We start from the raw sequence: 287,627 nt of genomic DNA, 5'->3' as shown, positions 1-287,627 counted from the left end.
ATATCTTGTTATGTATTTTTTATACAGAAAAAGGTTAGCTTTTCAGCTTCCTTGTTATTTCAGCAATATATTTACCCTGGTAAAAGGCCTGCTGCAGTTCTAGCTCTGTAGGTTGACGAGTTCCATCTCCTGCAAAAGTTCCAGCACCATATGCTGAGCCTCCTTTTACCTCATCCATCTCAAACATGCCACTTCCAAAGGTGTATCCAAGGGGAACGAAAAGCATACCATGATGAGCTAATTGAGTTATAGCTGTCAATCTGCAACCATCACATAAAGAGGAAACTGAAAAATTATACTAGTAGTCGTAAATAGAATGTCATGCCAAGCAATATCATGCATAACATTGTTAAGTAAATGAAGTAGTTGCATTCCAATGTATGATCAACAATTGTATAGAGGAAGGATCTTTTTTTTTTTTATATGTATAGTAAAGAAGTTTGTTTTCTTTTATATTAATGTGATAAGAATCAAATGAAACATTTTTCTGTGGAAATGTAAGGGGGGATGGATACTCACGCTGAAAGTTCCTGGCCTCCCCCATGAAAACCAGTACTCCAGAAGATTCCAGCAGGTTTGCCAGCCAATGCTTGAGATGCCCAAAGCTCATCAGTGGCTTCAAATAAGGCCTTGAACTGGCTTGGCATCATGCCAAAACGAGAAGGAAAACCAAATATAAAACCATCAGCCTCCAGAAGTTGTTCTGGCCTAATATCTGCTACATCATTTGGTTTAGGAGGGGCCTTCATCTTTTCCAATATTCTATCCGAAAGCATCTCAGGTACCTATTTTCAGCAAACTCAAATCAAACTACTAACTGAGAATGGATCCAAATATTTGCTAGTGATTGAAAAATTACCCTCCAGAGTGTTGCTTCTACACCATCAACTGAAGCTGCCCCTCTGTGTACTTCTCTTGCCATAGTGTCCACATGACCATACAATGAGTAATACCTGCGAAAATTGATGTGATACATAATAGTCACAAAACCATAAAATTCAAGTTTGTTGTGTCACCTTTTAATATGATTAATTCTTGGGTTGGGCAGTTGGAGTATATGCTTACACAATGTAGACCTTGGTGATAGCCATCTTGAAAGTGTTGGCTCAAGTTGAAATACTAATCACTTTTGCCTCTGTGCTTATAGTACAAACCCCTGAATGGACAGAAGATAAGGGAATTAGGGTGGGAAGATGAACAGGAGAAAAGGAATATTTTGAGATTACAACTTGCAGAAATGATCACAAAAGTAGCAAATGAAAAATTTATGATGTGGCTGATGAAAATTTCATTAATGAAATTTGTTAATTAAATTACACTCATTTAATAATGAACTATTTAAAACACCAGAGCAAAACTCCTATGAACAGCACAAGTATGGCCAGAGAACAAAAAATGAAAGCTCATTGTTGCATGAGTGCAAGAGATATGGGGAGTATTCTCCACAAGAAAAATGTGATTAAGCCACATCCATGAAAGATGAATAAAAAAATGAGATAAACAATAGAAAATCTATACTAGTTGAGTTCCAAAGTGATGATTTTGGGAAAAAGAATACGAGCACAAGCAATTGAATTCATCCCACACTAAAAAATTCATCATGCGGATAAAAAGGGCATCATTTTAAGGATTATAAATCAAAATAGGAGAGAAACAAACCTTTGAAGTCTGATGATGATTATAAACCAGAGAGGGAAGTACAGTACAGTGGAGAAAACGATAGCATATTATTTACTTTTATATTTATATAGAGCGTTAGTTGAAGAAGCAGAACTTGCGTCTAGTTTTTGGTTGTCAGCGTTGTGTTGAATTGGATAAAGAGCTAAACTTTACGTGGCACTGGGATAGACTTGTGATGGAGAGAAATATCAATTTTTTTTTAATAAAACTTAAATTATTTTTTATTAGTGTAACGTATATCTTAAATATATTTTTCAATTTTACATTAAATGTAATCTTAATTAGAGATTATGATCGATGAAAATGTAAATTTATTTAAGTTATTTAAAGGTACATTCAAGCTAGTTGAATGTCGGTTTTAATATTTTACTATGATAGGTTTGAATAATAGGAATAAATCTTTGGTATTACTGCTGTACTAAAGACTCAGTGCATCCCACCAATGAAAATATTACATGTCAGTTAAAATTTTGTTTTTTCTGTCAAATTTTTTCTCTCTCCTATGATGTGTAATGTTCTCATTGATGAGATACACTGAATCTTGGTACAACAGTAGTACCAAAGATTTATTCGAATAATAGGTTTGTTTTTTTACAGTTATTGCATATAAGTTATCTGCAGTAAGTCTAATATGACATCGTTTTGAGTGGAAATCATGATATTTTTATAATTTTAATTTATTTCAGAGTTATAATAGTCTTTATATTTATAATTTTTTAAAATTTCAATGTCAAAACGATGTCATTTTGAAAATAAATACAGATAATTTGTCTACGATAATTACAAGAAATATTTTTCCCTTATATAATTGTGTGACATTAATTGGTTCAATGCACACAATTTTGGCATACCATAACTAAATAATAATTGGATAAAACTCTATTCGGTAAACTTGTCTTTTAAAGTGAGTAACTAAAAGTGTATACACTCTCGCTTTAATTTAAAATATATTATGTAAAAAAAAAACAGTGTAACAAATTAAAATATTACTAAAATTCATGAATATATATTAGTTTATCAATTACTAGACTAATTTGATTTGAGCTAATATGGTAGGTATCCATAATTCAAATATGAGACCGTTGATTAAGTTAGAATAATCTCATGCTACTTTATTCATGTATTTGGTGGAATAAACAGATATAACTACATTTATGTACTTTAAAAATATTTTTTTAAAACAAAAATTTCCTAAATATTTTTCAATTATTTTCTTTTGTGACTAATTGTTATAGGCTTGACAAACAAGGTAGCAAAAGCATAAAAAATTTCTCCTCATTACCATCTTGCATCTTCAAATAACACTAAACCTATCGTTACTTCTTTTGTCAGTTTTCAGTTTGAGCTTATTGTAGATAACTTATTTGCAGTAATTACAGAAAAAATAAACTCTTATTTTAATTATTAAATATCTAATAGGCTTAAATATACTAACAGATCTAGGCCAAGATTTTTATTTTTTAAATATAGGTAAGATCAGACTTAAAATTTGGGTTTGTACAAAGCTAGACTATACTTAAAGTATTTTACACAGACTTGACGTCTTTAAGAAAAAGGCTAGCTCAGCTCAGCTTATTTACACACAATAAATGAATATTTATTATAAATTTATATTTTATAATAATTCATATAAATTTAACTTCTAACTCCAATCAAATGTATGTTTTTTTAACAGTTCTAAGCACAATTCGTGTTATTAACCGTTATAACTATCACATACAAAATTTGTACTTCTTATTTACCATCTAAACTTTCATTTTTTTTCAAATATTTATTACTCTCTCGAAAACTCAGTGTATTTTTTTTTTCCTATGCAGTAATATTGAAATTTCTAAATGAGAATGTAATGTTTGTGTTTCTCACAAATTTTAAAAGTAATTTCAACAATACAAATTTATAAAACAAAGAATACAGAGAAATAAATATATGACAGGTTCACAAATTTTTAAATTTATTTAAGGTGGATTATAACAAATTTTTGACCGAAATATTATTTTAATCCTTCATAAATATATTTGAAATTTGGTCTTTAAAAATTTTATGATATTAAAATAGACTTTCAAATTTTTAAAGCAACATCACAATGGTTTTTCCCCCATCATTTCATGTTATATTAAATTATTAATTTGGACCATTTTAATGTTATTATTAATTTCTTAAAAATTATTTAGTTATCCCAAATATTTAAAGAATTAAATTAATATAGAGTGTATTTTGAATAATAAAAATGATAATTTATTAATAATCTTTTATGAACTATATTCGAATGCAACCAACCAATTATTAATGACAAAGAGGTGGTTGGCTTCATAGACACGCATAAATATAAGACAAACAAAAAGTAAAATACTAACGTGTAAAGTTGATATACATTATGCATATATATGTCCAGAGTTTGACAAGTCAGCACTGCATTTGGTTACCGGGATTGGCTCTCCATCTCCCACGTCGTCCTATCATATTATGAATTATTATTTGGCTTTTTCATTTATGCCTATGCTTACTATTCATCTAAATATTACATAAAAACGATCTAGAAGCCATATATTTTTATGCTGTTCTTGGATTGCTGGCTTCTCTTCATTACCCTTGTGTTCTAAATAAAAGAAATTAAAATTTAGGTGTTTTATATTCCTAGTCTTGACTTAATGATGGATTTGGTAGGGCCTCGAATCTAAAAAAGGAGGGTAGGTTTGAAAATTGAAAGTATAAAGTTCGGTAATGTTAGTTTCCAAAGGCACTGATATACGAGTGTTCAACGAGGCACCGATATGAACTAATAAAAAGTTCTTGAAAAGTCATCGTGAGTGTTATTCTTAGAAATAAAAAAAAAAACAGATAATGAAATTAAAAGTTACATGTTCTCTGAGTTTGTTATTCTAACATGGTATTAAAAGCAATTTTCCATGGGACAATATCTGGAGGTAGATGAGACAGGAACGAATACGTATGTTCCTTTGGTTGTTGGTTGGAGAAAAGTTGTTGACTAATAATCGGAGGCTTCAACGTCACATGACCTCTTCGGGTGTTTGCCCTAGATGTAATATCTCTTGTGAAACTAATCTTCACGCTATCCGGGATTGCCCTCAGTCAAAAGAGGTTTGGAGGTTGGTGGTTCATCAAACCAGTTGGCAGGTATTCTTCTCGCTTAATCTGCATGACTGAATCTTCTCTAACTTAAAAAATTGTAGAAGCTTGGCAATGGACGATGATTGGCCTTTGACTTTTGGGATATTAGCGTGGAGCATTTGGAGGAGTAGAAACACTTGGGTTTTTGAAGGAAAAATCAATAATGCTTACACAATTGCCCACTCAGCCTTGGGGTATAGCAATTGTGTCAAGCATACAGCTACCACTCTCCATGCAGCAGGTCTTCAACCGAGAAACAGTGTAGAGAAGATGATAGCTTGGTCTTGTCCTCCGTTAGGATGGGTTAAACTTAATGTTGATGGGGCTAGAGCTGGTAATGGGAACAGATCAGGATGTGGTGGTGTTATTCGTGACCCGTCCGGAGCTTGGATTATCGATTTCTGCAAGAATTTGGGACCAGGTACTGTTTTGCATGCAGAATTATGGGCTTGTTTGGAAGGTTTGCGTTTAGCATGGGAAAAAGGATTTAGAAAAGTGTGGCTGGAAGGAGATTCTCTCTGAGCCCAACAGATTATATCTAATGGGTGTCATCAGGATCACCCTTCGTCGAGCTTGGTAAAACGTATTAGAGGAATGTTGCAAAGATGCTGGCAGGTGCAGATTTCTCATGTCCATCGTGAAGGAAACAAAGTAGCTGATTTCTTAGCTTCACATGCGTATAGCTTTCCATGGGATGTGCAAGTCTTTGATGACCCTCCTCCTGGCTGTCTTCTAAGTTTATACAGCGACACTGTAGGTGTTCGCTGGGCTAGGTTCTGTACTTAGGCCTTTTTGCTGTGTTTTTCATTTCCATTATCTTTCAAAAAAAAAAAAACAATTTTCCATCCTTCATGAATGGAGGTTTCGTTGCACTCATAATATTTTTTTTTTCTTCATTGATCTTCCTCTTACTTTCTGGCCATGTTTTACTTTCAGATCTGCATTCTAGAGTTTTATTAGTTTTTTTTCTTCCAGATCGAATCCCGATCTGTGTTCTCCTTCCTCTCCTTCACTCTTTTTTTTAGGCGTTCATGTCTATCGCCGGTGTGTCTCTAGCTTCTCGTCACACAATCTTGGCCCCTCTTCTCCGGTGCTTTATCGCCGCTGATTTTCCCGATTGTTCTCCATCTTTGATGGTGGTTATTCGGTCTACCTAAAATATTTTCCAGATCTGCGACTCACCTTTTTTTCCCCCTTCCCGATCAGTGTTTTGTTCTCCTCGATTTTTCAGTTTCTCTTTGATTTCACCTTTTTGGGATTTTATTTTATTTTTTTGTTCCTGGATTCTTCTTTTCTATTTTTCTTTTCTCACCCTATCTCACTATTTCTTCTTCTTTATCCACCTTTACATCAGTTCTGATTTCTTATTTTGGTTCTTCTAATGTTGCTAATGGAATTTTGGGGCTGGTTGTTGGCATGATTGCTGCTTTCGTGCTTGCTTTTAACTAGACCCCGAGTGTTGTTCACTGTTAGTGCTCTATCGTTGTTTGGCCATAACTTCACCACTTTTAGGTCATTTAATTACCGTTTCTCGTTTCGGTTTGGCTCTATTGTGTTCTTATGTTATATTATAGTGGCTGCACCAATTCCTTGGCTTCTTTCCATATATATTTTACCCAAAGCTGGGCCATCTTCATTTTTCAGATCTGTGTTCTTTAGTCCCTATAGCAATTTCATCTCTTTTACATATTCATCTGCCTCTGCCTCTCACCAGTGCCTCTCTATTGAAGTTATTTTGGATGAGTGGTTCTATCTTTTGATTTTTTTTTTTTGCTTGTATTTGGCCACTTTGTGTTTATTCCCATGTATGTTTGTGGTGCTATTCAAGTCTGATTTGACTTGTATTTGACTTGCCATTGTATGGCTTTATTTTGGCCTCCCATTCAGGGGGAGCATTTATCTCGATTGTTGCCTGGTCTGCGGATTATCCCAGTTACAGTGACTCCGTTGGCTTTTATCTTAGTTGCAACACTGATGTTCAGGCTGATGTCCATCCCAGCCCTTCCTTTGCTGATGTTCATTCCAACACATTATAGCTGATGTTCATTCCAGCACATTATAGCTGATGTTCATTCGAGCATTGTCTCTTTACCAGCTCTTCAGACTGATGATCATTCCAGTTGATTTGCTGTGCTACCGATTTCTCCGATTGATGTTTCGTGAAACTTTTATTTTCTTTCTTTCCAAGATGGAGTGTTCATGCTATTCACCCTCCATCTTGAGGGGGAGTATAAGAGATATAAATATTTTATTTTATTTTTAATTGAGATATTCTAGATCTTTCTCTTTTTTAGTTATGTTCTTCTATATAAGAGCCTCGTATGTACAAATGAATTAACCAATTAATGAAATCAATATTTTTCATTTTCTTTCTTTTAATTCTAATAGTTATCTTAGGTGAAGCTGAGAAAAGGGAAAATGTTTAGGGACTATGGTGATTCTAGGGTATTTGGTAAGAGATTTCTTTTAGAATGACTGGAAAAGTTGAGATGTATTTTTTAGTTAATCATATTTGGTAGGAGATTTTAAAAAATTTATCCATTATTTGAATTTGCATAACAATCTCAGTTTGTGTGTAAAATTGAAAATTTTTACCATTTCATTACCCCATCAAATAAAAAAGTAGGAAAAAAAGCAATAGACACAAATATTCCTTCTAAAAAAACGTGTCAAAAGAAAGCTAGAGAGAGTCTTCTTTGTATTTAGTCAAGGGTTAGTTTGGTAATTTCATCTCATTTTTTCATCAATATTTTACCTTCAACCAAATATAGATTCAAAAAATTTAACTCAATTTTTCCGGTAATATTTTAGTCTACAAAACAACTTTTTTTTTTAACTTCCTACAAAATTTACTTTTCCATCATATTCCAGTAATTATATTCTTTTGGTAAAAAAAATATTTTTCTCTACCAAACACCACCCTAAAATCCGGCAGATTAATAGCTAGACAGTAGTTAACATATACTTCTTCGGTGGATGTAGGAGAATTTATATAATGAGAAATATTTCCTTGTCACAAGAGAGATAATATTCTTTCTATACAAAAAAAGAGAGAGATAATATTCTAATCATTTTTCCACTTAGGATCCGTTTGGATGAGCTTTTTTTCTTCTTCAAAAGTTGCTTTTTTTCAAGAAAAAAAGCATTTTTCATTTTAAGTTTGTTTGGATGTCTGTTTTAAAAAAAAGCAAAAGTCACAAAAAAGGTCAAAACCTACTTTTTCCAGAAGTTAAAAATTTTAACTTCCAAAAAAAGCAGAAGTCAAAAGCTAAATATTTTTTTCAAAAATTAAATATTTTTATAAAAATATAAATAGCTTTAACTTTTATAAAAACACTTCTAAAATAAAAAAGAAATAAAAGTTACTTCTTTGAAAAGTCAAATAAACGGACTCAGTATGCAATGGAGAAGTGTGCAAGGGATCAGTGAAAGATCCTCTACTCATGTGCTCACTATAAAGAGATAGAGAAATCATTTTCTTATTTTCAAAAAAAAAAAAAAAAAAATCATTTTCAGGGTCTCGTTTCATTCATATGCTGTAAAGTTATGGCTATAGATCGAGGACTCAGAATGGCCACCCCCAACGAAATCAACATGAAAACTAGACTAGTTCTCTTACAATACAAGGTGACAGGTTTTGTGAAAGACTATACAAACCCAATAAATAATGAAATTGCACATCATGCAGTAGTCGAAGATATTTTAATTTGCAGATACAGAGCATTTACAGGGTTCTAAACGAGAGTCAAACACAGAAGAAATGGAGATCGAGAAACAAACCTTTTGAGTCTTGACGTATGAGAATCGGAATTCAGAACGCGGTAACTGGAGTACGAGGAAACAAAATAAAATGCTAGAATACTAGAATATATATGTATATATACAATGAAATATAAATTAAAAAAATGTCCTAGTGACTTTAGGAAAAATAAAAATAAGATACCGATTGTCATAATGACATTTAAAAAAAAAATATCAACTTGACATTTATAAAATATAAAAAAAGATTTCATCGACAACCTTGTCCTAGTGACTTTAGAAAAAGAAAAAGAAATAGATTGCAATAATGACATTTATCAGCGCATCGAATCTTTATCATATCATGTGATCTCAAAGGTACCGAAAAATAAGAAGTCATTTAGCCAAAAGGAGTAACCCCACCATACTATCTAACCACTCTCATTTGGAGCTTGTACACATTAATTTTTCAAACAACTTATTTAAAATTTGAGTTTTAAACGTAGCTATTGAGTTAAAAAAAAAAAATCATATAATCACCAAAAAAATTATTTTTATTTTTTAAGCTCTTATTTTAACTTTAAATTTTAAATAGCTTTTAAACTAATTAAAAATAAATTAAGGAAAACATGTTTTAAATCTTAAGCCGATAAAAAAATAATTCACAAAGATAAAAGTTATTATGTAAAAAGAAAAAAAAAAGTTCATAAGACCCTAGGAATTACGGACAAAAAATTCATAAAGATAAAAATCATAATTCACGTAATATATAGATGCCGTAGTTAAAGGTAAATTATTTGAAATCTAAGATTGAAAGTTGGAGGAAAATTATTCTCGCAGAAATTTTTAACCCTCATTACATCCGGATTAAAATTGCAAAAATAATGTATATATTTCAAAAATCGTAACAAATAATCTTTGTCAAACTTTAATATTTGTTTTATTCATACTAATTCGTCCCTATAAAAAGAAATCAATCACTCTTGAATCAATTACGAAAGATAGCAAATTTATCATGTTTATTCAAGCTAATTCATCCCTATATAAAAAAATCAACACTCTTGAATTAATTAAAGAAAAATACCAGTCTCATGTTGTAGAGACTAGTATCTTATGTCATTGATACAAAACACATGAGACCTACTCTTTTAAAATAAATAAATAAATAAGTAGATCCCACATTACTTTGTGTCTATGTCATGAGATATTAGTCTCATGCAAAATGAGACTAATATTCTCCTTAATTAAAAAATATAACAAAGGATTTGGAATTGGAAGGGGCCTCAAAGGGTGAAAACTTTCATGTGGACCTAAGCTCGTGAAAGGCTTCCCACTAAAAGTAGAATCAGTTCTTGGACACAGGCTGATAATTTTTGTTATCGTTGCAGGAATAGTGCTGAATCTCATCTTCATGTTCTGCGGGATTGTGATATAGCCAAAGTTGTTTGGTCCAGGTGTGTTAATAGTTCAAGAAACCAGTTATTTTTTCAGCTTGGTTTCAATGATTGGTTTCGTAGGAATGTATTAGAGAATTGGGGTACCAGTGATGACATAAAGAATTGGAATGATTTATTCTTTGTTGGTTGCCGGTTATTATGGAGTTGGAGAAATAAAGGGGTGCATGATCCCAACTTTAGGTATCCTCATGAGCCATTTAGAGTGATTTATGAATTTTCAAAATCGTTCAAATAGCGTTTTGATGCCCATGATACCTATTATATTGCTGATAGCTTGAATCGTAGCTTTGTTAAATGGATTGCTCCTATCCAAGGATCGACTAAGTTAAATGTTGATGGTTCTTGTCAAGATAATGGTCGGAAGGCTGGCTAGGTTCCTGTTTAGGTGCCTTTTCATATAAAATTGGTTCTTGTGATCCCATGGAAGCTGAACTTTGGAGTTTTTTCAAAGGCTTAGAATTTGCGTGGAATGCAGGGGTATCTAATCTTATCGTGGAGGGAGATAACTTTTCCATTGTGAATCAGTTTCAAAATTCTGATCCTAGATGTCCTGAATCCCATCTAATGAAGAGCATAAGATTCTGGCTGAATAGAGATTGGAGGGTTTATTTCCAATATACCCTTATATATATATATATATATATATATATATATATATATATATATATAACAAAATTACCATGTTTATCACAAAAAACAAAAAAAGCGAAAAGGGAAGACCGTAAATTTACCTAGTGGAGCACATAACGTCGAATCAATCAAGGGTTTAAAACAGACACAAGGTTAGACATAAGAAAGGCACAAAATAATGAAATTATAGAACATAATCTAAGCAACATGAAATAGCAAGCTACAAAACCGCTGATGCTTTAGAAAGACAGAAATATCTAATCAAACACCAGACTTTACATACCATCAATCTCAAATCCAAATCTAGAACTCAATTTTTCTTATAACAAATTAAAATAGATAAATATGTTTAAATTTTCACATAATGCGTATAAACTTTTCTAAAGCAATTTTCAAGTGTCCATATCATATACTTTATAAACTTGAAATCCTTTTAATTATCATAATGGTTTAAAGTAACTTGATATTACATGATTTAATGTCTTTATTTGTCATCAGTCCGATTTTCATTTTTCAACAAGGCATTAAAACTTTTGTCTTGTATAACACGTTCTTGGGTAAATAAAACCAACACTATTTATGATGGTAATACAAGCTATTAACTTATTCAGTTCAACATTATTTTTCACAATAAGTTAGAGGAGATTTTTAATTTTTATTAAAGGTTTAAAATTAGTGTTTTGTAAATGCCATGTAACAGGAAAATTGGTACATCATGTTACATAGGCATATTTTTGTAGGGTCCACCAAATATTAAAAAAAAATGAAGAAAAAAGCTTGCACGGAAAATGATCTGAAAGCAGGAGAAAACAAAAATTATAACATGACGTTTGTTTTTCCCTTAAAATTATTGTGATTTATTATAAAATTACTTTGTGTCGCCCAAGAATTGTCGATCTAGTCGCGACTTAACTAAACCCAGAGGATTTGAAGTTCTCAAAGGACTTTAAATTTTAAGAGTCTAACTCCTAAAGAGATTGAAACCCAAAAATAGATATCTACCAAAAAAATATTTTTTGCTTTTTTTATTACTTATTTTTTTTATTTTTTTTATTCATTAAAACAAAATGAACTGAAAAATGTAAAAGTTTAATAGCATTAAAGATAAATTTGAACCGAAAAATTCATTAGGAGAATTTTAGTGATAAAAAAACTGTGCAATGAATAATTCTAAAATAAATCATGATTTTTTTTTAAATTTATTGTTTTTATTATTAAAATGTTCATCATCCTCACTAGGGGTGTAAATGGGCTGGGCTGGATTTTGGCCTTCCTGGCCCAAGCCTACGTAAAAAAAAATTCAGCCTATCTGGCCTACTGGCCTATCAAAGGCTTTATTTGTAGGCCAAGTTCGGCCTATTTTTAAAAATAAGAAAGCCCGACATGGCCTACAGGCCTTGTAGGCCTACCACTGTAGATACTAAGCAAAGAAAATAATTGTATAGAGTAAAGAAAGTTTCATTCATGAATACACTAGTACTTCTCATAAGAAAAAAATAACAAACAAGAAAGAGTCAACACAATCTATTTTTGGGTTCTGAAATAAAGTTTACAAGAGAATGTCATTTATCTAAAAATTAAGGTTGGTATTGGTACTTTGTCATTAGGGGTGTTAACGGGCCGAGCTGAGCCGAACTTTGATCTTAACGGGCCAAGCCTGTATTTAAACGTGTCAGACTGGCCTTAGCCTGTTACTGTTACGAATATAATATTAGCCTATGGCCTGGTTCGTTTACAAAAAATAAAAGTCTGTCTTAAGCCTGTAGCCTGTTTATTTATTAAAAATAAAAACCTTACCTTCCAATTTGCAGCAGTATTTAGCCCATTAATCATGCACTGATATGTATTTTTTTGTAAGAAAATAATAGTTGTTTCTTTTATAATAAAAAAACATATTAATATTAAAAAATCAAAATAACAACAGCACATTTACTTTATTTTACGTTGCTTTTCCTTAATTTTCTTCCACATTCTAGATTTTTTACATTAAATTTTCTTCCACATTCCTTAATATTCTAGGTGTAAGAACCCGCACCGTTAATTAAGGTATTTAATTAATAAATTACGAGAAAATAGGAAATGATTCCATAATTGACCCTAATAATTATTTATGAGGCTTAGTAATCGTAATAAGTGATTAAGAATGATGAAAGTCACTTTTCGGAAGAAAAGTGCAGATACCGGTTCTGCTAGTCAGTATAAATGCGTGCCGAAAAAGTATCCCGGAAAATTAATGTAAGTGCATGATAATTACTAGAATGATATGTAGGAATTGTAAAACGAGTTTCAAGTCCAGATAATGAGAACTGGTGCTGGAAACCGGTACTGGCTTGGAAAAGCGCGTACTGGAAAAGTGCTCATAAAATTATAAGAAAAATATGATAAATCTTAGAAAATTATGTAGTTTCATAATCCAAAGTTTGGGATTAAAATGCTAAGCATAGCAATTAAAGTTAATACTGTGTGTTTTATGGCTAAGTGACTATATATATGCATTTTAGCACATAACCCTAAGCATACCAGAATTCCTACGTGAGGCACTTGGTGGGCTGAGGGTGGTTTACTGTTCCATTGCCTCCTTCCACCATTTTTGAACTCAAGTTGTCACCTTTACTTGATTTCTTCCCTCTTTGAGCTTGTATACACTTAAGAACATGCATGGTGAGGAAGTGTGAGGGTGTATTCTGAGTTTCCATCCTCTGTGTGTGGGTGAGAGTGCTGTTTTGGGTGGTGTGGTTGCTGAAAGCCATAGTTATGGCATTTTGGAGTCCAAGTGGTGACCTTTGGTGAGAAGAACCAACCCTTGTGAAGCCATTTTCGTGCATCTTTCTTGAGTCAGACTTGAGGGGCTGTGTTGAGCTCCAAGAGCATCTCCTTCTCTGTTTTAAGCCTTTGGTATGTATACCAACCTTTGATCTTGATTTTAATGCTTAAAAATGAAAGCTTGATGCATGTTAAGGTCAAAAGGTGATAACTTGTTGTGGGGTAATGTTGAACACACCTAGAAATGCATGTTTAGGTGTTTAAAATCGGTAAAAACCCAACCTTGGAAGGATATCTTCACGAAAATGCAGAAACTGCATTCTGTCGTGAAATATCCGGATATCGGCCCGTGGAATATCCGGATATGGGATATCTGGATATGATATCCGGATATGTGTATTCGGATATGGGGTTTTGGGATATCTGGATACTAGATATCCGGATATGGGATTCTGGATATCCGGATATTGCATATCCGGATATGTCCATTGAGATATCCGGATATTGCATATCCGGATATGGTCCCGAGGAATATCCGGATATTCTGGGATTTCGTAGAACAGTAGCTGTGCTGTGTGTACAGTAGGCTATTGGGGGTTTGTGGACCCTAGATTGATGAAGTTGAACTTCTGTATTTAATGGACTAAGCCAGAATCATGGGATTAAGGGCTTGTGGCTTTGTTAGAAGCTTTAAGACTTGAAAACGTAATGAAAAGGCGTTGTCTTAATATTGTATGCTTGTGGTGCATGTTGTTGATGTATTGTTGGTCCATAACAGATTGTGAATCTGCTGTGTTTGGACTTTGAGCTGTGGACTCTTGGCTTTTGGAGTTAGCTTGCAAGGTAAGCTTTCGTGTCCTCGGTTTAGCCATGTTGTGGTTCCACCATGTCTCATGGGGATATGGTTTATGCATGTTGTGTACATGCTTTTGGATATTTGATATGTTGATTGAACTTTACATGTAATGGCTTTTAATATGCATGTGTTGTTTCATCTTGACGGGAAGCCTGAGTATGTAGCGCCATACAAGACGGTGTACCGGGGTGAATGCAAGTGGTACTTGCACGGTGTGTAGGTGATAGACGTATACCTGCACTGTCTCTGGCCAGTAGATTAGTATTGACACACATGACATGATTATCTGCTGTATTGCATTGTTTTAGAAATGATAAATGATAAACTGCTTTTGAACTTATATTGCACATGTAAGTGAGCTTGGGGTGGAAGATCCTTGAGGACTCATTGACTTACTGAGATTTCTAGATTAGAGATCTTACCCCACGTTTGGGGAATGCTTATTTCAGGATCAGGTAGTATGGGTACTGATGCCTCAGGCGGCGGGAGGCCAGAGCTTAGCTGATTTTGTTGTTTCTGCTTATTTGTTAGCATGACTGGATTTGGATGCTGTTTATGTTTTCCGCTATTTATGATATGTTGTTGTTGAGATTGATGTTGGGCATGTTGCCTTATTTGAGTGAGTATGGGGATTGTCCATGACACTTTCTGTTGGTACTTTTAGATTGGAGTTGTATAAACTGTTAGATGGTCCGGTCTACGTTGTTGTAGTTCCGTGACTAGAGCCACACTTATATTATCTATGTTATGAGGTATTTCAGTTAGCTGTTTTATTGCAATTACATACAAGCGATGTTTTTTTTAATTGATTATTAAGCAAGTTGGTAATGTTAATGGCATCATAATTGAAAAGAAAAAGTAATTCCGCATTTTAATTAAGCGCAGCTTAATACGATATTATGATAACATTACCGGATATATACGGGGTGTTACACTAGGTTTTTTACATTAGATTTGAACCCCACCATTAAATTTTCTTCCACATTTTACATTAAATTTTCTTCCTCGGTTGCCGCCATAAGCATCATTATAAGCCGTGGAATCCTCATAGCTTATAAAAATAGATGATGAACATGGCTTCATTTACCTGTTGGTGGGACGATGACTTAGATCGGGGAGAAGAGATAGAACAGAGACAGAAAACTGAGAAAAGAATGTTGAAATGATTAATATAAAAATATAAAAAATAAATAAATTTAATGTATACGGGCCAGCCTCCAAGGCTTCAAGGCCGGGCTTGGTTATGGAAGCCTGCGGCCTTTAAAATAAAAAGGCTTTTGCATGAAAATAAGTCTGGGCTTAATAATAAAAAAAGACGAGCCGAGCCAAGCCGGGCCTAAGGCCCCTGACCTTATTATCACCCCTGTTTGTCATGCCACATAAAATAAATATTATTTTATTTTGAATAAATTAAATAGGCCAGCCTACAAGGCTTTGGGCCAAGCTTGACAAAATTGGCCTACGGCCTATTTGTTAAAAAAACTTTTTTAAAAACCTAAGCCTACTCTACTTTTCTGAAAGGCTGGGCCAAGTCAGGCTTGATGTAGGTTGGGCTGGGCCAGCCTGACCCATTTACACCCCTAATCCTCTCATCAATTGAATATAAAAGATAATCATAATTGTCAAATCTCAAACTATTTGTGGCTACTTAGTAACACATTTTTTCGCGGACTACTTTTGCAAGAAATTTTCAATCACAAAATCCTGTTGGAAACTGCAATATTTTGTTGAATTCGTTACATATGTTATTGAAATGTTTTTAGTGGCTAATTTTTCTCTCATGAAAATGTAATTTTCTTGTAGGAGTCTCCAAATATTTTAATTTTTTTTACAAATTAAAAGTTAAGAAAAAAATATATAAGCCAAATCGAGCCTTAAGTAGTTAAAAACTAGCCTTCAACTAATTGGCATAAATATAATTCAAACCTGCGATAGTATCTTTACATACAATCACATGTTTGTTCATCACTAAGCGCCCATTGAGCTTTATGGTTTATTCATTCAGTTTTAATTTTTGAGTTTCCTACAGTATCGATCCCTATGGATTAGTAGGATTAAACCCTTCTGAGAAGTGATTACTCAAAATTCAAACCTTTATCAGTTTACTAATAATGTAATTTGCTTGCCATTACTTTTAAGTTTTAACCCTTATCGCTGCCCATAGGCCGTAGTTTACTTTGATTCTTATATATTTGCATTACAATTATACTTCAAATTCTTTGTTAATTTAAATACAAACGATTGAACTGAATTTCCCCAATAGTCGCTTGGATAATATTTTGCACGTGAGTACTTCATCCTAGCAGAATGTGTACTCATTCTTACATGTCAATTACCTCTGGGAGATGCTATGGCTTTTCCTATATATGCATGCATAGAAGTCACAAAATGTGATCTTTTTTTTCTTTGGAAGATGACTTTTCTCTCTCTTCAAAATACTTAAAAATCCAGCTAAAAAATTTAAATTTTTAATGCATTTAACACACACTAATAACTCATAATTGAAAAATTAACTAAAATTTATGCCAACGCAATTAATCAGTCAATTAAGATGGTATTAATAAAAATTCAATATCAATTAAATTTATATTTTTTAAAAATAATATGGATTAATAACCTCCCTTATAATTCCTTTCCTCAATTTATTTTCTAAATTGAAGTTCAGGAGTTACACTATTATAGATTCCTGACCCTTGGATATAGCACATAATCAATAGCTACTAATCCATGTGGATTATTACAAGGCTTGGAATAAGCTTCTGTGTTTGTCAACAGTTTTTTACCTAATAAATAACCTTAAGTCATGCCCATAACTTAAGCAAATCATTTCCTCCATGTAAATTAGTCCTTTCACTCGATATGATTCAGTCTCCTTATGCTCCTTTCATGGAAAGTGGAGGAAGTTTTGGTAATAATGGCGTTCAAATTTATGGGAGTGAAAATATTAACGCCATTAACCCTTCCATGCATAGATCAGGCCCTCCTTTGACATCTATAGATAGGTTCTTATGGGGCCAACAGAACCACTTCCCTCAGCAGCAAAATGTAGAGAACGTTGCAAGGAACAACGATGCAAGTGTCTTTACTAATGAGTTCTTCAGTTTTTCCTGCTCTGGTGGTTCATCTCATAGGTTTCTATGGCCTAACACTCAAGAATCAAGCTTTGTTGGTGGGATCTTAGCAAATGAAGAGGCTTTGACGTGGACAAACATCAACCAAACCCCCACATTGTTCCTGAAAGATGTCCAAAAGAATGCAAAATTGGTGGGAAGGAGAACTAAGAAAGGGTCTGTTGGTCCTTTGATCAAAGGACAGTGGTCATCTGAAGAAGACAGGTTGATTCAAGAAAACACTCCATTTTCTTCTCTTATTTTTTACCTGCTTTATATATATATATATTTATATTTGCACTAAATTTTTTAAGTTGATTATTATTTGTTGTTTTTTTTAAGGAAACTGAAAAGTTTGGTGAAGAGATATGGTGAAAGAAAATGGGCTCAAATTGCTGAGAAATTGGAAGGAAGGGTTGGCAAGCAGTGTCGAGAGAGATGGAACAATCATTTGCGTCCTCATGTTAAGGTGGTTTGTTTTTTTGTTTGTTACTCGCTTAATATTGTTAATCTCTTTTTTATTTTATTTTTTTTCCTTTTTTTGGGTATAGATACATGTTTGATACTAATTTCTTTTCATTTTCATACATGATTTGTTTCCTAGAAGTTTGCCCTTAAAAAACATCCTAGGGCTAGTTGCATGTCGATGTATCTTTCTTCCACAAAGTTGCATGAAATGTTATAAATAATCAATGTTTAACTAAGCTTTTCCTAGATTATCTTGAAATCTGTGATATTTTTTTTAATCGGAGAATCTAGACTTAGATTCAAATATTCAATAATCTGTCCTTGTTTAATTTGTTGTGTGAAAAAACCAAGATAACTGATATTTTTTTTAATTGGAGGATCTAGACTTAGATTCAAATATTCAATAATCTGTCCTTGTTTAATTTCTTCTGTCAAAAACCAAGAATCTATCTTTTGTATCTTCATGCACATCTAGAGATCTAATACATTATCTCTTCTTAATTGTCTATAAGTGAGATCAATTCTGAATAATTTCACATTTTCACAATAAATCATTCATAGTTTCTTATTTCACCATTAAGTTGTTTTCTCTCACATTTTCTTATTTTCACCATTAATATACTTTGTTAATATAACCCAAGTTATCCAGATAAGGCTTCCACCATTATTTGCTTAGATATGCGGTATCTAGTGTTTGCACGTGAGTAAATCACACTATCAATTACCAAGATTTATATTTTTTGATATAATTTACATATTATTTTCAGTTATGAATTTTTAATTAGCTATACAAATTTCAGCTGCAATATATTATATAACATTTAAACTTGTCATTATCCTTGGTATATGAGCATTATCAGAAAGATAGCTGGAGTGAAGAAGAAGAGATGATATTAGTAGATAAACATTCTAAGATGGGAAACCGTTGGGCTGAGATAGCAAAGTACATTCCAGGGAGAACAGAGAATGCTATAAAGAACCATTGGAATGCAACTAAAAGGAGGCAGAATTCAACTAGAAAGAACAAGAAGACAGAGAAATCTAATGGAAAACCCCACTCCTCTATTCTTGAAGACTATGTCAGAAGCAAGAACACTTCCATGAACCCCACAACAGGCATCATCACTGAAACAGCTACAATAATCACCAAGCTCTCTAGCTCCCAAGTGACACTCTCTGAGGACCCTGCAAATAACGAATTAAACCTTGTGTTATCTGAACCCTCTCAATCTGTTGCCAATGAGCTACTCTTCATGGAAGAAATTTTCACTGAGAATCAGAATCAGCAATCACTTGTTAATGTTGAAGGTGCTTCTGAGCACCCCAAGATGTCTTCAACCTCTTACTTGGGTTTGGATCAAACTATTGTTGATGATGTGAATCAATTTGGGTTTGACTATTCCATCCAGTACCCAGATATCATGCACTTGGATGATAGTTTATTCCTCCGCAGTTGAATGTTGTTGTTTATCTCTCTCACTTTGTTGAATGTTGCAGCCAGTTCATCATTAATTTTCTTGTGATTATTATGGGAGTCGAAACCTGAACATGGAACTTCTTCAGAGGGAGGATAAAAAGAGTTCAGAAGGAAAAAGAGAGATGGATTTGGTAGAGTTTGTTTCTTCTTATTAGTTCAATTATTGTCATTATGAGTGATACTCTTCTTCTTTTGAAGTAGAAACTATGTTATTTCCATTAGCGGTTAATTTTCTGGTGGTGTTTTAGGCATTTCTGGTATTATTAAAGGTCATTTGCTTTGTTTTGTTTTGAATTCTTAACTGCAATAATCTTTGCAGGAAATTTAATGTTTTTTTGTTAGCTCCCCTTTCAATTTTGTCGTTTTGTTTTATTAGTCATTTACTTGCTCAACTTTTCTGAACTTTGAAATCTTGAAATTAAAAGAATGATTAAATGGGTCAAAGTCAATGTCAAATCTTATGTCAACTCATAATCGTAATTCATGAAGGGAAAATACCTTGAAACCAAATCTGCAATAAAATGATGAATCATATTTTTTTTTTGTTTTTTACAAGTGCATTTAGAACACCAAGATATGATATTCAATTGATCTTGAAACCAAATCTGCAATAAAATGATGAATCATATTTTTTGTTTGTTTTTTACAAGTGCATTTAGAACACCAAGATATGATATTCAATTGATCTCAGCATTGCCCATAAAACAAGTTTGGAGTCTAGTTTAGGAAAAAAAGAAGAAGAAGAAGCATTTTTTTTCATATAATTTTTAATTCCACGTGCACGTAGGGTAAATGGTAGGATTCATAGTTTGACATGATCTTCTTCTATTGCTCAAATTTGTGAGAAATATTTAGTCACGTGTAGATAAAGACAATGTCTTATACTCTACCGAAGAAAAAAAAAATCGTTTAGAAAAAGAAAAAACAGATAATGTAAATGACATTAACCGCCTACGGCCAAAAGACCATATATTAACTTGTACTAAAGAGCATTGAAACCTCGTAAACCTTTATTGCCTTTATGGGATCAAACGGAAAAAAATTTAAAGGACACTTGATGGCCAACGTTACAGCTTATGACAATTAATTGGTCCATTAAAAAGTATTTTTTTATTAAAAATATGTTCAATTTTTTATAACAATATTTAAAACATATTGAATAAACTCTATTTTATTAATTTTTATCAAAATCAAAAAAGTATAATTTGAATACATTTTTAAAAATTATATCATAAAAAAATACTTTTTAAAAGATTTATTCAAGCGCATCCTTACTAGTCTTTTTGTAATATATTGCTCCAACGGCTACTAGCTACTAAGTGGAAAGCATATTACCATTTTGTTTAGATAAATTTGTATCATGATTTGCATAATAGAATAAGTAAATAAATGATGAAATGTGAAAATATACAAAAAGTTACACTTATCTTTAGGTTTTAGGAACATACACTCTACCCCATTTTGTAATTAAAATTACAATCCACCCCTATTGACTAATAGAATCTATTAAAATGGGATAAAATATTTTTCTTACGCAATGATTAACAAGCATATATAATCTGTTTTTTATACTTTTGTAAATTATTCTAAATCTAATTATAATATATATAACTCCTGGGCACACAATTACACTCCACCTATAATCTTAGGATGTGCATGGAGCGGACTCAATTTTTAATGAAACCTTTGGGTTTTTTAAATCAATTTTTTTATTTTTTAAAGTTGGTTTTGTCTTTTGAAATCGATTTGAAACCGTTACAAAGCCGGTTTATGGTTTTAAACTGTTTTGATTTAAACTACATTCAAAATCAATTTTAAATTAAAATCTTTGTATGGTTGGAAACTTGTTTTGATTTTAAATTGGTTTAAAATTTAAAATTCGTTTTGTAACTGATTATCAACCGACTTTAAACCAAAACCAATTTTGTCTTTTATGACAAGATTAAGTTTTTATGTGGAAATTGTATATTTTGAGATGACATGCTAATCTACCTAAATAATATAAAATGGAAGAGAGAAAAAAAAAAAGTTACAAAAAAATGTTAAGGCCATTAACCCTTCCATGCGTAGATCAGACCTTCGTTTGACATCTATAGATAGGTTCTTATGGAGCCAACAGAACCACTTCCCTCACTAGCAACATGTAGAGAACATTGCAAGGAACAACAATGCAAGTGTTTTTGCTGATGAGTTCTTCAATTTTTCCTGCTCTGGTGGTTCAACCCACAGGGTTATTGTGGCTAAGTACTCAAGAAATAAGCTTTGTTTGTGGGCTCTTAGCAAATGAAGGAATTTTTTTTTCAATACCACTGTCGCTGGTACATCCGACTAATAGAAATGCATTATATCAGCTTGTGTTGTATCAGAGAGAGAAAAAAGAATAAGTTATTTTTGTATGCTACATTATATCTTACCCGTAAGACATAGTATAAAATATGCTATGACATTCAATTTTTGATACTACCCTCGTATCAAAAAAACATTCTAGATGAAGAGGCTTTGACGTGCGCATGAGTGTTTCCCCACGTCAAAGCCTCTTCATTTGCAAAGAACCCACCAACAAAGCTTGTTTCTTGAGTGTTAGGCCACATTAACTCGTGGGTTGAATCACCAGAGCAGAAAAAACTGAAGAACTCATCCGCAAAAACACTTGTTAATGTTGAAGCTGCTTCTGAGCACCCCAAGATGTCTTCCATCCAATACCAAGATCTCATGCACTTGGATGATAGTTTATTCCCCAGCATAGACAATCCTACACCTGTAAATTACCTTCCTCTCCTGATGTTTATCTCTCTCACTTGTTGAATGTTGCAGCCAGTTCATCATTTTCCAGTGATAATGGGAGTCGTACCTGAACAAGGATCTTCTTCAGAGGGAGGGTAAAAAGAGTTCAGAAGGGAAAAGATAGATGGATTTGATAGAGTTTGTTTCTTCTTATTAGTTCAATTATTGTCATTGTATACTCTTCTTATTTTGAAGTAGAAACTATGTTATTTCCATTAGCTGGTAATTTTCTGATGGTGTTTTAGGCATTTCTGTTGTTATCAAAGGTCATTTGCTTTGTTTTGTTTTGAATTCTTCACTGCAATAATCTTTGCAGGAAATTTAATGCTTTTTGTTAGCTCCTCTTCCAATTTTGTCATTTTGTTTTATTAGTCATTTACTTGCTTAACGTTTCGGAACTTTGAAATCTTGAAAAGAATGATTAAATGGATCAAAGTCATGAATGTCAAATCTTATTTAAACTCATAATCGTAATTCATGAAGGGAAAATACCTAGAAACCAAATCTGCAATAAAATGATAAATCATATTTTTTGTTTTTTACAAGTGCATTTAGAACGCCAAGATATGATATAACTTCAATTGATCTCAGTATTGCCCGCCCATAAAACAAGTTTGGAATCTAGCTTAGGCAAATTTTTTTTTTTTGTGAAGTTAGATCTTTTGCGTACCCCTATCCGCTATAACCTATATTTTGTATCAATTCCCAATCAGCTGGCACATTTGGGTCCTTTTTGGGGCACACTTGGTTGTTGGACAAGTGCGTGGGTAATTACTGTTTGCTAGTTATTAGAAAGAGTTTTCTTCTATTAATGGTTCTTCATATAAAAGGTAGAATCTACCTAAATAACAAATTATATATTTCTTCTGTTCTGGTGTGCACAGGAAGCATTAGCATATGATAATCAACCTGTAAACTATCATTCGTGTCTTAGGCTTGTTTTTTGGTGGTAGAAAACAAATCAATTTTTTTTCATTGTATCCAGTGAGAAATTGACTAGCATCCATTCGAATTCAGAATTTAGGTAGATATGGTGGCGGCGAAATAAATATAAAAAAAAATTCTGCGTTTTGAAATTTCTGTATAATTTTTACTAGTTTCACAATTTCATTTTCCTGACAATTTTGATATAATAGATAATAATAAAAATAATAAAACTCTTTTGATATGGAGCAAAACAACATAAACAAGGGACACCACTCCTACTCCTCCACTTTAGTATATATCTCACCCCACATGTGCAATTAACAATAATGTTACTTATACATTATTCATATATCCTTTCTTTTTTAAATAATAAAATAAGAAAAATATAAATTTCAACACAAACTCTCTTTATTTTGATTTTTCCATCAAGAAAAGGGTAAAATAAAAAAGAGATAGAAATATTAATGTGCAAATATCCAACACCAAATTTTAAACATAAAATGAAGATACATATGCAAATACCCTCACATGAATCCTGCTGAATCACCATATTGCCACCGTATTCCTTGATATCTTCGATGCAATCTCAGTTATGCTGAGGTGGCAACCCCTGGCCCATCTTGAAGCTTACGTGGATGCAAGAACACCCTGAGTCCATTCTTCATGAACAACGTAAGAGACATTTTCTGCTCCACAAGGTGACCGGGAACTAGAGACAGTCGGTAGCGCAACAGTACAGCCGCAGCCACAGACTTCATTTGCAGGTAAGCCAAGTCCTTCCCCAAACAAGTTCTCGGTCCAGCATTAAAAGCCACGAACTTGAACCCATCCTTAGGCGGTTCGAACCGGTCACCTCGAGCCGAAAGCCACCTCTCCGGTTTAAACTCCATGCAATCCTCACCCCATATCGTCTCCATCCTCCCCGCTGAGTATATCGAATACGTCACTGTCGAACCAGCCGGAACTACCGTTCCATCCGGCAACACGTCGTCGGAGATGGCCTGCTTGAAGTCCTGCGGCACAGAAGGGTACAAACGCAGCGTTTCGGCCAACGCAGCCTTCAGATAAACCAACCGGTCTGCTTCGCCGAAGTCAAGAGGATCCTCTACCCATCTCCGTCGTTCTCCGCCTCGAGTATCCTCGAGAACCGCCGTTATCTCCTTAACTATCTTGTCCTCCACCTTGGGGTGGTTCATGACGAGCCAGAAGAACCAGCTGAGCGCCACCGATGACGTGTCCCTTCCGGCGAGGACGAAGTTCAAGACAATGCGTTGCAGCACACCGGCGGAGAAAGGTTTTCCGTCGGCGTCACGTTTCTTCATGAAACGAGATAGCAAGTCATCAGAGGGTGTTTCCTTGCGATCCACAACGGCGTCGTTCATGTAGGTTTCAACAATTTTAAGGCTGTGTTTTAACTTCTTCTCGGTTCCAATGCAGAGAAGCTTCTGGAACCTCCAAAGGATACCAGGGTAAAGGAACCTATGCATGGTGGCTTCAGTGGCAGTGTCAAAAGCAACGGTAAACGGGTTTTCGGGTAGGTGAGGGGAAAGAGTTTCAGGGTCTTTTCCGAAGGTGAGTCCGCATATGTTATCAAAGGTTAAGCGTAGAAGAAGGTCTTGCAAATCCACCGAGACGTTATCTTTGGATGCTTTGTCTAGAATGCACCATAACCGATTCTTGATGGCACGGTTCACCCAACGAGACATAGCTTGTCTCAGAGTTCGTGTTGTGAATTCTAGAGCTGCGGTTTTGCGTTGCATGAGCCATGTTTCTCCGTCGCTGTTGAAGATGCCTTGGCCCAAGAGGTCGTGAAATGCGGTCTGCCACTTCGGTCCTTTAGGGTAGTTGTCGAACCGGGTTCGCAGGATGTGCTCTAAATTCTTGGGGTGGCATGTGACTGTGTAAAACCCTTGCTTGCGAGCCAAGAAAGGTAGAGGGATGATGCAGGTTTGGTAGGTGGCTGAACCACCGGTTGCGCGGAGGTTGCTAGCAATCCAATCGTGGACCCGGTCCCGGTTTTTGAACAGAAGCGGGAGACTACCCACGAAGGGCCATGCTTTTGGACCGGTTAGGTTTCTAGCGAGGAGATGGAACCAGAGAAAATAGACAGAAAGAGCAGCTATTAGGGTAAGGAGGAGAGGGAGGGTTTCCATTTGCATGATGGTATCGTAGGCCACGTTGATAACTTTGTTCGAAATCTGATGAATGAAAGGGGAACATTAATCTTGCTTATATATATGTGGCAATGTCATTATGATGAGAAGGTCTAATTAGGAGAGAGTTGTTGGGAAATTTCTGGCGTAAATAATAAAGTGATGATATTAGGTGGTCATATATATATATATATATATACATCTCAGGCTAAAGAAACCAGATTTAAAAAAATAAAATAAAATTATATACAAATATAGATTTTTTTTTTTGAATAGATAATAGGAATTGAATACATAACTTAATACAAACTACTCAAATCCCTCACCATAGATAAATCATGATAGCATTTATTTAAGAAGAAAACAAAAGAGGGCCTCCTTGGAGAAATAATTCATTTTGCATACGTGAAATAATATAAAATGTTTTTTTTGGATATTGAAATAATATAATGTTAATTCTAACAACAGATAATATAATATGCATGGTCATTAATGTTAATTGTTTAGAGAATGTGAGCGCAACTTTCTATGAATGAACGAGTTGATTATTGTGTGCGTTTGTTAAAATTATAAAATAAAATAAAACAAAATACTATGAAAAATGCAAACGTCACATGAATTGTCGTTTTCCACGTACGGTAATCACGTGACACGGTCAGTAATTATATATATATATAGAGGAGGGATATTCTCACTACTAAAAATTTTCACTACCAACTTACTACCTATCTAATCCGTTAGATTAACATTTTCTCTCTCTTCAAAAACTTTTTAACATTTTCTCTCTCTTCAAAAACTTTTTAACATTTTCTCTCTTTGATCCAATGATTATGTGATGGGTAGTAAGTTAGTAGTAAGAATTTTTGGTAGTTAGAATATCCTTACTCATATATATATATATATATATATATGAGGTAGGATCATTTGACACTAGTGTCAAATTTTAAATTTGACACCTCATCTCATAGCCATTAGATAAAAAAAATCAATGGTGTCACATGCTTACAAATCAGAGTCGTTGATCTTTTTTGATCTAACAGCTCTCATATGAGGTGTCAAATTTGAAATTTGACACTGGTGTCAAAGGATCTTACCTCTATATATATATATATAGAGGTAGGATCATTTGACACCGGTGTCAAATTTGAAGTTTGACACCTCATCTGAGAGTGCCATTAGATCGAAAAAGATCAACGACTCTGATTTGTAAGCATGTGACACCATTGATTTTTTTGATCTAACGGCTGTCAAATTTTAAATTTGACACCGGTGTCAAAGGATCCTGTCTCGTGTATATATATATATATATATATATATATATATATATATATATATTTAAGGCACTCACGTGTCGAGATAGTACGTGTAATATTTAGTCGTACGTGGCTTGAGAATGTTGACAATAAAATAGCGGGATAGTGGCTCTAGTCTTCTAGACAATGATTCTATGGCAGCAATAACAAGTGACGTTAGGTATTAAAAGATGGGAAGTGAGCTATGAGAGAAAATTGTGACGTGTGGAATTGAAATATGGTATATTAAGCGGTTTTGGAATGTGGAAACTAAATATATGAAGGAAAAATGGTACTGTCACATTATCTAAATTTCTTTCCATTATTTCATTTCTAATGGGTTAGATACTTGATACTTATACACCACCAAGTTGGGCAAAAATTGGAAAGTTTGAAGCCAATTCGTGTGTATACCTATAATATCATTGGTCAAGTTGCTGAAATTTCTTAAGGTGGTTATGAAATTGAGTTTCTCTTTTATCAGTGATGAAACTCAAAATATAAAAGGATAATGTAAAGGTTACTGTGAAGTTTGATTCGTAATAAACCTTATACATAAAAATATATAAGATAGCATAAAATTATAAATTATGCATATTACCAAATCCATTTTGTGGGTATGTTATTTCATATGAAATTTACCATAAATCCGTCGACAAATCTTAAACTTGAAGCGCATGCTTAAATATTGTAGATGTATACACAAGGGGAAGGAGCAAAGCGTTATACCCTCCTAAAACCAGCTTGGTTAAATATTCCAGATATCCAATATAATTGAAAAATCAACTAAAATTTTCATGATAAATATATAAACAATTAAGTTTGACATTTTATTTTCTGCCTCATGTTGTTAGCAAATAAGACTGAAATTTATAAACTATATCCACATATTTGGTAAAGTTCGTATTAATTCTCAACCGATTCAACTGTCAGAGGTTGCGAACAAATGTTTGTGTGAGACAAACAGCTAAATAATTCTTATAGTTTAAATCTAGTCTAACAAGTGTACAGCTAGCCTTTAATTACTCAAATATCTTGTATGACAAATTAATAAATTTTCCGAAATTTCAATGCTAACCTCCTTTCTTTTCTTTGTGTGCTTGAAAGGGCCCGCTCTCTAGCTAGACTCTGGAGTGCAAGAGAAAAGAGTCGTTAGAGACGGTTCACCAGTACTGAGAAAATGCCCTTGCAGTAAAATTTGAAACAATAATCCAAAGAATTTAAATAAGAAAAAATATTGTGTACCGTTTAATGTGAATTATTTGAATTATTATTTCTTATTTTATGAATATAATTAATATTATTACTGAAGTGATATAGATTAAATTAAATGATATATAATAAACTTTCCCTTAACGTATCCATGAATACTTAAGAATTTATTTTGCCGAAATGGAAAGCCGTGGTCCAGTCATTGTAGGAGAGAAACAGTTATAAGCAAAAGATTTTTCTAACTTTAGTTGACCGAAGGAAACTTTGATAGCAAGGAAACCAGTGACAAAACACGTAAACTATTAGAGGAGAAAGAAAGCTCAATATATTTTCATATTCCTTGATGGATTCAAAGGTGTACAGTACATAGCAATTTATACAGAAGAAAAGAATGCTTCTAGAACCTATTCTGTTCTAACTAACTTGCGTATTCTTAGGAAAGAAATAAAATGAATAAAAGGAATAAAAATCTAAACTGATAACAAAAACTATAACAGAATGATAAAACAGTAAATTACAAAACTATCCCACTCTTAATACTCTCCCTCAAGGTGGGAAATAAATTTTTGAAATTCCCATCTTGGACAGCAGTGCAGCAAATTGTGTAGGAAACAGAGGTTTGGTTAACAAATCTGCTAACTGATTCTGGGAGCTGACATGTAAAGCTTTAACTTCACCTCTGATTATCTTTTCTCTCACCAAGTGACAATCAATTTCAATGTGTTTTGTTCTCTCATGGAAAACAGAATTTTCAGCTATGTGAAGAGCTGCTTGATTGTCACAAAATAATAAGGCTGGACCATCATGCTTTAAATTCAATTCATGCAACAGAGTGCTAATCCAAGTTAAGTCACAACAAACATTGGCCATAGCCCTGTATTCAGCCTCTGCAGAAGATCTTGAAACTGTCGTTTGCTTCTTTGACTTCCATGACACCAAAGATTCACCAATAAAAACTGCATAACCTGTAACAGACCTCCTTGTGTCACAACATGAGGCCCAGTCTGAGTCTGCAAATGCTTTCAGCTTTATACCATTTTCAGAACCATAAAACAGCCCCTGCCCAGCAGTCCCTTTGATGTATTGCAGCAGTCTATTCGCAGCTTGCATATGAGGTTCTCTTGGATGTGCAAGAAATTGGCTCAACTTATTTACAGCAAAACAAATATCTGGCCTAGTAATAGTTAAATACAACAATCTTCCAATCAATCTTCTATAAGTAGTTGGATCATCTAACAGTTTTCCCTCTTCTAAAGACAATTTAGCATTTGGCTCCATAGGAGTGGATTTGGGTTTGCAACCCAAGTAACCAGAATCTGATAGGATTTTCAAAGCATAACCTCTCTGATTCAAGGATATTCCTTTATGATTGCGGGCTATCTCAATCCCAAGAAAATATTTCAGTTCTCCAATATCCTTTAACTTGAAAAATTGATTTAAAAATATTTTCAGCTTAGCAACTTCAGCAGGGTTATTACCAGCCACAATAATATCATCTACGTATACTAAGAGACCCAAAAAATTAGAACCATTAATTTTAACAAACAGAGAATGATCTGCAGAGGATTGTTTGAAACCATTTGATGTCAAAACTGAAGAAAACTTTAGAAACCACTGTCTGGATGCTTGTTTTAGACCATAAAGTGACTTGTGTAACTTACAAACAAGGTTGGAAGGTAAAGGCTCCCCCTCACGGTGATAACCAAGTGGAGGCCGCATGTAAACCTCCTCCGAAAGATCACCGTGCAAAAAAGCATTGTTGATATCCAAATGGTGGAGAGACCAACCTGAAATAGAAGCCAAAGCAAGTAATATTCTCACAGAACTAATCTTAGCCACAGGGGAAAAAGTCTCAAAGTAGTCAATGCCCTCTTGTTGAGTGAAACCTTGGGCAACCAAACGAGCCTTGTACCTCTCCAAGGACCCATCAGCATTAAGTTTACACTTGAAAACCCATTTGCAACCAATTGCACGTTTTCCAGGAGGTAAAGGGACCAAAGACCAAGTACCATTTGATTCCAAGGCATCTAACTCAAGGGTCATAGCTTGCTGCCATAAAGGGTTTTGAGATGCTTCATGGTATGTGGAAGGCTCAATATGATGGGATACCGAATTAATGAAAGCCTGAAAAGAGGGTGATAAGCGGCTGTATGATAAAACAGATGAAAGAGGATAGGGAATAGTGGAAACAGTAGAACAAATGAAATCTTGAAGGTAAGAAGGAGGTTTGGTAGGTCTAGAAGGTCTAGAAGAGGTAATGGGAGGAAGGACAGTGGGTTAAGGTAGGATAGAGTCAGAAAAAAAATTGGAATGGTCAAGGGAAGGCTTGCGAAGAAAGGGAAAAACATCCTCATGGAAAACAAGATCTCTAGTAATAAAAACACGATTGCTAACAGGATCCAAAACTTTATAAGCCTTATAACCGGGGGGATACCCAAGAAAAATGACAGGGATGGCCCTAGGGGAAAATTTGTGTCGATCCCTAGGCAAAGTGGAAGCGAAACAGAGACAACCAAAACATTTTAAATGACTGTAAGAAGGTATTTTATTAAAAAGAACTTGAAAAGGGGACACATTCTTAAGAATAGGACATGGAAGTCGATTAATGAGATAAACAGCTGTGTGTATGCAATCAGACCAGTATGACAAAGGAACATGAGATTGAAATAACAATGAACGAGCAACATTTAAAATGTGTTGGTGTTTTCGTTCAACAACAGAATTCTGTTGTGGACGATCAACACAAGAGTGAAAAGGGATAATGCCATTGGAGCGAAAAAAGGAATCAAAATTGAGTTCAGGAGCATTATCAGATCGCACAGATTTTATTTTCTTTTGAAATTGTGTGAGAGTGAGAGTGTAAAATTGGGGAAACACAGTTAACACATCAGATTTAGAATGCAAAAAATATACCCAAGTGTAGCGACTACAATCGTCAACAATGGTTAAAAAATAACGAAATCCTTCAATAGACAGGGTAGAAAAAGGTCCCCAAACATCCAAGTGTATTAAATCAAAAGTGGAATTGGACAAATTGTTATTGGAAATAAAAGGTAAGGGCCTCTGTTTAGAAAGAGGGCAAATGCTACAAAAAGAATTACAATGGTCTGAGACTACTGATAAATTCAAAACTGATTTGAGAAGGGACAATCTTGTGGAAGATGGATGACCGAGACGAGAGTGCCACAAAGAAGAAGCGGCATCAACAGATCGAACAGAAGCAAGAACGCAAGGAGACTCACGGAGGACATAAAGGTTCCCACGACGATCAGCAGTCCCAATCTTGTGGGAGGTGGAAGGATCCTGCAAAATAGAAGAAGAAGACGAAAAAAAAAATGGAAATCCCAAGAGCAGAAGAAATAGAAGCAACAGATAAAATATTATAATGAAATTGAGGGATAAATAAAACGGGAAAAAGGGAAAATCCGGGGAATGAAACAGACCCTATACGAGTAACATTAATGGTGGATCCATTTGGGAGAGACACAAAAAAATCAGAAATAGGTTTAGTGAAAGTAAAAAAATCGAGACAACAACAAATGTGATGGGTAGCCCCGGTATCTAAAATCCAAGAAGATTGAGATAGAAAAGAGGAAGTACCAGAAATGTTAGCAACCGATGGCGATGGAGGAGCTTGTTCGACAGAGGATGAAGTCGTCGGTGGTGAGATCGAAAGATGGGTGGAAAGTAAGGCTGAAATTTGGGATAACTGATCAGGGGTGAATGGAAGTGGGCTGGGGGTTTGTGGAGAGGTTGGCCCATTGTGTTGAAGGGAAACATCAGCTGATTGGGCCTGATTATCAGTGGGCTTGGTCCGGTTCCTGTAACCTAGGGGAAACCCATGCAACTTGAAGCATTTATCAATGGTGTGTCCCTGCTGGGAGCAATGGGTGCAGAATGGACGATCACGGCGGGGTCGTGGCGGTCCGGCAGCGGCGTTGACGGCGGGAACGGTAGCGACGTTCACGGCAGGAAGCAACTGAAGGTCAGAGGCAGGAACCATTCCAGGTAGGATGGATCGTTGTCGTTCTTCCTGAACCACCAAGGAAAAAATGCGATTCAGGGAGGGGAGAGGTTCCATCAAGAGGATTTGAGCGCGAGTAGCAGAGTAAGACTCATTGAGACCCATGAGGAATTGCAGAGACGAATTTTGTTCTTGAAACTGGGTCCAAGGACGAAGACCACCGCAATTGCAGACCGGAACTGGTTGATAAGCATGAAGCTCGTCCCATAGAGTCTTCAATCGAGTGTAGTAAGCACTGACAGTAGCTGAACCTTGTTGGAGGGAAGCAAGTTGGGACTTCAACTGAAAAATGCGTGGAGCATTGCTCTGCTCAAAACGAGCAGAGAGGTCAACCCAGATGCCATGAGCCGTCGGAATATAGAGGACACTATCTGCAATTTCACGAGTCACGGCATGAAACAACCAAGAAGAAACCATACTGTTGCACTTAACCCAGGAAGGATAAAGCAGGTCATCAGGGGATGGGGAGGGTAGAGACCCATCGACAAACTGATATTTATTTTTGGCTTGAAGAGCCATAACCATGGAACGACGCCATGTGTGAAAATTTGGACCAGAAAGAGGGTGGGCAACAAGGACAAGGCCTGGATGGTCAGCACTATGAAGAAAGTAAGGACTAGAGGAATCATCATAGGGTGAGTCAGATCCTCCGGCAACGTTTTTTCCTCGCGCCATGGAAAAAGGGGCGGAAGACTTAAACTACTGATACCATATTAGAGGAGAAAGAAAGCTGAATATATTTTCATATTCCTTGATGGATTCAAAGGTGTACAGTACATAGCAATTTATACAGAAGAAAAGAATGCTTCTAGAACCTATTCTGTTCTAACTAACTTGCGTATTCTTAGGAAAGAAATAAAATGAATAAAAGGAATAAAAATCTAAACTGATAACAAAAACTATAACAGAATGATAAAACAGTAAATTACAAAACTATCCCACTCTTAATATAAACCAATGTTCTGACTATAGTTCTTTCCGGAGCTACACGTTAACTAAACCAATCCATGATTTTTCAGTTATCTAAAATGTTTACCCAATTCAAAATCATTCTTATTTCGGAAAAAATTTAGTATAACTCCATTTAGTGCATACCAGCAGGTATGCAAAAAGTTATATAATGGGAATGATCACAGTCTATCAATAAAACCATGTATAACTCCTCAAATCTGAGACTTCCCTACAATAAATTCTTTTCTTAAAGTTACTAAAACCATTACTTTAAGAAAGCACAACAAATATAAAGGTTGCTGGAAATTATTTTACTTGATATACAAGCAAATCTGTCCATGAACAATCCAATAGGTTTCATAAAACAAGAACTAGCCAGAAACCTCAAGCCATCACAAAGAACATCCGTAATTACTATTAGATATTAGGTATAAAGGTAGTTTAGTATTTCAATGATATTCTAAATCTTTCTCTTTTCTGGTATGCTCTTCTATATAAGAGCTCACATATTGTACAAATTAATGACTACCAATCAATGAAATTAATATTTTTCCTTTTCTCTCTTTTACCTTCAAATATGGTATCAGAGCATTTTTATCCTCCATGAATGGAGATTCCGCTGCAATCACTATTTTTTTTTCCTTTCTTCCGGATCTAATCCCGATCTGTGAATTTATTTTTATCATCAGAGCTACTCTTTCTCCTTTATCTTTCTATGTCCATTTTTCTTTTGCAGTTTCTGGGTCGTCTTCTTCACTGGCTTTCCGATCTGTGTCTCTTTCCAGATCGGTTGAGTTTTCCGATCATGTGTCTTTCGTCCAGCTCATCTTTCGTCCATATAGAATATTTTCCGATCATCTTTTCCGGTGACCTTTCCAGATCTGTCAAGTTTTCGTCCAGATTTGTGTCTCTGTTGGTTCCGAGCATTTTTTTTCTTCCGGATCTGAGTTTTTCTCATCCCAATTTTTTTTTTTTTTTTTTTTTTTTTGCGTTTCTGGGTCGTCTTCTTCGTTTGCTTTATAGCCAGTTCCTCTTCTTCTCCGGCTAGAATCGTCTCCTCGCCACCATTTTTTTTCCTCTGGCTCTTTCATCCTCCTTTCTCCACTTGCTTTCTTTGATTTATTTTTGTTTTCCACTGTTTTCTGATTATGTCCTTCTCTATTTTTTTTCCACGTCAATTTTTTTTTCTCCCTTATCTTTTGGTATTTGATATGTCCTTCTCTGTTTTCCACGCCAATTTCTTCCACCTTTGTCAATATGGGTCTCTGTTATATTTTTATTTTCAGATCTATCTACTTGTTCTCTTTCACTTCTCATTTTGCAGGTCCACGAAGATTCATGAGCTCATGGATTTAACTGCAATGCATCATTATAATTTTTATTTTTTTGGTTTTTTGATTTTTCTGATGTATTGTTTCTGGCTTGTATTTGGCCACTTCGGTTTTATTCCTACATATGTCTGTGGTGTTATTCATGTTTGCCGATGTTCATTTCAGAATGTTTGATTTACGTTTGATTTTGCCGATGTCCTTCCCGGCACCGTTTAGTATTTTGTGGCTGACGTCCATCCCAGCCCTCCCTTCCTTAGCTGATGTCCATACCAGCACAGTTGATTTCACTGAAGCTCATTCCAGCACACTGGAGATTTTGGTTTCTATTTTTTTGTTGCTATTATGTTTTCTTGATTTTTCTTGTTCAAGATGGCAGTTCTCTTTGTTCACTCTCCATCTTGAGGGGGAGTATTAGATATTAGGTATAAGGGTAGTTTAGTATTTTAATGATATTCTAGATCTTTCTCTTTTCTGTTATACTCTTCTATATAATAGCTCACATATTGTACAAATTAATGACTACCAATCAACGAAATTAATATTTTTCCTTTTCTCTCCTTTACCTTCTAATTAATTACCAAAACACCAAAACAATAACATCAACACAAACACGTGGTATGCAATTAAAGCCAACTTCAAGAAATCAAAGCTTTACTTCAAGATAAGAGCAGAAATTTAGAGCAACCTTGCTCAGTTTCACAGCCAATCTAAGTTACACAAATTTAGGATTCAGCCTTCCAAATTCATAGTTTTATCAAAGAGTGAAACCTCAAGATAAACGAAGCAACAAAGATTTGGTGGTTCTGTCAACATCTCCATTTTTACAAAAAAAAGAAAGTGTTTAAAAGAAGAATTGAAAATGCAATAAGAGAGTACAAATCAATGTGATTAGTGCATAAAAATAAAGATGTTATACTAACCAGAAAAATAGGTCTAAGAGGAAATGAGTGAAAGCTAAGTAGTGAGTGAAAAGAGTTAGAAGTGAAGTATCCTAACATTTAAAGGGACTTGAGAATTTAAGAAAAGTTAATATAGTTGGATAATTTTTACAAATTTTTGGTGTTACTGTTGCACCAAAGATTCAGTGCATCCCGTCAATTGAAATATTACATGTCAACCAAGATTTTCTTTTTCTGTCAAATTCTTTCTCTCTTCTCTGATGTGTAATACTTCTATTGATGAGATGCACTGAATCTAAGTGCAACAGATGCACCTAAAATTTATTCTTTTACCGGAGCTTGTTAATTTTGTTCCATTAACTTGAACATTAAACTAGTTCCAAAGGTAATTAAGAAGTGCTAAATTAGTGAGTATTATGCTTAACTTAAAAAATTAGGCGGAAAGTGCAGCTAAAGCTGCAATGTGCATTTGATCCTTAAAATTATATATTAAATAGCTTTAATTTGTCCATTAAAAAACGGAAAATGTACTTCTGCAAAAAAAAATTTGTAGTAACCAATTATAACTATGTATTAATACATAGTTATAATCAAATTCTTTTTTCTCTCTTCATGTCAACAGACAACTTTTGAAAAGAGAGAACCATTTTTTTTTTTAAGATTATAACTATGTATTTTCGGGAATACATAATTATAATCTTTTTTGCAGCAACATAAGAAAAAAGTGACCTTAAAAAAATATCTTTGATTTTGAAGAAAATTACTACTTTTAAGTAAGAGATTCTTAAACCATTAAGGTTGGTCTAGTAGTGAGGAGTTTAAAAAATTTGTATTAGGTTATACGTTCAATTTTCACCAATGTATTCAAAAATAAATAAAAAAAACTAAAAGATTCTTCTATTGAACTATCAAAGCGCATTTGGGCTCTTAAATTATTTACCAACAACAAATATGTAGCGATCAAAGGGGTTTAGTTCAAGTAATACATGCTTGATTTCGCTTAAGAGGGATATTTGGTTCAAATTCATATGAATGCAACAAAATTTCTTTGGTTATTACAAAAAAAGCCTCACCATGATATGAGTGTTCCCTGCTCGAACATAAGTGCTTATGTAGTTTATCAATAAAAAAACCCAACATATATGTGGCTGTACTCAATTTTTGTCTAAATTTATGGTGTATTTATTTTGTTTTATAAGTAATATAAATATGATATATCAACTTATTTATACTCATATCATCTAAATGCTCGTGCGCTTTGCAGCAATACCCGTGATTGCATTATTTTTCATTAAAATAGTTAAAATTTCATTGCTCAACTAATGCTCTTTCTTATATTATTCAGTAAATATATCAAAATTAATATTTTTTTTTAAATGATGAATATTTTGAAAGGGATTGCATAATTACTTTTTCCACAATTTCAAGCTTCTTCTTGATGGGTTTGGTAACGCAGAGCGTGAATCGAAGTTCATATGAAGTGATTGGTAAACAATGACAAAGGTGTTCTCCATTTTAATGATTAGTCCGGAAGTAATAGGACCATGTACCACAAAGCAAACTTTAATGTCCAATTTAGGCTTAAACCCATTATTATTAGGGTAAGGTTATATTTATAAATTTTTTTATTTATAAATTCTTACAAACTACACTAAGTATGACCAGTCGTACTTAAATCAAAAGTGTATAACTAATCATACTTAATGTAATTTGTAAAAAAAAAAATTCTAAATGGATGATTTCTCTTATTATTATTATTATTATGGGTTTTATAAGAGTTATGTTGTAGGAAAAGTGATTGTGTTATGTTATAGAGATTCGTTTTGCGTGCCACAGTTTTTTTTTTTTTTTGGTTTCAAAAATTGCGGGTCCCACAAAATATTGTGAGTGTAGGAAAGTTGTTGTGGTCATGTTAAATGATAGATGCAAAACCCTATTATTATTTACCCAATATAAAGTTTATGATGATGACAGTACATAATAAGGGGCTAAAGATCACTAGATAAAAGGGCATTGTCATCGTAGGCCCATCTAAGGGGCCACAACCCACTAGCAGTCAAACTAGGACAATGGTTTTGGGTATGCCACACCTCAAATTCACAGCCTCAGCTACTGTGGACTGTGGATGAACCCTCACCTTGCCATAATATTTTCTCCATATTGTGCAAAATTTTATGTACCAAAAAAATTAGAAATAATCAAGATAAGACACTTGTGGAGAGCTCGTGCTACTTAGTTCACATGTCACCATGCAAAACCAATCCAACGGCTCACATTCACTTCAGAGAAGCAGCCACAAGAGATATATTATAATCATTGGCACTTGTCCTCCATTCTCCTCTATTCAAATCCAACCAAAATTTCTAGGCTCTATCAATTCTAGTTTCTTGTGGATTGGCTTCAAAAGCTAGTAGGATGGCTTCAGTGATCATGTCATTTGCTCCAGCAACCGGAAGAGTCTTTGCAGCTACAGCTGCAAAGGAAGCAGGTGGTAGCAAGGAGGAGAAAGGATTACTGGATTGGATTCTAGGAGGCATGCAGAAGGAAGATCAGCTACTAGAGACTGATCCTATACTCAAGAAGGTTGAGGAGAAGAGTGGAGGCACCACCTATGGAAAAAAGAACTCTGTGGTAGTGCCACAAAAGAAGAAGGGTGGTGGTTTTGGGGGCTTGTTTGCCAAGAATTGAAGCATTTTTTATGCAAGTACCTAATTCTAATGCATGCATTATATTCCTGTCCTTTTAGCTTTTAATATGTATTGATCATTATGTAGTCTTAAAGTTTGTGTTTGCTCTTCTGGTTCATTGAAATTTATAGAACAAGTTGATTCATTTTGGGTGAGTTACCACTTATCATCCAGTTACAATCTGTTTGACAATTTAAACGCTCTTGCTTTGTTTGGCCAATTTGGCCCTGATTTTTTAAGTCTCGGAAATTCATTGTAAATGAACCTTATTAAGTCATGCAATTAGCTTTAAGACCCAGTTAATGTTGTTGGTCTAAGTGGAGATTATTATAGCCTATTCTGTTTGTTGATGATCTCATAAAGTTAATTCTCAAAACCCCAATTCATTTATGGAAAAGTTCCAAAAGTTAGATGGAATTGAACCAAGTCCGAAATTATGATCAACTAGACGAGATCCAATGTCTTCAAAACGGGGCAAGTTTCAACTAGGCTTGGTATTTGAAGCAAAGAGCCTTCTGCTTTGAGATTTCACTCTAACCGCTGGATTCAGATGACATTAGCACCATCATCTGTTGCAAAATGGTCAAAATAAAACCATTCAAATTTGATACTTGTTCAGAGCCCTCAAAGATTAAAATAATGCAATCATTCAATATGCTAAGGAATAAGGATACGAACTCACTGTTATCAGTACATGTAATGCAGAGGCAGAGATTTTTTAATGCTTATAAATATTTGATAGTCCGAGGAGAATGAGCATGCAAATTAAATTCCAATAGATCCATAGAGGAAAGAAGATGTGAATGTAAGAGAGCTATAGGATAAGGATTTCATATAATCATCACATATTCTTTTAACCCTTTGCATCACAAAATCATGTAATTATTTGTTAATTCAGCATATGCAGTTTTAAAATAAAATCCTACCAATCATTGCTCATAATATTTCTAATGAGAAACACATTATTGGAATTGATTGAACATATAATGGAATTGGTTAAACTTAAAATCCTAACACGTCAACTAATCTATGATTAAAAAGAATAGAAAAGAAAAGAAGAAGAAGGCAAGAGCCGATGCCTGTTCATTGAAAATCAAACTTAATATATTAGCTGATATGAAATGCACATTGTTAGGAATCCATCAGAAGATTATACACTGATTCTGTTTGTACAGATACATAAAAAGATGGCTTATTACACGAAGTTCCCATCATTGTGAGTTGTGAGAAGAGATGAGATATACACTAAAACATAGTAGCAAGCACACCTTAGAAGTTCAAGTTATTAAGTGTCTCAAGGAGCATGTGTAGAATCTTTGCGGGATGTTGTGGCTGAGGAATTCGATCTAGAAAAGGAAGAGTGGATGAACTCAATGCAGTCCTCAACAGCAGCTGTCCTATGAGAATCAACTGAAGACCCTGCTGATTCTGATCTTCCCAAGGAAGATGAGTTTCGGTGTAAAGATCTCCTTATAGAGACCAAGCGTAGAGCATTTGTCACTCTTTCCGCAAGTTCCTTGACAAGTTCAATGGGAGAGAACTCAGACTGCCAAGGAAGCCTGAACATGCAGGTCCTCACATGCCGATTTCTAGATGATTTCCTATTAGAATTCTGTCTCCAGGACAAGCTTGTTTTCTCATTGAAGTAGCCCATGTGACTCATTGTGTTGCTTAATTTTGTATAGTATTATTATATACAGGAGAGAGAGAGAGAGAGGAGCCTGTATATGTGATGCTTTTGAAAGTTAAAAGGAATTGTAGACGAGACTCAGAAGCAGAGTTGTTGGGGAGGTAGGAACTATGGAATGAGGAGGGTGTTGTGAGCTTGAGTGAGATACATGCATTTATAGGAGTATTTCACTATGTCTTATATGAGTATGTTTATCATGAAAGAGCTGTGTAAAAGTACAAAGGAAAGTTCATCAAAAGAAATAAGTATAGAGTGACAAAAAGGTGGATTCAGGAGGTGAGAAAAGAGGCATATTTGAGGAGTAAAGGTAGCAGATACACTTGACCTCTTTATTACTTTGTATTTCAGATGCACTGCGGCACTGTGACTTTGCAGGGCACACTTTTATGCTTTCCATGTAATGGAGAAGGGGAATCTAAGTTTGAGTAAAACTAAAGATAGCAGGAATATTTTTAGTTTAAAGCAATTGAGTCATTATTCCTACCCAAACTCATCCTACCCTTATTAGAGGCAAATAAACTATTTAAAATTGAGTCAGTCACTCCACTGAAGAAGCTTTCAAAACCCGCACTAGTATTGTTCCATTGTTATTTGTTAATTCTTTCCTCAAAGCTCCAAGTACGACAAGACACATTACCAACCGATTTGCTGCTAAATATTTTATCTATAAAGAATAGATCCTCGTGTGAACAAGTTGAAATGATATCATGGGGCTTCATTTAGCAATGGAAAATTATATTTGTACAGCTTTGAGAAAGTAAATGTCGAGGGTGTGTATTAGAACGTTTGTTTATTCTTGTTTTATTATCTAAAAAGTAAGTTAAGTAAAAATGATGAAATAAAAACAGTATATAAATAACAAAGATAAAATATCAAAATTCACAGGTAAATGTGAAAATTTGAAATTTAAAAATAAAATATGGTTTCGAGGAACTTTTGTATAACATATATACTAGCAACAGAGCATCATCCAGCACGCTTTAAAGTTTGATGTTTTCAAGTCCCCATCAGAATTTCTACTCATTGAGATGAAAAACAGTGAGTTCAGGTAATAACATATATACTAGCAACAAGTCCTGGTCAGTACTTCGTGTGAAACTTACAACCATTTTGATGCTCCTTATGAACAACCTGTTGCATTTTTATTTTTAATTTATTTCTATTCAGCAAACGTAGTTCATCAGGTTAATTTTATCCTTCTATCAGTAAATATGGTCAAGAAGAGCATTGGCCATAATAAATAGCCAGGGGTTTGATATTCTCCACTGAGATGTTGAAATAATTTAATAACCCAAGCATGAAATGGAGTGGAAATATGTTTTAATAATTAGGACACATGATCTATATCAACTGCTGTTTTCAACATGAGAGCAGTAATACGATTTTCTGACTTCAGGACTTTGAAAATACAAATAAAAACATCACTTTAGACTAGCCCTCTAGAATTTTGATCTTTTTCATTTGCCTTTGATCTTGTAAATGGACTAATGCATGGTACGGTGAGACAGACAAGCCAAGTTGCATCACTATTTATTAAGTCCTTCGTATCAATTAGTATTGAACAATAGGAAGCCAATAATGGGTAAGATGCTTTGTTTGGGAGACTGGGGAAATGAAATTCTGCAATATAAAGAGATATGCACAAAAATATAATCATCTCTATAAATGATGAATTTTCTTTTCTCCCACCAGTCCCATGCATAACCAGAAGGGCTATTTGCTAAAGAAGGTTATTACTCGTGCTATCTGGTGAGCAGGGGAGGAGAGAGAGGAATCAAAATCATGGGACAATCAATACTAGAGGATATGTAATTACAAGTACATGTAATAAAAAGGTGGAAAATGTTTTACAAGTTACAACTGTAATGAAAGATTGAAGTTACATATGCAGCCTACAGCATACGTTGCTATGAAACAAATACCTTAGGATCTTCTTGTTCAATGAAGATAAATGTATATGCCTATGAGGAAAATTTCACATATGGTGGTTTCCACAGCCACAGAACCACAACAACACAGAAACCCTATAGCAGGATCTTCACTCATCCACTCTGATTCTGCTGCCAACATGACTTTTAAATGAAGACATAAATAAAAAACACTAGTTTCTTACAACTTTAAATGAGGAAATTATCCTCAACTAGGAGATCTGCAACTCAATGAAACTGCAAGGAAAGATGCATCTTTCATTCAGAAACCATTATGAATCAGATCACAATGATTGCTGACGGTCAGTTTCCATAAAAGTATCTGCCTAATGCCGAAGTACACAATAGTCTCTTTTCATTATTTACATTTTTTTAGATAGTAAATCTTGCATTTACAACAGCTAAAGAAAGAAAAATCCAAAAGTCCGTACAGTTCAGAAAATCAATCAAGAAACCTTGGTTAGTGAGATAAGCAATGGTTACCCTGATAAAAATTCACCGAAGAAAATAATGTGCTTGCCCTAAATGATTATATACTATAACTTCTAAGTCCATTCAGAATCAAATTTCAGGCACACAGTAGTTAATGGTTCAAAGGTGTAGTACAGATCCAAGACACACAAAGAAGCTTGCATTTCATAAGTGCATTACAGACAAGACTCACTATTTCTTAATAGGAACATCCTCCAGAAGCAATTGTTTTACCGTTATTCACAAAACAAAGTCACGAAGAGTAATCTGAGACCCAAGGATGAATTTTAGCCACATTCTCCATTGAATTGCTATCAGTTTTGTACTATACATGGACATGCACAAAATTTGACCCAAATATTCGGAAGATAAAAATAAACAAACATATACTGAAAAAAATTCAAGTTTGTTTCTCATTCATGACAAGCAAAACCTCCCCACCATGAGCAATGGTGAAATCCAAGAACTCCCGTACTTTGTCTGAACCTTGGAAAGGTTGAGGTGCAGCAAGGTCACTGTCCAAGTTATACCAAACCCCATCAACCTTCCTCAATGTAATCCAGTGTCTACCTCTCCAAATCCCCGCAAACCTTGTCACTGGGACATTGATCACAATCCCCATGAACACATCTTCATGTGCGTCAAGATCAATGGAGGAAGCTCCATTTCGACGATCATGCCAAACTACACTCTTTCCTTTCTCTTCCAAAGCCGCAATTAGAACATTTATATCATAGTTTCCAGTCAAGAAATTATGATGGGGCTTGAAAAGGATAGATAGAGGAGTCCAGGTTTCACTGTTGGAGTCATCAAGTGCAAGCTTTTCAGAAATTGAATTCAAGCTTGCTCGAGTAAAAGCATCCTTTTGCTGATTGAAGAGAAAACAAATAAACCCAAAAGTAGAAAGAAACATAAATCAATCAAATTATGAAAAAAGAAATGAAATTGAAAATTAAAACCATCAAATCTATGGGGTTCAAGTGATGGGTATCCATTGGATGGTGTTGAAATTGAAGAATCAATGATTGAGTTGTAGTCAGAGGGAGAGAAAGTGAAAAGGGTGTGGAAGGGGTTGAGGGAAGAAGTACCTGAAAGAGGGAGTTGAGAGAGTGCAAGAGACAGAACTGTAACCTTTGCCTTTCGTGATAGACATGAGAATTCTGGGTTGACATCCTAGGTTGTTTCGTACAAACAGCATGAAATTTCGATGTCCAAGTTATGGGGTTGTTTGAAATTTGATGCACATGCACAAGAGAGAAGCTTGTTTAATTATCCATTCTATACTATGATGATTATTCTTTAGATTTTCAATGAATTTTGGGGGAGAACTTATTGGGCCTTGATTTTTCCAGGGTTTGTGTTTGGTTTTAGACCAAACTGTGTGAAATTTCTGTCAAATTTTCTGATTTTTCAATCTTAACTAAAAATAAAAAATAGCAAAATGTTGAAAACGCTAGTTTTTATAACGAGGAAGGATATTGTGACAACCAAGTTGTGTTACTACCAAGTGACTACCAATCAATCTTACCGTTTGATCGATTATATTTATTTCCATCTTTGTATGGTCATGATTTTCCAAATTTAATTATTTATATTTATTTTCACCTTTGTATGATTATGATTTTTCATATTTAATGCTTTCACTTTAAATATGGGGAATCATGACCATACAAAGATGAAAATAAATATAACCGTTGGATCAACATAATCGATCTAACGGTGAGATTGATTGGTAGTCACTTGGTAGTAACACAACTTGGTTGTCACAATATCTTTCCCCTTATATAATAGGAAAAAACACACTTTATTATAAGGGTTCGCTTTTTCCGCAGTTACTGCAGATAAATTATCTGCAGTAAGCCAATACGACGTCGTTTTAGGACAGAAATCATGGTGTTTTTATAATTTTAATTTATTTCAGAGTTATAATAGTCTTTATATTTATAATTTTTTAAGATTTCAATCCCAAAACGACGTCGTTTTGGGAATAAATGAAGATAACTTATCTGCATTAACTGCAGAAACATTTTTCCCTTATTATAATATCTACTATTATAAATTGAATTTGATCTTTGTCATTTTAAATGACACAAGTTATGTCATTGTAGGAAAGAGATATCCACAAGGAATACAAACTATGGAAAAGAAAGTGGTTGGTTTTTTTTTTAAAATTTAAATTTTAAATAAAAAAATTATTATGTATCTATCTCTCTCTTAAAATAACATAACTTTGTGTCATTTAAAATGATAAATACTTTTTATATATAAATTTGTATACTCCATAAAGAGGGTAATGTTATGAAACTTACCATCCCGCATTTCATTAACTTATATTTTTGAAACAATGACCGCATTTGACTAGAAATATAATTCCTTTAAAAAAATTTCAGCAATAATATTTGGTAGAAAAATTATAGCAAAAACCTAATAATCAATCATGATTAAAGAAAAATAAGTAAGAATTAAAAAGTAAAAAATAAAAAAATTCTTTTACTTTTATCTTTTGTGACTATTCTAGTGTGATAAGTTTTCTATAAGACTATAACTATTTTAAATATAATTAATAAGTGATAAGTATGTATTTTACAATTAATCAAGACACCATAATCAAAGAAAGGATGGGTAACTAATTGTTCCATTTATTTAAAATGTTTATTATTTTTTTGAACAATTTTTTTATTTATTGGTTACTTTAAAATATAAAAAATATTATAAATACCGAGCCTATTAAAAAGGTGTACATGCAGAAGTTACATAAGTAGCAAGTAAGCATGACTACCTAGCAAACGAAGATCTAACACCCTAAGTGCAATGCTTCTCCATGGAGAGGGTGAGAAATATAGCAGAGCAGAGCAGCATGAGATAATTTGAAAGGGAGGAGTAATTTCAGTAATAATACCCTATTAGCATTGTGGTGTACTATTTTTGTGTGGTGTATCTGCAAAAATATTAGAAACAGCTCCTTATATAGCATAGTGTTATATTATTGAATTTGCAAACCTGTAAATTTTTCCATGAAAATTGCAAATATTTTCATTTCAAATAAATTCTTCTCAATTCTATAATTGAAGTGCCCCAAACGGGGGTTAAAGTTTTAAAATGTGATCACCAAAGCTCAGCGTATCGGGTACAGCTGTGCAGAGTTATAAATGTAAACATTGTGCAGGTACAATGCATGGGAAAAGTTCTATTGACAACTTTTTATTTTTTATTTTTTATTTTTTTATAAACTTACAAACTACACTATATTCTATGGGTAATACATTATGTGTTGACATATACTACTCATAATACATAATATAATTTGTAAGAATTTATAAACTTTTTATTTGTCAATATAATCATTCCCACAATGCATTATGAAAAACTTGACTGCTGATTCCCACTTATGAACGTTAACACAACTTGCATGATTTGACAAAGAAGTTTTGGATTCGATTCCATATAAGCATTCACTATTAAGCCATTTATAAAATATAATAATAAATTACTATAACACTCGAGACATGTCCTAACTTTTAAATAAAAAAAACCCAGCCACACCCCCCCTCTTTGCAAGACAATGTAAAACCCAACAAAAAATAAAAACAAACAAAATAACTCGCATCACTACAGCTATAGTAAGGACTTCGGACATAATTTAGCTTTTAATGTTTATAGCATAATTAGGAACATGTGCCAGAGTAATAACTGTGTCAAATGTTTCAGAGAGCTAAGCTCTTTGTAATGCAACATTTTTTTCGTTTGTTTTTCAACTCCTCTGGATAATAACAAGAAAAATCAAATAAAAGGTTTTCAGAATTTTTCTTAACACTACCATGGCCAAACAGCTGCACACCAACGTTTCTCCTCTCGCAGCTTTGATTGTTCGAGCTTCTGAGCAGCAGAAGGATACGAGATAATGACTTACTATGACATGAACATGATACCGTAACTTCCCAAAGACACTCAGCCACATAGGATAATGTTCCACCAGAAGCACATTGCATGTTAGCATGATATTGCTCTCTCTCTCTCTGGTAAAAAAGATACAAAAATATTGCATTCATACCAGATATTTTAATTCTCCCTTCAAAATACAACACAATCCTGCTATATGAATAAAAATACAACACAATCATTCACACCTGGACAAAGGACTGGAAATAGTCTACTCTAGTCACTGCTTACTTTACTGGAATTCTGAAAGAAGACAGTGATGAGATTGATGATGCAGACTCAACAAAATAAGGGGTCAATTTAGGGGGAGTTCTAAGTTATCTCTCTTCCACCATTGTAGCTCCCATGTGGTATGGTTATTCTTCCCGAAATTTTACTCAGTTGACACCGAATCTGAAAGTTGTCCCATACAGCTGCAGTTAATTGATGGGCCTGTTTTGATGGGGAGAAATTGGAAAGAGACTTTGTAACTAACCATGTTACTTGCAATTTCGATAAAATATTTTGGTGTAACATATAGCAGAGCTCTTTATATTTCACAGAATCATAATGTATACAACTACATATCAATTACATTTGCAGACAGCCACATCATGACTGAAATAATAGTAAATATACAACAAATTCAAACACCAGCACGTATGTAGTTGAGATGGCAGCAGTTATGATTCATGGAGCCCTTCAAGAGAGGCACTATGTATGTATTTCTTCATCTTTCTTTTTCCATGTGGCTTTGGTTGAGTGAACTGTGAGTTAACACAAATAACAGGCTGGCTATGTGTTAAAAATGATGCCAAAATTCCCCTTACAGGAATGTACAATGTTGTAAGGGTGAGCTCATGCTACTTGAGATATAACTTCCCTGGCTTCAGCCGAACAACGTCAAAAATCATACCTCAAGTTCCACTTCACATTGGTACATTAATAGATAACACTATTAACTGTTGAAGAACCTGTCTGCAATGGGAGAAGAGACTGTTGCTTGCCCTCCATAAATATTGCAAGCTCTGTTGGTGCAACCACCAATCTTAACCACTTCTGTAGCTCCTCACCCTCTACTTTCTCTTTTTCTGAAGAATAAGCACTATCTATTAGTACACTATGGCTTGCCAAACAGATTGGTTCAAAATCATCATATCCATTCACAGTTGACAGAAGCATACGAAGTTGAAATCCGAAGTTCATTAAAGTCCCTTCACATTATCATTATATTATATTGAACTATTTGCTCAAGGTAAAGTAAAGTTCAAAATCTTTCTTCGATCTAATTCATCCAAGCAATTTCAATTGGTGGCGTGAACAGTATATAAGTAACGAAAAGAAACAAGGCATGCAGGAATGCACCTAGAAAATTATTGTCTTTTCAAATTAACCATATGATTTTAACAAGTTCCAACTAGCAGATTTTAATTTAATGTGAGTGTTTAAGATGAAAGATTAGCTTGCTTATAAAAACAAATCCTCTTTGCAAAAGTAAAGATAAGGGGGAAAAAAAGCACCAAAAGAAATGCAATCCAAGACTCCAAGTACATAAAACCAAACACACAGAAAATCTTAACACCCTACTATTTAAAATATCAAACCAAGAAAATCATAAAAATGGCAATACGCAACAAATCTGAAGCATGCACAACCATGCTAGTCATGTCAAAGAAAAATGTATAATGATTAATGACCGTAAATATACACATGCTAGATTTATATAAAGTTTTCTAGTATTCGATAACCAAAGAAAAAAATTAGTTCCTCATGGATTTTAATATTTAAACATATTCTTCTCCCCCTTCCAAAAAAAAATATATTCATAGAATAAGACCCGGAATGATTTACTCTTAACATACGCAGTAGAAGACCTTTTTATTTCATAGTTAAGCCTTAACCCTAGACATATATATTAGTCATTTAATTAAGTTAAAAAATATTGCAAGTATTTATCATTAATTTTTTGGCAATCAACACAAACCATGCCACCAATCACCAAATATAAAGTACAGCAACAAGAGCAGTTACCTTCCAAATGTGCTCCAAGACCCTCCAAAACAGTAGGATTAGCTCGCACAATGGAAAGTGATACATCCAGTGCAGACTGCAGCAATGCTTTCACCTCTCTTTGAACAAGATCAACAAGGTGTCCCTGTTGTGTTCAGATTAAAATCAGCATACACATACAGAAGAAATTGAACAGGAAGAGAAAAAAAGAAGTTAATAAAATACAGGACCTGATCCCTTCCCCAAGGAAATGATCCTCCAGACTCATCGATTCCACCATTAGAAAGAGTGGAAATTGACACAGGGCCAATCGTCTGATTAAGACCATATTCAGCAATAGCTTTGTATGCCATGTCAGTTGCTCGCCGTATGTCATCAAGTGCACCTGTTGACACTCGACCAGAATAAACAACTTCTTCTGCTGCACGTCCTCCAAGAAGGGTCACCAGTCGGCCACGCAACTCATCAATGAAAAGCAAATATCTGTCCTCACTTGTTGGAGGAGTATAAGTAAAACCCAAAGCCCCTCCTGATCTAGGCAATATGCTTAGCTTCTGATAACATACACAAGATAGTAAGGCACTGAATTATCCTAGAATGATTTTCTTAGTAGTTAATACACAAATGAGCAACATAACAATGAATTCCAACATATAACTTATCTAAGCAAAATCTACAAGTAGGCTGCAATTTACAATGAGAAATTTTTACAACTATTTATTTACTAATAAAATGAGGGTCAGCGTCAGCCTATCGCCATTTCTATTCATCTATTGCCACTCCTTTTTCAACTAACTTTTATTTAAATTTACAAAATACCCTTCATTAAATAATGACTAAACCCTTAAATTGATCCTCAAAGTTTAGCATGGTACCACATTAGTCCTTCAAAAAATTGTCACTAAATTAGTCTATCAAAGATACAAAACAGTTATCAAATTTGTCCTTTTTTGGTCACCAGTTTAATCCTCCATAGGGACAAGTGTGGTAACATTCTAGATCTTTGAGGACTAATTTGGTAACAAAAACCTTTCAAAGCATCGTAACTAAGTATTTCTTATTCAGTTATTCATAGTTAAAATAGTTGTCTGGCCACTTTTTTATCAATTTATGTACTTTTGATTAGTAATAAGAATGGGTTTTAATAGTTTGCTTGTCTAGATCACTAAAAATCCAATTACCTAACCATTATGATCTTCCAATAGACACAACCAAAAAATGCTAATCTATAAAGAAAATGAAGCACAACCTTTGATTTACATCGTTTGTAGTTGCTGAATATCACACATAATACATATATATTTTGCTCCAATTTCCCACTATAAAATAAGAGAAATGAATGAAAATGAAGACCGATACCCTTCATTCAACACCCTAAAATAAAAAGAAAACTGAAATGAAAATTTTTTGTCACAAGTCATTGAACTAACAATCTTATAATCAGAGCCTATATGAACTAGAAATCATCACTCATCAGAGTAATTTTGAGCATAAACATAGTTTAAGCCGGGTGATAATTCCAAAAAATAAAGTAGGCAAGCACGTGGTACAAGCACAATCTTCATCTGTAATGACAACGGCATATTTGAATAGGCAAGTAGAGATCATCTTCCATGATTTACCTCAACACGTGGCTGTCCAGGAAGAAGATTTGCAACTGCAGTACCCACTACAGCATGACCAGCTTCGTGTCGTGCAACTACAGCCTTCTCAATTCCTTGCAACTTGGCAGTCTTCTTTTCTATGCCCTGAAACAAGTAATTTGGTTCATTTTATCCACAATTGATAAACTACGGCAACATTTACAGAAGTGAAATTTTAAATTTAACATTTTGTGATTTGACAGATAGAAAAAATCTGACTAAATTGAAAATTTAAAGCATGCATCCTCCATGTGAGATTGTGACTTACAGCTATTGATCTTTCCACAGCTTGGATGAAATCAATTTTCTCCACAACAACTTTGTTCTGTCTTCCAGCCAACAAAGCAGCCTCATTTACTAGGTTTGCAAGATCGGCTCTTCAATGATATGTACCATGTGTCAGATCAAAACTCCAATCTTCTCAATGTATTTAAAGGGAAAAATAAGTAAAGAGGAAACAGCAAAATTACCCTGTGAAACCAGTGGTCATTGAAGCAATGTCACCAAGGACAACGTCCTTGGCTAAAGGAAGTTCTTTCTTCGAAACATGAACTTTTAGGATGGATTCTCTTCCAATCCTATCTGGTGTTTCTACCTAAGGGAAAAAATAGGCATTTTCGCTAAAAATATGCAAAATCAATATTTTTTTAAATCAGTATCGAAAACAAATGAGGTAATACATTAAAACTAGAATCCAGACCATGACTACTCTATCAAATCTTCCAGGTCGACGGAGTGCAGGGTCTAGAACATCAGAGCGATTAGTTGCTCCAAGAACAATCACTGCAGAACTGCTATCAAACCCATCCATTTCCTGCAATGCAATTTTAACACATTAGCCTCATTGTGACATAGTTTTTCTTCCACCCCCCCCAAAAAAATAAAAAATAAAAAATAAAAAAATCACTAGAAATGAATAACAACAAAGGAATACTAACAGTGAGCAACTGGTTCAAAGTTTGTTCTCGTTCATCGTTGCTGACAATACGAAATTTACCATCACGACTTTTAGCCACAGCATCTATCTGCATATCAAAAGAAAATTTGATTGGTTGAAAATTAAATAGTAGATATTGAATCAAACATACTACATAACTGTAAAGAACCAATTCAACCCAAAAGCTTAAGCTATTGGGTGAGGCTACATTAATGGTTTTATATATCTCAACACGCCCCCTCACACGAGAGCCCATTGGGCTTGAAGGGTGGAAAATGCACAGGTCCACCTACCTGTGCGAACAAAGAAATTCCACTTGAAAGAAAGTGGGGGGCGGCGAGGATCGAACCCGGGACACCAGACTCTGATACCATGTAAAGAACCAATTCAACCCAAAAGCTTAAGCTATTGGGTGAGGCTACATTAATGGTTTTATATATCTCAACAATAACAAAAGAATATATATTCTTACCTCATCGATAAATATTATGGATGGCGCTTCTTTCTTTGCCCTTGCAAAGAGATCTCTCACACGAGAAGCACCCATACCAACATACAACTCTACAAACTCACTAGCAGAACAACTTATAAATGGCACATCAGCTTCCCCAGCCACAGCCTTCGCTAGTAAAGTCTTACCTGTCCCAGGAAGACCCACCTGTAAGATAAACCATTGGATATTTACTACCTACATGTAAAACTAAAACAATAATGATATGATGTGAAAAACAGAATTTAGCTCATCCACATATGAAAGTACAAGCTCAAACATGCAGGAGAGGAAGTGAAAGTGTGAAAGCTAATAATTATGTAAATATGAGAAAGCACAGTTTACATAATACAGTAGACAACTTTGCTGAATTTTAGCCCAAAATATTCCAAAGAGACATTTCCCTTATTTGATACCTTCCCAAGGCAAATATCCTCAACTACAAAGTGCTTGCTGGCAGACCATAATGTGCTTTTAGCATAGGATCATGAAGTCATTATATATCACTTATCAAATATATCTGGTAGGACTCACCAAGAGAACACCTCGAGGAGGACGAGCTCCAAGTCGTATATATCTGTCTGGATTTCGAAGAAATTCCTGACAAGTGAACATCAGCATAATCAAAATTACTTCCCCTATATCACCAAAAGAACTCAAAATGAAAATCGGTTAATTGTAGAACAGAAAGCCTCTTATACACCCTACACATGGTAATATCTGGAAATAAGCTGAAGAAAGTCCAGCCTACCACAATCTCTTCTAGCTCCTCCTTAGCCTCGTCAACACCAGCAACATCAGCAAAAGTGATTGTTTCACCTTGTTCAGATGACTTTGTACCAGCAGCAGTTCCTGACTTGCGGTTCCTAATCTGACCAGCTGTATGCTGCACACAGTATATGATTACTCACAAAACATGTTGTTCTAAAGGTGTAGGAAACATAAGTTGGATAAGAAGGCCTACTACGAAAATGAGGGAAAGAAATCAAACTGACCTGTGAAAAGCTTACAGGGAATCGATGGAGAAGCCCTGCAAGCACAGCAACATAAAACAAGGCTATCTGCAAATATGAGAATGAAGTCAGCATGCCACACGATATATAGTGTCAACCCCAACAACCAAGGAAATTTAAAATGAAACAAAATAAGAAGTTGAATATCTTAAACCACTGATACATCATAGCAGATATAAAAAACAGGATATAAGTAAAAGAGACAGTATCCCAATAATAAACTACACCATGGCATATTTAACAACTGTGAAAGGTTTTTTGTTGCTTTAAGCAGACTTACCTAGTGAAGCCAATATAAATATTACTTCTACTAATCACTCAAAGTATTCAATTATTCCAGAAAATTAATATTTCAAATTCTCATGGCACAAAATCTACCGTCTAACTATAAATAAATCATGTAAATTATAATTTGTCCAGCTTGATAATTTATATTAACTACACTAGTCATAGATACGTTACTCAGAATTGCAAATTCCACAATTACCGTTCTAATAAAGACAAAAAAGAAAACGAAGAGTTTACCATCATTATTACGTAAGGAGCAATACCAAGTTGGCATAACTAAAATCATATAGAGCGTGTAAAGAAAACAGATGGAGGAAATAGGATTTCAAAGAGCGGTTATGAGTTTCCACAAATTATTCTTCTTAGAGAACGTAATGTTTGGTAAGAATGGAGTAGTAGATCCAAGTTTCTAATGGTCATTCCAAATATAGGGAAGACTTAAGGAGCTAGCCATAGCCGTTGAGCATTCACACATTTTTCAGTGACTTAATAGAAAGATCGTAACTTGAGAAAGAGCCATAACTCATAATCCTCTTTCGGGTCTCAAAAGTTTTGCTCTAAATAACTGAATATATTGGAATGTGTATATTAAACTTCAAACCACTGCCACCTTCAGTTGAGGTATAATTCATCACTGGACTTTCCAGCACCATAATAATGCAGGTGGTCAACTTCACATAACATAACCTCAAACAATCACACAAGACGCAATTTTCTTACCAGTGCAGAGTTGAAGAATCCACCAGAACGCTTATCCGGGGACCCAAACTCGACCTCATTTTCGAGCATCTTTTCATAAGGAGTTCTAATATCACTAGGCCTTGTGGTGGTGTAAACTATCCTCTTGGTTGGAGCAACACTCTTAACCAACAACTCTGACTCCTGCTGCATCCTTAAAGAAGAAGAAGAAGAAGAAGAAGAAGAAGAAACTTCACCATCCTGCACTTGATCAGGCTTCAACTTGAACATGATGTGGACCCCATCAACCTCCACCTTCTGCACCTGATCACTATTGACCTTGCTCAAGAACTCACTGTACGGCACGCTAACAAAAGAGGTTGAAGCCCTTGGTTCGGACCCAGGTAAGGGAATCCCAGGCCTAAGCAACCTCATAACAAAAATCACAATCCCTAACTGCAAAAGCAAAACCCCAATCTCTTGTGCCTGCACTATGGGCTGCCACCGCCACTTCTTCCCACCTTTAGAACCAAACCACCACCACAACCAACCACCCTTCCCCTGCTTCTCCTTCCTCCGGTTCGAACCGGACGAACCGGTCGAACCATTATCGACCCCTTGACCTTCACCGCTCTTCTCGCCGGAATCGCTCTCCTGGCCGCTACTACTACTACTAGCCCTGATTCTCCGTCCATCACCGCCGTAGAACCTCTTCAACCCTCCCCACAAATCCAACCTCCCCGAATCCCTCCATAACCTCGCGTCCCTCAGAACCCTAACCGGCACCGAATTGGGAACAACGAAACGACTTGCGTTTTGCCGAAACACCCTCGAGCGGTGTAGATTGGAGGAGTACCAATTAAGATAGATTTTGGTGTGCGTCAACGGAGATAGATACTCCAACCCCGACATTGCGAGAGTAACAACCACAACAAAAAGCTTCAAAATTTCCGATATCTTATATATAGGGTGGAGCCTCAGAGATTATCTTCTCATCTAAAGTGTGTCAATGGTGGCTAGAGATTGAAGAGAGAGAGAGAGAAAGAGACAAGGAGATTCAACAGGAAATTATAGCCGTTGGATTAAGGAGGAGTTGAAGATCTCAACCGTTGACATGGAAGTTATTTTATCCTAATTTGTGCTTCTTATTATGTTGATTTGATTGTTTCACTTGTTGTTGTTAGTTTAGTTCGTGGTACAGGTTGAGTGCAGTGGAGCGATCTGGTGCCGAGATACGTATGTGAGTATGCTTTGCCAAGTTGAGATACTGACACGTGTAGGGTAATAATAGGAGGAGACGGGGCCCAAAGATGGATTACGTGGCGTTGTCGCGTGCAAATCAGCAACACATGTTTGGCGAACTTATGAGGCCAGACACTTGATTTTTGAAATTTGAACTGATTATAAATTTATAATCACCATAAATAAAAATTGGTGAAAATAGTTTTTTTTTTTTTCCCTTTTGAGAGATGGATGTCCTTTAAAAGGATATAACTTGTATTCTTTTAGTGACTTACCTAAAATTTAATTAGTAAGATTTTGTGTAAATCTGAAAAGTTTTTTTTTTTCATTTTATACGTCAACGATGTGACTGGGGAGAGAAAAAAAGGTAATTTTTTAGATTTACACAAAATTTTATCGATTAGAATATATGTAAATCACCAAAAAAGAAAATAAATTTTTTTTGTAAATTAAAGAGGGGCAAGGCCCCGGAAACAAGACAAAGAGACAGACTTGGAGACACCCCTTAGGTGACGTTTGGTAGAGGAGAAAATTTTTTTACTAGGAAAATACAATTACTAGGGAAATGGTAGGAAAGTAAGTTTGATAGAAAAATTTAAAAAAAGTTATTTGATTGATCGAAATTATTATTAGAAAAATTTATTTAAATTTGCAAAGTCTATGTTTTGGTTGAATGTAAAATAATGATGGGAAAATAGGTGAAATTGAAGAAAATACCCCCATTATAAATTTTTTGTGGAAGCGAAGTCACTCACTACGAAGGTCAATTTGATCCATAACTTTTCCCCTATTTTTCCACTTTCATATCTATCCCAAAATACCATATCTCAAATGATTTTTTGGAATAGTAAAAATCAACACAAAAAGAGTTTCCTATGCTTCCTAATCTCCTAGTTTTTTTTTTTTTTTTTTTTTTTGCAAACTTGTACCAAACATGATATTTCTCAATGCCCACTTTTACTTCTCTATCAAACTCAAAATAAAACCTATATCAAACACATCCATAAGAAAAAGAGGAGGCCTAGAAAAATTAATAAAATTCCTATATTCACCATATGTGAAAGACACAATTTGTATCTTTTAAAAAGAGACTTCTTTTTCTCTTAACACAATATCATAGTATTTAAAAAAGCAACAATTGGGATTGGAGGCAGTGGGCGGAGCCACATGCATGGTAGGTATAGCCTCAGCTCGGGCTAAATTTTTAAAAATTATATTTATTATATATAATTATATGATTATATATAATTTGGCTCGGGTTAAAACTATAATTTGACCCGGGCTACAATTTATAATTTGGCCCTATCTAAAGCTTAAAATATTTTTGGTAAGAGATTTGGGTAAGTTGTATTTGGTTATGTGTTCAATTTTCACTTGTATAAAAAAAATATCTTTAGTAAAATTAAAAAATATTTAATAAAATTATAATTTTTCTTGGTATTGCCTGCTCAGGTGCTTTGTATTTAATATAATTTAAATGGAGAGGGTTATATTTATAAAAATTTTGTTTACAAACTATATTATGTACTCCCGAAAGTACACTAGGTTACATATTTATCCAAAAAAAAAAATACACTAGGTTACATTATGTATTTCCGAGAGTATATAGTGTAATTTGAAAAAATTTGTAAAAAAATTTGTAAACAGATCATTCCCAATTTTAAATATATTATGATATGAACTAACTAAAATTAAAAAATATAAATACATATATAATTTTTTGGCCCGAACTCAAATTTTAGCTCGGCACCGCCACAGGTCATTGGAGGTCGTAAATACTTCTAACACTAACACGAATGGGTTGGTATTTAATTTTACTTTTCAAATAAAAATTACGTAAATAATTTTAAATTAATAAAAAAATAACGTAAGTGCAATAAATATATAATTATTAATTTTAAAAAGTTAATTATAAATCGACACAGAAATAATATAAATACGGATATTACTATTATAAATACGATGCAAATTTTTCCTATTAATTTTTTGTCTACGCGAATAAGATTCCAAAAAATTGACATAAACACTAAAATTTCAGCATATCAGATTAAAAAGTATCACTTGTCAACGGAAAAGTTACCGATAATTCATATTTAACATGCATACACGAGCTTTCTATAATCTATGTACCACTTAATTATATGATTATTAGGCACTACGTCTAATTTGTTTGTTTTTTAAGGCATTCTTTTTCATTAAAAAAAAAACTTAAATAATTGTTTCATGTTTGCTTTGCACAAATTTGTGTTCAAGCATATGCTAATTATATTTATCATTTTTTTTCACAAAATATATATATATATATGTCGCTATTTGAAGAGTGTACATCGAGCACTAGAGCCTACTGTAGATTACTCTGAGTTGAAGACAACTACAGTATGCAGTAATGCGACTTTGACTTGTAAAACTGTTTTGTACTTTTTGTACATTTTGTCCCTTGTTTTCGGTTTATCAAATTGGAAGATAATCGCATGATAAAATTCCTAAATTTGAGGGTCCTATGAAATTGTCAGCCAAACAAAAATGTTTCCTTAAAAAAGAACAACTAAATTGTTAATAGTTTAACGGCTAACCATTTGTTTGGGGGAATGTCAAAGAATTTTTAACTGCTGACCATAATTTTGGAGCTAGTTGACCTATTTTCTCTCTATTATTCCTTCTTTAGTTTTTCAATTTTCTTGATGATTTCTCTGGGACTCAGTGAAAAGAACACATTAATGCTGCATTTTCGTTTTCCAACATGATCTTCTAGTTTGTTCTTCAGCTAGAACACCACTTACGTTCGTTTACATTATCCACTTTTAATAGCTTCCTATACAAACCCAATCCGTAGCCAGTGTTTTTTAATGGCAGAAAACCACATTTTCTTTAAATGTTTTGTCAATGAGGGTTTATAACAAACATGTCAATCCCGTTTGATTATTACTATGATGATTATATTTACTAGTTTGAATCTGGTAACGGTTAAAATGTCCCCCATTTGAGTTTTCCATTGTTTGCTTGTGACAAATACATGCAACCACAACCTTTATAGTTTGTTCTTTGTAGACCTACATTTAGAGAAACAAAGATGGATTTGAATGCAAGGGACATTCAACTTCGTTTGTTCAGAATGCTTCAGGTTTCAGTTGAGATTAGCTACGCTTTCATGAAAAAGTATCCATTGGTTTCGGGTGCTTTGTTAATCTTCTTCATCCTGTATATATTTCTTTCCTTTATTTACAACTTGTTGGTTTTCTTGTCCCCATTTTTTGTGTGCACTGCCATTTTTGTTAGAATCTTTTGGAGTTCTGAGCAAACCCAGGTTAGATATGTCAAAAAGGAGGAGAAAAAGGTAGAGGAGAAAAGGGTTGAACCAAAATATCCAAAGATTCCCATGTATGAAAGAAATGAAAGACGTGGAATGCTTTATAAGTTTCCATCACAGAATGCAACAAGTAGAAGACGAAATTTCTCTGGGAGGAAATTGGATGTTTATGGTGGTTTAGAAGAAAAAGCAAAGGATTTGTCAGCAGTGTTTCATAATGAATTCATTAAAAGGGACACAGATATTAGAGGAACTAAATTTACTGAGAAGAAGATGGATAACAGGTTCTCTGCAAAAGCATTTGAGGTTCCTAAAAAGCAAGCATTATATTCTGAACCTTCAATGCTGGACCTGGTGACTTATGGTGCTAGTTGTGCTGGTCCAGGGAAAAAGACAGAAAACATGGAGGATGGGAAAAAAGCACAAGAGGATTGTAATAAGGTTGTAGAATTGGCAGAGGATGATCAGAAAAAACTCATGGATCTTGGGGTTTGTGAGATGGAGACAAACAAAAGGTTGGAGAGTCTTATAGCCAGAAGAAGAGCAAGAAAACAATTGAATTTGCAGATTGAGAATGGTCTAATTGATAATAAATCAGTTACCCCAAGTCAAATTGCACCACTGCTTATTTCAAGAGCCAACCCTTTTGATAGTGAAAGGTTTGATGACATAGAAATGCCTGGTTCTGCCCCATCAGCTTTGAGAAGCCCATTTGATCTTCCCTATGGTCCTTTTGAGGAGAAACCAAATCTCACAGGGGACAGTTTCCATCAAGAATTCACAAGTCACCAGTTATTAGAACCTAGAGCACTCCCGAGAGTTAGAAGGCTTCCAGGTGATAATAACCACTTTCTTCTTTCTCCCCTCTCTTAGCTAATAGCAAAGGAAATAATAGAAGAAATTGTGGTAAAATTTGATAACGAAATTGTATGTTTCTTACTCATGCAGGTAAGGTAAATCAGGACAGGCTTGAACAATTAATATCCCAAGAAGGTGGTGAAAGTGAATCAAAAGCTCCCAATTCACTAAGTGAAGGAGAGGAAACAACACATGAAGAGGATGGGAAATGTGACATAGATATGGTTGGCACGAAAGTTGAGGAAGTGGACAGTGTTGATGCAACAAAGTCCATGTTAGACAATGCAAGTGAACCAGACTTTATTCCAAATGTTGAAAGAGTTTCAGAGAAGCCAGGACCAAGAAGATTTCCTAAGCCTAACGATAGGGTTCTAGATTTTCCAATATCTAGTACTAGTGTTGCTGATATAAATGATTCTTTGTATGAATCTCTTCCATCTCCAGTTGATAAGAACAAGGAAAATATGTTATTTACCAGTAGGAACATTCGTCATACCCCATCACATTCCTTAGCTTCTGACTTACAAGTGGAGGTTTCTGAAATTGGTTCACCAACACTGACAGTTGATGAGAATCATGACACCATTACAACCATGGATGGAGAATTCGAAGTATACGATGGGGACATTGATAAAGAAGTTACTTCTGGCAGTAAAGATATGTGGGGAGCCTCGCTCCATTCAAGAGAAGTACGTGGAGTTAGTAGTGAGCAGGATATTTCAGAAGTAAACATAGATGCAGAAGATGTAGCTGATGTTTGCTCTATGTCCTCAAGATCTGACATGCCTGAAGATAATCCAACTCATGCAATAAGCAGTGATCATAACATCTTTGGTAATATGAAAGATTTAGTGAGAGAAACTGGTTCACTCCAACCTTCCCATTCTTCACAAGTTATCAATGATGTAAATAACTCAATAGCCACTGAGCAAGAGAACACACAGAACTCAAATAGTAGTGAAGACTCTGGTGCATCAGTTGTGCGACAAGAAGCAATTGACGAAGTTTCAAGCAACTCAAGTTCAACATCTTCACCAAGGTCTGTATTGCCAATACCACAGAAGACCATAGCAGACCAAGTTACCTCTTCAGCTTATAATAATCAAGAGGGACACCTAGGTGTTCAGCAATCTTATATGGAGGATATGGCACAAGCAACATTAAATGGTGAAGGTCCACTTGACTCCATGCCTCAAAATATTCAGCCTTCGATGGATGATCCTAATGTTGAATCACATAACGGTGACTTGAGTCATTCTCAGGTGTGAGTTGTGGTAGAAAATTTTTAATTTCTTTTTCATCTATTTTAAGAAATTGTTAATCATTGACATATCATAGCTTCAATATAAGTTGGGGGACACGGTAGTCCTATGCCTAAGGCTTTGCTACATTATCATAAGGCATTGGGTTTACTTCATATCTTAATAATGTTTATATAACACACACACACACACAAATCACAACATCATTTGAACATGCTTGTAACTTGGTTTTCCTTTCCCAATGAACAAAAACAGAAGAGCTTCAAGCCTTAACTTGCTCATTATTTGTAACATTGACTAGGAGCAGACTTATCCTCAGGAGAATTCCATTCAAGAACCAGATATGTCTAGCAAGATGAACAATAATGAAGCCACTGACCGGGACTTGAACAAGAATGAAACCTTGGTTTTATCTGAACCAGAAGGAGAAAGTGATCATGTAAGCAACATAGCACACAAGAATGATCCTGAAGAAAGTACTTCAGCTTGAGGATGTTATAGCACCAAAGCCAGCTAAACCAAATGATAGCTCAAAAGAAGTAGGATGTTTACAAAAAGAATCAACAGAGTTGGTTGGACACGCAAGTAGTGGTGATGGCAATGAGGACTTGCCGCAACACCAAGGGTCAATGAACCAAAGATTTTCAGCAAAGAAACGAAATTGGCCTCGTAGTGGATTCATGGAGTGGTGCACTGTCCACCTTGGCAAGTGTTTAAGGCCTGCTATTCTTTGGTGTTCCACAATTGAAATTTGGTTTGACAAAAGAAAATGAAGTTCCATTGGTTATTTTCCATCATCACATGACAGATTGATTAAGACTAACATAGAGATGCAGAAACACTAATCAATATTCAGTGCATGGATGCTGTCCATGGTCCCCTAGTTGTTCAGAAATTTATTCTATTGGTCACACTGCATGTACACTATCATATTCACAATGTAGAAAGTAAGACCCATAGACAGGTTGTACATATGGGGTATATTTGTATTATGTTGTATAAGAAAAATTAATTTTCAGCACATATAAAAGAGGGTCTTACCTCTATTTTTTCTCTCTCATTTTATCTGCGAGTTCCATTTATAATTTTGTTTCTAGTGTACGAGATAATTCTTTTCTTATAACATAATAAAATTATTTCCTTTATTTATACCCACAATATATCTCAAACTCAAATGACCATATAATTGTTTTGTCTGGTTTTTTTTTTTTTTTTTTTCAACTCTTTATAGATTATAGTGAAAGCTAGAAACGGATACAAGAAACATCAGTAGGACCAAAATTATACAAATATTTTAATAAAAGTTGTTAGTTTAAATATTAAATATACATTTATCAAATATAAATATAATGTTATTTCATATCATAAATATCATTTATGGTCGAATTAGTATCAAAATTTGTCAAAAAAAATAAAAGATGATTTTTTTAGTTTTTACCATGCGATAGGATATTGTGACAACCAAATAATGTTACTACAATATTACTATCACATCTTAACCGTTGATTTTGTTGGGTATGGCTCATACTTCACATGATGATGTTGGCCCTAATTGTCGGGGTCAGCAGAAAGGCAACTGGGGTCCCGCTCCCAGGTGAGCGGGCGGGGGTCCGGGGGGCAGCGCCCCCCGGCCCGTAGAGGCTAAGTAATGTTTAGGCCTCTGTTTCTATTGTAATTTTCTTAGCAGTTTGGGCTTGGGCCCATGAATAGCTGCTGTTAGGGTTTCTTGTAATCCTATTTATATTTGCCTTGTAAACCGAGAGACTTGTAACGAGTGGCGGTGAGGTGAATATAGTACAGACAAGCTGGACGTAGCCTATATTGGGTGAACCAGGGTAAATCATCGTGTCAATCTCTCTACTCTTATCTCTTTTTCTGTTTTCTCGATTCTGTGTGATTGTCGATTTCCAACAATTGGTATCAAGAGCTTTGGTTTTGCGACCAGGGTTCCTGTGACAGATTGGGGTTTCGCGATTTAGGGTTTTTTCTTGGCATAGATAAAACTGCGAAATTGATCTGGAGAGGATGTCGACTGGCCAATCACGGGTCGAGGTTGAAAAGTTCGGAGGAAAAGGGTTTGAGTTATGGAAGCTGAAGACGGAGGCTCTGCTCGTTGACAGGGACGTGTGGTACGTGATCGAAGATGATAAGCCGTCCGTACCAACAAAACCTGTCGGTGAAGAAACGTCAGGTGATGGCGAGTCGAAGGAGTTGAAGGCGTGGACCAGAGACGATCGAAAGGCGCGAAGCCTGATCTGGTTATGCCTGGCTGATAACGTTCTGGTGAACGTAACTTCTGAGAAGACCGCGAAGGATCTCTGGACGAAGCTGGGAAGTCTCTATCAGAGCAAGTCACTCGTGAACAAGCTGTTCCTGCGAAGGAGGCTGTATAATCTGCGGATGAGCGAAGGTGATTCTTTCTCTGCTCATTTAAATGAATTTAATACTATTTGTGCACAACTTTCGTCTATAGACATTAACCTGGACGAGGAAGACAAAGCTTGCACCTTGTTGTATTCACTGCCCAACTCTTGGGAGCACATCATTGTGTCAATTGGTACTAGTGTTAATAAACTGTCGTTTGAGACGGTTGTTGCTGCCTTATTGTCTGAGGAGATGAGAAGGGTAGGTTTTGAAGGTACCAACAATGAGGCTCTGGTTGCTAGAGGGAGGAGTGATGACAAATCAAAGTCTGGTCACAGAGGAAGATCGAGGGGACGATCAAAGTCCCGTGATAAATCTGATAAATCTGAAATGAGGTGCTGGAGGTGCAAAAAGGTTGGACATCTGAGAAGGAATTGCAGAAGTAAAAGTGTAGGTCCTGAGAAGCGGGATGATTCACAACCGTCTGCTTCGGGTACAAATAAGGATGATGATGATAGTACAGGGGACCTGTACATGGCGTTTGACAGTCATAATGACTGTAATGATTGGATTATTGACACTGGAGCATCGTTTCATATGACACCTCATAGGGAGTGGTTCTGCACCTATGAATCGTATTCTGGCGGTACAGTTAGAATGAGAGATGACACGACTCATGCAATTGTGGGGCGTGGGAAGGTAAAGCTGAAGATGAGTGACGGGACAGTCAAGAATCTGCCGGGTGTGATGCATATTCCGGGGCTTACCAGAAATTTGATCTCCGTTGGTAGTATGGCAGATGCTGGTATTAATTTTAGCAGTGACAAATATTCTTGCAAGCTGACTCGAGGAGCTTTGGTTATTGCAAGAGGAGAGCGTCATGGTAAATTGTGGAAACTGCTGGGTAGCACAGTATTCAGTGGTGAAAGCTATGTTTCAGAACAGGCGGAGGAGGACACTGCTATGTTATGGCATAGGAGGCTGGGGCATATTGGAGGAAAAGGTCTGGAGACTCTAACATCAAAGAAGTTGGTGGATGGAATTCCGAGCTGCTCTATGGGGTTTGGATTTTGCGAGCATTGCCTGCAAGGGAAGCAAAATCGGGTATCTTTTGATTCCATAGGAGGAAGAGCTGAGGGGGTTCTGGACTTGATACACAGCGACGTGTTTGGCCCCACACCTGTAGCATCACATGGAAAATCAAGGTATTATGTTTCTTTTACTGATGATTTTTCAAGATATGTGTGGTTATATTTCTTGCGCAGCAAGGATGAAGTGTTCGATAAATTCTGCGAGTTCAAGGCTTTGGTGGAAAATCAATTTGATCAAAAAATCAAGGTGCTGAGAACTGACAATGGAGGGGAGTTTTGTTCAACAAAATTTGACCAGTTTTGTGCGAGCAATGGGATTGTAAGACAGAAGACTACGCCCTACTCACCTCAACAGAATGGGGTGGCAGAGAGGTTGAATCGATCTCTCATGGAGAAAGCACGGAGTATGCTGAGCGGTGCAGGCTTGGCAACTGAGTTTTGGGCAGAGGCAGTGGCTACTGCTTGTTATCTGAAGAACAGATCTCCTACATCAGCTTTGAAGGAGAAGACTTCGTATGAAGCACTGTTTAAAAAAAGGCCAGACGTATCTCATATCAGAGTGTTTGGCTGTGAAGCTTATATGCACGTACCCAAGGAGAAAAGAAACAAGCTTGACAGTAAATCTGAAAAGTGTATCTTTATTGGGTACAAGGATGGCGTCAAAGGTTATAAGTTGTGGAATCCGGATACTAGAAGTGTAACTTACAACAGAGACGTTGTATTCAGAGAATCTAAGTTGAATCAGATTTTTCCTGAAGCTCCTGAAAAGTCACAAACGGTGGAGTTGGATGTGGGTTTGAAAGAGGATACAATAAACTCACAGATTGAATTGGAAAATTTGAATTCTAAAGCTGCTGAATATAATGAGGTAGAGGATGAATTTTCTGAAACTGAGGCTGAGGTTGAAGTACCAGTGCTGAGGAGATCCACGAAGGAAAGAAGACCATCTGAGAGGTATACACCTGAAAATTATATCCTGTGTGCTAGTGATGATGTTTGTGCATTTAGTATTACAGGTGATGATCCGGGCACTGTAAAACATGCGAGGAGCTCGGAGGATGCCAAACAGTGGGAGGAAACTATGAAAGAAGAGATGAAGTCTCTGATGAAAAACCAAACTTGGAGTTTGGTGAATCTACCTGCAGACCGAAAAGCAATTGGTTGCAAGTTGGTGTTCAAGAAGAAGGTTGGTGCCAATGGGGAGATTGAACGCTACAAGGCTCGATTGGTTGCAAAGGGATATTCACAGACAGAAGGGGTTGATTATGGTGAGGTATTTTCACATGTTGCAAAGTTAAATTCCATAAGACTCGTTTTGTCTGTAGCAGCTGCATATGACCTAGAGGTGGAGCAGCTGGATGTGAAGACAACTTTTCTTCATGGTGATTTGGAGGAGGTTATTTTCATGAAGCAACCAGAGGGGTTCATTGCAAGAGGCAAAGAGGAGCTAGTCTGCAAGCTGAATAAATCTCTGTATGGCCTGAAGCAGTCCCCAAGGATGTGGTACATGAAGTTCGACACTTATGTGCTGAAGCTTGGCTTTGACCGTTGTGATGCTGATCACTGTGTTTATGTGAAAAGGTTAGAAGGTGACTTTGTTATTCTAACTTTGTATGTTGACGACATGTTACTCGTTGGAAACAGTTTGAAAATGATCAGCACTGTTAAAGGACTGCTAGCAAAGCAGTTTGAAATGAAAGATCTAGGCGCTGCAAATGTGATCTTGGGTATGCAGATTAAGAGGGAGCGTGACAAACGAAGATTATGGTTAAGTCAGCAGAAGTACATAGAAGATGTTCTGAAGAAATTCAAGATGACTGACTGCAAGCCTGTGTTGACTCCCATGTCTACTGGTTCTAAGTTATCGGCTGACCAGTGTCCCAAGACTGAAGAAGAAAAAGACGAGATGGCGTCAGTTCCTTATGCTAGTGCAGTAGGGAGTCTGATGTATGCCATGATTTGTACTCGACCTGATATTGCTCAAGCAGTGGGAGTATTGAGCAGGTATATGTCCAAGCCAGGAAATGAGCATTGGACGGCTGTGAAGCGTGTGTTCCGCTATCTTCGTGGTACGTCTGACCTTGGGTTATGCTATGAAGGCGTGAAGGGCTCAAGGGGACAGACATTGTTAGAGCTGAGATGCTTTGTGGATGCTGATTGGGGAGGTGACATTGATAGTAGAAGATCTACAAGTGGATATGTTGTTTCTTCATTTGGCGGAGCTATCAGTTGGATGAGTAAGAGGCAGAGCATTGTTGCTTTATCTTCTACAGAGGCTGAGTACATGGCCTTGACACATGTTGTTAAGGAAGCTATTTGGTTACGGAGGTTGTGCAAAGAGCTTGGCTTTGCACAAGGAGAGATGATCGTTGGGTGTGACAGTCAGAGCGCCATTTTCTTGGCTAAGAACCCAGGTTTCCATGCGAGGACCAAGCATATCGGCATACAGTACCACTTCATCAGAGAGAAGATTGAAGACAAGGTTGTATTGTTGGAGAAGGTTGACACAAAGGTCAACAATGCTGATTTTCTGACCAAGGCAGTGACTTCGGAGAAGTTTGAATGGTGTACAGATGCTTTGGGATTGAAGAAACATGTGAAGCATTCACCAAGTGGGAGAATGTTGGGTATGGCTCATACTTCACATGATAATGTTGGCCCTAATTGTCGGGGTCAGCAGAAAGGCAACTGGGGTCCCGCTCCCAGGTGAGCGGGCGGGGGTCCGGGGGGCAGCGCCCCCCGGCCCGTAGAGGCTAAGTAATGTTTAGGCCTCTGTTTCTATTGTAATTTTCTTAGCAGTTTGGGCTTGGGCCCATGAATAGCTGCTGTTAGGGTTTCTTGTAATCCTATTTATATTTGCCTTGTAAACCGAGAGACTTGTAACGAGTGGCGGTGAGGTGAATATAGTACAGACAAGCTGGACGTAGCCTATATTGGGTGAACCAGGGTAAATCATCGTGTCAATCTCTCTACTCTTATCTCTTTTTCTGTTTTCTCGATTCTGTGTGATTGTCGATTTCCAACAGATTTCCGCCAATCAATAACGGTTATCATTTTTCAAATTAAACTCATTAATTAATTATTAATTCGCAATAAATGATAACCGTTGATTTCCGCCAATCAACGGTTAAGATGTAGTAGTAACATTGATAATAACATTATTTGGTTGTAACAATATCCTATCCCTTTTACCATAGTTGATAAATCCTTCAAAAATCTTCCTGTCGGATTGTTTTATATGTTATATACTCGTTGAAGCATATACTGAATTTTTTTTTCCTTTTTTGATGTGAATGATTGAAGTTTTATTTTTATTTTTTCTTTTTTACCTTATGCCAATACCACATAAGACCACATATTTGGTTATCGCAGCAGCCTTCGATCTCAAACATTTCTTCCTTTTTTTTTTTTTTTTAAATGGAAGTACTTACTCCCCTTGTACCAAAAATATGTTCGGGAGAGGATGGAAAAAGGATAAAAGTGGGCTTCTAAATTGTATTTGCCAGCGCATAATCCAACAACCCTTAAAAAAGACATAGTTAGGGGTAATTGTTGATTAAGAAAGTTAGGAGATAAATAATCTTATCTTATAATAAAAACACTATTCCCCTTGCTTTTTATTATGAATGATAGATAATTAATAATTATATTTGCTGGCGCAGAATCCAACGAGCTCTTAAAAAAGAGAAAGTAAGTTGGCTAGGGAATAGGGATTTAGATAATTTACGGGAAATAATTTTATCAATTTAGATGATAAAATTTTTTCATGCTACACTCATAAATTCACAATACATAAGTGAGTCACATCTTGATTTTTTTGTCTTTTCACTTTTTTGTAGACTTCTCTCATATATTGTGAGTGTAGCATGAATTTTTTTTTCAAAAAATTAATTCTCATAATTTATATTAGATAATCTATTTAATTTTCACCGTTGTATTAACAAATAAAAAAATGAGTGGCAATTGTTGATTAAAAAAAAGAACTATTTTAATGTTTCTGCTTTTATGGCCGAAAGAATTTTTTTATTATATTCATATAAAAGTAAATAAATTTTATTATAAAAAAATACTAATGAGATCACTCATTTTTATATAATTATGACAAATATTTTGCACCAAAATCATAAACATTTTTTCCTCTTACATATGTCTAAAACATTTTTCTATAAAATTTCCTGCAAACAAAGTCATTCATTCACGGTTTTAAAGTGCGTGTCTTTGGACTTTGGTTCATCAGTTGTTCCATTTTAGCTTCAACTCAGCATCACAGATTCACAGTGGAGAGAAGTACTACATCTACATGGATTGCGTGTACATGAATCCCAATGAAGCCATTGAAGTTCGTGTCAAGCACCTTCTTTCTCGTATGACTTTGAAGGAGAAGGTTGGTCATATGACCCAAATTGAACGTTCAGTTGCTACCCCCTCCGCCATTAAAGACTTCTCCATTGGTATCTACAACCCCATATCTATACTTAATCAAAGTTTTGAACTTTTTGGAACCTGGAATGTTGCTCAGCTTTGACTTTCAAATTTGAAGTGAAAGAGAGAGTGTGTTTTCTGTTGAAGCATTTTTTGGTAAGCATGTGCTTGTTACTTTTTTTCTTTTTTTTTTTGATAACAACTTGTTACTTTTTTTCCTTGGTAACTGAGTTGTTTCTTTCTTTCTTTCTTTTTGTGTATCTACCAAGGGAGTATATTCAGTGCTCCGAACAATGGACCTTTTGAGAAGGCACTGTCATCGGATTGGGCTGATATGGTGGATGGGCTTCAGAAGTTGGCACTTGAATCACGTTTAGGCATACCTATTATTTATGGGATTGATGCCATAAATGGTAATAACAGTGTCTATGGTTCTACTATATTTCCTCACAATATTGGCCTCGGAGCTACCAGGTTAGTGTTCATTTTGTTTTATATATACATGGATAGGATATTATGTTTAACTTTTGGGGATTGCGAATATCATGTTACAGGAAGTAGGATCAAATTCCTGCTGACACAGTTTTAGGTGGGACCATGAATTTAAAGAAAAAAAAAAAGAGTTATGCACGACAATCGAGGTTAGTGATGTTAGTGCAGGAAACACTGTTTCTCTTCCAATAACATTACAGTTATATTTCCCTTACCTTTTACCATAGCTAATTTACCTATTTTTTTCAACACCGTCGTGTCAGAATCTTTAGAAAATAGAGAAATGACGAAGTTGAGATTTTGATTTAATGATATTGTTGATAAGTAGGTTGTGTAGACATACAAAAATTATGGATACAATATTAATAGGTCAATTTTAAAAGATTAAAGGTCAAATCACAACTTGTATCTTTTAAATTTGACCTATTGACCTCACCCTGAATTTTCCAATTGACTATCCAATGTTTGGTTTATTAGTAGAAAAGAGAGTAAACCCTTAATTAATCTTCCAAAGTTTAGCGTATTACTAATTAGTTATATTTAAAGATATTTTTCATCAAATTAGTCCGATAATTATTAAAGTCATCCTTCTGTGTTATTATTTCAGTCTTCCTTCCATAGGAGAATGTATGTGGCGATTTTTTAGATATTTCAAAGACTAATTTAGTTTGAAAAATCTTTGAAAAACTAATGCGGTGACATGTTAATCATTAGAGGACCAAATTTAGGAGTTTACTTTAGCAAAATTCTTCCTTGGAACGGTAATTTTCAAGATTAGTCATTCCACACGAATTTTTGAGAGCTGAGACATTTCAATGTTGATAAGGCTAATTGCCAGAATTGGAAGTTGAGGGGTAATGTGCATTTTTTTCCTATAAATCAGATCATGATTTTCCTACCCCCGACGGAAGGGTCTTTCCCCTTATGGCCGGTTGTGGGCAAGGAGGGATTCGAACCCCTGACACCGTATGCTCTAATCCTCTGAGCTACCGAGGCTTTTGCTTCTGTGCAATATATAATGACTGAGGAGGCTAACTCTGGTTGGTTAATCCGATCAGTTCATCGATGGTCGGCAAGTGATGGTGATCCACTCTGTAATCAATTGTTAGAATCAATAAAGGTCCGGACAATTTTGTCATAGCAAAAATATGTTCAAGACCAAATAATTTCCAGTTCTTTTATTCTTCTTGGTTGTAAAGTGCAAGAATTCACCTCCTGATTTGACCGGAGATTTCTACTTCCACTCAATTAAATTGTGTTTGTCTTGATAAGCAATTTTTGCTTTTATCTTAAACAAGTTTTGATTCTTGATTCATGGTGTGCTTGCAGAGATGCAAATTTAGTTCAAAGAATTGGAGCTGCAACGTCACTTGAACTTAGAGCATGTGGAATTCACTGGACTTTTGCTCCTTGTGTGGCAGTAAGGCATCATAATCAACCAGTCATTATTTGTTCTGAATTTGTTATCCTGATAAATTACAGCTGTAGCTGGGTTCTGCTAAATGGCACTTTGATAAGGACCTTCTACTCAGATTACTAAAATAAGGACAGTAATAGAGATCCTTGGCCTGAATAATCAGGTTTTTATATATTTTTCTAGAGACAATTACAACTGGTACAGTAATTCAAAGACAGATTACAAGAAGAAAGAAAAATACAACGAAATGGAAATTAACTAACTGTACAGAAATCAGAAAAGGATAATTCTAGAGGAATTCTAGAGCTCCTAGTCTCTCCCAAATCACCCTAAGGTTCCAAATGGCCCAAAAGATACCTCTCCTCACTTCCCTGCTGCCTTTTAACCACCTCACCCTCTCTCTTTGCCACCTCATCCATTCTAACAGAATTGGAGCTTTCCAACAACCTCACCTCTAGAATATTCCCTTTATGAGTTGAGTCATCCTTTCTAAATAATTTCCTGTGGCAATTCTTATGATAAATCATTAGTGGGGTCCTATCACACTTCCCTTACTGTTAATACTTATTTCTGATTATATTGTGCATAATTGTCAAAGCTTGCTTGAAAGGAAACAATACAAGTTAATTGCTATAGAAATAAAGAAACTTCGAAAGTTCAGACACTCAGAACATCAAAATTTTCTGTGGTGGATTTCTCATTTGATGGCTACTATGGAAGCTGTGGAGTCTGTCTTATTGTGTAATCTGGAATATTAATACCTACCAGAAAGGTGCAAAGGAGGGGAATTGGGTACTTCTTGTAGTGAATCATTTGAATTTTGGTCCAGATCAAATGAAAGTCAATTAAAAAGATGTTTAAATACTTTTTCCACTACCCAGTTGATGTTTTGACTAGCTGATTTGCTATAAGGGTCATTCATGCATGCAAGGTAATGTGACTAAACAACTATCAACGTATTTTAGACAAAAACATATTAAAATTCATTTTTTGGCTAAAAGTCATTTCATCCAGTTCATATAATGTTGACATTAGTTAGACATGGATTTGTATTTTTTACTTCATCTTGTGTTGGTAGCATGACAGAGGCAATACCACATGACTCTTGAGAATGATAGAATGCTTTAATAATGGAAAGATTATAATAAATGACCAACATATATTCATGTCTACAAGTAAGGATCAAAAACCTTCACAACATAGTAATTCAATTCAAATTTCGATCTACTTAACCTGAGGTTAATTGGTCCTTACTTGTAAATATTATTGGACCTTTGTCCTTAAAATTGTTTATTTTGTGTATTTAATATACTTAGTACTACAGCTGTACTCTTATTCTATATTGTAATACACAGTCTCTTTACTCATAAAAATAGAGGTGTATTGTGATACTCACTTACATATTCACGAAAAAGGGTTCTCTCTGTAATGTTCCTTCTTTCTACAAAAACATACAGACAGACTTAAACTTTAGAGCTTAAGAACTCCTAGGATAATTAAGATATTTTATGTTGTGTCTCTTTTTTCTTTATTTTATGCCTCCTAACATAGATTAACCGTGAGTGTGCAACTCACTCGTATCGGTGAATGGACAGGTCTGCAAAGATCCCAGATGGGGAAGATGCTACGAGAGTTACAGTGAAAACACTGAAATAGTCAGAGAGATGACTTCTTTTGTTTTAGGCTTGCAGGGCAATCCTCCAGAAAGGCATCCAAGGCGCTATCCATTTGTGGCTGGGAGGTAGACAGAAGCCATCAATATAACTTCCATTGCATATAAAATTTACATATCTTTAGAAAAATTGAATATAAATTGTTAAATATCTACTGCCATTTAATAACAATTCATTAGAGAATTGACTGCTGGAGGACAACACTTATTTCTTCCTTTGATTATCTTTTTTTTGTTGTTGCTTTTCTGGATCATTTTTCCTAGTTTCTGAATTCGCTGTAAAAGAAAATAATAAAGAATGAAAAGCCGAAAAGCCTTTGTGAGCATCCTGAGGTTTTTGAGAAAGGTTCTATTTTACCTTCAATCCGTGCATCCTCAGTTATGCTGTAAAATGCGATATACTGATGATTTCAAACTATTAAATTTGTTAATTTTTCCAAGTTTGCATGCTCACCTATTTTTCATTCTGTCCATGGGGAAGGCTAACCATCATTTCCAAAAGTTGATACTACGCACCCCTATATCTTTATCAAAGTCATTTTCATACATCTAATTAGTACTTCAGGAACAATGTTATTGCATGTGCCAAGCATTTTGTTGGAGATGGGGGCACAGAGAAAGGTGTCAATGAGGGGAATACTATATTATCATATGAAGACTTGGAGAGGATCCACATGGCCCCTTATGTGGACTGCATAGCGCAGGGAGTTTCAACCATTATGGTCTCATATTCCAGCTGGAATGGAAACAAACTCCATGGTCATCATTTTCTGCTAAATGAAATTTTGAAAGGAAAACTAGGCTTCAAGGTAGAATTTTTCTGAGAATTGTATTTTTTAATCAATGGATAAAATAATCAAATTGCTTTGCAAGCCCTGTTCATTTATTGCTTTCCAGTATAGTATCAATCATTGCTGTATTATGAGAGTACATGCTAAAATCATTTACACACTTTTGTGTAATACTATGCTACAGTAACATAATTGAAGTTGTTTTGAATTTTCTTTGATTTGTGAATTCAAATAAAGCATTTTGATTAGACCAATGCTCCACTGTAGGGATTTGTGATTTCTGACTGGGAGGGAATTGATGAATTATGCCAACCTTATGGGTCAGACTATCGTTATTGCATCTCCTCTGCCATTAATGCTGGAACTGACATGGTATAGATCTTCAATTACCATAAGATTTTAACATAGATTGCTTAATTTCATTTTGTATTCATTTATATATTCAAGAAAATATGCAGGTGATGGTCCCCTTTAGATATGAAATATTTATGGAAGAGTTGATCTCTCTAGTTCAATCAAGGGAAATACCATTAGCCAGAATTGATGATGCTGTTGAGCGGATTTTGAAAGTGAAGTTTTCTACGGAACTTTTTGAATTTCCTTTGACTGACAGATCTTTGCCAGATGTAGTTGGTTGCAAGGTAAGCAAAATTCAGCTCATAGTGGATTTCTCTAGTGCTCCGGTTGCATTTTCATAATCTTATTTGAATATTATAATATACATCCATGTTTGATCAAGCTGAATCAGTTTAACCATAATCTCCATGTCAACAATAATTTGAAGAATACAAACAGAACCTTTAGTTAGATTTATTCTGTGTTGCAAACTTCACCAAAATGATTCTCTCTCCAGTTCCTTGTGGCTGAAGTTAGTTTTTAAGATTTTATAATATTGATTTCCTTTGCAAATAATTTTTATCCTAATATATTTAAAAGTCTGTCCTTATAGTGCACAAAGGCTCTCCCCGACTTTGCGAGGGTAGGGGTGAGGGTCGATTACATGTAGTTTTACCTTAATATTTTTGCAAAGAAGTTGTTTTCTAAACTTCAACCCATGATCTTTGGTCAAAAAGAAGCAATCTTACCACTACTCCAAAGCCCATTCTCTCAACTTAGATTGTTGTACAAGGAAAAAAATATCCTAATTAACCATAATTTAGATAACTATAGCTCCTTTCCGAACTGAAAACAAAAATGATATGATTGCTACAATGTTGACATTTTTATACTTATTTATCATCTGATTATATATGTGCAGGCATAGTAATTGATAGATTTTGTTTTACATCAAATTGTTTGGTCAGCTACATAGAGATCTGGCACGTGAAGCAGTTCGAAAGTCCTTGGTTCTGTTGAAAAATGGAAAGGATCCTAGTAAACCTTTTCTCCCACTGAACAGGAATGCTAAGAGAATCCTTGTTGCTGGAACTCATGCTGATGATGTCGGGTATCAATGTGGAGGATGGACAGGTATTAAGAACGGATCTAGTGGCCAGATCACAATTGGTAAGCCATTGTTTGTTTCATTTCCAATGCTATACATTCATTCATTAATCTTGATGCTGCTTTGGAGTTCATGTGCTTTCTATTGTCCTATATTCTAGAATAGTAAATATAAATTATCGGCAACCATTGTTTCTGTTATCTACTATTCTAGAATAGTATAAATAAATTCTCTACACTCATTTCCTTGTCCAAAGTTTTAACCATATATGTCTGTTACTTCATATTTCCTGTATTTTACGCAATTGCTTTTTCTCTTGCCACGTTATTAGGCTTGATAAACATGGTTGCTAGATTGCTTATATGACTATCATTTCAGGCACGACTATTTTGGATGCTGTTAAGGAAGTTGTGGGAGATGAAACAGAAGTTATTTACGAGAAGTATCCATCAAAAGACATAATAGAACATAACGAAGTTTCTTTTGCCATTATTGCTGTTGGTGAAGGTCCCTATGCTGAGTGTGGAGGTGACAATTCAGAGCTTGTAATCCCGTTTAATGGAGCTGAAATTATAAACTTAGTGTCTGATAAGATCCCAACACTAGTGATTCTGATATCTGGAAGACCTTTGGTCTTAGAGCCATGGCTGTTGGAAAAGATAGAGGCTCTTGTTGCTGCTTGGTTGCCAGGTACTGAAGGACAGGGAATCACAGACGTTATCTTTGGGGATCATGACTTCAAGGGTAAACTACCATTGACTTGGTTCAGTAGAGTTGAATAGCTTGATCAACCAGTTGATGGAGTAAATTCCTGTGACCCCTTATTCCCACTTGGTTATGGTCTAGCCTATAATAAGGAGAATTTACATGACTAAGTACTTGAGTACACCCTAAGACTTGACCAAGGATTCAATATCAGGAGTTTGTGAACAATCTTTTCCTCTTGGCTCAGTTATCGTTATTGTATCTCCACTGTCATTAATGCTGGAATTGAAATGGTATAGATCTTCAATTACCATAATATTTTAACTGCTTAGGGTGCATTCTCATAATCTTACTGGAATACTATAATATACATCCATGTCTGATCTGTTGGGTTTAGTATGCTCTTTTCACTTAAGCCCAATAGCTTTAGTGAGAGTGAGCCCAAAGACCAATTATAACTCATGAAGCTTAGGGTTAGTTTTGGATTGGGCAGAGTATATAAACTCTCTTTCCTCCTAGTGCCTCAAAAAAAGGTTACAGACATCAGAAACACAAAGAGGCAAACGTTCATCATCTGAACGGTTGCCTACACGACCACCTGATCATCCCCCTTGAGTCATAGCCTGGAAGATCAACCATAGAGCGGAATTGCGACCGTTCGTGGTGCGTTGCTGCAGATCGTGAGGCTTGAGGAGGAGAACAGAACGTGAGAAATTGTCACGCTCGCTACTTCATCTCAGGTAATCAAAGCGGTGTTCTTCATTCCTCATCGCATCGGTACGATGCGCTTCCGCGTTTCTGATGATATACCTTCAATTGCTAAGCTGAATTAGTTTAACCATAATCTTGCAGGATATCATAGAACATAACGACAGTTTCTTTTCTTCACCAGCCTATCTGATCTCATAATAATGTTGAGAGGACATGTCCTTTACCGTTTATATTTGTCCATAAATGCTTAAATTATTAACCTTGTTGCATGATATTCTGGTTTATTATTTCATTCCCAATAGTCCTCGGAGACTTGTGTTTAGTAATTCTAGTTGCAAGGCATTAATTTGAGCTTCGGTTGCAAAGTTTGGTTTAAGTTTTGAATCCTCAGAAGCAATTTAAGGGACAATAATGATTCACTTGAAGCTAACGAAGGAGAGTCAAAGATATATAAATACGGTTTATGCAGTGATGGGCTTGAAGAAAAAGTTGGAGGGAGCCGAAAAAACTGTTTTCCTCAAAAATGTTATGGTTTGCCTCTGCCTCTTAACGTGGAGTCAAAAGAATCAAAAGCGTCCTTCTTATTAAAGTGCATAGACTTATGTATTTGGTAATGAAATTAATATTTTAACTTCTTTCAAAATCTTAAAATTTTGTAAAAGAAAGAATAAAAGAAAATTGAACCAATAAATATGCTTGTAAACTGCGATAACTGATGAAATCAGGTTATTGACAAGCCCAACAATTAATATATGAAACTACGATAATATGATATTGTGGTTGTAAAAACTTCTAGCCATGACTTTAAGCAAAAACGGTAAATGCTAAGTCATGATTTCAGTATTCTCTTTTAGTAGTCCTTATATATAATTTTTCTCTTCAAGTTACATAACATTAAATTTATTTTATTTTTTTCATATATTTCTATAGGTCTTCAAAACTTTTCGGCAGCCACTCACAAACGAAGATCTGCCGCAAAACCAGCAGAAAGAGTGAAATTATGGGTCATTATTGAATGGAGTTGTAACCGGTGTAAGTGTTTGATGGAAATAAGAATAAAGTGACCAAGCTGCTTTTTAATTCCACGCGCAAAAAAAGCTTTGCCTTTTGAAAAAGATGGTGGTTATCCTAGTTTGTCATGTAGTGTTGGTAAGCTAGCTGAAATTGACGTACGCGGTGGTTGTTTTATTTAAGCATATATACATAATTAACTCCTTGAGTAGTATTCGAGATTTTGTCCAAAACAAGGGATTCAAGTTTCATCATACGATATTCTTAGTGCCAGGTTTTTAGAAAGTGGCATATATATACATATATATGTGGTTAAAATAACGTTTTAAAAAATAAAAGCTTATGAGTGATGATTTGCATCTTTATTCAAGTGCAAATAGTAGGTTTTATTTCAATTATTGCTGCTTTGGATATGTATCATCAATGATGTAACTAATTAGCTTAAAGATTCTCCGTCCAAGGAAAGGTCTGAGCGTGTCTTTGCGCTAGTGAATGAGACAGAAAGTGAGAGAGTGAGTAGTGTTGGGAAAACTCGGTTCCCTTAAGCTCGGCTCAGGGGCCTTTGTGCGGAAGTCAATCAACAAGATCCTGATCTCGGATCTCGGCAATACCTCAACCTGAACTTCACCAGGTCAGGCAGCGCAGCGGAAAAATCAAAATGAAAACAGAGAGAGAAGAAGAACACAACCAGATTTAACGTGGGAAAACCTTCTCCAATGAAGAAGTAAAAACCCACAGGACCTAGTCCAGATCAAAAATCCACTATGAAAATAATGGTTACAAATAATCAAATACACCAATGTGGTGGTTAACTCAACCTCTCCAACAATGGTGATAATCAAACTACCCTAGAGATGTTTCACTCAAAATCTCTCTAGAGATATCTCAAATGCAAAGCATAAAGCTTTTGCTCAAACAATCAAATAATTCTCTCAAATTTGTTCTCTCAAATCTGACCTCTCAAAATCTAACCTAACCTCCACCCTCAACTAATGAGTATATATAGAGGAGGTGGAAATTAGGGTTAGGGTTAGGAAACCCCTCAAATGGGCTTGGGCTTAGCATTGAAGGAGGAAGCCCAACAAATCTCCCCCTACGACTTCAATGCGTCGGCTTCAGCATCAACCCGGCTCCTTCACAGCAGTCTTCAAATTTTCTTGCTGGAACCGGCTTTGTCATCATGTCGGACCAATTTTGGTCAGTGTGCACCTTGACGAGTTCGAGCTCACCACCTTCCACCACATCCCGGATCCAGTGATACCTCACATCAATATGCTTAGTGTGGGAGTGATAGGTTGAATTCTTCGCAAGATGGATTGCGCTTTGATTGTCACAACCCAGCTCGTACTTGTCTTGATCATGGCCGAGTTCCATGAGGAACTTCTTCATCCACAACATCTCTTTGCTTGCCTCAGTAACGGCAATGTACTCAGCCTCAGTTGTCGATAGTGCAACACATTTCTGAAGTCTTGATTGCCAAGAGACAGCTCCTCCGGCAAATCTCATCAAATATCCTATAGTCGACTTCCTCGAGTCGGCGTCTCCCCCTAAATCAGAATCTGAGTAGCCTTGCAACTCGGCTTGGCTTTCTCCAAATCGGAGACATAAGTCGGTCGTACCTCGGAGGTACTTGAAGATCCACTTCACTGCTTCCCAGTGCTCTTTGCCGGGGTTTGACAAATATCGGCTTACCATTCCTACGGCATACGCCAAGTCGGGTCTAGTGCAAACCATTGCATACATCAAGCTTCTGACGGCGGATTGGTAAGGGACCTCCATCATCTCATCTTTGTCTTCATCAGATCTCAGACATTGCTTTTGGTTCAGCTTTATGTGTCCGGCTAGGGGGGTGCTCACTGTTTTGGCTTTGTCCATGCTGAATCTCTTCAAAATCTTCTCAATATATTTCTCTTGACTCAGCTACAGTAGCTTCTTCTGTCTATCTCGGATAATCTTTATTCCGAGAATCTACTTTGCAGGGCTGAGGTCCTTCATTGCGAAGGACGAGTCAACGCCTTTTTCAGGGCGGCTATCCTCGATTTATCTTTCCCTACAATAAGCATGTCGTCAACATATAATAACAAAATCAGAAAATCTCCGGCCTCATACCTCTTCACAAATACGCAGTGGTTGGCTTCAGTCTTCTCAAATTTATGATCAGTCATGAATGATTCAAACTTCTTGTACCACTGTCGAGGTGCTTGCTCCAAGCCATAGAGACTCTTCTTCAACCGACATACCATGTCTTCTTGGTCTGGAGCTTGGAACCCTTCTGGTTTCTCCATATATATTTCTTCTTCTAAATCACCGTGAAGAAATGCCATCTTCACGTCCATTTGTTCTACCTCGAGGTCCATTGAAGCCGCCATGGCTAACACGGTTCGGACCGAGGTCATTTTCACCACAGGAGAAAAAATCTCCTCAAAATCAACTCCTTTCTTCTGATTGCAGCCTTTCACTACAATCCGATCTTTGTATATCGGCTTTTGCCCGTTCTCTTCATTCTTAATCTTGTAGACCCATTTATTCTTCAAAGCTCGTATTCCTTTAGGCAACTCGGTCAGCTCATAAGTCTGATTCTCGTGCAAAGACTTCATCTCGTCTTGCATTGCCTTTTCTCATTCTTCTTTCTCTGAGCTCATCACAGCCTCATCATAACTCTGAGGCTCACCGTCTTCAGCAACAATGGTGTATTCATCAGATGGGTATCTTGTAGAGGGTCTTCTTTCTCGAGTTGGATATCTCGGCTGTTCTTCAGCTTGAGAACCCGGTTCATCATTTTCATCCCGGATCTCATCATCAACTCGAACCTCAATGTCTTGGTCATCTTCAGCTTGTTGCTGGTCATCAATTTCTTCATTCTCTTGATTTTCTCCCCCTGCTTCAGCTCGGACAGGAGGGACGGGTTCTTCATGTCTGACAGTAACCCGGACTTTGGGCTTCGAGATGTCATGAATGTTCTCATGCTCATGAAAGATCACATCTCGGCTTCTCACTATCTTCTTATTGATTGGATCTCAAAGTCGGAACCCGAACTCACATCTCGGCGAACCAAGATAAATGCATTCTTTAGTCTTTGCATCAAGTTTGGCCCTTTCATCTTTAGGGATATGCACGAAAGCTCGGCATCCAAACACTTTCAGTTGATTATAGGCCGCTTTCCGTGTCCAGACTTCTTCTGGAATTTCTCCTTCAAGTGGTCGTGATGGTGAGAGGTTGATCAAGTCAACAGCTGTTTTGACGGCTTCTCCCCAGAATGATTTCGGCATTCCGGCATTGGATAATATGCTTCGGACCTTCTCTTCAATAGTTCGGTTCATCCTCTCAGCCAGTCCATTCAACTGTGGAGTCTTGGGGGGCGTCTTCTCAAGTCGGATCCCGGCCGCTCTGCAGTATGCATCAAATGGGCCGCAATACTCACCACCATTATCAGATCGGACCACTTTCAATTTCTTGCCAGTCTCCCTTTCAACCATAGCATGAAATTCTTTAAAGGATTGGAGTACCTGGTCTTTAGACTTCAACAAATATACCCACACTTTGCGGGAATGGTCATCAATAAATGAAACCAAGTACTGAGCTCCTCCAAGGGATCTTTCCGACATGGAGCAGACATTAGTATGGACGAGGTCAAGAATATACCTGCGTCGTCTAGGTTGATCCGGTCTCACAAAAGAAACCCGGTGCTGCTTTCCAGCTAGGCAGTGCGTGCAACTCTCCAACGCTTAGCCTTTCAACCCGGTCAATAATCCTTTCTTGTTCAGGATCTGTAGCCCTTTCTCGCTCATGTGGCCGAGGCGCTTGTGCCATAGCTCTAAGCTAGGTTCATCTCGAACAGAATTGGCTTCTCCGCCATTGATCTTTCCTTGCATCACGTACAAGGAGCCTTCTTTCTTACCTCGGGCCACGACCAAGTTTCCCTTGGTCAGCTTCCATCTAACACTACCGAAGTAGTTCACTAACACGGCATCATCAAGTTTGCCTACCGAGATTAGGTTCAAACGCATGTCAGGAACATGCCTCACATCTTTCAACACAAGTCGGCATCCGACATCTGTGGTCAGAGTTACATCACCGACACCAACAATCTTGCTGGTCACTTGATTTCCCATCTTCACGACTCCAAAGTCACCACCTCGGTAAGAGGAGAAAAAACCTTTGTGTGGAGTAACGTGGAAGGAGGCACCGGAGTCAACAATCCAGGTGCAGTCATCATAAGCAACATTCAAATAATTATCCTCACCAAGGAGGAATATCTCAGCATCAGGATTTGCAGCCACCGCAGTGGTGCTCTTGTCTTCCCTCTTCTTGGGAATAATCTGATCCGGCTTCACAGAGCCGTTCTTCTCATCATTCTGTAGGGTCCAGCAGTCTGGCTTCCTATGGCCTGTCTTTCCACATTAAAAGCATTTTAACTCATATTTCGGCTTTGACCGACCTCTGGACTTGTCTCGTCTGTCACGACCTCTACCTCGGCTTTTGCTTCTACCGCGGGAGTCGGATTTCCCTTTGTTCTCAGCAACGTTGGCCTCAGACGTACTCGAAGTACCTCGTTCTCTTCTCCTGGATTCTTCGCCCAGGAGGCTGTCTGTCACGACATCCATCTTCAATTTTCCATCTGGAGTCGAGTTATTCAGGGTCACCACCAGAGTATCCCAGCTTTCTGGCAGCGAGCTCAACAGCAGCAATGCCTGCAATTCTTCATCAATTTTCATATCAGCCTTTGACAGCTGATTCACAATACGTTTGTAGGTGTTCAGGTGTTCAATCATGCTCATGTCGTCCTTGTATTCAAGCTTAACAAGTCGGCGAACCAGGTGTGCTTTGTTCCTGGGAGTCTTCTTCTGAATCATGGACTCTAATTTCGTCCACAACTCATACGCGTTTGTGAATTCGGACACGTGCTCAAAGAGGCTTTTATCAATATATTTCCTGATCGTGGCTACCGCCTTCTGACTCAGGATCTCCCACTCCTTATCAGTTTTACATGCCGGTCTCTCATCAAGGATAATGGGCTCATGCAAATCTTTGCAGTAGAGATTATCTTCCATCATCTGTCTCCAATATGTGAAATTGTCTGCGGTCAACTTGAACATATCTCCATCATGAGTTATGCCACTGGTCTCCATCTCTTCTCCCTCAGAACCCGTCGAACTTGGGCTCTGATACCACTGTTAGGAAAACTCGGTTCCCTTAAGCTCGGCTCAGGGGCCTTTGTGTGGAAGTCAATCAACAAGATCCTGATCTCGGATCTCGGCAATACCTCAACCTGAACTTCACCAGGTCAGGCAGCGCAGCGGAAAAATCAAAATGAAAACAGGAGAGAGAGAAGAAGAACACAACCAGATTTAACGTGGGAAAACCTTCTCCAATGAAGAAGTAAAAACCCACGGGACCTAGTCCAGATCAAAAATCCACTATGAAAATAATGGTTACAAATAATCAAATACACCAATGTGGTGGTTAACTCAACCTCTCCAACAATGGTGATAATCAAACTACCATAGAGATGTTTCACTCAAACTCTCTCTAGAGATCTCTCAAATGCAAAGCATAAAGCTTTTGCTCAAACAATCAAATAATTCTCTCAAATTTGTTCTCTCAAATCTGACCTCTCAAAATCTAACCTAGCCTCCACCCTCAACTAATGAGTATATATAGAGGAGGTGGAAATTAGGGTTAGGGTTAGGAAACCCCTCAAATGGGCTTGGGCTTAGCATTGAAGGAGGAAGCCCAACAAGTAGCACACAGATTGTTAGAATCCTTTGATCTTGGCAACTAGAGCCGGCAAAATAAAATCGACTCGGCATGTCAATCCGTCTCACCCGTTAAATGGGATGGAGCGAGCTAATTTTTTCAATTCATCTCAAAAGTGAGGTGCGATGGGGCAGACTCGTTTTTTGACGGGTTGATGGAGGGTATAGACGGGCCGAGATGGATCAGTATAAAATAGGCTCCGGTTGGCGGACTAACCCGCCAAACGGGACGGAACGAACCAAATTTTTCAATCCAATTTCAAAAGCGAGGCGGGACGGACAACCCACTTTGTCACCTCTATTCCCAACTTTAATCAAAGAGGATTAGTGGTACGTAATCGACCATGCCATTAGCGTGTTGATCAAGTTTTACTTCAGTTTTGAATTTTGGGAAAAGAAAATTTAGGGAAAACATTTTAATTCTAAATTTTTTCAATTATCTTTATAATTTCTTTCCACTATTGAGATTCTGGTTTAATAATGTTGAAAAGCAATAGCTGGTAGGCAGAAAAAGAAATAAGTAAAATATTTTATCCCTTAATTTAAATATGCACTTAATTAAAAGATATCCACAAAATCACTGTATTAGTAATTTAATTAATTATTTTATGTTAATTGTGGTAGACCACAATACTTGTGCCATTGGATATCTATCGTGTGCGTGGAATTTAATAAATTATAATCCTTTATATTAGTAACAAAATAATCTTATATTAGTAACAAAATAATCATATATATATATATATAGAGAGAGAGAAAAGTATTTCTACAACCACTTTAATAAGGTTGTCTACAGCTACCGAGCTACCCCTTTTTCACTAAGTACGACCGGTCGTACTTAGTGATAAAAATAAAGTTGTTCTTTTTTTCTCTTTCCTCAGACATTGTTGGCTGACGTGGCGGAGAGCGAAAATGCAATTTTAATGTACGACCGGTCGTACTTAGTAAAAAATGGGTAGCTGTAGAGAAGCTTATCTAAAGTGGCTGCAGAAATATTTTCCCCATATAGGGCTTATCGTTTCTCAAGCTGCTTGAGATAATGTTATCTCCGGCTACTAAATCATAACCGTACAAAGATGGATCAACGGTGATAAAGGAAGAGAGAGAAAAAGGGAATCATAACCATTCAAAGGTAAATCAATTAATATAACGAAATAAATAAACAAAACGACGTAGTTTTGGGGTGGCCAGAGATAAACTTATCTCAAGCAGCTTGAGAAATATTTTTCCCATATATATATGGTAAAATCATTTCTGCTCGCCGCTTTACGTACAGCAACGACAGGTGTATGGTTATAATTCCCCACATTTAATGCTTTTATCCTTTGTATGGTTATGATTACCCGCATTTAATACTTTCAAGTATACATATGGCAAGTATTTGATCGCTTTATGTGCAGCAATCAAATACTTGTCATATGTATACTTGAAAGCATTAAATGCGGGTAATCATAACCATACAAAGGATGAAAGCATTAAATGTGAAGAATCATAACCATACACCTGTCGTTATTGTACGTAAAGTGGCTGTAGAAATGATTTTACTATATATATATATATATATATATATATATATATGGCTTTTATATTTTTGTTATTGTTGCTGAATTTTTTTTTTATAGCATAGAAAGTCAAGATACATATGCAGATTTTTTTTTTTTTTTTAAATGGTACCCAGTTTTTCTGTGTGCAAAACCAAAAAAATGATGCCGATAGATAAAAAGAAATTCTTATGTTGCAGGAAAAAAAATTATTCTCTTACTAATAGATGAGACAGATGGAGCCCAATAAAAATATTAGGGACCCATCTATTCATGTGTCAACAGAAGAAAAAGATGACAAAAGAAAAGTATTATTTTTATATATATATAAGGTAAATGATTTTTTCGGTCAACAAAGATATATTATTTTCGATGAGCCTGAAATGATGATGTTTTGGAATGAAAATTTAGATATTTTTGTAATTATAATATATTGCAGGATTATATTAGTCTTTATTATTATAATTTTTTAATTTTATAATTTTAAAATAACGTGGTATTAAGTTCATTGGAAATAAAGAAATATTATTCCATAATGGGATCTGATTAAGAAAAGCTAAAGACTTCTTTTGCCAAAATAAAAGGTTAGCTTCTTGTCTCCGTAAATGGGATCAACGATTTGAGCCGAGATGCAGAGAACAGTGAAACATTTAATTTTTTGTTTTAAGGGCTGCACCGTACATATAGAATCACAAAGACTGATGCTTTCTTTGGACTATGTGTACACAGTACTGTACTACTGTTACAATCTTACAGGACCAAACCCACTTTGCTAAGAATATTATAGCTGTCTAATCACTCTTGAATCTCACTTTGTTACATATATTATTCTAATTAAATAATTAGTGATCGACCTAGAAGGAATCTTCTCTTTCTAAGGGAATCCCTAAGGAAATATCTCATTTATAATCATGAACCGACAGACAAAAAAGGAATGGGACTTTTTTTTTTGTTCAATAGAATAGAATAGCGCTTGAATCACGTAATGCTAGAATTAGTGCATGAAAAGTCAGCATCGAATGTAAAGGTTAATTAAATTCAACTTGGCCATAAATAGTGTCACACTGTTAGAATAAATTCTTAAAAAGAAAAAAAAAATATCAGAAAAGAAAGTAGGTCATCAAATACTTTTATACCTAAAATTGAGTGCCATGCTAGACAAAAATTATAAATTGAGTGCTCTGTGATTCAACTGATTTTAAATGAGAATCCAAATTCCAAACCCAGAAGTGTTCAAAGATATACAGATAGTCCTTCTTCCTAGTAAAAAAAAACAGAAAAACAAGAAGGAAAAAGGGAAAATAGACCTTCACTAGTAGAGTCGTCAAATCGGATGCTTATAGGGTTTGATTAATTGTTTACACCATTTTTGGGTGCAGTTATATCTATAAATCAAATTGAAATATTGTCTCACACTAATAGTGAGTTATGATAAAAAAAATTCGCTAATCCCATTAATTAACTCCTTGTCTGTTATAACAAATCGCAAGATCTCCATGCAGTTCGTAAACTTACACAAAAGGAGATTAGGTTTTAAAGATATTTATTTTTAACAACTTGTCGCCTTGCTGCTATAATTTTTTCTTTTTCTTTTTTAAATATTTCAATCAGTTCATCAATTCTCGACTAGTTCGATACAGGATGAGTCCCGAGATTAAGATTTTAAAACTCCCCCAAAGAGTTAATGAAGAAGATCGAATACATATTCTCACTTCTACTACTCAGGTTTCTGTGCCAACTTATCTACCATCATTTGGTTTTGGGTATAAACTTTAATTTACAGTTTTTGGCATCAGTCACTTTACACAAAGGAGAATAGGTTTCAAATCACATTGCTTTGAATACAATACCACTAACAGTAACCTCCGCATGTATAAAAGGAGAATGTTATATTTACAAATTTTTTGTTTACAAACTCTTACAAACTATACTATGTCTGATCGATCATACACTAATCAAGAGTGTATGACCGATTATACTTAGTGTAATTTGTAAAACAAAATTGTAAACGGATCATTTCCCCACTAAAAAATGCCTTGCTAGTTTCAAACTTAAAGTTCCTCTTTTCCTCTAAATTGACATTTCATCATAAACTTGGCTTGAAATCCATTATTCTCAGACAACATAGAAAAACAACCCTTGACCCAACACTGGGGACTTGCTAGCCTCGCGGCTTGTGCCTTTCAGGAAGCTTTTATTTGTTGAAGAAACAAATGTCTGTACCTTCCTTCAAGTTCATATACCAAGAACTAACCAATATTCTAATGTAAGATATTCACATGGAACTTGGGAAAAAGCACAAACACTATACGTACTATTGAACTGAACAGAAGATCCTGATTCTAACCATTAATAATTCACTACAACGACCATTATGCATGGGAATAGTGTTGTGAGGACTGTTGCATTTGGAAAACCATGTTATGTGTCTGAGGTCCTAAGTAAGAAGACTCATGAACACCCTTGTGCAGATTTTGACCCTGCATTTTAAGCCCAAAGGAGTTAACACCATAAGGAGACATGAAGACTTTTTCATATGCAGGGTTGAGAGGCATAGCTCCTTCTGCATTTGGCTGATTATTCCACTGAAAATGAGTTCTAGGTGTAGTGGCAGTAGAATTTTGCTGCATCATGGAATGCTGTGGTGAAGTGGATCTATTGGTGTCTTCTGAAGAAGTTGTGATGGTTTCTGTGAGATTAACCGTTGTTATGTCATGGATGCTAGCTCTTCTCTTGTCTTTGCCTCCTGAAAGTTGTCTGATGAAGTATTTCTGAGCATGACTAGCTACCTGAGTTGGGGTTCGAGTAATAACAAAGTTGCGGGAAATATTTCTCCAATCACCTTTGCCATACTTCTTCAGACCCAATAGAAACAATCTGTGTGAATATCAAAAACAAGTATAGTTAAACTCCAAAACCAAAAGTAAAGAATAAACAAACTCCTCATAGCAGCTACCTCAATAAAGCTAAAAGACCTAGCTACCAATAGGAAATATCAACACAGAATTATTGTTCCTACCTTTAAAATTAACTTTAAATTCCATCCACCAATTCTAGCTTTCCATACAATCACCATGTTTTCATACAGATATACATTCCCAACTGATCATAATATCATATATTAAACCCTAAACCCTAAAATCTTTTACACAGTGTTAAATTAACATCATATAATAATAATAATAATAGTAATAATATGTATGAAAACAAATGCAAAAGGAAAAAAGTTACTTATGTTCCTCTTCAGTCCATGGCACTCCTTTCTTCCTTTCTTGCTCAGGAGGTCTCACTGAGGAAGATCTCTTTCCACTTCCTTTAAAGCCATCATACCCAGGAGTGTTGACCCAGTCTAAGGTGAAGGGTGAGGTAGTAGTACTATAGCCAGGAACTGGGATCAAACCAGCTTCTATATTGCTAACATCAACTTCTAAATCCTTGTACTGCCTCATCACATCCCTAACTGTTTTTCCCGGTATCATTTCAGCCACTTTGTGCCACCGATCTGGGGTATCCTTATCATGCACTGCAAGAGCATTTTCAAACAGCTTGTTCTCTGTACGAGTCCATTTACTGCTCCTGTTGTCTTCCACAAACCAATCGGAGTCTGAGTTGGAGTTTGGAGTACAAGGTGCAGAAGAGAGGATTTCCATTTCCCACTTCATCAAATCAATTTACAAAGACAAGCTGTTGCTGCATAGAATCAATGATTTATGGTCTTAAGGTCAAGGAATTCAAAGGAAAGGTTAAAACTTGATGGAGGGAAACAGAGGAAGATAAAGCAGAGAGAAATGAGAGCAGAGGTGGAGGTTTTACAAGAACAACATCAAGGATAAATCCACAAGCATTTTAAAAGGAATCAGAATACCTTTATCAATGAGTATGAGACTCCTCAGGATTCTAGAATAGACCCACTTGATCAAAAAATAAGAGAGAATGCTACAAATTGATGTTAAAGACTATTATATATTATCTGATTGGTCTCAAAAGGATAACCCTAGAACCACTTGTAAGATCTATAAACCCAATGAACTTACCTATCAGATACTAAACTGGAATTGAGACACAGAGCAATAACCAATTAAAAAAGAACTAGAAACTGCTTGTAATTTATTTATTTTTAAGAGAAACAAAAAAGAAAATAACAACTTTTAGTGAGAAAAACTTATGCTTCTTCTGCAGCTTCAACTTAAGCTTAACTCAATTGGGAAAGATATTAGAAGCTAAGGAAAGGGAGAAGGGGAGAAGCCAAACACAATGAATGTGAAAACCCAATTAGGAAACAGCAGAAAGACTCAGAATTTATGAGCATGAGAGAAAAGCTGATGCTAAAAAAACTGTTCTTTCTCCATTTTCCCTGCCTGAGGAACAAAGAGAAGAAAAGAGAAGAAATAATAACATACAAGCCAACTCATGACAAAGAGGTTAAAAGCAAGTAAGTAACCAAAGCTTCAAGGGATGAATCTAAATAAACTTTGATAAATTTTTCTAACAGATAGAAGCAACCAAGAAAAAAGAAAATGAAGTTGGTGAGCTGTGATTGGATGTAATGTGTTTGTGGGTGCTATATGCAACTATAGCAAAAGTTCCCTCTTATTGTATAATTGACACTCTCTGTTCTGAGCATTTTTCACAAAAATAATAATAAAGAAAATTCTTCATAGACTTTCATTGGTTTATTTATTCATTAATTTGATCACTTTGATTATTATTATTTTTCTTCTTGGTTTGAGATGTGAAAAGAAATGAGGATTGGCAGCACATGATGAATTATGGAAGCTTACCTGCTCCGCACTGGTCAATGAGATTCAGCAAAGAGCAATTCTTCATTTCTTAATTCTTATAGCCTCCAAGCATATTAAGCCAACTGTTCAATATATATTTTGAAATTGATTTAAAATTTTAACTTTAGTTTTCTGTTCTACATGCCACTGTTAGATTTGATTAGATGTGTTACTTTTGAACTATACTTAAACTGAAATCTTCCCTCACTAATATACTCTCATAATTGGATTCATTTTAGAATATTTAAAATTAGACATCCGTTTTGGTTTTTTTTTTTTTTTCAAAGAAAAGGTAGAGTATTATTTTTTTAAAATTAAATAATAAAAACTACCCGCTGAATAATATAATTTTCAGACATATGAGAAATAACTGACAGAATAATAAAAGTTATAAACTTTTTTCATTCAATTTGTAATTTCAAAGAAAACATTATACTTTTTTACAAAAAAAAAAAAAAAAAAAACATTATACTTTCTTTTTAGAAGACAGTGCCGAAGTGAACCCATATAAATAGGAATATTTAGGGGATGTTTGGTTCATGAGATATTTTTTTTTACTAGAAAAATGTAAATACAAGGAAAAATGTTGGAAAGTAAATTTGGTAGGAAAGTTTAAAAAAAGTTGTTTGGTACCGTAAAATATTAGTAGAAAAATTGGGTTAAATATGCTGAGTGTATGTTTGGTTAAAATTAAAAATTTGATGGGAAAATAGATGGAATTTACGAAAGCAACCTTTTTTATAAAATTTTGAACTATTACAACATATAAAAAGAGGGGTATTAATGTCATTGTATTCATCCACTTTTCCATTTCTTCGATTTTTGACAGGAATACTATGTCTCAAAGAGCATTCATCAACAGTGTTTTTATCCATTTTTTACACATATTTCTAATTAGATGAACAAGTGTGTTTGATGGATAAAAGTTATGAAATCTTTCCACCAAACAAGGAGAACAAAGATTGCCATATGCACTTAGATGGAAAAAAATTTAGAACCCTTGAACCAAACACAGCCTGGAATAGGCTAGGATAGATTCAAATTGGCCCAAACTTGACTCGGTATTTTAACCAAGCTATTTATTTAACTCAAAATTGGCTCGTACATAGCTTGCCAATGCACATGATAGGATCAGGTGATTCAGGTCAACCTGATATTTAAAGAAAGGAAAACAAAAAACAAATTTAGATATTATGTATAGTTAGGTTTTTTCACCCTTTTGCCACTTATTAATTAATTAATAATCATTTTGTCCCTGATTCGAAACTATCTACCAATATGCCCCTCTTTAATCGACTACCTTGCATTTTTAATCGACTAAACGATTGTTGGGAGATTTAATCGACTAAATCTCCCTACTTAATCGATTACAATCATACTGACTTATTTTTTTTTGGGTCAAATATGAAGATTTAGTCGACTAAATAGGGAGATTTAGTCGACTAAATCTCCCAGCAGCCATTTTTTGTCTGTTTTGGCTATTTAGTCGATTAAAAATGCAAGGTAGTCGACTAAAGAGGGCCAGATTGATAAATAGTTTCGAATCGGGGGCAAAATAGTTATTAATTAATTAATAAGGGGCAAAAGGGTGAAAAAGCCTGTATAGTTATGTCATAAAATTTTAAAAGTAAGAAATTAAAATCAGATGAGATTTCATAATATAATTTTAAAATAATTTATATAAATTCCAAAACATTATCATATTAGGTAAAAGTTATCAATTTAAAACAAAATTTTATATAATATCACTAATTAAAAAATTTTAAGCATTACATACCATCAAAATAGACTGACTCAACCTAAAATGTGACTTAATTATTAGTATCATAAAATATAATTTTTTATATAAAGTATAACCAAGGGTAGTATTATTAGTAATTTATTTGGGGCGGATATACTTAATATCATTTTAATTTTATTACTCTTACTATATGATTAGTTATCGATTGATCAATTTGAAATTAACGATTAAAAAATAGGAAATTGTCATTAATTTTAAATTAATCAGATGGTAAGAATAGTAAGACTAATTAAGAGTCCGTTTGGATGAACTTAAAAAAAGTACTTTTTATGCTTTACTTATTTTAGAAGTACTTTTTACAAAAGCTAAAGTTATTTAAATTTTGAGAAAAAAAATAACTTTTAACTTCTGTTTTTTTTAGAAGCTAAAATTTTTAGCTTAAAAAAAATCTGCCTTTTTTTATGACTTCTGCTTTTTTTAAAAGTAAGCATTCAAATGAATTTTTTTATGAAGTGTTTTTTTTTTAAAGTAACTTTTGAAGAAAAAAATCATCCAAATAAACCTTAAAATGATAGTAAGTATAATATTTTGTTTTATTAATAGATTAAATTGCTAACAGAAGTGTACCAAAAAAGAAAATTGCTAACGGAAGAGACATTCCTCTCGTAAACAGTTAAACACCACCCTCGGACCAACTTATTAAACCTTATATATATATATATATATATATATATATATATATATATATATATATATATATATGCGGCAGGTTATATTTACAAACTTTTTTGTTTACAAACTACACTATGTAGGACCGGTCATACATTAATCACAGAGTGTACGATCCTACATTAATCACAGAGTGTACGACCGGTCCTACATTAGTGTAATTACAAAAAAAAATTGTAAATGAATCCTGTCCCTATATATATATATATATATATATATATATATATATATATTACTCGAAGATGTTATATTTAACACCCAAATAATTTACAAATTCTTACAATTATATCTTAATCGTTGATTTTCGCTAATTAATAGTTGTTATTTATTGTAAATTAATAATTAATTAATAAACGAAAATCTTAACCGTTGAACGACGAAAATCAACGATTAAGATATGATTGTAAGAAGTTGTAAACGAAAATAGGTTATAAGTATAATCTTTTCCTATTTGTGAATTAATAATTAATTAATGAGTTTGATTTGAAAAATGATAATCGTTGATTGGCGAAAATCAACGGTTAAGATGTGGTCGTAACATTGTGCGTAACATTATTTGTGTGTCACAATATCCTATCCCATACTTATTAAACCTTTTTGTCTAAACTGATTTATTTCTAGGTTTTATTAATCTCATCCTAAAGGAGATATGTCATAAAGATAAATTTGTGAACTACATCACCTGAAAAATAAAAAATAAAAGAAAAAAATTGCACATTTATCGAAAAATATGTAGGAAAAAAAGATATCACATGTAATAGAAGAGTAGTTTTTCCTTTATTTATTAACACAATAAAAAAAGTAGAAGAAGAAACTCATTTTTATTTTTATTTTCTTAAATGAAGGATATTTTGATGAGCCCAAGGTAACCGCCAAACCAACGGTTGAAATGTAAGGATGGTAAATAACACAGGCCAACAAGTTGATGCCGTGGGTCCCATGTACGGTTACAACATAACTAACGTCGTTTTCTCATCGGGTGTCCTCCCAAATAATTGAAGTTTTAGTATCTCTAGGCTCATGGGCCCCACCTTTAAATTATAGCACGTGTCTTTCTCTCACCGGCTGTGATAACTCGACCAGAGTGCCGACCAACCAATAACCTTTCTCTGCAATGTGACAGGTGAGCTTTAAATAAATTCTTAAATAATTTCAAGTATAATCCCCACGATTAAAAGACTGACACAAATATTTTAGATAGAATTGTTTTAAATTTTAATAAAGTTCCATTTATTTAAGATGTTTGTGTTTTTTTTTTATATAATTTTGTGAGATGATAAGAATAATAAGAACACGGCCATTTTGTCATGTCTGGTCAAATTATTTACCAGACTGTTACGTTGATAGCAAAAATTCTCGAAATGTCACGCGGCATAATTTGCTACACTGTGCAGGAAATTATGTTTGCAAATAATTCGCTACACAATGTAGCGAATTACTGCCTGCTTGACATGTGTCATTTTTGCTGACTGTGCAGCCTAACATGGCATAATTCGCTACACTGTGTAGCGAATATTTACAAACATAATTCGCTGCACAGTGTAGCGAATGGTATTCCAGAAATTTTTACTACTGACATGGCACTCTGGTAAATAATTTGTTGAAGTGTGGCAAAACGGTCACTGTTCCAGAATAATATAGTCCAACGCTCTAGATTTAATAATACATTTATGTAGTATACTCAGATAGGTTTTTTACTTTATATTCATTTTACTCCCTACCTCTTCAATTTTTTTATAATTTAGCCATGAGATCATAATTTTAAGTTGAGAAATTGAAATCAATAAATTAAATATACTAAGATCATAAAAAAAAATTAAAAAGGGATAGGGGTGGCAATATATGACATGACTCGCTGACCCGACTCGCTGACCCGACTCGAACCCAATACAAAAGTTTCGTGTTTGGATCAACTAGTTTTCATTTTCGTGTCATGTTTGGATTGGCAAAAATTGACCCGAAAAAATTCATGTCGCGCTCGCGAACCCAAAATTGAAACGCATTAATTTGTTTATAAGTTATTTGTGTCGTGTCTAAACAGGTTATTCGTGTCTTGTTCTGTCGTGTTGATCCGTATAATAAGTAACATAATTTTGGATTCATAAGTTATTTGTGTTGTGTCATGTCAATCCACATAATAATAAACGATACACTATGAGTTTACAGGTTATTTATGTCATGTCATATCAACCCGCAAAAAAAGTGAGTCATATTTGGATCAAAGATTTTTAACCCAATTTTAAGTTTATATGGTGTTGACCCAAATTTTCATCCCTAAAAAATGATTTCTCATCCTGATGGAGAAGGGTTGAGAATTCGCACAGCCAGTGTGGTTCCTCGTAATGTCATAGAAGCGGTAGTTTATGAACGATGAATCATTGAGTTGGTATATGTTCATTTTTATATTTTTATATAAGTAAAAATTAAACACATAATCTACCGAAATTCTTACCACTAAATCAATTCTAATGGCTTGCGTATGTTTATTTCTTCTTCTTCTTATTATTCTTATTTTTTAAATTAATTAGGCTATTAAGGATTTATTTTGTAAATATAGTGGAAAGACCCATCTTGTGTACCTTTATCGGTTAATGAAGACTAAGGGCATGTTTGGTGCATAGTATAGGATAAGGCCTGATAGTATAAGACCTGATTGAATTTTAATACTATCAAGCGTTTGGCACGGTATTGTATAAATTAATATATTGTATAAGATAATATCATCTAGTATTTGGTAATGCACTGTATAATACTATATATGATAAAAATAAATATCTTTAATAAAAATATCCTTTAATAAAGAATTTATATAATTCTTCAAAAAATGTCATATGATATTAATTTTTATAAAAATTTATTGATCAGTGTGTCCATAATATAAATTAATTTTTATAAAAATAAAAATATTCAATATTTTAAAAATTAATATATTGAAAAATAAATTTTTTTTTTAATAAATTAATATTAAAATAATATATTATTTTTTGAGAATTACATTGGTCAACGATGTTAATACATCAATCTCTTATCAGGTCTTATCCCTCACCCTTAGGCCGAATTAAGTTATACATCGTTTTGATGTATTAAGGGATTATGCTGTATAAGCTTATACTATACGGTGGTCACACCAAACAACTGAAAATGTCATAACGTATAGTATAAGTTTATACTATCATGTCGTATACGTCATACCAAACAGACCCTAAGGAAGGAGGTAAGGCATTGGGAAAATAAAATTGATATGAAATTATGAATAGCATTTGTGAGCAAACAACATTTCTAACTCTTACCAACTAAACTACGAAGTACGAACACACGACACCGAGTGTTTGTCTATGTTGCTTCTTATTAGGGAAATTAATCCCTCCTGTATTACCCCAAAAATATATATTTAAACATCAGAAACTTGATTAAGCCTTTTAAGGATTATAAAGTTAATTATCAACAGCCAATAATTATTGGCACGCTTAATCAACTTTACTTGTGATAGTTATATAACTTCAGTTCGAATTGAAGGATTCTACTTTAAGTATATACTACCCCCAAGTGCTTTTGGCAATTTATTCTCGTGAGATATATTAATAAGGTTTTAAAATTTTAGACGTTATTGTGAAAACAAACAAATAATTAGTAGTATCTCAATAACCAAGAGAATATATGATGTAGAATAACAACTCCATTCTTGTATAAAAAGTTATTGAAAAAAAATACTAAAATTCTTAAATTTTTGCCTTAGTTACACTTTTGCTCCCTTTGTTATAATAAATCTATAATTTTAGTCTTTTAATTTTTTTTTGCAACAATTAAATCTTCCAATTTTTTTAATTAAAAAATAAGCTCTTCCATCAATTACACGTCCAATTGCTAATAAAAGTTAGTACGTTGGTTACCATTAAAAGTCACTTTAACGAGTAAAACGTTTTTGTGAACTCACCAGAGGCTTTTTTTTTTTTTTTTTAGTACAGCAAAGAGGCAAGCACCCAAAACAAATTACATGAAAATAGAGTCAGCTTCCAAGATAGGACTCATCCTATCAGGGGCTGTAGTGAAGATCACAAAAGCCTCTTGACTAGATACTGCCCAGTTAGCAAGATAGTCAGTACTCATATTTCCATTCCTTTTCACATGGACAATCTTGATTTGCCAGCTTCTATTGCACCAGCTCTTTATGCTGCTAATGAGTTGGTGATGGCAGCAGCCAACATCCTCCTTAGTAATAGTTTGGACAGCCTGCAAGCAATCACTCGCAACAAGGAGTTGCTGGGCTCTACAATCCCAAGCCACCTGAATACCTTTGAAGATGGCCCAAAGTTTAGCAGCAAGGGGGGAGCAAAGACAAATCTTGTACATAAAACCTGTAATCCACCTTCCCTGATCGTCTCTTATAAGGCCCCCACAAGTAGCTATGGCTAGATTCTCCTTGATCGCAGCATCTACATTAAGCTTACACCAGCTTTTAGGAGGAGCCTTCCATCTACCACTTTGGTTTGATGTTATATTGCTTTGCATATGGACCTGATAAGGAAGACTGTTTCTAATGTCTCTAATGTAAGAAGAGATGACTAGGACTGGATCATTTGGCCTGGAGAAGGAAGGATCATGGATCTCCCCATTCCTCCACCTCCACAGGAACCAAATAGTAGTAACAAAAATATCCTTCCAAGCTAAAAGTTGGCTATTAGGCCACCCTCTTTGGAGATTCCTCTGAATCCAGACTTCAAAGGGAATTAAAAAGAAATCAAACGGGGGTTCCCTAAGAACCAAGCACGCCAAATTTGAGCAGCCTTTGGGAAATCCCAAAGAATATGGAAAATGCTCTCCACTTGAGTAACACAGGCATGACAGGAGGATTCCCACCCCAATTGGCAGATAACTCTTTAGTGAGAAGACGCCCATGATACACTAACAAAACAAAGGATCGAATTCTGTGAAGATCCCGCCACTTCTAGATTAAGTTCCATGTTGGATCTGGGTCAAGAGAGCTAAATTCCATCAGCTTATTATAGGCAAGTTTGACCACATTCTTTTACCCAATAGCACTCTTCTAAACCAGGCCATCATCCCCACGCTCAATAGAAGGAGGTAAAGTAGCTCGAATTGAGTTCACAGCCTTCAAAGAAAAAATATCAGAAATATTCTCTAATAGCCAATCTCCTGTTATCAAATTCACCATGTCAACCACTTTGGCTTCAAAGTCAGTAGCCATTTGATTGGGCAAGACATAATCACAGAGGGGCTTCTTAAGGTTGGTCCACCTATCTTGCCATAAATAAGTATCCTTCCCATTGTCAACATCCCATTGCAAGTTGTCTAGGAATCCATTCCAAATGCGACCCAATCCTTTCCATAGGGCCGAATCATAAGGTTGGATTTTTGACTTGTCTTCTAATATCCAGGTTCCTTGCATATTTTCCAGACAGAACCTGAGCCCAGAGAGCTTCCTTATTATTGACCATTCTCCAAGCTACTTTGTGTATAAAAGCTTCATTATGAACTCTTAGATTATGGATACCCAACCTTCCAACATTTCTGGGCTTGCACAAGTTCTCCCAGGCAATGAGATACACTTTTTTTGCCTCAAAACTGTCCCCCCATATAAACGAGCGCTAGATTTTCTCAATATCACTGTGCACTGTGATAGGGAAGGAGCCATGTTACATATGGTATATTGGAATAGAGCTTAAAACCAAGTTGGCAAGAGTCACCCGACCAGCAAAGGATAAAAGATTGTTTTTCCAATTGGAGAGAGGAGATTTAACTCTCTCAAGCACGCCAGCAAAGTTCCTCATCTTCCCTCGGCCATGATAAAGCATAGATCCAAGATACTTTCCCATAGAATTGGCAACAGAGAAGCCACTAGCCCGAGTGATCTCCTCCTTGATCATATGACTTGTATTCCTGGAGAAATAGATCGTAGTCTTTTCAATACTAACTAAGTGGACTGATATATCACAAAAGTCTTTGAGGCATCCCATCATCACCTCTAATTGGTCCATGTTAGCTTCACCAAATAAAACAAGGTCATCCGCGAACATAAGATGGGAGATGGTAGGACCATTTCTTCCAGTTTTCATGGGATTCCACTTATTGTTACCCATAGCCTCAACTATAAGGTGAGAAAGCTTATCCATGCAAAGGACAAACAAATAAGGAGATATTGGGTCTCCTTGACGGATTCCTCTAGAGGGAGAGAACTAATCTGAGCAGCTACCATTCCACATAACTTGGAATTTGGAGGAAGTGATACAGACTTCAATAATTTTGACTAGATTCTCAGGGATACCAGCTTCTAATAGAACATTGCTGACAAAGCCTCAATTTATGGGTAATATAAGTATTCTCCGCAGGGAAAAAAAATTAGAAGCTCCCAGCAGATATAATTTTTCCATGATTCCCTCATAATTATTATTTTTTTATTATTTCATCCCCCTTTTTTTTTTCTTTTTATCCCCTACATGTGAGAAGGAACACTTACAAATTCTATAAGCCTGAACCATAGAAAGTTGTTGTCTACATCGATTGCTATAAGAAATTATTTAGAGACTAAAATTACATGTTAATCATAATAAATAAAAAAACCATACAGTAGCCACAATAAAAAAATTAAAAACATAATTAAGCTTGAAATATTTTTATTAACAACATACGATAATATTATTATATTATGTATGGAATGAATGCTCTCCGTTCCCAATTAAAAACCTTCCTTTTTATTTTTTTAATGGGTTTTATGAGATTAATTGTCTTCATGTTGTAAAAATAATTTTTCACAATTTCAAGTTGATCCTTTAACACAGTTGTTAAGTTGTTTAACCAGTGGTGGACCCAAAAAATTTGGTGACGGGGCAAAAATAAAATACTAAAATTACAAATGTTATTAAAAATAATAAGATAAATTAATTATTATAAATATTTTTTAAGAAATGATTAACTATTAGAACTAAAAATTTATTATTATATATATAATAATTATATTTAAGGAGAGACAACTCTCACCCACAATTAATTTACCAGCTATGCCATTTATTGGTTTTTTTCTTCTTTTTTTGTTTTTTGTTTTTGAATACAGAACCAAAATAATTGTTTGAGGCATGTTGATATTTTCAAAATCTTTAATTCCACAGACTTCGACTCTTTGAAACTAATTCAGAGTTAAAGTTATTCCCTCTCTTCAAAAATATATTTAGCCGAAACATATATTCTCTCCCTTTTTTTTTTTTTTTCTCTGTAGCTACCCTTTTTTGTGCATTTTCCTTTTCGTAATTGTCAGCACCGTGAAAAACCTTTGAACATGGAAGCTTGTGGGGCAGGGCATGCGCTCTTGCTCTGAGCTGGAGCTCCACCGACCACCGTATCGTGGAAGGCACGCGCCGCTGGCTATTGCACCACACCATGTGATTCCAAGCAATAGAAACTAAAGCGGTCCACTTCAGATGTGAGGAACCTCTATATACGCTCATTGACCATTTTAATATCTTTTAAAGAGTTAAAAATAAAAAATAAAAAAATGAGCTTGTGTTGATCCCAAATATATTTATGTTTGAGCAGTGATCAATATTGCGACCCCGCGGTTTGATTTTTATTATTTTTTTATTTTTTTAAAAAAAAAACGGGTGCAGCTATTTCCACGGCACCAATTTTTATTTTTTATTTTTTTAGAAAAATTGTTGGTTTGTTACCTCCTCCGTATAACTCGTATTTTTTATTTTTAAATTGAGTGTCAGGCAACATTTGTATTTTTTATTTTTATTTTAAATTGAATATTGTTAATTTGTTATCCACCACAGCAGTACTCAAAGGATTGTACCATGTGGTACAATTCTATTCTTTTAGCTCCCAACTCATCTTCTATAAATATTCAGCATTTGAAAGGTTAGTTGATTAATTCAATTATGAGATATGTTTTTCTCATGTTACGTGAGATAATTTGTCTCATGCAACAGACGAAAAAGTGAATAAGACTCACTTTTTTTCTTTCTCTCCCTTCTTCTTCGTGGATCCCACTCACTTTTTTGTGTATTGCATGAAATAATTTATCTCATGCAACATGAGAAAAATATTTCCCTTCAATTATATACTTGACATGTATAATTCTAGTATTTGAGTCTTATTTTGAGTTTCTCTTGCTATGGCACTCAAGTCTTACCTCACAAAGTAAGGTGGTGCAATTTCTTTCGTTGCTCGAAGTTATGTGAAACGAATTGTCACATCCCAAAGTGCTGCATCACCCAATCGGGCCGTTGGAACTAAATGATTTGAAAGCAAATCAATGGCATAAGATAGCCCTTCAACAATGACGAATACCCTAGGTACAAGGTGGCAAGTCCACATCAATATATGATTGCCACACAATCTTTAAAAAAATATATAATAATTTATCACGTATTTTAATACACCATTGTGTTACACTATGTAAAAAAAAAAATAGAGTTGCCTAATTCTCGGTCATCGTGTCAAATCACTCTCTATACCATACTATATCATGGAATGTTGTCTTGTGGCAAGCCACCACTATTTTTCTCTATTGAGATTCAGGATTAACTCGTATTACGTGATTATCTTCCTAATTGCTTCCTCATTTTGATTTTCATTTGCGCCAAACAAACATTTCAAACATCAATAGCCATACATGTAACACTCTGTTCTAGAAGCGGTTTATTATTATTACGTATGACATTAATTACAATTAGAGTAATTGATTAAACACGGATAAATTTTTCTCTTTTGAAAACATATTATTTTTTGACTAAAATATTTTTCGTATTTATAAACAATTCAAACTGTAATTATAACTCATATAAATTGCGGAAAGATATAATCCCGCTTAAACATATTATATCACCATGAAAATTCCATAAATAGCATGGCTTCATATGACAATGATGATATTTAATCACATAAGTTGATAACCTCCTACCAACATCGGCCAAACAAAACGGACATAGCTCCGTTTGTTTTTCAGACATTTAAGGATAATTCTCACATGATATCTCAACCTGATAAGCAGTTCAATAAATACTGATATCATCATTCAATAGGCATACATGCCTTTTTATCATAATTGTATCAAAATACATAAATGTCCATAGACTACATAAATAGGAACTTAACTAACGCAAAACATATAATCAAAGTCCTTTACATGCATCATCAACATGAAAGATATCCAATAACAATGATCATAGGCTAAGTCTCTCCTCCATGCATCGACAGTACATACGCTTAAATAAGACTATATAAACATATGATGCTACAGTCATCCTAAACAACATGCTATATGCAAGTCCATGAAATACAAAACATAAACAACAATGATAGTCATGTCAACAACATGCAATACAAGTCAATCTATTGTAGCCTCCTGCCAACAGATGCTCTAGCACCCTTAGTGCCTATACCTGAAAGGGGGTTCCCATAATACGGGGTGAGATAAACATCTCAGTAAACCTGGGATCCTTGGAGGATTCCTCCATCCAGAGTTCACTTCAAGTGTAAAAGCAATAACAATAAATAATACAATATATACATATCCATGCAATGTGTAAAATATTTCTATAAGACATCTCTCCGAAACTCTCGGCACCCTTAGGATTCTCGGATGCAAATAGTCCTACTAGCCAAGGAATCTACCAAATATGAATTACACATCGTTATGCAACATACAAATATAGAAAAACACCATCATATGCCACACTCAGTGCATACACATACATATATCAATTCATTAAGCTAATCTATTGCAATTACATACACCAACAATAACCATTATCCCATCAGGGCTTGTTGGAACAATAATAGGATAAATTTCCAGATTCGAAGGCTTACCTTAGTCGCTTCTAATCTAACCTTTGTCTTGCCACCAAGTTTGCAAACAACCAAACTTTATATATATTAAGACTATAATCTCACAAACCAACTCCTTCATTAAGGTACAATGCAATCAATCACTTGCAACAATAAATGCATCAATGAATATTTTTATATTCATCAACAATATAGGCAAATCCATACACTAACCCTCAAGGTCATGAACTCACTTACACTTGAATAACTCAAGTAGCCAAATCAATCTCCATGGAGTTCTTCTATGCTTGCTCAATCAATGAAGGTCCACAAGGCTCAATCCTAGCAACATATTCCACATAGACACCATCAATATCAACATTACACATTCCAACATCCATTACTTAGAATGCAATAAAACTCTACATTTAGGCATGAATTTTGAAGTTTATGGAAGGTGGGCAAAATGATCTTTCAAATAAATTTTCACCATTAAAATCTTCATCTAAACATTTTTTTTAACATGGGCTAAGCCTTAATCAAACTCTAATATGTTCCTTCAAGTCAAACTTTCAAAATGGAAACCCAAAACACCCGTTATCATATAAACCATTGAAATGTTTATATCTTAACATGAACTCACCTAGAATCATGCAAGAAAGGGATTGTAAGCCTCACTTCAAGCAATGGACCGCTCCAAGACACCCAATCAACAATTGGTCGCCATTTTCTCCCTAATTTCTCTTTCAATACAAAGCTTTTTTAATGGAAAGTGGTTTATAATTTATGTTCTCCTCACAATTCTAAGTAAATTTGGTCTTTACTTCAATTGATTTCATTGAGAAACAAAGAAGTTGCAAATTTAAGCTCGAAGGCTACAGTGTCTCGGGTAACAAAGAAGAAGACATGAAGAAGAAGCTGTGAGATTTGCTAAGTGTTTTACACTTTAAGATGTTTAAAAGTCAAAGTAACTTTATGTGTATTCCAATTATGTCCTTTCATCCACTTAATTCATCTAACTTGATTTTAGACTTTCATTAAAATTATTTCATAATGTTGTATTCAACTATTTTAAAGTTTCGGGCAACTTTTTCCTACTAGCAATTTTACTCCAAAACTCTCACTTTTGTACTTTTTCCAAAAATGCCTTATTTAAGTCAATTAGAAATTCTAGCTAATTAATTTCTAATATGCATGATTAAATCATTAGTCACATGCAATTTCATTATTACACAAGTTAGTGTTATTATTATACCAGAAAGGAAGATCTTTATTCATAGTGATAGACTGATAGTAGTGTCATGTTATTTAAGCTTTGGTTTATTTATTTATTTAATTAAGTGAAGGTGAAAATCTTAAAACGAGATATTAAAAAAATTAAAAATTTATTTAAAAAAAAACATCTTAACGAAACATTATTGGAGCCATTAACGTACCTACACTATTGCAAGTGTCTACAAGTGCAGACACAATTTTTATTGGGGAAAATTTTTGCAAAGAACTTGTCGTTGTTAACCATCCAAATGCACAAATAGTCAGACAATCTACCTGTATTACCACATCCTTTTGTCCCTAAACTTAGAGGAGAAAGTACTAGAAGGAGGATGTTCAATCAATTGTTTTGCGATATGACTTATACCTCAAATGCCCCTCACTTATGATATATAATTATATTTAATAAAATCATGAGTTTGATGTTCACTGTCCCTTACTTGTGATATATAATTATATTTTATATCAAAATAATAATAAAAAATGGGACAAGATTATTTTGCATCACTATAAGAATAAAAATCTTAACAATTAATTATTGTTTGAAATTATAATAGCTTAGTTGACTCTTGATTACTATTTTATGTTAAGTTGAATTTTTTTTTGTTTTAATGCATTTAAAACTTTCTTTAAAAAAATTTTTTTGCAATCGTTACACCCAAAGCCTAAACATGCAGACATAAATCAAATTTTATGGATGCGCCACTAATGAAAGCTAATGTATAAGTTAGAGTTATATGTGTGTGATCATGTCAATAAAACTAAACTCTTTCGTAAGACACTCTCATTCAAATACTTATAAGAACGATTTTCTTTTTTTAAGTATATACGACAAGCGTATATTTTTCAGCTCAACCAATATATGTCGATTGAAACTAAATGACATTTATCTTTGTTAAAGTCTCATTATATAAACTCTTTAATTTTTGAGGGAGGATATTTTGACTACCAAAAGTTTCCACTACCACTTTACTACCTATCTAATTACCATTGGATTAACATTTTCTCTCTCTTCAAAAACTTTTTAACATTCTCTCTCTTTGATCCAATGGTGATTTGATAGATAGTAAGGTGGTAGTGAACACTTTTGGTAGTCAAAATATCCCCCATCTTAATTTTTTTTATGAAGTTCAAAAGGTACTATCTTTAGTTTTGTCCTTAACTTAAAGAATGATATAGGCTATTAAATAGATTGGTTAGTATTCACCAATCTTGTTATCAGACCGAACCGGCTGGTGCAATCGGTCTGATCCAAATATTAGATTGGAATTGCATTTGGCCCGGTGAAAAATAATAAGGGCATGTTTGAATAAGCTTTTTCCTCTCCAAAAGTTATTTTTTTCTTGAAAAAAAATACTTCTCATTTTTAGTTTGTTTGGATATCTGCTTTTAAAAAAAGTAGAAGTCACAAAAAAAAAATCAAAAATCTACTTTTTTTCAGAAGCTAAAAATGTTAACTTTTAAAAAAAGCAGAAGTGAAAAACCAAATATTTTTATAAAAATATAAATAACTTTAACTTTTATAAAAAAAAATACTTCTAAAATAAAGAAGGGATAAAAATTATTTTTTTGAGAATGTGAAACAAACGGGCTCTAAATCAGCGTAGAATTAGAATGGACGGGTGTTGGGTTTTTAGGCAACCCAGTTTTGTGTTTATTTGTGTAAAATATTTTATAGTTGACTCTGGGGATCAAATCCAAGGTAAAAGGCTAAACACAAACAAGAATTTCAAGAGTTACTATCAGACTAATCCTATGTATTGGTCATATTGCTCTTAATTTTATATTTATTATATAGTATTATATAAATTTAATTTAATTGGTTGAACCAACAACTTATTGATTACACCAGTGAGTCATTGAGTGAGTAGCTTGACCGAGTCGATGGTTTAATAACACAAGTATTCACAACTAGTTGGATTTATTAGGACGCAGTCATTAATATGAACACGATGACAAATATATTAAACTAGTAATTGTGAATTTAAGATTTTTCTAAAAAGTATTAAAGTGTGATTGATGTTGCAAGAATCCAGATTTCATTTTTTTTATTCTAGAAAAAGGTATTGTTGAACCGTTGCTTTTGCCACATCTATAATATATTCAGATTGTTTTATTTTATAGGGTGGATGAATTCACTTCTACAGGAACAAAATCAAACAAAAACAAAATAGTTGCTTGAAGTTGTTAATATTTTCCCATTTAAATATCATTTATAATGATGTTGGTGCCCCGTCATTTCAAGCAAAATATATGCAACAAATAATGGTGCTGCTCTGACCATACATGCAAAACCACACAACATAAATATTTTTAACCGGTAGACTACATAATTATGGAATAAAAATTTCTCTGATGCAATTCTTCGTTTCCTTTTATCTTTACAAAGTGGAGATGATTTCAATATAAACTTTTGAATATATCAGAGTCCTTTACTTTATATTATGTTTAAATATATTTAATTTTATATACTCCCTGGTCAATCTTCTACGTTTTTTTTTTCATTTAAAAAAAGGAGCAAACAAAACTGGAAATCATTATATTAATTTGATAAATTTGCATCCACCCCTTTGTCAGCGCACCATGCCTTATGATTAAAAAATGTTTCCTAATGCATATTTATGTAATTTAAAATACATTTCAATAAAGATATATAATACAATTCGAAGTTTAAATATGTTCATACAGAGTTATAGGAACCTATGTTGCACCGACATTGATATGGGACACGACACGAAACAATACTCTGACACGTTAACTCTAAAAAAATATTAGATTTCAATATGTTAGGACACGTTTTGATATTAAATAATATTTTTAATTTATGTAGTGTATATTATATTTAATATTCACTAATTTAACAAAAAAAAGAAGAAGCTAAACTTATAATATCCGTCAATTTTTCAAGAAACATAAGATATCCCAAATATTTATATCAAACTCAATAAAATAGTAATCGTAATTCAACGAATCTAAGTTCGAACTAAAAATACAACACAACGCAAATTTTGAACTCCGTTTTGAGTCTCTGCAACGCGTGTTAGAGTGTCGGAGAGTATCGAAGTATCGGAAGGTGTCGGATACGACACATCAGAGTTTTTGAAGTGTCGATACATCATAGACCGGAACCAATTGAGATGCAATTTCAGATTATTTTTTTTAAGGTGGTTAACAATTATTAAGGGTAGCTCCTTTAGTGTGCTCCAAGGAACAATGAAGTGATACACCTACAAAGATTCTGTAACTGGAATCAATAGATGATTGAGGCGATGCATGTAAATGAGAAAATGATAATATCAAAGTTTGAAGACCCTATATTTATAAATTTAAGATTGAATATTTATAGTTGAATCGGTTGGTGGATAGACCACACTAAGAGTGCCCTTAACAAATTAAAATATAATTAAAATAACACAATCATCGCAACAATAACTATAGATAATTGATTATGTATGTTCAATAAATCATTATGAATTTGACAATAAGCAACTAAATTGAAACATCTTAACTCTAAGAATTTGACAAAACATTTTTTTATAATATTTGCAATGGGATAGGTTATTCTACCTACTCCCAATTTACCTACCTTTGCCTACTCCTCTCAACATCGTTGGATTACGATCTCATCTGACGGTCCAGATTCAAAATATAAATAAAAACCATTTTACTCTTTTCTCTCTTTCTCTCTCTGACTCCACCCTTATTCTCTCCTTCCCTGCGATGAAGAAGACACACCTTTGACAACCTTTTTTCACACTTTCTTTCTCTTTAATTCGTCCCGCACCCTTTCTCTCTTCCTTTCCGCTATACCTATTTTTTTTTTCACCACCTTTATCGCTGATGTCTTCCGCCAGGTGAACGCAGGGGAGGAGAGTTTTTTTTTTTTTGGTACTTATCAAGATTTTTCGCGGAACTAATCCAAGATTCTTATTAGGTTTTTCGATTTTTTTTTTGGTTGATTACATATATTCCCAATTTCAATTTATCAATTTTTTTGAATCCGGTTTGTTTACTGCACTTCGACCTGAAGACATGCCATTATGTGACTTCGACTATGTACCAAGTGAACAAGTTTATTAACAATTCGAGTAATATGCCCAAACTTTTCCAGCAGCAGGTACTGTTAGCTGCGAGATAACATACGTTTAGTGCTGAGGTTCTAATAGACTCTTTGGCGGAATAGAGATGTAAATACTATGCACTGCATATAGGTGCTATCTATAATGACCCTCACTGGTAAATCTTAGTTAGATATTTAATTTAAGGATTTAAATGTCATAATTAGATTCAGTGAGCGATTTCGAGTATTTTGACTGCAATCATGACTATGTTATGAACAGTGCGTTCTGCCGGAGAATTTACAGTTTTGTGAATTAACCGCTAGAGCTTAAATGAGCCAAATGATTTTAGAAACATAATTTGACAATTCTGACGACAAATATGAGTTCAGAACGAAAAATTGTATAGTCTGGCACTTTATGTGAAAATCTCGTGAATAGTATTTCTACCGGGTATTTTGTACTGCTGTTTAAGCAACCGGTAGAGTCCAAAAATAAATAATTGATGAAATAAGAATAAGAAAGTCCAATATATGCCAAGCAAGTCAATATAGGCCCAAGAAAATGATAAGTTTATAAGTGTTAAGTTTCAAAAATAAATAAAGCACAGTTAGTGGTTCACAGTGCATTGCGTCAAAAACGGTGCAGAAACCATATGGTGAATTATGAATATTGTTCCTTAGGAAATAAAAATTAATTTAAATGACTTTAGAAAAATAAAAATATATTCGTAGCTTTAAGTTAAGTTCCGGGTCATTTTAAGAAAAATACGCGATAGAAAAATAACCGGATAAAATGGGCCACATGTGCTCACCTATTAAGTCACTTAAGTCTCATTCCAAACCAATTTCTCTCTCCTCTCCTCACTCTCAAAACCGAGCTGCAGCAGCCATGGGGGAAGGGTAGGTTTTGTCTCTTTCTTTGATTTCTCCATGGTTAAGCCACCAAATCTTCCACCCAAGATACCAATCTCATAGGAAATCATCCAAGGAAGCTATTCCACCCCTCCGTTTGAGCTGATTTGATGTGTGGAGAGAGATACTTGTCATCTCATTTTCGTGACACTATTCATCAAGGAAGAAAAAGTGCATTTCGAAGGAACCTTGCTTGGAGATGTGTCTTCTAGGCTTTGGTAGTTGATTAGAGGTAACAAACCTCTATTTCCATGGTAGTGTCTTGATTAATTAAGTTATAAAACTATGAATATGTTTGATGGGAAAGCATTATGTTTTAAAATTTGATTTGATGATGAATACTTGATATTTTGAATGTAGGAAATGAAAAAGAGCATTGTAGGTATGTAAAAAAAAAATTAGAGAAAAAATATATGTCTTCCCTCTCTATGTTCGACCTTTGATAGGGTAATAGGATTTATTGTGCGAATTTTAGTTGATGTTTTAAGAGGGGTTTTATGTGTGCAAGTAAGTGGAATTTGGATGAGTTAGTAAGAATGTTAAATTGGAAAGAAAATCCTTTGAAACATAACCTTGATGTTTCGGCCTTGAAGGATTTGGAGGGTTTGAGATTCCAAAAATTTAATTGGAACTTGGTAGAGATATAATTATGTATGTGGAGTTATTAAATTAAGTGAAAGAAATAAAATAAAAAAAAGAAGAAGAAAGAAAACCTTGGTTTCCTTTTTATGGGTTTTGGCCTTATAGGGTGAAAATAAGGATGATGAAATTATGATGTATTTTGTTAAGGGTTGAGTTCAACACATGAGATTAATAAGAATATGAAGTGAAATGGCCTAGACTTGTGTATTGGCATAGGATTGGCAAAAATGTAAAGAAATGAAAATAAGCGATAAAATGTATGCTTGATGAAAGGATCATGGCATAGGGATTGAAAAGGAGTGGAATTCTATTGAAGCGATATAATTAACTTGTGCAACAAGTAAGGGTATTTGTAAAGCTTCAAGAGGTAAGCTCTATGTTTAAGGAGTCTTTTCCTACTTGAGTGATCCACCATGGTTAGTGAACTATGGTTGGACTGTATGACTGTTATTTAGATGCTTTGTATATATGCATTCATATAGAGTTATTTGATAACATGATATGTTTTGCTCTGATATGACTTTTGTAATATGATTTCTGTAACAATCTCTGGCCATTGATTGTATAGTACCCGGATATCCGCTTTGGGGTCCTCCCTCGGGAACACGTGCGTTGATTTCCGCTTGGGTCCTCCCTTGGGAATGACGGCACACATTTCTGATATGATATGGATATATGCTCTGTTCTGTTATGATATCTGTTATATGTTGTATTTGTATACTCTGTATCTGACTTTCATGCAGGAGTGAGCCAGGGGTATGGAGAATTCTCTATAAACCTGGAGCTTATTGAGATTTGTAATCTCACCCCTCGTTGGAGCCATATTTTCAGGTGCCCAGATCCCCGGTGAGACCTCTCGAGTCAGGGACGCTACCCGTGGCTGAGGATTTTGGACGTATTGGATTTTGAGTAGCTGTAGGCTACTTCTATTTTGGAGTATAGTGCTTTCATTTAGTATTTCAGTATTTTGTGGATCATGATGTTAGATCCTTTATTTTGTATATGGCCTGTATATGTTTTGTACATGTCTGTCAGTTTGATGCATGTACATTTGAGTATTCAGGCACGTTATATAATGATGTAGTATTCAGTTATGTTTATGTATTGGATTGCATGCTGTTAGATTAGCGGCACTGAGCCAAGTTATGCATGCGCCCATGGATGGGTATCTGATTATATTTGCATGACTGGTACTTCTGGATTGATGTGCTGTATAAACTGTTTATCAGGAAATGCTTCTGAGTGGGATTGGAAAATCCCCACTTGTCCGATTTATAGAGGAAACTCTGTCCGATTTTCGTTTACGTCGAATGAGAATTAAAAAGAAAAAGAAAAAGTTAGCTCGTATTTTCGTAAGTTAAGTCTTTCACTGTTTCTGTTTATATCATATACATGTTAATTGAACCGGCTCGTGACGGGGATGTTACACTATCAACCTTACGTATGTTTTCTTTTCCCTTCTAATCCAACTAAACAACTAAGAAAATCAAGATAACTTTAGTGTTGTATACAACTGAAAATCTTACAAGAAAATTATATTTCTTGGCATAAGCATAAGCAATTCACCTGCAGACAAGAAAAGCAATGTTATAGATGATGTGATATGGATACTTGAACAAAATTTGACAGACTCTGTACCAAACAAACAAAAAGTGGCAATATCATTCTTTAAATTGATAACTACAGGAATTGGGAAGAGAGAGATGCAGGAAGAGTAAAGAACAAAGATAAGTGATAGCAAAAAGAAAAAAATAGATAAAATCTCATATTTACTTGTCCATAAAAATTACAACTCAGAGAACATTAAAATCGGATTTATGGGTAGACCACTAGGAATCTTACTTCTAGAAAAATTACAAATCCCCTTTCAATAGGAAAACTCCTAATTATCCTAAAATTGTTAAAAAGCATAACCCTCCAATAATCTTTATTTACTAGGACAGAGAATATGTCAAAACGATATAGTTGTTGATTACATATCAATTTTAATTTATCAATTTTTTCTAAATGCAAATCATCTATATATATGTCTTGACACCCTCTTTTAATCAGTACAGAAGGCTAGATGGATGATACAGGGACCAATTTTACACAACTTGGAGATATTGATGATGATCCAATAGATTACATTGACTTCAGTGATGAGATTGAATATGACATGCCTCATGAAATGGAAGAGCACATGCATAATGACTTAATTAATAGTATGTCAAATGTCCTTGTGTTGACACCAAGATGTGTTAAGTAAAGACAGAGAAATGTGTTTTCTTAATAGAGATGGATTGGTTCATAGCCTTCACCTAAGCTCTAAATGTAATAGACTTATTGAGCTTGCACAGAGGTCAGATGAAGCATTTCAATTTATTTATGATGGTCTTGATTCTTTTGCTACATCTGCTGAAAAGTTTCCAACATATGAGGAGAGTAATGGTCTTGGGGATACTAATGTTCAGTGCTTGAATTCTCAAGTAGAAGATTCTTCTATGATAAACTTGAAAGATCCTAATATTTCCCAGACGAAAGGCCGAAAAAGGATTCGTTGCGGGATTGAAGAAGTATCAAAGCAATCCAGTATTTGTGGAAATTGCAAGAAACGAGGACATAATAAGCGCACCTGCAAAGAAATAAATATGCATTGATTATAGATTTTTTTTTGTGGATTCAGTTCTTATTTATATTTCAATTATTTCTGAATTGATTTATGATTGTACTTTTGTTTTTTAATAAAGTTCAAGAAGTTCATTACATACTTCTAGATAAATTATAATGCTTTGAAGTGAATATGATGGTTACAGACTATGCGGTTATAGCTACTAATAGATGGTTACTGCATAAAGAATCCATTTGTATGGTTTATCTAGTTCATTCTCATTGTGTACTGAGATTTTTGCCTTCTGATTTTTGTGTTCAATGACTAGGTACTCTGAATTAAAAACCAGCATGCTAGCACCACCACTGTACTTAATTATATTATAATCCGATAAAAGGGACAGTTAAAAAAATATAGCCGACTCATATTTGGTTAATTCTTGTTATAGTTTATGTTACTGTCATGTTGAAGAGTTTATGAATGTCAGTACTGAAATGACAACATATACCGTGTTTTACTGATAGAGGTCAATCAAGTCACATATGGGAAGAATACAATTGTTGAAAGAAAATAATCAATTTTATTGATATGACAATTCAGAAATTACAATCCTGATATGATTACAACTGAGATATATACATTGAACTAGTGTGATTGGTCAGCACTGCTGTGTTTAATCTTATGTTGGTCCTCCAAAAAATGTGAAGAAGCATTGTCTATATTGAAATCACTTATCAACCTTTCCTTGGACAAACTTTTCTCTTTTCTCTTTGCCTTTTTCTTTGCTGGAGGTGTGGTACCTGAAAAATATGTTTCCCATAAAATAGATAATATAGATAATCAGTACACAATACAAATACACAATATATAGATAATATGTTTCTCACATGCCTCCATATTATTTGAGCTGAAGTAATTAATCTCTAGCAAAGTTGGATTCGTGATAAGTTCATATGTGGTATGATCAATCTTCCGCACATCCCCACCACACATCAAAATATGTACATGAATATTTAGGAAAGCAACTCAGTCATGCTTTTTATCAATATCTGTGTCCTTTTCTCTTCTAGACTGAGCTTAGTATCCCTGTGTGGACCTTCATTTGAACCTACAAATAAAATAGGAGGAAAAGGTAGTTATGTAATCCACATTCCTGTAAGTCTTAAATTCAGAAAGTTCATAGCAATTATCTATGATATTAGATTGTAAACATCTTTTTGAGTTTTCAAATGAAAAAAAAATCAGTGCACAAATAGTATCCTCATGTTTATAGAGTAAATATATCTACAGAGAATGCTCCATACTGGCAGGAGATTCTACTATTCTAGTGACACAAATTAATGATGAATAAATGATGTAAGTGGATCTATAAATACATACTAATCACCGACCCATTCTCAGTATAAGGGTCATGATATTCACACTGGACAAATAAAAATAACAGCCCAGTCATTACCTGGATCAGTTAGCCATCCAAATGGTAGCATGTCCAAATCAGGCCAGGAATTCCCCCTTAAACCTTTTCCTCCTATCATATTAGCTGTAGCACTGGTTCCAGGAGACAGAGAATACACAATGAGGCGATTTAGGTTGTTGAGAATCTGGCATGACATGTCATATAATAAGTTTTCCAAAATATAACCGATATCAGTATTGAGTCAACAGTCATTGGCTATGTGCCTTATGCATAAAGAAGGAATGAGAAAACATGTAACATAGCGAATAAACAGAAAATATGAAACACTAAAATAGTCATTAAGTCAAAGAAAAAAAGGATAAAAGTTAAAGAAAAAGGGGGATATATCAGACAAACCTGCATGGTAATTCTTGCCATAATTTTTATTACTACTCCAGAAATTTCCACCTACCACCACCAATGGTTCCTCGTGTTAGTCAGCAAATAAATTTGTAATGAAAAAATTGACCAAATGGATCAGTGGTTCATGTTTAATAGTCATACCCTCAAAACAGAACCGATATTAAAAAAAAACATAGAGGAATAACTTTGAATTATTCTTATCAGCACATTCAAATTTTGCAAAACAGAAGAACTTTGAATAACTTTGATAGGTCTTAGCATTTTTTATTCAAGAAGCATAAACGTTACTGATGTGAGAGCATACTTGCCAGCCGTAATTGAAGAGACATTAGGAAAAGATCCAGCAAGCACCGAATCCATCTAAAATGTGTATATATTCTACTGAAGTTGGATTGAAGTTCAGTTGACTTGAGTTTTGATGGAACCACCATAAATATATATCTATATATATTATAAGAATTGTCATCACCTCCTTAGCAAGATCCTTTTTAGGCATTTTCTTAACAATCTCAGGAGGATAACCACAGAATGTATTATACCTGTGCAGTGGAAAGCCAAATGTACAAAGATCATTTGAAATAACTGGTTTTTTGACCACTATAGCCTTTTTTTTAATAATTAATTATCAAATTAACCTTATTTATAAACTATTTCAAAAATTTAACCTCTTTAGAAAACATAACACCAATCTGCCCCTGTTTGACTGTTGACCATGAAACCTACCCGGGTACACTCCTTACTCCTATCTACCCGGGTATATTTTGAAATTTTTTACCTACTCGAGCACATCCCTCCCTACCCGGGTATATTTCTTGAATCTGAAAAAAAGTTTGAATTATTTACCCGGGTAGGTACGGGTGTACCCGGGTAAATAATCATACAGAAAATGAAATACAGCATCTTAGAAAATCAACTGTACACTCTTAGATATTAATGCAAAAATGTACAGAGCTGCATCATAACCTCATATAATACACTAAATAAGATCACAAAAAGGAAGTGAAGCATACATAAAACATCTTCTCAGTAACGACTTTCCTTAATGACTTTTTGTCACCATTAGCTATTAGAGTATTTATCTGGAGAAAAAGAAAAGAAACTTCAGCATTGAGCCAAAAGAAGATATGCCGAATGAAATCATAGAGCTAAAGAAAAACAAAATAGAATAAATGCATATTAGAAGGCAAAAAGAAGGAAACTGCCAAGAACTAATGACGATAAATTGTCCTAACTGAGAAAACTTCAAGGCAGTTTTCTCAAATTTATTCTCCTCGATGGTATAGCTCCCAAGTAACTATATCACTCTGAATTGGCCTTTCTTCAATGTCTTACTTCTTTCCAACAATACACCTCTCCAAATCTATTAAATGATATCAATCTTACATCTATGTTCTGTCAAAGGAACTGCATGCAGCAAATCCTGGTACTCACAAGGCACGGCAGAGGTGCAGAGCCAAAAAATAGATTAAGTATATTTGATTCATGTACACCATGGTAGAGTTGCAGATGGCAGACTGAGTCATAAGACAGAACACCATGGTGTTATTTGATTCATGTACCTGATTCTAACTAGTGGGTAAGGCTTTTGTTTTTGTTGTTTGTTGTTGGGAGAATGAGTAAAAGAAATAAAACCTTAGTAAAGGCTGCAAAAATGTAAAATATTGTCAGGAAGTCTTCATTTTCCCTTGTTGTTTGTTGTTGTTTGTTTTTTTTGTTTGTTGTTGGGAGAATGATTATTTACCCGGGTACACCCCTACTTACCCGGGTAAATAATTCAAACTTTTTTCCAGTTCAAGAAATATACCCGGGTAGGGAGGGGTGTACCCGGGTAGGTAAAAAATTTCAAAAAATACCCGGGTAGGGAGGGGTGTACCCGGGTAGGCTTCATGGTCAACGGTCAAACATGGGCAGATTGGTGTTATGTTTTCTGAAGAAGTTAAATTTTTGAAATAGTTTATAAATAGGGTTAATTTGGTAAATAATTATTAAAAAAGGCTATAGTGGTCAAAAAGTCTGAACATATATCAATAAATTGAAAATAGCTTAATGTATCTTTGTACCAACTACAAAGCCAAATGTACGATGCAGTCCGGTCTGGATTCTGAGAAATCCCAAAAAAAAAAAAAACTGATTCAGAGTTTTCGATTCACTTTGAAAGAAAAAAAAAAAGACCCCCCAAAAAATATATATAGAGAGAGAAGAAAAATTACAATGAATTAGGGAAAAAATAGAGGCAATTACAGAAATTGAGAATTGAAAGTGGAAAAATGATACTAACCGTTTACGTATTGGAGAGTGAAGAAGACAGATTCGGGATGGAAGGGAGTGAAAGATGTCAATGTCCGGCGGGAGAGAGTTGCGTCTTCTTCATCACAAGGAAGGAGAGAATAAGGGTGGAGTTAGTGAGAAAGAGAGAAAATTGTAAAAGGGTTTTATTTATATTTTGAATCTGGACCGTGAGATGATATCGTAATCCAACGATGTTGAGAGGGGTAGATCCATTTGCAATAGTGCATATTTGTTAGGGCTTAAAAAGAAAAATCTGCAAATATTTAATTTTTTTTCTAATGTACCAACAATATATATAAGTATTTACAATTATATCAATTGTATAAAAGTAATATAAGTGTCATTATTTGTCTTATTATTATCATTATTATTATTATTATTATGTCTGTCCTTTAGCGCATGTTGTTAGAGGTCCAGAGGGATGGGTAGTTGTTTGGGAAAGAAAGTGACTCCATTTGCATAATAAAAGAACAAAAATATGCTTGGGAAAGAAAGGGAAAGGTACGGAGGAAAGAACTTTGATTAATAAATAAAGGGGTTTACATTTATTATTTAACATGACACAAAAAAGTTTTTTACATATACAACATTTTGTGGGCTCATACTTTTTGAAGCAAAAAAAAAAAAAACTACAGCACGTAAAACGAATCTCTATAATATTACACAATCACTTTTCCTACAACATAACTCTTATAAAACCCATAAATAAACTATAAATTATATGGTTCATTGCACTATTATTTTTTAAATTCAGATATAATATAAAAGAGTTTATTTTTTCTGCAGTGAATAAAATTATATGCAGTGAGTCTAAAACGACATCATTTTAAGGCAGAAATCAATGTATTTTTATAATTTTAATTTATTACAGGATTATAATATTTTTATCATTGTAATTTTTAATCTTTCAACTTCAAAACGACATCATTTTAGGAATAAATAAGAATAAATTATCTATATTTATTGTAGAAATATTAAAATCAATATATAAATAATGAAAATTATAAAAAGACATATATAATCAATTCGCATATAAATAATTTAAGGTAAACTTTTTAAAAATGAGAAAAGAAGTTAATCATTCCAAAAAGTAAGTATAATTTAATATACAAAAATAAATATATGAGAAAGTATTCCATTAGAGGAAAGATTCTCGGCATAAAAGTCAAAAGAAAAATCAGAAAATGTGATAGGGGTTTGGTTTAAGTCCATAATTCGGGTTCACATTATATACGAATCTAATACGAATATGAATATATTTAATATAAATATAATATGATTTCAAATTGAGTTTAAAATCTTCGATACGAAACCTAACTCGCTTATTTTGTAAGTTGATGGGACATAACATACATAACTTGCATTATCAAAATGTGTCGCTAGTTGTGGAAAATGATATGATATGACATGATACTAATAGTTTCTTAACATTAAAGTATGTTACTTATTATACGAGTTGACACGATACGATAATACATAAATAATATGTTTATGACACAATACAAATAACTTATAAAGAGATTAAAACGGGTCAATTTCAGGTTTACGGGTTTAAATGTGACACGACATAAATTTTTTTTATATCAATTTTTACCGATACAAACATACAAAAAATCTAAAAACAAATTTTTTGTGTTATATTCCTATTATGTTAGTGGGTGGTGTTAAAAATTATCCCCCCTAATTTAAGCTCAAAGAACTAGTCCCTGTTATTTGTGTCCATCTGCTGTGTCCATCTGCTCATGTGCAAGCGTGTAAATCCAGCCAAGAAGGTCCATACAGTACTGTCCTCTACAGTACTGTCCTCTACACCTGACTCTTGTGAACACCACTCCACCAACGCAATGCTTATCTTTTCTTTAAATAATTTTTAGTAAAATAATTTAACATAACGACGACAAAATTATTTAATACAAGGCCTACATTTTCTTTTTCTATTTTTTTTTAAACTAGTATTGATAGAAGCAGTGGCGGAGCCAGGAATTCATGGGTGGGGAGGCAAAAATATACACGCACAAAAGAATTGATTTTTAGAAAACAAAAGAACTAATCTCCAATAAATTTTAGGCACATTTAACTACAACAACATAACATAAAAATGAAATGAAAGCAAAAATCATAAGTAGAATCTCACTAATCTCCATTAAATTTGCACAGAGGCGCGATACTTCAACTCCACAACTAGTTTCAATCTCAAATTTGAATAAGTTAATAGCTTTTTCAATCTAGACTATTTCAAATATATTCAAAAGGGACTATTGCAAGAAAATGAACCATGAGTAAAACAAAAAAAAATGAAAAAACAAGATAAAAAAATTACCAATTTTACAAAACAAAATAACAAAATAAAACAAGAACAACCCAGAACAACCCTTTTGAAAAATGAATTGATTTTTATGATTTTGAGCTCTAACCAGAGTGATCCAGATGGAAGAGAAGGGAGAATAGCGAAGAACAAAACCTGTTGAGGAATACCTAGAAGGGAAACTGGTGTAGGAAACGTGAAGCTCATTGAAAACTGTTGGGTCACCACCAAAAGATAGGTTTGTATTTCTAAAAGGGAAATACAAGCTAAAGATGAGAAATGTAGTGCGGAATTGCTAATGGGATTGCTTGATGAGAATACAACAGAATCTGAATTTGAGAAGCATGATGAAACTATAACTTATAAACCAACTGAAGAAGGAAGGGAATGTGATGCAGATGATAAAACAAATTCTTCAACAAATGATGGCGTAAAAATAGAGACCACTGCTAAATGAGAAAGAAGAAGTGCATTCTAGCGTAATTTTTTTTTCAAATTTTAGGGAGGGGGGCCGCCCTTGGATAGAAGAAATAACTGAGAACATAAATTTGAAGATAGTGTGTTAAACAATACAAAACTATTTAAAGGGATTAAGTGTTCTCTTGTAGGAAGACAAATGGTCTTTTGCAACAGGCACAAAAGACAAAGGTGGCCCACAAACAAATAAAAGAGGAAAAAATGGCTAGATGGGACCCATTAAATTCTGTATTTATAGAAAAAAAATGCTTGTCTTAAGAGTTGGCAAAAACGAGTCAACCCGACGGATTGACTCGTAATTCATAAAAAATGAGCTGGATTGAGTTGGCAAAAATGAACTGCCAACCCGAGCCAATTTGACCCGAGTCAGCTCGTGAAAAAACGAGCCAACCCGCGGATCAAACGAGCAAGCTCGCAGGTTGAGTTTTTTTTATTAACAAAATATAATATACAAAAATAGACAAAACTCACACATGTTGTCATTATTTTTCTTCCTTCTCTAAACCTAAGTCCCTAATATTCTCACATTCATGCCATTTTTATATTGTTAGGTTGTGCTGGCTCTGTTTGATTCAAATATCTTACCCACTTGGTAGCAAGTGGTTCTGATTGTTTCTTGATGTTGATGCAAATTTGTAAGAAAATTCGAAACTAAAATATTTTGCTTTTATTTCTCATTTTGTAACCCTTTGTTTAAGCTGATGGAAGCCATATAGCTGGTGCATTAATACTACATGGTCATTTAAATAGGCTGAAAACGAGCCAACCCGCGAGTAATTTTTGAGCAATCCTGCGAGTAAATTTTTGAGTCAACTCGCGAGCTATTTTTTCAAGCCAACTCACGAGCCATATTTTTGAGCCAACTCGCGAGTCAACCCTAACCCGACTCGGGTCGGATTGGGTTGGATTTTCAGGCTCATTTTTTTTTCGAACCAACCCTAACTCGTCTCATTTTTTTTTGGGTTGAACGTGAGTTGAGTCGGGCCGAGCCGGGTTGGCCCATTTTGCCAACCCTACTTGTCTTCAGCTGCATAAGAGATATAATCCCATTTTTTAATGGGATTTATACTTCTTATGTAACATAAGATGAGATTTTTTGCAGCACACACATACTCAGGTGGGCCCCACTAAAAAAAGTGAATAAAAAAATTAAAAATACTGGCACGTAAAACGATATGAGTGTAGCATGATAAGGCTCTTCTTATGTTGCATAAGAAGTATAAACCCCTTTTTTAATTTAGTGCACGCATTTGTCTCCCCAGTCCACAACGTGCGTGGATCTGCGCTTGATGGAAGCATTTAAGCTTACTTTTATGTTCTTGCTTTAAAATTATGTTATTGCTAGGGTTAATCCTTTTGATTGGGTTACGTACAGACCTTCATCTAAAGGATCTAAATAAGGGTTCCATGTTTTGTTTTGTGCTTGTTTCTAGTTGTTATTCGAGTTTATTCATGCACAATGTAGTTAATCTTAATGGAACTTCAGCTTTCTTGTTTCCTCGTTACGCAAAGTTGTCATTTTATGATGATTTGGTATTTAAACTAGAACTAGGAAGGTAAAAATGAAGGGGCAAATTCCATTTATCTCGTTGGCATCAATGGTTTGATTTTGAGTCAGCAATTGTTGTTTGCTTAATGATATGTCAGCTAAAGTTAAAAGTGGCATCAGATATTGCTATTTTAAAGTTATTTTATTATTATTATTTTTTTTTTTTTGACTGAGTAAGTAAAGATATATCGACCCTTAAATTTTAGTGGGTTGAAATTTTGAATATTTTAAATTACATCTTTAATTGCTCCATTTAATACAAGTTCTTTTAAAAGAATCTCATCACCTTATAAGTTTTAGGTGATTGTATTATTGTCACAAAATAATTAAATTTATTTATTACAAAAAAAAAAAATTAAATTTATTTTTTTAAGTAGGGAAGGTATCTCCTTAATTTTTGTTGATGATAAAAAGTTTAAAAAGTTGGGAGGTTGTCCCATTTTTATTTTTATTTTTATTTTTAGTTAACCCAACTTTAATTATTTTGTTGAGATGAGTTAGTTCTTTCGATATTTTCACAAATTTTAATTTTTTGAGCTGGCTATAGGACTAGGGTAAGTCAAGGATAAAGATATTTAAACTCATTCTAAAGGTGGTATGTGGAGATCGAATCAAGGCCCTTTCTTTTTCACCCCTTATTACCAACTAAACTACTATACCATTTGGTTAGGTTGTCCCATTTTATTAAGCATCATATTTGCACCTTTAACTGAAAATGCAGTTATGCCAGTTATTTTGTTGTTGTTTTGCAAAGCCAAGGAAAATGGATTCTCTTAGAGGGTGTTTGGTTGAAGATAAATTTTAAGAATACTAGAGAAATATAATTACTAGGTATCCATAGGGAAAGTTGAATAGATGGAGAAGTTAAAAAAAAGTAGTTTGGTTTGACAAAATTTTATCAGAAAAATATATGACAAAAAGTGTGTCAACAGTGCTTTACCCGGGTTTTCTCAAAAAACCACCCTCAAATCCGGTTTTTAAACAGTGCAAATTCCTATCTTTCTCAAAAAGCTATGCATTTCACATGGATAGGTTTTGGTCAAAAGCTGTTGAAACAAACATTGATTTTCTAAAAACCAAACTTCATTTGCCTAGGAAACTATTGAAAAGAATGGAACCAAACACCACCTATGTTAATTAAAACATGACATGATCATGTGAAAAATTTATAACCATGAAAAGATAAATCAATATTAATAAGAGAAGAATGAGAAAATAATAATAAAATAGGTAATTACAAATTACCGTTAATTTATTTTTGGATGATTGTGATTTCCCTGTATAATGATATCATATTTTATTTATTACGAGAGGATCCAATTCGGAAGTTAGCTATATTACGATAGTTATGAAGGTTGAATTAATTGTATATCAGTTCGTAAGTAAAACAAAGCCAAATTGAATATCAGTTCGTAAAACTAATTCGTTTTTTTTTTTTTTTTTGAATAAGGACTTTTCCATGCGTTTGGGAGAAAATATTAAATTTAAAAACCTGTCTCATAACTTATATAAATAAATTTTGTAAGTTTAGTTTAGTATGACCAAAAAATAAAAGCAAATTTTTTTATATATTAAAGATATATAAAAAATCTTTCTCTTAAATTTTTTATTATTATTTCATTTTTATAGGTGTACCAAACTAGCTAGCCTTAACATTGAGTGTATATAATGTGCATAATTATTTCTTTATTCAATGATTATTCTTTATGGAGATCAATGCTGTTTGTAATGGAGCGATACAAAAGCGAAAGTTTATATATATATATATATATATATATATATATATATATATATATATATATATATATATATATATATTATTTTATTTTACAAGCTGGATCCATGACTTGCATAAATGAAGAAGATTATAGACACACAAAAAACAAGCAAAAACTCCCATATGGGGAGGCAAAGCTCCGACAAAGCTATTAAGAAACAACCTACAGAGGGCACACAGTATAGTCAAATTTGACAAGTTGAATTATATTTGTTGAACATAAGAAAATAAGATGAAAGTGTGGCTCTGCTACTAGAAATGGAGGGGAGTGATGAAGATATGAAGATGGAGAAAGAGATCGGATCACAAATAAAAGGGGTTAGTAGAGACTCAATATGACAAATCGCTATCGTTAATCCTGCTAGGGTTTAACAAGGTGCTTGACCTCATGACAATTCGCTTTGCTCTCTTTTATTGCCTTGATAGAGTTTTAGTCCAATCAAATTAAAAATAATTGCTAAGCCATTCACTTGAATCTCCTAGTTGATAGGGATGGGGTGTTTATTAGAGTTCGCTAATATCTCTCTCTTTCTTTCTAACCCTTTGCACCAAAAGAATTGTGCTAAATGCCATTCCTAGTGGACCATATTTATGAGGTCATCAACATTTTTGGCAGTATCTTCTTTTTTGTTCACTTTATTAATGCGGTGGAAACAAGCTCTTGATCCAATCATTTGTTTGAAAACTACTCCTGAGTTCAAGTCTTCTACCTGTAGCTAGCTAGCTATATGTTCCCTTTTTTTTTTTTTTTAATTAGTCATTGGTACCAAGGAAAATATAAATTATAATGGAACAGATCCGTTTATAATTTTTTTTTACAAATTATACTAAGTATGATCGGTCATACACTCTTGATTGAAGTATGACCGGTCATACTTAGTGTAGTTTGTAAACAAAATATATGTAAATATAACCTTCCCCAATTATAATTTGGTTGAAACAAGCTCTTAACGCAATCATTTGGTTGAAAGCTATACTTTCGAGCAGTGTTCTGAAACTCGGCCCGACCGGGTTGGGTTGACTCAGAATTCGGTAAATTAGTCATCAGACCGATTCGAGTCAAGCATCGAACACGGTCAAATTCGATCAAAACTCAGAGACTCGATCGGATCATGCATTTTTATAAAATATAAAAACAAAAACCAAAATTATTTCATCTTGTCAGAAAAAATATAGAACTCATTTTAAATTTTTTTATAAATGTATTTGCTAGTTGTATACTCTTCTATAATGGCCTCAAATTTCAACTTTCAATACTGAAGCAATTTGTGGAACAATAAATTAAAAGAATGTGACATATATCATTTCAATGTATATGAATTTAAAAAATATGAAAATACAACAACTGACCTTTTGAATGTCATTGAGAGGTATGCTATTAGGATTCTGAGTTACAATTTAAATTGACATAGTAATAACATGTATTTTCATTTATTTGTGCTTTATGAACTGGTGAAAGTGTGATTAGGTAGGTATTTTTTTTAGATATGAAGAATATATATATATATATATATATATATATATATATATATATATATATATATATTTTAGATTATATATATATATATATATATATATATATATATATATATATATATATATATATATATATAGGGACAAGAAATTTTTACACTAGTGTAAGAGTTAAGAGTCTTACATTCAATCATAATCATTGATCCACTTGTATCCAATGACTCAAGTTACTAAAAAATTATAGCCTTTAGATATAAGTGAGTTTAATGGTTAAGATTGAAAGTTTAACTTACACTGATGTAAAATAATCCTAACCCATATATATATATATATATATATATATATATATATATATATATATATATATATATATATATATATATAAGAGTCAATTGCTCCAACCAATGATGCACCGATCTACCAGTACCCCAATCGAGTCGATGCACGAGTCGGGTTAATAACACTACTCTTGAGTTCAAGTCTTCTACTTATAGCTAGCTATAAGTTCTCTTTATTTTTCCTAAATCCATAGTACCAAGGGAAATATAAATCATAACTATGCAATATTTGCATATATTTACGTTAGAGTTCGTGTTATTTTGGTTAATTTGTTACATTAAAATTAAATATAGTTTCCTTTTTTGCGCCAAAAACTTTTTTGTGTGAATTATAATCTGAAAAAATAAATTTTTTTGTGTAGTATCGTTCTCCTTTTGACGCAGTGTATATATCATTTCTATAAAAAGAAAAATTAAATAAAGAGTTTTATTTCTCAAACGTGATATAATTAAGAGAAATTTTGTGTCATATTCTCATTTCGATTTTCATATATATATTTTAAATATAGTGGATGGATCCCATCATTTATCTTATGTACAGGAGATAAATTTTTTTATGTGACATAAAAAAAATAAAACTCTTAAATAAAACATCAAAATTTAGCCCATGTTTTAAGCTTAGTGTTGGAGACAGGGAGCAGGTCGTTTGGGCCTTGTCGCTTTTATTTGTTTTCTTCTTTTAACTTCTGCCACTATTTATATAAGGGTTCGCTTTTTGTCATGTCACATGACAAGATTATTTTTCTGCACACACAAATCAAGTGTGAGTTTCACGCTTAAAAAAAAAAGTCAAACCAAAATCAGGATATGACGTCGTATCCTCAAGTTACGTTGCCGGATCCTTTGTTGCATGAATGAACAGTGTTATTCCTGCAACATAATTCTTATATTTCCGTTCATATAAATATACTAATAGCTTAGAAATCCAATCAAACAATAACACTCAAAACATCACGCAATTTTTTCTTTTGACAAATGATACTTTAATCTAATGGCTCATATTTTAAAATCCTAATCTTAAAAATTATGGTGGTTGTTAAAGATTTATTGTAATTACTGCTACTATTTCTTTCAAAAAAAGTTTGCAAATAACTTTTCCCAACAATTAAGTTGATGTTCTCTTTTATCAAATGTTAAGATGTGACAGGTCCAGTAAAAGGATCCAGCCCATACAAATCCCGGCCTATACTGGGCAAATATGATATCAATTTAAAATTAATAAATAATTTATCTTAATCCCTTTGCACATAAAATTAAGTACTCTAATTCAATATTTCCCGTGGACCCACACTTTGAAAATCAATTTTTATGCGCTTCAATTCTACTGCATAATCAGTGCTTGAACTTTTCACCACCAATAAATAAGCTAACTGAATTTCTGATACAACATAAGGTAAGGCATTTTAAAATTTAAATTTTGATTAGCACTGTATGCATGATTACATGAAACCAAAATTATTATTCAAGAAGGAGAAAGATTTTCGTTTGAAGTACAAACACTACAAAAAATAAAATATTGAAAGGTAAAAAAAGAAAGAAAGTGAAGATATTTAATTGGTCTTATTCCGCTATTAGCAACTTATCCTTTTTATTTGCTCTAAGAATTCTTGTTATTTGCCTTGAGTTTACTCCTTTTGGCAAGTGTAATTTTATTCATAGTTTTTCCTATAATAATTCTCACACGTAGTTTGTGGATTTAATTATGAATTAATGATTTTAATCATAATATAAAACAATAATTATAAGAAAAGTAGAAAAAAAAATAAAGTCACTTTTAGTGAAAAATGAGTTAAAATAATAACTAAAAAGTAAAAATATGAGTAGACAAAGTTATCCAAAAGTGAAAAGTAAAATGGTAAATATCAACATAAAAATATTGTGAACCAATATGTCAAGTTTGAAAGAGAGTTAAGTGAGCGGGATAGAGAAGTTTATACCTACTTGGTTAGTGAACTCACTTAAAGTGTCCAAACCTTCGTATTTCTTCTTCGACTTCTTGCAAACATCGACATAGAGGAGAAAACAAAAAAAGGGAGTTTTGAGTTAAGTCTTTCAAAATTCATAGAGAGAGCTAGAGACCTCCAAATCACTTCGTTCCAAATCCAAACTTGTGAAAAATTTCGAGAGGAATTCATTGGTACTCATATTTTCATGTGGGATTCACTGTAGAGAGAGCTCTTTCTCCCTTAAGATTTCAGGTTTCATGGAAAATGAGGTTTTTCACGGAGCTTGAGACCATGGGAGCTTGAAGTAAGTTTTTCCCTTCATTCTTGGGTACATTGCGGTAAGGAATCACCTCTCTTTTCTTATTTTCATGAAATTTCAAGAATTCTAGGTTTTGTGATGAATATTGCACAAAAATTTGATGGTATGGATGGTTAGAGAGTGATTTGGATATAACTTCTATTGTTAAATATGCTTAGGATTGCTTCTTGATGAAAGACAAAAAAAAATCATCGTTTATCTGACTATAGAAAATAATGATTTTTGACTACATGTCAATTTCGAAAATTAAATGGTATGAGTAGTTGGAGGGTGATTTGTAGGTGAGTCCCTTTGTTAAACATGCTTGAGATTGGTTCCCGTAAAAGGAAACATTATGAAATCGCTATTTATAACACTTTGATAAATTGGACTCAAAATCAAGTGTAGGTGTCTTGTATGTGTAGTCTTGAAAATTTAATGTGGTAGACTAGTATATATGTACTGATTGTCTTTACATATTTGGAATAGATTGTGATATTGTGAGAGATTGTGGTTATGACCTCTTGGATACAAGGAGTACATTGGAGGACAGTGCTTGACAGGTAAGCTTTCGGTCCTTGGAGTTAATTCCCCATTTGTTCCACCAAATTTTGAGGGAGGATGATACTTTTATATGGTATGTGGATATGAATTGTTATATGTTGCATGTATATGTATGTATATTTGTGTGCCACACAAGGCGATGTTTCCTTGTGTGAGGCATAAGACAGTGTTTTCTTATGAATAGTATGAGACAGTGTTTCTTCATACAATATGTTGAAAGACGGTGTCTCTTTGCATAATGCATACTTGTTATATTCTCTGTCCAGTAGGATTTTTTATTTGCACACTACATTGTCATACATATTCTGATGCATGCATAGATTTTATACTATGGTTATGTTAGAAGTGAGCTTAGGGATGAGGAGGCCTCCAAAGGTCCCTTACTTACTGAGGTAACTATATTATCTCACCCCGCTTTATGGGAATTACCATTTCAGGTACAGGAGCTGATGGTGCTGAGGCATCGCGTGGCAAGAAGTCAGACAAGAGATATTACCTGACCTGATAGTCAGATTAACTTGCTATTTTGATATATACTTGACAGGGTCCTATTTTGGATATGTATATATACTATGCTATTCTTTTAGAGAGCATGAAGAATGTCTATGCCATGTCGATAATCTGTATATGTTGTTAGTGATGCATTCTCAAGTCTATCTTACTTATTTAATTGCATCTCTTTTATTTATTTGATGTAATTATATAAGTAACATCATGAACATTTTGAGATAGTATGATTATGAGATAGCCTAGGCCATAGATGGCTAGACAATATGTTTTATCTATGTTGTGGTATGCCTAGATTATATTGAACTATCAATCAGGTTGAAATTATCATGGTGGAAATTATCCTTAGTGGTCCAAAATACAGACGAAATGCTGTCCGTTTTATTTTGGCCTGGAAGGAAAAAAATTTGCAATACATAAGGAAAAAGAGAAAAAAAAAAGTTATTCAGTTAGTTTCCACATTAATTAAGTTACGCATGCTGCGCTTACTATCATATGAATGTTAATAAACCGGCTGCAGATGGAGCATTACATTCCCCCTCTTCCTCTATAGGCAGAGATTGTCAAGTAGTACTCTTTTCAACACTTGGGTAGGTCATTTGGAGGTGGTAGTAGAGATTCATTTGGTCCTTTACCATTGTCCACCACAAATGCCATCTTCAGTCCCCATGTTGTATGAGTTTCCAAATGGCAATGCATAAACCACACCCCTAACAAAACACAATACCATTTATCATATTAGAAAAAATTGTGACATGCAAATCCTTTTTAATTTTCTATAAATTTTGTAACCTAAGATTTTCAAACAAAATTGAATTCATAACTTCACCTGGATTATCAGCCCTGAATCTGATAGCAGTCCATCCACTAGATGGGACACCAACAGTGTTTCTCTCCATAGGATCCACAAGGTTAAACTTTTTGGTGTCTCTTTTAGGGTTAAAGTTCCCTAGTCCCTTACCAACAACAAAGAAATTGTGTCCATGGAGATGAATAGGATGGTTGTCAGGTGTTATCATTCCAGTATCTTGCAAGACTATTTGAACTGTAGAGTTGTAAGGAAGTCTATAGACCCTTGTCCCAATTGTGGTCCTGAAATTTGTTGGCTGTTTCCCTGTGAAGTCATAGACTATTGGAGGTTTTCCAGGAAAATCATCAGAGAAAACTCCACTTATGTTGAAGAAATGTGCTTGAAGAAGAGAAACTTTAGGCAATACAAAGGTAACATTGTTGATAGCTGCAACCACCCTACTACCATTCACACAAGTAGGACAAGGGTTGACACCAAGACTGACAGTGAAGAACAAGGAATGGTCAACCTTTGTTGGGACTCTAGCAGGGTACTTTTTAGAGTTCAGACTTCTGAGGGAGTCTGTGAAATTGGTAGCAACTGGAGTAGCATTTTTGGGAGGAAGAGAAGTGAGGGTGGTGATAGTTGAACCAAGGGAGCCTAAATAGTGTAATGTGGCAGTGGCAGTCACATTGTCCACTACAATTGGAGAATCCATGAAAGGAGAGACTGCTACTAAGTATTTACCAATTGCACGGTTGGCTTTTAGAAGAACATTTGTTGTCTGGCCAGGTGCTATAACTATGGTGCTAGTTTTGAAAGGTTTTGTGTAGGAAGCATCAACTTCAACAATAGTGACATCATGGCCAGCAATCTTAAAGAAGAGCTCTTCATTCAGTGCAGCGTTGATTATTCTTAGCAAGTAGGTGTTTCCAAGTACAACTTGGAATTTGAATCCTTCTGCACACAGAAAGGTAGTTCAAAATTTTATTCAACTTCATCTCATTTTAAACAAAAGCAACTTTTTTTTCCTTCCCATCTTGGGCTTCATTTAGGACGGAAAACTTGTAATTACAAACAAGTTTAGGTTGAGTCATGGGCTTCGTTTTATTATATTAAATTTTAGATGGGCAAGGTTCATGGTTTCACCTGATGAAGTACAACGTTGAACAGGCCCGGGATGACCATTGATTGTGTGGGCATCAGAGACATTTGGGGCCAACCCAAAATTCAAAGCTTCATTTATTACAGCCTCAGTATCTGATTTCCACCATTCACCTGAACGAAATTGAAAACTTGATTTAAGTGAGGTTTATAGTCTATGATCCTTATCCTATTTCAATATATATTCTAGTTTCAAAAGAAAACAATTTACTATGATTTCTTTTCTCTAATTAATGACTAAACATCTATATAAGTGAAACATTTATTATAATATACAATATGAAGATAAAGGTAGAAGAACCGACTCAATATGATAACTTGTTCCATGTGGGGCATGGGAAAAGGGTAAGGAACTCCAAGCTTGGGCATAATGACTAAGGCACCATGTACAGTTGCTCTAAGCCAGAGGATGTGTGCATGCCACCAAAGTGTCCCTCTCTGTCCAGTGAGGGTGAAGTTGTGTACATAGACTTGACCAGGTTGTATTGGGCATTGGGTTATATATGCTGGCCCATCGGCCCAACCCGTCCGCAATTGTTTAATCCCATGCCTGTTCAATTTTATTTCATCATTAAATAAAAAGATACTAATAAGAAAAAGGCCAAAAGTTTAATTAATAGCATAATAATTCTAGCACACCCACCAGTGGATGGTAACATTGTATTTGACATGGTTAACCACTTTTACTAGAAGCGTGTCATCTTCCCTAGCATAGATGGTGGGGCCTGGAAACTTCCCATTTACGGTTACTATGGGCTTGGTTGAACACAATCTTGTGGCGTTCTTCATTACCACCTGCACATAACATTAGCCAATTAATAGCTACCACACAAGAATAACGAGTCAGTGTGCAACATTCTTGACCAACAACAAGAACAATAATAAAGTGTACATCTACCAAACTTGAGTGCCTTGCGTTGCTCAACAATACCACTAGCACTTTGCTGTTTGATAAAGGCATATGCAGGGCCATATATTTTTAATATGTAGCAGCCTCTGCCTATTTGAAAAAATTTGAAGATTGTTTTACAACTCGAAGGTAAGTTATATATGTGTCTTTTGCAACCATAAAATCTCTGATTTAAACTACGGTTTTACCATGAAATTTGCAGAAAGCAGTTTGGTACATTTTTCTAAGCATGCATGCAGGTAGAATTGAATTGAGAGAACTTAAGCATGCATGCTTTTTTCTAAGCAAACAGTTACATCATTTATTGATCATACGCTGTTTGATACATCTTTTTCTTCATCTTTTAATATCAGTGATTTTAACAAACTTATTCTATAATGCATAGCATGACATGATAATTAAACTGCGAACGTATTACACCTACGTTGAACTTGTAGTGGCGAACCATGGCTTCCACTGATAGAGGGAGCAAGCAAGCCGCTAGTAGTAGCATGATTCGAATCCATGCCATGAACGCCCCCAGACAACACAGAAGCTAGTTTTTTCTTTGTTAGCTAGCTAGCTACTTCTTAGAATGCACAATGAAAACTGATCAGGTACAACCTTATAAAGAGGTACTATGTTGTCATGTTTTAATCAGTTAGTTGGAGAAATACTTGACATTTGAAGTACAACAAAATAAATAAAATTTAGTTGTTATATATCCTAACAACCCTGTCACAGGATAGGAATATCACAAGAGCGGGGTCGAGATTTAATTTTAGATAAAGGCCAAAAAAATTTTACATATCAAAATATTTATCATAATTACACATATCTATTAGAATTTTTTTTACATATTGTTAAGAACTTTGGGATACACCACCCCAAAAGCTAGCTCAAAGAGTGGGAGTGCCCAAGACCTTATAAAGGTCATATTAGTTGCCCATCTAATCAATGTGGGACTATATATCTCTAGGCTAACCTTTTAATTTATTTAATAATATAATATAATATAATATATTTATCATATATTATTAACTTAAAGACATATTCTGAGATCATGATTTGTAATACTAATTTTCAAAGTAATAGGATTGATGTCATTTTAAAAATAAGAAATATTTATTTAAAATTTAAAATATAATATAAAATTAAATTAGTAAAGAAAGTGCAAATTATATGTATATATACATATATGAAATTTTCATGTGATTTTTATGAACATTTTCATGTGATCTTTATAAATAAGAAATTTTATCTTTAGATTGCAACTAATTGGTTTTTTAATTTTTTATAATAGGTCAGGCCAGATACATAAATCAAGCCTTTAATAAGATAATATGTCAGTATAGGCTCTAAATATTTTACATAAACTTAGGCTACTAAAGTCAAAGTCTGGCCTAACCTGGCCTCATTTACACTCCTAGCCATGACCTGTGAAGAACATAAATGTAGAGGGAAGAACAAACTTCACAACTAAAAAGAAACATGGAACAATCAACAACAAATGTCTAAAATTATTTAAATGACATTAGATCCACAAAAATTATTTAATCAGTGTTTAAATATTTTAAAAATTTAAGAATACAAAAAAAATAAGAGTAAATATCCTTTTGGGTTCTTGACAAAAAACACGGTCTCCATTTTAGTTCCTTTCAAAAAAAAAAAAATACTCTAAAGGTCCCTAAGAAATTCAAAGATTGACTCATTTAATTGAAATCGTGGTCCTTCACAAATTCATAAAAGACCAACATTAGTCCCTCAAAAAGACTAAAATGGGTCCATTTTGAATATTTTAGGAACCTCGAGACTAATTTTTTTTTTGTAAAGGACTAAAGTGGGGACCATGTTTTTTGTTACTGACCTAAAAGAGTATTTACTCAACAAATAAAGAAGTTGTTAATGGGTTTGTACAAGAATTTTCATACTCCATATATGTACATATATCTTCATTGATTTTTTTTTTCTTTAACAGTTTTCATTGATTAATCGCTAAAATTTTTATTCCTGTTGTGAAATCAAATACAAATAACACCAAGAAACAATTCAATTCCATTACCAATAGCAACTGTAACTCAACATTAAAATATATGTTTTTTTTAAAAGTAAACGTGAAACAACACTCTATTTTTTCAAAAGAAATAAAATCAATAAATACAACCACACAAAAAAAATTGTAAATAAAAAAAAGGGCACGGATTTCACTCATGTTTGAAACACCCAATAAACAATTATAGTCAGAAAAGACAAAGAATTTTTCTTTTACAAGGTTCAAAAATGTAAATCGATTTTTTCCTCAACGGATAATACCAATACATATTCCAAGAATATGTATCCGTTAAATCTTAAGAAATGAACGAAACATCGTATCTTGTCGCAGAATGACTGGGTTCCGGGTGGTGAGTGCGAATAAGAAAAAAAAGTTAGAAAAAAATCTTAATTGAAAAAAGATGAAAGAAGAAGAAGAAGAAATTAAGAAGAAAGCAATATATTATCACACGCAAAGCAGCTCCAAATCTTCGTCTAATACCATTGTTACAATTTTATCTAGGGCCAACTTACAATTTTAGTTAGGACCCAATTATAATTACTTATATAATTATATATAATAAATAAAATTTGTTGAAATGTAACTACGGCTCGGGCCCTACTTAAATAAAACATGGCTACGTCATTGATCACAAGCAAGATTGCTACACACTTTTAAACCTATTTTATTATTTTTACCAATATTGTGCACACACACGTGGCTATATGACTATATGACTATTGCTTGTGCGGTGAAGTATTGACTCTATGCTAATAGGATATCTCTCTTACAAATATCTCTGAGCACATGCTTAGCCGATAAAATTCACGGTCTAGGACCAAACAGTCGTCTAAACCAAAAGACAAAAAGAAGATGGCCAGAAAGTTCTCTTATTTTTCTTGTGTATCACATAAAGTAGTTATCCATCAACCAAGACACTTTTTGAAGCTAAGATAGTTGAGTTTCTTTTATTTTTCTTTCTACTACACAAGGTGGTCACAGTAGATACTGGGTTTGGTCTAACCATATCAGGTAAAGTACAACGATTCCCAGCTAACATACCAATTGGTGAAATGGATATACAGTTCTCTACCTGATTTTTAAGTCAAGGAGATGACATATACGCCGCAACAAATTAAGAAACTGTTAAAGCATGAAACATATGTCACTTTTAGTTTGTCATTAGAGTTTTTGGTAATTGGTTGTTAGAAACTGTAGCTTCTAATTTCTCGTAAAGTGGTTTCACCTTTTAAAAATGAAACATTGACGTGTGTCATTGAAAAATCAGTTGTAAGTTTAAGCATTAATCAAGAAAGTAAAACAAGAAAAACAATTAAGAAAAAAAATAAAATGAGGCTTCTAACATATTCTGAGATTCTAGTCCAGATTATTAATTGGTTATAGACCTTGACATCATTCCAAGAGATCAGCTATCATTCTAAGAGATTAATAATTTTTTTGTTTTAAATATCTTAGACTAAACTTTGATGTTAAAAATGAATTCTTCTTAAGAATATTAATTTAAGTTGAAATAATGACTCTTCGCATATTTTGGATCAACTGAGTACTGTGGATGGGTTTGCCAGATTAAGGAGGGCACGCATGAGGAAAATAATCAATGGAGATGGTGGGTGACATGTGACACATTTACTTGGGATGTTAATGTTAGCCCAACAAAAAATTGATTGGTGAACAATGGTTTTCAGGAATTGATGGCAGTGGGATATGATTATTGGATCAAAAGAAGAGTTGGTAGCAGTTCATCTCATTAAACTACTGATGTTCATGCTGACCACTGTTCCATTGATGATTTGTTAATTAAACGTGTGCACATTTTTCTAACCCCTCCCGCCATTCTAACTTTCTACTCTTCTCTCTTTTTCTCCTAATTCCCCAAAGAAATTAATATGCTACTGTATTTTGTCACAGTTTATACTAATCTTAATATGAAATTTAATAATTAAATATAAATAATCAATATTTAAGTACTGTAAGAACCCCTATAATTTTATACAATTAAATGGGTATGACTTGTACATTGGGGGGTAACTTGGAAACAAATATAAATAAAAATTATACTACTTTAGATGTATTTTATAAACACAAATTAATAGATAGTCAGGTACACAAAAATAAGGCTTTCATAAAAAAATAAAAATTATAATGTAAATTATGATATAATGTTTCATGCATATGTACCTAAGCATGGATATTTTTCTTTGTTCTTCTTAATTATAATGCGTGTTTACACAAAACTCGTGGCATTTTTGTGATGTCACGATGTAATGTTTTTCACGCAATAATTTTTTTTATACTCGTAGGAATGTTTGGTAGAGAACAAAATTTTTATCAGAAAAATAAAATTACTAGGAAAATAGTAGAAAAATGATTTTTTTGGAAAAGTTAAAAAAAAAATTATTTAGTAAGTTAAAATATTATCGAATTTTTTTTGATGTAAAACTGCTATAAGTTTGAATTTTATGGGAAAATCAAAATATCACAATCAAGGTGGTATTTTCAATTGGACATTTTTTTTTATTTTTACACTACAAAAACTTTTCCATCAAATTTTTTTTGGAGGCAAATATTTCCTATTCTATATCAAACATGATCATTTATAAATCTCATCTACCATTTTTCTAACATTCTCAAAAAAAATTCACCCCCGTAATGTATTGATATGGTGCCTAGTTAGCATGCTCAACAATATTTCAAATTCCGACTTTATATTTATTCAGCGTTCAAAACCGCTTTCCAAACCAACCATTATTGTTAAATCGAAAGTCTTGAATTTAAATTTTACAATGGAGAAAATAGTATTGGAAAAGTATAGGTTTGACCGTGCTCAAAACATATTAAATCCGTTGAAAAATAAAAACATTTCCCAAACATTCTTTTTCACATTTAAAATAGGGAAGGTTATTAGAAGCTATTTTCATTTATAACCTCTTACAATTATATCTTAATCATTAATTTTCGTTATAACGGTTAAGATTTTTGCAAATCAAATTTATTAATTAATTATTAATTCACAATAAATGATAACCGTTGATTGACGGAAATCAACGGTTAAAATACGATTATAAAAAATTGTAAACGAAAATAAATTGTAAATATAACCTTTCCCTTTAAAATATGCCTTAGTTTATTTTAATTTCGAAAAATGATCAAATTGGCTCAAATGCGTTATTATATATAAATTTTACTTCTCGATTACCTTTCTAACTGATTTGACATTAAAAAAATTATTAGGAATTCTTTTAATTCAATAACCACATTTATCCTTTTTTATGGTAAATTAGATCCAACGAGTATTCTCACAAACAGAAAAGAGTCTCGCATAAATATAAAATTAATCCTAAGTCAAGTGACAAAAGCTTTTTTCCACGATTCAAACACATTCTTCTGAAAATTATATTTATATTGTCACTTGAGTCAACTTTATGATTAATTAAGAGAATTATTTGACTCATCTTGATTTATTCTGTTAAATTAATTAATTAATTATTAATTTTTCAATTTCACTTTACTCTATTTAATTAGTTTTTATTTAAAAAACTTGCTTTTAAAAGTTTTAAAAGTGAGTTAGAAATATATAAAAATGAAATAAAATAAAGCTGTATATAGTTCACATGGAGGCCGACTAGAGGTGAGGTTCTTTTACCAGGCACATGGAAATATTTAATATGATTCAAACCATCTATAATTCAGTGGTCAAAGTCAATTAAAATTGAATATTTTTTGACTTACTAGTATGAAGAAGAGAAAAAATTTGTTTTTTTCTCGAAGTGATAACTCCTCAATGGAAAGAGTAGTTGTGCCGGGACTATTACAAACGCTCTCCATGCCCACAGAGTTAATACTAAACTTTACAAAAAAATTAATAAAGGAAAAAATAGGTGTTGGTTCTCACATTATAGTAAGTTAGATTTGGATTCTCAAATGAGAAATTTTTATATGAGAAGGGAATATGCAAACAAATAGATACAAATGTAATAAATAGAGTTTTATTAATTTTGTCTTTATTATATTTTAATTTTCTCACATAACCTCATTATCATATATATATATATATACATATATAAAATATGTTTGTCATGTATAAGACAATTTTACCTTATGCTCATATAAAAAGTAGGTAAAATTTATTTCTTTTTTCTTTTTTCTCTTCTTTTTATTGGGTCCACTTATTTTTGTGTGTGTTGGATTAGAATCTGAAACATATTTCTTATAAAAGAATCCAAATCCTAAAAAGTGTTGTTTTATAAAATAATATTCATGTCCATATTTTCTTGTTATTTGAAGGAGCATTATGATATTAGCTCTTTTATTTCTTTGAGTAAATGTATTGTGGAGGAAGAGTGAGTATATTTCAAATGTTCGCCTCAAATGAGTAATAATTAATTTACTTATATGTAACGAACTCCACATATTAGTTTTTTTTTTTGGATTTTTAAAGAAAGTCTTCAAGTTAGTTTGACAATAATTAGGCATTTCAAAGCTATTTTGTAGAAACAAGTGATATAAGTAAATAATATGTTTCACCGGTATTTCACAAACAAATGTGCGAATAACCTATATTTTAAAATGAAGTTTTTTTTCTTCAAGACGTATAATATTACTAAAACAATTTTAAAAAGATTATCAGATGATTAGAAAGTTCATCAAATATCTGGGGATTCTCAGAACAAGTGGTATATTTTCAATGATGCACGAGTATTAATTTTTTAATTAAAAATAGAAAAAAGTGATTAGTTGGTTAAGTAGAGTTACATAGAAGGGGGAAAAAAATAAAAAGAAAGAAAGATAAAACTAACATAGGATACCCTTGTTGTAACATGTAATGTATCCATCAGTTAAAATTAATGTAACATGGCAATCTCAAATGAAAGAGTGAAATTCTTTACCCATGATCAAAGACAAGAAATAATATGTAGTATAATTGTTACCGCTTAAGATTTATCATGGATTACAAAGGTGTAATAGCCCATCTCGGAGAAAATTAAATAGAGGCAATCTAAACAAAGGAGAGTCTATCTTGTGATTGTGACCATTTAAGCTGCACAAGTTGGTGCTTTTCTTTGAATTTTGGGCTTGACATTCGCACATTTAGCAGTTGCAATAGTTCCATTGAAACTCAAATCTATGTCAATGAGCTCCACAGTTTCACATGGCACACCACTGCTACAAACCAGAGCAACTCCTTCTTTAGTTGCAGAAGTTCCTCTAATGTTTTTGAAGGTGACTTTGCTTATCTTGACTTTTGATGGACTCTATACAGTTGAAAACAAAAACCAAAAAAGAATTTAGAGACAAATTAATAATATTTTCTAATGTTGGTTCATCAAGGTGATTAAGTCACACACACATATATAGATATAGATATATTAGTGACTTTTAGTGAGATACCTGTTTTTTGCACTGATTCCATGGGCAGTACTCTTGGTCTATAATTATAGGGTTTCTGACATTAACCATTATGATATCTTCAAAATGAAAATTTGACGCAATAGAAGTTATTGGGGTGCCAGGCCAAGTCTTGATCCTAACACCATTGTCTGTGTTTTTTAGTGTGCAATTTCTGACTGTAAAATCCTCTACTGGCTCTTCATTTGGATATTTTCCTAGGCTTCCAACACTAATACCATGTCCAGGTCCACATGTCACATTTAAGACAGTGACTTGTCTGCTACCATCACCCAGAGAGATGCAATCATCGCCAGTGCCAATCTTAGAGTTAATAATGTTTACTTGAGTTGATCTTCCAATGTGAATTCCATCCGTATTAGGACTAGTTGCTGGTGCTTTGATGCTGAAGTTGTTAAATGTAACATTTTTGCATCCCAAAACATTTACATGAAAATTTTTGCTGTCCTTTGAAGTTATGTCCTTGATAACTGAATTTTTTATGAAACTAAAACCAAAATTCTGTGGGGAAAAAAAACACAATTTGTTAGGATATTAGATGAAAATTCTTAAGTATACTATAGCTGCAAGTAATATATATATATATATTGAGAGATGAGTACTTTATTTACCATGGGAAGCATCTTGCAATTCTTGTTTTTTCCACAATCATTTTGATTCCAAGCCATTTTTTTACCTCGGCCATTAAAAGTTCCCCCACCGGATAAGGTTAAAAAATCAATATATTCAAATCTAACCCATTGATCATTTCCATTGAGGTGGTTTGGGTTTATTGGTGCTAGAATTGTCCCTTGAACCAGAACATTAATAGGAGCCTTGCAAGGTCCTCTAAGAGTTATTTGTTTCAACTTGTATGTGCCCCTAGGAACCGCAACTTTGCTTGGAGTTGTTGATGCACATGCGTCTTTCCAAGCATGTTTCAAAGCCTTAAGAACAAACCAAATGGAAAATTATAAAAAGCATGACAAAAATGCATGACAAAATATCCATCATATAACTCTTTTGAGCACATAAAAAAACAGTGTTTTCAGTTATTAAAACTTAATATGATATTACCTCGGTTATATCTCCATGGGGTACTGCACCATAATTATTAACATGGAAGACGCCAGAATGTGCTGCTGTGACATAGGAAGCTAGCAAAAGAAACAAAGCTAATGTGGTCACACTTACTTTAACATCCATTTTTATCTTCCCTTGTTCACTATGCCTTAAACGAATGTGATGGAACGCTAATTGATAGAAATTATTTATACTGTAGTGGCAAAATTTGAAGGCCACTTAAAGAACAAACAAACTTTGGTCTAATAATAAAATTGGTTGTAACAAGTATCTTTTTGGTGGGTTACTTTGGGACAACACACTAACGAATTAAAACAATGGTACCTTGAATCAAGTCATTGTCACAATTATAAATATATGTAATTAATCTGGAAAAAACTGAAAGACACTGTTTGGTTGAGCTTCTGTACTATTATTAAGTTTTCGTCTCTTTACTAAAAACGTGAATTGTCGACAAAATACATAAGTCAGACTATAGAAATTTTTATAAATTCAATTTATACTCTTCCTCCTCCTTAACTTTAGAGTGCAAAATATTATTTGAAACAAAAAGATGGTAAAATTTCAAAATATTGGAATAATAAAATCAAATTCTTCATTAAAACAAAAGACAAGTATTCTCTTATTTTATTAAAATCGGCATTTGTTATTCTTGTTCTTTATTGAATAAACTAATTTCCATAGTTAGACAAAAACAAAGGCAAAATCATTTCTCATATTGGGAAAAAAAATTTACAGCAACCAATTACAATGGTAAGACATAGTTGTAATTTTAAAAGTTGTTTTTTTCTCTCTTTTGTCATAAAACTGTTGACTGACGTGGCAGAAAAAGAATAAATTAAAAAAAGTTTTATTTCTCTTATTTTACATAAAAAAAATTGTGTCATACTCTCACTTTCATTTCCGTATTCTTTTTTTTTTTAATAAAGTGGGTGGATCCACCATTTATTTTATGTATAGGAGATAAAATTTTTCTTATGTGACATAAAAAAAATTAAACCCTTAAATAAAATATTGAAATTTTAACCCATGTTTTAAGCTTAGTGTTGGAGACAGGGAGCAGGTCGGTTGGGCCTTGTCGCTTTTATTTGTTTTCTTCTTTTAACTTCTGCCATTATTCATATAAATATAGGGGTTTGCATTTGTCATTTGACATGACACAACAAAGTTTCCTACACATACAATATTTTCTGGAGCCCACTCTTTTTGAAGAAAAAAAAAACTACGGCACGCAAAACGAATCTCTATAACATTACACAATCACTTTTTCTACAACATAACTCTTATAAAACCCATAAATATACTAATTGCTTAGGAATCCAAACAATAACACTCAAAACACCATGCAATTTTTTCTTTTAACAAATGATACTTTATTCTAACGGCTCATATTTTAAAATCCTAATCTTAAAAATTATGGTGGTTGTTAAAGATTTATTGTAATTACTGCTACTATTTCTTTCAAAAATAAGTTTGCAAATAACTTTTCCCAACAATTTTAAAGATTTATTGTAATTACTGCTACTATTTCTTTCAAAAAAATGTTTGCAAATAACTTTTCCCAACAATTAAGTTGATGTTCTCTTTTATCATATGTTAAGACGTGACAGGTCCAATAAAGAGATCCAGCCCATACAAATCCCGGCCCATACTGGGCAAAGATGATATCAATTTAATTTTTTTTTTTTGTAAATAATATCAATTTAAATTTAATAAATAAGTTTAAGTTTATCTTAATACCTTTGCACATAAAAATAAGCACTAATTCAATATTTCCTGTGGATCCATACTTTGAAAATTCATTTTTATGCGCTTCAATTCTACTGCATAATTAGTGCTTGAACTTTGTCACCACCAATAAACAAGCTAACTTAATTTCTGATACAACATAAGGTAAGGTATTTTAAAAGTTAAATTTTGATTAGCACTGTATATATTATTCAAGAAGGGGAAAGATTTTCATTTGTAGTACAAAAAATAAAATATTATTATTAGCCTTGATAGTTTACTCTCTTTGTCAAGTGCAATTTTCTTCATATGTTTCCCTCTCTTTCTCCGTGGGCAAAGATTGTTAATCAGTACTCTTTTCAACACTTGGGTAGGTCACTTGGAGGTGGTAGTAGAGATTCATTTGGTCCTTTACCATTGTCCACCACAAATGCCATCTTCAGTCCCCATGTTTTATGAGTTTCCAAATGGCAATGCATAAACCACACCCCTAACAAAACACAATACCATTTATCATATTAGGAAAAATTGTGACATGCAAATCCTTTTTAATTTTATATAAATTTTGTAACTTAAGATTTTCAAACAAAATTGAATTCATAACTTCACCTGGATTATCAGCCCTGAATCTGATAGCAGCCCATCCACCAGATGGAACACCAGCCGTGTTTCTCTCCACAGGATCCACAAGGTTAAACTTTTTGGTGTCCCATTTAGGGTTGAAGTTCCCTAGTCCCTTACCAACAACAAAGAAATTGTGTCCATGGAGATGAATAGGATGGTTGTCAGGTGCTATCATTCCAGTATCTTGCAAGACTATTTGAACTGTAGAGTTGTAAGGGAGTCTATAGACCCTTGTCCCTATTGTGGTCATGAAATTTGTTGGTTGTTTCCCTGTGAAGTCATAGACTATTGGAGGTTTTCTAGGAAAATCACTAGAGAAAACTCCACTTATGTTAAAGAAATGTGCTTGAAGGAGAGAAACTGTAGGCAACACAAAGGTAACATTGTTCATAGCTGCAATAAACCTAGTACCATTCACACAAGTAGGACAAGCGTTGAAACCAAGACTGACAGTGAAGAACAAGGAATGGTCAACCTTTGTTGGGACTCTAGCAGGGTACTTTTTAGAGTTCAGACTTCTGAGGGAGTTTGTGAAATTGGTAGCAACTGGGGTAGCATTTTCGGGAGGAAGGGAAGTGAGGGTGGTCAAAGTGGAACCAAGGGAGCCTGAATAGTGTAATATGGCAGTGGCAGTCACATTATCCACTACAATTGGAGAATCCATGAAGGGAGAGACAGCTACTAAATATTTACCAATAGCACGGTTGGCTTTTAGAAGCACATTTGTTGTCTGGCCAGGTGCTATAACTATGGTGTTAGTTTTGAAAGGTTTTGTGTAGGAAGCATCAACTTCAACAACAGTGACATCATGACCAGCAATCTTAAAGAAGAGATCTTCATTCATTGCAGCGTTGATTATTCTTAGCAAGTAGGTGTTTCCAAGTTCAACTTGGAATTTGAATCCTTCTGCACACAGAAAGGTAGTTTAAAATTTTATTCAACTTCATCTCATTTTAAGCAAAAGTAACTTTTTTTTCCATCCCATCTTGGGTTTCAACTAGGAAGGAAAACTTGTAATTGCAAACAAGTTTAGGTTGAGTCATGGGCTTGATTTTATTATATTAAATTTTAAATGGGCTAGGTTCATGGGTTTCACCTCGTGAAGTACAATGAGGAACAGGCCCGGGATGGCCGTTGATTGTGTAGGCATCAGAGATATTTGGGGCCAACCCAGAATTCAAAGCTTCATTTATCACAGCCTCAGTATCTGATTTCCACCATTCACCTGAACGAAATTGAAAACTTGATTTTAAGCGAGTGATCCTTATCCTATTTCAATATATTTTCTAGTTTCAAAAGAAAACAATTCACTATGATTTCTTTTCTCTAATTAATGACTAAACATCTATATAATTGAAACATTTATTATAATAATATAATTTGAAGAAAAAGGTAGAAGAACCGACCCAATATGATAACTTGTTCCATGTGAGGCTTGGGAAAAGGGTAAGGAACTCCAAGCTTGGGCATAATGACTAAGGCACCATATAGAGTTGCTCTAAGCCAGAGGATATGTGCATGCCACCAAAGTGTCCCTCTCTGTCCAGTGACGGTGAAGTTGTGTACATAGACCTGGCCCGGTTGTATTGGGCATTGGGTTATATATGCTGGCCCATCGGCCCAGCCCGTCCGCAACTGTCTAATCCCATGCCTGTTCAATTTTAGTTCATCGTTAAATAAAAAAGATATTGGTAAGAAAAAGGCCAAAAGTTTAATTAAGGTAATAGCATAATAATTCTAGCACACCCACCAGTGGATGGTAACATTGTATTTGACATGGTTAACCACTTTTACTATAAGCGTGTCATCTTCCCTAGCATAGATGGTGGGGCCTGGGAACTTCCCATTTACGGTTACTATGGGCTTGGTTGAACACAATCTTGTGGCGTTCTTCATTACCACCTGCACATAACATTAGCCAATTAATAGCCACCAGCCCACCACAGGAATAAGGAGTCAGTGTGACTGCAACATTCTTGACCAACAAACAAGAAGAACAATAATAAAGTGTACATCTACCAAACTTGGAGTGCCTTGCATTGCTTGACAATACCACTATAAAGGCATATGCAGGGCCATTTATTTTTAATATGTAGCAGCCTCTGCCTATTTGAAAAAATTGGAAGATTGTTTTACAACTCGAAGGTAGGGGTAATATATATGTCTTTTGCAACAATAAAATCTCTGATTTAAACTACGGTTTTACCATGAAATTTGCAATTCTCCTTTCGGTTTAAATATGAAGCCTTGGGTTACCAAAATAAATAAATAAATAAATATGAAGAATTGACTTGCCAAAAGAAAATAAAACTAAGAGAGCATCGTTCCGTTGATAGGTACCAGTGGGTAGTCAATTCAATTGAATGTATCCTAGCTAATTAACAAGAAGGTTTAAATTTAATATAGTGAGTTCAATACAAGATCATTATTACTAAAGGTCAACATGCCTAACTAACTATTACTTGTATGCTCTTGTCGAAGATAATTAAGGTGTCACCAGGACCTAAGTCAAGTAATAATAATTACATATAAAAAAAATTATAAGTGACAACAGTAATAGAGAAAGACAAGAATTACTTATACCGTTATGGAGGCCTAAGCTTTTTTTAAAGGCTTGTTTTTCAATTATATCAATAAAAACTTTTCTAGCTACGTAAGATTTAGGCTCTTTCATGTAGCAATAAATAGAGTCAAGAGTTGCATCCAAGTATATTTAAAATATTGTAGATTCTTACATCCTTCAGTATTTGATGCACTATCAGCAAGCGCGCCAAAAATAGTGAATTTAGGATATTTCAACATGAATATAAATCAGTAAACTCACGCAGAAAGCAAGTAGAATTGAATTGAGAGAACTTAAGCATGCATGCTTTCTTCTAAGCGAACAGTTTCATCTTTTATTGATCATATCAATATCATGATTCTAACAAACTTGATTCTATAATGCATTGCATGACATTATAATTAAACTGCAAATGCACCTACGTTGAACTTGTAGTGGCGAACCATGGCTTCCACTGATAGAGGAAGCAAGCAAGCTGCTAGTAGCAGCATGATTCGAATCCATGCCATGAACACTTCTGCCACCAGACAACACAGACTAGTCTTTTTCTTTGTTGGCTAGCTAGCTACTTCATAAAATGCACAATGAAAACTGATCAGGAGGACAACCTTATAAAGAGTACTTTCACTCAGTTAGTTGGAGAAATACTTGGCATTTGAAATACAATAAAGTAAATAAAATTTAGTTGTTGTTATATATCCTAACAACCCCAGAGAAAACGAAGGGATAAGATCCTTATTCTATTAATCAGCCCATTTCTTATCAACGAGGAGATTTTAAAAATCCAAATCCATAAAGATAATTCTTATAAATAAGAAACTGATATCTTGTATACACTTTTAAACCTATTTTACTATTGTTGCCAAAACTCTACATATACATCTTGACTATTCCCCTGTTACTTGTGAGGTAATTAGAGTATTGGCTCTAGGCCAAAAGGATAATAGAATATCTCTGTTATAGATATGTCACTTTTAGTTTGTCATTCAGAGTTTTTGGTAATTGGTTGTTAGGAACTGTAGCTTCTAATTTCTCGCAAAGTGGTTCCACCTTGATGTGTGGCATTGAAAAATCAGTTGTAAGTTTAAGCATTAATCAAGAAAATAAAATAAGAAAAGCAGTTAAGAAAAAAAAGGAGGCTGCTAACAGATTCTGAGATTCTCCAGAGTCCAGAGTATTAATTGGTCAAAGACCTTGACATCGTTCTAAGAGATCAATTATCAAGACTAATAATTTTTTTTGTTTTAAATAGCTTAATGACTGTTTGTTTGTTTGATTTTTTTTTTCCCAATGCCAGCCGACATTAGGCACACATTCCAAACCACTTTTATTTGAAGCAAGTTTAAATTCCTGCTTTCCCTTAATGCAATTTGCGTTGAGACAAATCTTAATCAAACACCCCTTGGACTAAACTTTGATATTAAAAACGAATTCTACTTAAGAATATTAATTTTAAGTTGAAATAATGACTCTTTGCATATTTTGGATCAACTGAGAACTGCGGATGGGTTTGCCAGATCAAGGAGGGCACGCATGAGGAAAATAATCAATGGAGATGGTGGGTGACATAGGGAAAAAAATTAAAATATTATTATTTTAATAAATAATTATGAATACATAGTTGTTTTGAAATTATCTATGAATTTATTGTACTCATTCACGCCCAAATTAGGCGTGACTCCTGAGACATTCACGCCTAATTTAGGCGTGAATCATCTGATGTTGACACGTGGCAAAAAAAGTCAACTTACGAACTGTAAAACTTTGAAAAGCCATAACTTTTGACTCGGATATCCAAATGAAGTAATTCTTTTTTTGATTCCAAATAACTTTTTGAGATCTACGCGATGACATCTCATTTGATATATTTTATCTCTCACAAACACAATTTAAATTTGCAATAATTGTATTATATAATGTATTACAAAAAAAAAATTAAAAAATTATTATTAATAAGAAAAACTTAATAAAGATTTAATTTGTAATTTAAACTCAAAAATCAATTTGAAAAATCTGTATTAATAAAGAAAATAATTAAATAAATATTCTAAACACTTGGTAGAATATTATATAAATTTGTATATATTTTAATAATTAATTACGAATAAGTTGACGTTTTGAACCTAATTACGAATATATTGCACTCATTCATGCCCAATAATGGTACTATAACATTAAATTCAAAATTCAAATAACCTCAAATAAGTTGATTGTGTTTTGTATTTAATAGGAGTTGATTGTGTTTTGTATTTAATAGGAGCTGATTGCGTTGTAATTTTATGAGTTGGTTACAGATTGTCGCCAATTTAAATAAATTTGTTGGAGGTTATTTGAATTTTGAATTTTAAATTTAATGTTATAGGAAATATCGAACACGACAGGTTAAAATTCTTAAAGTGTAGATATTTCACATGTGACACATTTACTTGGGATGTTAATGTTAGCCCAACAAAAATTGATTGGTGAAAAATGGTTTTCAGGAATTGATGGCAGTGGGATATGATTATTGGATCAAAATAAGAGTTGGTAGCAGTTCATCTCATTAAACTACTGATGTTCATGCTGACCACTGTTCCATTGATTTGTTAATTAAACGTGTGCACATTTTTCTAACCCCTCCCGCCATTCTAGCTTTTCTCCTAATTCCCCTAAGAAATTAATATGCTACTGTATTTTGTCACAGTTTATACGAATCTTAATATGAAATTTAATAATTAAATATAAATAATCAATATTTAAGTACTGTAGAACTAAGAACCCCTATAATTTTATACAATTAAATGGGTATGACTTGTATATTGGGGATAACATGTAAACAAATATAAATAAAAATTATACTACTTTAGATGTATTTTATAAACACAAATTAATAGATAGTCAGGTACACAAAAATAAGGCTCTTTTTTAAAAAAAAATTATAATGTAAATTATGATATAATGTTTCATGTATATGTACCTAAGCATGGATATTTTTCTTTATTCTTCTTAATTATAAATGCGTGTTTAAAAAAATGGCAGAAAAGGTGGGAAATAAAATTTGGTAGAGGAGATTTTTTCTACCAGGGAAATACAATTATTAGGAAAATTGTGGGAAAATGATTTTTTTTGAAAAATTAAAAAATAAATTGTTTGGTAGGCTGAAATATTATTAAAATTTTTTTGATGTAAATTTGTTATAAGTTTGAGTTTGCTGGGAAAATCAAAATACCACCATCAAATTTTCCAAGTGAGCATTTTTCTTCATTTTTACACTACAAAAATTTTTCCATCAAATTTTTTTCCTAAGCAAATTTTCCCTACTCCATACCAAATATAATCATTTATGAACTCCATCTACCACTTTCCTAAAAAAACAAAAATCCACCTATCAAATACCCTATAATGTATTGATATGCTGCCTAAGTGCCTAGTTAGCATGCTCAACAATCTTTTAAATTTCGACTTTATATGTATTCAACACAATGTTATTAAAATTGACTCAGTCATTGACCCGATAGAGATACTGAGTCACTGGATTACTGGTCCAACCAATGGATTATTACTTAAACCGCATGACGCAATAATTATATACAATTCTATAATTTATATTAAAGATTTACAAACATACTCAAATATCTAAAAAAAATGATAAAAATTTCAAATACTTTAATATAAAAAATAATAAATCATACATTATTATTCAATAAAGGATCAAATAAAAATATAATGATCGTGATACGGGGCTTCGAATTCAGTATACAATATCTCTAATAAAAAATCAAATAAAAATTTCTTGCATAGTATATAATTGAGATAATATTAGTGTTGTAAGTACATAACATATGTAAATCAATAAGCAAAAAATATTCAAATATATCCACTATGATATTTTTTTGAATTTTTTTTTTGGACGGGGCTGGGTCACAAGTTAATCGACCGGGCCACCGATTTTCACAAAAACCAGCCTAGTTACACCGAATCACACCGATTCTTATGCATGGTCGGTCTGTTGCTTCAATCAGACCGACTATATGATCGGTTTACTAATTCTCGGATCGACCCCATCAGACCGGACCAATTTTATTAACATTGATTCAGGGTTAAAAATCGTTTTCAAACCAACCATTATTGTTAAATCAAAAGTCTTGAATTTAAATTTTACGATGGAGAAAATAGTATGGGAAAAGTATAGGTTTGACCGTGCTCAAAACATATTAAATCCGTTGAAAAAAAAGCATTTACCAAACATTATTTTTCACATTTAAAATATGCCTTTAGTTTATTTTAATTTCGAAAAATGATCAAATGGGCTCAAATGCATTATTATATATAAATAGGAAAATATTTTTCTCCATTTACATGAGACAAAATTTCATTCCTACACATACATCGAATTTCGTGCCAAGCTTTTGTTTTTATTTTTATTTTTTAAAAATTGCTGGTTTCACTTTTTTGTTTCAGTAGGAGATAACTCTTCTCTCCTGTTAAAGGAGAAAAGTATTCCCCATTTAAATATTACTTCTCGATTACCTTTCTAACTGATTTGACATTAAAAAATATTAGGAATTTTTTTTAATTCAATAACCCTGCTTATCCTTTTATGGTAAGTTAGGTCTACCAAGTATTCTCACAAACAAAGCAAGAAAAGAGTTTCTCACAAATATAAGATTAATCCTTTCCACGATTCTAATACATTCTTAAGAAAATCATACTCAAATTGTCACTTGAGTCAACCTTATGATTAATTAAGAGAATTATTTAACTCATCTTCATTTATTCTCTTAAATTTATTTAATTATTAATTATTAATTTTTTCAATTTCATTTTACTCTATTTAATTAGTTTTTATTTAAAAAACTTGTTTTTAACAGTTTTAAAAATGAGTTAGAAATATATAAAACAAAAAAGTAAAAAATATAACAAAACATGTGCCTGTATATAGTTCACATGATGGCCCACATGGAGACCTCCTAGAGGTCCACTAAGGAGGTTCTTTTACCAGGCCCACAGAGTGAATACTAAACCTTACAGGGAAAAAATAAGATAAAAGAAAAAATAAGTGTTAGTGGAGTTCTCACATTATAGTAAGTTAGATTTGGATTCTCTAATGAGAAGGGAATATGCAAAGAAATAGATACGAACGTAATAAACAAAGTTTTACTACTTTTGTTTTTATTGTATTTTAATTTTCTCACATAATCTCATTATCATATAAAGAAAGAGAATATGTTTCTCATGTACGTACGAGACAATATTATCTCATACTCATATAAAAAGTAGGTGAATTTTTTTTTTTCTATTTTCTTCTTAGTGGGCCCACCTATTTTTTTGAGTTCTAGATGAGACTATGAAATATATTTTTTATTAAAGAATCCAAATCCTAAAAAGTGCTGTTTTATAAAGAAATATTCAGGCTTATTGACCCTTTTGTCCCTCATTAATTAATTAATAACTAATTTGCCTCTCTCCTAGAACTATCCACCATCCTGCCCCCCTTTAGTCGATTAAGTTGAATATTTAGTCGACTACATTGCAAAAACACAGGAAATATGAACCCCGCGTTTTAATCGACTACATATTCAGCTTGATCGATTAAAATTCAAGGAGGTTTAATCGACTCCATTTATTATTTAGTCGACTACATTTCGCGGAAAACCCTATATGCAGCCCTTTCTCGGTCTCATTTCAAAAAAATTCGTTTAGCAACTTACTCTACCTCTTGTTTGTCATCTGTGATCCTTCCAATCACGCTTACTTTTCATCCCACCATCTTTAAAGACTTAATATTGTTAAATCATTGTCATTCCATCCACATTCTCATTTTTTGGCCCCAAAATCCGAACCCAAATCCCAAAAATCCGAACCCTACTCCCAAATTCGTGTGAAATATGACCTCAAGTCCAAACATGTATGTTACAAAATGATCTACTATGAATGAAAGCATTATGAAGGCCCCAATGGTGTTCAATTTGAAGGAAAAACGAAAATGTTGAAAATCAAACAGGGCACTACATACAATGAGTTGAAGGGGAGAATTCACCAAAAATTGGGGCTATAAGACAGCCAATGCATTCAGCGGATGATCGCCAGGGTAGAGTCTACAGTTGGTAAGGATGCTTTATTCTACATTGGTAACGATAATGTGACGATGAAGATGTGGAATGTGTCATAAATGCAATTGTTGACCGAAAATTTCAAAATTTTATTGAGATATATGTTGAAATAGATTGTGGTCAATCTTCATCTGCACCTATGCATGAAAGACATGAAAGAAGTCAGAGTCAAGAAGACAGAGTAGTCAGTTTATCTGCACCTGCACCTGTCTTAAGTCAGATAGCACTGAGGGAAGTAGATGAGGATGAGCACGATGAGGATATGGACAGTGATGACGACGGTGAACCTGAGAGTGTTATTCCGCTAGATGACACCTCAGATACGGATGCAGAGGGAAATTTTGATGCTGACACAAACTCAGGAAACCTGAGTTCCCAGGTTATGCCACCACTTTGTGTTGACCCTGTTAGCAGTGATAAGATAGTAAATTAAAGTTTTAAATGAATATTTTATATTTGTGTTATCATTCGTACTGACGGAAAATTTTAAATTTGGACGTAGGTTCTGAGATTGAGCCATTTTGGAACGAAAGTCCACATTATTCCTTCATTAATTGGGCTCACCCTAATGATGAGACGGAGATATTGTATGACGACGATGACTTTCACGGTGGGTGGCAATTAGGGGATCCATTATATTTGTACCAGGAGTTTCGTAGTAAATCTGAAATGCAACATGCAGTCAAATTATATTGTATGAAGGCTCACCGTACTGCTGTCGTGGCAAAAAGTGATGAGCATAGATTTGTGATGAAGTGTCGACACCATATTGATGGTTGTCCCAGGTACGTGCGAGCATTGTTGCCGAAGAATGGAAACACTTGGGTGGTTAGTAAGTGGGGTAAAGAACACACCTGCCTAAACCAAGGTCTTACTCGGGACCATAGACAGCTAGATTCTGATGTTATCTGTGCAGCAATTATGAGTATCTAATACGCGATATTTGGTTACATAAGTTATGTTTATGTTATTTAATTCAATGTTTATATTGAGAGTGTTGACTTTGAATTATTATTTTTTCCTTTGTAGGTATGTTAAAAGAAGATCCATCTCTCAAACCAGTTCTTATTCAAGAAAGGGTTCAGCATTTGCATGGATACAACATAACTTACAGGAAGGCTTGGAAGGCTAAAATGAAGGCCATTGTGAAGTTATTTGGTGACTAGGATAAATCATATGCATTCATGCCTGGTTGGCTGACATACATGACACTAGTTAAAGTGGGTTCTGTGTTCAAGATTGATACAGACCAGTGCTTTGATGATTCTCGAGTCTACACCGATAAGGTTGTATTTCGCAGGGTATTTTAGACTTTTCACCAGTGCATTGAGGCTTTTAAATATTGTAAACCCATGATCCAAATTGATGGCATGCACCTGTACGGTAAATAGAAAGGTACCCTTTTGATTGCTACGTCACAAGATGAAGATGTATACATTCTGCCTATTGCCTTTGCCATTGTTCCGCCGGGTGAGAGATTGGAAGATTGGTCATGGTTTCTTTGCCTAATGCATTTTCATGTTACACATAGGCATGGTATTTGTCTAATATTCGATCGCCACCCGAGCATCATCAGGGCTGTGAAGGATCATGCCGGTTGGCAGCCTCCATTTGCGTATCACGTGTTTTGTCTTCGTCACATCGGAAGCAACTTTAACACTAAGTTTAAGGATGTGGAACTGAAGAAAACCTTGATGAAACTAGGTATACTATTTACTGAATGTGTACAAGCTGTATCTAATGCAAATTTATATATAACTCATTCAATTGGACCATTTTTTGTAGGGTACCTGAGTTCGAAGATTCATTTTGATATCAGATATCAGGAATTTGTCGACAGTAACGCACAAGTAGCATCATGGATAGATCAGATTCCGAAAGAGAAATGGTGCAGGTCTTATGATGATGAGGGTCGCAGGTTTGGTCATATGACGACTAACCTATTTGAGTGTATCAATAAGGTCCTAAGGGGTGCACGTAATTTGCCGGTAACGGCATTGGTCAAGATGACTCAAAGTAGGCTTGTTGAGTATTTTGTCAAGAGACGTGAAAAGATCCAAAAAGCAATGGCAAAAGGCTGGAGAATTGCAAAAAAGGTTGAGGATGTCATACAAAAGAATGATCAGTTAACGGTTAGTCTCCGTGTGCGTGTTTTTGATAGAGAGCTGCAGTTGTTTGAAGTTGAGGATGCCTACAATCAATCTACACATGATGCCGGCGACATAATGAGGGTGGACTTGCTTAATCGCAAATGTCAATGTGGACAATTCACAGCTAGAAGATTTCCTTGCAGTCACGTGTTAGCGGTGTGCAAGGTAGAAAAATTGAACCATTATGACTATGTCGATCCTGTGTTTTCAATGTCACAAATTGACAAGGTCTATGCTGCACATTGGTATCCAATGGGTAATGAGTTGTTGATTCCACAAATAGATGGCCCAACTATTATCCCAAATTCATCTTTGGTACGTGCACAAGGAAGACCGAAGTCTTCAAGGATACAGAATGTGATGGATTGGGTTGAGTCGCAACCCACAAGCAGTCAGAGTAGATGCAGCACCTGCAAACAAATTGGTCACAATAAACGTACATGTCCTATGAGGATTAGACAAAGTTGATCCAATGTTTTTCATTCAGTTATGAACTTGATGTTAAGAGGCACCATGGGAGGTGGTGAATGTGTTTATGGTTTAGTTCATGTATTTCTTTTATGTTACTTTGTATTGTAATGATTATGTGACTTTATGTTGATTTTTGTTGCTATGAATGGTACTTTTCCAAATTTGGATCCGATGACATGGAATGTTCAACAAATGCAATGAATGGTACTTTTCCAAAAACTTGATCATTTGGGTTCAAACCATAGCATAACATGTCACAATTGTCCATACAAACATGAATCAATCACTAATAGGTGTGTAAAATGACTTAAACAAGTTTAGGGAATACTAAACCAACGTTTCCAAACAATTGATATACATTTAGGGAATATAACGTCCACGTTGGTTTTTTGTATGACAAATTGTCTTCCCCAAGTCACACTGAGCATTACAATGAGTGTACAATCACTACAGGACCAAAAAAATTCGTGGAAAACAGAATGAGGTTCCAAAAGCAATGATTTAATCGATCAACCCATATTGGTTTAATCGACTACAAGTATGGGTTGATCGATTAAATCATTGCTTTTGGCACCCCATTCCGTTTTCCACGAATTTTTTTGGTTTGGTAGTGATTGTACACTCATTGTAATGCTCAGTGTGACTTGGGGAACACAATTTGTCATACAAAAAACCAATGTGGACGTTATATTCCCTAAATGTATATCAATTGTTTGGAAACGCTGGTTTAGTATTCCCGAAACTTGTTCAAGTCATTTTACACACCTATTAGTTCATGTTCTGAGTTTGTATGGACAATTGTGACATGTTGTGCTATGGTTTGAACCAAATTGATTAAGTTTTTGGAAAAGTTCCATTCACGGCAAATGGAAAACATTGAAAAGGGCATAGATAATAATAAATAATTCAAATAACAAAACAACAACTTGGTCACATGAAATAGTTCAGCAACTAAACCCTAATACAAACCCTAATCCCAAATACATGAAATCGGATTTAAAGCAAAATACATTACAATAAATCCACCCTAAACATGAACTAAAAACATAAACCGTAAATCTAATCTTCTTCCTCTTCGGACGTCGTCTCCTCGTCATCCTCATCTGACACATGAGCCCCCTCCCCTACATCCTCCTCAACCTCCTGTCCTCGTGCAAGCCTATCTTCCACACTCTTGAACTTTCCCTGTATGTGTCTAAACCTTTCATTCCCTTTCTGGATGTGACTTTTCCTCCATTTTTTATGTTTCAGCGCCATTTTTCATATCTTCTTCAGTGTCGCATTTATGCCCTTTATGACATCACGCAAAGAAAATCCACCTTCAGGTTCAGCTATCTCCTCAACCTCAAGCTCATCATTATCCTCTTCCTCATCCTCCGCCTCTGTCTCAACTATGTGTGCATCTGGGGCAACATAAGGAACCTCAACCTCAACCGTACCAGTGAACTGCCACACACCCGCCGTGTTCTTTGCAATCTTGCACTGCTCCAGTAGACGCTTTCCGAATTTGCAATTATACCCTGTGGTCTTCTTCAAGTGCTCAGTATCCATGGGAACACCAAAGTGAACAAGTATCCTCTGTACCAGACAGGCGAATGGAAGATGACCCTTATGTTTGGCCTTAAACATCATCCAACAGATGTAGTGCCTCCAGTTGACCAGAACATAATGTCGGATAGCCCACATGATAAGAATGTCATGTTCCAGCACCCTGGAATGATTGAAAGCTTGCGGAAACAGGATGTGGGTGATGACAGTGTAACATACGAGCCTCTACACTGAGCAACCCCACCGTATAGTGAATGTGACGGCCACGTGCGATATCAGGCCTCCTGGCCTCCTCCACAACATCTCCTCGGGAATATCCAGGAATTGCTACACTGCTATCAGCATCATATTCCACAGTCTGCGAAGCATCAAAGTCATACCCCAGTATCTCCAACCATACTGGAGCCGTCATGATGATGTCCACTCCGCAGACCCTGGACCTCAACTCACCCTGTACATAGCTGAGGTTATGGTAGAAGGCCCGCACCATCAACTCTGAATAGGGACACAACATCTCAGCCAAAACCCTCAGATGTGCTGCCTCAAACAATTCCACAATCTGAAATCCCTCCGCCGCAAAAAATGTTGTATCCAATGATTTCAGAGGACATAAGGGTCGGTTCATATTGTCACGTACAAATGCAGCGGGAACCGACAGGTCATCATCAAACAAGTAACCATACGGGAGGTCGACAGGAGCAAGCTCTTCGTGTTGTGGCCTTGACGAAGAGGGTCTGTCTTGTCATTGCTTTGTGCGTCTCTCATCTTGGGCATTGTCTGGTCTTCTACGAGGAGCCATTTGAACAAGCGTACCTACAATGGAAGTGGAAGCAATACAAATTAACAATATCAATAACTCAAAAAATCGGACAATAAGAATATCCAAAATTTTCAAAAATCAATAGTCATGCATACTAAAAAAAAATTAATCAAAAAGCACAAGTAAACCAAGCTATACAAATAAGCTAATGATAACTAAAGATTAAAAATATCAATAACTAAATCAAAACCCTAACCCTAACCCTAACCGGTGGCTGTGGAAAAGACTAAAATCAAAACCCTAACCTTAATGTTCTTCATTACATGAAACAATATCAATAACTGAAGACAACAAAAATCAACCAACGTTCTGCCATAAAACACAAAAAGAAACAGAAATAAAATCATGTAAAGGAGAAAAAATAAAAAAACTAAACATAAAACACAATGTAAGGGTTTAATTGTTACCTATCAACTCAGATTCACAAGGTAGATAGTTGACTTGGTGTAATCGGACGGCCAATGAGAGGAGTTTCGCTCGGTTCTTCAAGAGGTGGTGACTTGGTGTTTTGTAATCGACTAGGTTTCAAAATAACCCCCTTCGCGAAATAGGGGGTTTTTAAAAAACGTTTTCCGCAAAATGTAGTCGACTAAATAATAAATGTAGTCGATTAAACCTCCTTGAATTTTAATCGATCAAGCTGAATATGTAGTCGATTAAAACGCGGGGTTCATATTTCCTGTGTTTTTGCAATGTAGTCGACTAAATATTCAACTTAATCGACTAAAGGGGGCAGGAAGGTGGATAGTTCTGGAGGAGGGGCAAATTGGTTATTAATTAATTAATGAGAGGCAAAATGGTCAAAAAGCCGAAATATTCATGTCCATATTTTCTTGTTGTTTGAAGGGGCATTAGGATATTAGCTCTTTTACTTCTTTTAGTAAATGTATTGTGGAGGAAGAATGAATATATTTCAAATGTTCGCCTCAAATGGATAATAATTAATTAACTTATATGTAACAAACTCCACGTAGTAGTTTTTTTTTTTTAAAGAAAGTTTTCAAGTTAGTTTGACAATAATTATGCATTTCAAAAGCTATTTTGTAAGAAAAAAGTGATATAAGTAAATAATATGTTTCAAGGGTATTTCACAAACTATCGTGCGAATAACCTATATTTTAAAATGAAGTTTTTTTTCTTCAAGACGTATAACATTACTAAAAATCTTTTAAAAAAAGATTATTAGATGATTAGAAAGTTCATCAAGGGATCCTCAGAAAAAGTGGCATATTTTTCAATGATGCACGAGTACGTATTTTTTTAATTAAAAATAGAAAAAAAAGTGATTAGTAGGTTAAGTAGAGTTACATAGAAGGGGGAAAAATAAAAAAGATAAAAGATAAAACTAACATAGGATATCCTTGTTGTAAAATGTAATGTAACCATCGGTTAAAATTAATGTAACATGGCAATCTCAAATGAAAGAGTGAAATTCTTTACCCTAAACAAAAGACAAGAAATAATTATGTAGTATAATTGTTACCGCTTAAGATTAATCATGGATTACAAAGGTGTAATAGTCCACCTCGGAGAAAATTAAATAGAGACAATCTAAATAAAAGAGAATCATCTTGTGGTTGTGGCCATTTAAGCTGCACAAGTTGGTGCTTTTCTTTGAATTTTGGGCTTGACATTCGCACATTTAGCAGTTGCAATAGTTCCATTGAAACTCAAATCTATGTCACTGAGCTCCACAGTTTCACATGGCACACCACTGCTACAAACCAGAGCAACTCCTTCTTTAGTTGCAGAAGTTCCTCTAATGTTTTTGAAGGTGACTTTGCTTATCTTTACTTTTGATGGACTCTATACAATTGAAAACAAAAACCAAAAAAGAGTTAAGAGATAAATTAATAATCTTTTCTAATGTTGGTTCATCAAAGTGATTAAGTCATGCACGCACACACATAGATAATAGATATATTACTATATTAGTAGCTTTTAGTTAGATACCTGTTTTTTGCACTGATTCCATGGGCAGTACTCTTGGTCTATAATTATAGGGTTCCTGACATTAACCATTATGATATCTTCAAAATGAAAATTTGACGCAAGAGAAGTTACTGAGGTACCGGGCCAAGTCTTGATCCTAACACCATTGTCAGTGCTTTTTAGCGTGCAATTCCTAACTATAAAATCCTCTACAGGCTCTTCATTTGGATATTTTCCTAGGCTTCCAACACTAATACCATGTCCAGGTCCACATGTCACATTTAAGACAGTGACTTGTCTGCTACCATCACCCAGAGAGATGCAATCATCACCAGTGCCAATCTTGGAGTTAATAATGTTCACTTGAGTTGATCTTCCAACGTGAATTCCATCAGTATTAGGACTAGTTGCTGGTGCTTTGATGCTGAAGTTGTTAAATGTAATATTTTTGCACCCCAAAACATTTACATGAAAATTTTTGCTGTCCTTTGAAGTTATGTCCTTGATAACTGAATTTTTTATGAAACTAAAACCAAAATTCTGTGGGAAAAAAAAACACAATTTGTTAGGATATTAGATGAAAATGCACAAGTATACTATAGCTGCAACTAATATATATATATATTGAGAAATGAGTACTTTATTTACCATGGGAAGCATCTTGCAATTCTTGTTTTTTCCACAATCATTTTGATTCCAAGCCATTTTTTTACCTCGGCCATTAAAAGTTCCCCCACCGGATAAGGTTAAAAAATCAATATATTCAAATCTAACCCATTGATCATTTCCATTGAGGTGGTTTGGGTTTATTGGTGCTAGAATTGTCCCTTGAACCAGAACATTAATAGGAGCCTTGCAAGGTCCTCTAAGAGTTATTTGTTTCAACTTGTATGTACCCCTAGGAACCACAATTTTGCTTGGAGTTGTCGATGCACATGCGTCTTTCCAAGCATGTTTCAAAGCCTTAAGAACAAACCAAATGGAAAATTATAAAAGGCATGACAAAAGATCCATCACATTACTCTTTTGATCACATAAAAGAACAGTGTTTTCAGTTGTTAAAACTTAGTATGATATTACCTCGGTTATATCTCCACGAGGTACTGCACCATATTTATTAACATGGAAGACGCCAGAATGTGCTGCTGTGACATAGGAAGCTAGCAAAAGAAACAAAGCTAATGTGGTCACACTTACTTTAACATCCATTTTTATCTTCCCTTGTTCACTATGCCTTAAACGAATGTGATGGAACGCTAATTGATAGAAATTATTTATACTGTAGTGGCAAAATTTGAAGGCCACTTAAAGAACAAACAAACTTTGGTCTAATAATAAAATTGGTTGTAACAAGTATCTTTTTGGTGGGTTACTTTGGGACAACACACTAACGAATTAAAACAATGGTACCTTGAATCAAGTCATTGTCACAATTATAAATATATGTAATTAATCTGGAAAAAACTGAAAGACACTGTTTGGTTGAGCTTCTGTACTATTATTAAGTTTTCGTTTTGCTCTTTACTAAAAACGTGAATTGTCGACGAAATACATAAGTCAGACTATTGAAATTTTTATAAATTCTGTTTATATTCTTCCTCCTCCTTAACTTTAGAGTGCAAAAAATTATTTGAAACAAAAAGATGGTAAATTTCAAAATATAGGAATAACAAAATCACATTCTTCATTAAAACAAAAGACAAGTATTCTCTTTTTTTATTAAAATCGGCATTTGTTATTCTTTTTCTTTATTAAATAAACTAATTTTAATAGTTAGATAAAAACAAAGGCAATATCACTTTTTTGTAGCAACCAATTATAACTATGTATAACCGGTAAGATATAATTGTAAGTTTAAAAACTTTTTTTTTTCTCTCTTCTTAGAGAGCAGTCAGCTGACGTGGCTGAGAAAAAAAATAACTTTAATATTATAACTATATTTTATCGGTAAGATATAATTGTAATTTTAAAAGTTTCTTTTTTCCTCTCTTCTTACAAAGCTGTCAATTGACGTGACGAAGAGAAAAAAAATAACTTTAATATTATAACTATATCTTACTGATAAGATATAGTTGTAATTAGTGGCATAAGAGGAAAAATTATACAACAAAATGAGAAGTCGGGGACCCTAAAACAAATTAAAGCAATACATGTTTAATATAAAATTTTAAACAACTAAAATATCAATTAATTTAGAGAAAAATATTTGTCCTTTTAAATGACATAACATATGTCCTTTCACTCTCACAAAGAGGTGAGACCCACACCTTTATATTTTTTGCTCCACTTTCTTTCCCCTTCATTTATCTCTTTCTCTCACTTAAAATAACACAACTTTACATCCTTTAAAATGACACACACTTTTTTCATAAATTTATCAGAGCCTTTATTGTCAAAAATAAAATGTTGGAAGTTATTAAATTTCTCTAATTAAAAAGAAATTGAGAGGAAGATAGGATAGAAATATCCCATTATACGTGTTGGACATGGCAAGATGCCAACTTTCACTAGAATGTTTGCTTTAGTTACAAAAAAGCAAGAAATTGTTCATTTCAAATTGTCCTTAGCAGTTGTTATCCGTATCCCTTTTCCATCAATGATAAACCCAAAGTCACGCAAATGAACACAAAGCAAATCATCAAATATTATTTTACTGAGTTGCAGTGCAATTTAATTGCAACACTAGTCAAAATGTCATTCTTCATCAAGTTTTTTATTTAAATACCACGCGAACAATGTTATTTTTCAATATGCCACGTGTGCAAGTTCGCTGAAAACTGTAGCAAACTCGGTTTAAGAGACAACATTTTGATTACCTGGGGAGAAGTAACGAGTATGACAATTTCTCACGTTCAGTTCTCCTTCTCAAGCCTCACGATCTGCAGCAACGCACCACGAACGGTCACAATTACGCTCTACGGTTGATCTTCCAGGCTATGACTCAAGGGGATCAGGGGGTCGTGTGGGCAACCGTTCAGATGAAAAACGTCTGTCTCTTTGGTGTGTTTCTGATGTCTGTAACCCTTGGAGGCACTAGAGATAAAAGAGAGTTTATATATCCTGCCCAATCCAAAACTAACCCTAAGTTTCATGGGTTAAAATTAGACTTTGGGCTCACTCTCACTAAAGCTATTGGGCTTAAGTGAAAAGAGCATACTAAACCCAACACGTGTCACGTTTCCAGTGGACACCAAGTACCAAGTTCGCTCATTGGGGAGCGAACTTGGTTGGAATGCATAATTTTTATGTATTGCAACCAAGTTTGCTATCACAGGTAGCGAATTTACTGTCCACAAAAAATGTGACACATCAGCAAACTGAGTTCGCTATAGTGTCCAACAAATTTGCACACGTGACATATTGAAAAATAACACTGTTCACGTGATATTTGGATAAAATTTTTGGTGAATAGTGATATTTTAATCATTGTTCCAATTTAATTTTGTGTTCAGACTTTGGTTCACTATATCATATGGGAAACATGAATTTGACAGATTATTTGCATAGTTTTAATGTTTTTGAACACGGAAATTTCTATTGTGCTATGGTTGTATCATTCATTGGATGCGACCCACCAATTAAAATGGGAGTGAGAAGATGTCAATTATACGAATGGGAAGTTAAAAAAACAAAATATTTCAAATGTCAAAAGCTAAATGGAAGTCGTACGTGCGTTGGTTGTATTGAAAAAGCGCTCCTTGAACACAACGTCATCCTTGTCTCACATCACACTAATATAACACTACATATAACTTTTTCTCACTCTCAGTTTTCATCAATAATTTGAACTGAGAATCCAAGGTCTGCTATGCTTTGCTTTTGGGTGACACCTCACACCTTCATCTCAAGCTGTGGCGAATAACCATACAAATTCACTAGTACTAGAGTCCGTTTGGTACACGAGATTTTTGGAGATTTTCGAAAAATTAAATTTTTCTAAATTTTTAATTTTCAGATATTATCGTAAACTGAATGTAGCAATCATATTTTTAAAAATTAAGATTCCCGGATAAAAAAAAATTTCTCCTCTATCAAATGCGTCAAGATAAAGGTTGTCTGTTGTAATTAAGTGACTATGCTTTGGTAGACATGACTCAATCTGAATTTTAGTAGTTTTATTTAAATTCTCTTCTATTTTGTTAAAACTTACATGAACCAATTTATGCAATTGTGCATATTTATATAATTAATTAAAATTTTATGTATGTATTGATTTCTGTATTGAGTTTACTCATTTGTAATGTCTTGTCTTATGCAAAAACTGGATAAATTTTAGTGTTTATAAAATAATTTGTTGTGTAAATACTAATCATTAATCAAGAATATTAGCAATCCAAAGTCTAACTAGCCGAATTAGAGGTTCAATAAACCCCAAATCAGAACCTCAATATTGTTTGCATCTGTCATCACTATGTGAAGATTAAAGGCCAGACAAAGGCTAAATACATACCTTTGAGGATTTTGACTGTCATCCTACATCATTCTTTGTAGAGCAAGCGAGTAAATTATTTTAATCAGATATCCCTCTTTAGTTCATCATGTATATGAGTCAAAGTATGAGTGTAAACTTTCTAGAGCTTGCATGAATTGCCATTCTAACTTTCTACTCTTCTCTCTTTTCTCCTAATCCACCAAAGAAATTAATATGCTACCGTATTTTGTCAGAGTTTATACGAATCTTAATATGAAATTTAATAACTAAATATAAATAATCAATATTTAAGTACTGTAAAAAATGAAATTATATAATGATTTAATTTTAAAAAGTTGACACAAACATACATAATACGAATTTTTTTGTCGATACAAACAAACGCTAATACGAATTTTTTGTCGATACAAACAAACACTAATACGAATATGGGTCGAAACGAATGTGAAAAATCCATATTTCTTTTAGATTGTATTTGTGGGTTGTGTTGGAAATTATAATCTATTACTAATATTGTCATCCTTCCATATGCATATCATAAAAAAATGTGAATATTCAAGAATATATTTACTTATTTTTTTAAAATACGATCTTTAATTATAAAATAAGTGGAGGAAATTTTTTAATTATTTTTATTACATGAAATGATATTCTAAGGGGGTGGCATATCAAGACTAAACCCGCATTGTCATAGATTTTCACATGTCAAAAGTCATACCTAGCTACGCACTAGTTCAATTTTTAGGTTCTATATTCATCTTTCCGTGCATAATCGGTTATGGTTATCCAGGCAAAAGGGAGAATATACACAAGAAGATGCCCTCAATTTCATGGAATACATATAATTTTATTTATTATACTTTAAGTTAAATATAATTTTTATTTTATGAGTTTATATTTAATAAATCATTTTATCCGTATAGTTAGTATATTTTGATAATTGAGTTTTAATAATAAAAGAAAACTATTAAAAATAAATTTAGTCTAATTAATCCAAACAAATTCTAATTTGATTCGATTGGATTTACGTTTCAAGGGACACTAATTAAATAAAATCAATCAATTTTTTATTTTTATTTTCCAAATATAAAAAATCCATTATGCGAGTGCAAAAAGCACGTCACTATGGAGCGTCCATGAGTTATATTGTGGCTCTTTTGACTCATTTAGGGTCTTTGACACTCAATACACCTATTTGATATTGGATGAAAATATTTTACCGTTTGGAGGCATTTGGTTCCGGGGTGGGTCCAAGGAGTTTGAGAACCCCTTAGCGTAAAACATTTTATTTTTTTATTTTTTTTGTCAAACAGTTCTGCTGCCCAACCTCAGGGGAACTGTATGTATGAAATTCCCTCCTAATAGTCCAGCTGCCCTCCCCCCTTGGTACATAAGTATATGTTTTTAAAACAAATAGTTCTTCCCCCTTAGGCTTTGTTTGGGAAGAAAATTGGAGGGTATCCCCTTCCCTTGTTTGGGAGTCAAAAAAAAGGAATGGGAGGATAATGGAGGGTCAATGAGATATTTTTATCATTTTACCTTTTTTTTAGAATTAATATAATTATTATACTTTACAAATTAAATTAATTTAAATTTAAAATTTCTAAAAAAAATTATTTATGTACTTTTCACAACACCAAAAAAGATCATATTTTCGATGAGATTTCTACGTTGCAAACGATGAATTATCGGAATACTTTTCGTCGAAAAGCGACGGAATTTTTCAACCGATGAAAATTTTTACAAAAATAAATTTTCTATCGAAATTTTCGACGAAATTTAGTTTCCATCAAAAGTTTTGACGAAAATGATTTCCTCCATCAGATGTTTTAAACGAAAAAAGAATTCTCTCAAACATTTTGACTGAACGGTCCGTTCAAAATTTCGATGGAAATGTGTTCTGATAAAAATTTTCACATAAATTGTTTTGTTAAAAATTTTGAGAGAAATGTTTCATTCAAACTTTCGACAAAATTTAGATTTTGTAAAGAATTTTGACAAAACATTTTTTCTGTCAAAATTTTTTGTCGAAATATTTTCCGTAAAAAAATTTTACAAAAATATTTTCTGTCAAATTTTTTTGACAGAAATGCGTTCCATTGAAAATTTTGATTAAAATATTTTTTATCAAACAACTTGACAGAAATATTTTTCGTCGAAAATTTTCGATGGAAACGTATTTCGTTAAAAATTTCGACAGAAATTTTTTTTGCCAAAAAGTTTAACGAAAATATTTTCGTCGAAAACTTTCGGCAAAATTTAAATTCAGTTAAGAATTTTGATGAAATTTTTTTCGTCAACAATTTTTGATAGAAATGTGTTTTGTTAAAAATTTTGATGAAAATATTTTTCGTCAAAAATTTCGATGAATATGTTTTTTAGTGAAATATTTTGGCAAAATTTAGATTGCGTAAAGAATTTTGACAAAAAAAAAATTCGTCAATTTTTTTTTTACAGAAATAACTTTTGTCACAAATTTTGATGGAAATATTTTTTCGCAAAATTTCGAGGGAAATATTTTTCGTAAAAAAATTTGACGTAATTGTTTTACGTCGAAACTTTTCGATGGAAATGTGTTTCATCAAAATTTTGGACGGAAATATTTTCGTTAAAAGTTTCGACGAAATTTAGATTCTATCAATAATTTTGACTGAATTTTTTTTTCCTACAAAATTTATGTTAGTGATTTTGGAAAAATCTGGTTCCGTCTCTAATTTTATCTTTAGTTTTGACGGAAATTTTTTGACGTATATGATTTTCATCAAAAATTTCATCACTATTTTTTATGAAATGTTTTTCGTCAATAAATTCTGTCGGTATTTGAGACTTTTCTAATAATATCGCATTTAAAAATGATTCACAATTATGTAGTTTTAATATTTTTATGCTAAGAGTAGAAAAGTAATTTTTAATATTTTTCCCCTCAAACCCTCCAAATTGGGGGAACTTTAATTTTAAGAAGAAGGAGGATTTTGGAGGGTTTATTAAAAATCTCCAAACTCTTCTCCTCCTTTTTTTAAACTCACAAACAAGGGAATGACTTTCTAAAACCCTCCTTACCCTCCTAAAACCAACTCCAAACAAGCCTTAGGAACTCTTTATTTATTTTTTTTCCGAAAAATAAAGTACCCCTAGAGACCTATAATTCTGTTACTCCATCCAGGTAACCTTTGAACGGTGTCTAGATTACGTAAATAATACATAATTATCGTGAGGATTGGGATGAAGATGTCTTTTAAATGAATCATCGTATGTTATCCCTAAATAATAATAATAATAATGTAAATAATGTTATTAACATGCTATAAAAAATTAACACAAAAGAATTAATTTGAAAAATTATAACAACTATTCACTAGTTAAAAGAAGGCTTTATGTTTACCAAAAAAAAAAAAAGGCTTTAATGTTTCTACAGTGAATGTAGATAAATTATTTACATTCACTCCCAAAATGACATTTTTTTTGGGTTAAAAGATTAAAAAATTATAATAATAAAAACTATTATAACCCTAAAATAAATTATAATTACAAAAATACGTTAATTTTTGCCTCAAAACAACGTCGTTTAAGGCTCTATAGATAACTTAACTACATTGACCGCAGAAAAAATGAATCCATTAAAAGAAACCCCAAATGTTAATCACAAATTAGTTATTCTAGATTACATTAATAAAATACTAAAAGTACTCATTAATCACTAAGCATTGTGATTTTTTTTTCATATACTTTTTTTCATATAATTAATTGCACTTTCCTATGTTAGGTTAACACAAAAGAATTAATTAATAAAATTATAACAACTATTCACAAATTAAAAGAAGCCCTGAGTAAATTACCAAAAAAAAAAATACCCATAAACCCACGGCCCACGGCCCAATGTGAAGACCTACTCATTCCCTCTTCGTTGTATATGAGATATCCTCTGATATAGGGTTTCAAAAATCCTAAGGCTTTGGGAGTTGATTTTTGGAGGGAAGGGGAGGGTTTTGTTAATCCCTTCCTCTATTTGTGAGTTTAAAAAAATGGGGGAAGGGAATTGGAGAATTTGGCAAAATCCTTCGAAACCTTGCTCATCCTTAAAATTAAAGTGTCCCCAATTTGGAGGGTTTAAGGGGAAAAATATTGAAAATTACTTATTTAACCTTAGCATTAAAATGTGAAAACTACATAAATATGAATAGTTTTTAAATATGACATCATTAGAAAAGTCTCAAATACCGAAAGAATTTATCGACCAAAAAATATTTCATCTAAAATAGTGATGAATTTTTTGACGAAAATCAAATTACGTCGAAAATAGAGACGAAAAAAGATTTGGCCATAATAACTGACATAAATATTTTTCGAAAAAAAATCAGTCAAAATTCTTAATAGAATCTAAATTCCGTTGAAACTTTCAATGGAAATATTTTCGTCAAACTTTTCAAGGAAAAAAATTTCGTAAGTTTTCGACCGAAAACAATTCCTTAAAATTTATTGTCGAAAAACATTCTCGTTAAATTTTTTTAAGGAAAATATTTCCGTTAACATTTTCAACAGAAAATATTTCCGTCAAAATTTTCAACGGAAAACATTTCCGACGAAAATTTTCGATGAAAAATATTTTCGTAAAATTTTGCGACGAAAAATATTTTTGTAAAAAATTCTGACAAAAAATTGTGTCAAATTTTTTTACAGAATCTAAATTGTGTCAAAATATTTGACAAAAAAGCATATTCGTCGAAATTTTCGATGAAGAATATTTTACTCAAAATTTTTAACGAAACACATTTCCATTGAAAATTTTCGTAAAATATTTTGATGAAAAATATTTCTCTAAAGATTTTTGATGAAAAAAATTCGTCAAAATTCTTACAGAATCTAAATTACGTCAAAAGTTTTCAGCAAAAATATTTTCATCATACTTTTTGACAAAAAAAATTCATCGCAATTTTCAAAGAAACACATTTCCCTCGAAAATTTTCTTTGGAAAGTATTTCTTGAAAAATATTCGATAAAAAATATTTCTATCAAAATTTTCAACGGAAAACATTTTTCGTAAATTTTTTTGACAAAAAACATATTTGTATAAAATTTTGACAAAAAAAATATTCCGTAAAAATTCTTTACGGAATCTAAATTCCGTAGAAAGTTTCACAAAAACATTTCTCTCAAAATTTTTGATAAAAAAATTTTCGTCGAAATTTTTACTGGGACACATTTTCATCAAAAAATTTGGACGGAATTCTTTTTTCCGTCAAAATTTTGGATGAAATTTTTGTCGTTGAAAATATTTAACAATCGTTTTCTTCAAAACTTTTGACGGAAACTAATTTCCATCGTAAATTTTGACAGAAAATTTATTTTTGTAAAAAATTTCATCGGATAAAACTTCCGTCGTCTTTCGATGAAAAGTATTCCGACAAAAAAATAAATTTGATGAAATTTTTATCATTTACAACGTAGAATTTTTGTCAAAAATGTGATCATTTTTAGTAGTGTGAAAAATAGATAAATAATTTTGTTTAGAAATTTTAAATTTAATTTAATTTGTAAAATATAATAACTATATTAATTTTTAAAAAAGATTAAAATTGTAAAAATATCTCAATGACCCTTCAATTTCTCCCTTACCATTTTTTTAACTCCCAAACAAGGGAATGGAATACCCTTCAATTACCTTGAATCCCTTTCCTTTCCTTTCCTTGCGATCAAAATTTTTATATGAGAAGGGAATATGCAAAGGAATAGATACAAATGTAATAAACAGAATTTTATTAATTTTGTCCTTATTGTATTTTAATTTTCTCACATAACCTCGTTATCATATAAAAGAAGGAGAATATGTTTTTAATGAACAAGGCAATTTTATTTTATGCTTACACAAAAAATAAGTGAGATTTATTTTTATTTTTTTTCAAACTTTACCCCTTAGTGGGTTTCATCTTCTTCTTCTTTGTGTGGATGAGACTCTCATATAACATAAGACATATATTTCTTATAAAAGAATCCAAATCCTAAAAAGTGCTGTTTTATAAAGAAATATGCATGTCCATATTTTATTGTTATTTGAAGGGGCATTATGATATCAGCTTTTTTATTTTTTTGTGCACTGATATTAGCTCTTTTACTTCTTTGTGTAAATGTATTGTGAAGAAAGAATGAGTATATTTCAAGGTTCGTTTTTTGTGCAGTTACTGCAGATAAGTTATCTACAATAAGCCTAATATGACGTCGTTTTGGGACAGAAATCATTGTGTTTTGTAATTTTAATTTATTTCAGGGTTATTATAGTCTTTATAATTATAATTATTTAATTTTTCAATCCCAAAACGACGTCATTTTGGAAGTAAATACAGATAACTTATCTGCAGTAACTGCAAAAATATTATTCTGTATTTCAAATATTCGCCTCAAATGGGTAATAATTGATAGAGAACGTTATATTTACAACATATTTTCCTTTACAACTTCTTACAATCATATCTTAACCGTTGATTTCCGTCAATCAATGGTTAAGACTTTCGCAAATCAAATTTATTAATTAATTATTAATTCACAATAAATGACAACCGTTGATTCACGAAAATCAACAGTTAACATATGATTGTAAGAGTTTGTAAACTATTTGGATTGTAAATATAACTCCTCCCTTAATTAATTAATTTATATGTAACAAACTTCACATATTAGTTTGTTTTTTTTTTGGATTTTTAAAGAAAGTCATCAAGTTCGTTTGACAATAACTATGCATTTCAAAAGCTATTTTGTAGAAACAAGTGTGATATAAGTAAATAATATGTTTCAACGGTATTTCACATATTATCGTGTGAATCACCTATATTTTAAAATGAAGTTTTTTTTCTTTTTTTTGGAGTTACCCAACCCTAATTATCTCTTTGAGACGAGTTGGCTCCCTCCGATATCCTCACGAGCTTCGACTCTTTGAGCCGGCTATGGGACTAATCCGGAGTGCAGGGGAACAGTGATGGCTAAAGGTTCAGCCCCCTCCCCAAGAATGCATTCAGCGGGAATCGAACACATATCCAACCCCACTAACTCAGCGCCAAGTTACCAACTGAGCTGCAACCATTGGGTAATGAAGTTTTTTTCTTCAAGACGTATAATATTACTAAAAACAATTTTAAAAATATTATTAGATGATTAGAAAGTTAATCAAATATCTAGGGATCCTCTGAAAAAGTGGCATATTTTCAATGATACAAGAGTATTTATTTTATTTTTTAATTAAAAATAGAAAAAAAAGTGATTAGTAGGTTAAGTTGAGTTACATAGAGGGGAAAAAAACTAAACTAATGTAGGATACCCTTGTTGTAATATGTAATGTAACCATCAGTTAAAATTAGTGTAACATGGCAATCTCAAATGAAAGAGTGAAATTCTTTACCCTAAACGAAAGACAAGAAATAATTATGTAGTATAATTGTTACCACTTAAGATTAATCATGGATTACAAAGGTGTAATAGCCCACCTCGGAGAAAATTAAATAGAGGCAATATAAACAAAGGAGAGTTTATCTTGTAGTTGTGGCCATTTAAGCTGCACAAGTTGGTGCTTTTCTTCGAATTTTGGGCTTGACATTCGCACATTTAGCAGTTGCAATAGTTCCATTGAAACTCAAATCTATGTCACTGAGCTCCACAGTTTCACATGGCACACCACTGCTACAAACCAGAGCAACTCCTTCTTTAGTTGCAGAAGTTCCTCTAATGTTTTTGAAGGTGACTTTGCTTATCTTTACTTTTGATGGACTCTATACAATTGAAAACAAAAACCAAAAAAGAGTTAAAGAGATAAATTAATAATCTTTTCTAATGTTGGTTCATCAAGGTGATTAAGTCATGCATGCACACACATAGATAATAGATATATTACTATATTAGTAGCTTTTAGTTAGATACCTGTTTTTTGCACTGATTCCATGGGCAGTACTCTTGGTCTATAATTATAGGGTTCCTGACATTAACCATTATGATATCTTCAAAATGAAAATTTGACGCAATAGAAGTTACTGATGTACCGGGCCAAGTCTTGATCCTAACACCATTGTCAGTGTTTTTTAGCGTGCAATTCCTAACTATAAAATCCTCTACAGGCTCTTCATTTGGATATTTTCCTAGGCTTCCAACACTAATACCATGTCCAGGTCCACATGTCACATTTAAGACAGTGACTTGTCTGCTACCATCACCCAGAGAGATGCAATCATCGCCAGTGCCAATCTTGGAGTTAATAATGTTCACTTGAGTTGATCTTCCAACGTGAATTCCATCAGTATTAGGACTAGTTGCTGGTGCTTTGATGCTGAAGTTGTTAAATGTAATATTTTTGCACCCCAAAACATTTACATGAAAATTTTTGCTGTCCTTTGAAGTTATGTCCTTGATAACTGAATTTTTTATGAAACTAAAACCAAAATTCTGTGGGAAAAAAAAACACAATTTGTTAGGATATTAGATGAAAATGCACAAGTATACTATAGCTGCAACTAATATATATATTGAGAAATGAGTACTTTATTTACCATGGGAAGCATCTTGCAATTCTTGTTTTTTCCACAATCATTTTGATTCCAAGCCATTTTTTTACCTCGGCCATTAAAAGTTCCCCCACCGGATAAGGTTAAAAAATCAATATATTCAAATCTAACCCATTGATCATTTCCATTGAGGTGGTTTGGGTTTATTGGTGCTAGAATTGTCCCTTGAACCAGAACATTAATAGGAGCCTTGCAAGGACCTCTAAGAGTTATTTGTTTCAACTTGTATGTACCCCTAGGAACCACAATTTTGCTTGGAGTTGTCGATGCACATGCGTCTTTCCAAGCATGTTTCAAAGCCTTAAGAACAAACCAAATGGAAAATTATAAAAGGCATGACAAAAGATCCATCACATTACTCTTTTGATCACATAAAAGAACAGTGTTTTCAGTTGTTAAAACTTAGTATGATATTACCTCGGTTATATCTCCACGAGGTACTGCACCATATTTATTAACATGGAAGACGCCAGAATGTGCTGCTGTGACATAGGAAGCTAGCAAAAGAAACAAAGCTAATGTGGTCACACTTACTTTAACATCCATTTTTATCTTCCCTTGTTCACTATGCCTTAAACGAATGTGATGGAATGCTAATTTATAGAAATTATTTATACTGTAGTGGCAAAATTTGAAGGCCACTTAAAGAACAAACAAACTTTGGTCTAATAATAAAATTGGTTGTAACAAGTATCTTTTTGGTGGGTTGCTTTGGGACAACACACTAACGAATTAAAACAATGGTACCTTGAATCAAGCCATTATCACAATTATAAATATATGTAACCTGGAAAAAACTGAAAGACACTGTTTGGTTGAGCTTCTGTACTATTATTAAGTTTTCGTTTTGCTCTTTACTAAAAACGTGAATTGTTAATATCCAAAAAAAAAAAAAGAGCCTAAACCCAAAAAAAAAAACGTGAATTGTGGACGAAATACATAAGTCAGACTATTGAAATTTTTATAAATTCAGTTTATACTCTTCCTCCTCCTTAACTTTACAGTGCAAAAAATTATTTGCAACAAAAAGATGGTAAAATTTCAAAATATTGGAATAATAAAATCACATTCTTCAATAAAACAAAAGACAAGTATTCTCTTTTTTTATTAAAATCGGCATTTGATATTCTTTTTCTTTATTAAATAAACTAATTTCAATAGCTAGGTAAAAACAAAGGCAAAATCACTTTTTTTTTGCAGCAACCAATTATAACTATATCTTATCAGTAAGACATAGTTATAATTTTAAAAGTTTTTTCTTTCTTTCTTCTCAGAAAGCTGATGTGACAGAAAAAAAAAATAACTTTAATATTATAATTATGTCTTACTGGTAAGACAGTTGTAATTTTAAAAGCTACTTTTTTCCTCTCTTCTTAGAAAGTTGTCAGCTCACGTAGAGAGAAAAAAAATAACTTTTAAAAAAAAAATAACTTTTAATATTATAACTATATCTTACTAGTAAGATATAGTTGTAATTGGTGGCATAAGAGGAAAAATTTTGCAATAACATGAGAAGTTGGGGACCCAGAAACAAATTAAAGCAATAAATGTTTAATATAAAATTTTAAACAACTAAAATATCAATAAATTTATCAGAGGCCTTTATTGTCAAAAATAAAATGTTGGAAGTTACTAAATTTCTCTAATTAAAAAGAAATTGAGAGGAAGATAGAATAGAAATATCCCATAATACGTGTTGGACATGGCAAGATACCAACTTTCACTAGAATGTTTGCATTAGTTACAAAAAAACAAGAAATTGTTCATTTCAAATTGTCCTTAGCAGTTGTTTATCCGTATCCCTTTTCCATCAATGATAAACCCAACGTCACGCAAATGAACACACAGCAAATCATCAAATACTATTTTACTGAGTTATAGTGCAATTTAATTTTGTGTTCAGACTTTGGTTCACTATATCATATGGGAAACATGGATTTGACAGATTATTTGCATAGTTTTATACAACTTAGAGCAGAGGCAATGTCCTTGAACACAACGTCATCCTTGTCTCACATCACACCAATATAACACTACATATAACTTTTTCTCACTCTTAGTTTTCATCAATAATTTGAACTGAGAATCCAAGGTCTGCTACGCTTTGCTTTTGGGTGACACCTCACACCTCAATCTCAAGCTGTGGCGAATAACCATACAAATTCACTCAAGGTAAAGATTGTAAGTTGTAATTAAGTGACTATGCTTTGGTAGACATGACTCAATCTGAATGTTAGTAGTTTTATTTAAATTCTCTTCTATTTTGTTAAAACTTCTATGAACCAATTATGCAATTGTGCATATTTATATAATTAATTAAAATTTTATGTATGTATTGATTTCTGTATTGAGTGTACTCATTTGTAATGTCTTGTCTTGTGCAAAAATTGGATAAATTTTAGTGTTTATAAAATAGGAGAAGATTATATTTACAAACTTTTTGTTTACAAATTCTTACAAACTACACTATGTCTGACCGGTCATACTTCAATCAAGAGTATATGACCGATCATACTTAGTGTAATTTGTAAAAAAAAATTGTAAACGGATCATTCTCCTATAAATATAAAATAATATGTTGTGCAAATACTAATCATTAATCAAGACTATTAGCAATCCAAAGTCTAACTAGCCGAATCAGAGGTCCAATAAACCCCAAATCAGTACCTCAAGATTGTTTGCATCTGTCATCACTATGTGAAGATAAAAGGCCAGACAAAGGCTAAATACCTTTGAGGATTTTGACTGTCATCCTACATCATTCTTTGTAGAGCAAGCAAGTAAATAATTTCAATCAGAAATCCCTCTTTAGTTCATCATGTATATGAGTCAAAGTGTGAGTGTAAACTTTCTAGAGCTTGCATGAATTGCCATCTATCAGGTTAGGCTGCATTTCTTGAATCCTTAACCCTTGTGTTACTGATCTCCTTTGTGGCTTGGTTCTACCAGAGACTGCTCTACAGAATTGATATATGTTCAACTGAGTCCTATTTTGACCTTTATTGCTTGCATTGGTCAAAACATTGGCAAAACTTTATTTCATGATTCTTCTGTGTGTTGCCATTTAACAAGTCAATTAAAAAGGTTGCTTGGTTGCAAGTGAATCCCTCAACTAAATTACAATGGACGAGGATGATATTTACACAAAAGATGGAACAGTAGATTATCTTGGAAATCCAGCTAACAAAAGGGAAACCGGAACCTGGAGAGCCTGCCCCTTTATTTTAGGTAACTACTGGGTATCTCCATTCTCCAGCTATGTTTTGTTGGTTAAGATATTAATTATGAAATACTTATCCAATTTACAGGAAATGAATGTTGTGAGAGATTGGCTTACTATGGGATGAGCACAAATCTTGTGGTTTACTTTAAGTACCATCTACATCAGCACAGTGCTACTGCTTCCAAGAATGTTGCGGATTGGGGTGGAACATGCTACATCACTCCATTGATTGGAGCATTTGTGGCTGATGCCTATCTTGGAAGATACTTGACCATTCTATGTTTTTCAATAGTTTATGTTATTGTGAGTGTGGTCTCTTCAATCTGTATTTGATTACTACCTTCCTGTTGAGATAGATAGAATCAATAATCATGTGTACAATCTGTTCTTGATTGATAAATGATAAACAATGCCTAAATAATCCTTTGTCTTCCTTCACACTCACAGGGAATGACACTCTTGACATTGTCTGCATTAGTTCCTGGTCTAAAACCAACTTGTTATGGACAAGATAATTGCTATGCTACTCGTGGACAGAGTGCAGTGTGCTTCGTAGCTCTTTACCTTATAGCTCTTGGCACTGGCGGGATCAAGCCTTGTGTTTCATCATTTGGTGCAGATCAGTTTGATGATGCAGACGCAGCGGAGAAGAAAAACAAGAGTTCTTTCTTCAACTGGTTCTATTTATCAATCAATATTGGTGCTCTCATAGCTGCTTCTCTCTTGGTCTGGATACAAGAACGTGTAAGTTGGGCATTGGGCTTTGGCATTCCAGCATTGGCAATGGCAATTGCTGTTGTGAGTTTCTTTTCAGGTACAAGGTTGTATCGAAATCAGAAGCCAGGAGGTAGCCCCCTCACTCGCATCTGTCAGGTGATAGTGGCATCTATAAGAAATTATCATGTTGAAGTACCAAATGATAAGTCTCTCTTATATGAGATTACAGACACACAAGAGTCTGCTATCCAAGGAAGCCGCAAGCTTGACCACTCAAATGGATTAAGGTAAACCAGTGGCAACTAACCCAAAACCTTAAGGTGATAGGTGATGATCTTTTTAATACTTTATATTTTATTCTCTAACACACCCCTTCACGCAAGAGTCCTTTGGGCTTGAAGCGTGGATATGTCCATTTTTGGTCTGTCTTGTGCTGCACAAGCCCATTTTTTTTGTCTTCCTTATGCTTTTCTTAATTCTACCTGAAAGTGGGGGGCGGTGAGGATTGAACTCGCAACCTTATGGTCACTTAAGCTCGGATACCATGTAAAGAACTTTGGGATACATCATCCCAAAAGCTAGCTCAAAGGGTGAGAGTACCCAAGAACTTATAAAGTCCACATTAGTTGCTCATACAACCAATGTGGGACTATATATCTCAACACGCCCCCTCACACAAGAGCCCATTGGGCTTGAAGAGTGGATGATGCAACAGGCCCAGCCTACCTGTGCTAAGAAATTCCACAAGAGAAAGTGGGGGACGGCAAGGTTTGAACCCGGGACATGAGGCTCTGATACCATGTAAAGAACCAATTCAACCCAAAAGTTTAAGCTATTGGGTAAGGCTACATTAATGGTTTTATATATCTAAGTTTTTGGGTTGAATTGGTTCTTTACATGGTATCAGAGCCTCGGTGTACCGGGTTCGATCCTCACCGCCCCCACTTTCTTTTCAAGTGGAATTTCTTTCTTCGCACATGTAGGTGGGCTTGTGCATTGTCCACCCTTCAAGCCCAGTGAGCTCTCGTGTGAGGAGGCGTGTTGAGATATATAAAACTGTTAATGTAGTCATACCCAATAGCTTAAGCTTTTGGGTTGAATTGGTTCTTTACAACAACAATTTTGGTGTTACACTTGATTTCTAAGCATGCTTTAGTCAACATTCATGCCATCTCACATGCTATACTATCAAATTGAAACAATCTTATTTATTTATAATCATTAGTCTTCCAAATGCTTCAGTGAGATTATAATTCTTGCAAATCAGGAAGTGTTTATTTCAACCTGTTAGACAATAGCATATTTTTGAAGGGAAAAAAAGAAGAAGGCAAGGCCATGTTACTTTATCTAGTTTATATTCACACTTTCTTCTTGTGTGTAACAGATTCTTTGACAAAGCAGCAGTGCTAGGAAATTCAGGTGATGTGAAAGACTCAGTAAACCCATGGAGACTTTGCACTGTGACTCAAGTGGAAGAGCTGAAAGCTATTATAAGATTGCTTCCAGTATGGGCCACTGGCATCATATTTGCCACTGTTTATAGTCAAATGAGCAACTACTTTGTGTTGCAGGGGGAAACAATGAATACTCATTTGGGAAAGTTTCAGATCCCACCGGCTTCTCTTTCTATCTTTGATACCCTCAGTGTCATCTTTTGGGTCCCAGTGTATGATCGGATCATAGTGCCAATAGCTAGAAAGTTCAGTGGCCACAAAAATGGCCTAACACAGCTCCAGAGAATGGGAATTGGCCTCTTCATATCCATATTTTCCATGATATACGCATTAACTTTGGAGCATATGAGGCTTAGAATGGTGAAAAGACACAATTATCAAGATCATGAGGAGATCCCCATGTCAATATTTTGGCAGGTTCCACCATATTTTATTATAGGATGTGCTGAAGTCTTCACATTCATTGGTCAGTTGGAGTTCTTCTATGAGCAAGCCCCTGATGCCATGAGAAGCCTGTGTTCTGCTCTCTCACTTCTCACAGTTGCACTTGGACAGTACTTGAGTTCTCTGCTTATAACAATTGTGACAAAGGTCACTACTAGGAATGGGAGTCCTGGATGGTTACCTGACAATCTAAATTATGGTCACCTTGATTATTTCTTCTGCCTATTGACAGTGCTAAGTGTACTGAATTTTATTGCTTTCCTTCTGGTGTCAAAATTGTACACATATAAAAGAACGGTTGGAACTCTCCGCTGAAAACTGTCCTAAATTGTACCATAGATGTTCAAATTATGCAGTTTTTATATGCCCTTTTAGTATCTTCTAAATGAGTGTCATCCTCTTGTGTTTGCAACAAGGTGGAGACATATACTATTATTATACAGCACGCTGCTGAACACAGAAAGTTTTCTTCCCAAGTCTTCCCACCTTGTATTACACTATAAACTATGGTCATACATACCCTTGAACCTTTCAAAAATTCAAAAATGTAAGGTCCTTATTATTACTTCTTACAAACATTGCCAGGTTATGTAAACATTCACAATATGTGTCACATCTTTATGCTTTCATTTGATATCTAAGATGTAACTCATGATGCAATGCAGGAATCAGAATCAATTATTGCCTGCATGATTTCTTGGAATAATCAAATAACACAAAGTTTCATCTTAGAAAGTTAAATCAATAAATTGTCATGAAATTTTTTTCTAATTTATCCTAACAAATAACTCATTCGCACAAGGCAGATTGACTCCAGGAGGTTCAGATAATAGGCAAGCAATTTGGATAACACATGCAACTTATTTAAAGGCTACCCTTCTTGTAACTGCTAGAGAAAAATATCTGTGATAAACCGAGTTCTTGTCCCCAACGTTTGTTACTTGAAAGCAAAGTGCTACAAACTTACAATTTAGAAAAGTAAATAATTTTGTTTGTGACAAGTGAACCCTCCCATAGGTAATGATGGATCGCTATATAAGAACGTACATAAATTTAACTTTCTTTTAAAATGCACAATTAACTTGCATCGTAAACAAACTTAGTGTGTATCATTTCTGGTACTTTTTTTGGCATAATTAGGTTGTTTGGATGAGATTTTTTTAGTCAAAAACTTATTTTTTTTAAATAAATAAAAAAGTATTTCTACTATAGAGTTCGTTTGGATGTCAACTTTAAAAAAAAACATAACTAACAAAAAAAAGTCAAAATTCTTTTTTTTTTTTTTTAACAAAATTTAAACTTCTAAATAAAACAGGAGTCAAAAATCATTTTTTTTTAAAAAAAAATAAAAATAATTTTAGCTTTTATAAAAAATACTTCTAAAATAAACAAGATAAAAAAAAAAATTTACAAGTCTATCCAAACGGTAGAAAAGCTTCGTTTAAAAAGCTATGAATTTGAACAAGGCATGAGAAGTCGAACTCAGACCCCACCTTTGGTGGGCTGGGCCTGATCTACACATCTCTTCTATTTTTATGATAAATTATATTAATACTTTTCTATGTATCCAAAAAAATTTATATTAGTTGTATAATTTTTTTTACCTCATATAAAGTGAAAAAAAAATTAACTGATAAACTTGATAAGTATATTCTTTCCTTAATGCCAATACCATTATCTTTTCTTTTTTCTTTTTTCTTTTGAGACATCAAGACTGTTATTATCTTTAGTTCATTCCGTGTATACATCGAAGTCTCAGATTCACTTTCGCAATGCCTCGAAAGCGCTTCGAGGGACAGGAACCCAAAACAGGTACCTTTCTACGTACCCCAGAAATATTAGAATTATACATAGCTTCACAATTTCTGGGTTAAACCATTTCTGTCATGATTTGCCGCGATCGTTGAAGAATCCAACCTTGCACACAAGGTGTTTGATGAAATGTTTCAGACAAGAAACTTTAATATTTAATCGAAGTTTTTGCATTTAATTTTTATTCCAATGCAGGTCTACAGTATGCCCAGTATTTCCTGAAGAAAGTAGGGTTGGGGAAAGATAACTACCACTTCTTGAAACATTATGGTAAGTCTTTACTTTACACCCACGTAATCTTTGCCCTGGCATGGTTATACAATGAGACATCACCACTGGGTTGGTGGTCGCTGAAGCCACGGCCAAAGGAAGAGTTGGAGTTAGCTCATTTGTACGAGCGCCGGAAGTTCCCATACCCCGGTGATGAAGAAGCAATGGAGGAGTTCATTGCAAAGGGTGGAATGATTGGAACATCAATTGGTCCTAAAGGGGTGATTGACTCTGATAAGGATGCATTAGATTATCAGAAGGAGCTGAAGAACAAGAAGTTCGAGCAGGAAGCTCAGAAACTGTGGATTAGGATGAGGAATGAGGTCATTGTTGAGCTTCAGGAGAAGGGCTTTGATGCGGAATGAGTGCTTTGATGATATATGAACTGTTTGTGCTGCTAAAGTAAGTACATAACATGTTGGGAAAATTATTCATGGTAGTAAATATTGAGTTCGCACTTTTCTGTGTTTGAATTTTATAATTTCAATAAATCATGGCAGACCCAAAAGACTAATCAGTATGTTGTTCTTTTTTTATGGATGGGTATGTATGTGTTGTGACTTGTGTATCTTCCCCAGCAATTTCCCTTGTTGCATTGGGCTTCTTTCTGTTTTCTTATTTTCATCTTTCCAAAATCCTAGCATTGGGTTGGGAGTGGAACAAATTATTGTCAAGTGGGTAATTGTTGCGTTTTAAAGCTTAAGAGCAGATTTGCTACGCATTATTCGTGGAATGATGAGTGTGTATTTGGATTAGGTTGTTTTCTGATTTCAAAAAAAAAAACAAAATCCATGGTAAAAAATGTTTTTGCTACAGATAAGTTATCTGCATTTATTCTCAAAATAACGTCGCTTTGGTATTGAAATCTTACAAAATTATAAATATAAAGACTATTATAATGCTGAAATAAATTAAAATTACAAAAATACCACAATTTTCGCCTTAAAACGACGTCGTATTAGACTTATTGCAAATAACTTATATGTAATAACTGCATAAAAAGCGAATCTATACTTTAAAGTTTAAGATTGTTACGAGATTTTAAGGTTGAACCCTTTTGTATGAATAGATTTAGGGAAAAGTGTCTATACATTTAAATTACACAACTTACATCCTTTCACTCTCACAAAGAGGTGGGACCCACAACTTTATTTTTTTTGTCAACTCTCTCTCTTCCTTTATCTATCTCTTTCTCTCTCTTAAAATGACACAACTTTACATCCTTCAAAATTATACACACTTTTCCCATAGATTTAATGGGAAGCCATGCATAAATGCTTTTATGAAGTTTAATTTCTGTATAAATTTATAAACACACTCAAACGTAATGGACATTTATTTATAGTTGTACTGAGAGACAAGACCAAAAAACAAAGGGTAAAATTCCTTTTTTCAGCCAAGAAAAAAAAACAAATGGTAAAATTCCTAATAAAAAGTATTAGGCTAGGGAAAGAGAATATTATGAAACATTCCGCACAAGACCTGTTAGGTGAATCCAAACCAGAAACTCCATCTCCCTGTGTAACAGTTTATGTTTAGCTGAATGATGGATTAAAGAAATTCCAAAGCTCCGATCTATTATGTATTTACACAGAAATTAAAGTCATAGGATCTGCTTCCTATTCCAAAGGACTTTCGTAGGCCAGATTTTCTAATATCCTATGGTATGGCCACAACATGAATCCTTGTATTTATTCTTGCCACAATATCATTGGAAGACTAGCTAAAAGTTCTAGCACTTCATGTAAAGCAATCGGAGTTTCAACCTACCAAGTACCAACGTTAACAGTTAGAAATCTTTTCTCTTCATGGTCAACATCTGAAGCATTATGGGTTTAAGTTATCAGCAAAACCTACGGCTATGTAGAAGAAAATATGAAGTCAGAAAGTAACTGCTTCAAAACCAACAGTCAGTCATCTACAAATATCCTGAATTAACTTTAATGGAAACTGACTGGATTATGGGCTCTGACCACAAGATACAATTTCAGAAGTTCACTGTTCGTGCTTCACAGAGACAGATAGATAGATATAGTGTATACCAAAATCAAATATTCACTTTTAACAGTACCAGAAAATGCAGAATCACCAGTGATCTACTTGACCTTGCCATAAAGTAAGATTCACAAAGTACGTACGAGTTTACGGCCAAATTTCCAACCCAAGCAACCTATAAATTTTAAGAGTAAAAGATATTTTGGTTAACTAAGCACCAAAATAGAGAGGGAGAGGATATTTTAGACGGATATAAGTTATACTCTCAATCTTAGTCATTGATTCCACTTGCACCTAATTGCTTAGGTGACTAATAAATTAAAGGGGGAATGATTTCTATAGTTGTTTGTGGCAGAAATCATCTCTTCTATCAGTGATACAAAAACAAGAGAGAGAAAAAAGAAAAAATGAGAGATAATAGAAGGGAATGAGTCAGTGGAAGAAAGAATTTTTCTGCTTTTGAAGCATAAATGATTTTCCCTAAATTAAAACCATTAGTTGATTTACGTACATCTAACGATTAAGATTGGGTGAAAAATTCTTATTCTTACTCCTGTATAAAATGATCCTCCTCCAAATCCAAATATGATATGACAATGGAGGTAAACTAAATTCTCAAACTCCCATCCCCAATTGCAAGCCAACAAGATGAGTAAACTGACAGAATTTGGTTACCAATCTTTCAACATTAGAGTCAATAGATGTGCTTCAAAATATTCAAGGTACCAACAGAAAGCAGAACCGACGATAAATTTTTGGTTGAAAAAAGCAACAGATCCACAAAAGATTATAAAACAGTAGAAATAGCTAAAACTGTACTTTTTTCCCTCTCTTTTTTTCTAATAAATAGTAATCCGCTTTTCTGTAGTAGCAGAAAAATAGTAAAACTCCAAATAGAGTCCCTGGACAATGAAACATGCAGATTCAATTGTTCATAAGCTCTTGCTGAACAAGCAATTAACCATCAATGAGTAATGACTAGCTTAAAATTCATAAATCATTCTTCCCTTGCCTATGATTGCTTGCAAGCCCCAATCGACAGTCAAAATACTAAATAAGTACAATTGTAGCTGCTGCCAACGAAGCAGAGACCTTGATATCAGTGATTCTTGACTTTAAAGAGACTTTCTTACTTACAGAACCTGTACAATCTCTACAACTAAGAATGAAGTATTATTAATGGAAGGTTTTGTTGTGTTCTTTCAGAAAGCAAGTTGACACATCTGCAGGGACAAATCCAAGACTCCAAGTGGGTGACAATGGGGGCAAATGTCCCCACTCTATTAAAAAAAAAAAACAACTTATTACCGTAGTAGTGATTGACCATTTTTGTCCCCATTTTGTTTCAAAATTTTCCCCCAACATCATGAGTGTTTGTACATTCTAAAGAGAATTTGAAATCCACCTATCTTTACTACACTTGCCCCCCACTACCAAAAACTTTTGGGTCCGTCACTACACCTCCGCATACTTTGACATAGGAGAAAGGCTATTCAAAAATCTGTTTTTGATTTATGCAATTTCAGTTATTAACTACATAACTATACAATGTTGCCCTTCAATAGTGTTCCTATACCAATTAAATAGCTGCCCGGTAATTCTCATGACCATACCTTACTGTTACATCAAGAACTCGGACGTACCCACAACTTTTTTAAGAAAATTTCAAGATTATAACAGAAATAACAGCATATATGTCATTAAGTATCGAATTTCTAAGTTCAGGATAAAGCAAAAACCCACATATTTAAAAGAGAAATGTAGATTCTGAATCTGAATAATTGAGGAAAGTTTACACTTCACAATTTGTAGTCCATGCATCTACAACAACTAACGGCATAGCTGAATCAGAGATTGGGAGGTAAAGCTTACTGTCTGGTATGTTAATAAAGCATGAGAATTACGCTGAGCCTTTCTTTCTGCATTTAGAGAGATACCTTCATCTTGCCCAGTATGAAGTAAAAAGTCATTGCCGCACATGAGGCAGCAAATTACCAGTTCATAGACATTTCATCAAGAAAATTTAAAATCATTAAATAATATATATATCCTTGGAATAAATTCTAGTAAAATCAAGTGTTACTCCTAGGACAGTAGCAAACTTGCAATCAGAAATCCACCATATGAACAGCATCAAGGAAATAATACTTTATTTCTAATACCAACATCATTAGTAAAATTGCAACCAGAATCAGACAACGTGATGTACTGCATCTCATGGACAACAGCAATTACATTTATATATGTTTTTACAACCAGATATACTTTCAACAGTTAATACAGCTTTACAAGACACTTCTGGCTATTGGATGCAAATCCTTAAAGCTACTCTTTCCAGACTTGCTTCTTCTATAGCTCTTCAACGGTGTCAAATAGAACCTTAACAAGCCAGTGTCAAGCTTATTTGGTGAATACCTAAAACTCCGGTTCCTTTGAAGCATAAAATCTTGTCTTCCATTCAAAACATTTTCTTTGGTCTCAGGAGCCCCCAAGCCGTTGACCAAACCTGCCATCCTACAAGGGTTTCTACAGCTAACACTATAGCTACGAATAAGCTTCTGGCTAACAGACTCGCTTGCTTGTACATTAACTACCCTCCTCAGCTTTTGCCAAGACTCTTCTTCTCCAAACTTATCTTCCCTTCTCTGTACTAAACCCAACTTATTCAACACTATGCGCCACTTTTGTAACTTCTTGAAACCCTTTTGAGTAACCCCATTGGCAACACCAGAAGCAACCTTGGAAGAAGATCCCAGCACACAATCAGACTGAACATCACTTGAAGGTTTCATATCACTATCCCTAAAATCATTCTCAGTAATCAGCAACTTCGCCCCATAGAACAACTCTGTGGTGGCAGGAGACACCTTTGCATTAGATATCATTTTCAATTCATCAACCTCTCCAATAGATTGTCTCCTATGAGGATTTGATCTATCAATATCAAAACTTCTCCTACGCCTCTGCCAAGACAGAGAATCCGAATAGTAATCTTTGGTCTGAGATGATCCACCAGGGCTAATAGATCTATGCTCTTGTGCATTTTCCAAACCCACATTATTACTATTACTCTCTTCAACCAAAACCCTATCATCAGTGGCATCCTCCAGAACTGAAACCATAGGGGAAAGGCTAGCACATGCTTTACCAATCAAACATCCATCCCAAGAAGCTCGAGGACAATCCACTGAGATTCTACATGAATCAATCTCCATCGAAAACCTTGGATCAGTATCACAAGATCTTCTCCCAATCTCAGATTGAGTCTCCCTCAATGACCTCGCTTCCGGCTTCTCAACACTTCCGTTAACGTAACCGTGACGGTTGTTCTTCAACTTGTGTTTCCGTTTCCATTTCCTGAATTTCTCGCTGAAAACAGTAGCTGCTTCACAAATAGTACTCCTCAAGTCTCTCCCTGCATTTTTCTTACTCTGCAACTCGAGATCTATGAACTCCCTCATCGTCTTCGTTTCTTCTTCATCCACTTCGTCCATTCCCTCACAAACCCTAACCGCTGCTTCGTTCTCATTAACGTGCTCCACCTCTTCCTCCCCGGTTTCCACATCAAGATTCAGCTTCCGGTTACGGCTTTTCCTCTCGTCGTCGAGGCTGAAGAGATCCGAAAGCGTGTTCCGAGGTCGGACCTCGCAGGAGCGGCGGCGGGGCTCGGATGCGGAGGCAACGGAAGGGTCGCCTCTGCCGGAGCAAGATTTGGTGCGGCGGAGGTCAGGCGGGGGAGTGGAGTCATCATGAGAGTCGATTCCGGCGAGGCGTTCGCGGAGGCAGGAGGCGCAGAAGCCGGTGATGGGAATGGTGGGGTGACGGTGACAGGTGGAGAGGCGGTGGCGGTGACGGTGAGATTTGGAAGTCATGAGTAGAAGAAAATTAAAAGAACAAGTTGGGTGGGTATCAGTGTGGGCATGTTATGGTGAAACAAAGATAGGAATGTGGCAGAGGGAAGAGAGGACACACATAATAAGTAACCACAAAGCACTACACAACCATGGAAGCATGTATGATATTGACATTAATTACCAAATGCAAATAGAATCAAACCGCTTTAATACTTTTTTTTCTCTCATCTTTTATCACTATTTATTTGTTTATAAACAGTTAAAATCTTTTTTTTTTTTTTTTTGTTATACAGTTAAAATCTTTTACTATGATATGATGATGTTACATCACATGTAAAATAATATATTTCCTGTAAGCCACAGATAGACTCAAACCTCATGTCAAGAATAGTTATATTATTTGATTTTGCGGTTTCTTTTTTCCGTAGTAAATGAAAGAAAAATTATGTATATTGAGCTTAAAAGCATGTTATTTTAGGACAAAAATTAAGATATTTTTATAATTTTAAATCATTTCAGAGTTATAATAATCTTTATAATTATAATTTTTTAATATTTTAATAACAAATTCACGTCATTTTGAGAATAAATGCAGATAATTTATCTGCAATAACTATATAAACATTTTTCTCTTGATTTTAATAAAATTATTCTTATACTAATATTTTTTTATAAGAATATGAAATAATAAATATTTTCAATTACTTATTATATTTAGGAAAAAGTTCATCAAAGCTCCTGCGGTTAGTTTCAGAATTATATATGTCCCTGTGATTTGGTTTGCAAAAGGGTATGTTTTTTATCACATATGTTCCTGTAGTTTTTTATTTTTTACAAAGCAAGGGACATATGTGATACAAAAAAATCACAGGGACATAGGTGATTCTGAAGCAAACCACAGGGACATCGGTGAACATTTCCCTTATATTTAATAAATTTATAAACAATTACTATAAAAATTAACTGCTAAAAAATGTTTTACAACTGATTATGATATCAATTTTGGTCTATAACTCACCCTAAGGTGGTCCCCTCAAAGAAGCATGATTTGTTATAGCAAGATTTGTTATATGTTCTTAAATCTTTTTAACTAAGCTGTTAACACGAACCTACTACTCGAACCTCCTACTCCAACAACACGCTTTAATAGCTTAAAAATTTCAACAGCATCAATAAAGTTCGCACATTCAAGTTACATTAAAAACTTTCTCATACGAATCGTCATAATTCCGTCATTCATTTAAAATTTAAAATTTCGCACATGATTGTTTGTCATGTTGTCATGATGGTATTTAGAAGTCTCCAAAACAACTTCATTGCAAAGTTAAGCAGAGAAATAATGGGATTCTTGCAATGAATAGTGGTGGGCATAATAATATTTCCTATAAATGAACATTTAATAGTGAGGTATTATTGGTTTGAGAGTTTATCAATACATCAAAAGTTATAACTATTAAATTTGGCATTTTTAACTAAAGCACGTAAGCCAAAACACTAAAATGATACTAACCTACGACTGTAACCCACCTCCAGCAACCTAAACCCAACGATTCCCTCATCATTTGCCTTCGACACTTGCAATAGAAGAAAAAATTTATAAGTCATAATCATATATAACATTCTCTATTTAAATGTAACAATTCAAATACTACATTTTGATTTAACTTCATATATCACGTAATTTTTTTAATATATATATTGTTGAGTACAATTCCTATTTGGCATCTAGTCGACAATGTCCCCCTTACGCAAATAAAGCTAAGCTAAGGGACCTTACTCGTAAAGATCTAGTACTTGATCTTTTGCCACCCACAACGCTAGAAGGTAACCAAACTATAATGTAAGTAATTGTGCAATATATTATACGGAGAAGGATATTTTGATTTTGATATAAAAATAAGATGTTTTATTTTCTATCTCAATCATTGATTATCGAGTATGTAATGGTTGTGATTTATTAAATTTTACTTGTTAATTCATTACTAACCTCTAATAAATCGCATCTGTCATATGCACATATCAACCATTGAGATAGAGAATAAGTTTTTTTATTCCGGAGTTAAAAATTCATCACCATTCCATATATTTGTGAAATTTCTTAATATTGTTAATTTATCTTTTCAGTCGATATTGCGGGCGCCACTTGTTAGCTGGGAGTGGCCTCGGCCCGGGCTAAATTTTAACAAATTATACTTATCATGTATAATTATATAATTAATTATAATTTGACCCAGGCTAAAATTTGTAATTTGACCCAATCAAAAAATTAAAATATATTTGATAAAAGATTCGGATAAATTGTATTAAGATATGTGTTCTATTTTCATTTATATAAAAAAATTAAAATATATTCAATAAAATTAAAAAATATTTAATAAAATTATAACTATTTTTGATGTTTCCTACTCAGGTGTTTTGTATTTAATATAATTTAAATATATTATGATATAAACTAATTAAAATTAAAAAAAATAAATATAAATATAATTTTTTGACTCAAAGTCTGATTGGAGCCCGACTCCGCCAGTGGTGTGGAGTATGTTTTAACGTAAGTAAGAAGCCCGGTGAAATTAGGGGGACATGATTAGCTCCACTACCGTTTCATGCCTTGGGTTTTGGTACGAAAGAGTGACTGAATAATCGATTCAAGCCAAAAAGAAAGAAGATACCATTAACAAGGAAAAACAAAACAGAAGAAGGAGGGCGTCGTCCTTGAGATCCACCACCATAATGAAAAGACAAATAAAAAGAAGTTAATTTTACTTTATCGTATCTTAAATTCTTTATAACTGTGCATTGTTATACTATTAAAATAAATAATAATATTTATTATTATTTAAAATTTTAAAAAATTGAAAAAAATTTGTTTATCCTTTTTTGACAGTTTATTTGAGAAGTTTGATTATATTAACATGATAGGTCAGATTCTTAAATACATTATTGAGTGCAAATGTAAGATTTCAGAGTAATAATATACTTCAAAAATCCATAAAAATTTAACTATCAAAATTTTGTAAAAATGAAAAAAAAAATACAAGTATCCTAAGAGTTTTTAATAAATAAAGCTAAGTTGACAAATAACAAAGAAATTTTCTTACTGGTATCTATATTGATTAAGGAAAATTTGGAATTCTGCATTAAATATTTCCATTTATTTAAATAAATATATCTTAACTGTTTTTTAAAGAATTCCATTAGTAAATTTGAATAAAAAATCCGGTTGACCCTCAGGTTTGTGGAAATGTCGAAGTCAACCCCAACGCAACAGAGACAACACTTTGCTTGGTTCGGCACGAAGCAGGGGAATCTACGAGGTTGCACATTCCCAAATAGCACTTTAATAGTATAACTTTTTTGCAAATTTAAGATTTTTAATTGGGAAGAGGGCCCAAAACTGTCCCATACAGCTGTCTGGTTTAGCAATCACACGTGCACCCAACTTTTCTTGAAACTCTTGCCTTTAACGTTGGAATTGGAGATGCCAAGTCTGTGTAAACGAGAGGAAAAATTAAGTACGCTAAGTTAACGCATATAGAGAAGAAAATGTTTTTTTATTACAAAAAATATTTTTTGAAAATATGATGAAAAAAAATTTTCTCGATAAATTATTAAAAAGTATTTGATGGGTCATATCTTTTTCGAGAATTTCGAGTTAATTTTACTAATATTATGTGTTAATTTTCTCATCACATAAAAAAAATTTAACCCTTCAATCATATTTTTTAACTATTTTATATAAAAAAACAAATGATCGAAAAAAAAAATTCCAATCATATTTTTTCTTCATCTCCTGTCAAAATAGGCAAATAATTTTTCCACCCCTTCTTAGAAATTTTTTTTTTTCAGGAATTTGTGGATATCATTCCGAGATTTATGAGTATTTATCATTTATTTTTAATCCTATAACTGAGGCAGAATACATTTGAGATGTAAATTTCATTATGGCATTATTAATTTATGTAGGGGCAGATAAAGTAGATAATAACCCTTCTTTTGTAATGTAAAAACCGTACAAAGTAGATAATGTCATCATTTTTAAATTTCAAATTCAAATGACTCCTAATAATTCGTAACAACTTATTTACTAGGAATAATTACCTCCGGCATACACACAACTGTGAAATTAAGATTTGCATCACTTGAAAACGTATTCTATTGAAGATGTATACTTTAATTATGTTCCTACTATCTTTATATGTACTTCAATTACATGTACCTTATGTCAATAGAAGATAACGTCAAATTTGGTTGTATTTTACCAGACCAAACTAACAATTTACCAGAGTATGATGCTTTCTCAACCTTTAAGCCTAAGGAAATATTGTTTTATACTTGTGCAACTGCCTTCTCAACAATAGTAATAGGCAACTACTAGCAATTAATGAGGTATGCACAACTCAATCGTTTTAGTATATTCATATGGATGCAGGTCTAACTGTAGCTATAAAATAAGCATTAGTTAGTTATAAAGGGTCGCGATGAAGCTAGATTTACGCTGGGAAGCATTGTGGAGCTTGCATTATTAAACACAAAATTATAGGGTATAACTTTTTTTATCCTTATCAGTTAAGGGACGAATAAATTAGGGAAGTCATATATATACTCAACTATATGTTAGGTAGGAGCTCATTTTTCTTACAGAGAGAGAGTACATACTCTCTTTCCAAAAATAAAAAAAAATGAATTACTTTTTACCATATTTCATGAAAGATACATCGAATACTTAGTACAATGGAAAAAATAATTATTTTGTGATTCCTCTCACGTGAGGAAATTTTATTTTTTATTTTTGTCCCTACCATTTTTCTTCTTTTCTCATTTTGCCCTCTTATTTTGAAAAAAGGAGCACCCAAAATTCTATGGGCCAGAAGCATTATAATTTCTCTAAGTACGGAAAATATTTTCATTTGGTAGGACAAATTTTTCTCAATTTTTTTTTTATTATTATGTAAGAAAATGGTTTTTGTTTCAATCATTTTTCACAATTGCAATGGTCCATCGAACTCTATAGGGGTTGGACAAATGGATCAAAAACCCTTGGATTCTATAAATGCTCAATAATGAGTTATAGCATTTTCTTCAACAATTGTTCACCGTCGCACCACCCATTTGGTAAATGCCACATAACCTTAAATCTATCTAACAATCCTAAGCTATCTCAACCAAAACAAACAGTCCCATAAAAATCACACATGCATGCTCATCCACTAACCCTCACCATCAACACAACAGCCCCCCTATGTTTTTTATGAAATAAATTTGATATTTGAGCTTGGGGGGTGTTTTTCGGTTGGGCCCAACTTAACGAACCCGAAAAATAAACCGAAGAAGTTAGGCCCATTAGGCCCAAATACAGGATCCGAATTGCAACACCCTGTTAATCCTACACTGGTTGGTGATCGAGTGGGGTCAAAGATGGAGAAGGAGAAGGAGAAGGCGAAGGAGATCCTGCGGCTGAGGCTGAACCAAGAAGAATCAGAAGCTGTATCACGACTCAACTCTGATCCTTCCCTTGGACCTGGCGATAACTCCACCTTCTATGAGCACTTCATCCTCAGAGGCGTCCGAGTCGACCGAGTCCAACCCGGTTTCGTCTCGTGTTCTTTCAAAGTCCCACCTCGCCTCACTGTAACTAACACACCCCTTCACTTATTTATTATCTTTCATTCTTCTTTCACTTATTTTTAACAATCAATTCTTCTATTTGGTTCAAGCTTCAAATGTTGTTTTTTATGTTTGATTCTTACTAGGTATGTTTGATGCTATCTACAATATGTGTCTGTGTGTGACATTATTAGGTTTGATTGTATTACAGGACAGGACTGGGAAGTTGGCTAATGGTGCAATTGCAACTCTTGTGGATGAGATAGGAGGTTCCGTAATCCATGAAGAGGGTCTCCCCATGAATGTTTCAGTTGACATGTCTATTTCTTTTCTTTCCACTGCTTATGTTGACGTAAGTCATAACATCCTTACAATATGAACCTTGATCTTTTTAGGGTGTGACGTATACTTTGTTTACTTCAAATGTTTGTATATTATATCTATGCATATATTCTGTTGCAGGATGAACTGGAAATTACTTCTAGGCTGTTAGGAAGGAAAGGAGGTTATTCTGGAACAATTGTTCTCCTAAAAAATAAAGCGACTGGAGAATTGATAGCAGAAGGTCGACATTCACTATTTGGTAGACATAACAGCAAAATGTAATTCTAATATGGTATATGTGTATGAATGTATTGCAAATATGTCAAGGTTATCTTTGGGAAATAGATTTCGGTATGTCTAATTAATCAGATAAGTTCTAAGTGAGAGCATAATTTGACATGTTGTACATTGAAAAGTGAACACTAATAAAAAAACGAAATTTCACCCCATAATCAGATTTGGGCTTATTCAGTTACTGTAAGCATAGAATTGGTTGTCATGTATCTCTTTATTGCTGACTGAGATATCAAGTTTCTAAAAACTTTAATTTGAGGAGAGAATAACACATCTTTTTTTCTTTTTTAGGGATGTTACAGCTTGATTTCCTTATGATAAATGAGAATAGCATCGCACGAGCTGTTCCAATGATGTTATTTACATTATATTTGTACTCATCGTGCACAGGCCTTAAGAGAATGGGATCTTAATATCTTATCATAGTCACTTTCAGTATGACTTGTCAGGAGTTAAGATCATTTCCATCTCAATTATTAATAAATCGGTTAAATTTCTGCAAGGCTAAAATAAACTTGTCTATTGTACACTCTTCAAGGTAAGAGGCCTCTTGCTTAAACATGTCTTAGGGTATGACCATTCAACCTCTGCCTAACAATTTAAGCTTTTAGGATATCTAGTTTTCCATCACATCCATTTAGCTTTTCAAATTCCTGGTCCAGTTAAAGCAAATTTTGCAAAACAGATATCTGAATTGTACAAAAATTCGCTGTTTCGTGGGCAGAAGATACGAAAAGCAAGTTTTATAAAACAAATATCTAATTGTGGATCACCAACACCATCATTAATAATAATAAGAATGAATTATAGCCATGCCTCCAAACGAAAAAAATCTAAGAGAAACACAGGATGCATTGAAACAAGCTTGCTAAGACAAAATCAGCAAAAGAAGTGGAGTAATTTGCCTGTGTTTCTTGTGCCAAACATTTTCAACTGGTGTATTTCTTGGTGGTATGAAGATTTTAGACAAACACAAACGCAAAAAAAAAAAACATCCGTCTGGAAAGGTCTAAAGACTAAAAGCAGCACACTAGACAACAAAAAAGGTATGAATAAGGTAATAAAACAGATCAATTGTTAACAACAATACCTTCACAATTTTCACTTCATTCAATTTTTTTGGAATTATTATTCTTGGTGGACGAGCATTTACCTTGAACTTACATTCCTTCAAAACAAATAGGCACATGCACATTCAGTCATGTCACAAAAGATACATACTTAAGCTCTAAATGAATAACCACAATAGTTGAGAAGAACTCGGTAACAACCATCCTTATGCTCACAATTTTCAATGTCCCGCAACTAAAAAAAGAAAAAGAAGAAGAAGAAGAAACAAAGAGGAAGTCTCTTAGAAAATGATATTTTATTTTATACAAACACAAGAACCACATGACGACTCGAAATACCTACAAATTCTGGAATATACACTAGTAAGATATTCTCTTCTTCAAATAATCATGAATAAATATTATGGTGTCAGCAAAGCTTTAATCCCCTTCCATCCTGAAGTACTTATGAAAGAATTTACTTAAGGATTTTGCTTTCCAATCAAAGTTTCATGCTCCTGTAACATTTCAAAACTTTCATAATCCAATTGCACCAACCAATTACAAACAGCAACCATAAACTGCATGAAATGGAAAATATATCATGCATCCAAGAGAGAATTCAGGCATAAGATACAGAAGACAACTTCTAGTTATATAGAATGTATTTTGAGAACAGTGCCTAGAAGACAGAGAGATTATATGCATGGTAGATTTTTAATAGGGTTTTATTAATCTCATGTTAAAGGAGATAGTTATCTCATGTTATAAAGATAAATTTGTGGGCTCCACCACCTGAAAAAATAAAAGAAAAAGGTGACACGGTTATCGAAGAAGGGTGTGTAGGAGAGAAAACTTATCTCATGTAACATGAGAATAATTTTTCCCTTTTTAATAATGGGAATTGGTTCAGGAGAACTCTTTTAACGATATGGCTACTTTTTCTCAGAGGCATTGGGAGAGACTAAGAGGCTTAACATAAGTCCAGCAGAAAGAATTATATTTCCTAAAAACTCAAAGATATCAAAACCAAGCTCTTAGGTACAATGAATATCATGAGAAATGAGTAGGGAATCGACTAGTGACCACATTACTTGATTTCAAATTTATTGAAATGCTTAAACAGGTTATAACCTTTTCGTTTGATGAAAATGGAGAGCAGTTATTATTGGCACAGAAAACTTTGTGTTATGTCTTAGAGATAGAGATGTCTAGCCCAATAGACTAATATGTTACTCCTGATCTAGTGCCCTCTTCAAGGTATCTATGAGTGAGATATCCTTGAGTCAAACATATTACTGTACATAGAAGAACTATGATGGATTTGCCAAAGGGGGTGTGTGTGCACAGTGACTGTATAATAGTAAGAAAGAGAGCGTACCGTACCTGTAAGTTTTACCTCTTATTTATAGAATTTACCTGTAGGTAGAGGATTCTGGACCTTTAGCGCCTCTGATGATGGCCCAAGCTCATATATTATACTGTCGTATTAGGATTGATATCTTTGATGGATATCCTTCCATAGTTATGCTTGATTTTTATCTTAGATTGCCCCTTGTTGGACTTGTCGATTAATGGGCCTCATATATGGGTCCATAACACTTTGGAAAAAAGATTTTTATATCATAGGTAGCTGGTAATCTTTGATGGCAAACTTGTTATGACACGAAGTTTCCAAAAAAACATTCCTTGGGCAATAGTGTTTGCGTTGACAGCTTGGTTGTCTTGGATTTGGAGAAATGATAGAGTGCATGGTTCTAGTGTGGGAGGAAATAAATATAATATTGAGGGAATTAAAATCAAAGCTTTGAAATTTTTTAATGCTATCCATATGAGGAATAGTTCTGTTGTGCAAAGGCCTCATTCTGAAGTTTTGATTTGTTGGGTCCCTCTTGAGATTGGGTGGGTTAAACTCAACACTGATGATACTTCGAAAGGTAACCCAGGTAGGGCAGCATGTGGAGGGATCCTTCGTGGTTTAGAAGGTCAATGGCTAGATGTTTTCTCTTACCGGGTGGGTTTCTGCAATGCAATAACAACAGAATTATGGGGAATTCTAAAAGGTTTGCAACTGGCTTGGGAAGGAGGCTGGAGAAAGGTAATTCTTGAAAGTGATTCGACAACGGCTATCACTTTGCTCACCAAGATTGGTGATGCATCATGTGAGCAGCATCTTGTGACTCAAATACGAGAATGACTTTCTAGGAGGTGGGCGGTGCGATTGATTCATACTTGTTAGCCTTGCTAAAGAGTATGCAAGTATGCGCGTAAGTATACGCGACAACAAGTAATATAGGGCTTGTTTGAGTCCGAGTTATTGTTCCCACAAGAATCTTTGGCGTTTTTGACTTGACTAAAATTTGCAATTGCTTAAAACTGGATTTCTAACTAAAAAATACTATGATTAAGGTTGATAAACAGAAAATAAAATAAACAAAAGATTTAAAGTTCACTTGGAGTTTTCTGATTTAAATTTGAAATCAATTTCTTAATGTGCAAAATTAAAGAAATAAAACAAAATGAGAATATTATTTTTGGATTTTTCAAATTGGTTATACTTTGAGAGAATTAATAAGAATTTAAGTGAATAAAAAAAAATCAGAATCGATAAAGTGTTAAGAAATCTAATTAGAAAAATGGGTTGAGTTCTGATTCCTTCCCCACATCCCCTAATGTCCAATTGTTTAACAAGATTCTTTTACAATTGTTTTTCAATTGGCAGACAACTGTGAATTTTTAATCCCTTAAAAATCATTTTCCCTTTTGTTCTCACACAACTTATCCCTAAGCAGGTGAGACTAAGAGCTTGAAGCTCAGGTCCTTTTGGCCACATGGAGGAGTAAAATTATCTATGAATTACTCCCTTAAATAATCCGTTATTTGAATCTATGAGCTCAACTCATTGTTCAGAGAAATTTATTTTCCAATAAATTTTCCCTAACCCAACCTATTTCATACAGCCGAAATGAAATAAAATTTGAACAGGTAAATCAGAGTTGAACTAAAGAAATTAAATATTCAATTCAGAAAAGCAATCAACACTAGTCACTGTGGTTGGGGTCTCAGTCATCCAACCCTTGGAAAACTTAGCTCAAATCCATAAGGATTAAGCTCAACTATAAGAATGAAAGGAAAAATAAAGAAAATGAAATAGAGAAAGCTAAAACCACAGAAGGAGTACTATCCACTGAGATAGTCTCGTCACTGTGCTTATATTTACAAAACAAAATAAAAGCTAAAACTTAGATGACTTTTCTTTTCTGATTTTAGTTCTGTTTTTAGATCTAGGAACGTTCCTATTTCTGTTTTGAGGTAGTTTATTTTCCTGTTTTTGTTGGACTTGAGGCCTTCTTCTTACCAAAAAAGGGGGGAGTTTCTTCTATCACAGCTCCAAAACTACGTCATTTTTACAGTGGGAGACGTTAATTAAAGTTGTTTTGATAATTTTGTTTGTTTCTTTATTATATGATTTTTACCAAAATACATTCACTAATTCCTCTAGCCCTCAAAAAGACGTTGTTTTGAAATTACAGAAGATCATTTTATCTATGTAACAGGAGAAATGATAAACCCATAAAAAAAATAGATTGAAGACAACAAAAAATAGAACAAAAAAAAAGACCAAATATATTGAGGACAACAAAGAAAATAAATAAAAATAAAATATGTTAGGAACTTACGGCAATGATTTTTTTTTCGTTTATTTCTTTTTTGTCTTTAGTCGATTTTCTTCTTTTTGATTTAAACTAATTTTATTTTATTTTTGATTTTAGTCTTTTTATATCACTAGTGTAAGTTTTCAACAAATTTAATCTTATTTTTGCCTCTATTTTTTTTTGTCCTTAATCTATTTTCTTCTTTTTGATTTAAGCATATTCGATCTTTTTCTATTATTATTAGGGAAAATTATTTCTCCGATCGCTGGAGATAAAATTATTTCCAGTGAACCCAAAACGATGTCATTTTGGGATTATAAGATTAAAAAATTATAACGATAAAGACTAATATAACCCTCCAATAAATTAAAATTACAAAAACACATTGTTTTCCTCCATAAAACAACATCATTTTTGCTCACCGGAGATAACTCATTTTCATTGACCGGAGAAATGCTTTACCCTTATTATTATTTACTTCTTCTTCTTTTTGTAAGTGTTATTAGTTTTCATCATTTTTTGTCCTTTTTTTTGTCATTAGTCTATTATCTTCTTTTAAAAAGAGTAAAGTCGATAAATTAATTTAGTTTTTAACGGTGACAAAATGGATTTCGTCGGAAAAACTATGGGCAAATAAATGGTTAAAAAAAGCATAAGTGATTCAAAACAAAGATATAGAGGATTTTGAACTTTTTCCTTTAATTAATTATGAATTTATCCTATTTAAAGTGTTGTTTCTCTAAATTTTATGTCTTTTTTTTTTACGAAAAAATTCGTTTGTTCAAGTCATTATCTATTTTTTGATTTTGATTTCCTAGTCTTAAAATCTATGTGGACTCCTTCATCGCTCTTATAATTTCTTCAATATTATATTTACGTACGGTTGTAAATAGGTTAAGTTATGATCAGACTTTGACCTTAATAGACAAAGTCTATGCAAAAAAATTTAGAGCTTATATTGATCTATTAGCCTATTAAAGTTTTGATTTATAAGTCTGACCTGAGTTATGGTAAAAAGTGAAAAGTCTATTTTATTATAGAGCCTTCTAGGTAGGGGTGAAAGTGGGCTGGGCTAGGCCGAGCTTTGCCCCGTAAAGCCCAAGTCCATGCCAAAAAATTTCAATTTGGCCCGGCCCGATAGCATAGTATGAGTCTAACTGTTAGCCTGTCTTGGCCCATTTATAAAAAAACAAATGGCTCGGCCCAACGCGTTGGCCTGTTAATTTTTAACTTCCAAGCATATCATGAATCAACTCCACAAAATACTCAAATTCTATTGTTAAAACAAAAATCACAATTTTAACGTCCAAACAGAACCATGATGATTCGATGATTCGAAAAACACCTCTTTCCTTCTCAGCCTTTCAATTAAACATTACCAATCACAGAATCTGATATTAAGCTTTTTATAATCAAGATCAATATGAACGAGGAACTCTATTTATCTGATAAATAAACACACAAAGATGAGAGATAACTTCAAGGTGGTGGACAGCGGTGGTGGCGTGAACGGTGGAGGACAGCGGTGGTGGCGTGAACGGCGATGGTGTGTCTTACTCGGGACTCGGGAGCTTGCAGGTGAATTAAGGCTTAGCAATAACGCTGTCGTCTTACAAGATATAAGTAAAGAGTAAAAGGAATTTTTGGTATGTTATTAACTCTACTAACTGAGATTCCAAAGCAGAACTATGCAGAACAATTGGGCCAGCCTTGGAGGCTCATGGGCCAGGCTTAATATATTAAGCCTCCGGCCCAATTATGTAATCAAACCTTTACACCAGCCCAAGCCCAACCTGCCAAGTAAAAAGGCCGAGCCAGGCTAGGCCACTAATGGGCCGGGTTGTAGGCCCCTGTGGGTCGGTCCGGCCCAGTTTCGCCCCTACTTCTAGGGCTATAAAGTTAAAAATCAAATTAAAATAAAAAAAATTTCTTATTCATTAAACCGAGTTTCCAACAAGAGTTCAAATTATAAAAATTCTCAAACAATTTTTTTATCAAGATTACAAAGACCCTTAAATAATAGTTATAACAAAACATAAAATAATTATTTTTAGGAGTTTTTTCTTTGTTCTTAGTAGCCTTCATAAATATATTATTTTATTAAAAACATTATAAACCTAGTGTGAAGGCTTTTGGGCCAAATTTTTTTAGAATGAACCTATGACCTAAGATAGGTCTAGTTAAAGGCCCTTATAGACTGCCTGACTCATTTACCCTCCTGTGTGTACATTATATTATATTATAGTTTATTAAATAAAACAAATATTGAGCTAAAAAATTGTGCATTTCTGATGCGCAATAAGAGTGAACCCTCTTTATGTGATATGATATTAGCGAAAGGACCTCAATTATTTATATACAAATCTAGAGGTGGTAATTTGGGTTGAATCTGACGGGTCAACCCCCCAACCCGTCAAAACGGGGCGGGTTGGGTTAGACTTTCCAACCCACCAACCTAGCTCTACCTGCTCCGCTTAGTTGTGGTCAAAACGGGTTGGCTGTGGGTCGGGGCGAATTGGCTCGTGGGTCAGTTTTTTTTTTTTTTTTTACTAATGGGTAATATTTTATTTGTAACTAAGCTTTTGTGATGTAAAACTTTTTTATCTTAGTACACCCCTAGAAAAAGTAAAGAAGAAAAGTTGTATTTATTACAAAGGTTATCCATATATTGAGGCAAAAATAAGTTCCTAAAAAATATTTGACTGAATATTACTATACATTTAGATTTCAGATTGGAAAAAAACTAAAGGGATTGTGAAATAAAAATAAGAAATAGTATAAAATTAATAAAATATAATTTATTTTTAATTTTTAATTATTTTTTATTTTTTAGGCGGGTTAACCCGCCAACTCGCCAACCTACCACAAAACGGGTTAGGTTAGAATTTTCTACCCATATCAAAATGCGGGGCAGGGCGGGCCAACTCATTTTTGGCCGGTTGACCGCGGGGCAGGACAGGCCGATCCGTTTTGCCACCTGTATACAAATCAATGGTGATTATTAAAATAAGAGAAAAAAATGTTTACCAAAAAAAAAAAGAGAAAATAATCATTAATTTCTATTTAATTTGTTAAGATCCTATGAGAAGGAAGGATTCAATATCTTCTAAAAGATAATCCATGATTTCACAATGAGAGTGACATATTATATTTCCTCAATTTTGTTAGAATTTTACGTACTCTCTATATATCCATATAATCTAATTGCATTATTCACCCCAGTAACATATATTAACAACCTGGGAGCATATTTTACCATAATATTGAAGGAAGTAATTAAATAAATACTACCTTGTCAAAAAATACTCTTGAAGGAAATAATCATAAATATAAAAATAGTATAGATAAATTACTTTTTACCATATTTGATAAAAAAAGGTATACCAATTACTCGGAACTCATGTAACACTCAAAATATTTTTTAACTTAAGCATAGAATTTATATCCATCATTGTTATGGGCCATTATAGAGGCCTATATTTTAGAAGGCATAATAAAGGCTAAAACTAAGAGGACATTAAGGGGGGAAATTTAATTAATATTAATCCTAACGCGACAACAATAAATCAAGTATTGGACCCTCAAAAATTCACCAAAGATCCAATATTTTATTGTTCATAGATAAATTCTATAATTAAGAAATAAAATTTCTCTCTTTACTTCTTGTTAGTGTACATACTCCTTGATTACCAAAAAAAAAAAAAAAAAAAATGTACATAAGCGGTTATTATCTTATATATATATTTTTCATAGACATGTGAGAGAGTCTTAGATCAAAATAAACTCACTTCTCACTATCAATCTCTATTCCAGTCTACAACAATCGTTATATCAACGAGTACTGTGATCCACTACGGTCCAAAATCACTGTAAGCATATTCACATCATTCAGGTAATCAATCAGTATTCCTGAGTGAAAGTCCTCATGTACTTCGCTTGATTTAAAGTTATATCGCTCGGATATTATCGTTTGTATTGTAACTTTTTGAAATCCAATCATTTGACATAGGGACGGACCTACCTCGGGAGTGGAGGGGGTGGCAGCACCCGAAAAAAAAAATAGGGTCAGTACGTATGTTTTTTTAATTTTAATATTGATATTATTCAATCACGTGGCATAATATTAAGATAAGAAATATTCTTATTACCAAAATTTTTTACTACCAATTCACTATCTATTTAATCATCGTTGGATCAACATTTTTTCTTTTTTCAAAATCTTTTTATCATTCTCTCTCTTTGATTCAATGGTGATTAGACAGGTAGTAAGTTAGTAGTAAAAAATTTTAATAATAAGAATATCCTTCTTTAATATTAAAAGGATTTGATTTTTTTTTTCTTGATTTAATCATGCATATAAATAGTATTATTCTTTTGATCTGATCACGTAATATCGTTGAGTGAATAATTAAATCTCTTAAAAAAAAAGGTATTAGGACACATAATAATAGGTTTAGGATCAAGTATGATGATTAACTAACTATCCTTATTTTCTCCACCTGTAACAAGTTGGAAGAAACTTTGTAAAAAGATGTTTTGACAGGACATCTCTTCTGCTCCTTGTCCTTCGGTCACATCTTGTTTCTAGCCTCAAGATTGAGACCTTTTCTCCAAAAAAATTAAAAAAAAAAAAAAAAAAAAACAAACTTTCTCGTCAATCCTCTCTTGCCATTTCTCTTTCCAAGCCCAAAATTTCAGGCAAACAAATTTCCTCTGAAATGACCATTACCATTGCAGGTTCATCATCAGTCATAGCACCTAATTTCTCTTTTAGAAAATTCTGCATGTTTGATAGTGTTGATAATTCGTTCTATGAATTTTGAAATGCTTGTTCAAAAGGGTATCTATAATTTCATTCATTTTCCTTTTCCACATCCAAGGCGAGGCCCATACATCTGCATCTTTTCATTCATCATCTAAAGGATGGAAACAAACTCATAAACCAACATGAAAATTTTGCTTCAGAATATAGACAAGATTAGAACCTGAATCCTTCTTTTGATGCCTCTTATCTGACCCTAACAGAGAGAACATAAATGGCTTTCCATCGTTCCATTAGAGCACAACCAGTGTCAACTGAAGGATCAATTTTAGCAGAGAGAACAACGGAGGAGCCTTTACCTAGCAAAGTTGCTCAAAGCACCGTGACATGTTTCTACCAAGCCAATGTTGCAGGCTTTTGGAGAAACGTATCAGTTTTGTGGTGCAAAAACCTTATGAACCATTCCTTACACATTACGGTTGATAGTGTAGGAGGTGACTTACATTATAGCTGCAAGATTGACGTGAAGCCTTGGCATTTTTGGAGCAAAAAAGGGTACAAAACCTTTGAGGTTGAAGGGAATCAGGTGGAACTCTATTGGGATCTCCGGTCAGCTAAATTCTCCGGCAGCCCCGAGCCGAGCAGCGATTACTATGTAGCCTTAGTGTCTGATGAAGAGGTTGTGTTGTTGTTGGGAGATTACAAGAAGAAAGCTTACAAGAGAACGAAATCTAGACCTGCCCTTGTTGAGGCCATGTTACTTGTCAAGAAAGAAAACGTGTTTGCCAAGAAAAGCTTTTCCACCAAGGCCAGGTTTGATGAGAAGAGAAAAGAAAGTGAAATTGTTGTGGATAGCTCAACCGGTGGTACTAGTGACCCCGAGATGTGGATTAGCATAGATGGGATTGTGTTGATTCATGTCAAGAACTTGCAGTGGAAGTTTAGAGGGAACCAAACTGTTATGGTTAACAAGCAACCTGTGCAAGTGTTCTGGGATGTGCATGATTGGTTGTTTAGTGGGTCTGGCTCAGGGCCTGGTCTTTTCATTTTCAAGCCAGGGCCTCCAGAAGCTGAGAGTGAAAAAGAAGGAAGTGCTGTTGAAGGTTGTGAAAGTGATGATGGCAGTGTTGGGTATTATTCAACTCTGAATACTGCCACCTTTGAGTTCTGCCTCGTTCTCTATGCCTACAAAATAGAGTAAAGAGTAGCAAGATAGTAATGTTAGTTGTATTTTTGAGTCCGGTGGATATTACTTATATTGTGAAGCCAATTACTTTTGCAAAGTTAATTAAAAAACCTGGTTCTTTTAAATCAGGATACAAGAATTGATATTTGCAGGAAGATTTTTATCTGTTTTTATGCTATTCTTTGCTGCATGCAATTTGTTCACTTTTATGAGCCTTTATCGTCACAGAGTAATTAGTAATGACTAACGAGCATCACAATTTTCAACTAGTCCCATAGTGAGTTAATATGAATGGGATTCTAATATTCCCTCAGAAAGGATGTTTTCAACAAGTGTAGTCAATAGATAATATCATAAGATTACATTTCCTTCATTGCAAACACTAAATCAGCTAAATTCCACATGAAAAAGATTATAAACATTTGAATTGCCTTCTCTGTTGTTTCTTCATGTGCCTGATTGCATATGCATCTTGCGATTAACTTTTGTTGAAATGAAGGTAAGTTTCATTCTATTGCTGAAATGTTTATTGTCAACATACAATAGCAGTACTTTTAGTCCTATGCTATCAGCTATCTAACCAATGATATATGTACTTACAAGTATACAAAGAATTATATTAGTTGAGAGGGAGAACAAAATATTTACTAAATTTGAAAAGAATTGTTCTTTATTTAGTTTATGTTATAATTTATTTTAAATATTTATGTACATTTTATCTTATGAATCACAACACGTCCCCTGATTACATATATTGTCCAACATTGAAATTGTACCAGATAGCATCCAACCTGTTAACAAAAAAAAGATGTAGTAACTACCTACTTAATCAAATCCACACAATTATTCACAAAAACATAAAATTTTCACTGTCATTCAAAATTATCATAAACAGAAAGCACCCCCGTTAGAGTGTATTACTGCTTATACAATCTATTAAGCTCAAGAATTGAAGAAATGGGAAAGACAGAAGAGTAATAAGCAGAGTGAGAGATAACTGGCTGTTGATTATTCAAGCTTGTCAAAAGAGGAAAGGGACATTTCGATGTTGAAAGGAGAGAGAGAGTGTTGAAACGTTGAAGTATGTGACGAGAAGAAAATGTCAGACAAGGTTGGAAGAGTTTTCTTATTTCTTTTGAATGAAGTGACAACAACATAAACAAAGAGGTGTGGAGAGAAGCTAGCAAGAGTCACGTGAGGAGGGATGGGAAGAAAAGAAAGGAATCAAATAGTTTGGTTTTGAAAGCTTTCAATTGAAAGCAGGAACAACAGAAAAAATTGGGAGATAGAAATGTCTTTATGCTGCATGTTACTAAACTTTGATTTTATACCATTTTTTTTTCCGTGATACATAAGAGGGGATGTAAAGGGCATATATACCAACTTACAAGAGTAGGAGGAGGATTCTAAGTTCTTTATCTTTGCATTTTTATAAAGAGGTTGTCTTTTATACTCAAATGGTCACAAAAAAACAACTTTATCGCTGATCCAAGGATGGACAAGGCAGGTAAATGGGACAATATATTTCTTTACCTCTGCAATTATGATCAATGCCTATGCTTTATTTATAACTTCAAATTAATAAAATTATCTTTACTAACGTCAACTCCATCCATATCTTTCTTAAATATGGTAGACTACAGAACAAGATTTTATGCCACAAGAAGAACTTTATGCAGATTGTGTATTGGATTAAGAAATTTTTCTTTTGTTCTTTATTTGTTTTTCAATCTAGCGTATATTACTCTTCTAAGTTTTAATATTCTTTCCCCTCTTATTGCCATATTTCTGTATATAAACTGCATTAAACAATTTAATATTTTTTTTTCATCCATCAAAGATTCGTTATCAATCAATAAATATAGTCATAACAGCATCAAAACTGCAAGTATATTGAAGCCAATCTGGCATGACTAACAAGTTATTGACTATCTGAACACTCAATGAACAAACTCTATGAATGAATTTTATTAGGTGCAGAGACAAATTTATAGCTTTCATCATCTTCAATACCAAATAACATATGCTTATTCTTTTCTCTTTGAGGAATAATTGCAGAATGGTGAGAAGGTAGGGGAAGATGAGAAATGGAATCATCTTTAAAATTTTTACGAATGCCCCACAGAACCTCTGCACAACTCTTCATAGCTGGCCGTGATTGTCTGGAAGATGCAATGCATTGGAAAGCTAGCTTGAGAACCTTCTTCACTGCCTTGTTGGAGGCTGAACTTCTTCTCAGTCTTGGGTCCATGGCAAATAAAGCACCCCCTTCTTTCATCATCTGCATTGCCTGCATACATGCAAATTATGTCTCTCTAATCAATTCTGCCATTCTTTGCAGTGCATCTTCTGCCAGTTTCATTGTCATATCATTATTAGATACTTATTTTCTGCATAACTATTTTATTCTAGCAAAACTAATTAAAATCATAGCACTGCGGAAACATGATTAAAGCTGAATGCATTTTGCAAGGAAGACTAAATGGATCTAATTTTGACTCTCAGTTCAGCTTAAAAAGTTGTTTTTTCCTCCATAAAATTATTTTTTGAACAGAGAAATTGAATTTGACATCTCATACCATCAGATTTATTATTCTATGATCCATGAATTTATTGACTGTACACGAAAACATGTTAGATAAAATCTAAACAGATCAAAATGAATCTTGTATCAGTTATACTACTATATCTTTCAAAATTTAGGAGGAACTATATGTAAATCCACCTTGGTATGGCCTTTCTTGAATAATCCAATAAGTAGATGTGCATGCATATATAGAATAACTGGGATACTGTACAAAATTCACTCTTTGCTTTCTGAATTTTGACTGAAATATAGTTGATATTTATAACTAGTTGAAACAGTCACAATATTCTAAAGTGTTGTGTTCATGTAATGAAAATACTATTTTGGTTCTTTTGCAGTGCTTTTGGTAGATTTAACTTACTTACCCATCTGATTGTCACTCTCTCATTGAGGGGTCTCTGTGATTCTATGGGATGTCTTCCTGTCATCATTTCAACAAGCAATACGCCAAAGGAATAAACATCACTCTTTTCAGTGAGTTGATATGTTCTCAGGTACTCAGGATCCATATATCCAGCTGTTCCTTTAACTTGAGTTGAAATATGGGTTGCATTAGGGTCATCAGACAACCGTGCAAAACCAAAGTCTGCCACTTTGGCCCTTAGGTTCTCAGTGATTAGGATGTTTGATGCTTTGATGTCTCTATGGATAATTGGATTATCTGTCAATTAAACAATACAGATTCAGACATCCAGATACTTTCACCAATATATTGATGATTTGAGGTTAAGTGAACAAGACATTGTAAGGTTACTTGAAAAGATATTGAATATAGCCTTCCTGAGAGTACAGGTATATACATTACAATTATACAGAATTTAGATATGATGTATCATATTTGTTCCTTTCTAATTTATTTCTATGGACATACCTGTGTACATATGAAGGTATGTGATTGCATGAGCTACGTCAATTGCTATGTCTAGACGTTCACCAATTTCTAGTCCATCTCCTCGAGTACCTGCATCAATAATTGATTACTTTTAGGTCACCACTGCACTATATTATTAAGTCATTGCATCTGAATACTGTGTTATTGAACAGTATATGCAACTACACAAACCTATTTTGGTACATCAGGAACCTTCACCCCACCCAAACTACCTGAGCCAAGCCCTGGTTATACACTCAGCTAACATATACACGGAACATATATAGCTAGCACAGACATTCTGAAAGTACAAGAGAATGAAATTCCCAGTTGGAATTGAGCACATTCCAAGAGCTGAAATGATGTGAAGCTAAACATTCTGAAAATTACAGATGAAAAGACTTGGACATCTTATGAGTGTAAGAATAATAGAGAAAATTTAGATCTTATATTTCTTTTATCTTCTGAGAGATGTGATTTGTAAATTTGGTAATATTTGAATAAAGGGTTATAATGATTAATGCAAAGAGGTAGTCCTGATTTTTAAGGGATAACTTTCTACATAATGCATTTTCTTTCCAGTTTAGTTTATCCGAGTCTTTTGGCTTCTTGTTGATGTTTCATTTTCGTTCAACAACTATTGTCTTCCTTGAGTAACGTAAAATTGGTTCTTGTGCCTAAACTTGAAGATACCAGATTATGATCATACATTTCATTCAGCTGTGTATGAAATTTAATAATTTTCTTTTTCATTTGATGATTGATGAATGAGAGACAGACCAGGACTTACCATCTAGATGCTCCCGAAGTGTTCCATTACCAACGTATTCAACAACAATGATCTTCTCATCTCCATGCTCCAAATATCCATATAACCTGACAAGATTCAGATGGTCTATTTTTGACAAGGTGTATATTTCGTTCTTGAACTCGTGCAAGTGTTTGTGTAGTACATCCTGTCAAGAAACTTCACTATATGAGGCTCACAGATAAAATCCCAAAAGAAAAAAGATAATCATAAAAAGTTGATGTCTAGTAGTGAGCTATGCTTGTAAGCTTTGTTTAGTATCTGATGAATATGCTTCTCTTTCATCATCTTCAGTCATAATTGAACAAGTTCTATAGATGGAAAATAGTCAAAAGATGAACATTATGCTATACCTTCTTGGCACGCTTCACTGCTACAATAGATCCATCATTAAGCTTTCCCTTATAAACTGTTCCAAACCCACCTTCCCCAATCTGATTATCTGGGGAGAATTTTGCAGTTGACCTGTAAATCTCTTCAAAGGAGAAGTTGCCAAGTCCAAGCTGTCCACTTGCAGTGCTAGATGATGCATAAGAATAAGAAAACTTCCATTTTGATGAATTCTTTTTACTTTCAGATGACAAATCAGTTGAAGCTGCAAATCATGGCATATCATACTCAAATTTGGAAAATCTAACTTAGAAGAAGAATACTGCAAAAGCATTCATCACCTCATATTCAAGTGACTTTGCATCCAAACGTTTTTTGACACCCATGATCTGAATCCCATTACATTTTTAACATAAAGGGTTGACCATGAGCAAGCACAATAAAATCATTTCGAATCACCCAAATGTAAAACATAATATTTTTTTTCATCAGACTTACATGATACCACCCCTCTGACTTTTGATATATTCTTTCTGCCATCACTTCCTACAACTTTTGAGGCTGTTTTGCTTTTACCAGAGAGAATCAATGTAAAAACAGCAGCACATTTCTTGAAAAACTTCAGTGCAGGATTAGTCTTGGGAGTGTGCCTCTTTGTGTCATTACTATCTTGGAGAAAACCAATGTGTGATCTTTGGCTAGATTGATGCAAACTGGGGCTTGGTGTTTTCTTCATTTCTAGATGCTAGAGCTATTCAAGGTCCAGATGTATTCGTGTAGCTAAAATTTAAAAAGGATGGTCTCATACGCTTTTAATTTATGTGTTCTTTTTTATTTTTTATTTTCCGTATAATTTGTCTCCCTCGGACCAATTCTCCAAACAGATTTTGTTCCAGTCCAATGAAAATGAGTTGGCTGCGTTAGTAGTTTTTCTTACAAGTTAACGATTTAAAAGACAAAGTCATACCAATACCAGTAAACATCCTACTATGTCAAAGGATCAGTGGGTACAAAATAAAAAAACCAGGTCAATGGTGCTTTTGTCGAGTGATACCAGGTCAATTGCTCAGCGGAGTTGGACAACAGCAAATTGGCTGATTGCCCCAACGTGGTTTTGAGTCACACGCCAAACTTGTGACATAGAATGGCTCTTTCTTTTTTCCCACTGTGTTTTAGAGATGGGAAATGGTTGTCTTGTGCGCAATTTGTCCCGCGGATTGACCATATGAATTTAGAATATCTTTTTAAAAATAAATTGAATTGATTTTTTTTTTTATCAAACGCCATATTTTGTTTGTTGATGAGAAGGAAAAAGGCAACATCACCACCAAATAATGGTAATTCAGTTGGTGTATAGAATCTGAGCAAACGAGAGTAAAAATATGTGTTCAATCATTTTTAATATATTTTTGAGAGAGATTTAAAATCTTAATTATGTACCCGTCCGAATTCGAGAAACAATAAATTACTGAAATATTTAAAAAAAAAAGGAAGGGGGGGGGGGGGGGTGTCATACCATTTTTGGTGATTTGGTGAGAAGGTTTTCATGTGGTCTAAAATTAAAACTTCTAGTCCAAGACTTTGGACTGCTATAAGTATGTGGGTCAGTTGCTGTTGATCCTATCCAAAAAATTAATCAGTGTTGTCAGAGTCGGACTACTAATTTACTATAAATGTGTGGGTCGATTTCTTTGGATCCTATCCAATAATATTTAATTTACGGGTCTGATACTTGAACTACATGGCTCCGGCGGGGTATGGGTCAGATCGGGTCAGGTTTTTGTCCGACTTGACCCAACTTAATTTTTATAGGTCAGGTATTCTGACCCGACCCGCTTTAATTTGATCCAAGTCAGGTCTAACTTGGTTTGGATTTTGTTGAACTAATTCAGAACTGGTTCTGATCTGACCTGATTTCTGAAGTTGGTCAAATCTGACCTGACCCGTTTTTGACTTGGTTTCCTCACAAAATTTCGTCAAAATTTATACGTTACAAAAGACGAAAATTTCTTCACGAAATTATTTTTTTGTCGGAATACTTTTTGTCGCAAAGCGACGAAATTTTTTATCTAATGAAAATTTTTACAAAAATAAATTTTCTATCGAAATTTAGTTTCTGTCAAAAGTTTTGATGAAAATGATTTCGTCCATCAAATGTTTTAAACGAAAAAAGAATTCTGTCAAAAATTTTGACAGAATGTTTTTCGTTCAAAATTTCGATGGGAATTTGTTCTGACGAAAATTTAGACAAAAATTGTTTCGAGGGAAATGTTTCATCTGAAACTTTTGACGAAATTTAGATTCGCTAAAGAATTTTAACAGAATATTTTTTCTATCAAAATTTTTTATCGAAATATTTTTTGTCAAAGATTTTTACGAATTTTTTTTACAGAAATGTTTTCCGTTGAAAATTTTGATGGAAATATTTTTTATCAAAAAACTTGACGAAAATATTTAGTCAAAATTTTTGATAGAAATGCATTTCGCCTAAAAATTTCAACAAAATTTTTTTTTTGTCAAAAAGTTTAACAAAAATGTTACCGTCGAAAACTTTCGCCGAAATTTGAAATCTGTAAAGAATTTTGATGAAATTTTTTTCCGTCAAAAAATTTCGATGGAAATGTGTTTCGTCGAAATTTTTGATGAATATTTTTTTTTGTGAAATATTTTGACGAAATTTAGTTTCCGTAAAAAAATTTGACAAAAAAATATTTCGTCAAATTTTTTTACAGAAATGTTTAGTCACAAATTTTGAGGAAAAATTTTTTCGACAAAATTTTTTGCGAAAATTTTTTTTGCAAATATTTTCCGTAAAAAATTTTGACGTAATTGTTTTACGTTAAAACTTTTGTTTTAATGTAATTGTGATTTAATTTTCTTTTTTTATACACATAATGGGTATTTGTCAAGTTTTGGGTCAATGGGTCAATATTAAAACAAGTCAGGTCTAAAATTGACCCAAATAAAAGTGGGTCAGTATTTAAACTAGTTCAAAAAATATAAGTATTTATGGATCAGGTCAAAATCGGATCAAGGACAAGACAATTGAACCAGTTTTTTTGCACACCCGAGTTTTTTTTGCACACCCCTACTCTGTATAAATTATGGTTTTACACACCTTATCATTGAATATTGTGTTAAGAGGCCTATCATCCCCAAGCCTCGTCCAAAATTGAGGGGAAGCGGTTTATATCCTATTATGTTACAAGACATTAACTTAATAGAAATAAAAAGACACAAGTCATATTATGCAAAAAAAAAAAAACTGCAATTATTAAAAATAAAATCCATTTATTACATCAAGCACGATTATACTTAACACCAAATTAGCCTGACTAGGACCTCTTTGAAGGAAATTAAGACGGGCTGAGATTGAAGAGAGGGAAAAAAATTTGGCTGTGATCAAAATAAGATCTAAAAGTAATCAATTGTTTGTCAAAATGATAAAATTCCAAAATAGTCATATACTATTATTAAAAGAAATAAATTCCAATTCTAGTGAAAGCAACCTACCAATTCAGATGTTGGGAACCAGAAATAGTGAACTGCTTCAATATAAAAAAAATAACACCACGCATTCTCGGAGCATGTTGAGTGTATTCTCCAGCTCATAGGAGCGAATTCATGTATTGTCTCTCATACACGAACCATTGGTAAAATGACTTGAACCATCCATTTCAATTCTTTCAGAGATACTGTCCGGTAATTTGTTGCTACAACGTATCCACGCACAATATCCGATTGAGTAGCGTTTAATATGATCTCTCAAGTTTTAAATTAAACCTACTTGGTGGATTAAACTGACTAAGGGTAGGATATGATATGGGGCTGATAAGCATATATCATGTTATGTGTTTGATGAGTACTTAATTAACAATTTGATATATTGGGTAGAATGAGATATATTGGGTAACGTGAGAATTTATTAGGTATTCAATATTGGTATCCTATCCTATTGAATTATAACGCAGCTTCCCCCATAGGATAAGAAATCATGCATTGGTTAGTATAAACTGAGACAATAGGATAAACTAGGCTTTTTTACCCTTGTAACCACTTATTAATAATTAATTACCAAATTGACCTTCATTATAAACTATTTCGAAAATTTAACCCCCTCAAAAAACATAACGCCAATCTGCTCATGTTTGACCGTTGACCACCAAGCCTACCCGGGTACACCCCTCCCTACCCGGGTATTTTTTGAGATTTTTGCCTACCCGGGTAGATAAGGGTGTACCCGGGTATTGTTCTTGGCATCTGAGAAATTGCTTGAATTATTTACCCTGGTAGGTAAGGGTGTACCCGGGTAAATCTCACATCTTCAACATAATTCCCAGCAACACTGGAGCTGTTAAGGTACCTATTATATATATAAATTGATACAACATTTGATTAAATGGTGGAAATTTTATTCCAAAGCTTTTGTTCTTTTTTTTTTTTTTTGTAAATAAAGCTTTTGTTCTTTGTCACCATTGAATGTTGAATTTGTGACAAAACAGGCTCTAGGAAAAGTTCTTCCATCGCTAAATGGTAAATTCACTGGAATGTCTTTTCGAGGTCCTACTGTGGATGTTTCAGTTGTTGACCTCACTGTCAGGCTGGAGAAGGCTGCAACCTATGACCAGATCAAAGTTGCTATCAAGTAAATTTTAAACTTTTTGAAGTCTTCTTACTTTTAGTAAAATTGAATTGGGTTTTCCTCCTATCTCAATCTTTTTTTTGTTGAAATAACAATATCCAGGGAGGAATTAGAGGGCAAATTGGGTAAATTCACTGGAATGTCTTTTCGAGGTCCTACTGTGGATGTTTCAGTTGTTGACCTCACTGTCAGGCTGGAGAAGGCTGCAACCTATGACCAGATCAAAGCTGCTATCAAGTAAATTTTAAACTTTTTGAAGTCTTCTTACTTTTAGTAAAATTGAATTGGGTTTTCCTCCTATCTCAATCTTTTTTTTGTTGAAATAACAATATCCAGGGAGGAATTAGAGGGCAAATTGAAGGGGATTTTGGGTTACACTGAAGATGATGTGGTGTCTACTGCCTTTGTTGGCGATAGCAGGTAATGTTGATTAATTTTTGAAGCAACATTTACTTCTTTGACTGCTTTTATTGGTGAAAGATAAACTATCATGATCAGTTTTTGGTGTTCTCTCTAATTATACTTACAATGTTGGATATTGCTTTCATATGCAGGTCTAGCATATTTGATGCTAAGGCCGGAATTTCATTGAACAGCAACTTCGTGAAACTTGTTTCGTGGTATGACAACGAATGGGGTTACAGGTAGGTAACTTCCCTAAACCTTGCTGTCTTAAACAGGTCTTGAATAGGATGAGGAAATTTTTTTCCCATAATCCTTTGTTGTTACTTTACGGAGTTTTACTGGTAATGAGGACATTTTGTTTCTTTGTTTGCAGCACCTGTGTTGTTGATTTGATTGTCCATAATGAATCTGTGGCATGAGGCTGAGCTTGGATTGTGCATCATTACACCAATCTAAATTTTCTCAAGATGTGGAGATTTATCCGGGTACACCCTTACCTACCCGGGTAAATAATTTAAGCAATTTCTCAGATGCCAAGAACAATACCCGGGTACACCCCTACCTACCCGGGTAGGCAAAAAATTTCAAAAAATACCCGGGTAAGGAGGGGTGTACCCGGGTAGTCTTGGTGGTCAACGGTCAAACAGAGGCAGATTGATGTTATGTTTTTTGAGGGGGTTAAATTTTCGAAATAATTTATAATGAAGGTCAATTTGGTAATTAATTATTAATAAAAGGTTATAAGGGTAAAAAAACCGGATAAACTAATCATATTCTATTGGTTAGGATAAAATGAGACAATAGAATAAATTAATCATATCCTATTGACCCACCAAACAAGAGATAAAAATAAGATATGATATCCTATCTTCTTTATCAAGTGCTCCAAATAGACCCTAAATGTACAAAACAATATTTCACATCTAACCACTATCAATTCTGTTCACGTTAAAACACAATCGGATCATAAATTTACATTCATTTGCATCTGACCATCATTCCTCGTATTCTTTTGATTTAGATCCTTATCTTAGTGGCAAGATGACTTCTCAACAAAATATTCACGCGCTTTCTCAACCTATCTCAGAGGATTCCATTTTTCCGTTCCGTAAGGTCTTTTTTTTTTATTTAAGGCTCCAGGACCAGATAGGAAAGCATTGAGCTAGGATGACTTCACTACCTTAGTCTATTCACCCTCGGATCAATTCACTGGCTGGCTTGGTTACTTGCTTGGTGCACACTGACTTGACTGCCCATGATATAGTGCCTGTTTGGATCCTCTCTTTTTTAAGCTACAAGCTACTTATAAGCATAAGCTAGACCAAACAGGTTTTGGGAAAAGCTCTTATAACGAAAAGCTCTTTTTTTTATAATGAAGAAAAAAGCTGAAAATTAAAAGCTCCTAGGAGGAGCTTTTTTTTAAGCTCTTATCTGTTTTTCTTGAATTGTGTGCTTTTTTTTAAAATAAAGAGTGATAAAGATAGAAAGAGATAATTTTCTTGAAATATGTGCTTTTAAGTAATTTTTAAGCTAAAACTTTTATGTAATTTCCAAACAGCTTTTAGCTTATTTTTTTAAGCTCTTTTTTTTAGCTTTAGCTTATAAGTAGCTTCTAGCTTAAAAATAAGAGGATCCAAACAGGCTCATAGTAAGACCGGAATGCCCCTATTCCATATCTGAAGATTGACCACAGCCTAATGAATGCCTTACCGCTTTCAACTTTGCTTGGAGTTCGATCCGCCTATGAACTCTTCTTCATAGGCTTACTCTCTTACCGGAAAGGCAACCCAACGAAAAGAGTCTTAGTCCACCACAGCTTCGTCCCAAAGCTTCGATGGAGATGCCAGGGGCTGAGAAAGTGGGAGTTACAGTATGTTCTTCTCAAGCCAAACCTTCCGAATGGAGGCGCTGGGTTTCTCTGGACTACTATTCTGCCATTACCCTTGACATGACAGGTATATCGTTACCTTTGATCTCATTTCCATTTTCTTTTTGCAGAGTTTCAGCTCTTTCCTCGAGCCCCGCGGGGTCCTCTCAATCCCGCTCTCTCACTTCTGTCGCTATAAGTGTGCTCCCCCTTTGTGCGCAGAACGCCGACGGTGTTCAGGATCATAAATTTACATTCATTTGCATCTAGCTAGGATTACGAATCATACTGTACTGTACGATGTGCAAATTGCAAAAAATGATTAACACTAATAGCTGATAGCAGCTATGCCATATTCGTAGACAACACAATTAACTAAAAGAACGCAAATTATATCACATTTACAAACAGCACCATTAACACAAACTAGATGGAAAACAATAGAAGAAACTTGAGTAATCTTGTATCACCCAATCCCATCACAAGATAATCCAAGCACATAACTCAAAACAAAAGCATTATCTAAACCATAAATTTATTCCATTTACACATACCCACATAAAAAAACCCCAACACTCACCCCTCATATTCCCTACCAAGATACCCAAAATCCAAACTTCAGCCTCCGAATCCATATAGGGTTCTACCCTGTCTCTTGAGCGCGTAAACCACATCCATGGCCGTGACAGTCTTCCTCCTCGCATGCTCCGTGTAAGTCACCGCATCACGAATCACGTTCTCCAGGAAGATCTTGAGAACCCCTCTGGTCTCCTCGTAGATCAAACCACTGATCCTCTTCACACCACCCCTCCTAGCCAACCTTCGAATCGCGGGCTTCGTTATTCCCTGAATGTTATCGCGCAGGACCTTGCGATGCCTCTTTGCTCCTCCCTTCCCCAAACCCTTCCCTCCCTTTCCGCGACCTGACATTTTCCCGAAAAAATTGAGTCAGATTTTCTCAAAAATAGAATTGGGGATTTAGGGTTTGACAGTGGTGGGAAATAAGGAAGGCGATGGGATATTTACTTGGAGCGGGAAGAGTGGGCATATGAATCTCAGAGTCTCTTCTTGATCTTGGCCGTTGGATTCTGATTCATCGACGGTTTTATTTCATGATCCGTGGCTTCTTGCTTGGATCATTGTCGAACGTTGATTAAGAAATTCGGACGGTCAGATTTCCTTATGTAGAGCAACTCCGGATTGGGGTTTATTGTCTTGGGGACCCGTGATTGCCAAGCTTACGACAGCAAGTCAGCAACTACGCCTCCTAAAAGCATTTGCTAATGACAGCATTGTTGCTTCCTCTAGTTTGTGATCATTTAGACGGCATTTGGTACACGAGAAATTTTTTTTATTTGAGAATTTTAATTTTTAAAAATATAATTTTTGCATTCAGCTTACGATAATATCCAAAAATTAAAAATTTAAAAAAATTCAATTTTTCGGGAATCTCGCATACCTTCGTGGCTATTTGGATTTTTTTATTCTTTTTTAAGTTAGAGCTGTTTATAAGCATAAGTTAGTCCAAATAAGTTTTTGGAAAAAACTCTTATAATGAAAAAAAATTCTTATAATAAACAAAAAACTAAAGGCTAAAAGCTTATAAAAGGAACTTTTTTTAAGCTCTTATATGTTTTTCTTGAATTGTATTTTTTTTTAAATGAAGAGTCATAAAGATAGAGAGAGATAAATTTATTGAAATATGTACTTTTAAGTAATTTTTAAGCTAAAAATTTTATGCGATTATCAAACAGATTTTAGCTTTTTTTTAAGTTCTTTTTTTTAGTTTTTACTTACAAGTAGCTTCTAACTTAAAAAAAAAAAAAGGATCCAAACAGACTCTTCATAAACCGCAACTATACGATGTAGACCGGATCAGACAAATATCATGTATAAAAATTTCAAAAAACCTGACGTGTCATCTGCAATATTTTCTGACTCCTGGACACTCAAATACGTGTGACATAGACTTAAAAAAAGTTCAAATGTTGCGTTGCATTTTTAGTTCCAACTATTACATTCGTTGGATTATGATTATAATTTTATTGAGTTTAATATAAATATTTGTGATATCTTAAATTTCTTTGTAAAATTAATGAATATTATTAGTTTATCTTTATTTTTTTGTTAAATTATTGAATATTAAATTTAATATATATTATATAAATTGTGTTGGTGCAACGTAGCTATACAGTGTAGTGCAAAATCAGGAATAACTTTTTTTAAAAAAAATTATCAATTTTCTTATGAGGTGTCTCTTAATATTTTAAATGAGAGGTTAATTTTTGTTATGATGGATACCTAAAAGGCTTATGATTTCAAATGAGGGCGTAGTGAGTGAAATGACCAAAGATCTTGATTCTTGACAATAGAACAGGAATGCGAATTGCATTGATTGTTGTGCAATGTTTCATGAGGTGGGATGAAATATTCTGCATGTGATGAGTACTATGAAAAAACCAAACTAAAAGTTAGGAGGGAAAATAGTTGTTTTTTTAAATGATATAATCTATATTTTTTTATTTTTTTTTTGTATATTACAGAAACTTAAAACAAAACTAACAACTATAACTCAGCCACCAATCTAGGCCAAGCAATACCCCTGTAGTCTCTACTCAGCAAACCTATACAATCAGCAGGGGGAGATTCAAAAAAACAGATATCCCACCCAAGACCAACAGCTAAACCCGCGAAATAATCCGCTACAAAGTTCCTGATGGGACGTAAATTCGTTCCCATCTAAGCCCATTTTGATGGCAAAATACCACACGTTCCCTCAGTTGATGAACAACTTCAGCATGAAAATCACTTGTTTTACACATTTGTGACAAAAACACAGTGGGGGAACGTCTGGTAAAGTATTCCTTTAAAATATATTAAAAGGGGAACGGACTGAGACGCATTTAATGCACCTGCTCCATTCATTTAATGCCTTTGTACACTTTTCAGGTGACGTAGGGTTAAAGACTTATAAAAAGCAAGGCGGTGCACCAACTGAGCAGCTGAAAACGTGAAGAGCAGAGAATCAAGAGTTCTCATTGGCTAAAAACGAAAGCAAGGCATGGGCAAGTCTGCATACTACGGCTAATCATCACCAAACCTTGTTCCATCTAGCAATTTGCGCAGCTTCCATACTCTGCTGCCACCGTCCCGTCCCCTCATTCAAGCAACTTGCTCCAAAGGATTTACAAGCTTGCCACTCTCCTTCCATCTATAAATAGGACCACCCTCATACAAAAACATCATCGGATTCTGGAGGGATTAAAGTCCAGAAGGAGGAAGATCACCTAGTAGTTAGTAACTTAGTTTTATATAAGTTGTAACTGTAGTCAAGTGACAACCCATCCCCTTTGCTCTGTATCAAACCTTAAGACTCCTCACGAATATTAAACCATTTTTCTCCATTTTTCTGTTTCTTTTGTAAACTGTCTTTTAAATTAATATAAGTGTTTTCTCTTTGTTCCATTCGTTATCTCTTAACTGAAACTCGGGTCTATGGGATTTCAGTTGGGAATAATTATGTTTAAAATATCAGCCATGAGCTGAACTATATGTGGAATGGAAAAACTGTGAAACTCTTAAAGAACTGTTTTCAAAACTCTTGACTGAAGCTTTTTGTATTTCTTTGGCTAAGTAAGCTATATTCATTGTGCGCCAATGGAAATTGGGTACATACTGAGAAAGGAAATTCCATAAGGAAGGGATTTCAGACAGCTTAGCCATTGGGGGAAGGTAGATGTCATGGCAAAAACACTACTGGTCACTTTAGGAATAAGGGGCCAACTCGTCCATGTAAAGGTTCTGTACTAAGTACCTGTTGGAGTCAAGGGAGCCATAAGAATATGGAAACTTGTGAGTCATCTAGTCCATGAGCTGAAGAATCAGAGTTGGAAGACAAGAAACTGGGATAAAGCCAAAAAGTGCTAAGTCTTGAGCAGAGGAAACAACCTCTTTAAGAGTGTAGCAGTGAATCCGTTCCTTCTGTTAAACTGTTTAAACCATCACCTTGTGTCTCTTGGTTATAGCTATTACTGTTTTAGTAGGTTTTCTTTCCTTTATTTAATCTTGTATCTATAAAACTCCAATGATTATTATCTCACCTTCTTCTAAACAGGAAGGATCACATACATAACGCAGCGAGTAATTGTTTGCCAGCAGATTGAACTTACTGTTCTTGAGAAACGTTGTCAAGACAGTAGGGAACGTTTGACCAGACAGTTCACTTACTAATTTTTCTTCTCATTTTCATTCTTTATAAATCAGCGTAAGACAATAATTAGGACTCTATCCTCGTGGGAACGATAATTTGGGCATTAATACTCCATTTATTACTTGATGCGTGCAGTTGCGCACTTGGGTTGGAACTAAGGGAACGAATCTGTGTTCTGCAAGAACAGAGGAACATCCCCTATAAGAACTTATATTTTCCACCATCAGCAAACCACCCAACAGTTCCCTTCCCTGTACACATAAACCATCCTCACCTACCATTCAAAGTTCAGCAATTGTTGAATTCTTCGAATTAAGAAAGCTAGAGGATGACTAGGAGGGCAGCCCTCCTTCACAAGCTGGATAGCAACACTGGAGTCTCCTTCAAGCACCACATTCCTAAAACCCTTGTCCCAAGCTACTTGGAGTCCCACTAGCAGACCCCATATCTCAGCTTTCACCGAACTCCCGCTCCCAAGATTCCTTGCAAACCCCAAGATCCAACGACCAGTTTCATCCCTCAGCACACCACCACACCCACATTGACCGTTTTGGCTCCTTGAAGAACCGTCAGTATTTACCTTGATCCATCCAAGATCAGGAGGTAACCACTGAACTAAGATCTCAATTTTAGTCTTCTTCAACAAACCTGCAAACTTGTATAAGGCCATGGCCTCCAAAAAACCAGACAAGTAAATATTACTGTTTCGAGCTACTACCTCCACACTCGAAACCTGGTTTTGAAAAACAAAACCATTTATTTCCTTCCACAGAGACCAACAAATGATACCAAATAAAATGTATCCATTCTCTCCCCCTATGGAACAAAACTTGGGAGACAGATTCGCCTGCAACCAATCCACCAGAGGAAGATTAGTGAAACCATTCCACTCTCCTTGCGCAATGAACATCCTCCAAATCGTTTGAGCCCATGCACAATCTCTCAAAACATGTAAGCAGCTTTCTGACATAAGACCACATCTTGGACAAGTGTCACAATCTGTCATATGCCTTTGCTTTCTTCTAAGATTAGTTAGAAGATTCTCACCAATAGCAAGCCACAGAAAAGTTTTAATCCTTGAGGGACCCCCCCCCCCCCCAAATTCCAAATTGAACTCCACTGAATCCCATCCCTGACTGAATCCCTTATGTCCAAGCTTCCAAAAGCTGACTTAATGGAGAACCTGCCATCATGTGATAAATTCCAAATGACCCTATCCTCCCCATTTAAAGGATTAGGAGGACATATACCTGCTATGCAGCTCTTCACATCTTCTGATATGAGAGAACCGAACCTTTGCCAGTCCCAATCTCCATTCTCCTTCACCATATCCCCAATTTCAGCATCCAACAAATCAAAAGGAACATCCTGGATTAAGTGCTCTGTTAAAGCTCCAATCTCCACCCATTTCTCATTCCAGAAAGATGTCCCCTTACCATTTCCCACCATTATTCTTGAACCTTCAAAAATTTGGGGCCAAACTCGAGTTATACCTTGCCACAAGTTAGAAGCCCCTGGTTTCTTCACAATGTTGGGAATTAAGCTATCCTCCACCCTATATTTGCTTCTCAACACTCTAGCCCACAGATCATCCTTGTTAGTAAGCAAGCCATGTGCCACTTTCATAATACAGGCCCTATTAGTTTGTCTCAATCCTCTAATACCCAATCCACCCTCATTTTTAGGTTTACAGATCCTGTTCCAAGGTAAGACATGAACCTTTTTTGCCTCCCTGCTTGAACCCCACACAAAAACTCTCATCTTTTGTTCAATGACATCAAGGGTTCCAACTGAAATTAAGGCAGTTTGCATCGAATAAGTAGGCAAAGCAGCAAGGACAGACTTAGTAATGACTATCCTTCCTACCAGGGATATGTTAGGAATGTGGCTTCCATACTCAAGAGGGGGGTGAATTGAGTATTACAAAATTTTCGCAAAAGCCCCCTTCTAGTTTCTAAATAATCATTTCAAGTACACTTTGACATATGAAAAGCTAATTTATTTAATTTAAATAATTTACAGCGTGTAGTGACTAAATAACAGAAAAAATAGATCAGGTAAATATTTGATGAGATATGAATTTAAATATGCTCAAATAATTAATCAATGCTTATGCAAGAGATGAGGGATAGAGAGATTTGCAAACTTGATATATCCTGGTTCGGTCACTACCACTGTGACCTACGTCCAGACTGAAGTCGCTCGATCAAATATTTCACTAACGGTCAAGCTTCACGGGTGCTTGACAAACCTTTACAAATTCCCAAGACTTCTGTCTCTTGGTAGACTAACAAGGGTTCACTCCCCTTTTCCAAGACTTCTATCTCTTGGCAGACCAACACAAGGGTTCACTCCCCTTTTGATTCAAGAAGTAAGATGAAGGTGATAAAGAGTGGATATGTACTCTCAAAGTACAAATATTACAAATTGAAGAACTAGTAGGTGTATAACCTAACAACAAAGATAAGCTCAAGTCTATGCAATGATCAAAATGAGTAATATGTGAGCAAAAGCAAGCTAGAATGAGTGATAAAGACTTGGTAAATGATCAATGACCGAATTGTGTGTATTTGAGATGTTAGGGGGGTTTATATAGGCACCCAATTCGAAAACTAGCCATTTATAGCCGTTTAAAACAGTAGATATCCAGATATTTATCGAACACATATTCGGATATGTGATTATAGCCGTTTATAGCCGTTTAAACAGTAGATATCCGGATATTCATCGCGCACGTATCCGGATATGTGATATCCGGATATTCAGTATCAGATATCCAGAGATTGATATCCGGATATTCTTGGTCAGATATCCGGATATTTCATGGCAGTGACCTTTTTACACATTTTCGAAAATTCCTTTCTTTCAATATGGTTTCTATGACTTGTAAAGCATATGATTGGTTATGGAAATTAACTAGAAAAGTATATTTTATGTAAGTACTCTTTCCAAACCAATTTTGAACGATATAAACCACTTGATTTGACTTTTCTTGACGGATGTATAAGGCCATGAATATGTAACTGTTATAATGCCATGATTCTCCTTTTTTTTTGCTTAAGTCATTTGAAAAACCTTTAGATGCATGTTTGACTTGTTAGTTCAAGATTCATTTATGCATTTGATGATGTGTATGACTTGAGCTTATGCAATGCTATAATACTATACACCTTTACACATTTTCCTAAGTCCTAGATAAATATACCATTGAGATTTTGGACTTGACTTGATGTTTGGCTTGCATGTTTCTTGATTTGATTTCTTTTGGATGTTGCTTCACCTTCAAGCAATCTTCTTTGACTTGTTTGTTATCATCAAAACTATGCTGACGTGGAATCATCAATAGTATCATCGTGGCAGCCACATCATCATTTTGATTCTTCAATATTCAAAGTTTTTCTAATTATTCCTTGTTGCTCTTAATCCAATGATCTTGCCACTTTGATATGACATCACTCTTCTTGTGTGGCTACATCATACATCTTCAATATCCACATTGGTTGATGCTTTTTGCTCTTGATCAAAGCTCTTCTCTTTTTGTTGTTGCCACTTTGTTATCATCAAAACATACCTTGTATCTACAATAAAGTCTTCTGCTTCCAGGCATTAAGCCTATTACTTGTCTTCTCTAACACATGCCTGAAAGTGTTCCTATTTACTCTCTTGTGTAAGAAAGGCATGCCTAAGTATCTGCCCAAATCAGCAGTGGGGGAAAAATTCAAGACCTGACAGAGTTCCTCCCTTCTTGTGTGATTGACATTTTTTGAGAAATAGACCCTGGTTTTATTATCACTAACCTTTTGGCCAGAAGCAGTGCAAAACTGATCCAAAATGCTTCTAGCTAGCTCTGCTTGACTGACTGAGGCTTCCATGAATAGAAGTAAGTCATCAGCAAAAAACAAGTGAGAAATGGGAGGACCCTTCTTACCCATCTTCACTGGTTCCCAGGATTTCTGGTCAACAGCTGCTGAAATCAGGTGACCTAACCTCTCAATGCACAGAACAAACAGGTAAGGGGAAAGTGGATCCCCTTGCCTAATCCCCTTGTGGGTTTAAAATTCTCAGTTTGAATCTCATTCCATAACAGGTTTGTGGATGAAGAAGAAACACAAGCCATGATCAGGTTGATTAGGGAATCAGGGAGACCAGCTAACAAGAGAGTATCATGGAAAAAATGCCAACTTATCCTGTCATAAGCCTTCTCAAGATCTACTTTGGTTACCATCCACCCTTTGGCACCCTTTTTTGACCTCATGGAATGTATAATCTCTTGTGCAATAATTATATTATTTGTGGCATGCCTTCCTTTAATGAAACTGCATTGATTGGGCATGATCAGGTCACTCAAATGGTTCCTCAATCTCTCAGCAACAATCTTGGTTACCACCTTATAAATCACATTGCATAGAGAAATGGGCCTGAATTGGCTAAGGACCTCAGGCCTATCAATTTTAGGAATCAAGCAAATCAAGGTTTGATTGACTTCCTCCACTTTCAAAGGATTTTCAAAGATTCCCCTAACACACTTAACAACAGAATCTCTAACCTTATCCCATTGTGACTGAAAGAAGATGGCATGCAAACCATCTACACAAGGAGCTTTAAAAGGCTTCATGTCAAAAAAGGTCCTCTTAACTTCCACAGGCTCCGGAACAGCCCCCAAAATCCCCCATCCTTGGTTACTTATAACCGGAAAACCACCTCCTAGACTGTCTCCAGTCCCAGATATGGGTTCCTCCATGTAAAGATTTTTAAAAAACTCCACAACCATGCACTTCAGCTTGCTTGGGTCTTCCTCTCAATCCCCCCTTCCTTTCTTAAAGCCAACACCTTATTCCTCCTAAGTCTAGCCACTGTTGCAGAATGAAAAAACTTAGAATTTTTGTCCCCAAATGCAAGCCACTTACACCTTGCACGTTGGAACCAAGTAAGTTCCTCCTGAACAAAGATTGTATTCAGTTCTTGCCATAGTTCCTTATGCAGTCTCTCCAAGGAATCCCTAGGACATCTGCTCAATTCAGTTTCCAGGCCTCTCAACCTACCTTGCAATTGCTTCTTCCTTTTATGCATTTCTTTAAAGATATTGAGGTGCCAAAAAGAAGTTTCAAGGTGAAACTTATCTTTTGCCTCATTCCAAGCAAGGTTCTGTTTCCAGCAAGAATCAACCACCTCCCCAAACCCATCATCTGTCAGCCAGGCTGCAAGAAACCTAAATGGTTTAGAACCACCAGCACCATACACCTGAGTCTCATCCTTTAGGAGGATTGGTCTATGATCTGTACCATTGAACAACAAATGATGGACAGATCTATTCGGGTAATTAAGGATCCAGGAATTGTTGCCAACTACTCTATCAAGTCTTTCCTGAAGCCTCCCCCTTTTCCAAGTGAAATTAGGTCCAGCAAAACCCAAATCTGAAAGGTTGCAATCACTTAAGCAAGAAGAAAATTCTTGCACACTCCCCCAGCATACTTCCCTACCACCCTGCTTTTCACTTTTCTCCAAAAAGGCATTGAAGTCCCCCAATACAACCCAATCAGACCCTATTGTCGAACCAATGCTTCTTAAGTTCTCCCAGAGACACCTCTTATCCACTCTCCTGGGACTTCCATATACAAAGGTAAGGAATTCTTCCTTTCCACTAGCCAACCAGTTAACTTTCGAATGAACAAACTGATGTTCATCCAAGAGAATAGCCACATCCGAATCACATTTATTCCATAGAAGCCAAATACCACCAGAAAATCTAGTTGCTTCTCTTATGAAATAACTATCAAAACCTAAATTGCGTATTATTTTATCTGCCCTACTCCCACTAATTCTAGTCTCCAAAAGAGCCAGAATTTGAATTTTATTTTGAAAAACCATATCCTTTACGAGAGAGGAAAAACCTTTTTTTCCTGCTCCCCGGCAATTCCATGAACAAACCATCATAAACAAATGAAAAAACATAACAGTAACCACTACCAACCTAGTGTACAGCATCAACCAGGAGCTTGGACTTCTGAGATTCACCCAAATTGGTGATATCATCTAAGATCATGGAGTCTTTGCTATTGGAAAGCACCTTCATCCCCCCATCAACAATATCTGGAGGTTTATCCTTTAGAATATGTAGCCTCCCAGCCACAATGCCTTCCTCCACTATGCTCCTTGAGTTCCTTCTACTGCTATTACTGTTGCCAGCTGCCTCCATTTTTCGGGACTAGTATGGCTTCTCTCTGGTCAGAATTCACAAACAGCTGATTAATAGCCTCCTGAACCTGGGATCCTGATGCACCTTTCCTAACACCCAATTTCTTAAAAGAATCCAAGATACTCCTTTTCCCATTCTTTTCAGAACTCTTCTTCCTACTGTTTTCTTCACCTTTGCTACTTGGCACCTTCCCCTTGGGGGATTCTATATCCTTGTGTCCTAATCCCCCCGGTTGGATCTCTATGTTAGCATTTTCCACCCCCTTCACTTTCCCAAGCAAGGAGAATCTTGAACCCGAAGCCAGGTCCCTATTCTCAATTTTCTCACTATTTCCCCCTTGCTTCTCAGACCCTGAGCTAGAAGGTTTTGCTTTCTGCTGAAGATTAGGCTTCATACTCCTAGTATTTCTTTAAACAGTCATCCATTTTCCAAAGCCAACCTCCTCCTGGCTTCTCTCAACCTCATCCTTATCCTTTGCCCCATTATTAATATCCCCATCCGATGGCCTATTCACCTCCATCTTGTCTTCCTCCATAGGTTTCCTCAAATTCACAGGATTTGCCATGCATCGGTCTTTCCTATGGCCATTCTGGCCACATCCAAAACAGATGAGATGGAGACCCTCAACCCTATGAACAACTGCCTTTGTCCAATTCTGAACTTAGACAATAGACTTTTACTAAGATCAATTTCAACACAAATTCGGGCAAATTTACCTCGATCTGTGATCTCCTCCTGCTGTGCCAGCCCACTAAATCTTAGGGAGCTTTCATCAATTCGCAGAGTCCTCCCTACCATATTCCCCATCCTCCACAAGTCCTTGAAAGTGTAGAATTTCCTAGGAACCCCAGGAATCCGAATTCACACTTCAAGCTTCTTCACACGATCATCGTAAGGATCAAAATTCGGTCTCCATCGCTGCACAATCAGATAATGGTCCGCTACGATCCAGGGCCCCTGTTGCTGAACAAACAAGTAATCCTGTGCTTTCTCAAACTCCACTAGGTAGTGATCATTCTCAAGATCCAGCACCCTATAATCACCTTCTAGGTTCCACAGCCTCTGTAGCCTGTTCCACAGAAACCTCGCTCCCAACCGCTTCCCCATCAGCTTCACGATCATGGCCATCTTCCATTTCTTGCACTGATCCAACTTCTCCAGGATGTCAAACTGATAGTAAGGGTTTAGAGGATCATCCTCCTGCATTTGTTCATACGCTCTGATAGCTTCCTCCTCATCCAACTCGTCCCTTCTGCTTTGTGCTTGCCAATCATCTTCCTCGTTGCCCTGTTGCTCGTCCCAAACACCATTGACCCGTAGAAGCTGATCCTTGTAAGAAACCAGCCTCCTAGGTTCTCTGAAAGACTCTTCGTCCTTCCTTGTCCCCTCCATGATACCTGGATTAAGCTACATCGCCATTTCCCCCTCCTCCGTAGCGCCCGCTGCCGGAGTGGAGTCATGCATGATTAGATCCACCATGCCTTCTCCTTTAGCCTTCTTAGATTCCCTATCTCGAGGTCCCTCTCTATTAGGATCAGGGGGTCGAGCCCCTCTTTCCATCATTGTCCCCTTCGAATCGAAAGATAAAACTTAAAAACTAGTAGAGCTGAAATTTTCCTTCTCACTCGCTCTTCTGTTTTCTTTTTCTGGTTAAGAGGAGAGTTGCAACCAAAAGGAAAGAAAAAAAAAATCTATATTATTTTAAATAAGTGAGACTCACACTTTTAATTTTGTTTTGTTCATTCTCTCTCCTCATGATCTATCTTTTTCTTTTACTTAAAATGATGTAACTTTATATCTTTTAAAATAACATATAGTTTTTCCCAAAATTTAATTCAGTTTTTGGTTGACTAATATTTTTACAGATATACTAACTGACTCCTATTTAGTAGTAAGAGGTAGTGAGAAAAAGAGATAGTAAATATAACTTTTTTCCAATATGTATAGTTACAACAATGGGCTGTTAAAAGAGTCGGGGGCCTTTTAAGGGCCTTTGACCCGGCTCATGTAGACCTGGTCTGATTTGTGTGTTTTGGTTGTTGGATCTAGACTTAGATTTGTATAAAAGCTTATTTAATAAAAAGGCATCAAGCTTCAATTTAAAAGTCCAACCTTAAAGCCCATCAGGCTAGCCTACTAACTCTTTTTTATTTTTCATTTTGTAATCTTTTGTTCTTTTAAATATGCAAAATTTTGTGTTTACCAAAAAAAAATGCAGAATTTTGTACTATTTTAGTTTATTTATTAAGCAGACTTTGAATGATTTTTTTATATATTATGTTGTTTGGATATACATTGAATTTATGAATCTTTGTGGAATTATTAGTGTTGTTGATAGTATATATTCTGTTTGGAAGAATTTTTGTTTTCTTATTTTGTTTTAACAGGCTAAGGTATGCTTTTACTTTTTTTAAATAAGTCAGGTCACATGCCGATAATTATATTCATAACAAGTTACAGGCTAGGCCATTTTGACATATTTAAACACAAGCTTAGTCTTTCAAGAACAAAGTCTGGTCCGATCGGCCCATTAACACCTCATACGTACAACCTATTTTCGTTTACAACCTCTTACAATCATATCTTAATCGTTGATTTTGGCCAATCAACAGTTATTATTTTTGAAAATCAAATTCATTAATTAATTATTAATTCGCAATAAATGATAATTGTTGATTGACGAAAATCAACGATTAAGATATAGTTATAAACGAAAATAAATTATAAGTATAACCTTCCTCTAAAAATTATTTAGTACAAATGAAAAATGAAACCTTGACAGTTAATTTTAACTCACTTGTTGGCTTCAACTGATTCCTCATGACCTAATAGCTGTTAGGAATAAGAGTTAATGTAAAAATAATAAAAAAAATTTCAATTTTAATTTGTGAAATTAGCATTATAGTAAGTGTAAACATAATCATATCCACAAACTTTGATCCATTGTCCACCAGTAAGAAAGAAATTTCACCGGTTATAGGAACCAGACCCAAAATAAGAGCCCATGACCCAATACAAAGTACAACAAAAATAAGCAGCCCAAACAGTTTCCCTAGCAGCTACCATTGATAAAAAAGCAAAATTCCTCACTAACCCTAAATAAGAGTAAATACTCTTTTTCGTCCCTGGAATTTTTTGCGAAGCACAATTTAGTCCCTCGGTTTAAAAAAGTCATATTTCAGTGTCTGATTTTTGAAAAAAAGGGACACGTTTATCCTTCTGTTAAATCCAATGTGACAACCCACTTGACGGACGCCAGCTGGAATGTTAAGTGGCTGAGTCACTAATGTCCTGGCCACTTGGAGAGAAAACAATGTCGTTTAGATAGGTCCCTTGTGTCTAGTTGGATGTTTGGACATGTGACCGTTGCACGAAAGGGTGAGTGACCCAATATAGTCCCTGTCAAATTAGAAACCCTAAATCAGCCTAAGAATAAAAAAAACCCCAAAGCATAATTTGTTGAAGATTGAAAATAGTGTCAAGTAGAAGGTGTTTACTGGCTATTTTATAGTGCGTAGAAGAAGATGAGTATGTCATCTGGCTTGGGGGGATGAAGTGGGACTACGTCTTTTGGGTGTAGAACAACCTGACGGAATGGAGGTCGAAGGTGCAAGATGTTGGTGAGCAAGAACTGAGTATGAATGTGCAGGAAAGAATGCTGTGATGATTGCAAGTGTTGTAACAATGAAATGTTATGTACGAAATGTAGTTTTTCTTCAATGAAATTGAATGACTTGTTGACAACTGCGATGAATAAAGTTGAGAAGATGCAATGTAGTTCTGTTATTTAGGCTATAAAATGTGTTTATGTGTATAATGCTAACTTCATGATTCAATACAGTTAATGTCAAATTTGTTGCTGCAAATGGGAATTTGAGAACTGGATATTGGAACCTAATGATTTAAACTAGACCCCAACTTAGTCCCTGGAATTATGTATCGAGGGCCAAATAGGTCCTTGAAAAATGTTATTGGGGCACGTTTTGGTCCCTGACAGTTAAAATTTGAACATGACCTGTTTAGACTAAATTGGACACAAGCTGCAACTTAAAAGCTGCATTTTAAAACCTGCATTTTAATCCATGACACATTGGATTGCAACATAAGCCAGATTGCAGCAAATGACAGTACATAATTGAATTCAGCAAAGGAACTTGTAGTAAAAAATGCAGCAAAAGAAACTTGTAGTCAATAAAGATATCAGACAATACAGAGACATAATGCAGCAAAAATTGGACATGAACATATTGCATTGAAATGTGTCCAAACAGCAACGACCAAAACCCAAACATGGACCACCTGCATTGTAGCCAGAATAAAAAAGACTCATACACAAATTCAGAAATCACCATGCAGATACAGATTGCAGCAAAGGGAAAAAACTGATATAAAAAAGGAACTTGTAGTCATTCATAATGGAACTTGTAGTCAGTTACAATTCAAAACTCTTCCATCATAATTAAAGGCCTGCCAGAACTTATGGTCCACATAAACCATTCTAAACCATCCTTCAAACTATTCCCATGTTGTTTTTTTTTTCTTCAAAAAACTCCCAAACAGAGACATATTGTGATTCAAAAAAAAGCATATACTTCAGTTAAATGTCTTAAATACAAAAAAATGGGGGTACCAAAAAATACAGTCATGAACATTGTTGCCTATACAACAAAAAAGTGAACCCCTATACAAAAAAACTGTATAGTACCTTGTGTAGTGCCTTCCCTAATTTCTTCAGATGAACATGGACCTTGTACTCTTCCTTTAAATGCTCATAAGCCTCGGCTCTTGTCATATTGGGTTGTGTGACCATCCTTTTCTCCAACTTTGCAGCAACCCAATCCCTGGTGGCCCTTTTATTTTTGAAAATTCTGCAGCAGGTGTGGTTGTCATTGAATGTCTTGACTTGGAAACAATTGAATTTGTTGCTCCAAGAACAATATATCATCCACTCACAGTCAGCATTTGAGCACTTGGCTCTTGATCTTACCTTGTCATTCTTAAGCCATACAAACTGCCTCCAAAGACTTATATTGTAGTCTTTGACACCCTGTTTAAAGTGCTCCAAACTGGCAAACTCCATTCCAAGCTCGAGCTGTACTAGACCAAAGGGCTGCTCCTCATTAAACTTGGGAAACACTTCCCTCTCAACCTCATCATCCCCACTTGAAGGTGGAGTCTTCAATTCCTCAGAATTGTAACCATAGCCCTGATCTTCAAATGACATATTTTGCTCATCCTCTGAATCATTTTCTTCCGTGTCACTCTTGTTAACTGTCTTTTTTTCCTTCTTTCCTTTCACCTTCTTTTTCAATGCAATAATTGGTTCATCATCTGTTTCGTCTTCAACACCCGGTGGCGGAGGCTTATAAGGCTCGTCTTCTACACTGTCATATGAATCACTTGACAGTCCATTGCCCTCCCCCTCTTCATAGTCATCATCATGAGTCATATGGGAGTCAGACAAACTGTCAACTGAATCACCTAATACCCCCTCCTCATCAGCACTTTCAGGAGGAGTTGGATCTGCAGGCCCACCCAAAATCTCAGGAATTGCAATGCAACCATCAAAATATATGTCTATTTTGTTCCCATTACTTAAGGCAGCCTTGACCATTTGCAAAACATCAGAATCCTTTTCAAGAAGATGCAACCCAACCTCTAAATCACTCTCACCATTCTTCAACCACCACATCCGCCTACATTTGTGGTAACCATACCCCTTGAACAGAGCTTCAAGGTCACAAAGGTTTACATAGTCTGCATCCATTTCTGGTAAATCATCCACTCTCCCATTCACATAATTCAGCTTCCCTTCATCATTCCTAACCAACACACCCCCTTGATGATATCTCATGACTATATACTCATCCATCTGCATATAAAATAGAACATAATCATTTTTTACACTACCATCATATTAATTTACAATTTCATACAACTAATCAATTTTTATCAATATTAGACACTGTCATAAAAGTAACAAACTCGATTATTTTAAATGGCTGCATTGCTAACAAATTGGGGCTTTTTTTGTAATCACTACACATAGCAACATAAAATAACAACAGGGGGACCACATGCAATTAATGGTTCCAAAAATATTCTACCAAAGGGGACCACATAAAAAAAAACCCTAACCATGTCTTGCCCTTAACCGCACATGGGGGACCACTTGACGGACAAATGACATTTTTAAACACCATTTTAACACCATTTTAAATAGGAAAGAGGGACCACAAATAATAAAGAAAGGAAAGAATCTCACGTACCTTGCACGAATGTAACCAGAGACGCAACCGATTTAAGGATCTTCACCCTAAACCACACTACTTCCAAAAGCTTGCAACTTCAGAAGCCACGTACATCGACAAAGCACCCTGGGTCACCAACCTTCACCGCAAATGAAGATCACGATCTGAGGAAATGGGGGAGGAAATGCCGGGTATGGACGACTTACTTGTGTGACTGTGTCAACTGAGTCAACAACAAAGGTTCAACTCACATGGCATTCCTCAAACGACGTCGTTCCCTTTCTACACACCTGATACAGCCTTCCAATGTAATACGACGTCGTTCCTTTCTCTCCACGTGGCCAGGACGTTAGTGACTCAGCCACTTAACGTTCCAGCTGGCGTCCGTCAAGTGGGCCGTCACATTGGATTTAATAGAAGGATAAACGTGTCCCTTTTTTTCCAAAATCAGACACTGAAATGTGACTTTTCTAAACCGAGGGACAAAATTGTGCTTCGCAAAAATTTCCAGGAACGAAAAAGGGTATTTACTCCCTAAATAATTGCTCCTTCCACAGTTTCACTCAGTCATGGTGATGTTCCCATTGATTGAGCGTGCACGATCTACAATGTTCTCTTCTTCCTTCAAGCTACGGACACTGTTTATCCATCCCAACTACTGCAGCAAAACCCTGATTACAAAATCTTTGTGTACCTCTGCGGTTCCAAACGATTATGGGAGATTCCCTCCACAGCAACCACCCTCTGATCACACACCATTTCAGGGTCAATGGCAACAACGTCAGGGCCATTCTCCTCAACATTTAAACCCACATATTCAAAACCAGAGTGGAAGCCCTGCCCCTTCAAATCAATTTGCTTACCAAAACCATGAACCCCACAAACACAATATTCCTGGTCGATTTCCTGAGCAGCGGCGAAACCTAAATCATTGGAATCCTAAACATCAAGCGCCACCCACTTCTCAAAATCCCAACTTTCAGCCACCCACAAACCCTAATCGATGGAACGATCAAAACCCCCCTAACCCCAACCAGTGGAACCCTCGGACTCATGGGTTCCCACATCTCCGCCTTCAAGGTTCTACATCTCCGCCTTCAATCAGTGATTTGACACGTTTGTGCCAACTGGGGAAGGTTAAAGAAGCGATTGCATTGATGGACCAAGGGGTCAAAGCTGATGCTAGTTGCTTTGATCTTCTTTTTGACTTGTGTGGCCAATTGAAATCCCTTGAGGTTGCCAAGAAGGCCCATGATTACTTTCTACAGTCTACTTATAGGAGTGATCTCAAGTTAAAGAACAAGGTGATTGAGATGTATGTGAATTGTAAAAGCATGACTGATGCATGCAGAGTGTTTGATCATATGCCTAATAGGAATATGGACTCTTGGCACTTGATGCTTTGCTGCTACGCAAATAATACTATGGGAGATGAAGCCTTGCAACTGTTTGAGCAGATGAATGAGCTGGGTTAGTACCTGGTTAGTATTTTGATCTATAAATAAATCTAGTTAATATTATCAATACACAAAATATTTTATCATTCATGTTCAGCTCTATAACTGTTTACATCCGCATACGTTTTCTTTGTTATTATATATGCAAATTGCAATGCTTTTTTATTCCTCTCCCCTTTCACTCTCTATTATATATCTAATTGTGGATCACCAACACCATAATTAATAATAATGATAAAAATGAAATACAACCATGCCTCCAAAAGAAAAAGAAAAAGAAAAATTAAGAGTGAGATTATATGCCTCCAAAAGATTTTATGTTCAATCAGAGCATTCGGCATCCCTGATTTGAATTTGTTAGTCCTAGCTAGATGATTTAAATTATGTATGCTATCTTCATAGAGTTTCTTTCGTCTGAAATGCATATTTCTGATAGTGCTCCTTTTGTTGAAAATAGTCTTGTTTTCACTTACCGCAATTTAAAATCTAAATTTATTGATTCCTTCATGCTCACTTATGTCTCTGCTCTCTTGCTTTCAAACTGCTGTTATTCACCTTTACTGGATTGATTATAGCCGAACAAGAGTGAGATTAATTCAGATATGATACTAAATTCTTGTCCATTTATATTAAGCTGTGCCCAGTGTTAGATGGAATAAGGACCTTCACTAAATCTCTCTCAGCCCCTCATTTTCAGAGCTTAAAGATAAACTTAAGGTGCTGGATCTTGCTCAGCTTATGCTCCAGCATCCCCAAGTTAGTTTGTTAGTGCTGTTACAAATCAGTGTAACAGAATCAGTTGTAGAAGCCCTTTAAATCATTTCCTACATATTCAGTTTGTGTTTTCAGAACTGGATATGATCAATAAAAGAGAAATTAGACTAAGTTCTTCTCTTAAAGTTCCACGATGCCTCTGGGTTTTCAAACACCATAGTCCTAGGCGTTATTGTCTCGCTTTTGTTCCTACTGTCACAAAAAAATTGATGTCAATAACAATTTTTTTTTTGATACTGATTAGTTCAATACAGTTCAAAACACATGAAACAGATAATAATAGTTAGATGTGTTTATTGTAGTTCTCACCTCTTGTCGAAAAACTCGTAATGCCAAGCATACCCTCGTTGTAACCTTAATTCTTAAAGCTATTAAAAAAAAAATTAAAAATCTAAAATCTAAATATTAAAAATATAAAATTGTAGATGCACGAAAGCATTCGTTTTCTTAATGGATACACCTCCCACTAAATGTCTTCAAAGTACACATCTATCCGAAGATTATGATTTGAAATGCTTTTTCTTAATTTCAAATATAGAATGTTACCTATGGAAAGATGAAGAGTAGACATTCAATTTGTTTCATATAAAAGTTATTATTTGTTATTTTTTATGCTGTATTTTTTTATCCTTTCAATTTTTATTTAATAAAATTCATAGGTAACATTCTATATTTGATCTTGATCCACTTCAACTTAAATAACCAATCATGGCATTACGGGCTTTATTTTTTATTTTGTTTTTTGATAAAAAAAAGACACACCAAAAAATTGTGATATTACAACTTTGCGTAGCGGGTCCCAGAAACTGGGCCCGAGCCCAGGCCTAGGTCGATTCGTGGTCGTGTTAGGCTGTATTGTTGCCCTTTTCCCATTCCCTCCTTTTTTTTTCATACTAAACCTAGTTAGCGAGTTTGCTTCCGTTATCCTCAGCAACTTTACTTCTTTAAATTGGCTAGGTAACTAATTTCGAGTGCGAGAGGTAAGTCTGAAAATAAGTTTTTTTTCCCTTCCCATCTTCATACTCACTCAGTCACTCACAACTCACCAGCGTCAGTCTATTCAGCGATACCGTTTCGTGTACGACATTTTATTCCTTTAAAATATGTTTATTAAATCTCATTTTGCTTACATTATTTTGCTTATTGGTTGTGTATCAAATGTTACAATTTGCACTCTTTGCTTTGCTTTAGTTAATTTAAAAGAGTTTGCATTTGTGTAGTTTACAACTTTACTATTTGAAAAAAATATATATATAATTTATAGCTTTTACATTATTATTAGTTTGCCCTCATTCTTTGGCTGTTGCCTCTATTCCATGATTTAATACCGTTTTTCATTCAATTTCGATGACTTACGGGTTTTGAGAGTGGCTTTGATTCAATCCTAGCATCAGTTGCAGATAGCTAAATAGTCAATATTGAATACAAAGCAAATTGTAAATGTAAATTGTGGGCACTTTATGATGATAACCATCTCTTCATTCTTTTTCCCATCATAATTTGCTTGATTTGTTACTTGATTATTTAACATTTGTTTCTCTTAGTATATATCCATCATGCCTTTCCTGTTGATTTATTTATTATTTTTAATGTGGAACAGGTTCACCATGCCAGCATCAGTACTAGGGCGGTTTCATGTGCTTGTATCATCATCCTCCAGGATTGATAGGCTAGTTTCCCTTCTACATTCCAAAAATTCTCTGTCACTATGGCTCAAGACTGTACGCCATTTTAGCTTCACTGATGACCATGGTGGCAGCATAAAAAAACCCATCACAGAATATAATAGACGTTTCCATTCCTTCCCTCCAAGATTTGGTAACCATGGCAGAACTGGTCATGAAGTGGACAAGACAAATAACTCTTCCCAAATTGATCTTGAATTTCAGGGCAGAAATATGACAGAAACAAGGAGGGATGTCAGTCAATCTGAAGAAGCAAAGAGGTCAACTCCCAATCAACCACATACAGAATATGGGCCTCTAGATTTTGATTGGTACTGCAAGAAGAAGAAAAAATCTGATTTCTTCACGATGCTGGGGGAAAACTATATTGAGTTAATGGATGACAGGTTTTGGGAAGACATCGAGGATAAGAAAAAAAAAAGTTATGATTTCAAGAACATGGAGGAAAATGGTTTTCTCCCCATTGCTGTGGCTATGCTTGATGGTCTATGTAATGATGGTCAATTTAAAGAAGCCTTAAGAATTTTTGGTTTCATGAAGAAGAAGGGAACCATTCCTGGGGTTGTCCTATACACAAATGTAGTGGAGGCCTACACTAAGGCCCACGAGGCTGATGATGCCAAAAGGATTTTCAGGAAAATGCAGAGTAGTGGCATTTCACCCAATGCTTTCAGTTACAATGTGCTCATACAAGGACTCTGCGAATGTAGCAGATTACAAGATGCTTTTGAATTTTATGTGGAGATGTTAGAAGCAGGTCATTCTCCAAATGTGACAACTTTTGTGGGTCTAGTAGAGGGTTTCTGCAAGGAAAAGGGGGTTGAAGAAGCGAAGGATGCTATCAGAACATTAACAGAAAAGGGTTTTGTAGTTAAAGAGAAAGCTGTTAGGTAATTTTTGAACAAGAAAGCACCATTTTCACCCTCAGTTTGGGAGGCCATCTTTGGGAAGAAAGCCGCATAGAGACCATTTTAAATTATCTTTCAGACTTCGTAAGCTTTTATCATATTTTTCTTTGGGTGCACATATTAAAATTTGCAAGAAAAAGGTTCGATTTGTGAATTGTTTATTTCTTGATAGTAAACCGTGTTTTCATTTTTAAATGTACTTGTCCCAATTTAATTAGTGTTTGGATGATTACTTCGTCAGTTCGGAAATTCGACTTTTCTCAGTCTAGAATACAAATTTCTTTTTAATGATTATTTTATAATGATATAATATTTGTTTGTTGAAATGAAACTGTTCATAATATATTGTGATCAAAATTTATTGGCTATAAAGCCCCTGAGCAGTTGGGTGGGGGACAAATCCTAAAGTCCAAGTGATAGCAACTACCTTTTGATGCGTTGCAAAGAGGTAAACAAGCATGATCGATTCCATTTGGAACAGTGCATTTGGGATCATGTGTGCAGAATAGATTAGCATTATTTATGTTATTTTTCATCTATGGATTTGATGATAATTATGTTATTTAGGATATTGATATAATGATATCTATCCTATAACAACTATACAACTATATGTGAGACACTGAAAGGATTTGTTAGAACTAAACAACTATACATTATCTTATATGTTACAGAAGAAGCATACGAATGGATAAAAAATATATAATACTGATGGAAAATGAAGTTAGTTTAATTTTAATTATGATTATATAAGCATCCAAAAGGTCAATCGAAAACACAATGATGCCTAGATAATCGCTTACAATTATGAACAGATAAGAAATAGGCGACATTCAATAAATGACCCCCCCCCCCCGGTTAGACTCCAACTAAATTAAAGAGAAATGATAAAATAGCATGAAAAAGTTATTTTTTAACCACCAGAGTTAAGTCTTTTTTTCTTTTCTTTTTTCATTTTTAATTTTTTGTTGGACTCAGATATGAATTACTCTAAAATGGATCCAGTCACATGGTTTAAATTGATTTAACTATATATCTGATATCAGAATTTCGATCGTCCGCAGCCTTGCGTGGAGTATGTATTTGAAAGGGTCAAAATCAAAAGAATAAAAAAATTTGAAAAACAAAAACTTTATACATCGATCTGCCACATCGATCCTATAAAAAGTCAAGCTTCTCTCTTTCGAAAACTGATTACATAATTATTTCTAGTCCACTTTTTTTCAAGTGACCTCAACTGGTTAACAATTAAATTATCCTTAAAAATATTTCCTGGTGGGTTCTTCTTTTTGTCAGAGCATCGCATCTGCCTTAATTCTCAAATAAAAGCAGTTAAGTAAATATAAAAAATAAAGCCAATTAGTTATTCAATCTAATTAATTTAACTAATATTAAATAAATGCCAAAACTCTCACCAGATAAATTAGAACATTTTGAACTGTATTTGGAGAAACACGTACTAAACCTATATGTATCTATAATCCCCATTCAAATTTATTTATTGAATGAGAAGAGCTATTTATTAAAAATAGTTAAAAGAATTTAAATGATTTTGTTATATATGAATTATGAAAGCTCGTGTGATTTATTTGTAAATGTCAAAACCGAACTTGGAAATAAAACTATAAAACTCCAAAAGTTTCATAATCAAACAGATTAAAATAAATGAATAATATAAAAAGGGAGGTTGACATAAAATGATTAAAAAAAGACACAAAAAGAAAAACTTAACGTGAGAGGATTACCAAAATATAAAGAAGAAGAAGAAGAAAAAAAAGAAGAAGCATCAAACCAACCCCATCCTGAGCCCTTCATGTCTCTCTTTAGATTTCAATATTTACCACCAATAAGTCAAAAAATCTGGAGACAGTGCACATCGGGTACGCTTGGAAGCACAAACACATCGGGTAACTTGATTGAGTCGAGGGAATCCAGGGAAGCAGCGAGCAGAACCAAATGAGAATAAATAGAGATGAGGAGTAAATAAGGAGAGATAATTGCAACGCTCTTTTTCAATATGCCACATTGCACTACGCATGCTTTGATATTCCGGACTCAAGAAGTGTTCCCTAATTGGAAGAAATTTTCTTGACCTAATCATCATTATCATAGAAAGATCACTCCAATAAGGGACATCATATCTAGAGTAGCCATACATAGAGTCGTCAGTACTCATCTGCCTATATGGTAGTTTGCCTTGGTCTCATAATACTTTAAAATAAATTCAACTAACTTATACAACTCCATCTTCCTATGAAAATTACAGGACCAACGAAAGCTACTCCACGCAGTGTCATTGGGCTCAACCTCCTCTCTTCTCATTCTCAACATTAACATAGCTGCTTCCTTCACTCGGCCAACCCAACCCAGCATATCCACCATTTTTGCATAATGTCCAGCCCTAGGTTTCAGCCCAAACCTCTCCTCCATCATGTCAGAGTATTCCCATCCCTTTTCCACGCGGCGTTCTTTCTCATTACATGCTCTCAAAATTGTATAAAAAGTCACTCATTTGGTCTCTCACCTGCCTCTATCATTCTATCAAACAGTTTATCCACCTCTTGATCATCCTTCATCATCATTGACCACGTAATCACATTCTTTTCCAACATTGTGTCAAACAACTTGCGCCCACGTTTAAGCAATTCATACGGGCATCTAGTATTCGCAAATAACAAAGCATTTGAAATAGTCAAATCTGAGGCAAACCCATTAACCACAATGGTTCAGTGGATTTGATTCACTAACCGTGGGCATGGAAAACCAAACTCAATTTTAGCGCAAGATTTGAGCAACGGGGGAAAAGTATAGCGATTGAAGGGTATATGGGCAAGAAGCATTTGACGAAAGAGGTAAATGGATTGGGTGTAATAGCCGAGAGAGTAATAGGCTCTGATGAGGGAGTTGAAGAGGAAAGTGCTGCGGCGATCGGTGAAGGAGAAGATGATGTAGGCTTGGCGCAATTGGGAACAGGAAGCGTAGCTATCTACAAGCTTGCTTTGTATGAAGTGATTGCCTGAAATGCCTAGGGTTACGGTTCGCGCATGGATGCGTTTAAGATTCCTGATATGAAAGTGTTCCGCATTCTTCAGGGGGATGCCTTTGGTATTCTTCGCGTGCTTCCAAGGAGAGCAACCCTCCACAAGAGTCGCGTACAAATTTATCAAATCGCCTTTCCCCATCACCAAATTGCAAGGACTCATGCACTCTTGGGGTTTAGGGTTATCTACTTACCTCTCATATCATATAAAAAATATAGAATGCAGTAAAAGGAAGAAAAAAAATGAGAAATAAAAACTAAGAAGAAACAAACGGATCAGCGATACATCCACTAATTTCGAAAATCTGGAAATTAAATTAAATACGAAAATATTAAGAAAATTAATTAGTAAAATAAAAACGGAACTTATTCCTGCGTAATCTTCGGTGATACTTATCACTGTTCACTTGCTCCAAGATTCTCCTTCGATTTGTTTTTACAATTACCAGGGGGGAAAAAGTCTAAATGGTTTAACTTTTTTTTTTCCAGTGCACTTAAATGGTTTAACTCTGAACATGGTAATGAAAGTAATCCAAAAGCAAAGGCTGGAGGGAAGTGTTTGGGATATGATTTTTTTTTTTTTTTTTTATTTAAAATCTGCTTTGAACATAAATTTTGACAATTAATTTTAAGAGTAAAAATATATTAAAATTTATTTGTTCGAATATTGTTAGATTGAAATTTATAAAGAAGTTATATTTATTTATAAAAATATCATTAATGAATTTTCATAATTACAATATTATCACCTTATATAGCGTAATTTAAAATTGGAAAAAATTATTTGCAAAAATACTATTAATAAATTCTTATAATTACAAAATTCTTACGGTAGAAATAATAAAACCAAATAATTTTTTAGAACATTCTTAGAAATTTTTTCATTTTTAATTTTAAAAATTAAAAAAAAATTATTATTTTGAGAGTTATTCTTATAAAACCTTTTTTTCCAAATAATTTTTCTATTTGAAAAATTAAAAATCTATTTTTAAGAATAGAAATCAAACTAAACCCTAACATATGACTTCATTGTTCTCCTTTGTAGCTGGCCTTTCTTGTTTTCGAGAGTTCCTTGTCTTAAACTGTTTTAGATTCCTACATTGTTTTGGGTGAATGCATTCGAGATTCTTCAGGTGCTTCCAGGAAACGCAAGCCTCGAGAAGAGTGGTGTACGTTACCAGTTAGCGCATAGTCATCTTCTTAGACTACCGTCGATTTAAAGTGAACAAATTTTTGTGTGAAGATAAAATATAAATTTTTCCTTATTTCGGATCTTTTAAAAATAAAATTATTTTTTTATTTATTGGATTCTTTTTAAAACGTGTTTTTCCACTTTTATTATATTGATATCGAATCTCATCATATCTGTATATGATAAATCATACATGGATAAATTTCATATTTTCTCTATTTCAAAGAAGAGGAACCTTGTTCTTATAATTTTTTTCGCTTATAATCTGTAACAATTATATTTTAATCGTTAAATTTTTTCAATCTAATGGTTATAATTTATTGAGTCACATTTATTAATTAATTATTAATTCTCAATAAATTATAACCGTCAGATTGATGGAAATTAACTATTAAGATTTGGTTGTAAGCGAAAAATGTTTTAAGAATAAGCTTTCTCTTCAATATATATATATATATATATATATATATATATATATATATATATATATATATATATTGTTTCATGAATAATTTATTCAAGATTCATCATATTTAAAAAGGTAATTTAATTTAAAATTAATATAATTTGATAAAAGTTTCTACTATATCACAAGAAAAAAGCCAAATAAATTAAATAATAATATTCAGCATCCAAATGAATAAGCAAATACACCATATTTGAAATCCTTAAGAATAGTGACAATTTAGGGTTAGTGGAAAAAACCTTCATACTTTATGTATGAAAAACTAGTATGACTAAGTACTAACAAAACACAACATAGTTGGTAGATAGTTGAGTCCTTTAAATATGTTGACAGGGGTTTAATCCTTGATCGTGTGTATAGAAAAAGCTTTATTAGGGGAGGTTGTATCCACAATCGCGTGATCACTCTACCTCGAGGGAATTAGTCTTATTTGAAACTAAATAATGAAATTAATATTTCAAATTTTAACATAAATATTACACAAGTAGAGCTTGGGAAGATGGAAATATAAAGAGCTTGAGAAGATGGAAATATAAAGAAACATAAATAATAAACAAACAGAAGTTTTAGGTTATTTGCACAATTTCACAATTTATTTTCCTTTATTATGAGATGTTTTTGAAATTTCAATAGTTTATTTACATTTAAAGCATATTAATTTTTTGAAAGTTTTATCGAAATAAGTTTTGAATATTATTTAATTTCTCTTGAAAAAAAAAGAATTAAAAAGAATATACAAAGGATACATTATAAAAGTCATACAAAAATAAAGAAAAATCATTGTTATAATAAATTAAAATTTGCATTTTATAATGATTAAATTTGTACAATTTGTTTTATAGAGAATGACGGATGTTATTTTTAAATTTTTTATTAAATTTAAAATTTAAGTTTTTTTTTTTGCATTAACTATTCATATTTTTAAAAAAAATTAGTATTTTAATTATAATATTTATATATATTTTTATATTGGTTGTACATATATATTTAAAACATGCTGCAATATATATATAAGATAGGTTATTCTACCTATTCTTATTTTGCCTATCTTTGCCTACCCTTTTAACACTGTTTGATTACAATCTCATCCTACGATAGATATTTGTCGAATAAAATAAATATTTTTCCCTTTTCTTTCTCCCACATCCTTTTTCTCTCCTCCCATTTCTCTCTTCCTCCGCAACCAAGATTGAAAAATTCCGATAACCAAAATCATTTCTTCATAGGCATACACCCAATTCCGTCTTATAACCTGTTTCAATCGATAAAAAAAAGATTGAGCTACTAAAAACAAAAAATGATTTTAATTCATACGATCGAAAAAAGAACAAAAAAACCAAGCCTTTCACAAAAAGATGAGCAGGTTATAAAATGAGCAGATTTTCGTAACCAAGCCTTTCTCCGTAAGTGTAAACTCGATAAAAAAAAACAAAAAACACACATGATTGTCAATTAAAAAATCTCATTTTGCCTATCCCTAACCAAAAATATCCAACATGTGCTTATTCCTTAGGGTTCTTAGAGCGGGTCTTACTTAATTTCACTGAGCATATAGAAATGATGAAGGATGTGTTGGGATCTGATTCGTTTATTTGAATGCTTGGATGTTGTTGTATTGTGTTTTGTGTTTATTTGTATTTTGTTTCGATGTTGTTGTATTGATGATGTAATTTTTTTCATTGATAATTCACATAAATTAATCTTTTTTAGAAAAAAAAAGAAATAATATGTATGGTGGGACGTGAAAACTTGGTTACGAAAATAGTTGTTTGTGTAACTTCTCTTCATAGGCACACACCCAATTCCATCTTATAACCTGTTTCTTAAAGCAGAGACCATGAATCCAAAAACACAATTTCAAACAGAGCCAATTCTAAAGCAATAAACTCCAATCAAACACGAAATTCAGAAACTCCCAATATTAACCCCCACACCAGTGATTCTTTAACTGTCAGACAAGAATTATTTTTTCACGCAAAAAGCAAAGGAGAGAAAATTCAACCAAGGGATGAGAGACAAAGGAGGAGAGAGAGAAAGAAAAGGAAAAAAAAGTTTATTTTATTCCGCAAATATCTGTCCTTGGATAAATTTGTAATCGAACGGTATTGAAATGAGTAGATAAAAGTAGGCAAAATAGGAGTAGGCAGAATAACCTATCCCATTTTATTTTCCACTATATTTTCCATCTACTCAAACCAAGTACAGCCAAAATGTAGAAGAAACCGAAGCACCTAAGTGAGGAACTGAGGATGAATACAATGGTTGGAAGCGTAAAAAGCATTTTCAAGTTGAGTTTGGAGCAATGTTATAAAACCGACTCAGTTATTGACCCGATCAAGTTACTGGGTCAGTGGGTCACTGATTCAACCAGTAGATCACTGGTTCAATAGCATGACCCACTAATTATATGTAATTCTATAATTTATATTAAAAAATTATAAACATACTCAGATATCTAAAAAAAATGATAAAAATTTCAAATATTTTAATATAAAAAATAATAAATCACGTACTATTATCCAATAAAGGATCAAATAAAAATATAATGATCGTGATACAGGATTTTAGATTCAGAAAATGACATCTCTAACTATAAATCAAATCAAAATTTTCTGCCTAATAAACTATTGAGATAATATTAGTATTGTAGGTACATAACTTATATACGTCAATAAGAAAAAAAATATTCAAATATGTCCATTATATTTTTTTAGGACCGGGGCGAAATACTGGGTCACCGATTTTTATGAAAACTGGTCAGATCGGACCGAGTTGCACCAGTTCTGATGCATAGCCGATCCGTTGCTTCAACCGAACCAATTATATGATCGGTTTACCAGTTCCCGAATCGACCCGACCGAATTGGTCCGATTTTAATATCTATGGTTTGCAAAGCGGCAAAGAAAACAAAAAAGAAACCCTAATATTGAATCTATTTTTCTCTTTTTTTTTTCTTTTTCTTTTACGTAAATATTTTTCTCTTTTATTCATGTTCTCTTTTTTTTTTTTAACATAATCCACACACACGAGAAAACCTAAAACTCCAAAAGCACCCAGAATAGAGGGACAAAAGCTCATTTAAAATGAACTTGTCTTTAAGGTAAATAAATAAAAATATATCTATCTTTGATTTGATTTAAAGTAAATCGTAATCTTAACTCGTTAAAATATAAAGGTGAATGCAGTGTTTCTTACTTCAAAAGCAGCTCGCTTCATAGCTTTTTCCAAAATAGAAACCCTCAATGCATAAGGGAAAGAAAAATACAACTATACAACAATGATTTTACACCAGGTAACTGGTTAGTGTCTCTTTTACAGGACATGACAGTTAGAAAATGTAACTATAGCTTCTGTTCTTAGCTAATCTTCTTTCATATACAAGAAACTCAACTGTACAGTACACTAGGTAGTTTCCGGTACTTGTCGGCCAACTGTCCAGAGCGTTACCAATTAATAGGAGTCCAACATTTATAATAACGAGAATTAGAAACTCATATAAAGTGATTTTAACATAAAAAAAACATTCTGTAAAACATACACACGCACGCATATGACATATATATAAGAGGCGTATCAAGCAAGAGCATGAGAGAGGTGAGATGAGCTAATCTTGACCATATAATTTTTACATGAACGGTGAAAATTAGATTCAAGTAAAACCAATCTTGACCATCCATGTAAGATTGAATGGTTAATATTATCTCCTCTCACCTCTCACGTGAAAGATAAATGTACCGTGCATTTATACTCACCAGGATCATCAAAATTTACTCTTTCTCCAGTAGAGAATAGGCAGTAGAAAAGAGCAGCAAGAAAATAAAGGAGTGATGTAAGCAACAAAAATCCTGGGAAGGAACCAACTAGCTCAACAAAAAAACCAGCTCCAACTGTTCCAATTATAGCAGCCAATGTTCCAGCAGTATTTGAAATTCCTAGAACAAGAAATCAAGAAGTCTTAATTATAAGAGAAGATCGTACAAAGACAAATATTTTCTCAGTTTACCAGATCTTACACATATTTCACTCTATTTCCCCTTCACAAGCCACAATCAAGCAGTAAAAGTTTGATTGCCCGTTAAAACTCAAGCCCAATAGGTAACTGCCCATATCTTATCTACCCTAGCTTAATGAAATTTCGTGAAGGGCATTGTCAGGTGCTTTATACGACCATAGAACAGCTTCACCAATTATATTCCAATAGGTTAAAAAGCACGAGAGAGAAGCTCCTCAATTTAGCTCCTACACTAGTTAAAGGAATTGCCTAGTGCTAGACCAAGGATCATAGCTACCAATTTACCTTTTAGCACACACCACACATAGATATAACATAATAAAGGCTCAAAACCATTTCAAATGTATTTAATAATGAAAATGCATTACCAATGTCGTTAAATGTGTTTTCGAACACCAAAATATATACAATCCCCACAAGTTTATGAGATAAAGATGAAATCATACCATGTAAAACACCAGAATACTGAGGTGCAATCTCCTGTGATAATAAAGAAAGAGAATATTATATTACAGTGAGAAAACATCTAACCAGAAGTTTTACTTTTACATGACTGAAATCAGAAACCTGAAGGTTCACAAGAAAACCAGAGTGACTGAAAGATTTCAGGCCAAAGGCTAAAGTAAGCCAAGCAGAACCAATTGAGGGATTTTTTGCTGTTGCTAAACCGATGAGGCAAAGTCCAGGACCAACAAAACCAATAGACTGCAGAATAAGCATTATCAGTTAAAACCAATATACAGAGAGAAGAACCAAACCCAAACCGATATGAGTAGAAAAAAATTAAGAAAACTATAAAATAACAACCAAAGTCTTTTCCCACTAGGTGGGAAATAATGCCATTGTAATTCTGTCCAAGACCAAAGACTTGAAATACATGATCCCAACTTTAAAATACACCACCAAGTGCTTTCATGTTTCAAAAGCACTTATTTCCCATTGCTAAATTTGCTATAAGTCTCCAACAACAACGACAAACTTGTAATTAACAGCTTATTTCTCAATGCCCTTACACTTAAAAGGTGACAACTAAACAAAAATAAAATTAAAAATTTGATAAAATAAAGAGGTAAGATATTGGAAGAACTTGAGATAGGGACCAGCCTAGCAAGATATTTACGCATAAGGACCAAATAATCACTCATTGCAGTTACTCAGCTCCTAATCCATACATAGCCAGTCAGGTTGTCTCTGCCTCAAATTCTCCCAAAGATACTCCTGGAGGAGTGTGCTTACAACATTACTACTGTAAAGAAATGCACTTTCTAACTAAACTAGAAATGAAAGTTTGTAATTGACAATTTCACATTTCCTCAGGATCGAAGGATAATTTAGAGTCTACTCTTCCAGAAAATGTTAGATGTCTCTCCTCTCTTTTCTAATATATGTGACATACCTGCATAATCTTACGAGTCAAAGTAACACTTGTACCGCTTTGTATCATCATATCTGACCACAAGCCAGCGAGGTAACTCATGATAGCCATCACAGCCCATGGAATGGCACTAAACCATGCTGCATGCCTGAGATCCACATGATACACCTGTAATTGAAAATAATTTATACATGGTTTATTAAGTGTTATTTCAAATCATTTTGTTACTTGACATTTGACAATCACAAAGCTAAATATGATAAGCCTTACTGAGTTGAAGTATATGGGCATCCAAGAAAGAACAATAAAAAATCCCTGTGAAAAAAGGAAAAAAGTAAAGGGCAACAAATATGATATTGCATGACTAAAAACACAAACAGCATGATGTGGGTTCCTGAGCCACATTTAAGGAACTTATTTTAAATTTTTCTATTGGGGAATGGGAACAGAAGGTCAGGATTACCTCATGCAATAAAATAGGTGAATCCAGGGGTATAACAAATGGCAATTTTCTATCAAATATGACAATTATCAGCTTAAATTAAGAACACCAGCAAAAAAATTATATAGATGATATGAATTTGAAGCATTACCCAGCTATGCATGGAATTTGCAACAATTAGAGACCATGTTGGAAGCTTTGAAAGCAAGCGCCTGAATGGAGGGATCAATTTAACTTTCTTGGGTTTAGCTGTCTCCACTGAAAAAGACTTTTGCCTTCTATTCAATATATACTCCAGCTCATATTTTGATATCTGAGGACTTCCGTCAGGAGTGCTTGATGTTGCAGACAACCACACCAACACCCAAAGAAACCCAGACAATCCAAAAATCACAAATGGACCAAATATACCACCTTGGGACATAAGAATAGGAGAAAGCGTAAGCCCTATCGCACATCCAAGCTGAAATCCAGCCATTGAAATTCCAACAGCCCTTGCCCTTTCAGTTTGAGGAAACCATCTAAAGGGAAGAACCCAAAATGGGTCATGATCAACATCAAGAATTTCTTGCTCCAGCAGCTTCATACAATCATCATGAAGTGAAAATCAAAGGGCATCATTGAAATTTGAAAATACCTGGCTACCATGTTATTCATGGAAGGAAGAGCTACTCCTTCGGCCATGCCAAGCAAAGCACGCACGGAAAGTAGAGCCAAAATGGAGGTCTCTGCAGCCCAGGGAGTAAGAAAAGTAGCTAGTGACCACAAGGCCACACCCCAAGCCATAACCACTTTGCCACCATAGTTATCCACCAACACCCCTCCAGCAATAGGAGAAACCAGATACCCCCACAGAAAAGACGACTGCACCATAACCATCAAATCATCAATCAATAACCAACCCAATTCCCAAAAAAAAAAAAAAAAAATCTCAGCAGAATCAATTCATCAAACACTTGGTGTGCACCTGAACAATTCCAGAGAAAGCCCGGCTCCATCCGTTGGCGAGCGACAAGGGCACTATGGCCACCGACATGACGACGCGATCTGCGTTGCAGAGAGCGAGAGCGAGAGCAATCATCGCCACCACTTTGACTCTCTCCGAAGTAATGAACTCAGTGAAACTCGGTAGTTGCTGTTGGCGCTGGTGCTTTTGCTGTTGCAGTTGGTTCTCCTCGGGAACCGAATTGAACTGGGCATCGTTGGAAGAAACCCGAAGACGGGGCAGTGAGTGGGAACGGAGAGAAGCTGAGCCATTGAGGGATTCAATTCTCTTCGTGGGTGCCCAACAGGTGAACTTGGGGAATCCACCACGGTGCTTTTCGGGTAATACCAGGGGTTTCGCGGCGGTTGCTCCGCCGAGAGCGATGGCGGAGGACATAGACATGACGGCGGAGACGGAGTTAGTTCCGCCGGTGGGACTTTTTTTAGTGACAAACTAACAGACCAGGTTGGTTGCTTGGTGTCCTCAAAGTCATATCAAATTACTCAAATGACCTCACATTTTCCTGACGGCGAAATAAGTTTTGTACACATGCAATTCTTGAAAGATAAGGTTCATATTAATTTAATTTTTTGTAATTAGACTGAGATTAGTTATAATCAATGATAGAGATTTATGTAATTGTGAATAATATACGTGTAGTTTACAAAAATAATAATAATAATAATATATGTGTAAATATGTTATAGAATCCTTGCAAGCTTTTTGGGAATGATGAAGCCCAAATGATGCTACAGTAAGTAGTAACAAGGGCAGCGTTCATGGGGCAAGGAGGGGCTCTGCCAAGATAAATAGAACATCAACGTCGTGGCTGAGTTTTAGCACGTCTGCAGTTAGGGATATGCAAAATAATAATAATAAAAAATTGAATTGAATTATATTTAAAATTATGTTTTTTAAAAATTAATTCATAACCGAATTAGCTTTTACAAAACAATTTAATGAACCGAACTGATTTTTAAAATTAGTTCAAGAACTGAATCAAACTAAATCATTTTCGAATCGAACTGAATCGTTTTCGAATCGAATCATTTTTTATTATTTTTTCTTTATTTTTTTAATCTTTTCTTTTCACGATAGGGTCGATCCAAACCAGTTTCGAACCGAACCGATTTTAAATTAAACCGAATAGTTTAAACCAATTCAATTTATTTTTCAAAAAATTAAGTTTAATTCCACCCATGCACGTCTCTCTGCCTTCAATTGCATGTTGTGCATTTAATTTTTGAAAGCTCAAACATTAAACTGGCTCAAATGACAGTCATAGACACTGACTAAGGACATTTGGAAGTTGTGCCCAGGGATATAAAAATGGTCGGGGCTCTTGGCTGCAAAATTTTATATGGTCCTAATTCATTGCAGTTTTTTTTTTTTTTTTAGGATCTTTTTTATCTATAACTTCAAAGTCCAATAATTTAATAGGCTGCATTATGACTTATCCGCAGATCAATTTATTTTTCATCAATATTTTTATAATGTATATATAAATATAATATAAGTTATTTGGGGTGAACACAAATGTCTAGCTAGAAAGCTATTAATTGTATCCACATAACAAGTGGAAGAAATAATTGGCAATAATGAATCTAGCTCCTCTAATCAAAGTCTAATGGGTATATTGATAAGGGGTGTGTGTGTGAATTATGAGAATTGTGAGTGCTTTAGGATATTGTTGAATGTAATGTGTATAAAGTGCGTTTTCCATGAGCACCGTTAATGTGAATGTAATGTGTATGAATGTTGGGTTAAATGTGCAATTTGGGCAAAATGAGTGAGACACAATATAAATTAAATAAGTGACACATGTCCAAGGGACTAACTAAACAAAGAACAAACCCAACTAGATACTTAGTATTAGACTATATAAAAATGGAGACTGGAGAGACCAAAATGGAGAAAAGAGTAAAACCCCACTCAAAATATTTTCTTTTTACATCTAAAACATTCCCTCTCTTTTTACCATTCCACTTCATCGATCTCTCTCTCTCTTCTCTTTCTCTTCATTTTTGGTCACTCTTTTCCTCTCACAATTTCTTTGTTTTCCTCCATTGAAGGCTAAGGTAAGCTTAACCATTAATGCTACTCGAGTACCTACTACTCCTTTGACCCATCATCTATCCTTTTGGGCTTGTTCAATTGCATTAGCAAATGATTGTTCAGCTACATTCCCCACTAAAGCCTTAGCCTCCTCAAATTCAGCTTGAAGATTCTTTAATCGGAGCTCTTGGCGCTCCTTTTCTCTTATCGCCGCCTCAACCAAGGTAACAGAGGTCTTCAGATCCTCTTTGGCTTTGGTAAATTTTTGTTGAAGGCCTTGATCTCAGCTTCCAAGCCAGACTTTTTCTTTTGAAAGCTCGTTCACTTTAAGAGAAAGTGACGCGCTCAAGGAACTGGATTTGTCCACTTCCTTGAAAGCTCGTTTACTTTGAAAGCTCGTTTACTTATTGTTTTTTTCATTGTGTTTCTCTTTTCTTATCTACAATGATTGCTACAAGTGTACACAAGAGAACCCCATATCAATCCTTTATCGAAGGCTTTTTAAGAAAGGCCAACACAAAGTTGGATGAAGTTGCATACTTAGATATGCATCTCACGCAAGAGACACTCGTCTAATACCTACATAGGATACATATCAATATCCTAAATAACATAATTATCATCAAATCCATAGATGAAAAATAACATAAATAATGCTAATCTATTCTCCACACATGATCCCAAATGCACTTTTCCAAATGGAACCGATCATGCTTGTTTACCTCTTCGCAGCGCATCAAAAGGCAGTTGCTATCACCTGGACTTTAGGATTTGTCCCCCACCCAACCACCTTAACTAAGCCCAGCTGCTCAGGGGCTTTATAGCCAATAAATTTTGATGACAATATAATATGAACAGTTTCATTTCAACAAACAAATATTATCATTATAAATAATCATTAAAAAGAAATTTGTATTCTAGACTGAGAAAAGACGAACTTCCGAACTGACGAAGTAATCATCCAAACACTAATTAATTTGGGACAAGTACATTTAAAAATGAAAACACGGTTTACTATCAAGAAATAAACAATTCACAAATTGAACCTTTTTTTTGCAAATTTTAATATGTGCACCCAAAGAAAAATATGATAAAAGCTTACGAAGTCTGAAAGATAATTTAAAATGGTATCTATGCGGCTTTCTTCCCAAAGATGGCCTCCCAAACTGAGGGTGAAAATGGTGCTTTCTTGTTCAAAAATTGCCTAACAGCTTTCTCTTTAACTACAAAACTCTTTTCTGTTAATGTTCTGATAGCATCCTTTGCTTCTTCAACCCCCTTTTCCTTGCAGAAGCCCTCTACTAGACCCACAAAAGTTGTCACATTTGGAGAATGACCTACTTCTAACATCTCCACACAAAATTCAAAAGCATCTTGTAATCTGCTACATTCGCAGAGTCCTTGTATGAGCACATTGTAACTGAAAGCATTGGGTGAATTGCCACTACTCCGCATTTGCCTGAAAATCCTTTTGGCATCATCAGCCTCGTGGGCCTTAGTGTAGAGCTCCACTACATTTGTGTATAGGACAACCCCAGGAATGGTTCCTTTCTTCTTCATGAAATCAAAAATTCTTAAGGCTTCTTTAAACTGACCATCATTACATAGACCATCAAGCATAGCCACAACAATGGGGAGAAAACCAGTTTCCTCCATGTTCTTGAAATCATAACTTTTTTTTTCTTATCCACGATGTCTTCCCAACACCTGTCATCCATTAACTCAATATAGTTTTTCACCAGCATCTTGAAGAAATCAGATTTTTTCTTCTTCTTGCAGTACCAATCAAAATCTAGAGGCCCATATTCTGTATGTGGTTGATTGGGATTTGACCTCTTTGCTTGTTCAGATTGACTGACATCCTTCCTTGTTTCGTCATATTTCTGCACTGAAATTCAAGATCAATTTGGGAAGATTTATTTGTCTTGTCCACTTCATGACCAGTTCTGCGTGTTATTGAAGACAGTGGGTGGGTGATATTAAATCACTAAGAGGCTTGAACCCATGAATAAACAAGAAGGGAGTAGATGATCAGAATTGTCACAGTGCAATTAAAAATATTAAAAAAAAACAGACTTACTTGTCAGGTATTAGAGAAAGACAGAATGATGAATCAGATATGCAAAATCAGAAGGATAAAATCCGAGCCCACAGAACGTGTCTCCTTAAGACAATTTGTCCCCTCACTGATGCCTAAGGTAGATGGACACTTGTCTCCCAGGATAGAACGGATTTCGTCTGAAGAGTGGCGGCACTACCAGTCAACAGCCCAAACGAACACAACAAAATGCCAGAGGAAACTACACCGGAGTATGAAAAGGAACATGCAAAACCGGAAGGAGAAAAATTTCGGCAGAGTTTCAGTGCAGAAAAATTGGATCCTTTTTCTGAAGGTGTCAGTGTCTATTTATAGACAATGACCGGTTACGTTTCAAAAGGCACCCATTCGACGACGAAACAACACATCCGTTGGACACGAAAAGACACATTCGTTCAACACGAAAAGGCACCCATTCAAGGATGAAACAACATGTCCGTTAGGATGAAACAACACATCCTTTAGGATGAAATGATACATCTGTTTGTCGACGAAAAGACACACCCTTTCACTACCAAACTTCTTATTCATAACCAATAGATTGTCTACACAATTTATATATATATATATATATATATATATATATATATATATATATATATATAATTCCAACAATCCCCCACATGGATAAGAAGTCAAATCATCGTGACAAAAATGCATAAGAATATAAATGCAAAGTGTAATTTCCTCAACGAGAAACAACTGCATCGAGATAGGTGGAGTTATCCTTGAACCTTCTCTAGTGGAAACCTATCGGATATACTCGGTCAATCGGTGGTCTAGGTCGACTTGAACCGTCAACATTTAGTGTATACCTAGACAATAGGAGTCGCACAATTGCTTCTCTAGCATTGTTGGTCCTTTGTTGCGCCCATTTTGGTCGTGGGAACACCTACCTGGTTCTGCGAGTGTTTTAGAGAATCGGCCTTTGAAAATTCTCATAGAAGCAGCCCTCACTTCACACTCACATATTTCTTGTGATGTAACTCACTATACATCATCTGAACACAACAGATTAAGAAATCATTAAAAGCCTTAATGTTTACCCTCATAAATACACTGTCTTGTCTTAGGAATGAGTATGAGTTTAAAAACTCCACAGTGTTTAAACAGTCGACCATCACTTAGTTGTCTCTTTGAACTTAGTTCATGGGATCTCCACTCTTCTAGGTAGAGTTACTGCAATGCTCAACAATTGATAGGCCTTAAACCCATTCCTTTCAACAAATTTTCAACCAACTCTCTAGGAATCCCTTTGGTTAACAGATCCGCTATGTTTTCCTTAGACTTAACATAGTCAATTGAAATGATTCCATTCGAGAGTAGTTGTCTTACGGTATCATGTCTACGACGTATGTGTCTAGACTTACCGTTATACATGACGTTCTTGGCCCTTCCAATAGCTGCTTGGCTATCACAATGTATGCATACAGATGGTACCGGTCTTGGCCAATTAGGAACATCCTCAATAAAATTACGAAGCCATTCGGCTTCTTCACCGGCCTTATCTAAAGCAATAAATTCTGCTTCCATGGTTGACCTTGCAATGCAGGTTTGCTTGGACGATTTCCAAGACATAGCACCTCTACCACGGGTTAACACATATCCACTTGTGGATCTAGTGTCGTTAGAGCCGGTGATCCAATTTGCATCACAATACCCTTCTATAACCGCGGGGTATTTCTCGTAATGCAAAGCATAATTCTGAGTATACTTCAAGTATCCCAAAACTCTTACCATAGCTTTCCAATGATTCTCATTTGGATTACTGGTAAAGCGACTTAACAGACTTACTGCATAAGCAATATCAGGTCTGGTGCAGTTCATAACATACATAAGGCTTCCCAACACTTGAGCATATAGCTTTTGTGTTGTAGCTTTACCAGTGTTCTTTAATAAACTCAGATTAGAATCTACAGGGTTCCTCACAGGAGTTATTTTCAAACTCTTGAATTTCTCAAGAACCTTAGCTACATAGTGAGCCTGTGATAAGCCCAACCCTGTAGATGTTCTATGGATTTTAATACCTAGGATAACGTCTGCTATCCCCATATCTTTCATATCAAACTTACTTTTAAGTAATTGTTTAGTAGCATTAATCATTTGATTATTACTACCCATGATTAACATGTCGTCTACATAAAGACAGACAATGACAAAACCTTTTTCAGTATTTCGAACATAGACACATTTGTCACATTCATTAATTTGAAATCCATTTGACAACATAACTTTGTCAAATTTCTCATGTCATTGCTTTGGAGCTTGCTTTAACCCGTAAAGGGATTTTATTAAGCGACAAACTTTCTGTTCTTGTCCTGGAACAACAAAACCTTCAGGTTGTTCTAAGTATATCTCTTCTTCCAGGTCGTCATTTAAGAATGCGGTCTTAACATCCATTTGATGTATTTGTAATCCATTCAATGCAGCTACCGCGATCAACATCCTAATGGATGTGATCCTTGTAACCGGTGAATAAGTATCGAAATAATCGAGACCTTCACGTTGCCTGTAACCTTTTACCACAAGCCTTGCTTTATATTTATCAATAGTGTCATTCTCTTTCATTTTTCTTTTGAAAACCCACTTACTTCCTAAAGGCTTATTGCCAGGAGGAAGATTTACCAATTCCCAAGTGTGGTTGGACAAGATAGATTCTATCTCACTGTTGATAGCTTCTTCCCAGAATGGTCCTTCCGGGGACGTTATAGCTTCCTTATACGTTCGAGGCTCATTTTTCTAACAAATATGTCATAAAATCAGGTCCAAAGGATGTGGTAGTCTTTTGCCTCTTGCTACGTCTAGGTTCAACTTCTACATCCTCTACAGGATCAGTATCAGTAGTAGCATCCCGAGGTATCACATCCTGATCATCATTATTACCACTTGATTCACGAATTTTCTTATACGGAAATACGTCTTCAAAGAAAGTAACTTCCCTTGACTCAATAACCGTGTTGACGTGTATATATGAAATATCAAATTTATACACTAGAAATCGATAAGCACTATTATTAAGTGCATAACCGATGAATACACAATCCACGATTTTAGGTCCGATTTTCAACCTTTTGGGTTTAGGAACCGCAACCTTAGCCAAGCACCCCCACACTCTAAAGTATTTCAGGGATGGCTTCTTTCCTTTCCATATGTCGTATGGTATGCTCTTTGTCAAACACCCCCACACTTCAAGATAATTCCAGGTAGGCTCCCTACCTTTCCATATTTCATAGGGGATGTTCTTAATTTCTTGTGGGGTACTTTACTGATTATATATAATTTGTCATTAAATGACTTTTCCCCACAAACCAAACATCAACAAGATCATTTCATTTAATGTCTGGGTCTTTCTCTCAGCAATCCCATTGGATTGTGAAGCATAAGGAGCCATCTTTTGGTATGTAATACCAAACTCTAAACAAAATTTCTCAAAGAGGCATTATACTCTCCCCACTACATTGCTCCTTATGCCTTTTATTTTCTTACTGAACATTAACATATATCAAATAATAAATTTCAATTTAACCATAAAATAACATTACAATTATCATGTCATTTACAATATCAAAATCATCCATTGACCTTGATCATGCCATTACTAAGATAGCTCTTTTGAGTTCACATAGTATCAAATATTTCACTAAATATAAAACTTTTATATCCGTCAAAACACCTAGTGCATTTTAAGCTAAAGTTATCATTTGTCTAAATCATAAAATCAAACTTTCACATTTATAAGTCATGAGTTAATGGATATCAAATGCCATCATATACCATCAAATCCATTAAGTGTACCATATACCATTGAATGGCAATAAATGCATGACATTTCACACATAATAATTAATATAACAAAATATTCATGTCATAAAATTTCTCATTTATCATACTATATACCATTAAATGGCATCAAATTTCACTACATTTCTCATTGAACATAACCCGTGGCTAAAACACATATATAGGTCATTTATATCAATGCCCCCTTTAGAAAAAATTCCTTTAAGCCGTAATGCATCAATCAGTCATATATATACATATCAAAGTTCGACAGCCAAGCCCGCCCAACCTTGCATGTTCTCAAAATTTATAGACTGATAACAGAACCAGTCATTATGCGTATGCGCAAGGGAAGTTATTAGCAAGAGTTTTCCACTTCTATATGTAGAACAACAAACTAAAAAATTATATGATTCAATCTCAAACCAATTGAAAAGAATCCTTCCACACACATGAAACTTCTTTATATATAAAATTATACACGCAACATGGTAAATCCTGGACATATCTATGTCTTTCATAGAAACCATCTTTTTTTTTTATAAGATAACTGTCACTTTAATATGTAGCCGTTAAACATGATGCTCATTTCAGCCATGAACATCCATCCCCGATATCAGATATAAAAGACAATGAATGAGACCAACAATGGATTCATCAAGTACAAATTAGCATTCGTACGTGTTTTGTAATCAAAAAAACAAAACTGATATCAACATGTTATGATACAAACATCAATGCATATATATATATATATGCATGCATAAATTGATGCCACCATGGCCCACCACACATATTGGTGCAAAAATTCCACACAGTATTGCATCCATGGCTGCCAAAATCATATCATTATAACAATAAAATAATGCCTCCAATAAAAGACACCAACAATGGATTAACCGTGAATAAGTGAAACAGGAAAAACACATATACACGGTTTCCGAAACCTGCCAAACGGTTTCTTTCCATCCGAATTGAGGCATTGCTTTATATTTTCTGATTCATAATATTGGAACATTTTTTTTTTATTTTCGTAACATCAAAATCAGCGCAATACTTTGAGAAAAGTTTCAAACTAATATACAGAACCAACACTGAACACTGTAGAACAAATTTCAAATTCTATTTGAAGGCAATTGGCACGACAATCGAGATGATATTGTGAAAAGAAATTAAAATCCTGAACACTGTTGTTCACGGTTTCAACTTTCAAAGGCCATGCAAATCATTTGGCACATTTACCGAGAAAAGCCAATAAAAACTTTTCAAGTTACGAATCAATATGGTATATATGCAGGAAAATCGCTATTCAAGTATCAGATTAATCCTATATTATCAACTAAAAATCTATACTTTCATAATTAGATACAAATTAAACGCATCACTTTCAATATTCAAACACAGATGAATATTCAAGGGAAAATCGATACTGGTAAAAACTAAAATATATATTAATATTTATAAAATATCAAAATAAATATTCCACTATTTGAATGTTCACAAATCAAACACTCAACACAGATTATAAATTACATTTCTGTTACACAAACAGAAACTCCGATCAATCACACAGATTAATCTTTTAATTATATAGTAAATAAAAACAGTATATAAAACAGAAAACTGAATATACTGATCACAGGTTCAAAATACCAAATTGTCTTAAGATTGTTATTGAAGACAGTGGGTGATATTAAATCACTAAGAGGCTTGAACCCATGAATAAACCAGAAGGGAGTAGATGATCTGAATTGTCACAGTGCAATTAAAAATATTTAAAAAAAAAGACTTACTTGTCAGGTATTAGAGAAAGACAGAATGATGAATCAGATATGCAAAATCAGAAGGATAAAATCCGAGCCCACATAACGTGTCTCCTTAAGACAATTTGTCCCCTCACTGATGCCTAAGGTAGATGGACACTTGTCTCCCAGGATAGAACGGATTTCGTCTGAAGAGTGGCGGCACTACCAATCAACAGCCCAAACGAACACAACAAAATGCCAGAGGAAACCACACCGGAGTATGAAAAGGAACATGCAAAACCGGAAGGAGAAAAATTCCGGCAGAGTTTCAGTGCAGAAAAATTGGATCCATTTTCTGAAGGTGTCAGTGTCTATTTATAGACAATGATCGGTCACGTTTCAAAAGGCACCTATTCGACGACGAAACAACACATCCGTTGGACACGAAAAGACACATTCGTTCAACACGAAAAGGCACCCATTCAAGGATGAAACAACATGTCCGTTAGGATGAAACAACTGTTGGATATATGCTCTTTTGGTCACTAAAGTCCTATTGGGCTTCAGTGAAACTTGAGCCCATGAGGCTTAGGGTTGAGTTATGTCTAAGACCTAAGCGTATATATTCATAGTTTTCTCCTCTTGTGCCTCCAAGGTGAACAGATCATCAGAAACAAACCCCAAGAGGCAGATGTTCATCATCTGAACGGTTGCCCACACAACCATCTCATCCTCCTCGAGAGATAGTTTGGAAGATCTGCCACAGTCCAGCTTCAAGGAGGTTGTTCGTGCTGCGGTGCTGAGGAGAGCTGTTCGTGAAGAGGAATCCTACAAGGGAATATTCTACACGAGACTTGCGCACCGAGAGGTAATTGTGAAACAAGGATGATTCGGTAAGCATACCAATGTACTAAGTCTTAAACCGCTTCCGCATAAATCTAAGATTTCCTACAATTGGTATCAGAGCCTTAGCTGTACATTGGTATGTGAATCTAGTTTCACTATTCATGTAATTAGTTTTGCTTCTTGAAATGTGGCACCTAGGGTTCTAGGATTATGGTATGAATCTAGCATGTGTATTTTATAATTTTAATCGGTAAAAATGCTTTAATCCATGGTTAGGGTCTCTCGTGTATTTCTCGATTTGTAACAAGGAGGCTAATCCCACATGATTAGGTTTCCTCCTTGCTGTTTTTATTTATTTTCGGAATTTCTGTGTATTTTTCCAATATTTTGTAAAAGTTCAAGATCGAGAAACCGCGAGTAAGATGCGCAGTCAGTACTGTCGAAGACTTTTTGAGGACTTCCCGATCTCGGAATGGGGCGATCTATATATGGCTGGAAAGAGGAAGGAAAGACGAACGCAAAGGTGGGTGGATCACCGCCATCGAAGCCTCCACGCTCCTCCACGCGCCTCCACAAGCGGCTGAGAGTGGCCGCCACTCTCCGGCAAATAATGGGAGAGTGAGGGAGCGTCCGGCCACCTTTTTGGGTGGTTCCGGCGGCGGTGCACTCGTCTCTACGTGGTGGTCCTTCCCCTGGAGTTTCAGCCTGATTTGACTTCGGGTGACGGCGCGGCACACCTGACGGCTAGGGTTCCTCTTTCGCGTCCTAGGGTTTCTCGCCAAAGGATTGAGTCTTTGGGCTTTTGGGCCCATGAAACCCTAAAGGGGCTTGAGACAGATACTATGGGCTAGGCGAAAGTCGAATTCCAAAATTGTATTATTTAATTTAATTTAATTTAATTTTCTTTAAAATAGGAAGGTCATGGATTAAAGTAATTATGATTTATTATTTAATGCTTTTATTGATTGGTATAAATTATATGATTGATAACATGCTTTATTGCGATAACATGCCATATAGAATAGGTGGTGCCATATTGTTGCATAACTTGTATGATTGCATGAGCATAATAGCTATTATGTCTTCAGCGACTAGTATGATAGTTATTATGAGATTATTTTGATTTTAAATCATCCTAAGAAATTAATTAATAATTATTATGATTTTTATTAAAAATCTAGATTAATAATTGAATTAATTAATTTTGGATAATTAACATCAAGACAAATAATCGTTATGGAAATTATTTTGATTTCAAATTATCCTCATAAATGATAATTATTATGATTGTTGCAATCTAGATTAATAATTAAGTCAGCTATTTGGATGATTTAAATCTAGAAAAATAATTAGAGAAAATTTCCTAAGAGAATTCTTTTATTTTGCGAGTAATTTGTGGGTTTTCTGAAATGGTCATGGAATAACACACGCTGCATACAACCTTCATGTATCATGATTGTTTGGAGCACACGCTGACGTAAAGTGACCGGATTTCAGGACCTTAATGCTTTCAAAATTATGTTAAGCTTAATGCATGTTTATCGGCGCTTTTACTTATATAGTTTTTGAAATCGAACAAAGGATACTCTCAATTAAATAATTCTTGGAAATTAGAAAATGTTGCTTATTTTGAATGGAAGGAGATTTAAATTAAGAGATTAATTTAACCTTCAAGCGCATTATAGAACCATTAATAAAATAATCATGTGAAGTCCCATCGAATAAGCATGATTGGATTTTATTAGATTGGACTTAAATATCTATGGGAGGAGATTTAAATTAAGAAATTAATTTAACCTCCAGGCGCATTGTGGGCCTATCAATAAAATAATCATGTGAGGCCCCAACGGATAAGCATGATTGGATTTTATTGGGTCTTAATAATTTCAAAATTTTAATAAAGTATTGTACGGCCCATCGTCGATAATACTAAGTTATTAAAGATAATTTTAAAATTAAACAATGAATTCGACTGGGCTTATGAAAATTCTCAAACAAAAATGTTGAATGGGTGAAGGTTTTAAAAATTAATTAATTTTAAAACCTGCGGGCTCCATTTGTGGGTTTATTAGTGAAATGGTTATCGCTGAAGCCCCATCGGATAAGGATAATCAGATTTCACTAGATTAAATCTTAATAATTTCAAAATTTTAGTAAAGTATTGTACGACCCATCGTCGGCAATGCTTAGACACTAAGGATAATTTTGAAATTAAACAATGGTTAATTACATTCAACTTTGGTAAAATTGTTAACCCTTCCATCGAGGCTCTGGCAATGGCACTGAAGGCCCAAATAACAATTTTGGTTTTTACAAGTGACTTGCCCATCGTAAGCCTTGTAAAGATAAACTGAAGGATTGTTAACAATAAACAAGAGTAGTTATGAGAATCTACTCGCACTTCATTTGTTTATTGCATTATGTGTTTGTAATTGTGTGCTTTATATGTTTTTCAGAAAATATCTTAGAAATGATTTTGAGTCAAAAACCTCTAGATGGTATCAACTATGAATAAGTGAAAAACAAATTTTTTTTTGATATTGTTCTAAAACATGGAAGCTAAAATTTGTCCTAACAATGCGAGGGCCATAGCAACCTGCAGAGGATGCGTCTAAGGAAACTAAGATGCATTTCTCAGATTAGGAAATGGCAAATATGGTAGTTCGCTGCTATATTATTGTCAGTCTTTCCAAATACTTGCAGAAGCAAGTGTACATGATTAAGAGTGGAGTAAAAATGCTTCAGACTCTTAATGACATGTTTGCTGCGTCTAGCAGCTCTTCTAGACAGAATGCAGTCGGTGCAGGTTTTGCTAAGAGTCTTGTTAAATCCAAAGGGAAACCCAAGGGTGGTAACAAAATGACTTGGTTATCAGTTGTAAAACCAGTTGCTATGAAGAAGCCGCAAGGCAAGTTCTTCAAGTGCAGACTGAAGGGATACTAAAAGAAAAATTGTCTAGAGGTGATGAAAAGAACCTGACATGGGCATATCAAGGCCTGATCAGTGAATGAATTATTGATTCAGGAATCACTGATTATGTTTGTTACTCTTTGTAGTAGTTCAAACATGGCATACCTGTCAGCAATGGACATAGATATTTTAAGCTTGAAAATGGAAACTTGTGCTGCATTTGCAGTAGGACAAGTTATTTATACGACTATGGTTTTGAGTGACTGTTTATTTGTTCCGGATTTCAAGAGGAATTCAATTTTTGTTAGTTGTTTTGGTTAAAACATGGTTTGACAATGCAATTGATTCCTCAGTTACATTTCGAAGTTCATCTTCGTCTTGTTTTGTTCTGGTACATTGTTTAAATAGTCTTTATTACCTTTGTCCTATACCCCCCTAAATTTTTTGTGTTGAATGCAAAGGATGATGAACAAGGATTTTCACCAAAGAAATAAAAGTTTCAAATGAAACATAACTTTGGCCTTTGTGATTGAGTCACATTATCTCAAGTAGGAAACATCTTTTAGTTAAAAGAGGGACTGAAAGTTCAAGAATCTTTTAACTAACAGCTACATGTTAGTCCTATTTGGAAGGTAAAGTGGCCAAGCAATCCTACAAGGGCCAAGAAGGTTTGCGTAACTATTCAACTGGAACTGGTACATACTAAAGTATGTGGACCACTTAGCGTTCAGACCATAAGAGGTGATGAGTACTTCATTATATGAATGTTTACTCTAGATTTGGACAGATGAACCAAGTGCGCTATAAGTCTAAAGCTTTTGGAAATTTCCTAGAGGTTTAGTCTGAGGCAGAAAAGCATGTAGGTGTTCAAATCAAAACACTTTGGTCTACTAAAGTGTTTGGCTACCTGTCTGGTAATTTCAGGTCTTACCTGATTTAAGAGGGGATAGTTTTTGTAACTGTCAACTCTAAGAACGCATTAGTTGAATGAAGTTGCAGTATGCAAAAATCAAACATTTATAGACTTGGTGAAGATCATGTTCAATTATTCATCTTTGTCAATGTTGTTCAAGGGAGATGCCTAAGAGAAGGAAATATACCTTCTTAACTTGGTTCCGTCAAAGTTTGTTGTAAAGACACCTAAAGAATTATGGAAAGGGAGCAAGCCCAGATCAAACCATATTCGGATTTAGGGTGCTACGACACACGTCCTACAACAGCAGTCAAATGAGATGGAATCTTGTATGGAAGAGTGCATATCTTTTGGCTACCCAAAGAGAACTAGGGATGATTTCTTATTTAGTCTTAAGGACAAGATAATCTAAGTGAGCACTCACATTATTTTCTTAAAGGAGGACTAGAGAAGAAATTATAAGCTCTTAAGTTAGGTTATTCTTGATAAGATTTATCTCAGATCAAGAATTTCCAGAATCTCTAGAAGCTTCATCCATTGTTCCCTTAATTGTTTAAGAGGGGATATATATATCTCTAAGTGAACAAACAAGAGAACCATGATTGGAAATTCAACATGATAATATATAAGTGAAACTAGTAGAAATATTAGTATCACATGTAAAGGAACAATATCAAGGATAAGCGGATCCTCAAGAAATTGAAGATCCATCATTTGACCCACTCTTTGTTTTACCTATAAATACACAAGGTCTAGTGCAGTACATTCGTAGTGGGAGAGAACCTTGTTAACTCTCAAGTTGTTTCTTGTTGAGTGACATTGATCCTACTAGTTACGATAATGCACTAGAAGATGTTGTTGATCAAGTGTTGCTCAGGCTATGAACAATGAGATGAAATACTTGTATTTCAACTCTGTTCGGTCCTAGTAAAGACACCAAGAGGGGTAAAACCCACAAGGTGCATGTGGACATAAAAGGCAAAGAGAGGATGGACAGAAAGGTGAAAACCTTCAAAGCTAGCTTGGAGGCATTTTTTGCCAGACGCCATGCTTAAGTCTATCCAGATTCTCTTAGTTGCTACAAGTCTCAATTATGAGATTTCATTTTGGGAGTTGGATGTCAGGATATCTACATACAACAACCAAAATGGTTTATAGCAAATGAGTAGGAACACACGGTATGCAAGTTGTGAAAGTCTATTTCATAGACATAAGCAAGCATCCAGGTCTTGAAACATCAATTTTGATCAGGTTATCAAAATTTTGATTTTGAGAGAACCTTGATGAATGATGTGTATTTGTATGTAAACGATACAACGGAAGACAATAGCTTTTCTGGTACTTTATGTAGATGATATGCTCCTTATTAGAAACAATGTGGAGGTAATATCAAGCATAAAGAGTTGGCTAAGTTAGTGTTTTGGTATGGAAGTACTGGGGAAGCCAATTATATTCTTGGTATAAAACTCTTATGAGACCGGAAGAATAAGTTGTTGACATCACCTCAGACTACTTACATTGACAAAACCCAAAATTCAACATGAGAATTCTAAGAGAAGAATTATAGTTCTCAGATGTAGAATTCATCTTCCTAAGGAGTGACCAAAGATTTCTAAGAAGGAAGAATGCATGAGCAAGATATCTTATGCTTTGGCAAAGGTAGACTCACGCATATCATGTTGGGCGTTAAACCAGACATCTGTCACGTAGTGGGAGTAGTGAGATAGTACCATTTTGAACCTAGAGGAATACTAGATTATTGTTAAGCATGTACTCAAGTATCTTTGGAGAACGAGAGATTATATGCTGGTATATTCTAGTGGGAGTCTTGAAAAGCTGAGTTTTCAAAAATTCAGTTATTTCAAGTGGATATTAACTCAAGAAAATCAACCTTGAGCTATGAGTTTTTCACTAAACTCAGATAGCATTAGAGGTGGATCTTGCAGACCCAGTTACTAAGAGTTTGCCTGAATTTGTGTTCGAGAGGCATGTTACTTCTTTGGGTCTTAGGAGGATCCCAGACTTACATTAAGCAAGTGAGAGTTATTGGTTTCATTGCGCTCTTGGAGTAAGACGATGAAACAATAAAATAATTTTCTGAATTTCATAAATAAGGTTTTATTTATTTATTTTGCGCACTATTTACAAACATAAAGGTCCGGATCAAATTGTGGAGTATATGATCATATGGATACGTTCATGGAGGACATGATCATAGGTTCTCACAATTGATGAATGGAGTCACAGCCGTTAAATATTGGGCACTTTATTCAGGCTGCAATATTTTATGAAATGATTTTGTCCGAATCATTGTAAGATATTGGTGTGAATTAACATTCACATTGAAAGGATCAAGGAGAGATTTGATTAAGGTTGTTCTTTCTGTCATAAGGAATCAAATTTCCAGATAACTATAGTTATGTAGTTGCCCTTAATCCTGTGTTTATTTTAAATAAATAATTAAATAGTCTTCATTCTTTGATTTACCAACGCGTGAGGTCCGATCTTTTGACGGCCAATAACTCGGTGTTTTGGGAGTGAGATTATTTGATTATCAGTATTTATGAGATAAACAACAAGGAATTTATAGGAAATGTCCCCTTGATATATTTCGGTACTTGAATATTAAAGACATTGGCCAGTGCATGTAATCCATTAGAGAAATTATCAAAGTCAAGGGAATAAATAATTGATTGGGTTACAGAAAACTAATCAATGAATTATAGACATTCTATAAAGGGGCAATGCATATTAATGTTATAAAGGTCATTAATCTTGGAGTTCACGTTCGGGCTTTTAGTGGAGTAGCGCCGAATTAGATAATCTTGTAAAGATTATCAGGAGCCTTGATCAATGACAAATGGTAGGTCCCCAGGCTAGCTCGAGACAAGGGATGGGGTATATTATCAGATGATGATAGCTTATGGACTATATGGTCTTGGGTTTACGAACTCAAGTTTGTATCTTAAAGAGCAAGTGGGAGATTGTTGGATATATGCTCTTTTGGTCACTAAAGTCCTATTGGGCTTCAGTGAAACTTGAGCCCATGAGGCTTAGGGTTGAGTTATGTCTAAGACCTAAGCGTATATATTCATAGTTTTCTCCTCTTGTGCCTCCAAGGTGAACAGATCATCAGAAACAAACCCCAAGAGGCAGACGTTCATCATCTGAACGGTTGCCCACACAACCATCTCATCCTTCTCGAGAGATAGTTTGGAAGATCTGCCACAGTCCAGCTTCAAGGAGGTTGTTCGTGCTGCGGCGCTGAGGAGAGCTGTTCGTGAAGAGGAATCCTACAAGGGAATATTCTACACGAGACTTGCGCACCGAGAGGTAATTGTGAAACAAGGATGATTCGGTAAGCATACCAATGTACTAAGTCCTAAACCGCTTCCGCATAAATCTAAGATTTCCTACAACAACACATCATTTAGGATGAAAAGATACATCTGTTTGTCGACGAAAAGACACACCCTTTCACTACCAAACTTCTTATTCATAACCAATAGATTCTCTACACAATTTATATATATATATATATATATATATATATATATATATATATATATATATATAAATTCCAACACTGCCATGGTTACCAAATCTTGGAGGGAAGGAATGGAAACATCTATTATATTCTCTGATGGGTTTTTTTATGCTGCCACCATGGTCATCAGTGAAGCTAAAATGGCGTACAGTCTTGAGCCATAGTGGCAGAGAATTTTTGGAATGTAGAAGGGAAACTAGCCTATCAATCCTGGAGGATGATACAAGCACATGAAACCGCCCTAGTACTGATGCTGGCATGGTGAAACTGTTCCACATTAAAAATAATAAATAAATCAACAGGAAAGGCATGATGGATATATACTAAGAGAATCAAATGTTAAATAATCAAGTAACAAATCAAGCAAATTATGATGGGAAAAAGAATGAAGAGATGGTTATCATCATAAAGTGCCCACAATTTACATTTACAATTTGCTTTGTATTCAATATTGACTATTTAGCTATCTGCAACTGATGCTAGGATTGAATCAAAGCCACTCTCAAAACCCGTAAGTCATCGAAATTGAATGAAAAACGGTATTAAATCATGGAATAGAGGCAACAGCCAAAGAATGAGGGCAAACTAATAATAATGTAAAAGCTATAAATTATATAATTTTTTGTCAAATAGTAAAGTTGTAAACTACACAAATGCAAACTCTTTTAAATTAACTAAAGCAAAGCAAAGAGTGCAAATTGTAACATTTGATACACAACCAATAAGCAAAATAATGTAAGCAAAATGAGATTTAATAAAAATATTTCAAAGGAATAAAATGTCGTACACGAAACGGTATCACTGAATAGACTGGTAATGACGCTGGTGAGTGGTGAGTGACTGAGTGAGTATGAAGATGGGAAGGGAAAAAAAACTTATTTTCGGACTTACCTCTCGCACTCGAAATTAGTTACCTAGCCAATTTAAAGAAGTAAAGTTGCTGAGGATAACGGAAGCAAACTCGCTAACTAGGTTTAGTATGAAAAAAAAAGGAGGGAAGGGGAAAAGGGCAACAATACAGCCTAACACGACCACGAATCGACCCAGGCCTGGGCTGGGGCCCAGTTTTTGAGACCCGCTACGCAAAGTTGTAATATCACAATTTTTTGGTGTGTGTTTTTTTTTTTTTATCAAAAAACAAAATAAAAAATAAAGCTCATAATGCCATGATTGGTTATTTAAGTTAAAGTGGATCAAGATCAAATATAGAATGTTACCTATGGAAAGACGAAGAGTAGACATTCAATTTGTTTCATATAAAAGTTATTACTTGTTATTTCTTATGCTGTATTTTTTATCCTTTCAATTTTTATTTAATAAAATTCATATACTAAATTTTTTAACACATCCTAATATATTTTAATAATAAAAAATTAATTTAGATTATTGCAATGAATTAAAAATATAATTAGGGTGATTTTGACTATAATATTATATTTTTTAAGAATATAACAATGAACAATATTAAATATATACCTTTCAGGTGATGTACTCAATTTTATTAAATATTTGTGCATTATAAATTGTTCTAATATACCATTACGTGAAGATAATATTCCTGTGTTTCTCTTAATGACTCCACTTCTTTTGCTGATTTTGTTTTAGCAAGTTTTTTTCAATGCATCCTGTGTTTGTCTTAATTTTTCTTTTTCTTTTGGAGGCATGGCTGTATTTCATTTTTATCATCATTATTAATGATGGTGTTGGTGATCCACAATTAGATATATAATAGAGAGTGAGAGGGGAGAGGGAGAATAGAGCATTGTAATTTGCATATATAATAACAAAGAAAACGTATGCGGATGTAAACAATTATAGAGCTGAACATGAATGATAAAATATTTTGTGTATTGATAAGATTAACTATATTTATTTATAGATCAAAATACTCACTAGGTACAAACGAGTTTTGAAGAAAAGAAGGAAAAAGTTAACAGTGGTGAAGTGAGGAAGGAGCTAACAGGGATATTGTCCCCCTTCAAAACTCGTTAACTCTGTCACCTCTTGGTTGCTTCCGAGAAATATTTTTTCCTTGAGTCCTCCTTTCCTTACAAGCTTGCTAGGGTATGGCAAGGCTTTCAAGTATTTAGATTATTTTCTCAAGACTGTAATGTTTTCTTAAGATTAAGTGAGAGGAGCGACAATGGAAGAAAAGATAAAGAGAGAAGACGGCCAAGAATAGGATTTCTAGTCAAGAGAGATTTCTAGTAAAATGAAACGCTACTTTTCTACCTTAAGAGGAGAGGGGCGATATTTTAATGTTATATAATTAGGATTTTTCAATCGTAATTGAATAACATTAATTAGCTCTATATCCACGAAAATATGATGTATCTTCTTGGATATTATTTTAATCATGAAGATAGACATTTTATGATTTGACTTCCAATTAAGAATAGACCTGAATGAATCATATCCATTTATAATCTCTTAGAATCTTCGTCAAATCCCTTGATTGTTGCAAAATACAATTTTATTTAAATTCAAAATTCAAATAAAATAGTAATAATAAATCTCTATCTAATCTCATTAGATATTGATTTGGATCATTTCCTTAACAACCTAACCTTTTGAATTTAAATTTCAAACTTAGATTTAAATTCAATTTTATCCTAGCTCGAATATTATGAATTTTTTTGATGAGGGGGAAAAATTAGAACTAATCAGTATCAGATTTTTTTTTTCTATGTACTTCTCTCGTCAGTCGACAGATCTCCCCGTTTCAACAATGCCAAGCATAGCATTTTCTTCCAAGAGTAGTTCAAATGGATTCAGCTCATCCTTGTAGATATGATTATAACAACCTATGAAAAGGTAAAATCCAAATTTGATAAAAGTTATAAATTCAATTTTAAATCTAGAAATGTAATAATAGTAAAGGAAAAAGACATGTGAGATCCCAACCCTACATACCATTAGAAAAAGTGCAAGCGGACAACAATTTTGCCAATAAAAAACTACGCCTCCTAAACGCATTTGTTTATGACAGCATTGTTGCGTCCTCTAGTTTGTGCTCATTTAGTATACCCTTCATAAACCGCAACTACTATGCATGTAGACTGGACTGTGTAGTGCAAAATTAGGAATAACTTTATTTATTTATTTTAGCAATTTTCTTATGAGGTAACTCTTGATATTTTAAATGTTATACTGATTTTTGTCATGATGAACACCTAAAAGGCTTATGACTTCAAATGAGGGGGTAGTGAGTGAAGTGGCCAAAGATCTTGGCAACAGAACAGGAATGCGAATTGAATTGATTGTTGTGTGGGATGAAAAATTCTGCATGTGATGAGCGCGTGTGCCAATACCAAACTAAATTTGGCCAATTTTAAGTTTCAGTTTTTGTTTGACTAATATTTTTACAAATATGACAAATTGACCCCTATTTAGTTTGACTTTGGTTTTAATTTTTTGATAAAACCTTAGGTAAAGTAATTGTTTAGAGAGATTTATAGCATTCGAATGATTAGTTACCTATATACGTCAGAGGTAAAATAAAATAATGCTATATACAACATGAAGAGAATGTGTCTACAGCTTTTTACATGTAACCATTAAATTTATATAATTTTTATAAATTTAGGTCAACGATAATAATATAAATACGTTATAATCTTTATACAAATTTTAAGGTTATTGATTGTTGAATAAAAATAAAAATAAAAATGAAAAGACGCCAATTTGATAAAATTAAAGAATATACAGCAAAAAAGGCAAGCTCAACGTGACGAGACGATTACTGACGAAGAACCAAAAATGGCATATTAGTAATCGAAATCGACAAGGGAGGATTCCTGTCTTGTAGAAGAAAAAATTACGCTATTATAGAAATAAGAAAAAAATTAACAAAAAATTGTTTGTTAGTCGTATGGATTATAAAAAAATTTAAAATAACCTAATTAATCCCTGTAAATGACTGTACTCAACGACTTGTATTTGTATATCAAATATTAAAAAAGTATTGGTGATAGTAAGAATTATAAAAATAATTTGTAATACTTTGTCAACTTTAGCATTGTAAAGCAATTATACGAAAGCAAATTAAATTATTTAGTTATAAAGGCACAAAATGTGAGGTACATTAAACAATGTCTTTTGATTATGAAAATAACAAATAAAAATTGTTGTATTAGAACTAGAAGATTAGAGAAATTTAATTATACAATCAGTTTGAGTTTTTGCCTTTTTGGATCTAAATATGATTAATAAAAGAGAAATTTGACCAATTAATCCTATGTACTTGCAAAGTTTTGGGTCATACGGGTTCTTCTCTTATAATTCCATGGTAATTCTGGGTTCTTATACCGATTAGTTCAAGTTCCCTCCTATTGTCAAAAAATTCGTAATGTCAAGCATATCGCTGTTGCAATATTAATTCTTAAGGATATTAAAAAAAATGAGAAATTAGAAATATAAAATCTATAAAATTATACCTAGACAAAAACATTCGTAGACGTACTTACACAAAAGCATTCGCGCGTAATTCTCCCATTAGACGTCCCCACACATTTTCATGGGAGATATGACGAAAGCCTAGATCCTTTCCTCTGATTACCGATTCTTAAAGCCAGCAAGCAACGAGTGGTTTACTTTACACGAGAGAAGGGAATCCCCATTTCAAGCCAGCTAGTTCTGATAGTTTTTACGTGCAGGGTATAATTTTATATTTTAATTCTTTGGATTTTATATTTATTAATTTCTCACTTTTTTTAATATCTCTTCCCCATGTTTTCTTGGTGACATAAACAAGCAGGGAAAGAGATAAGCTCCGTTTTCAAGGGACAGTTAAACCATTTACAGGTTCTCTTTATTTCCAACTGCATGTGATGACTTAATTTCCTTGTAAAACTTGGATGATTAGTGATGGATCTCATGCACTAATCAGACTAATCTTGCTCCATCTTCAACCCATCTAACAAGAAATTTTATCTTCCCAACACCAACACGGATAAAATTAAATTATATCAGAAACACTCTCCCGGACTGATGCTATATGCACCAAATGCCACAGAATGCCCAAGTCCGACAACAACTTTTAAATCTTGATAAATCTAAGAATGGAGATCTACAAACTTAAAGTTGGTAAATATAATCTTCCTCCTTTTTTATTTATAACTGGGAAATGTTTTTCTCATGTTGCACGAAACAAATTGTCTCATACAACACACGAAAAAGTAAGTGAACCCATTAAGAAGAAAAAAAGAAAAAAAAAGTGAGTGGACAATTTGTCTCATGAAACATGAAAAAAACATATCCCTTATTTTTATCCGCAGAATATATAGTTGAGGTCGTAAAAATTATATAAAAAAATGTAAACGTAACATGCCCTATTAATATAAATGTATTTTATTTACAAAATAATAATTTAAAGCCATTTATTTAAATGTACTTAATTATTATTTCGGAACACATAATTATGCCAAGATATTTCATGAATTATAATTGAGTTTCATTCAATATAAGATTTGTGTAATTAATTTGGGATTAAATTATTCTGCCACTTTATTTCCATCAACTCAAATATTTTCATTCGTGTACATATATACTTGTCTACAAGTGCACAAGTAGTTACACATATAATATATGAATATAGTGTCACGGGAAATAAATTGAATGATGTCAAAATTGTGAAGGTATTTTTGTTAACAATTGATCTGTTTTGTTACTTTATTCATTCCTTTTTGTTGTCTAGTGTGTTGCTTTTAGTCTTTAGACCTCTCCAGGCATGGGTGCTTTTTTGTAGCGTGTGTTTGTCTAAAATCTTCATACCACCAACAAATACACTGGTTGAAAATGTTTGGCACAAGAAATACAGGCAAATGATTCCACTTCTTTTGCTGATTTTGTCTTGGCAAGTTTGTTTCCATGCATCCTGTGTTTCTCTTAATTTTTTTCTTTTGGAGGCATGGCTGTATTTCATTATTATTATTAGAGTAAATAAAGTACATTTTGGGTCATCGACAAATATTATGGGGCCCAATTTAATCACTTAGAAAAAAAAAGTCGATTTGTGATTTCTCCGAAATTCAAAATAAACTCATATTAATCATTTTGAGAGACTAACTTGGATCTTCTTTGAATTTTAGAGACACTACAATTTTGATCAATTAAGTCTATTTTAAATTTCAGATGGATCACAAATTGATTTTTTTTAAAGAAATTAAAATGAATTCCTTAAGTTTTGTTGAGGATACAAAATTTATTTACTTTTATTATTAATGATGGTGTTGCTGATCCACAATTAGATATTTGTTTTGCAAAACTTGCTTTTCGTATCTTTGGCCCACGAAACAGCAACTTTTTGTACAATTCAGATGTTTGTTTTGCAAAATTTGCTTTAAATGAAGGGAAAAGTTCACGTGGTTTGCTTCATAATCATTTATGCTCCTGTGGTTTTTTTTCTTATCACATATACCCCTATGCTTTGTAAAAAATAAGAAATCACATGGGGTATATGTGATAAAAAACATACTCTTTTACAAACCACAGGGGCATATGTGATAAGAAAAAAATCACAGGGACATAAGTGGTACAGTGACCAATGTGTCACGTTTTGGCAAACAAATTACCAGAATGCCACGCGAACAGTAAAATTTCCCAAACTGCCACGCGTGATAATTCGCTACACAGTGCAGCGAATTACGTTTGCAAATAATTTGCTGCACTGTGTAGCGAATTATGCTAGGTCAGATTGCCCCGTCAGCAAGAATGCCACGTGTCAATCCTGGCGTAATTCGCTGGGGTATGTAGCGAATTAAGTTGACCAGGAGTCAGTCATGGCAGTCTCTTGTTGGACACGTGTCACAACTCCCATAATTCGCTATACCTTACAGCGAATTACATGTCAGATTGCCAGTCTTGTCCAGTCATTGTCAGGACACGTGTCAATACCCCCAAAATTCGTTGTACTGCCTAGCAAATTATGTACGTATTTTTCCATGAATCATAGCGAATTAGGGACCGTTCTGACTGATAATGGACAGGTGTCAGCCCCCTAGTAATTCGCTGGGGGGCATAGCGGATTATGTTGCATAAAGTGGCACCCCATGTAGCGAACTTTGTTACTATAAATCAACTCAATTCCATTTCAGGAACGGACTCTGAGTGCGAAAATTTGCCATTTATATACAAACATTACTACTTTTGTGTTATCTTTTGTGAATGTTAGTTTATTTTCTACTTTTGTAAGATGAGTGAGGTAGGAATGATGTAATCGCCACAGTTTATTATAATGGGAGAAGATATTTTGGACCAAACGGGCAAGTTTTTGAAGGTGATGCAAAAATGTTTCGCATGAGCCCAACATGCAATCTTCACGAGCTTAAGAAGATAATCTACAAGAAGTAGAGATTACAACGTGGTCAAACTCTTGCTCGATTGACCGCTAGGTGTGCCTTCGGTAACCCCGTGCAATGGGTTGGCGTCGAAATTGTTGAAGATGACGATGTAACGTTAGTAGTAGATGCAAGCACTTCAGAACACGGCGAGTCAAAATTTATTGAATTTTATGCAGAAGTCAACTATGGTGGACAATCAAGCAGTCAACTTTCTCCACCATCCACTGACATCATCTACATAAACATGGTGCCAGTGGTTAATCCGAAAGATGAGGACGCGTCCCCCTCGCTTGCACCACAAACTCAACAATTGTTTGATGAAAGCTTGCCGGTCCACGACATGTACGATCCATCATGGTGTACCGATAGTTCCGAGGAAGAGGTTAATGAGGGTCTTGTTCTGGACAGTGAGTCATCGGATACAGATGTCGATGGTGATTTTGATTGTTGTCCATCCACTGTAGTTGGTCTACCAATTCCATCGTCTGGCATTGTAGGAATGCAAGACCTTCCAGTTGCAGGTATGTAACCATTAATAACCGTGTTAGTGGTTTATGTTATGTCATATAAACAAATTATATGATTTTGGGGTTTTGGATATGTTATTGTATAGGAAATGATAATGTACCATTTTGGGATGGAATCAGCCATTTCACGAATGTTAATTGGGAATATCCAGATTAAGAATTGGAAGATATGCATGGAGCACAAATACCTAACTGGCAGATGGGCCACGAGCTATATAAGGACCAATTGTTCGACACCAAACATGATGTACAAATGGCAATTAAACAATATTGTATGGAAAATAATCGCACAGCAGTCGTAGAGAAAAGTGATAAGAAAAGGTTGATAATGGTTTGTCAAAATCATAACGCCGGTTGTCCATGGAGGATGAGAGCATACCAAAAAAAGGGTGGCAGTGAATGGGTTATAGGCATATGGAACAACGAACATACATGTGTAAGTCAGAGTCTTACCCAGGATCACCAGCAGTTGGACTCAAATCTGATTTGTTCATTGATCTTAGGTGCGTACAACTTAATGTTTCAATTTTTAACAAGAGATGTTACAGTTGACTAATACATTCTTGCTTCACCATATGCAGAAATGATAAGAGAGGAGCCTAGTGTCAAGATTGCGCTAATCCAAGAAAGGATAGCTACGATCCTTGGATTCCATATATCATATAGGAAGGCATGGAAGGCAAAGCAAAAGGCTATTGTAAAAGTATACGGTGACTGGGATGAGTTGTACGCATTCCTACCCGGTGGTTGGATTACATGTTACGTTTTTCACCAGGATCCGCCTATAAGCTTGATTTGAGTGACCATTTCATTGCTGGATGCCTAGACCAATCTCACAAGGTCTTCAAAAGGGTGTTTTGGACATTTAAACAGTGTTGTGAGGCCTTCAATTATTGCAAGCCAATTATCCTCATTGATGGCACTCATCTTTATGGCAAGTATCGGGGAACCCTCATGATTGCGACAGTAGTAGACGGCAACAATTACATTCTTCCAATTGCATTCGCTATCGTTTCAGCCGAGAATACTGATAACTGGTCTTGGTTCTTAGCTCTTATTCGAATGCATGTGACACAAAAGCATGGAATATGTCTCATTTCTGATCGACATCCGGGAATCCTGTCTGCGGTAAACAATGTTGCTCTCGGATGGGCCCCACCACAGGCATATCATGTTTATTGCTTTCGCCACGTGGGCAGTAATTTTAATCACAAATTCAAGAATGTTATGTTGAAGAAGCAGTTGAAGAAGTTAGGTATGTTTTTAAATTATTTGATTCATATAATGGGATGTTTTTAATATTGGTGTGCGATGTGTAGGCAATACAACTTCGCGTTTGGACTTTGATGCTGGTTTTGAAAAATTTAAAGAAACAAGCCCGCAAATAGCTGCCTGGATTGATCGCATACCTAAAGAGAAGTGGAGTATCTCCTACGATGAACAAGGAAGACGATTTGGCCACATGACAACAAACCTGTCAGAGTGTGTTAATAAAGTTCTCAAAGGTGCACGAAACCTTCCAATTACCTCACTTGTGCGTATAACGTACAGTAGACTGGTGGCGTATTTTTTGGAGCACGGACAGGAAGCACGTGAGGAGATGGAAAGAGGTAATCGCTTTGCCAAAGTTGTGTGGCAAAAATATGTGGAAAATCAACGAAAGGACGCAACACATAATGTAACTTCTTACGACGTGAAAAAGACAAGATTTGAAGTGCAGGAGTCATATAATGTACGTGCTCATCGTGGGGGTAAAAAATGGTCAGTATCGCTATCTGATCGTACATGCCAGTGTGGTGAGTTCACTGCGTTTAGGTTCCCGTGTAGCCATGTCATTGCGGCATGTAGATCCATGCATCACGATCCCACACAGTACATAGACCCTGCCTACAGTGAGAAGAATCAATGTGAAATTTATTCGCCGCAATGGTATCCAATTGGTAACGAGGATTTCATACCACCATTCTATGGTGATTACATAGTTATTCATACAAATATACTAACCTCATGGTTGCGTAAGCGAGCAACATGGTAGAACCCAGCCTGCATCAGCCATGGCTGAATCTCCTCGGGAATGTCAAGGTGATTATGGGTCGCAGCATGGCGCACATTAATTACACGATCATTGACATTCGGATCTTCACAGGTGTTCCACACATGTGTGGAAATATGTCTGTCCTGCAAAGTCAGGAGAGTATTAACCTCCGGCCCAGGGTCAATCACGCTGCGTGGTGACCCAGGACGAGTTGCATCATCATGCTCCATAGATCTAATTACAAGCATAAAATCAGCATATTAGCGATAATTTAAACTGACAGAACGCAAAATTATATAATTGCACAATTATAATGCACAACAATGAAAACAATTATTTATTTATGACTTACGTAAATGTTATAATTATGTACACTATTAACATAAATTATTAACCCAAATTATAATCAAAAACTAAAAATACATTAATATAACCCTAAATAAATACAAAAAAAAACAATTGAATAGTTTACAACTAATTGATGTTTATGCTTTAAATAAATTAACAAATTTATGACCTAACATTTAAAAAATCAACACTAACTAATATTATAAAATTATTAAAGCCTAATCAAAAAAGAAAATAAATTATATTAACACTAAATTATATTACAAAATTATTAAAGCATAATTATAAAATTAAATTTATAGGGAAATTTTTAAGAGAATGAACATTTCCGTAGATAAAAAACAATTCAGATTATAGGAAAATTTTTAATAGCATAAATATAAAACTAAAATAACTTAACTTTATATGAAAGAGAATGAACCTTAAATAATACTTTAACTAACCTAATGTTTGAAATATCTACATTAACTAACCTAATGTTTCAAAAATCTACACTAACTAATATTAAACATTAAATAATACATTAAATAAAATGGATTCAACCAAAACTAACCCAAATAACTACATTAACTAACCTAATGTTTCAAAAATCTATACTAACTACTATTAAACATTAAATAATGCATTAAATAATAAATTAAATAAAATATTAAAACAACAAAAACCAAACAAACAAAAACACTAACCCAAATAACTACATTAACTACTACTAAACATTAAATAATAACTTAAATAAAATTTTAAAACAAAAAAAACTAAAGAAAAAACAAAACTAACCTTTAGAGAGAGAGAGAGACCACACTTAGAGAGAGAAGGAGTGAGGTTGGAGAGGTGGGGAAGGGGTGGGGGGGGGGGGCGGAGGGGATTTATAGAAAAATTTTGAAGCAAGTTCGCTGGGGTGTGTAGCGAACTTGTGCATGATTGACACGTGTCCAGCATGTTGCTGTGCAGCAGGTTTTCGTTAGGAATAATTCGCTACATACCCCAGCGAATTACGCCAGGATTGACACGTGGCATTCTTGCTGACGGGGCAATCTGACCTAGCATAATTCGCTACATAGTGCAGCGAATTATTTGCAAACGTAATTCGCTGCACTGTGTAGAGAATTATCACGCGTGGCAGTTTGGAAAATTTTACTGTTCGCGTGGCATTCTGGTAATTTGTTTGCCAAAACGTGGCACATTGGTCACTGTCCCGACATAAGTGACTCTGAAGTAAACCACATGGGCATTGGTGAACTTTTCCCTTAAATGAACCAAGAATTTGAAAAAACTAAACGGATGTGTAGGAGAAGTAAATATCCTAAAACCTTAAGTTGTTAAATAGAGGTTCAATAGTCAGACCTTAAGACATTTACTTAAACAAGAGCCTTTTCAACTTAAAGAATATATAATACACAAAGTTTAACTGAATTATTATTAATTGAGATGGAAATGATCTTAACCCCTGACCACTTGTCATGGTGAAAGTGACTATGATAAGATATTAAGAACCAATCCTCTTAAATTGTTTTATATATAGATTGAGTGGGGAGAATAGAGCATAGCATACATAATAACTTGCAAGAAAATGCAAAGAAAATGCATGCGGATGTAAACAATTATAGATCTAAATATGAATGATAAAATATTTTGTGTATTGATAAGATTAACTAGATTTATTTGTAGAGCAAAATACTAACCATGTACAAATACTAGTCTTATGGAGTTTGGAAGAAAAATGTTGGATATGGCTCATACTTTGCATGTTGTTGAGGACCCTTATTGTTGGGGTTAGCAGAAATGCAACTGCGGTCCTGTAGAGGCCAAGTACTGTTATGGGCCTCTGATTTATTGTAATTTTTTTCTTTTTCTTAGTAGTTTAGGCTTGGGCCTGTATATAACTATTGTTAGGGTTTTTTAATTATATTTATATTCTCTTTGTAAATCGAGTGATTTGTAACGAGTGGCGGTGAGGTGAATATAATACAAATAAGCTGGACGTAGTCTATATTGAATGAACTATTATAAATCATTGTGTCTCTCTCTCTTTTCATTTATGATTTTTATTCTGTATAAATTATTGATTTCCAACTAAAAGGAGTGGGAAGTTAGTAGTGGTCAAACGTGAAAAGGACTAATAGGGTGTTCGTCCCTTTAAATTTATATAAACCTTTAAAAGTAAGTATTATTTCTATTTTGTATTGGTTGCCCCTTTATAATTTATAAAAATCCTTAATTACAAGAATCATTTTTATTTTTTTATTATCATATCAATAATTATATTTTTTAAAAAAATTACATTATAATTTCATCCCTATTATGGACCCGTATAATGGGCCCATTAAGTAGCAAGCCCAACAAGGGACAATCCAAGATATGGATTGATGCTAATAAATGATAGATATCCATCAAGGATACTAATCCTAATGCGACAGCATAGCTAGGGGTGTAAATGGGCTGGGCTGGGATGGGCTTTGGCCATCTTGGCCCAAGCCTACGTCTAAAAAAATTAGCCTATCTGGCTTACTGGCCTATTAAAGGCTTTATTTGTAGGCCAAGCCCGGCCCATTTTCAAAAATACAAAAGCCTGACATGGCCTACAGGCCTTGTAGGCCTCTCACTATATATACTAAGCAAAAATAATAATTGTATAGAGCAAAGAAAGTTTCATTCATGAATTCACTAGTATTTCTCATAAGAAAAAAATGACAAACAAGAAAGAGTCAACATAATACCTCAGCTCTAGAATGTATATCATAGAGGAATAGAGTCAAGGAAATGGGAAAAATAAGAAAAATACAATTACTGGATGCTGAAATAAAGTCTACAAGAGAATGTCATTCATCTAAAAATCTTTAAACCACCATCAAGACAAGGGAAAGAAGATTATTATTGAAAGATCTTCATCAGTAACATCATAATTCAGCAAGGTACCCATTGCTCCATGGTATTAAGCTGCAACAACATGTAAAATTTGGAGACATTAGACAAGTTTTCCTTTCATAAAATAAAATAGCACAGAAAGTAAGAGATATTGGTATTTGGTACTTTATGTCTTTGCCACATAAAATAAATATTATTTTATTTTAATAAATTAAATAGGCCAGCCTATAAGGCTGTAGGCCAGGCTTGACAAAATTGGCCTATGGCCTATTTATTAAAAAAGTTTTTTATAAGTCTAAGCCTACTCTACTTTCCTGAAAGGCCGGGCCTGGGCTGGGCTCAATGTAGGCTGAGCCGTAGACTGGGCTGGGCCAGCCTATCCCATTTACACCCCTAAGCATAGCTATCAGGCCTGGACCCTCACCGTAGGAACCAAAGGCCCATCCACACTACCTACAGGTAACCTCTATAAATACAAAGGCAAACCCTAAAGGTACACACATTCTCTCTCTCTTATTGTTATGCTGTCACTGTGCGCACACACACATCCCATTGGCTAACGGCGTTATAGTATTCTGTGCACAGTGATCTGTTTGACTCAAGGGTATCTCCTTCATAGATACCTTAGAGAGGGCACCAGATCCAACATTAACGTACTAGCCTAATTGGGCTAGACATCTCTGTCTCAAGGACAGAACAATCCCCTTAAAAGTTCTCCGGCACCCACATTGAAAATTAAAAAGAGAAAATAGACAGCGATTCTTGAGATATTTCCCAGGATGTACTTCACCGACTCCTATTTCTATTATCGTTTATTTTACTATTTCTTTGGCTAAATGCTTCCTTTTGCAATCTCTTCTTGGGAAGTTGTAAATAATAATTAAAGGTGCAGATGAATTTATATTAATCTAGTAACAATAAGTCATACATTAAAACTTAATTATTGATTTATGTCAATTTAATAATTATGATTTATTGAGTCATACTCATTAAATAATTATTAATTTTCAGTAAATCATAACTATTAGATATACAAAAATCGACAATTAAAATTTGATGTAAGACTTATTATTCTTACGTCAGTATAAATTAATACTATCACATAATTAAATAATTGCTACCAAATACATACTGAGTGTTTTCCAACATGTAAGTAATTTGATAGATGTGGTTTAGGAGGTTCAGTTAGCTGGAATAGAGATTAGAAATATGGGGCAGGCAAAATTCTGTTTTCAATCAGGTAATTAAATTTCTTAATACTCCTTAAATTATGAGCCTTGGAGTGTTATCCTTAATTATATGTTGAAAATTCTTCCCATATTTAATTCGAAGCTGCTGATGCCCTGTACTTTCTTTTATTTTTGATTCTTGGTGCCTTATATTTCTATTTGGATTTTCAGTTGCAAATTTTAGGTAAGTTTGATTTGTTCGTTGTTTTCATTTTCAGTTAATATAATTCTACTAATAGTTGTAAAAAAAAATACATGTATGTTGTTTTGATCTTGTTTACTTTTTTGGAAATATTTGACCTTGTTTTCCGTTTTTAAGAATTTGCAAAGGAAATAATCAAGACAACATTATTTCTTGTTTTCATTTTTAATTCATATATATTTACTTATAATTACCAAAATACAACTTTTTTACTATTTTCTTGTGAATTCTTTAAAATAAAAAATAAAATAAAAATGGAATAATATTTCTTAAATTATAAATAAAAATATATCAACTGCAAATAAAAATAAAAAATTAAGAAAACGCATCTATAGTTTACCAGAATTTATTTCACTGTGTATGTTCGTGCAAAATGAAAAAAGAAGCTTCCATATCAAATTCAAGCATCAAATAGAATGTTTTGTAAGTACGAGATGGAAGAGAGAAAAACTATACATAATACATTAGGAGGGAGATGATTGAAATGATCGTGATGAGGGAGACATAACTAAAGCAGATTGGAAGGACCTCAGTCAAACAGTTTTATATTTTTTAGACCTCAATTTGTAGCCCCAGGATCTTTTTGGTTCTTCTTCTTCTCCCACACTCCTCGACATTCTTCTTTTGACTCCTGTGACTAACAGTGGCAACAAGAGGCAACAGAAGAATGTCGAGGAGTATGGGAGAAGAGTGGCAACTGTTGGGAACTCGGTTCCCTCAAGCTCGGCTAAGCAGCCTTTGTGCGAAAGTCAATCAACAAGATTCTGATCTCGGATCTCGGCAATACCTCGGCTTGAACTTCACCAGGTCGGGCAGCGCAACGGAAAAATCAAAACAAAAACAAGAGAGAGAAGAAGAACACAACCAGATTTAACGTGGGAAAACCTTCTCCAATGAAGAAGTAAAAACCCACGGGACCTAGTCCAGATCAGAAATCCACTATGAAAATAATGGTTACAAATAATCAAATACACCAATGTGGTGGTTAACTCAACCTGTCCAACAATGGTGATAATCAAACTACCCTAGAGATGTTTCACTCAAACTCTCTCTAGAGATCTCTCAAATGCAAAGCATAAAGCTTTACTCAAACAATCAAATAATTTTTCTCTCAAATCTGACCTAGCCTCCACCCTCAACTAATGAGTATATATAGAGGAGGTGGAAATTAGGGTTAGGGTTTTTAGGAAACCCCTCAAATGGGCTTTGGCTTAGCATTGAAGGAGGAAGCCCAACAAATCTCCCCCTCCGACTTCAATGCGTCGGCTTCAGCATCAACCCGGCTCCTTCACATCAGTCTTCAAATTTTCTTGCTGGAACCGGCTTTGTCATCATGTCGGACCAATTTTGGTCAGTGTGCACCTTGACGAGTTCGAGCTCTCCACCTTCCACCACATCCCGGATCTAGTGATACCTCACATCAATATGCTTAGTGCGGGAGTGATAGGTCGAATTCTTCACAAGATGGATTGCGCTTTGATTGTCACAACCCAGCTCGTACTTGTCTTGATCATGGCCGAGTTCCATGAGGAACTTCTTCATCCACAACATCTCTTTGCTTGCCTCAGTAGCGGCAATGTACTCAGCCTCAGTTGTAGATAGTGCAACACATTTCTGAAGTCTTGATTGCCAGGAGACAGCTCCTCCGGCAAATCTCATCATGTATCCCGTCGTCGACTTCCTCGAGTCGGCGTCTCCCCCTAAATCAGAATTAGAGTAGCCTTGCAACTCGGCTTTGCCTTCTCCAAATCGGAGACATAAGTCAGTCGTACCTTGGAGGTACTTGAAGATCCACTTCACTGCTTCCCAGTGCTCTTTGCCGGGGTTTGACAAATACCGGCTTACCATTCCAACAGCATATGCCAAGTCGGGTCTAGTGCAAACCATTGCATACATCAAGCTTCCGACGGCGGATTGGTACGGGACCTTCATCATCTCATCTTTGTCTTCATTAGATCTCGGACATTGCTTCTGGTTCAGCTTTATGTGTCCGGCAAGGGGGCTGCTCACTGTTTTGGCTTTGTCCATGCTGAATCTCTTCAAAATCTTCTCAATATATTTCTCTTGACTCAGCCACAGTAGCTTCTTCTGTCTATCTCGGATGATCTTGATTTCGAGAATCTGCTTTGCAGGGCCGAGGTCTTTCATTGCGAAGGACGAGCTCAACGCCTTTTTCAGGGTGGCTATCCTCGATTTGTCTTTCCCTACAATAAGCATGTTATCAACATATAACAACAAAATTAGAAAATCTCCAGCCTCATACCTCTTCACAAATATGCTGTGGTCGGCTTCTGTCTTCTCAAACTTATGATCAGTCATGAATGATTCAAATTTCTTGTACCACTGCCGAGGTGCTTGCTTCAAGCCATAGAGGCTCTTCTTCAACCGACATACCAAGTCTTCTTGGTCTGGAGCTTGGAACCCTTCAGGTTGCTCCATATATATTTTTTCTTCTAAATCACCGTGAAGAAATGCCGTCTTCACGTCCATTTGTTCTACCTCGAGGTCCATCGAAGCCGCCATGGCTAACACAGTTCGGACCGAGGTCATTTTCACCCGAGGAGAAAAAATCTCCTCAAAATCAACTCCTTTCTTCTGATTGCAGCCTTTCACTACAATTCAGGCTTTGTATCTCAGCTTTTTCCCGTTCTCTTCATTCTTAATCTTGTAGACCCATTTGTTTTTCAGAGCTCGTCTTCTGTAAGAACCCGCACCGTTAATTAAGGAATTTAATTAATAATTTATGAGAAAATAGGAAATGATTCCATAATTGACCCTAATAATTATTATGAGGCTTTAATAATTATAATAAGTGAGACTTAATGATGAAAGTCGCTTTTCGGAAGAAAAGTGTAGATACCGGTTCTGCTAGTCGGTATAAATGCGTACCGAAAAAGTATCCTGGAAAATTAATGTAAGTGCTTGATAATTACTAGAATAATATGTAGTACTTGTAAAACGAGTTTCAAGTCCAAATAATGAGAACTGGTGCTAGAAACCGATACTGGCTTGGAAAAGCGCGTACCGGAAAAGTGCTCAGAAAATTATAAGAAAAATATGATAATTCTTGGAAAAATGTGTAGTTTCAGATTCCAAAGTTTGGGATTAAAATGCTAAGCGTAGCAATTAAAGTTGATACTGTATGTTTAAGTGTGTTTGGGCTATAAATACTCTAATCATTGGGCACAAAACCCTAGACCAGATTTCCTACGTGCCTCCATTTTTTGAAACACCTCCAGCCACCCTTTGCCACCTTCTCCTTCTTTGTGGTGAGCCAAGGAGCTTCCTTTCTCCTTGGTTTCTTCTCCTAAACACTTGTGGTGAGTGAGAGTGGTCTTTGGGAGTGTGTTGGTGGCATTTTTCTGAGTTGAGGGTGCTGACCTTGGTGGGTGGAGCTGCTGTTTTGGGTTTTTTGGGTGGTTAGAGCCTTGTTTTTGGCTTGTGAAGCTTCAAGAAGCTTCTTTGTGAAGAAAGGACCAACCTTTGTGTTGCATTTTCGTGCACCTAATTTCCAGAACCTGTAGAGGCAGTGTGGTGAGCTCCATGAGCCATTGATCCTCTGTTTTGAGCTTTGGTGAGTTGTACCTACCTTGAGCTTGTGTTTTAATGGGTTAAAGGTGTGATCTTTGCATGTTTAATGGGTTAATCAAGTAACCAACTGGGGTGTGGACCTTAATCAGTATAAAGATGCATGCTTTAACGTAATTAAGTGTTAAAAATGGAACCTTGGAAGGATATCTTCACGAAATGCATTTTCTGCATTCTGTCGTGAAATATCCGGATATGGGTTTTGAGTATCCGGATATTAGATATCCGGATATGGGATTCTGGATATCCGGATATGTCCAGTGAGATATCCGGATATTGCATATCCGGATATGGTCCCGAGGAATATCCGGATATTCTGGGATTTCGTAGAACAGTAGCTGTGCTGTGTGTACAGTAGGCTATTGGGGGTTTGTGGACCCTAGATTGATGAAGTTGAACTTCTGTAATTAATGAACTAAGTCAGAATCGTTGTGATTAAGGATTTATGGCTTGGTATGAAGCCTTAAGACGTAAAACGTAAGGAAAGGCGTTGTCTTTAAGTTATATGCTTGTGTTGCATTATTATTGATATAGTATTGGTCCATAACAGATTGTGAATCTGTTGTGTTTGGACTTTGAGTTGTGGACTCTTGGCTTTTGGAGTTAGCTTGCAAGGTAAGCTTTCGTGTCCTCGGTTTAGCCATGTTGTGGTTCCACCATGTCCCATGGGGGTGTGGTTGTATGCATGCTGTGTTACATGCTTTGAATATTTGAAATGCTATTGAGCTTTATGTGTAATGGCTTTTAATATGCATGTGTTGTTTCATCTTGACGGTAAACCTGAGTATGTAGCGTCATACGATATGGTGATCCGGGGTGAATGCAAGTAGCGTCTTGCACTAGTGTGGGTATTTAACGTATGTAAATCCTGCATTTCTCTGACCAGTAAAATAGAATTGACACACATGACATGATTATCTGCTGCATTGCACTAGTTTAGAACTGATGATGATATCTGCTTTTAAACTTATATTGCACATGTAAGTGATCTTGGGGTGGAAGATCCTTGAGTACCCCTTGCCTTACTGAGATTTCTTGTTTACAGATCTCACCCCACGTTTGGGGAATGCTTATTTCAGGTTCCGGTAGTTTGGTGACTGATGCCTCTGGCGGCAGGAGGCCAGAGCTTAGTTGATGATATTAGGCTGTTTGTTGCCATGACAGGATATGGATGCTGTTTATGTTTTCTGTTATTTATGCTTATGTTGTTGTTGTTGAGACTGATGTTGGGCGTGTTGCCTTATTTGAGTGAGCATGGGGATTGTCCATGACATTTTATGTTAGTGCTTTTGATTTGGAGTTGTATAAACTGTTAGATGGTCCGGTCTACGTTGTTGTAGTTCCGTGACTAGAGCCACACTTTTATTATATATATGTTATGAGGTATTTTCAGATAGCTGTTTTATTGCAATTACATACAGGCGATGTTTTATTAATTGATTAATAAGCAAGTTGGTAATGATAATGACATCATAATTGAAAATAAAAAGATATTCCGCATTTTTTTATTAAGCGCTGCTTAATACGATAGTATGATAACATTACCGGATATATACGGGGTGTTACATCTTCCTTCTGGCAATTCGGTCAGCTCATAAGTCTGATTCTCGTGCAGAGACTTCATCTCGTCTTGCATTGCCTTTTCCCATTCTTCTTTCTCTGAGCTCGTCACAGCCTCATCATAACTCTGAGGCTCACCGTCTTCAGCAACGACAGTGTATTCATCAGATAGGTATCTTGTAGACGGTCTTCTTTCTCGAGTTGGATATCTCGGCTGTTCTTCAGCTTGAGAACCCGGTTCATCATTCTCATCCCGAATCTCATCATCAACTCGGACCTCAGTGTCTTGGTCATCTTCAGCTTGTTGCTGATCATCATTTTCTTCATTTTCTTGATTTTCTCCCCCTGCTTCAGCTCGGACAGGAGGGATGGGTTCTTCACGTGTGACAGTAACCCGAACTTTGGGGTTCGAGATGTCATTAATGTTCTCATGCTCATGAAAGATCACATATCGGCTTCTCACGATCTTCTTATTGATTGGATCCCAAAGTCGGAACCCGAACTCACATCTCGGCGAACCAAGATAGATGCATTCTTTTGTCTTTGCATCAAGTTTAGCCCTTTCATCTTTAGGGATATGCACGAAAGCTCGGCATCCAAACACCTTCAATTGATTATAGGCCGCTTTTCGACCTGTCCAGACTTCTTCTGGAATTTCTCCTTCAAGTGGCCGTGATGGTGAGAGGTTGATCAAGTCAACAACAATTTTGACGGCTTCTCCTCAGAATGATTTCGGCAATCCGGCATTGGATAGCATACTTCGGACCTTCTCTTCAATAGTCCTGTTCATCCTTTCAGCAAGTCCATTCAACTGTGGAGTCTTGGGGGGCATCTTCTCTAGTCGAATCCCGGCCGCTCTGCAGTATGCATCAAATGGGCCGCAATACTCACCACCATTATCAGATTGGACCACCTTTAATTTCTTGCCAGTCTCCCTTTCAACCATTGCATGGAATTCTTTAAAGGATTGGAGTACCTGGTCTTTAGATTTCAACAAATATACCCACACTTTGCGGGAATGGTCATCAATAAATGAAACAAAGTACTGAGCTCCTCCAATGGATCTTTCCGACATGGAGCAGACATTAGTATGGACAAGGTCAAGAATATACCTGTGTCGTCTAGGTTGATCCGGTCTCACAAAAGAAACCCGGTCCTGCTTTCCAACTAGGCAATGCGTGCAACTCTCCAACGCTTGGCCTTTCAACCCGGTCAGTAATCCTTTTTTGTTCAGGATCTGTAGCCCTTTCTCGCTCATGTGGCCGAGGCGCTTGTGCCATAGCTCCAAGCTAGATTCATCTCGAACAGAATTGGCTTCTCTGCCATTGATCTTTCCTTGCATCACGTAAAAGGAGCCTTCTTTCTTACCTCGGGCCACGACCAAGTTTCCCTTGGCCAGCTTCCATCTCACACTACCGAAGTAGTTCACTAACCCGGCATCGTCAAGCTTGCCTACCGAGATTAGGTTCAAACGCATGTCAGGAACATGCCTTACATCTTTCAACACAAGTCGACATCCGACATATGTGGTCAGAGTTACATCACTGACACCAACAATCTTGTTGGTCACTTGATTTCCCATCTTCACGACTCCAAAATCACCACCTCGATAAGAGGAAAAAAAACCTTTGTGTGGAGTAACGTGGAAGGAGGCACCGGAGTCAACAATCCAGGTGCAGTCATCATATGCAACATTCAAATAATTATCGTCACCTAGGAGGAATATATCGGCATCAGGGTTTGCAGCCACCGCAGTGGTGCTTTTGTCTTCCCTCTACTTGGGAATAATCTGATCCGGCTTCACAGAGCCGTTCTTCTCATCATTCTGTAGGGTCCAGCAGTCTGGCTTCTTATGTCCTATCTTTCCACAGTAAAAGCACTTCAACTCATATTTCGGCTTTGACCGACCTCTGGACTTGTCTCGTCTGTCACGACCTCTACCGCGGCTCTTACTTCTACCACGGGAGTCAAATTTCCCTTTGTTCTCAGCAACGTTGGCCTCAGACCTACTCGAAGTACCTCGTTCTCTTCTCTTGGATACTTCGCCCAGGAGGCTGTCTGTCACGACATCCATCTTCAATTTTCCATCTGGAGTCGAGCTATTCAGGGTCACCACCAGAGTATCCCAGCTTTCTGGCAGCGAGCTCAACAGCAGCAATGCCTGCAATTCTTCATCAATTTTTATATCAGCCTTTGACAGCTGATTCACAATACCTTTATAGGTGTTGAGGTGTTCAATAATGCTCATGTCGTCCTTGTATTCAAGCTTCACAAGTCGGCGAACCAGGTATGCTTTTTTCCTGTGAGTCTTCTTCTGAATCATGGACTCCAGCTTTGTCCACAACTTATACGCGTTCATCAACTCGGACACGTGCTCAAAGAGGCTTTTATCAATATATTTCCTGATCGTGGCTACCGCCTTCCGACTCTCAGAAAGCTGAGATTTAAGGAGAATGCAACACCTCAGCTAATTTTCAAAAGTTTGGTTCTCCTTTCTATATAGTAAGATATTTTATGTTATTTCACTTTTACAAAGAGATGAGATTCATATCTTTATTTTTATTTTATTTTTGTTCACTCTCTCCCCCAATTATTTATCTTTTTCTCTTACTTAGAATGACATAACTTTATATTCTTTAAAATTACAAACATTTTCTTCAAAAGTTTAATTCAGTTTTTGATTGACTAATATTTTTACAGATATACTAATTGACCCCTATTTAGTTTGACTCTGGTTTTAAATTTTTTATAAAACCTCAGGTAAAGTAATTGTTTAGGGAGATATACAGCATTCGAATGATTAGTTACCTATAAGTCAGAGCAAAAATAAAATAATGCTATATACAGCATGAAGAGAAGATGTCTACAACTTTTTACATGTAATTATTAAATTTATATAGTTTTTATAAATTTAGATCAACTTTACTAATATAAATAAGTTATAATCTTTATACAAATGTTATTATTATTATTATTGATAAAATAAAAAAATAGAACTTATTGGAATGCTATGTACAAATTTTAAGGTCATTGATTGTTGATTAAAAAAAAAAATAGCAAGACGGCAATTTGATAAAATTAAAGAATATACAACAAAAAAGACAAGCTCAACGTGACAAAAAACGAAGAATGGCAGATTAGTAATCGTAATCGACGAGAGGGGATTCCTGTGTTGTAGAAGAAAAAACTTAGTTGTATGGATTATAAAAAATTTAAGATAACCTAATTAATTCTTGTAAATGACCGTACTCAACAACTTGTATTTGTATATCAAATATTAAAAAAATATGGGTGAGATAGTATTAATTGTAAAAATAATTTGTAATACTTTGTCAAATTTAACATTGTAAAGCAATTATATGAACGCAAATTAAATTATTTAGTTACAAAGGCACAAAATATGAGGAATATAAACAATAATGTCTTCTGATTATGAAAATAACAACAACAAAAAAAGAAGAAAATTGTTGTATTAAAACAAAAAGATTACAGAAATTTGAATATATATATATATATATATATATATATATATATATATATATATAGGTTTATCATCTATCATTTAACATAACTACAAAAATTTTCCTATACACACAACATTTTGTGGGTCCCGCAGCAAAAAAAAAAAACTCCAGCACGCAAAACGAATCTCTATAACATAACACAATTACTTTTCCTACAACATAACTCTTATAAAACCCTATATATATATATATATATATATATATATATATATATATATATATATATATATATATGGATAAGTTATTTGTAACACCACGTAATATCCGGTTGTTAATATCCATAATATTTAGCATACACAGCGGAAAACTTTATTTTAAAGAATAATAAAGTGTCTTATAAAAATACGAGTAAACTTTTTTCAAAATATCTTTTAAAATATTTTCAAAGCGTTCATGCGATATATTGCATTAGCGTAACATTAACGTCTAAGTCTACTAATTGTAACCATTGGCCATCACAAGTGGTCGTTGACCATCCGGACATGACCTTAAGGGGCCGTTTGGTACTCGGATAATTTTTGCATCCCTGGGAAAGTGCTATCTGGATTTTGCAATAGCCATGTTTGGCAACACAAAAATGATAAATATCCCCAGCAACAAGTTTATCCGTTATTTGCATTTCATGTATGATTTGTATCGAAAGAATGGAAACATGTTGTCCAACTCAAAAACGACTTTCGTGTTTGCCCGGGGAAGTGAAATGTGAACCGCGAATGCAAATACGAAAATAACCCTCACTTTTGTACGATCTGTGCACTGATGGTGAATCTGATTTGACTGGTTGGTGGTGGGATAAAAGGCGTGTGGAAAATTGGCGCGAAAGAGCCTTATGTCTGCCATTTCTCCCTCCATTTCCTATCCGCGCAAGTGAGGAGGAAGAAGCCGATTCCTTGCATGTGACTTCTGTTGTCGGTATGACTCTTCCCTTGTATGACACTTGCCTTCTATTTAGTCTTCCATCTAATTTCTTCTTTCATATCTGCAGTCCGGGTGCTAGAACGTGTTGAAGGAAATCGTTTTTTGTTCAACCAAAGTCACTTCCATTTTTGCTGAGGTGGGTCATACTCTGTTTTGGACTTCATTTGTCCATATTTGGGTTGTGAGGGAAAACTAATTTTTTTTGGATCTTTGTTTTTTTATACACGTGTTCATTTGTAGCTTATGTGTTGTGGTCATCTTAGACCCAGCACAACTTCGAGTCATATGCGATCAGTGATGTTATATTGTGCTTGTTTGGAAATAATATTAAGACTCCCAAATGATGTGTAGATATTTGATGTGGTCCGATCCTGCATGCATGTTTGTGAAGAATATATATGTAAGTTTGACTATGATTTAGGTTTGCCTTAGGTGTGAAAGCATTTATTTCATGAGTCTAACCTGCCCATGGTTGCAATGAGTCCAGTAATGTGTGTTGTTTTAAATGAAGTTGTGATTATCAAATTGAAAGGACAAAAAACACTGATAGCATATTTTGATTTCTCATATATAATATTGTTCATTCATCTACTTTTCGCTCCAAGCAAACTTGATAATGAAAAAAATTAAAAACCTAGGGAGTAAAAAAATCTGTAAAGATATATATTTAAAAAAATATAAAAAATAGGAAGTAGTAGGATCATCTCAATTTTTTTCCCCATCGTTTTTCCTTCCTCAGTCATAGTAAAGAATGAAAGACAGAGATTGGAAGGTGAATGAGTTTTTTAATCAGTCGAGTTCTACTTTCCTAGTTACGTTACCTTTTATTCCAATATATTAACCAAAATTGTCATGACAAAAACTCTGGTTTTGTTTTCTGCGTGAACTTCCAAGATTCCCACTGGCCCTGGTTTTGTTTTGTGTGTGTTGTTTTAAATGAAGCTGTCTTGGTGGAGCATGTGAGGTATGTTGTATGTAGTCATCCATATATTGGAATGCTCATTACATGTAATTGCAAATAAATTTTTAGCATTAAGCAGTATTGAGCTGTGAGTTGTGTTGTAAACTGTGATGTTATGGATTTAACATAACATGAAATTGCAAAATAATTTTTGACTAAATGTGAAATTCGAAATTGAGAAGGGATAGGATAAATGAATTTATAAAAATTGTGGCAGCATGCATTTACAAACTAGTACATGAGTTGAACATGTGTTAACATATATCTACCTCATTATTTGCACTGAACCAGATTATAATCCTTGTCCTATATTTGAGCAATATGACTGATTGTGTTGTGATGCTTTGAATCCCGTTCATCATCGTTGGATTAATGTTAATTACTCTTGGCTGTGTTGTGTTAGATTGAGGAGATGAACACATCAATGGCGTTGAGTGTCATTATTGTTATCATTTGTCATTTGCAAAATTTGAATCACCGAACTATGTTATTATTGAGAATTTATGGTGTAATATTAGCTCACATTGAAAGAAGGAAAAGGAAAATAAGGAGATTGAAGTGGGATTTTTGCAGTAGGGTGCCTACGAGGGAAATGAATCTGCATAGAATAGTGTATATTACTGACACCGCTTGTATTGAGAATACAAGGATGGATAGGAGAAGCTTTCATAGTTTGTGTGATATGTCGAAAACTATTGGGATGCTTCAACCGACGAGGCACATGGGGGTAGAAGAGCAGGTTGCAATCTTCCTTCATATTTTGGCTCATGATGTCAAGAATCGAGTTATTAAAAGACAATTTATGAGGTCAGGTGAGACAATAAGTAGACAATTCAACAAGGTGTTGCTGTCTGTTTTAAGGTGTCACACCGTACTGCTTAAACGGCCTGATCCCATCCTACAAAACTCAACTGATGATAGATGGAAGTGGTTCAAGGTACTTGTAAAAATTCACTATGTTTGGCGCATAATTCATAAAAGTCATTCTCTCTTTTATATTGACTTGTTTTATTTGTTTGTTTTGTTGGGTTCATAGAATTGCCTCGGAGCTTTGGACGGGATGCACATCAAGGTTAATCCCTTACAAGCTGATAAGGCAAGATACTGCAGTAGGAATGGTGAAATTGCGACAAACGTTTTGGGTGTCTGCTCGCAGGATTGCCAATTTATTTATGTGTTGCCTGGATGGGAGGGATCAGCTGCGGATTCAAAGGTGCTCAGAGACGCTATCTCTCGTGGAAATGGGTTAAGGGTCCCAAAAGGTAACTACCGAACATCACACACATTCTTCGCAGAGAGACATAACATTTATACTACAGTCCCACAGTGTTCCTCACAAATAATTGCTGTTGTCGTAGGTTTCTATTATTTGGCCGATGCCGGTTATATGAATGGGGAAGGATTCCTAACACCTTATAGAGGGCAAAGATACCATCTGAGTGAGTGGAGACATGGGGCACAACCAACGACACCGTAAGAATTTTTTAACATGAAACACTCCCAGGCTAGGAATGTGATTGAAAGATGCTTTGGGTTGTTGAAGGGTCGTTGGGCCATTGTCAGGTCAAAGTCTTTTTATCCGGTGAAAACGCAGTGCCGCATAATCACTGCTTGCTGCCTGCTTCATAATCATATTAGGAATGAGATGCCTATTGACCCTTTAGAGGATAATACTGTGGACATGGCTGAAGCAGCAGACAACTTCGAAGGACAGAACTTGATAACTCATGTTGAGTCATCAAATGCTTGGACAAGGTGGAGGGATGATTTGGCCCAACAGATGTTTGATACATGGAGGAATGGTGTTTGATTTGGTTTAGGACTTTGTGTGATTTATAATGTTGTTGTGTTTTGGTTACATCGACTTAGTTTCATTTCATAACATTTGTGTGATTGTACTGAACTCTTTCTTTTTCTATGTGAGGCTATGTAATAGATACTATATATGTCAGTTTGGTACTGTTGATTTATGTAATCTGTTTGTAACTGATTGTCTATTGATTATAGTATACAAACAACATATGTTTTTCTTAACACCTTATGCAGATGGCTGAAAAGGATTCCCAATCGAGCAAGCGGATTAATCACACGTGGTCATCAGAAGAGGACAAGGTGCTTGTTGATTGTCTTGTTGATTCCGGTTTAGCATGGAAGGGTGAGAACTGAAGAAGCCACACAAACTTCTCCTGTGTCAATTTCTGTTGCAAAAAAGGGTAAGAAGAGAGGAATGAATGAGGAAGCTTTGGCTAGTGAGGTATCTGTTGCAATTAAAGATCTTGGTAATGATTATAAAACCACAAATGACAAAATTGACAGGTTGATTACATGCTTTGAACACCAAGGTGAGGGTTCAAGCAAAAAAACTTCTGTTGTCCAAGAATTGAAGCAATTTGAAATATTGACAGTTGAACAGAGGGTTAACCTTGCCATGATTATGCATAAGGATCCCACTATATTGGAAATTTTTTTGGAAGGTGGTGAAGAAGAAAAACAGTTTGTGGTGGCATCCTTATTGAGTAAAGGGTGAGAGTGTGAGGACTTCACTTTTTTGAGAACCCCTGGTTATATGGGTTGTGTTCACTACTTTTGAATGTCATTTACTATCTATGTCTTTGTCATGAGACATCTAGGCTGCTGTCACATGTTTTATAAG

The 287,627-nt window shown here is 34.5% G+C and overlaps 30 protein-coding genes across 38 annotated transcripts in view; 12 read left to right on the top strand and 18 right to left on the bottom strand.

The window, feature by feature from the left end:
- The window catches only part of LOC133292735 (probable NAD(P)H dehydrogenase (quinone) FQR1-like 3), a 1,890-nt gene extending 100 nt beyond the window's left edge, over window positions 1-1,790 (bottom strand). The window contains exons 1-5 of one of the 2 annotated variants that reach the window (XM_061491177.1): window positions 1,660-1,790; window positions 1,066-1,156; window positions 860-953; window positions 520-785; window positions 1-260 (exon numbers count right to left, since the gene is read on the bottom strand). The exon at window positions 1-260 is cut by the window's left edge and continues 100 nt beyond it. In XM_061491177.1, coding sequence (XP_061347161.1) covers window positions 35-260; window positions 520-785; window positions 860-953; window positions 1,066-1,091 — 612 coding nt within the window. In that variant the 5' untranslated portion in view covers window positions 1,092-1,156; window positions 1,660-1,790 and the 3' untranslated portion in view covers window positions 1-34. Of the gene's footprint in view, window positions 261-519; window positions 786-859; window positions 954-1,016; window positions 1,157-1,659 lie in introns of both variants that reach the window. The other variant, XM_061491178.1, reaches the window with a different exon arrangement.
- Window positions 1,791-17,139: 15,349 nt separating this feature from the next.
- On the top strand, window positions 17,140-19,288 carry LOC133292711 (transcription factor MYB64-like). The gene is made up of 4 exons (XM_061491145.1): window positions 17,140-17,588; window positions 17,706-17,832; window positions 18,692-19,119; window positions 19,195-19,288. Exons 1-4 carry the CDS (start codon window positions 17,140-17,142, stop codon window positions 19,286-19,288), a joined length of 1,098 nt encoding a protein of 365 aa, XP_061347129.1.
- A 2,814-nt stretch (window positions 19,289-22,102) lies between these two features.
- LOC133292710 (cytochrome P450 86A1-like) lies at window positions 22,103-25,178 on the bottom strand. The gene is made up of 2 exons (XM_061491144.1): window positions 23,645-25,178; window positions 22,103-22,191 (listed from the first exon to the last, which is right to left on the bottom strand). Exons 1-2 carry the CDS (start codon window positions 25,176-25,178, stop codon window positions 22,103-22,105), a joined length of 1,623 nt encoding a protein of 540 aa, XP_061347128.1.
- A 12,026-nt stretch (window positions 25,179-37,204) lies between these two features.
- Window positions 37,205-37,871, top strand: LOC133292773 (uncharacterized). Its single transcript, XM_061491231.1, has one exon. The coding sequence runs from the start codon at window positions 37,297-37,299 to the stop codon at window positions 37,567-37,569; it is 273 nt and encodes a 90-aa protein (XP_061347215.1). The 5' UTR covers window positions 37,205-37,296; the 3' UTR covers window positions 37,570-37,871.
- Window positions 37,872-38,862: 991 nt separating this feature from the next.
- LOC133292708 (josephin-like protein) lies at window positions 38,863-39,222 on the bottom strand. The gene has a single exon (XM_061491143.1). The coding sequence runs from the start codon at window positions 39,220-39,222 to the stop codon at window positions 38,863-38,865; it is 360 nt and encodes a 119-aa protein (XP_061347127.1).
- A 2,516-nt stretch (window positions 39,223-41,738) lies between these two features.
- LOC133292774 (josephin-like protein) lies at window positions 41,739-42,929 on the bottom strand. Its single transcript, XM_061491232.1, has 2 exons — window positions 42,746-42,929; window positions 41,739-42,525 (listed from the first exon to the last, which is right to left on the bottom strand). Exons 1-2 carry the CDS (start codon window positions 42,827-42,829, stop codon window positions 42,058-42,060), a joined length of 552 nt encoding a protein of 183 aa, XP_061347216.1. The 5' UTR covers window positions 42,830-42,929; the 3' UTR covers window positions 41,739-42,057.
- A 2,372-nt stretch (window positions 42,930-45,301) lies between these two features.
- LOC133292734 (ATP-dependent zinc metalloprotease FTSH 9, chloroplastic-like) lies at window positions 45,302-53,755 on the bottom strand. Its single transcript, XM_061491176.1, has 14 exons — window positions 52,677-53,755; window positions 51,651-51,716; window positions 51,407-51,541; window positions 51,190-51,255; window positions 50,638-50,823; window positions 50,167-50,253; window positions 49,929-50,042; window positions 49,699-49,823; window positions 49,497-49,605; window positions 49,208-49,333; window positions 47,816-48,139; window positions 47,607-47,730; window positions 45,785-46,666; window positions 45,302-45,673 (listed from the first exon to the last, which is right to left on the bottom strand). The coding sequence occupies exons 1-13, from the start codon at window positions 53,544-53,546 to the stop codon at window positions 46,518-46,520; spliced, it is 2,481 nt and encodes an 826-aa protein (XP_061347160.1). The 5' UTR covers window positions 53,547-53,755; the 3' UTR covers window positions 45,302-45,673; window positions 45,785-46,517.
- Window positions 53,756-56,946: 3,191 nt separating this feature from the next.
- On the top strand, window positions 56,947-59,793 carry LOC133292707 (uncharacterized). The gene is made up of 3 exons (XM_061491142.1): window positions 56,947-58,018; window positions 58,132-59,303; window positions 59,605-59,793. Exons 1-3 carry the CDS (start codon window positions 56,947-56,949, stop codon window positions 59,791-59,793), a joined length of 2,433 nt encoding a protein of 810 aa, XP_061347126.1.
- A 7,265-nt stretch (window positions 59,794-67,058) lies between these two features.
- On the top strand, window positions 67,059-73,961 carry LOC133292755 (uncharacterized). Its single transcript, XM_061491208.1, has 9 exons — window positions 67,059-67,209; window positions 67,450-67,654; window positions 69,002-69,092; window positions 70,685-70,830; window positions 71,327-71,570; window positions 71,820-71,924; window positions 72,011-72,193; window positions 72,857-73,058; window positions 73,375-73,961. Exons 1-9 carry the CDS (start codon window positions 67,059-67,061, stop codon window positions 73,776-73,778), a joined length of 1,731 nt encoding a protein of 576 aa, XP_061347192.1. The 3' UTR covers window positions 73,779-73,961.
- Window positions 73,962-84,575: 10,614 nt separating this feature from the next.
- On the bottom strand, window positions 84,576-87,517 carry LOC133292724 (transcription factor DIVARICATA-like). 2 transcript variants are annotated; one of them, XM_061491159.1, is made up of 3 exons: window positions 87,502-87,517; window positions 85,952-86,410; window positions 84,576-85,597 (listed from the first exon to the last, which is right to left on the bottom strand). In XM_061491159.1, the coding sequence occupies exons 2-3, from the start codon at window positions 86,380-86,382 to the stop codon at window positions 85,093-85,095; spliced, it is 936 nt and encodes a 311-aa protein (XP_061347143.1). In that variant the 5' UTR covers window positions 86,383-86,410; window positions 87,502-87,517; the 3' UTR covers window positions 84,576-85,092. The 2 variants fall into 2 exon arrangements, with proteins under 2 accessions (XP_061347143.1, XP_061347142.1); XM_061491158.1 differs by lacking the exon at window positions 87,502-87,517 and adding an exon at window positions 86,586-87,160.
- Window positions 87,518-95,015: 7,498 nt separating this feature from the next.
- Window positions 95,016-96,102, bottom strand: LOC133292706 (uncharacterized). Its single transcript, XM_061491141.1, has 2 exons — window positions 95,677-96,102; window positions 95,016-95,435 (listed from the first exon to the last, which is right to left on the bottom strand). Exons 1-2 carry the CDS (start codon window positions 96,100-96,102, stop codon window positions 95,016-95,018), a joined length of 846 nt encoding a protein of 281 aa, XP_061347125.1.
- A 29,049-nt stretch (window positions 96,103-125,151) lies between these two features.
- Window positions 125,152-127,330, bottom strand: LOC133292725 (laccase-4-like). 2 transcript variants are annotated; one of them, XM_061491160.1, is made up of 5 exons: window positions 127,170-127,330; window positions 126,832-127,076; window positions 126,512-126,640; window positions 125,402-126,322; window positions 125,152-125,282 (listed from the first exon to the last, which is right to left on the bottom strand). In XM_061491160.1, the coding sequence occupies exons 1-5, from the start codon at window positions 127,313-127,315 to the stop codon at window positions 125,152-125,154; spliced, it is 1,572 nt and encodes a 523-aa protein (XP_061347144.1). In that variant the 5' UTR covers window positions 127,316-127,330. The 2 variants fall into 2 exon arrangements, with proteins under 2 accessions (XP_061347144.1, XP_061347145.1); XM_061491161.1 differs by having other exon boundaries at window positions 125,402-126,319; window positions 127,170-127,321.
- Window positions 127,331-134,501: 7,171 nt separating this feature from the next.
- Window positions 134,502-136,059, bottom strand: LOC133292760 (polygalacturonase-like). The gene is made up of 4 exons (XM_061491215.1): window positions 135,931-136,059; window positions 135,486-135,800; window positions 134,857-135,375; window positions 134,502-134,720 (listed from the first exon to the last, which is right to left on the bottom strand). The coding sequence occupies exons 1-4, from the start codon at window positions 136,057-136,059 to the stop codon at window positions 134,502-134,504; spliced, it is 1,182 nt and encodes a 393-aa protein (XP_061347199.1).
- A 1,926-nt stretch (window positions 136,060-137,985) lies between these two features.
- Window positions 137,986-141,360, bottom strand: LOC133292727 (laccase-4-like). 2 transcript variants are annotated; one of them, XM_061491163.1, is made up of 6 exons: window positions 141,274-141,360; window positions 140,039-140,190; window positions 139,695-139,939; window positions 139,385-139,513; window positions 138,274-139,194; window positions 137,986-138,154 (listed from the first exon to the last, which is right to left on the bottom strand). In XM_061491163.1, exons 1-6 carry the CDS (start codon window positions 141,358-141,360, stop codon window positions 138,024-138,026), a joined length of 1,665 nt encoding a protein of 554 aa, XP_061347147.1. In that variant the 3' UTR covers window positions 137,986-138,023. The 2 variants fall into 2 exon arrangements, with proteins under 2 accessions (XP_061347147.1, XP_061347148.1); XM_061491164.1 differs by lacking the exon at window positions 141,274-141,360 and having other exon boundaries at window positions 139,695-139,923; window positions 140,035-140,184.
- Window positions 141,361-148,949: 7,589 nt separating this feature from the next.
- Window positions 148,950-149,561, top strand: LOC133292705 (uncharacterized). Its single transcript, XM_061491140.1, has one exon. The coding sequence runs from the start codon at window positions 148,950-148,952 to the stop codon at window positions 149,559-149,561; it is 612 nt and encodes a 203-aa protein (XP_061347124.1).
- A 3,958-nt stretch (window positions 149,562-153,519) lies between these two features.
- LOC133292764 (polygalacturonase-like) lies at window positions 153,520-155,073 on the bottom strand. Its single transcript, XM_061491219.1, has 4 exons — window positions 154,945-155,073; window positions 154,513-154,827; window positions 153,886-154,404; window positions 153,520-153,738 (listed from the first exon to the last, which is right to left on the bottom strand). Exons 1-4 carry the CDS (start codon window positions 155,071-155,073, stop codon window positions 153,520-153,522), a joined length of 1,182 nt encoding a protein of 393 aa, XP_061347203.1.
- A 10,758-nt stretch (window positions 155,074-165,831) lies between these two features.
- Window positions 165,832-167,382, bottom strand: LOC133292762 (polygalacturonase-like). The gene is made up of 4 exons (XM_061491217.1): window positions 167,254-167,382; window positions 166,822-167,136; window positions 166,199-166,717; window positions 165,832-166,050 (listed from the first exon to the last, which is right to left on the bottom strand). Exons 1-4 carry the CDS (start codon window positions 167,380-167,382, stop codon window positions 165,832-165,834), a joined length of 1,182 nt encoding a protein of 393 aa, XP_061347201.1.
- Window positions 167,383-169,958: 2,576 nt separating this feature from the next.
- LOC133292761 (protein NRT1/ PTR FAMILY 8.1-like) lies at window positions 169,959-172,989 on the top strand. Its single transcript, XM_061491216.1, has 4 exons — window positions 169,959-170,064; window positions 170,145-170,362; window positions 170,507-171,063; window positions 172,161-172,989. The coding sequence occupies exons 1-4, from the start codon at window positions 169,959-169,961 to the stop codon at window positions 172,987-172,989; spliced, it is 1,710 nt and encodes a 569-aa protein (XP_061347200.1).
- A 1,363-nt stretch (window positions 172,990-174,352) lies between these two features.
- On the top strand, window positions 174,353-175,402 carry LOC133292775 (uncharacterized). Its single transcript, XM_061491233.1, has 2 exons — window positions 174,353-174,486; window positions 174,682-175,402. Exons 1-2 carry the CDS (start codon window positions 174,447-174,449, stop codon window positions 175,119-175,121), a joined length of 480 nt encoding a protein of 159 aa, XP_061347217.1. The 5' UTR covers window positions 174,353-174,446; the 3' UTR covers window positions 175,122-175,402.
- A 3,538-nt stretch (window positions 175,403-178,940) lies between these two features.
- LOC133292756 (protein OCTOPUS-like) lies at window positions 178,941-180,718 on the bottom strand. The gene has a single exon (XM_061491209.1). The coding sequence runs from the start codon at window positions 180,621-180,623 to the stop codon at window positions 179,037-179,039; it is 1,587 nt and encodes a 528-aa protein (XP_061347193.1). The 5' UTR covers window positions 180,624-180,718; the 3' UTR covers window positions 178,941-179,036.
- A 5,296-nt stretch (window positions 180,719-186,014) lies between these two features.
- Window positions 186,015-187,191, top strand: LOC133292777 (uncharacterized). 2 transcript variants are annotated; one of them, XM_061491235.1, is made up of 4 exons: window positions 186,015-186,233; window positions 186,421-186,561; window positions 186,672-186,811; window positions 187,119-187,191. In XM_061491235.1, the coding sequence occupies exons 1-4, from the start codon at window positions 186,021-186,023 to the stop codon at window positions 187,132-187,134; spliced, it is 510 nt and encodes a 169-aa protein (XP_061347219.1). In that variant the 5' UTR covers window positions 186,015-186,020; the 3' UTR covers window positions 187,135-187,191. The 2 variants fall into 2 exon arrangements, with proteins under 2 accessions (XP_061347219.1, XP_061347220.1); XM_061491236.1 differs by lacking the exon at window positions 187,119-187,191 and having other exon boundaries at window positions 186,672-186,993.
- A 9,377-nt stretch (window positions 187,192-196,568) lies between these two features.
- On the top strand, window positions 196,569-197,495 carry LOC133292704 (uncharacterized). Its single transcript, XM_061491139.1, has one exon. It carries the CDS (start codon window positions 196,569-196,571, stop codon window positions 197,493-197,495), a length of 927 nt encoding a protein of 308 aa, XP_061347123.1.
- Window positions 197,496-199,434: 1,939 nt separating this feature from the next.
- LOC133292748 (calmodulin-binding receptor-like cytoplasmic kinase 2) lies at window positions 199,435-202,812 on the bottom strand. The gene is made up of 6 exons (XM_061491198.1): window positions 202,575-202,812; window positions 202,100-202,341; window positions 201,729-201,894; window positions 200,939-201,028; window positions 200,433-200,728; window positions 199,435-199,770 (listed from the first exon to the last, which is right to left on the bottom strand). The coding sequence occupies exons 1-6, from the start codon at window positions 202,810-202,812 to the stop codon at window positions 199,435-199,437; spliced, it is 1,368 nt and encodes a 455-aa protein (XP_061347182.1).
- A 1,005-nt stretch (window positions 202,813-203,817) lies between these two features.
- LOC133292703 (glyceraldehyde-3-phosphate dehydrogenase, cytosolic-like) lies at window positions 203,818-207,542 on the top strand. Its single transcript, XM_061491137.1, has 6 exons — window positions 203,818-203,847; window positions 206,370-206,435; window positions 206,579-206,721; window positions 207,055-207,138; window positions 207,273-207,362; window positions 207,497-207,542. The coding sequence occupies exons 1-6, from the start codon at window positions 203,818-203,820 to the stop codon at window positions 207,540-207,542; spliced, it is 459 nt and encodes a 152-aa protein (XP_061347121.1).
- A 1,850-nt stretch (window positions 207,543-209,392) lies between these two features.
- Window positions 209,393-209,975, bottom strand: LOC133292737 (histone H4). Of its 2 annotated transcripts, XM_061491180.1 has the most exons (2): window positions 209,876-209,920; window positions 209,393-209,824 (listed from the first exon to the last, which is right to left on the bottom strand). In XM_061491180.1, exons 1-2 carry the CDS (start codon window positions 209,918-209,920, stop codon window positions 209,609-209,611), a joined length of 261 nt encoding a protein of 86 aa, XP_061347164.1. In that variant the 3' UTR covers window positions 209,393-209,608. The 2 variants fall into 2 exon arrangements, with proteins under 2 accessions (XP_061347164.1, XP_061347163.1); XM_061491179.1 differs by having other exon boundaries at window positions 209,393-209,975.
- An 8,001-nt stretch (window positions 209,976-217,976) lies between these two features.
- LOC133292701 (uncharacterized) lies at window positions 217,977-219,068 on the bottom strand. Its single transcript, XM_061491136.1, has one exon. It carries the CDS (start codon window positions 219,066-219,068, stop codon window positions 217,977-217,979), a length of 1,092 nt encoding a protein of 363 aa, XP_061347120.1.
- Window positions 219,069-226,231: 7,163 nt separating this feature from the next.
- Window positions 226,232-230,674, top strand: LOC133292768 (pentatricopeptide repeat-containing protein At4g38150-like). Of its 2 annotated transcripts, XM_061491225.1 has the most exons (3): window positions 226,232-227,128; window positions 229,479-229,874; window positions 229,986-230,674. In XM_061491225.1, the coding sequence occupies exons 1-3, from the start codon at window positions 227,109-227,111 to the stop codon at window positions 230,455-230,457; spliced, it is 888 nt and encodes a 295-aa protein (XP_061347209.1). In that variant the 5' UTR covers window positions 226,232-227,108; the 3' UTR covers window positions 230,458-230,674. The 2 variants fall into 2 exon arrangements, with proteins under 2 accessions (XP_061347209.1, XP_061347208.1); XM_061491224.1 differs by lacking the exon at window positions 229,986-230,674 and having other exon boundaries at window positions 226,232-227,117; window positions 229,479-229,613.
- A 7,682-nt stretch (window positions 230,675-238,356) lies between these two features.
- LOC133292733 (probable anion transporter 4, chloroplastic) lies at window positions 238,357-242,484 on the bottom strand. Of its 2 annotated transcripts, XM_061491174.1 has the most exons (9): window positions 241,966-242,483; window positions 241,636-241,862; window positions 241,150-241,519; window positions 240,827-240,871; window positions 240,578-240,724; window positions 239,749-239,886; window positions 239,628-239,661; window positions 238,922-239,101; window positions 238,357-238,600 (listed from the first exon to the last, which is right to left on the bottom strand). In XM_061491174.1, exons 1-9 carry the CDS (start codon window positions 242,383-242,385, stop codon window positions 238,572-238,574), a joined length of 1,590 nt encoding a protein of 529 aa, XP_061347158.1. In that variant the 5' UTR covers window positions 242,386-242,483; the 3' UTR covers window positions 238,357-238,571. The 2 variants fall into 2 exon arrangements, with proteins under 2 accessions (XP_061347158.1, XP_061347159.1); XM_061491175.1 differs by lacking the exon at window positions 240,827-240,871 and having other exon boundaries at window positions 241,966-242,484.
- A 2,685-nt stretch (window positions 242,485-245,169) lies between these two features.
- Window positions 245,170-245,697, bottom strand: LOC133292699 (pentatricopeptide repeat-containing protein At4g38150-like). Its single transcript, XM_061491134.1, has one exon. The coding sequence runs from the start codon at window positions 245,692-245,694 to the stop codon at window positions 245,170-245,172; it is 525 nt and encodes a 174-aa protein (XP_061347118.1). The 5' UTR covers window positions 245,695-245,697.
- Window positions 245,698-267,461: 21,764 nt separating this feature from the next.
- Window positions 267,462-269,779, top strand: LOC133292700 (uncharacterized). Its single transcript, XM_061491135.1, has 4 exons — window positions 267,462-267,738; window positions 268,326-268,454; window positions 268,520-268,999; window positions 269,064-269,779. The coding sequence occupies exons 1-4, from the start codon at window positions 267,462-267,464 to the stop codon at window positions 269,777-269,779; spliced, it is 1,602 nt and encodes a 533-aa protein (XP_061347119.1).
- The last annotated feature ends 17,848 nt before the right edge of the window (window positions 269,780-287,627 follow it).

The sequence above is a fragment of the Gastrolobium bilobum genome, unplaced genomic scaffold (assembly GCF_033153095.1).
Source record: "Gastrolobium bilobum isolate Gb01-03AN ecotype WA unplaced genomic scaffold, APGP_CSIRO_Gbil_v1 utg6105, whole genome shotgun sequence".
In the NCBI taxonomy this organism is placed as follows: domain Eukaryota; kingdom Viridiplantae; phylum Streptophyta; class Magnoliopsida; order Fabales; family Fabaceae; genus Gastrolobium; species Gastrolobium bilobum.
This window is presented reverse-complemented; position numbering and strand designations above follow the sequence as displayed.

Bases quoted from the DNA above. Each gene is read 5' to 3' on its own strand.
- LOC133292711 (XM_061491145.1), top strand. From the start codon at position 17,140: ATGGAAAGTGGAGGAAGTTTTGGTAATAATGGCGTTCAAATTTATGGG. The intron at 17,589-17,705 runs GTTGATTCAAGA...GTTTTTTTTAAG, and splicing joins TGGTCATCTGAAGAAGACAG to GAAACTGAAAAGTTTGGTGA. The intron at 19,120-19,194 runs ATCACTTGTTAA...TTTGGATCAAAC, and splicing joins ACTGAGAATCAGAATCAGCA to TATTGTTGATGATGTGAATC.
- LOC133292710 (XM_061491144.1), bottom strand. From the start codon at position 25,178: ATGCAAATGGAAACCCTCCCTCTCCTCCTTACCCTAATAGCTGCTCTT. The intron at 22,192-23,644 runs TTCAAGATGGGC...TCTGAACTCTTT, and splicing joins GTTCTTGCATCCACGTAAGC to TTACCCTCCCTCTGAAGAAG.
- LOC133292773 (XM_061491231.1), top strand. From the start codon at position 37,297: ATGGCTTCAGTGATCATGTCATTTGCTCCAGCAACCGGAAGAGTCTTT.
- LOC133292708 (XM_061491143.1), bottom strand. From the start codon at position 39,222: ATGGGCTACTTCAATGAGAAAACAAGCTTGTCCTGGAGACAGAATTCT.
- LOC133292774 (XM_061491232.1), bottom strand. From the start codon at position 42,829: ATGTCAACCCAGAATTCTCATGTCTATCACGAAAGGCAAAGGTTACAG. The intron at 42,526-42,745 runs GTACTTCTTCCC...CTCTTCAATCAG, and splicing joins CTCTCAACTCCCTCTTTCAG to CAAAAGGATGCTTTTACTCG.
- LOC133292734 (XM_061491176.1), bottom strand. From the start codon at position 53,546: ATGTCGGGGTTGGAGTATCTATCTCCGTTGACGCACACCAAAATCTAT. The intron at 51,256-51,406 runs GTAGGCTGGACT...TTCACTTGTCAG, and splicing joins AGGAGCTAGAAGAGATTGTG to GAATTTCTTCGAAATCCAGA. The intron at 47,731-47,815 runs GTCCTGTATTTT...TGAACACAACAG, and splicing joins TTCCTTGGGGAAGGGATCAG to GGACACCTTGTTGATCTTGT.
- LOC133292707 (XM_061491142.1), top strand. From the start codon at position 56,947: ATGGATTTGAATGCAAGGGACATTCAACTTCGTTTGTTCAGAATGCTT. The intron at 58,019-58,131 runs GTGATAATAACC...TTACTCATGCAG, and splicing joins GAGAGTTAGAAGGCTTCCAG to GTAAGGTAAATCAGGACAGG. The intron at 59,304-59,604 runs GTGTGAGTTGTG...AACATTGACTAG, and splicing joins GTGACTTGAGTCATTCTCAG to GAGCAGACTTATCCTCAGGA.
- LOC133292755 (XM_061491208.1), top strand. From the start codon at position 67,059: ATGGATTGCGTGTACATGAATCCCAATGAAGCCATTGAAGTTCGTGTC. The intron at 71,925-72,010 runs GTATAGATCTTC...GAAAATATGCAG, and splicing joins TTAATGCTGGAACTGACATG to GTGATGGTCCCCTTTAGATA. The intron at 72,194-72,856 runs GTAAGCAAAATT...TTGTTTGGTCAG, and splicing joins CAGATGTAGTTGGTTGCAAG to CTACATAGAGATCTGGCACG.
- LOC133292724 (XM_061491159.1), bottom strand. From the start codon at position 86,382: ATGAAGTGGGAAATGGAAATCCTCTCTTCTGCACCTTGTACTCCAAAC. The intron at 85,598-85,951 runs GTAACTTTTTTC...ATATTCACACAG, and splicing joins TGGACTGAAGAGGAACATAA to ATTGTTTCTATTGGGTCTGA.
- LOC133292706 (XM_061491141.1), bottom strand. From the start codon at position 96,102: ATGGATAAGCTTTCTCACCTTATAGTTGAGGCTATGGGTAACAATAAG. The intron at 95,436-95,676 runs GTGACTCTTGCC...TACACAAAGTAG, and splicing joins TTTTATCCTTTGCTGGTCGG to CTTGGAGAATGGTCAATAAT.
- LOC133292725 (XM_061491160.1), bottom strand. From the start codon at position 127,315: ATGAAGAACGCCACAAGATTGTGTTCAACCAAGCCCATAGTAACCGTA. The intron at 127,077-127,169 runs GTGGGTGTGCTA...AAAATTGAACAG, and splicing joins TACAATGTTACCATCCACTG to GCATGGGATTAAACAATTGC. The intron at 126,641-126,831 runs GTCGGTTCTTCT...AATTTCGTTCAG, and splicing joins GGAACAAGTTATCATATTGA to GTGAATGGTGGAAATCAGAT.
- LOC133292760 (XM_061491215.1), bottom strand. From the start codon at position 136,059: ATGGATGTTAAAGTAAGTGTGACCACATTAGCTTTGTTTCTTTTGCTA. The intron at 135,801-135,930 runs GTAATATCATAT...TTTGTTCTTAAG, and splicing joins CCCATGGAGATATAACCGAG to GCTTTGAAACATGCTTGGAA. The intron at 134,721-134,856 runs GTATCTCACTAA...TCAACTGTATAG, and splicing joins GGAATCAGTGCAAAAAACAG to AGTCCATCAAAAGTCAAGAT.
- LOC133292727 (XM_061491163.1), bottom strand. From the start codon at position 141,360: ATGGCATGGATTCGAATCATGCTGCTACTAGCAGCTTGCTTGCTTCCT. The intron at 139,940-140,038 runs GTGGGTGTGCTA...AAAATTGAACAG, and splicing joins TACAATGTTACCATCCACTG to GCATGGGATTAGACAGTTGC. The intron at 139,514-139,694 runs GTCGGTTCTTCT...AATTTCGTTCAG, and splicing joins GGAACAAGTTATCATATTGG to GTGAATGGTGGAAATCAGAT.
- LOC133292705 (XM_061491140.1), top strand. From the start codon at position 148,950: ATGACTCAAAGTAGGCTTGTTGAGTATTTTGTCAAGAGACGTGAAAAG.
- LOC133292764 (XM_061491219.1), bottom strand. From the start codon at position 155,073: ATGGATGTTAAAGTAAGTGTGACCACATTAGCTTTGTTTCTTTTGCTA. The intron at 154,828-154,944 runs GTAATATCATAC...TTTGTTCTTAAG, and splicing joins CTCGTGGAGATATAACCGAG to GCTTTGAAACATGCTTGGAA. The intron at 153,739-153,885 runs GTATCTAACTAA...TCAATTGTATAG, and splicing joins GGAATCAGTGCAAAAAACAG to AGTCCATCAAAAGTAAAGAT.
- LOC133292762 (XM_061491217.1), bottom strand. From the start codon at position 167,382: ATGGATGTTAAAGTAAGTGTGACCACATTAGCTTTGTTTCTTTTGCTA. The intron at 166,718-166,821 runs GTAAATAAAGTA...TTTTTCCCACAG, and splicing joins ATTGCAAGATGCTTCCCATG to AATTTTGGTTTTAGTTTCAT. The intron at 166,051-166,198 runs GTATCTAACTAA...TCAATTGTATAG, and splicing joins GGAATCAGTGCAAAAAACAG to AGTCCATCAAAAGTAAAGAT.
- LOC133292761 (XM_061491216.1), top strand. From the start codon at position 169,959: ATGGACGAGGATGATATTTACACAAAAGATGGAACAGTAGATTATCTT. The intron at 170,065-170,144 runs GTAACTACTGGG...TCCAATTTACAG, and splicing joins AGCCTGCCCCTTTATTTTAG to GAAATGAATGTTGTGAGAGA. The intron at 170,363-170,506 runs GTGAGTGTGGTC...TCACACTCACAG, and splicing joins TTTCAATAGTTTATGTTATT to GGAATGACACTCTTGACATT.
- LOC133292775 (XM_061491233.1), top strand. From the start codon at position 174,447: ATGCCTCGAAAGCGCTTCGAGGGACAGGAACCCAAAACAG. The intron at 174,487-174,681 runs GTACCTTTCTAC...ATTCCAATGCAG, and splicing joins GGGACAGGAACCCAAAACAG to GTCTACAGTATGCCCAGTAT.
- LOC133292756 (XM_061491209.1), bottom strand. From the start codon at position 180,623: ATGACTTCCAAATCTCACCGTCACCGCCACCGCCTCTCCACCTGTCAC.
- LOC133292777 (XM_061491235.1), top strand. From the start codon at position 186,021: ATGGAGAAGGAGAAGGAGAAGGCGAAGGAGATCCTGCGGCTGAGGCTG. The intron at 186,234-186,420 runs GTAACTAACACA...ATTGTATTACAG, and splicing joins AAGTCCCACCTCGCCTCACT to GACAGGACTGGGAAGTTGGC. The intron at 186,562-186,671 runs GTAAGTCATAAC...ATTCTGTTGCAG, and splicing joins TTTCCACTGCTTATGTTGAC to GATGAACTGGAAATTACTTC.
- LOC133292704 (XM_061491139.1), top strand. From the start codon at position 196,569: ATGGCTTTCCATCGTTCCATTAGAGCACAACCAGTGTCAACTGAAGGA.
- LOC133292748 (XM_061491198.1), bottom strand. From the start codon at position 202,812: ATGAAGAAAACACCAAGCCCCAGTTTGCATCAATCTAGCCAAAGATCA. The intron at 201,895-202,099 runs GTATAGCATAAT...GTTTCTTGACAG, and splicing joins CAGTGAAGCGTGCCAAGAAG to GATGTACTACACAAACACTT. The intron at 199,771-200,432 runs GTAAGTAAGTTA...GCATGTATGCAG, and splicing joins AGAGAGTGACAATCAGATGG to GCAATGCAGATGATGAAAGA.
- LOC133292703 (XM_061491137.1), top strand. From the start codon at position 203,818: ATGGCTCCGGCGGGGTATGGGTCAGATCGG. The intron at 207,139-207,272 runs GTAATGTTGATT...TTTCATATGCAG, and splicing joins GCCTTTGTTGGCGATAGCAG to GTCTAGCATATTTGATGCTA. The intron at 207,363-207,496 runs GTAGGTAACTTC...CTTTGTTTGCAG, and splicing joins GACAACGAATGGGGTTACAG to CACCTGTGTTGTTGATTTGA.
- LOC133292737 (XM_061491179.1), bottom strand. From the start codon at position 209,920: ATGTCAGGTCGCGGAAAGGGAGGGAAGGGTTTGGGGAAGGGAGGAGCA.
- LOC133292701 (XM_061491136.1), bottom strand. From the start codon at position 219,068: ATGGTTTTTCAAAATAAAATTCAAATTCTGGCTCTTTTGGAGACTAGA.
- LOC133292768 (XM_061491225.1), top strand. From the start codon at position 227,109: ATGAGCTGGGTTAGTACCTG. The intron at 227,129-229,478 runs GTTAGTATTTTG...AATGTGGAACAG, and splicing joins ATGAGCTGGGTTAGTACCTG to GTTCACCATGCCAGCATCAG. The intron at 229,875-229,985 runs GTACTGCAAGAA...GAAAAAAAAAAG, and splicing joins GGGCCTCTAGATTTTGATTG to TTATGATTTCAAGAACATGG.
- LOC133292733 (XM_061491174.1), bottom strand. From the start codon at position 242,385: ATGTCTATGTCCTCCGCCATCGCTCTCGGCGGAGCAACCGCCGCGAAA. The intron at 241,863-241,965 runs GTGCACACCAAG...GTTATGGTGCAG, and splicing joins CTTTCTCTGGAATTGTTCAG to TCGTCTTTTCTGTGGGGGTA. The intron at 238,601-238,921 runs GTGAGTATAAAT...CGCTCTGGACAG, and splicing joins AGTAAATTTTGATGATCCTG to TTGGCCGACAAGTACCGGAA.
- LOC133292699 (XM_061491134.1), bottom strand. From the start codon at position 245,694: ATGGAGGAAACTGGTTTTCTCCCCATTGTTGTGGCTATGCTTGATGGT.
- LOC133292700 (XM_061491135.1), top strand. From the start codon at position 267,462: ATGGTGCCAGTGGTTAATCCGAAAGATGAGGACGCGTCCCCCTCGCTT. The intron at 268,455-268,519 runs GTGACTGGGATG...GTTTTTCACCAG, and splicing joins GGCTATTGTAAAAGTATACG to GATCCGCCTATAAGCTTGAT. The intron at 269,000-269,063 runs GTATGTTTTTAA...TGCGATGTGTAG, and splicing joins GAAGCAGTTGAAGAAGTTAG to GCAATACAACTTCGCGTTTG.